The sequence below is a fragment of the Phalacrocorax carbo genome, chromosome 3, assembly GCF_963921805.1.
Source record: "Phalacrocorax carbo chromosome 3, bPhaCar2.1, whole genome shotgun sequence".
In the NCBI taxonomy this organism is placed as follows: domain Eukaryota; kingdom Metazoa; phylum Chordata; class Aves; order Suliformes; family Phalacrocoracidae; genus Phalacrocorax; species Phalacrocorax carbo.
This window is the reverse complement of record NC_087515.1, coordinates 62,854,236-63,118,432: the sequence shown is the minus strand read 5'-3', so window position 1 is coordinate 63,118,432 and position 264,197 is coordinate 62,854,236. Positions and strand designations below refer to the sequence as shown.

General features: G+C 39.3%; 3 protein-coding genes across 7 annotated transcripts; all 3 read left to right on the top strand.

Moving 5' to 3' along the window:
• The first annotated feature begins 7,380 nt into the window (after window positions 1-7,380).
• Window positions 7,381-8,333, top strand: GJE1 (gap junction protein epsilon 1). Its single transcript, XM_064448618.1, is given in 3 exon segments — window positions 7,381-7,504; window positions 7,507-7,554; window positions 7,927-8,333. Coding segments are annotated over 3 exon segments (579 nt in total).
• Window positions 8,334-13,113: 4,780 nt separating this feature from the next.
• On the top strand, window positions 13,114-58,140 carry VTA1 (vesicle trafficking 1). 2 transcript variants are annotated; one of them, XM_064447150.1, is made up of 8 exons: window positions 13,114-13,315; window positions 27,395-27,489; window positions 30,672-30,799; window positions 31,440-31,515; window positions 36,443-36,554; window positions 46,250-46,423; window positions 48,267-48,347; window positions 56,997-58,140. In XM_064447150.1, exons 1-8 carry the CDS (start codon window positions 13,207-13,209, stop codon window positions 57,140-57,142), a joined length of 921 nt encoding a protein of 306 aa, XP_064303220.1. In that variant the 5' UTR covers window positions 13,114-13,206; the 3' UTR covers window positions 57,143-58,140. The 2 variants fall into 2 exon arrangements, with proteins under 2 accessions (XP_064303220.1, XP_064303219.1); XM_064447149.1 differs by having other exon boundaries at window positions 46,247-46,423.
• Window positions 58,141-99,381: 41,241 nt separating this feature from the next.
• ADGRG6 (adhesion G protein-coupled receptor G6) lies at window positions 99,382-212,487 on the top strand. Of its 4 annotated transcripts, XM_064447148.1 has the most exons (26): window positions 99,382-99,507; window positions 105,553-105,653; window positions 142,769-143,110; window positions 147,764-148,384; window positions 153,670-153,738; window positions 156,790-156,873; window positions 163,939-164,024; window positions 165,405-165,457; window positions 165,538-165,591; window positions 174,902-175,044; window positions 175,736-175,850; window positions 177,885-177,946; window positions 179,446-179,653; window positions 180,143-180,308; window positions 183,548-183,688; window positions 187,369-187,485; window positions 188,522-188,567; window positions 190,381-190,487; window positions 193,257-193,384; window positions 194,791-195,059; window positions 196,597-196,708; window positions 197,846-198,129; window positions 201,970-202,071; window positions 204,448-204,600; window positions 206,789-206,835; window positions 209,200-209,339. In XM_064447148.1, exons 2-25 carry the CDS (start codon window positions 105,554-105,556, stop codon window positions 206,800-206,802), a joined length of 3,576 nt encoding a protein of 1,191 aa, XP_064303218.1. In that variant the 5' UTR covers window positions 99,382-99,507; window position 105,553; the 3' UTR covers window positions 206,803-206,835; window positions 209,200-209,339. The 4 variants fall into 4 exon arrangements, with proteins under 4 accessions (XP_064303218.1, XP_064303215.1, XP_064303217.1 ...); XM_064447145.1 differs by lacking the exon at window positions 206,789-206,835 and having other exon boundaries at window positions 209,200-212,487; XM_064447146.1 differs by lacking the exons at window positions 99,382-99,507; window positions 206,789-206,835 and adding an exon at window positions 100,227-100,309 and having other exon boundaries at window positions 209,200-212,487.
• Window positions 212,488-264,197: the final 51,710 nt, after the last annotated feature.

Genomic DNA, 264,197 nt, shown 5'->3' with positions numbered 1-264,197 from the left:
AGAAAGAGTCTGACTGCTGAAGTACCACAAGCAAAGCATGTCAGGTGTGCAGTAACAAATAGCCTGTCCATGGCATGCTGTCCAGTGTAGGGATTAAATTTAAAAGACATCAGTGATTTATCTTAAATAACCTTTTACTAAGATTATCAAACAAGGTTATTAAAAGTTGCTTCTTAAAACTTACCTCTCTGTATCTATTGATTGACCTTTGTGACCCTTCTCACTTCCCCAAATATATAAATGTGTTACAGTTGTATAAGTTACTGATTTGTATAATGCTGGTTAGTTTGTTAGAAATCCCAGCCAGTGCTAGCCCTCAGAAATGATCAGGCTAAAGACTTCACCTTTACCACTAGGCAGCTGATAGGAATTGTCACAGAGCTCCTCTGTAAGTGATTCGTGTTACAGATCAAGTTTCCTCCACACAGTGTTAAATTCAACCACACTCCCTCTGAGGCAGCCTGACTGTCAGCTTGGATATTTATCACAATTGCTGGTACCCTCTACTTTGCAGAGTGTACACAAACTTTTCTAAGACCATCAATACTCGGGTTTCTGCAAACAATCTGAATCAGTCTTTTGGGTTCCCATTGGTTGGATCCAGTACGTGTCTTTAACACTGTGAGCTCAGAGTATGGTCCTTTCACTAATTTATTTGAAAATGGGTTTGTATGTGAACAATTATTATGATTCCCATTGGGAGAATAGTTTAAAATCAACGTGTCTTTAATATTGATGTACCTGACACATCAAGAAGCTGAGTCTTCTTGCATGAATATCAACAGAAGAATTTAAAAGCTTCTATTGGCATGAACTTCTTGCAGTTTGTGTGGCGAGAGGTAAGACCTCTTGCTTTTTGTTGCACATCACCACTCCTACTGCTGCCCTCCAGGAGAATTTCTTCTATCGTAATATTTTTTACCTGTTCTTTAGTCCAAAGGATGGAATTCCTAAGGTTGAGGAATTAGGAACATATTCAGTGGGAATTTATGTTCCTGATTTTTGTCATTACTGTTTTATCTACTCTCTATTTTCAGAACCCTGAACAGCAAGGAAAAAAGTTTTGGAGACTGTGAGTGCCTCCAGCTCAAAGGAAACAGAAAGTTAGATTATGCTTCTACTGTCATTTAATGGATGACAAGCAAATATACTCAAACAGCACGAATACAATTTCCTGCAGAGGTGAAAAGGAGTGGGAAAAGTTCCACAGACGCTGACATAAACCAGCCGGAATTCAGATCCCCACGTACAAACTGTTCATAATTTTATTTTCAAACAAAAGAAGACATCTGACTCTTTGGATGATATTTCAGATTATAGACCAGAGACAATGTCATCATGCAGCTGTGACACACTACTTAGCACAAAAGCAAAGGAGAGAGACCAAGCAGCACAGGTAAGTCTCCTTAGTGGGAAAGAAACTCTGCATAGGCTGAGTTCAGGCAGCACAGACAGACCCTATCTGAGAGTGCAACACCACAGGGCAGGGACTGCAACAACCTGGAAACTTGGGAGGCAAATCTGTTTCATCAGTAATTCCCAACTGTAGGGATGCACTACCAGCCCGTGTAGGAATGACGAACCCCACGCATCTCTCAAACGCCCTCTATCAAGAACTGCTTCTGACAGGGAAAAAGGCTCCTTTTGTGTGTTTGTGCAGCTAAAGGTGTCGATAATTCCAGGGATAATTCCAGATTTGTGCATCGCAACAAGCTTTGTGTAGTCCCATGAAGTGCCAGACATATCTGCCACCAAAACTACCTGCAGTAAGTAGCCTTTAAGTATGCATGCCTGCAAACTAAATGAGAACTGTGTTCAAATGCAACCCTGGAAGTGACGATATGTGAAGCCCTGATTATCAGGCATGCATTAATAAGAAACAAGGCAACAAACAAGGAACAAATACTATTTTATTTTAAACATTGAGAATTAGGAACCAAACCTCAGCAAATTTTTTGTGCTATCATGCATTAGACCAGCAGATACAGTTGGAAAAAGTAGACATGTATTGTAGCAGACAGTGACTTCACCCAGACAGTCAGATGTACAATAACCTTAAGTAAGTCCCATCTTCTTTCTTGGTAATTAAATACAGGCTTTCTTAATTTGGTGGAGGGTATTTTTGGCAGAGACTTCCATTACCTTTCAGCCCCTGTACTTGGCACTGGTGAGGCTGCACCTTGAATATTGTGTTCAGTTTTGGGCCCCTCAGTACAAGAAGGTCATTGAGTTGCTGAAGACACTTCTCTGCGTGTCCAGAGAAGGGCAATGAAGCTGGTGAAGGGTCTGGAGAGCAAGTCTTGTGAGGAGACATTGAGGGAACTGGGTTTGTTTAGGCTGGAGAAGAGGAGGCTGAGGGGAGACCTTATCGGTCTCTAAAACTACCTGAAAGGAGGTTGCAGTGAGGTGGGTGTTGGTCTCTTCTCCCAGGTCCCTAGCGATAGAACGAGAGGAAACAGCTTCACGCTGCACCAGGGGAGGTTTAGATTGGATATTAGGAAAAGGTTCTTTACTGAAAGAGTGGTCAGGCATTGGCACAGGCTGCCGAGTGAGGTGGTAGAGCTGCCATCCCTGGGGGTATTTAAAAGATATGTAGACGTGGCACTTCAGGACATGGTTTAGGAGGCGTGGTAGTGTTGTGTTGACGGTTGGACTCGATGTTCCTAGAGGTCTTTTCCAACCTTAATGATTCTATGATTCTTGAGTCAAGGGCTCCATTTAAGGGACAAGAGGATACAGAAACCGATCACTTCCCCTATCCCCTGGTTTCAGCATAGATAACAGGGTTTGCTACTGCTGCTATGTGGGTCGCTGGAAGTGGGTCCAAGAAGCAGCTGGGAAGAGTAGGCAGAGTTGGAGAAAGGAGGGGATGGAGACAAGGGCTCTTTACCTGGGTATGAAACACTCCGTGTTGTGGAGCCTCCAAGGAGGACAAACATTTAGCTTCTAAGGTCACATCTCTCAGGCCAGACCTCAAACTCTAAGGTTAGACATCTCAACATCAAACCTCTCAGGCTTTTTTACTAGTAAAATAGCACTGGAAGTTAATAATCTCATAGGCAATGCCAGTGTATTCCCTGGGAGAAATGGGTATGAGAAGAATTACTCTAAAAGGAAGAATTGTTATGGATTTGTGCAGAGAATGTCACAAATGGCATAAGCTAGGCGACAAGGTATGTTCAAAAGAAAAATGCTGAGTTCAACTATGGCTGCTCAGGGGTAAGCTCTAAGAGGCAGCTAACTAATAGAAAAGATGTCAGATGTGTGCCATGCAGTCCTCTCCCTTTCAAGACTCCAGATAACAGAAGAAGTAGCTACACTCTGTGACCAGAGCCAAGCTGTGTCACCAGCAGTACTATGTCCTTGGAGCACTGGGCTGCAATTCCTCATTGTTAAGTTTGCATGACTGTACACAGTGACCGTTGAAAAGAATGCTAGAGTGATTCATCATGCCTATTTCTTAATTTTTCAAAATATGCTTTTTAGTTTAAACAGACTTTCCATTAATTAAAGAAAAAGTGACTAAGAAGCTTTATGTATGACACACATCTCCCCAGACTGAATGCCATGGCTGACCCCATACCCCTGAGCAATAAACCCAGACTCTCTTTAGTCCATCCTTCTCAATGCCCAGACTTTGCATCCCACTCACTATTCTTCATGCTAAGCATAAACCAGCAGGCAGTCAGGAGGATCTGAGGAAGTCACCTACCTCCTAAGCCTCCTGCCCTAGCTGAAGGTGAGGCAGCCTCCATCACAGGTCCGAACTGCAGTGGAGGTACCAGTCTGCAGCTAGTAAAGGCCTCCACTGGGCCCAACCTTCAATGAGGGGAACTCTGTAAACCAAGATGGAAATTCAGGTGCTTCCAGCACTATGCAAAGCTGGCAAGCTGGCAGAAGGGGCTGTTGTTCAAGATTTAGGCATGCAAGATCTCTTTTGGCAGACAAAAACTTATCTTACTGACACTATTTCATTTTGTGCCATTTTCACGGTGCCAGTTTTTCATGGCACAAGTATAATAGGTTCCATTACATTTGACTACACTAATAAAGCAATGAACTGGGTGCTTAATATTAAACACGCAGTTCATCCCTCTAAGCACAAGTGCAGCTTTATGCATGCATTTCATTTCCACTTGTTTAACTGTGATTATTCAGTAGGACTTCAACTCATTAAAAGGTTAAAGAGCACACTACTGAGTTGCAACCTTGAGCTGAAAGCCAGGCTTAGGACTACTTAGAAACAAGTGTGATATCAACATCTTCCAACCCATTTGTGCATGATAGACAACCAACAGACAGCTGCTCCTGCAGATTCAAAACAAATAATGATTTTCTGTCAAGAAAGTCCCAAGGAACGACTTGAGTTGCCTTGGCAGACTGCATTCAAAAGGACTGCACAATGTCAGCACACTCTACTCCCATCTCAAGTCATCCTCTTAATGCCGTGTTACGAAGCACATCATTGAACACACGTGACAAAAGAAAAACATTGCTATTAGTTCCTCCTAGTGCGAAGATAATGGGCTTCCTGTGCTTCGGCTCAGATGACATGTATTGAGCCACTTCAAAGAAATGGACAGTTTTATTGTGGGCCCATTCATCACATTCAGTGGGGTTTGAGCGCAGGCATCCATGGGGTTTGTATTGGGTTTATTTGACAACCTCTCCAGAATTCATTTTTTATTTCAGCACAGCTGTACTCCTTATGTGTTCCCAGAACTAAAGCCGAGTGTTGCCAGCTAACTCTTCTTTTAGCATCTTTATCACAGGACAGAAATTCAAGTTTCTATAATGTTAATGAGGTCATACAGAGAATGATTTGATTGTCTTAGATTAGACAATCTGGTCAGGTAAGTAATCATGTTATCCCCACCTAACAATAAAAAGATACAAAGTAGCATCAGTATAGTGCAGCTTTTTACATAAAATGTGTTCTTAAACATTTTTTCTCTGTATAGTGAAATCAAATGCTTCCTGACCAAACTGATTGATTATTGTGGGTTTATGTTCATCCATTACTGTCAAAATAATCATTACTATACCAAGCATAATAAAAAGCATTGAAAGATCTATCTCAATTTAGAAACTAGGAGTTTTTCAGTTTTCTGATTATTGCTTTTTTAAACATTTCTGCTTAAAGAGATCGTAAGAAATACCAATGCAAGTATTCTTTGAAGTACATTTTACAGTAGGTTTGTAAAAGCAATTCACATTTTAAAAGAATTAAATTATTAAAATTTTACTGATATTAAACATTTGTCCAGCATGCTGAGCCAATTTAGTAATTTCATAGTAATGTGGGAACATTAAAAATTGCTTTTGGATTATAATTAAGCTCCATATGTATTATAAGCAGAAGAAAAACAATTCACTGTAATCACAGTTATTGTATTTTTGTGAAGGTTAGTCACACATCCTGAGAACCACAGTATTTTATTGCAGATCACATACCACTGTGAAATATTATTGCTTTTGGTTCGTTCAATATACACAAACCTCAGCATTCTCTCTATGCAGTGGAGCAGCAGATTGCATTAAAAAAAGTTTAGAAACCAAGTCGTAGTGCTACTAAGACAGCACCTTTTACAGTCCTCCAGGAGATAAGCAGACATTTCATTCACTGCCTGAAAAATGACCTGCGGTAAATAACAGGCACTTATTGAAGCACTTCCACCTTCTTCGTAATCTAGCTGCTTCAGCAGATGTAGAGTCCCTTAGAAGGTTCCCCTTACAAAGCATATTCCGATGTATTACAAGAGTTATTCTAATCATGCCGTTAATACAGACCTTTTAGAGCCACAGCAGCCAAATCCACACACAAAATTGAACCCCGATTCCCACCTCTTCCCTCCTCCTGCCTATGTTTCCGTGCCTGTGAGCATATATCACAGAGTGTGCAATGCTTTCTGTTACATCAGCTTGAAGTCACACTGCAACCAATTAAAAGTGAATGTCTCTCATGAGTTTAGAGGCAAAAGAGTAAATGCCCCTCATCGGATTTGGTGGCTGGATTTTACTTCCCTGTGCATCTTCTTCAGCATGCCGAATTTGCTACTGCGCACCAGTGACTGAATGACGAGCTACCTCTTCCCCTCCTCTGGTTTCCCATCTCCACCCTTCCTCTCTCCACCTCCTCATAAAACTCCCACTAGGCTCAAACTAATGCGTCGAGGTGTGTCCCTGCAGCTGTTTACCAGCAGGAGCGTCTGGCGCATGCATGAGCTCCCATGTGTAGCTCTTCTGGAGTTCTTGCCTTTGTGCATATGGAGTATGCTGGAAAATTATTAATAGCAATTATTGCCATTAAGTTATTTGTAGCAGTGTTGGAGAGGTTAATATTATTTAACCAAATTTCTTTGAATTCAGAATCTTGGACCTGCAGCTTCCAAGTTCGGTTGCATCCTTACTTTTTATTGGACTTAGTGAAAAATAAGTTATGAAGCTCTAGATGGGGTAAATTGAACGTGTCGGCAGCCCAGGAGGCTGCCACTGCACCCCAGCTCGTGGGGTGCGGGCTCCTGGGACCGGGATCTGACCGGGACCCTGCCGCCGGGGCCGGGGCGGGGGCGAGGCGGCGCGGGGGAGCCCCGCTGGCGGGGCAGGGCTGGGGCGATGCCCGGTACGGCGGGAGCCCCGAGGCGGGGCGGAAGGCCGGCGCAGGGCGGCGGGGCAGGGGCGGGGAGCCCCCGGCTGCGGCGGGGCGGTGCTGGCCGGGGATCGCCGTCTGGCGGCGGCGGCGGCGCCCGCCCGGGGGCAGAGGACGGAGGGAGCCGGGTCGGGGCCGCCTTCCCCAGGCACGTCCCCCGGCTCCACGCGGAGCTCCTCGGGGGGGTGTGTGAGCAGGCGGGGGCGGCCCCGGGGCCGAGCGGGGAGCCGGGAGCGGGGCTGCGGCCCCAAACCGCCGGGGATCCCCGCCGCGGAGGAGCGGTGCCGGCCGCCCCCACCCAGGCGGGCCCGCCGGGAGGCTCAAAATGCCCCCCTTCGGGGAAGATGAAGTTTAGTTTGCGAGAATAAGCAGCGCGAGGTTCGATGACGGCCTTACTTTGCCGTCACCGACATCACGTAAATCGAATCAACGGCAAAACGAAGGGACTGCGGGTCGGAGCGCTCGGCTCCGGGCGGTGCGTTCTGCAACAGCAGAATACAGCGAAACAAATTAACTCATTTGTGCTAGACAAATGAACGTTCCTATAAAACTGCTAGCAACAATGAGGTGTTCTAAGCCGTTATTTGTCAGAAAGCTATTGCAGCCTTCGTAGGGAAATGCTCTCCTTTTAAAACAAGTAGAATAAAGTATTTTGGATGATGAAAAAGAGCAAGTAGGCCTCCAACAATAATGCTGTTCATTTTTGTTTTCGTGTTGAATAACCCTGCGATATGCAGCTCAGGCCACCAATGGTAACTGGCCAATTCCACGCTCTTTTCTTTGGCTCAGTTCGTATGTTTTTCCTTGGGGTTTTGGGCTTTGCTATTTATGGAAATGAAGCCTTGCATTTCAGCTGTGAGAGGTTGATCTTTTCTGTTACAACCAGTTCAGGCCTGTAACGCCTTAGGTAATTCTCTTATTGCAGAAATTCCATGTTAAGAAAATAAACTGCAAAAAGTAAACATATTTGTTCCGTATAAGAAGTCGTGACTGATTGGGCTAATTATCATTTCACTTTTCCATCAATATTTTCCTTTTAATAACCTTTAATCTGTGACTAAATACGGAGTTGTGCTTTCAATCTTTCATAACAACCCTCACGTTTCAGAAACCAACTGAACTTTTCAAATTAAAACATAACAGTGATTTTACCTTTGTTGTTATCCAAGTGTTTATACATTTGTTACGTATTAAAAACAGACTTGCAAAATGTTCCAATATGTGCACGTTTTAGCTGCCCTGATGCAGTTTTAAATGATCAGACAACTACATTTCTGCTACATTTTGGGCATTCGGGGCATCACAGTGGGTGATTCTACTGGTACCCAAAGCCTTTTTTCACCTTCGTGCTGCGTGTAAGAGCATCAAACAGGAAGATCTCCTCCAAAAGTCATTCTACACCGTTTTTTATATCTTCTCTGTTTTCTTAAGGATTATCCTTGAAGCTGTCGCTTTTTTGTTTCAGATTCCGCTCTTTGGTTTCAAAGTGAACGCAATCCACATGTATGATGTAGAAGCCCTTGGAAAAAATTTTAGCATTACCTGGTGCCTGGTGTCAGAGCACTTTGAAAAGACAATTTTTCTTATTGCAATGTACACATTTACTGTGATTACAGTGGTCTCGCGTGTTGCTGGAATTATTGAGATCTCATGTAGAAGGCTATGTTTCTTAAAAACTCGGTGATGTCAATCACCCCTAGTCATTTATCACCCTGTCCGCCTGCAGTTCTCTTACAGTGATTTCAAGCTATAACAAAAAACATCTCCTCTCCTCCACAAAGTGTTGCAGAAGAGAACCACACTCATGATTACTGCTGCAGAGTAGCCACCTGACGCTTATTCCTCACCTTTTTGTGAATTCCACCCCATTTTGTGAATAACCTTTGTTTCCATGTAAAGATGAAAGGCAATAAGATTCCCAAGAGCAACACGTTTTCATGACCTGCCACATACCTCCAGAGCAGTGTCTGTGTGTGAGGAGGAGTTTACCTGTATATCTATTTTCATTCACAGCTCTTCTGAACACATGCAACTGGAGTGAGTAAGGTTACAGACCTGCCAAGAAAAACTATTCCAATTTCTTAGATGTTCCTATGGCTTGAGAGTTAAGCAGTGACGGTGGATAATCTCTGGGTACCAGAAAGTGTTCAAACATTTTCCCAAGCAGTGCTACTGTTGCAACCTGCATCTCAGACCTGCATCTTAGGCTGTGGTGATGACATATCCATCAGTATCAACTTTGCAGCAGCCCAGCTAATGTCATCTGCTAGCTGTGAATCTCCTTTTAAAAGTGAAAGACTAGCATAGTATTCTTTGTGCTGACTGGGCTGCCTTAGCCTCATTATGTTTTGGCTTAGGATATTATTGCCAATTTTGTATGATCACATTTTGAAGGAGGGCTTTGTGACTTAGTTTTGTAGTAGATGCTTAAAATTGTCAAAAGAAAATCTTGGAGAAAAGCCTCTTCTGGGTGCAGTCACGCCTTGATTTCAGCGAGAGTTTTGCTTGTGTGTGACTGCAGAATTGAGACCACAGAACTTTTTGCTGTGTCACGCCTAACTTCTTATTGCTCTGACTGAAGTCACTCGAATAACAGTTAAAAAGAAGTCTGCGTACTAAAATTGTTCAATGCAATAAGTGTATCTGGATAGTTTAGGTCTTGAACTTCATATAGGTATCAGATGTTAGCTGGTGTAACAGTTTCTTCTTAAGGACTAACAGACATCTTAAACTTAGAAGTGATTTCATTCCTGGTGCTGAAGTGAGGTACTGCAAAAAAAAAAACCAAACAGATTTCAGAACTGGAAAGAAAGATGGAGGTAGTTTCCCATATAGAATATATACAAATAGCAATCACAACTATTAGCTATTTACCATTTGTTTTTCAAATACCCTCAATTTCTAGGAAAAGAAATGGAAGGTTTCTTCCTCTTTCATCATTTTCTACGGCTACTAAATGGAACAATTTCTGTTCTGAATCTCAGTGAAACAAGAAACTGAGACTTATCACTACTTAACAGTGCTGCAGGAACCAGCAAAGTCAAAAGGAGTCTATCAGCATCTTTGGACACAGCTTGAGGCCTATAACACTGAAGGGAAGAACATATTTTTTTAAGTTTAACTTATGTGAAAAAAAGCACAGTATAGGCAATATTCAGCATAAAAGCATAAAAAGTTGAGATCCTGGTGACAGTGTTTGGGACCTTTCAGGAATATTTGAAAAAAAATCTGGAAAATTTACTACAAAATCTTTGAGCACCAGCTGTTAGTTAAGCAGTCCCAAACAAAGTTGGATTATAAGAGCTTTGTAATCCTCACCCACAAAATTACTCCTCTACACATATGGAATTGATTTATTTAGTTGTCTTGGATTTGATTGCCTCCGGGCCACTTAAATCAAAGTGGGTCACAACTAGATGTGTGATTTTTTTAATATGCTGATCAAGAACAAGATGATAAATTTAAATACTTCACTGTATTAAAGCATTAATGTTGTGCTATTGTTTCCCTATGGAAATAAATTATATGTTGTCTTAAATATATGTCCAGTCAACCCTATCAGATTTGTGCAACATTAAACTAGTAATTTGATATTTACAAGCATTACAAGAGGAATAAGAATCACTGTGCTAACTTCTCGTTTGCATCATATACCATGTGCTTTGGTTGATACACGCTTATTTTTTTGTTGTACACTTTGGTACCCATCTGGAATTATTCTTTGCATTTTAAACTTGTAATCTCAGGTAAAAATATTTTTATTTAAAAATAAAATACAATCTATATATTAATACTAAAAGGAAGAATTTACTTCCATGTGCTAGGTACAGTTGTGACCAATTGTACTCAAGTCACACTTAAACAGATGTTTGTATAATAATAATAAAATGGCTTCATCATGACCTTGTCAGTATTTTCCCTGGTGCTTAATATCTCCGTTGCTTGTTGTTCTTCTGTAGATTTCAAAGCACTTCAGAAAGGTCAGAGGAGTGCCAAACCCCCCAGCCCCTCAGTGGACCTCCCTGTTACTATAAAGACCTTTGCAGAGCTAGGAGTGGCATGGGACTGCCTGAGGACCCCTGAGGGGCTCTAGGAGCTGGATTACCCACCACCATGCCCTTGCCCTTGGTGGTCAAAAATCTGGAATGTATCAAAGCATGTTCTTCTTCCAAATCAGATACAATGCCCATTTTTTCTGCATTTCTTCTGAAATTAAAATTGTCAAATTCCTCAGTTTCAGTTTTTCATTTAAAAACAAGACATGTGTTATTGCCTTTTAGTGCAAATGTTTTTCTGTGACTGATTCCATCATTAGTTTCTGGAACATGTTGATGGAGATATTATGTCCACGTAAAGAAACCATTTCCCCATGGTTGTCAACACTTCCCTCTCCTGTATTTGCCATTTGTTTTCCTGGCACTCATTGTATTCTCAGGTGTCTCTAAACTTTTCTCTCTGCTAGTCTTCCAAACTCCCACCACTGTTATCCTCATCTACGTTGCTTTCTATCAGCTTCCTTCCACCCTTACTCCCTCTGAGATTTATAACATGCCTGCATGTGTTTTTCAGCGTTACACTGATTTTAACTCAAATGCTTAGCAAATATTTGAGATGATCCTGAAAGCATTTGTTGCCATTATGAACAGAATTACATAATACACTTGGGGATTCTTTGATTCAGTTCTATTTCTTTACACAGTGAACACGAAGTCCTGTCTCCCAGAACACAGTAGGTAGCATTTTTGTTGCTTACATCAGGATCACATGATAAGTGTTTCTTTGACTTTTTCATTGTTTTCCACTGTACTCTAGCTGCCTTATATTCACAGACACCACTCAAAGAAATCCCCAGCTCATATGTTTGCAGTCGGTTTTGTCTCTAGCCAGACATCATGCCCATTTCAGTTCTCGCTTAACAAGTCATAATTGCTCCTGCTATCTTCTTCAATGAAACGAGCTAAATACACCCAGTAAAGTGACATGATTACCTTTACATCAAAGGTATAGTTGCTCTGGGCCAGCCAACTTCTAGTACATCACCATCACATCCCAGTCCTATAACCACTCCTTGTTCTGTTCCTTTCTTGTCTTCCTTTCTTCTGTTCAGCCATCATTTTCCTTTCATTCTCTTTACAGCACTTTCCCATGATAGCAATGAGACAATGCAGCCACCTCTCCCAACATGTGCCTCCCTCCTTTCTTAATGCCCCGGAGCATTGACATTCTCCTGCCTTCCAGACGGCCATTTTGAGACCAGGAGGAAGTTTTGGCAACCAGGCCATTTAAAAGAAATTTTAAAAAGTCATTTAACTGTGCTGTCAGAACGAGAAGACGACAGACACTAAAATAATCTATATTGCAATTTGTTAGATCCATCTGAAACCATTTTGCTTCAGTGGTTCCCACTTCTTTTGCTGTTCTTATCCCCTCTCAGCAAAAAGAGAAATCCCTGGAGCTTCCTCTGAGAAAAAGTTCTCGCAGGATCACCACTTCCCAGATGTGTACATCCCAAGGCTGGAGGGCTTCCAGATGGATGCTAGGGAGCACCCCAGTCAGGTGAAGGGCCATTGACCAGCCCGCTGGTCGCACCAGGCTGCTCCAGTGAGCGGCAGCGGGCCCAGGGGCAGAGGGCTCAAGGGCCGCCCACACCCCTGGGGAGCCACAGGGCAGCCCAAGGGGAAGGTTTTTCAGCCTGAAAAGGAGTTTTACATGCAGCTGTACCTCCTGGGGGAGGGTGCAAGGGAAGGGGCAGGGGGTGGCCGGGCAGGGTTGGGGCCCCAACACTATCCCCTGGCTGGGCCCGGGAGTTACCTAAAATATATATATTCTTCTTGGATGAAACGCAATAGCGCAGGAGTTGTTAGTAGTTAAGAAAGGATCACAGTTAGGAGTAGAAACTAACACCTGAGAATTTTAATAAGGTAGTAAATAATGCCTAGGCCAGATAGGAGGGTATTAGCAATGGATGCCTCACTAAGTGGAACGTCCTAGACACTAACAGTGGAGACATCCTGCCACAAAGAAGGGTGTGAAGATAAGGGAAGGCCAGATGTGAAGACATCAGTTTAAAAAGGGAACACCTTGGCCCAGAAGGTGCTGAATAAAGTAATGCCCTCTCTTTAATACACCCAGCGTTAAGGAGTTTTATTCCTGGTTTTCAGAGATACAGGGAAGTCCCGGCTGGCCCGAGGTCCCCAGGGCCCTCCGCACAGCGGCTGTAGGACGCTTTTCAAACACTAACGAGCCACGCAGGAGACAGGTGAAGCTGTATGGTCCCGCAGACGGGCAGACGGGCGGGCGGACAGACCGGTCATCCCGCCCGACCCAGGCGGGTCGAAGCCCCCAGAAGCCGCCTGCTCCGTCTCCCGCCCCTCCCGCTCAGCAGGGGGCGCTCTTCCTGGGCGCACCGCCACCGGCAGCAGCCCACCGGCTCGCGCACCGCGCAGACGCCCCGGCGGGCCGTGCCGGAAGCGGAAGCGGCCGGCCCCAGGCTCGGGAGCGAGAGCCGCCGTCGGCCGCCCGTTGTCGCCGCCTCCCCTCGGCTCGCCGCCCGCGCTATGGCGGCCACGGCGCTTCCCCCGCTGCCGCCGCAGTTCAAGAGCATCCAGCACCATCTGCGAACGGCGCAGGAGCTGGACAAGCGCGAGCCAGTGGTGGCGTATTATTGTGAGTGAGGCGGCCGCAGCCCCGCCCCGCCGGCCCCGAGCCCGGCCCGGCCCGCCCCGCCGCTGTCCTTGTCTGGGGGCTGCCGCCGCCCCCCCGCCACCAGCCGCTGCACCGGGCGGGGCGCCCCTCCCTTCTTTCTGCCTGGTTGGGTCGCGCGAGCTGCCCGTCCGATGGGCGGGCGCGGGGGGTGAAGTCCCCCCCCGGGGCGGAACGGGGTGCTCACGGCCTGCCCTCCCTCCCTGCCGCCGCTCCAGCTGCCAGCCCCAACCCGTCTTCCATGTCCTCGATTTTTGCAGACATAAGCCTCTTTGCAGTGGTAGTGGATATGCCAGCAGCCCAAAGGCGTGACTGTGCGCACGTGTGTAAAGTCAAGTCTGTGGGATAGTCCTAACAAGTATCGCAAAAAACTAACGTTCGAGAGTCTTTTCGGAGTTTTTCTCCTGCTGAAAAGACCTCCTTCTTTCTGTCCTGTCTCTGAGTAAGCAGTTTGGGCTTGAGAGTCTTTATTTCTCTTAATAGTGTCCATGTTATTTTCTCTGAGGCTTTGTCACTTCTTCAGGGCCCTCTTAAGAGGGAGAGTGGGTTGCTCCTCTATTGCTTGTTTCACTGGAATGAATATAGCAAAAATAACTTACTGCAAATCTTTCAAATGAACATGTAGATTTTCCAAGCTAACGTATGGCTTCTAAGCTAATCGTTGTCAGGGTGGTCAGTGAGCCTTTCTAAAAGGGTTTCCACAGTTAATTGAGAAACGGAAGCCTGTTGTTAGTAGTCTTAAATTCCTGTCACAGTTAATCACCACACTTGAAAAATTTTGTAGACTAGCAGATCACCAGAAGTGTGCCTTTATGTTGTTTGTATTTTTCTTGAGATGTGGGGAGGTCATTTGGGTGGTTTACTTGTCAATAGCTTGTCTTCAGAAAGAGTTAAATGATAAAGAGAATTAGAACTGGTACTTTAATTTGTAATGCAATCATAAGTTTAGAAGGATGAACTCATGAAAGTCAGGCTTCAGAAAGCTCTGATAAAACTGTCAGCTCAGTGTCAGAAGAATAATTTTAATGTGTTTTATGTGTTATGCAGGAATACAGTGCTAATGTGGAAAAGTGCCACCAGAGAAGCGACACAGCCACATATTAGAACACTCAGTGTTTTCAATAGTACTTGCTTTTTTTTACTGGAAAAATACAGGACAAATACTTTGTATGGCAGGAAGCACCAGCTAGGTCAAGTGGCACTTTTTTTTTTTGTTTTGTTTTTCTCTATTTCTTTGGGGTTTCTTATCAAATGTAACACCCTGTCTGACTATGCAATAAAAATATTAGCATTTACTGTAGGTAACAAAATACAAATCTATTTTTATTTTATACCAGAAGTGTTTAGGTGGCAATCTGTATTTTTCAGAATGTCTTTTCCATTCTGAAACTTAATGTAAGTCTCAGTGTACAGGAAAAGAAATAACTGTGTTGAATAATTAGCATTTTATGTAAAGTGCTTTGCCTTGGCTGTCCTAGGTACCCTAAAAATTTGCATATCTTATTTTTTCATTTGAGTGCTTTAGCACATCTGATTCATTATTGAGTATAGTATAGTCTATATTCTAGAGACATCTTTCTCATTACATTATTACACAAAGTGAAAAGCAGTGATACCTGTTTTTCAAGGCAGGTCATCTTGCTTGGATCCTTTGTTCTTTTCAGTACACAAAGGAGAAGAATTAATTTTCACCAGTCTTCCACTGATGGCACTTATTTCCTCACATGGTTGATGAGTTTGTCTGGATTGACTAAAATGCAAAATTCCTGATTCATAGGATTTTTTTTGTTATTTTAATTCTGGCTTTGAAGGGGAAAAGAACTATTAATTTTGAACGTTGTGGGTTTGGAACAATTATGTGGAATCCCGAAGTATTAATTATTAATATTGCTGCTGTCAAAAAGATCTACTATATATCATTCCAGCATGCTATGAATAATAAAGGCTTTCCTAAAAAGGTAGGCTTTTTAAAAGTGTAAGTCTGGGTATACAAAAAATTTTCAAGACGCTTTTCAGATAAACTCCACAGATTTTACGTGGAGTTAATGCAACATTCCTCATTAGATGCTTCACTGAAAAAAACTGAGCATCTCTGTAGAGTCTTTGGAATGTGTTTCAGAGGAGCTCTATACATTTGCTGTAATGTATTGTGTGGAAGGAATAGCGTGAGGAGAGCTTGGTGTCTGCTGGACCATGTGGTGGTGTCCCCTGAGCTGGCGCTGCTCCACCAGCCTTCTTTGCAGGCGTGCCTGGCACTGTGCACCTCCTGGGTCCGGGAGGGTGGTGTGGTGCAGCAGCCAGCCGAGGGGACCCTGCTGTGAAAGGTCATGTGATGGGACAGTGCTGCGTGTTTTGTCACAAGGCTGCTTGCACAGTCAGTGTGGGAGGGGGAACATCTGAATTTTGGTCATATGATGGATGTAACTGTCAGCCCAAGCTTTGGAATGTTGCCAGGAGTGGCTCAGCCCTAGCCAAAAGCTTTGGTCCTAATATTAATGTTTCCATGGCACAGTAGTTTTCAGTATGGACATATGTTTGCTAGGTTTTGATTTGTGTGCATTTTAGTTCAATTCCACTTGTATATTTCTGATAACAAGAGCTGCTACACAAACTAATTTCAATTTCAGAAGCAAGTGAACTCTGGTAAGATGCTTGTGACCTAAAATATTACTTTCTGTAGCTCAGCAATAAAATTGTCAGGAGCAACTATTTACTGCTCATATTATTATTTTTGTCTCTCATCAGCATCCACTTCTGCCAGAAATTCCCGTGCTTCGAAAGCCAGGAATCTGAATGGCAGTTACAGATTTTATTTGTGTTCACCATTTTAATATTTTTTCTTTTTATGTTTTTTTGGGTATAGTTCATTTGAAGCATTAAACTAGCATAAACCAGCACTGCCACCTAAAGATGATACTGTAGTTCTTTTCTGGCCTCTCGTTTCCAACCCTAACGTTCTTGAGAAGCAAACACTGATGTAATTGTATGATGAAAAACAATAAGCTGTTTTTCAGCCAGGCCAATTCACTACCGCTTAAACAGCTATGCTTCCACATGAAGACAAGGAACAAGAAGACACAGTGACTTGGGGACAAGACAGGAGTCCTACTTTTTTTATATTGCTGGCATATGTTGATTTAAGCAAACAGTAATCTGATGAACATTAATCTCTGTTTTACACAATATGGATAGTTACAGCAGGGATGATTTGTATTTTTCAACTGCCACATAATTTTCCACGTGAAAAATAAAATGTCGAAAAACAACATTGATGCATTTGTGCACCATAACATGTCACAGATGCTTTTTGTTGTGGTATTTGCTAGAAACATTGCAAAAATGTTTTTATTTCGGGTAGTCCTGTGTATTCCTTAAAAAGCCTTCATGCTTAGCTCAATTTTTTACGTATTCAAATTCAAAGTAGCATATGATCAGTAGCTTTGTATGTTGTTTGTAAACTGTTAACTATCAGTGGCTAGGGCTAGAAAAAGTAGATGGACATAATTGAGTAGATAACATGATTGACTGAAGCAATAAAATATGTATTTGCTTCTGCCAGTATGTACTGTAAATTTACGTGGTTGTAAAATTTGTTATACTCAGAACATAGCCTGCGGAGAAATAAAGAAACCAACCTTATTTAAGTTGTACAGGATGTGATCTCACAAAGTAATTATCCTTTTAAAGACATTAAATGCTTTATGGTTTACGTAGGTGTTCAGCACTGCAGTAATATAGCACCTTCTTTTAAAATGCTTGTCTCCCCATATGATACTTTCTCTCACATTTTTATATTATTTTGTTAATCACTGTCATTAAGTATTTCAGGTTCAGTAAAGGTCAGCTGATTCGATAGGTCTAAGGGAATACCAGTAAAGGATGCTACACCAATTGCCTAGCAAAAGGAAAATAAGTGATTAGTTGTCAATAATTTTCTTACGTTAAAAACTTACATGAGTGACTGACTACTTTGAGATGTTGTTCTGCAAACACAAGGAGGCAGGCTTCGATAAAAAATCTCTGGCCTGTGTAATAACTAAATTATATTTCTAACTGTGCCATAGGCAGTTTGACTCAGAAGCTATTTTTTTAAAAATTGCAAGGTTTGAGAGGTGGATTTCTCTTCTGAAAACTTATGTTTTAGTGTTTAAAGCAAGATTTTCCTTAATAGCTGTTGTTTCAGCCTTTCAGTGGTCGTGTTAAGCTCTCTTCAAAGATGATTGGTAGTTTATTTTATACTTCTGTACTTACTGGTCATTGATGTTCTAATTCAAAAGTATTGAGAGAGTGCCAGTAAACTGCCAGAAAAGCATTAATGTTTCATGATATATAACTTGTAACACACAACAGCGTTTGGATATCCAGTGAATGCAACATGAAATAATAGTCTAGTAATTTTGGAAAAGCAGGGCTGTGATGGTTTTTGCTCTACAGACTGCAAAACATCAGAAAACGTTTGTGTGAGATCAATAGACTTGATGTGTTTAAAAAAGGTGTGAAGAAAATCTCCTACAATTCTCAAATTCTTGAGATAGGAAAACACCAGAGAATCCTTCCAAAGGACCTTACTTTTGCATTGATATTTATGTTTTTGCGGGATCAAGCAGAAGAGAAAAGGCAAAAGAAATGTTGTGGGTTTTTTTCACTAGTTGACAACTTCTTGAATCAAAAGACATTCAGCTTTTAATGGAAATACCCATCTGTTAAATGTGACTGGCTTTTTACTTCCAAGTTTAGTCAGACATCCATGAAACAAGGTTCTCACTTCATACCAATTATAAGACTCTTTTTTTAATTAAAAAAAAAAAGAGGACAAAAAAAATAAAGTTTGTGGCCTGACTGAGAACTTGGGAAATATAGTTACTGTGTAATTTTACAACTAAATACTATTAATTTTTTTACTGATCCTTCCTCAAAGCAGAGGACTAATAACAGACAAATATTTTAATTGAGTTTTAAATTTAATCAACTTTTTATTGTATCTTGGTGCATTTTGAATGACTGATTTTGAAGATGCGTGTAATTCAGAAGTATTCAAGGAAATAAAAGTAACTGGTGTTTGCTGTATTTCACTGCAGAGGTTCTGCACATACTGACTTCATTTCACTAGGACATTGTAGAATTGAAATGCGTAAAATCATGTTCTTACAACATTCCTTATCTACTAAGATCAAATTCTTGAGCTTTCCAGTTTAAACATCCATTTATTGTAACAGTTTTGTATAATCCATTTATAAAAGTACATTTTCCATAATCTCATATTGCTGGTGGCAGAAACAGTTTTATGTGCTATTAATACTACAAATTATTTAAAGCTTAGTATTAGAGATTACATATTGAAGACTAGATCTTATCTGTTCCTTATTCAGGATAAGTTAATTGAAATGGTCAAATATTTAAGTAGATATCCATTTCATAGTGCACTGTGGGACTTGTTTTGATTGTACTATGAGTATAAACTAAAAATATTTCTCAATTTCTTTATTTTTTCCTGTGCGTTCTATTTTTTCTGTCTTCAGTCTTAGCTTGTTTGCTCTGATTCCTTTCAAAGATTTGTAAGTGGGAAAACTATGCTTTTAAAACTCTGGTTTGTCTGTGGAGGCAGAAAAACAGTGAGAAGCGATTGGAATAACAAAGATAAATACATAAACCTCCACAGTCCTCAAAGCAAACTTTGGGCAGAAGCAAAAATTAAAGATTATGTTAACTGTTGTGTAGTATTTTTGGCACTTGCTTTGATTACATAGGTAATATTTAAAATAATCTGCTCTGACAGAGATAGGAATGAGAACACAAAATAGAACAAGCGTGCTTTAGAGATTGAAACTGTATTTCTGAGGTATGTGTACTTGTATAAAACTCCTAGAGTTCAATTGTATGGTGTAAATATACTAACATGCATTTTTTCCACCATGTAATTCACATTTTTTTGGTGGATCTTTATTCAACCTGAAACTCTGGAAATAAAATCAAGATCTGTTTTTTCCCGCCTGAAGTTTGCTGCTACTTCTGAAGAAGGGATGCATCCATATCGGCATTCTAATTTGCAGAATCACAGAATCATTGAGGCTGAAGGGAACTTTTTATGTCACCTAGTCCAATCCCCTGCTCAAAGCATGGTCAGGACTATGTCCAGGCAGGTTTTGAATGTCCCCAAGGATGGAGACTCCACAGCTGCTGGGAGCAACCTGTACCAGAGTACAGTTATCCTCACAGTAGAAGATTTTTCTTATGTTTAAAGGGGATATCCTGTATTTAATTTTGTGCCCATTGCCTCTTGTCCTGTCAGTGGACATCACTGAGAAGGGGCTGGCTTTGTCTTCACTCCCTGCTGTCCCCCTTCCTACATCAGGTATTTGTGCACATTGGTAAGATCCTGTGAGCCTTCTCTTTTCGAGACTAAAGTTCTAGCTCTCTGCCTCTCCCGCTGTGACAGATATTCCTAGCCCTTCGTCATCTTTGTGGCCTTTCCCATGTCTCTTATGCTGGGAGCCTGGAACTGGACCCAGCACTTCTAGTGTGTCACACAAGTGCTGAGTAGAAAGGAAAGATCACCTCCCTCAACCTGCTGGCAATGTTCTCCTCATGCAGCCCTGGATGCTGTTAGCAATTAAGATGAGGCGTGCACTTTGGAAACTTATCTCATGGTCATGCCCATCTAGGGTGCTTTATTTCACCTCGCAGAATAGTTTGAGAACACAAAAGAGGTTTCTTCCAGTTTAAACTAAGCTGGAGGGCATTTCACAGGAGTGTTTCAGATTTGTGCTCTAATCACTACAAGCTGTTTTATCTGCATGACTTGACCATAAATAATCCAAAGTAGCTGCCTTCTCCAACTTTTGATTTCTTGAGATCTCAATTACTATAAATCCTACAGTAAGGTAGTTTTTCTGGTTTAATTAGAAATATTTTATTTTCTTTATTACACTTTAGAGACAAGCTTTGAAAAATACTGATAGTTTAAAAATTGTGCAAAAGCTTAGAAACCTGTGAATTCCACATATAAATCTCGTGCTCAAATTTTGTGAGACCAGAATTGGTCCATATGCCACACTGAAGAATGGCAGTGTAGAATACTGATTGATTTCCTAAGATTCATGATAGATATTATTATATTACTTGTTTTGTCATCTAACCTTAATAATTACCACACTTGTTTATAATTGCATATTTTGTTTCACCTATTTAGTTTGTTTACAAGTTGCTATTCTTCCAATAACAGTGAATTCTAATGTAACTTACTGTAACTTGCAGTAATTTTATGTAAGAGACATTTTACTGGAGATAGTTTTGTCTTGACAAAGTTTGTCTAGCATGAAACCTAACCTTGAAATGTATTGTTATCGGTCCATTTTCCTCTGTAGGATTTAGAAAACTAAGAAAGAATCTGAGGGGAAGAGGGGGGTCATGATACTATCCTTTTTTTTGGTTTGAGTTTCTTAATTAAATTTGTGTGTAGTCGTCTTTCCCTCCACTTCTGTTTCAGCAATTTTTTTTCTTGCATTTCTCCTTAAACTAATTTTACTTGAAAATTAATATTTAAAAGTAATTTGTTTTCTCTGGAATGCTTCAGATTTTTAATTGATGCTGCCAGCCTAATATTTACCTTGTCTTTTGCCTATTTCCTTCAGCATCATATAATGAAAAGGAGGTATCAGGCCCTTCAAAGTTTGTTTGTCAGGGCTCTTAAATCTATTTTAAAAAGTCTTTGAATTCAGACAACTTTGATCTAGCAACCTAGAAATGGCATATATTTATGATCTGCATGCAGAAATTACATGAATGGAGTATGATACATTAATGTTCATGAAAGCAAGAATAATTACTGTTTGGGTTTTTTTTTGCAGATTCATTCATTATGAAAGTACATTTGTGGCAGTTTCAGTGCAATCCAATTTAATGTTTTTGTGTCCCGTGCTTCCCACATTTGTATTCCAACTGTTTCTTCCTGTACAGAAAGCAGTTAACAAATGTTTTTCTGTCAGTGGTTTGACAAAGGAGAGAGGAAGGTGTAGAATATGAATGAGCAATAAATTACAGCCTGAAAAAGCTTTCATCTCTTAATCAGAATCAAAATATGGCTAAAGTTTATGGCAGTGTTTTTGTTACTGTTTAATGTCAATCTGTTACTATTAAATGTCAAAAATATTTCAGTTCCTAATAATTTTTTTCCTATACTGGAGAATTAAATACACATGGGGGGAAAGAACTGTAATCTTTTGATCCTGTTAGACCAGGAAAAAGAAAGATGGATAGTAGGACAGAACTTAGAAGACAGAATCAACCTATTGTGCATGCTTGCTGGCTGGAACTTTTGTTCTCCAGTATTTTTTCTTGGCATGGAGTTTAAAATGGGAGTGAGGGGAGTTTCAGTTGTAATCCAAACATAAATCTGGAATAACTTACTGTGTATTAGGAATGAATGCCTGGCACGTACTAAAGACAAAATACTCGCTCTGAAATTGTGCTGTGTATTAGCAAAGGAAAAATAACGTGGTATTACGTGACATAAATAAAAGCAGAAAAGTTTCTGTAAAGCTCACTGTATAATTCCTTCCAGCACACCCACACTTAGTATTTGCTGAACAAAGATTAAGGGCAACAAATCAAGACATAAATTTTGTAGTTGTCCTGGCTAAACATTTTTCTGAGAGTGATTACTTGCCAAGTCTTTATGAATGTGAAGATAAATGTCCTGTCTGCAAACTGAGAGCAAACCCTCTTTTAGTTAATAATTGGCAAAATGGTTCTGTCTTCATGCATAAAAGATTACAAACTACTTTAGCTCTACTTGGGTAAATGTTAATTAATATTATATTAGCTCTGTGTAGCTTCCTTTACCTCCTTAGTGCTTTAATTTATGCATATACTACTGTTGTTGGCCACCCAAAAACCTTTTTCTGCTATTTGATTTGGGTAAAGGGGGCAAAAATATAGAGTGTATCTGTTATGAAGCCAAGTGCATAGAACAAGCTTAGAAAGAACTAGTAATTGCATTCATTTATTTGTTTCCAGGTATTCCAGATCTTCATCACAAATAGTGAAGTGAGATGGGAATTACAGGTCACTTAATTCCAAGATTGTCTGCATTCTTCAAATACTTCGTTTAGGCTTTAAAAACTTGCAAACTTTTGCAGCTACAATGTATGGGTTTTAGTTGTCTTTTTGTATCTGAATTTTCAGCAGCTCGGCTTTTCACAGAGGAAATTTTTTGTCAAAAGTTACCAAGCAAATGGCTCCTGTAAGTCTAGTTGTTTAGTTTTACAGTATATTACTGTGGTCATTAGGGACATGGACTTTATAATGAGTTTTCAATGGATAGAGAGAAGTTCTGAAGAGAAGAACTCTGAAATAAATTTGATGTAAATTGGCATCTCAAATGCGGTATTTTTAAAAGGTGGAGTAATGCAATTGATATACGGAACACTAAGATAATTTCTTTCTGTGGTGTCCATATCATTCAGGAGATTAAAATCTAGTTATTAGAAATTGAACCACTTGCATTAAAGCAAATTTTTTTTTTACTTAGCAAGCATGGTAGTAATAAATTCCACTGTTTTTGCAATATTACAGAAACCAGAACAGCTGTATCTAAAGGAATGTAAATAATTGCTCTGTTTTCTTTCAGATATGGGGGGGGAGGGAACTGAACTCATGTTACATTTGGCTTTCTCAGCAGAAATGTTGGAGGCAGTAAACTTTTGGCCTCTTGCTTATGAGTTCTTTGCCAATGAAATTACCTGTCAACATAAACATGAAAGACAGTTCTTCGAGCATTAATTGCCAGTTTAAAATTTCACTAATGATGTTAACACAGGAGAAGTGTTTTGCTTTTTGCTGCTGAAAATTCAGTAATGAAGTAAGTTTGCCCATTCGCTGCAAGTTAAACAGGAAAAGGACATAATAGATTTCCTTCACTAGATCAAAGCACATCTTTCAGTTACTATCATGTATCATTAACTTAAGTAATATTTATGTGATAAACTACATGTTTATCCCACATGTAAGAGACTTCTGACACTTTAATTAGCAAAGGTAGTAGTATCAAAACCCACACATTCTTACAGATAGACTTCATATAGAATACTTGGGACATTTCAGATTTAGAGCAGAGGGAAGGATGACAAAGATGCAGACATGGAAAAACTTGCTTTTGGTAAATTAAGATTCCTTGCCTTAGGAATAAGATGTTATAATAATACACAAAAATGCAGAGAGTTAAGACACTTTCTTGTTTTCTGTAATAAGGCAAGGGATTAGTTGTTGCTTTCAGCTTCACTCACATGTTGCTCTTCATTCAGATATTTTCAGAAGCAAAACTTTAAAACTTTAAAAGAATATTATTTTTATTTCAGTAGTGTCTGTAGAGGCAAATACCAAATTATTTCTCTTCATCCTATTCTGCTTCTGTCAGAGGAATTCTGGTTATTTCAGTTTTTCAAGTACTTGTCTGCTTGATATGTTTAATGATTGTTGATACACGTCAACCCCCAAGCCCTACCTTTGACTATACCGGGACAGTAAGGCAGTAAGTGTGCCTAAGCGTACTTAACATTTTGTTTGTCACTGGTGAATTTCAAACACTGGAGAGTATGCTTGCCTTCTATATCTTCAGTTCATCAACTGAAACTGATGTTCCTGGAGATTTTGAGTGGTAGGGAATGGATTGCATTTTCTGACCTGCAGGTTGCCTAGTTCATTACAATCAGGTTGTTTTATCAAAGGTATTTGAGTCAGGACTCCCTTTTAGTACTGAATGCTGCTAGGTAGTGGTGCTCTGTCAATTGTAGTTTTCACAAACATCATACTCTTTCTTGATCACCACTTACTTGAGAATGAAGGAATAGGTTTTGCCCTTACATCCATGATTGCATCACCATAGGCCTGTCTCTGGACAGGTTTTGTTACGTGGTGCTCCTTTTGAACACATTGCTGTATGTGAAGTGAGTATGCAAAAATTCCAAACATTGAAAGTTCTTAAAGATTGCAGTCGACTCTCTTGTTAGCGTAACTTAAGTGTGCTTTGACCTTTTACTAGTTAATAAGGTCATGCTGGGAATCTCCTTTCCAATTTATATAGACATTGATGCAAATCAGAGTTTGATGGCTAGGTGTGGTAAGTGTCTTGCATAGTCAGTCGTGTGGTACAGAGATGTAATTGCTGTGACAGGTGCAACACATTTAATCTTAGTTCAGGTGACATTGTTTGTCTGTAGGATATGTCCGTTCTTAATATCTGTAGAGCTGCTGCTGGAGCACCTTTATGTTTTCTTGGCAGTCTGTGTATGCTTTGGATAATAGTCCTTCGATCCTGAATGACCTGAGGACTCTTGGGCACCTTGATCCCAGAGCCTTGTTAGCAGGAAAGTGGTGGTGGTATGGAACATTGCTTGATGTCACCCACAGTGTAAATTTATATGTAGACAAGAAAAACATGTTTATTATCTGTAACTGTTGTTCTTTGACCTGTGTTCTCTATGTGTTCGACTCACTTTTCTGCGTTTGTTTATTGGAATGCGTGAAGGACTCTTCAAGTTTTTCCAGTCTCTGAAATCCTAAGAGGGAAGAGGACTGGCTTTTTAGGGCTGCCTGCAAAGCATACAGATGACACAGTCCTGCAAATACACCCCTTCGGATATTGTTGAGGAAAAAAATTATCATGCTTTCATTCTTTAAATGGATGTATTTCCAATGAATGTGAAAAAAAGCCACATATAGGTAACAGAAGAGTAACAGTTAAGCAGATAAGAAATAAGCAGATCTTTTAATGATTAAACCGATCCTCAGGACTTAAGACATTTGCAAGATTTCCATTCATATGGAAACAGAGGTCTTTTTATGCAACTGAATTTTGGAAGAGATATGAAGGTGCACACTTAAGCAAGTAAGATAAACCTGCGTCCAGTAATGACCAAGGGTGTTCTGAATTTATGTCGCCATAACTTATGTCAGTTTAAAATTAATTTACTTTCCTCTGAAAACATTGATATTTGCATCTGTCAAAAAGAAATAACTGATCTAGCTGGCCCATAGGTCTAGTATCCATTGTGTTAATTTCCAGGTTTTCTGTTATTAAATCATACCATGAAATGTGTTCTGAGAAGCTTACAGTCAAGTATGTACTTAAAAATCAGTTTAATTGAAGACTGTAAGCATTAACTCATCATGTGAATGGGGTATTTTAATTGGCAGTAGACTTAAATTGAGTGCCTTAAATACACATCTCTATCTTTCTGTGTTTGGATTTCTTCGAAAGTAATTTCAGCTTTACATGTGCTGGTTTCATAATTTTTAGTATTAATGTTGGTTTCCTGAAGATAAATAAGGTGGGGTTAAGAGTACATATCGGTAATTAGCTTAATGTTAGTGTTGTCACTTGATGAAACCTACATAGCAATTTTTGTTAAAACTGCCATCTTTCATTTGTTGTGGTCAGTTGTAGTTTTCATAGCTTTTATTCATTCCTGAAGTTTCGCTCAGAGTAGACTTTTACTTAGTTGTTCTTCACTTAAAACTTGACTATGAAGGTGCTAGGTTGTTTTATAAATTGTGTATGTAGAAGTAGAGGGGTGCTGGAGGCCGCAAGGACTTTACTTACTTTGGGGGAGTCTATAAATGGTTGGGCAGCCCAACAGCTTTAACATTCAAAATTTTTTCATCTTTCCAATCCCAAATAAGGAGTCTACATTTCGTGTGGTTGGAATAATAAATTGTATATGAGAAGTGAAGTACTACTTTTAAAATCCAGAAAACTGAGTTAAATTACGATGCTTACCAACAGAACCTAAGTAAGCTCGGTAGCGAGAGATCTGATTTTATTAGACAGACTGATAATAGATGGAAAAGGCAGACAAGACTTTGGGCATGTCATGCTCAAAATGAGGATATAATGATGTGCTTTTGTGCATATAATGCTTCTGCAGCAAACATCAGGATAAGTGCAGTTTGAAAACAACTGTGTTGTATCTGTGTTTACTGAGATAATTTGATGGGAAAACGCTATCTGTAGTGCGTGAAGAGATGCTTGGAAGGAGATGGTAAAGCTCTGAAGGAAGTAAGGATCACTTGCAGAGCTGAGTATCCTGTGGGAAGGAGGACATTGCGGTATGCCATAATAATTAGCTCATGATAACGTTTGGTAGAGTTACAGCTTTTCTTTCTTAAGCTCTGCATCGGAAGGTGTTTTGTAGGACGCCCTTGAGGGTCAGCAGTCAGGGTTAGTGACATGGGGGGTTTTTGTGGAAAATGTTCTGCATTTGGTTACTGAATGTTACTGTCAGTTTGCCTTTCTCTGTATGTTAATCCTAGTAAATAATAGTTTGTTGGTTTTACCCGCAATTTCCTGAAACACATAAAGTCCTGCCATGTGCATATCTAAAATTCATAGATTTTTGGTAGTAAAAAGATAATTTCAAATCAGAATATGTTAATCATTCATTTTCAAGATAATATGAAAAACTGGCAGCTTGACTTGCAGGGAAAGTTTAAACTCTGTCTTGTCAGATTTAAAGATCAGGTTTGTCTTGTGTCTCTGGTGATATCTATGCATATATATGGGTATAATAGATGCTTAATTCCACTTGTTGAAGTGGAGTTTTAAAGCTAGCTAGTTCCTGCTACACAAAGTTCCATTTTTGAGACATATCATCCATACACTCTATACATATATGTAAGTCATAGGAAAATTATTCATGTATAATTAGGGATAAAAATCAAGTTCCTGTTTTAGAGTGTTGCAAATGAGGATGGTGATTATTTGCAAAAGCACTTCATATTGCATCAGTGATACAAGCATCAGTCTAAAATCATCAGAAATAAAAATAAAGTATAAATCTTAGAAAAATATCTCCTAGCATCGCTGCAAGACTGAACATACCTAGATTTCACTGTCACTGCTCACTAGTACTGTAGTAGCACGTTGTTAAACCCCAAGATGAGTTTGTCTTCCAGATGTGTTTGGGCAGGCATTGCTTTGTTTGCTTATGGGTTTTGCCTTAGATAATCACTTCTGGGGTTTTTTTGTGTGTTTTGTCTCCTTTAAAGGTCGTTTGTATGCAATGCAAACAGGGATGAAGATTGATAGTAAAACCCCAGAATGCCGTAAATTTTTATCCAAACTTATGGACCAGTTGGAAGCTGTAAGTAGAATTTATTGCTCTTCTCTAAAATGATTCATGACGTTACTTTAATTTTTATTTAAGCTTGTACAAGTACTACTTTCTCCTGTCATCAGTCATTGATGCAACTATTCTGTATGGAGGCATTCTGTATGAATTTAAGTTGTATGTAATAACTTGGCAAAGGGATTGAAAGGAGATAAAGCTATATTTGTATGTTTATATGCATGCACAAACATAACTGACATTTCATACAGCAGACGTTTGCCACAAGGTTTTATCTAGGCAACATGAATTACAATTCTTTATTCATACATATTGTCATGAGAAATCGTATTTCATTACAAAATAAATGCAGGAGTTCTAGAAGACCTTTTTCATGGATTTACCTTTGATTCCTTGAAGTCTGAGACAATTATTTCCACTGCTCTAGGACTGGCTAGCCTAGTTCTTGGTGCTTTTGAAATTTTTTACCTAAACCGTTGTACCCAGGGAGTTTTTTAGAACTTTCTCTGAAAGATAAAGATATTTCTGATCATATCCTCTGTTAGATATTGGGGATCTGATGCTGTGAATTTTTGTAAGCACAGTCTTATCTGTGTGGGTAAGAGATAGCTATGCCACAACTCTTGAGTGGACCCAACAATATTAAAAAGCAAGCAACCTGAAATAGAACAGTCTTAAAGAAAGAAAGGTAAAGTCATTGTACAGATGATCGGTTTAAGTTCCAGGAGCTGTTTGTGTTCATATGCTGTAGTTTTCAATAGTCTCAAAGCAAGTAGTATGTGGATTTTAATGTCTAGGTGCTTATTTGGAAGCAGAAAATAACATTGTAAAATGAAGCAGTGGTTCTTTTTGTGTTCCGTGTTAATGATTCTATCCAAAATCTAGCCATAGCAATGCCTGAAAAGTTTGTGTGAAACTAGTGCAACAGCCCTCAATTCTTCAGAAAAAAAAAAAAAGAAACGTGAACCATTTGTGTTTTATTCATACCTTGTGCTTCTTGCTACATTTTATCTCTGATTTTTTAGCAATGAAAAATCCAGTGTGCAGTGACTTCTTGGTGTGTTATTTCATCAAATTTTAACGTCTATAATGGAACTGATATTTATGCTCAAAAGGGAAGAGAGGTGGCAGGAGAGTTGATACTAAAACTCAAAAAGATTTTCCTCTTCATTCCTTAAGAACTGTTAAAATTTATTCAGTCCCCTGTGGTGCTGCAGCAACTAATCTGTCTTCAGAGTTCAGTTACACCTTTTGTTTCAAATCTGGAAAGACCAGAAAACCAGCAAAAACCCCATGGTTTCAACTTGCAGTTGCTGGTAAGATTGTCTGTGTAACAGCTTAGGCTCAGGTATCGAAGTTCCTTCCACATAGCCAAGTTGTGGAAGGATAGAGAGAGCACTTGTAAGCAGATCTAATGCAGCATTTCTGGGGCTAGGAAGCTTGGGTATGTTGAGAAATTGGACCTTTGTAGCAATTCAATAGCTGCCCTTATCCAGGAGGGGGCAAAAAGGGCTGCTGCAGGACTGTGCAAAATGTTTCTCACAGCTTTTCTGTGTGTTGCCACAATTGGTTATTTTAGACGTTAAGACAGAAGCTGGCAAACAATCCTGAACTTTATAGTAGCAAAGAATAAAAGTGTAGATGCATCTGGACATTACCAGATTGTTTTTTGCAAGAAACTTCATAATATTCCAAATATGTCAATTAATTAAGTACAGTGATTTTGTATCCAAAATGCATGTTTCTGTCAGAAATGCTTTTACATGTGATTGTGTTGGTTTGCTTTTCCTGTAGGTAACTGTTTCATTTAAATGATTTTAGTAAAATTAAACCAAACTTGCTTGATTTAAATTCAAATTATGAATCATCATTTAAAGCATCAGTACTGCTATACTGAATCACAGATTGTGTGAAGGGTCATTTCAAAAGTAAAAAACTTGGTTAACTTTAGTATTTTTCAAAGCATATGTAACTGATTGTCATTTGTGCATTTGAAATCATCTCCGTTGAACATCAGATCAAGTAGAGTAATAAGTTATTTTCTGAGCGTAAGGTGTATATATAGGCTACTGAATTATATATATATATAAACAAATAATTTTCTTCTTCAGTTAACTTCAGTGTTTAATTTCAGTTACATACCTTGCAACTTACAAATTGGTACACTCGCAAGAAAAACAATTACACTTTGTAAAACACAAAACTATGTTTGACAAAAGTCTTTAGATTTAAAGTTCTGTTTGGAAAGTTTACCTTTCACTACTGAAATCAAGTAACTTTTCTGGCAACATTTTATATCTTAAAAAGTTGGCAGCAATCTGAAAAATATGGAAATGCAGCCTGCAGGATTAAATTTTTTTTCACATGCACAGTGAAAAATAACTGCCATTCAGAGATTGTTTTTAAATCTTTTTTTGGCAAAATAAAGGCTGCAGGTTAGTAACATACAGTGTTCCTGTTTTTGTTCTCTAAGGATAACCTGAGATTTCCTTATGTGTGAACAGTAAGCCTATTCAGAAGCTGTAAATCCACCTGTTGTAACTGTTAGAGGGTTATTTGCTTTACTGATTTTTATGAGGAAACCTGAGGATTCTTGTACTCTAGCATCTTTGAAAAGAGGTCTTTGAATTGCAGTACAGTGCTTACACTGAAAATTCCAGTAAATCTACAGGTCACTAGGCTGGTCAAGGTAGGGCTCAGAGGCTTTGAAAGATATAATGAACTGCACTGAAATAACCTTACAAGAGAAAAGACACATGATCACTCTGAGCTACAGTACCTTTCTAAAGCATGCATTACTTTATCAATTGAACTGTGTTGAATCCTGACACAGGCTCCAGAGTGCTTTGTTTTTCAGATAGTAAGGGAAAAAATATCTGTAGCAGTTCTTCCACAATATTGTAGTAGCATTTATTTTTAATGGGTTTTTTGTTTTGGTTTGTGGTTTTTTTAAAGTATTTTGTGATTGAATATGGTGCTCAGAGCTACTTATTCGTAATATTTCTCCCTCCAAAAGAATGTGCTTTAACATGCTACTTTTAGCATCTGTTACGTTAGAAGCTGGAGATTTGTAAAATTATTAAAGCGTATGTTGTTCTTGTACTTGGCTTTGTCTAAATCAGCAGCTTCTTTTGAATTAGACTGCAGAATTGCTAGGGTCTAGCAAGGTAACAAATGTATTTCTTCTAACTTTTCAGATGAAAAAGCAATTTGGTGATAATGAAGCAATTACTCAGGAAATTGTTGGTTCTGCTCATGTGGAGAATTATGCTTTGAAAATGTTTTTGTATGCAGACAATGAAGACAGAGCGGGGCAATTTCATAAGTAGGTGAAAATCTTTGTTATCTGAATTAAGATACTGGTCAGGAAATTTGAATATCCAAACTCTTCAGTTTGACTGGAAACAAGAATTGTGCTTTAATGCATTCATTTCTCTTTCAGAAAACTTGTTACTTTGTGTCTAACTTCACACATTAACTGGAATCCTCCTTCCTGCGTGCTTTAGGAGGTTGCTCACCGACTGGCAAGCCTTTTAAAACCCCAGGCTAATATGGAGCTTGGCATCAAGCACACTATAGTTTTTACTGTCCAGTGATATTAAAATAGTTGTGATGATACATTATGTGGTTTGATTTACAACGATTACTAGAGCTTGATGACTTTGCTAGGCTGTTTTCTAAGGTAATATAGGATGTCCTATGTCCTGTGTTGAACATTCCAAATTAGAAACTAAGCACAGACCAGATGACCAGGTTTAAAAAATACTGAAAACTTTCTGTATAGTAGTCAGGAGACTAGCTAATATATTGCTAAATTTAAACATTGTGAAGTAATGTTAGATTAAAAGAAAAAAAAAAGTGATGATTGGCTTGAAATAAGCTAGTACGATCTAAAATGCCACCTCTAAAATGTGATCCTGAGAGACTGACACTACTAAGTTAGAGAAATGTTTTCTTTTTTACAGAAATATGATAAAGTCCTTCTATACTGCAAGTCTCCTGATAGATGTTCTAACAGTATTTGGGGAGCTCTCTGAAGAGGTAAGTGTTAGGGATGTCAGCATATTATTTGATTGCTTTTCCTAGCACAGGTGCAAATTACTGTTTTAGTTCTGTAAAGTTGTATTTATAATATGTGAATATGTACTTCAGAGAATGTAGGTTCTAATTGTATAGTCAAATGCATGTTAGTAAATCATAAGGCATTGTGCTATTTCAAATAAATTATATGTGGAATATTAGATAACTGTTATCTGTTAGAAGATGCTTCATGACTTAAGTATCAGTTAGAAATGTAAAGTCTGATTATTACTGCAGGACACATAACATTACATTGAGCAAGTAGGAATGATTATAGGGGAAAATGATGCTAGGTTCCTGGCTTTTTCCACCTTCACTTCTTTCACGCTGCAAGCAAGAAATTTAGTGCTAGTAAGTGAGGTGGAATTGTGTACAGTTTTAGTTGGAACAGATATTTTGAGGTTTGCAACAAACCCCACTTTTAAAAGGTGATACGTTATGTTTGAAGAATGTTAATTTACTTCATAAAAAATGGCTTGCTGTCAGGCCATTAGGACATGAATGTTTTAATTTAAAAAAATTATCCACTGAAGTAACTAACACAGTGCTCTTTATGGCAGGTAATTTTTTAATCAAACAAGCATTCCAGAATTGGCTGAAGAAGATCATGATTATTTTTATTAAGGCACACCAGAATAATCTCTTGGTCTGTTGTTTTAAAACAAACTTTTCTATTAGATGCATAGTCAGCTTCTCTGTTATTCATGCCCCACAGAAGAATTAATATCAGATATAGAGGAGCAGGTACTCTTGAAGTATTCATTGTTCTGAAAATTAAGTGAAGTTTCCTTGCTGAATTAACTGAATGAGGAGCTCATTTTGAAAATGTTATGGTGTAGCTGATAACTTCTGGAAAAGAAAAAATTTAGAGGAAACTGCTACTGACTCATGAAGAGAAGTTTCAAAGATTGTTAAAGGAAGGTTTAAATACCTGGAAAAATAAATAAGAAATAGCAATGATGCTAAACAATCTGAGACGAAAATCATCAAGTGCTGATCATGTAAGTGCTGAATATGCCTCAGGACACCTAAATCCACAGAGGTAATCTACAAATATTTTTTTAATCACATGCTTGAGTGTTTTAGGCTTCCATGCTTACACTAGTAAAAGTGCCTTAGAAACCAAAAGTTCTGCTGCTTTGCATGCCTGTAACAAGCCCGTGGTTGGGTTGGTCCCAAACTACTCCATGCCCTACTTGGAATTCACAGATTTGACATCCTGTATGTAAATTGCCAATCAGATAAGTGTGCCTAACATGCAAGTATATTCATTCAGTTTAAAATGCAGTCACCATGGCTACTTTCACTTGTAAATATTGGAAGGAAGGTAAAGGAATGGTTTTGATAGTGGTGCACTTCTTGTATACTGTGGCATATAGGAATGTAAGTGTAGCTATGAAAGATAGGTCTTGCCCAAGAAGAACACTTGGCCAAGTGTTCTTGGTTCCAAGATTCTACATCTTCCATAGCCTGAGACCATACCAGTCTACAGTTTTCATCAATAGGCGTAAATAAGATTGCTCTTTCATGTGTTCTTTTAAAACCGGCTGCTATGCACTCTGACATCCTTGATGTTATCAAATAATAATGGTTCCTAGAGCCAGAGAATGAATGCACATTAAATTAGACTGAGAAGATAATCATCTTAGCCTGTAGAAATCCAGTGCACAGGACAGTGCACTGATTCAGTGACTCCTCAGAGGTCCTGAAGCAATCCTTCTTGTAGATGGAAAAAATTGTTGTGTCAGTGTGGAATGCTAGCAGTGGTATGTTTACTGCTGAATGTGGTTGGGGGGTTTTGTTGATGCTCAAAGGACAGAAGCACTTCATAATTGGAAAGAACCAGAATTATCTAATTTTGATTGTTTAGTCAGGGAAGACAATTGTTAAGAGGGTAGCGGAAAGACAGTAGTAGGTTTGTACTTCTGGCTAGCATCGTTATATTTCGGGTTTCCTTATGCAGTGTCACATGAAGGAACAATGGGACAAGTATGACACGTGACTGTCTTAGACACTTGCAGAAGCTTTTGTTAGCCTGAAGTAAGCTCAGCCTGACAGCTGATTATGTAGTAAGATGTCTAAATTTTCTGTCCATTCATATTATTCAGACTGTCTGTGTGTCTTTTTAGTATGTAATTGCCTTCATATGTATGGAATATCAACTATTAAAAGCATTTTAAATCAACAGCAGAAGGCATAGAAGGCAGATACTTGACACCTAAAATCAGAAAATGGGTACTGTGAATCGTATGTATTTTTTTCAATTGGCAGGTAGTTGATTATTGGGTAGTATGAATGGGTTGTGTCACAGGAAACAGTGGATGTTCCATATCTCAATATTATTGCCAGGCAAAAGGATTTTCTGGAAGACATGTTTACAAAACACAGCTTATGTCAGATCATTAAGAAGCTGTGTGATAGTAGTGTTATTTCAATTGACTTTATTAGTAATGTTCATACAGTAGGGCAGCCTTCCAGAAAGCGACATCAGTGCATATTAAAAACAAATTAAAACAAAAAAAAATTAGGTTCTCTGCTCTGGAATGATAAGCTTTGCCGTTCAGATGCATAATGCCACACATCAAAAATTCTTTGTTCCCTTCTCCTCTCTCCATCCAGTGTCCTGGTGGGATTTTTTTTTCGTGCATTCTTAAATATGTTTTCCCAGAGGCACCACCAGCCTGGCTGAGGGGCGCGGCTGTGTCCTTCTGTGGGTCTGCTGGAGCTGGCTGTGTCTGGCAGAGGGCAGCCATGGCCTGTCCTCACAGACACCACCTCTGCTGCCCCCCAGTTGCCGACACCTGGGTACAGACACCTGATAAAACAGCATCTTCAGATTTTATAAAGAAATAATTGTGGTATTAGGACAGAGGGGAGATGTATGGGCTTTGAAATCTTCCATAAAGTTATTTTCTAAAACTACCATACTCTGGGTGCATATTTGTGCATTTTGTGGCTTCTAGTGTATTTGTGATGGTATATGAATATCATCACATATAAATATAATCTCATAGGAATATATAAATGACAGAAGAATTAATCTGTAACACTACCTGGCCAGGAGAGATTATTAAAAGAAAATTTTTTGACAGAAAGGTATGTTTTCCAATTGTACTCTTGCTTTCTGAGGTATAGCAAATGAATTTAAGAAATCTGTCATTAGGATAGGCTTTGTTCTGGAGAACATTTTATTTGTGAAAACGAGGACGGTATACTTTTCCTGGGCTGCATGAGCATCCTGGCAGATAGCAATGTGTTAAGTATGAGCAAGGAAGCTTGCTGGAGATACCCATTATACTGTCACTCTCTACCCTGTTGTATAGGACAGTGCAATAGGCTTTGTGAAGTACAATTTTGAATTTCATTTTATTAATTCTCAAAAACTGTGGATGTAATTTCAGTCAGGACTTTTAAAGAGGGATTATTCTGTCTACCTCAGATTCCAAACCTCTTTATTTGTGAGTGTTACTGTGGAAATTTGAGTTCACCAGTACCTTGCAGGTGATGGTTTGATGTGAAACATGCTATCAACCTGCATTGTTCACTTGGCCAAAGTATTGCAGTCATCCTTCCACATTTCTCATCTCTGTGTATATTCAGTCTTGTTCCTTGAAATATATTACCTTGTAACTGTCAAAACTGGTTATTTCTCTTACAGCTTCTGACAAAGTTTATTTGCATAACCAGTTGAAGATTTCTCGTGACAACTGAGAACTCTTTCTGGATTTAAAAAACCAACACTGTTGTAACAGTCCCAGGAGATATAAAGTGGCCAATCTCCATTTAATGTTTTGACACACTAAAGTTGTACCTAAAAACAGTAAAGTATATTTTTAAAAATGAAATGGAAAAATCTCAAAATAGTTGAGATTCTGACATTTATTTCAATCACTCATGTTTTGTGAAGAGTTTATGAAAACCCAGGTGAAATGCTTTTCATCAATTCCTTTTTCCCAGAAACTGAAAATAGTGAAAAATCATGTTGATTTTCTTTAAATACTGAAGTTCTACCACCTTTTTTCAATTTCAAACTGCTACTGTGGAAGTAGAATCAGAAAGGGAAGTAGCAGATTGCTTCTCACTGCTATTGCTTCAAATTGACTCCATTTTAGAAGATGAGAGTTGGCAAAATACTATATTGACTGTCAATATAGTAATCCATTTTTCTGGGAAGTATTAATATTTTTTCTAATAACTGAACTATTAAACTTGTCATTAACAGTTTATTTAAAGTTGTTATTATCATAACCCCTTGCTCTGCAGGTAGTTTATGTATTGCTGAAGTCCTTCATCTGATTTTTAGCTATGTTGTGAAGATAGCTAAAAGAATCAAAATGTTGTATGTCCTAGAATATCCCACACAGACCACATTAATCTGCAACCACAGCAGTCTTTCTGTATTCATGCTTTTAAATACATTTTTTAAATGTAAAATAATGTAATTAGAAAATATTTTGTTATTGATCAGCACAAGTAGCATTTTAAGTTTCAGATATTTAAATCTAAAGTAAATAATCATCTAAGTTTATGGAGATAGGAAGTTTCCTTTATTGTTTCACATCAGTAATTACTACAGTGCTCTGTCTTTCACACTAGATGGTCCTGGTTTAATTTATTTCCTTTTCCTGACGTGCTGCACTAACTGAAGATCTCCACATTTTCCTTTCAAGCTGAGATCCTGTTTGAGCTGTTCTTTTTATATTTATTTAATTCACCTATTAATTTCACACGTATTGTTTATCTTTAAAGGGATGTGAAATAATAGCAGAGAAAGCAGTTTAGTTTTATAAACCCTTCTCAGGGTGGAAAACCTGCTTATGCATCTGTTTTGAATGCGTTAATTTGCAGAAGTGAGTGGTTAAAATGCGTGGCCTTTTCCCTTCCCCAGAACGCCCAGCACAGGAAGTATGCCAGGTGGAAGGCAGCATACATTCATAATTGCTTGAAGAATGGAGAGACTCCTCAGCCTGGGCCTATTGGAATGGAAGGAGAGAGCTTCGGTATGTGTTTCCCGTGTCTTTTTAAAAGAGCAGGGGGCTGGGCCAGGTCCTAAACAGTGGTATGCACAGTTCTTCAGGGAACACCCCACAGGAAGCGCAGCTTCCCTGTTTAATGTTCCATCCACGATGGGCCGCCTTCTGCTTTTTCTTCTCTGCTTCTCCTACTGTTATTTTTATTGGACTTCACTATTTGATTGGCTTATTTAATAAAATATTGGGGTTTTTCTTTCCCCTGTAGTGAAGATTATTTTGAATACAGCTACCCTCTAGGAAGGCATTGTCACCTTTGGGTCAGAACCATGCATTCCTTTAACACTAGGATTTCCTGCCGCTTTCTCACTCATCCCCCTTTTCCTTGTGTTTTTATTTACTCCCTGTGTTCTTCTGGCTACCTGATTTTCCTGTACAGTATTCCTTGAAGTTACCTACTTAGCTGTTAGATAAAAAGCAGTGGTTTCCAAGGCCCATCCACTTAGCAAAATGAATGTTTATCAGAACAGGTAGTTTAAAACCTCCCAAACTGTAACTTTTACTGTCTTCCATTTAATGCATTCAGGCTGTCTAAACTCTGCTGCAAATTTAAAAGTCTTAGCTCTTCAGTAAGAAATGTTAGGGACATCCAAACCTTTCTCTTTTAAGACAGCCACCATGACTGTGAGCAGATGCAAGCTAGCCTCTCCATGAAGTAACAGAGCACATACTAAGCGGACTCTGTCTTACAAGAGCACATCAATCACATCCTAACCTGTTCTGAGAAAGACCACTCCATTCTCTTAGGTCATTATATGTATTTTCACTAAAAATAACTAAACAATCAAAACAGAGCTGACATGTTATTTCTAAACTTTATAATGTCAACCTATTTCTAAAGTATATATCCAGAGGCTTCACAGGTACATGTGAGAATGAAATCACTTTGAAAACTTTGTTAAACGGCTGAAACAGGTGATAGTATTACAGTTCTATAAACTGACCATGCTTTTCAGTTATTGATAGAAGCAAAATATATGCAAAAAAAGATGCATTCCTGAAATATGTAAAAATAAAAGCAGTATGTAATTGTTAAATTAACTTTCAAAATATTTTCACCCATTTACTTTTCCATTGTTTGCAGTTTTTCATGTGCTTAATACTTTGTGAATGTTTAATTCTTTTTTGCATTTCACCAGTTGCTTTTGATAGCAGTTTCATTAATAAGGGGTCTCTTAATTTTCCTCCCCAGTCAGCACAGAAGCTTGAAATACAAATTTTAATTGTGAAACTCTTATGGAAATAGGATGTCTTTGGAACAGGTGTTTTCGTTATGCAAATTAAATCAGACTAATTCTGCACAATGACAATAACCTCTATTTATAATTCTTCACAGACATAATGAAACAAGTAAGAACATTAAATTATCTGAAATTTTCTTCTGAGCTAGTGCACAAGACTGTGGCTTCAATAAATATCACTTAAGTTAATGCTCATTTATCTCTCAAATTAAGCTTGAATTTAGTAATACAAATTTTTCTAATAAAAAGGATGAATAAGCAAATCTACAGTCCAAAAGAGATAAATCTAACTTGTTAGGTAGTTGTAGAGGTGGCTACATAAAGTCTTATGTTCCTATGTATTAACACTTATGATCCAGGTATTTACAGATGCTTGCACACACACACAGACATATATATTCACACACAGTATTTATTTGTTTGTTTCCATTCCTTCATGTCTGGGGTCTGTACCTGGGTCTTAGGTGGATTTTGAAGTTTGAACCCGTAATTTCAAATATATTATGAATAGGCTTGTAATTTTCCGCACATTGGTTTTATTTAAAATATATCAAAACATTAGGAAACTGGTTTCTCCTCTGGTTCTCAATCTTTTCATAATGTGATCTCATATTTTGAAGCTTCTTTCCTGTTCACCTGTGAAGAAAGAGGAGGATGGGCATGACCCGCTATTTATAGAAAGATTAAACTGGTGGTCTTTCCAGTAAGGTATAGCATCCTGTTCCACTTGGCAGTCGCTAGCTGATGCTTTAGCAGAAGACAAATGTGCAGCAGAAGATAAAAAGTGACAAAGTAGCATGAATAAAAACTGTCTGGCTTACCACCATTATCAGACAGTGAGCAAAGGAAGTAGAAGGTAGGCAGTCTTATTCACTCCTTCCAAGCCCACCTTTGTTAGAGAGTAGTATATTGTTTGAAGTATGAGAGTTTTCTGTTGTCTTCCAAATGTGAACTGAAGAACATGCATGCAAGGTGAAGTTAAGTGGGTCTAAGAAGAGTTCCTATTGCTGTCTTAAACTGTACCTGGTGGGAGAGTTGTAGAGATCTAAGCCAGACTCTTCCTGCACATGCATAGTGATAGGACAACAGGCAATGGACACAGGTTGCAACAAGGAAAATGTGAGTTAACTATTAGGAAAATAATTTTCATCGTGAATGTGGTCAGATATTGAAAAGAGAGTCCAAGAGAGGTTATGGAATCTCCATCCTCGGAAATATTCAAAACCCCACTGGACACAGTCTTGGGCAACTGGCTCTAGCTGACCCTGCATGAATGGGGGGTTGGACTAGCTAATCTCAAGAGGTCCCTTCCAACCTCAATAATTCTGTGCCCAGAGCAGCATGATCTGTGTTAGCGCTGCTATGAGTAAGAAATTGGACCAGGTAACTGCAAGGATTCCTTTCAGCCTTTTTATGATTCTTGAAAAAATCATTCAGTTGTCTATGGAGAAGACAATCAAAGGGTGGAAAGGGGAGAGGGCCAGGTAAGAGTGCTTCTGAGGTTCAGATTTAGCCAAAAAAGTCTGAAAAGTGGATCTCCACAGTGTAATCCCTTATTGTGTATAACTCCTGGCCAACATTACATTTAAAACAAAAAATTAAAACATTATAAAATACATTGTCATCATTTTTCTACAGAGAATGTACCAAACACCCATCCCTGTTTATCATTAGCCTTCATTTTGTTAAAAGTAAACAACTATCTAAAAGCCTGGGTGCCAATTATAATTTCTTCACAGTTTCCTGGATAAAATACTGTTTGGGTATTAATACTCTAGAAATACTACAACATAAGTAAGTTAAAATATTTGTGAACAAATAATGATTATGATACAATTTGATTTCCAAGCTACTGGTATATTCTTGTTGTTATGCTTCCTTACCTAAAGATGCTCTACAGACTTAAACACTGGAATTGCTGTCTTACCCACTGGAATATGCTCCAGTCTAGGCACAGCTATATCTGAAGTGAAGCATTAGCAAACTCATTTCTTCTTTGACATATGATCTTTTTCAAGGCAGTTTTCTTAACTGCTGCTGCAACTATAACGAGAAAGACTTATGGTGCAACTCCAGCTGTGAACATCGTCACATCTTTGTGAGTCAAATTACACCAGTTGGATAATTTAATGGAGAAGACAACATGTGGAAAACAATCTTTTGTTATAGTGAATGTAATGAATAGCCCAATTAAATATTTCTAGCTTTAAACAAGTGCTCTTTAGTGCTCTGGCTCATAGTGTAGTAATGTTTGCTAAGCTCACCTGATTATGTGCAATGAATTAAGAATTCTAAACAATTGCAAAAACTGAATGTCTAAGCAAAGATTACAGAGCTTTTGCTTGTGTAGAAACAATAACTCTTCACAGAATCACAGAATCATTAAGGTTGGAAAATACCTCTAGGATCATCAAGTCCAACCGTCAAACCAGCACCACCATGCCTCCTAAACCATGTCCTGAAGTGCTGCGTCTAGGTGTCTTTTAAATACCTCCAGGGGTGGTGACAGCACCACCTCTCTGGGCAGCGTGTTCCAATGGCTGACCACTCTTTCAGAAAGAAATTTTTCCTAATATCCAATCTAAACTTCCACTGAGGCAACTTGAGGCCATTTCCTCTCATAGTATCACTAGTAACTTTGGAGAAGAGACCAATGCCCACCTTGCTACTACCTCCTTTTAGGTAGTTGTAGAGAGCAATAAGGTCTCCCCTCAGCCTCCTCTTCTCCACGCTAAACAACCCCAGTTCCCTCAGCTGCCTCTCATAGGAGTTGCTCTCCAGACCCTTCACCAGCTTCATTGCCCTTCTCTGGACACACTCCAGCAACTCAGTGTTCTTCTTATAGTGAGGGGCCCAAAACTGAACACAGTATTCAAGGTGTGGCCTCACCAGTGCCGAGCACAGGGGCACGATCACTTCCCTGCTCCTGCTGGCCACACTATTCCTGATACAAGCCAGGATGCTGTTGGCCTTCTTGGCCACCTGGGCACACTGCTGGCTCATGTTCAGCCGACTGTCAGCCAACACCTCCAGGTCCTTCTCCACTGGGCACCTTTCCAGCCACTCTTGCCCAAGCCTATAGCGTTGCATGGGGTTGTTGTGACCCAAGTGCAGGACCTGGCACTTGGCCTTTTAAACCTCATACAATTGGCATTGGCCCATTGATCCAGCCTGTCCAGATCTCTCTGCAGAGCCTTCCTACCCTCAAGCAGATCAACACTCCCACCCAACTTGGTGTTGTCTGCAAACTTACTGAGGGTGCACTCAATCCCTTCATCCAACTAATTGATAAAGATATTAAACAAAATTAGCCCCAGTACCAAGCCTTGGGGAACACCGCTTGTGACTGGCCGCCAATTGAATTTAACTGTTCACCACAACTCTGGGCCTGGCCATCTAGCCAGTTTCTTACCCAGTGGAGAGTACACCCGTCCAAGCCATGAGCGCCAGCTTCTCTAGGAGGATGCTGTGGGAGACAGTGTCAAAGGCTTTGCTAAAGTCCAGGTAGACAACATCCACAGGCTTTCCCTCATCCACTAAGTGGGTCACCTGGTCATAGAAGGAGATCAGGTTGGCAAAGCAGGACCTGCCTATCATGAAGCTGTGTTGACTGGGCCTGATCCCCTGGTTGTCCTGCACATGCCTAGTGAACTCACTCATGGTGAACCGCTCCTTAATCTTCCCTGGTACTGAAGTCAGGTTGACTGGCCTGTCAGCAGCAACCGGTAGGCTCTTTATTAATTTTATTAATGTGGAGGCAAAGGTAACTAACTTGTGCAAGGCTGCAAAAGAAACTGCTGTAGGAGGGAAAATCAAATTCAGACTTAACTCAAATCCTTACTGTTCATTGCAGGTCATTACAAGTGGTAGGTAGTGTGAATAGGCGATCACTTGCTTTCATTAACAAGTTATGTCTACATACAACTTAAAATGGATGCAAATCCTGAGTGAGGCAAATTTTTAACATCCTTATTGATAGGGAGCCTGCATTATCTATAATTTGGTAATAGTATTTTATTTGTTGAATTGTATTTCATGTAGTAAGATAATTTCTCACACTCCTTATTTTCTGAGCAAGGAAATGGAAAAGACTTTTTGATGTTTATTTTTGGAAATTAACTCCATAGCGTAGGTGTCGATAATGTTTTGTACAACCAAGACAAAAATTTTATGCAAATCAGTTTTTATTAGAAGAATCATTACAAAAAAAGTCAATTCTTGCTTTGTGCATTAAAAGAAGAAAAGCAGCATTGTTTGAATATACGTCTGGACCTCCCCCATTCCTTTCTGCTTGCTCATTTTCTTCCTCCTCTTGCAAGTGGAAAAAATCTGTTTGAACAGAGTGAAGCTAGGTCTCTGTAGCTTGGCAAATTACCATTTTTTCCAAAGTGTTATTTTCTTTGTGATTCTTGAAAACCATACTGTAACTCTTGGAGATGTTTTTACAGTAACATAAGCATACTTTATGCAGTTCTGCTGTTGGATTTATGGATACTTTATGTTAAGGTACCAACATGGAAACCTTAAAATGACATGCTTGATTTATTAATGCAGTTGGAATACAAGTCCTAGAGTACAGCTAAAGGTCACTTTGCAGTGGCCCTAGGTCATCCCACAAGATTTTATACTAATGGAGAAAAATCAAAAATGTAATTTCAAATATGAAAAAGTTCCTAAACGGTCATGGTATAACCATAGTAAAATACATTAAAAGTCACCACTTTCATTGCAATATATAATACGTAGTCTACATTTATATTGCAGAATTCCAGGAAAGCTTTCCCAACTAGTAGAAAGAACGGTGTATGAAAAGTTGATGGATTTTTGCGTCCGTTTCTCAATGTTGTAGAAGAATAAATATATATTTTTTTAAAAAGCAGCGTTCCAATAGAACCTTACATTGTGCCTGTTGTAGCAACATCTCAAGCTAAAGAGAAACAGTGCAGCAGAATGAGAAAAAATGTTTTTAAATTAAAATTAATACTTACCCTTTTAGTTGGAAGAGTCTGGACTCCTTAAAACTAAAATTTTACTGGTTTTAAATTTAGTGGCCTGGGCTGCTAAAGTTAAGTCATAACCAGTGCTTCCTTACACAAGACAAGGGAATGCCATTAAGCCTTGAGAATCCTCTATTTGTATTAAAGTATCTTTGGACAGATGGTTTTGGGGCCAGGGGTATCAGCCTTATTCCACAAAGTCTTGCCATCAATAAATAAATAATAATTTAGAAAAACAGACAGATAGTCTGGGTATAGTGTAGCTCTGAGGAAAATCTAATGAGCACATGGATTCATTATGCTGGGATCAAGCACAAAGGCTGCTGAGGTTCCAAGACAAGAAACTCAGCTGGAGCTGAAACTGAATGTGAAACAATTGTGTCGCTGTTTCACAGCCTAGTATTTCAGCATCCTTAAGCAAATTGCGAGGAACTTTAAATTCTAGGTTAGTACTGCCTTATGAGAAACTAATTCTCTAATATTTTTTTTTTTAGTGTTCATTCCCAGTCCCTGGGAGAGATTTGTTTTTCAATAATGTTATAGATGTTCTAACCACAGAACTTAAAAATGGTTTGTTGACTTAAATGTTCTTTTCCAGCAGCCTGAAATCCTTCTATTTAGCACTACGTTTAAAATTCTTCACAAATACTACAAGCGCTTATCTCAAAATGGTACTAAAACTTTAATCTTTGATAAAGAATATTTTAAATATTTACTTTGCAGAAGGAATAGTTACAATGCTTTGATGATATTTGGGCACTTTAAACACCTAAGAAAAGTTAATTTAAACAAAGCTACTTTTATGTTTAATACAGTTTAACATTTGCCAATTGCATAATGAGCAAATCAAACAGTTGAGCTCGATCTCTTGATACATATACCTGATTAAAAAGTATATAGCCCTTTTGTGAATTTGCCTCTTAAGAGGCACTCTTATTAAGGGTCGTCAGCACTTCTAACACTTTTTCATGGCTTTTTGTCTTGTTTATAACATTGCCAGACCTTAACCATTTGAGTTCCTATCTTCCATCACTAGTGTTGCCTGCAGCACTGCACTTTTACCAGAGTGACTAGAGACCACGGCCTATGCAATGAGGAAGTTTGAAGCTGAAACTGGGAATGTTTTAGAGAGAAGGTTGGGAGGTAGTGGGAGACGGAAGTATGGGGCAAGGGGGTGCTGATATGGGAAGTGAAGTCCTGGTGCAGAGAGAGAAATCAGAGTGGCACCGAAGAGCCAGATAAGGGCAACAGGAAGCTGCAGGGGGCAGAATAAAGGAGTAAATGTGTTAATGGTGTATGCCTGGGCAAGAATTTACAGGTAATTTCTCTTAATTGAGATACTAAATGCAATGAAAGCATGTTTTCTCACACTCCCTCATTCTCAAACGTGGCTTAGTAATTTCTACAACAGCTTTCCCAAAATACTAGCTTCAGGTAGACACCTGACGTGGAAAATCCAACTTCATGGCTACAGTTTGACCAAGCTATATTAAATTGAAAACAGTGCTACAAGTAAACTTGGGCAGCCTTACTTTCAGATGGCACGATGAGTGTTGTGTGTAACTATTTCCTTAATCTTATGTACAGTATGTCTCTGGGATTTTGTTAAAGGAAATTTATTTTCTGAAGCTGTTCTAAAATTATTTTTTTTGTTAACTCTGCAAACACTGAAACATACAGCATTCAACCAATGGCTTATTCTCATCCTTATGTTAAAATTTAGAAGGTAGAATATCCAGTGTTTACTTTTGAATGTCACCTTTTTTTGCCGGTTTTAGCATATTTAATTTTACTTCCATGCATGTTAGCCACGTGATATTGCAGTGTGAGTTACTAGCAAAAAATACAGCTAAGGAAAAATCTGGCACCTTAGGATATCCTTTGCTTTCCAGAAATCTGCCAGATGTTTGTTTGCAAATGTTAGAAATAGCTTCATAAAGCAACTGCTTGAATTACTGGTTGCAGTAAGTGAAAGTAACTTTCACAAGAGTAACATACAAAAATTTTACCATGTTCTGTGTTTTTATGTTAAGTTTTGCTAGCAGTGCTTGATACTCCTGACAGAACTTCGCTTCTAGGTTTCTTTGCTTTATAATATTTATAAATGAAGATTCTGGGTATTAGTCTGTGGATTTGGGGGATTTGCGGATTTCTTTATTAGTACTTGGATGTTCCGAATGCAAGTAAACTACTACAACTTTGCAATATAAACCAAAAATATATTCTTTAACTGTGTATTAAATTCCAGTAAAAATGTCCTAATGACAATAGTGTTGGTTTTATTCTGCATTATAGCTTTTTTGTTGTAGTAAATAGTATTATGAATAAGAAGGTGGTTAGTCATTTTTAGTAAAGGTAGTACCTGAACTTTTTCTGGGAGGAAGAGGACCTTGCATGGGAAAAAATTCTTCTATTTGTAATAGTAGACTCTCTAATTATTAAGCAGTAGAGGTGTTTCCATAACGTATAATCTTGTATAGCTGAAGATCAGCATGGATTTCAGAAAGAAGAAACATCTATCTTGCGAGCTCTAGACACATACGTGTCTTGTGCTTGTTAACGAAGTCATTCCCAAAACTGTGCTTGTTCCACCTGACATTATTGATACAGACGAACATGTGCACAGTAAAAGAAAATCAGCTTTTTTAAATTGGACTGAATTCAGAAATCAACCATATTCTAAATTAACTGGGTCATTAGCATAATAAAATTGGTCCACTAGCTTTCAAAGCGACGTTGAATAAAGTAGACCAGAACCATAAGAACGTAACTAGATTGAAAAATAATGTATGTGTTCTTTGTATGTGCTATGGGATAAATTAAACCTCATTATTCTTATAGTCCATTATGTACTCTAACACTTGTTGATACAGTTATGACTCTGCTAAGCTCCATTTCATTTTCTTGTTTGGTATTACTTTCCCAAATTTTCCCTTTTTTTGTTACATATTTGTGGTATGTTTAATTGATACGGAGTGGAAGGATTGGCACTGTCTTTCTTTTTACAAAGAGTTTGTAAGGCAAATAGAGTTTTCTGTATTCTGGTTCATGTATATATTAAAATACACATTACTGCATATTTATAATATCTTGTTCAACTACTGTGGGTGTAATACATGGAAGTGTAAGGGATTGTGCTACTGAGACAAACTGCTGATATTCAGACCAGTAATGACATGGTCCGTCAATTTAAACAGAAGAGATCTTTGAAAGTATGTGAGTTTCTAGATCTTTATCCTATGGTATGTTGCTTTTTACTTTGTCAAATCAACTGTACATGGTTTGGTTGATAAATGCTTTATGTCACACTGTGGTGCCAATTTTTCTACTAACAAAAATTTAAAAGGAGGTTTTAAAAGAAAGCCTAAGTTTTCAAGTGTTTGTACAGAAGAGTTGCAGTAAATCCTATTTTGTGTCATCTTAGCAGATGCTGAAAGGGAAGAAGCAGGGTCATCTTCCCTCCATAGTGGAACAACTCAACCAACATCATCTTCTACGTATGAAGCTAACAACATACCAACTAGTAATTACACTGGCATACATATACCACCAGGTGCCCATGCACCAGCCAACACTCCAGCTGAAGTACCTCATAACACAGGTATGTGCGAATCACACCCAAAAAATTTGTGCCTCTGTTGAGAGGTGAATTCTAGCCCTCTTTCCATTACATATAGAGTAAAATACTATAGGTGTTCTATGGCAGAAGCAACTTCATAAATTATCATCAGAAAAATGCGACTGGAAATATTTTTTATGTTCTGGTGGTTTTTGAAATACGTCATTCGTATTTTGGAGCGTTCTGCCAGAAGAGATATATGGACTGAAAGAGTGAGTGTTCCTGCAGGCAGAAGGTTTTTCTCTTCACTAGAATCCGGCATTACAACATCTATACTGTAAAGCACCATTTGAGTCTTTGACTTTATAGATGAAATTATATTACTTCATTTCATATTTAGCTTTTCCTGTGCAGATAGACTGCTGTTCTTTATGTGGGAGCATATCCAACGTAGTGCTGAAACTGTTACAACAACACTGTAGAAGTCATGCCTGGTGTTATTCATACCTTTCTTCTACTTGGTTTATGCTCCTTTTCCCATTCAAGTACTTTAGTGTGATTGACCTCAGACAATATTATTAGTGGAAATTTTGTCCCTACTGCTAAACATATCGGCTTCTACATCATCCTTCTTATTCTGTGTCATTTTTGGACCAAAACCAATTTCTTAAAAATCTGAAGTTCTTCCCAGTTGCTGTATTTAAAAAAAGAGTTGTATTAAATGATTTCTGAATACAACTTTTTTTGCCTCATGTTACCTTTTTATCATAATGTTTAATAAGACTAAAAAATTAAAAGTTCTTGAGTTCAATCCTGATGATCATTTGATTGTTCAGATACATTTTTACATTGTAGAATATATGTGTCTGTCATACAGCCCCTCCTTTTCTTTTACTCTCTCATCTTAAAAATGCTTCACTGTATGACAAGTTCAGGATGCTCTTTCTTCCAGCTTTATCAAAGGGAAATCCTTCAGATAGGTGAGCTTTTTGGGGGGTCTGGGAGGGGGAGAGTGTGGTTTTTTTACATTCAGCCTAGGTAAATGTTTAGCTCTTTCTTTTTACCAGAGCTGAAAATTATGGAATATGTGTCTTCTTGTCATACATTAATTCTTTGCTTTACTTAATTTTAACCCCATCAGTCATTCTATGAAATAACAGATAATTTTAAAAAGTGATTATACCATCTTCCTACATAGCAGATGTTGTAGAAATAAATTCATGTTAGTCTGGTATGTTCTGGACATACTGCAAAAATACAGTTCTGGATCAATGCAAATGAGAGTGTCTAAAATGTGAACTCAGATACAAGAATTGTTTCACACCATGAAGTGCTGTTTCTTCATCTAGCATCACCTCTTTCCTTTTAAATCTAGCTAGATTTTTTTATTCTCACCAATTGTTTTCAAAGGAATTAGGGAGGAGATAGTTTGCAAGTGTGAGGTGTCAGGCATGGGGCTTTACAAATACAATAATGGAGACTCTCTGATACTGAAAGGTAGAATTTAAACTTCAAATATAAAATTTACTCCTACTCTTCTTCAGCAGGTTTTCCTCAATACTCTAAGGTAACCAGTGTCTTTTGGACTAGTATTTGTTTAACTTTTTTTAATGCTTGAAATTAGATTTTGGTGAAATACTGTACTGATAAAATTAATTACAGCCTGTAAATTCTTCTGTATTATTTTCTAAAACATCCATGGTCTGAAGTGAGGGGGTTTAAAATTATTTGTTCCAAACTTTCAGAATTGGGAAGCTATCAGCTGCTTAATTTAAAAATCAGTGGGTCATTAGGTTTACCTGTTCTATTTTCCTATTCTGTCTGCTTATTTTTAAAGTCTATAAATAAAAATAACTCAAGTCCAATTTTTTGCATTGATTTGCAGGAGTAACAAGTAACACCATTCAGCCTGCTCCTCAGAATATTCCTCTAGTTGATCCTTCCCTCTACAGTGCTCAGTCTGCAGGTAAGGTGATGGCATTTTTATTGTCTTACACGGACCTGCTGTGTTGCGTGTATCTCCCCTGCACTGAAAAAAGAAGTTTTAGAAATGATGTCATCAGTATACAAATGCTACTAATTCAGACATTTTAACCAGTGGTGGTTTCTGTTGGAGCAAAATTGTTATCTGTCCTAGCTGATTATATGTAGTACCTGTATTGAATGACATAATTTATAAGGTACCGCTAATGATGTCATTTTGATGTACCATTTAATCAAGGCTTTTATCTTTTAAAATGCCATCTGTCTTTGATGTGAAAATCACGGCTAACCTATATTACATGTATTTTATGTCTGCTGGCATATATCATTCTTCAAAATGCGCACATAAATGCTAATCATAGAGAAACCATGGCCTGTGATAGAGTAGTGACTGACAATAAAGCTGGAATCATCCTAGATTCTACTTTGAACACTGATGTGCCTTTGGACAAATTATTAACTGTTTTCTAGGGATTTTTTGTGTCCATGGAATAGAGATAATAAGATAAGTTAATCTGTTTGTAATAATCAGATCTTTGTTGGCAGTATGATGTGGGAGTTGAGTGAGAAGGAGGTCTAGAAATCCTCGTGTGAAATCTGTTCACGTTGTACCCTACAGTTTATCCTCACCAGGGAAAGCTGATAGTATACGTAATTGATGTTTTAAGTTCCAGTGCCAGATACAGTCAAATGTTGCCTGTTATGACTACCGAGTTTAGATAGGTATATTCTTGTAAATTGGAACTTACAAATATTTAGGTAGCTATTTTAGTTTATTATGTTGTTGAAGAGAGTGTCTATGTTAAAATACCAGCTTTGCTGAAAAAGCATTTTTGGTTCAATGGAATGCTATAATAGGAACTCAGTGTTTAGCTTGATTTTAGTCTACTGTCATAAGAATGCTTAAGGATGTGTCCATCTTAATATATTGGGAAGCCATTTTTGTAGAAAATGTCTTAAAAGATAAAAATAACAAAGTTTACCTTTGATAGAGACACACTAATCTTTTGTATTCTCTGGAAGAATAGATGGCACATCCTGTTGTTTGTCTGGCATATAACTGTAATGCCTCATGTGACAGTTAACTTATTTTATTGAAAACAATACCTCAGACCTGTAGTTGAACCATTTAAACTTGGTGATAGTTTTTGAGTTTTGGGGGCTGTTGTGGGGGTTTCGGTAGCTCCTTAACCAAAACAACTAAAGTCTTTATTTAAGCTTTACTGTAGTAACTGCTAGTTGGAAGGCAAATTTTGTGGTGTTTGGCAGCAAAGCTTTCATATTTAACCAGCTTATTGTGGTTATTCTAACAAGTCATTCTAACAAGTTTTTGGATAACTACTCTGAAAATTTTAGTCATCATAGTTTCTTGGTTTGCACATTTCATTCTAGTTGTCAAAAATGTAATAATTTTGATTTAAACTTTAATTCTTCATTAAGTATTCAAAGTTCCATTATTTGATATCTGGCTAGTATCAGTGTGTTGTTCCCTCTAGCCGTCTACCTGTGATAACCTGATTTGATAAGTACATACATAAAAATAAAAAGGAATTGAGTTAATTAAAATACCCTGTGTTTGTGAGAATTCATAATAACTACTGTCCTGTAATTAAGAGATTAAGACCCTTGCTAAGCACAGTGATGAATCTCTAAATTGATCTGACCTGAGTATTTGCATGCCTGCATTCCTCCTCTGCATTCCTCCTCTGCACGTCTGTTGTGTCACTCCAAGTTTGGGTCTTGTTACAGCTTAAAGTGTTATATTCTTATGAGGGAGTTTTGCAAAAGTGCACCCGAAGAGGTGATAGAGCTCATACAGATCCTTGGTTCTGGAAGACTAGAAAATATGTTGTCAGTTATGCCAGAGTGAGAGGGCATAAGGGATATGTCAGTCAGCAGAGATACAGTAACAGTTTTGTTTGCATGAATGAAATTAAGAAGCTTGAGAGCAATGGGAAGTGTTTGTCCTTGCCTGTCACAATCACACAATCACAGAACAGTAGGGTTTGGAAGGCATCTCTGGAGATCATCTTGTCCAACCCCCCTGCTTGAGGAGGCACACCCAGAGCAGGGGGCACGGGACCTTGTCTAGGTGGGTTTTGAATGTTTCCAGAGAATGAGACTCGGCAGCCTGTTCCAATGCTGCCATGCATGCCTCGTTGTCACCCAAAGCATCCTCCCTTCAGCTATACATGTAAGAGTAATAGCAGGTATCATTATTCTCTTCATGCTGCTGAGTTCTTTTTATGCCAACAATACTCTGTTCCACAGTAGCCTTGTTCCCTGACCTGTAAGTAGATTTAGAAATGCCTATATCTCACAACAAATGTACTAAACTGTGGGACCCAGGAGCCTTCCCCAGTTCTGGAGTTGCAATATATATATTCGGGCTAGATCCTGACTGAGTATTGAGGTTAGACTTTGTTATGCACTGTTCCTATGGAACTGAAGTTTTCTTTGGATGGGAAGGAGGGATCAGTGTTGCCCTTCAGTAGATCCACAGAGTTAGCACAGTGCAAAGTACCCTTGCTCCACGATTTAGACATGATGTCTGTGTCTATACTAATAAATTAAATGTGCCTGTAAATATTTGACACTGAGAACAGCTGGCACAGAACCACTCACATCCATACTATTAAACTTTTAAACCTTCTAAACAAGGTAGTTTGTGAAGGCTGCCAGTACTGAATAGTCTCTAGCTTGCTCTAACCACAAGTTGTGCCCAGGAATTGTTTGGGAAAGTGCTCGTTTTCATGGGCCAAAACCATACTGGAGTCTGTTCCAGCAGTTTGACAGTGTAGACAGTCAACTTTTGAGTGCTAAGACGCATTCCCTGGCACTGTTGAATAGTGCATAGCCAAACAGGATATTCCACATGTTCCTGCAAGACTCATTCTGGTAGTAAAATCAAATGTATATTTTTAAAATAAATTATATATTTTCTTTCCTTCCCATAACATGGGAGAAGCAACTTGATTAATGCTATGCTGGGAGAGAAATTTGGTGGAGAAGAGTGGAATATTTTATCAAAATGAAATTCACTTAAAGTAACAGTATTCCTTTGGTTTTAGTTAGCATAAATCCTTCAATGATTTTCCTGTCCTGTGGGAACAGGTTTCAGAGCTTAACACTGACTTTTGAAAGCGTCAAAGCTTATGCAATTAAGCGTTGGTTAATGTCTCTGACAACAGACTGTAGAGCTACACAATAAGTTTGTATGATGTGTCTATGCACTTCTCTGGTGTAGTTTGCTTAAAAAATTTATTACCCCTAGATTTTGCAAACACTAAATGCATTCATGGTTGTGCTACACAGAGTTTTTACAAAATATTCTTACATTACCACATGCTCCCTTCCACAGGTGGCATAGTATAGAGGAACCATTTGTCCATTCTAGCTGTGTGTATATTAATGTTTGTTTTTCTACACACGAAGTAGAAGTAATAATTTGACATTTTACGTGTTTTCATGATAGAAGAAATTTTTGAGGATTTATATTTCGAATATCTTTATGCTTTAATGAGAAAAAATACGATCTTGTTTCAAAAATTATTTCAGCTACCTTTCCATCACTGTTTTTATACCCCAAGTTGCGTTATTAAAATGCTCTTAAATCAGCTGCCTTGTATTTGAGCAACTTAATTGAAAGGAAAAACATCTGATGGATAGAAAAGGGCACCAGAGAGAAGCAGATTTATCATGTAAAATACGTATTATTTTCATTCTAAAACGTCTTTCTTTTCCCAACATCATTTTCAGCATCTCTAGTCAAATCACCTTTTGGTTTTCAATTTGCATTCCTCTTAAACTGAAAGAATCATGCTTGTTGACGTTAGTTATGGATTCCGTATGTCTGTCACATTTCAGTAATAAATGTAACTAATGTTCTAATAATTTCAGATTAACACAGAATCAAGTTTGTTTCATGATAAATACAGTATACTTTTCCCATCTCAAAGATGGGCTTTTTTAGAGCTCAGAATCACAGGATTGTTGAGGTTGGAAGGGACCCCTGGAGGTCATCTGGTCCAATCCCTCTGCTCAAGCAAGGGTCCTGTAAAAAGGGGTTGCTCAGGACCATGTCCTTTGTGTCTCCCCCTGCCCCTGCATTCTCCCCATAGTTTAATTTGCAGCACTGAAGGAAGAAGTTCGAGGAAAAAATGTCACTGTTAATTCAAAAGACAGCTTTTGAATCTCTGCAAGGAGGGAGACTCCACAACCTCTCTGGGCAACCTGTGCCACTGGTCAGTCACCCTCACAGTAAAAAGTGTTTCCTGATGTTCAGACAGGACCTTCCTGTGTTTCACTTTGTGCCCATCACCTCTGGTCGTGTCACTGGGCACCACTGAAGAGAGCCTGGCTCCATCCTCTCTGCACCCTCCCATCAGGTTATTTACACACATTGACAAGATCCCCCTGAGCCTCCTCTTCTCCAGGCTGAACAGTTCCAGCTCTCTCAGCCTCTCCTCATATGAGAGGTGCTCCAGTCCCTTCATCATCTCTGTGGCCTTCGCTGGGCTCTTTCCAGGATGTCAGTCTCTCTCTTGTACTGAGGATCCTAGAACTGGACACACTACTCCAGGTGTGGCTTCACCAGCACTGAATAAAGGGGAAGGATCGCCTCCCTCCACCTGCTGGCAGCACTTCTCCTAATGCAACCCAGGATGCCATTAGCCCCCTTTGCTGTAAGGGCAGATTGTTGGCTCGTGGACAAATTGGTGTCCACTAGGACCCCCAGGTCCTTTTCTGCAAAGCTGCTTTCCTTTCCTTCAGAGCTACTTAACTCTTAGAATATGTGAGTTGAAGTCAGTTACTAACTTCTGTGCTTATACCTTTGATGTAGGTACAGACATTATAGTTAAGTTTCACACTATTTTGAAAACTTAAGAACACAGATCTGTTTTATTTCTGTTCTGCTTGTCCATTGTGAGGTGCTGACTTCAGTAGGAGCTGAGGCCACTGAGCACATCAAAAGATCAACACCCTTACTGTGTAAACTTTGGTTTATAAATGTAAAATTGTTAACTTTTTTCCTTCAAGTTATGTCATAATAGCATCTGAAGTAGATTTCATAATAAATAAGGCTTTTTGCCAGCAAAACATTAATAGAGCTCATACTGTAAAAATAAGATTAGGCTGGTGAATTTAGGCTTCCTTCCAATAAATTAGTTGAATACTGGGCTGATGCCGTGGCCAGTTTTTAAAGAATGATTTTGTAGTTTCTTTTGGCATCATAGCATAAAGCCACTTTGAGGGGAACTTGGTCTTTTTAATTTCTTAAAGATGTTCAGTAATGTGGTTGCAGATTGACCCCAGCTGCTTTTAGTCTGTGGCTTTATTTAGGTTACAAAATAACCTAAGTGTATGCCTGTGTTTATGCATTCCTTCACACTTATTTACTCACGTGTGTATATGTTAAGAGATTTAATGTGGTTTCACTTATTCAGCAGTAAACTAATGTACATTGCAATGGTAATGAGCCCACCAAGTTGTCACATGCCTCAATATTCAACAGTTATTTTGTGGTTATATTTATTTATTGAAGGGAAAATAAGCAGCCTTCTAAAGTATACTTTAAAAATTGATAAAATTAATCTTAAGAGCACTTACCCTTCTGCTTTTTATTGGGGTCGGGTTGTTTTGAAAACCAGCAGACCAGTCTAGTTTTTCATATTCCCAGGTTTTCCGTTTTATTTGTTCAAAAGCTGTTCTTAAATAATAAGATCAGGGAGAGGAAAAGCAAATATAATAGACATTTTCTGATAAGAACTGAGATTCTTTAGTAAACATTCTCAAGTATTGCTAAAACAGTTTTATTTTGAAAGAAAGGGATCCAGCTAACTGAAATTTTACCATAAAAAATGCATTTAAGTATATTCATGTCTTTGCTTAAAATTAGAAAGCTATACTTAGAGCTAAATCTTTGTTTAACCTATTTTATATAAAATCTGTGGTGCATTTTAAAATGCATATTTTCTTAATCTGTGAAATATGTTCATTGCTTGTAGGATGCTGTGAGGGAAACCTATTAAATAAATACATAATTCTTTAGTATTGCATATAATTATTTATCCATGTCCATAAAAATCAGTCTTTTACAAGTTAATTTGTTCTGAAAGAACATGAGTAAAGGTTTTATAATTTATCCATAGGTTATTGGAGTGGCGTGGGATTAGCCTTAAATCTCACAGTGAATTTGTGGGTGGAAGGAGGGACAGTAACAAAACTGTGCTTTATTTTATGCACACATCAGTGATGCTATTCACATATTAAGTCTTCTGCCAGTTAGGGCATAAGTTCCTACTGTGCTTTATAGAAGACTCAATTAATGTGTGTGAGCATTACTTTAACTTATGTCAAGAAAATATTTTGATTAATAAATAACAGGTAATTGGTTTATACTATATTATGAGAATATTTTTTGCTAGTGTTTTCTGGTATTACAAAAATGGGCACATTTACAGAATCACAGAATCTCAGGTTGGAAGGGGCCTCAAAGATCACCTAGTCCAACCTTTCTGGGAAGAGCAGTGTCTAAACAAGATGGCCCAGCACCCTGTCCAGACGACTCTTGAAGGTGTTCAACATGGCCAAGTCAACCACTTCCCTGGGGAGGTTATTCCAATGGGTGACTGTTCTCACTGTGAAAAATTTCCCTCTGGTGTCCAATCGGAATCTCCCCAAGAGCAATTTGTATCTCCATTCCCCCTTGTCCTCTCCATGTGACTCCGTGTAAAAAGGGAGTCTCCATCTTCTTTGTAGCTACCCCTTAAGTACTGGTACATGGGGATGAGATCCCCTCTGAGCCTCCTTTTCTCAAGGCTGAACAAACCCAGCTCTCCCAGCCTATCCCCATACGGCAGGCTTCCCAGTCCTTTGATCACCTTGGTGGCCCTTCTCTGGACCCCTTCCAGCCTGTCCACATCTTTTTTTTTGTATAGAGGGGACCAGAACTGTACACAGTACTCCAGGTGTGGCCTGACAAGCGCTGAGTAGAGCGGGATAATGACTTCTTTGTCTCTGCTGGTGACGCCCTTTTTGATGCAACCCTGCATCCTGTTGGCCTTCTTGGCCGCAGCAGCACACTGTTCGCTCATGTTGAGCTTTCTGTCCACCAGGACCCCTAGGTCCCTTTCCACAGAGCTGCTCTCCAGCCAGGTGGATCCCACTCTGTGCTGCACTCCTGGATTATGTTTTCCCAGGTGCATGATCTTACACTTGTCCTTGTTGAACTTCATAAGGTTCTTGCTGGCCCACTCTTCCAGCCTATCCAGATCTTCCTGCAGAGCAGCTCTCCCTTCGGGAGTGTCTACTTCCCCACTCAACTTGGTGTCATCCGCAAACTTCATCAGGCTACACTTGATGCCGTTATCCAGATCACATATAAAGATGTTGAATAACACTGGGCCCAATATCGATCCCTGGGGGACTCCACTAGTGACAGGTCGCCAGTTTGAGAGAGCTGTTTACCACCCCCCTTTGGGTGCGGCCTGTCAGCCAGTTCCCCACCCACTGCACACACCACTTGTCTAGGCCATAACACATCAATTTCTCCAGAAGGAGACTGTGGGGGACCGTATCAAATCAAAGGCCTTGGAGAAGTCCAGGTGACAATGTCCACTGCCCGCCCCATGTCAACCAGGCAAGTCACTTTGTCATAGAAGGCCACCAGGTTTGTCAAGCACGATCTGCCCTTACTGAAGCCATGCTGGCTTTTCCCAATCACGTGCTTCATTTGACTTGTGATGGCCCCCAGGGGGATTTGTTCCATAACTTTCTCAGGGATTGAAGTAAGGCTGATGGGCCTATAGTTACCCGGATCCTCCCTCAAGCTTTTCCTGTAGATAGGTGTACCTTTGCCTTCCTCCAGTCCTGTGGGACATCCCCCATTCTCCATGACTTCTCAAAGATTATGGAGAGCAGCCTTGCGATGATGTCAGCCAGCTCTCTCAACACCCTCGGGCGGATGGTGTCAGGGCCCATTGATTTGTGGGGGTCAAGCTCCTGTAGTAATTCATGTACTAACTCTTCCTTCACTATTTAATGAGGTCGATCTTGTTTTCAGTCATGTTACGTAAAATTGGAAACATAAACATTACTTGGATAAAACAGAAACGTAAAATGTTCAAAAGCATGCCAGTTAGAAACGCCTCTACATTTTGAAAAGTTACTCCAGTTGAGAAGCAACAGTTTCTAACTCTATTGTTCCTAAAGAAGAGAGCAATTATACTGTAAACATAAAAAGCACTGTTCTTGTTACTTGCAGGCTGTAATATGATTACAGCCAACTTATTGTCGTTAAAAGCTCTCCTTTGCTGCCTTAGATGAAGAACAGATCTCTTTCAAAGGTACTGACATACTTTTGAAAGGCACTGGGTCATACAAATACCAATGTTTAGAAAGGTCCTCTTATGTTTTTCAAATGCCAGCAGCAAAGAAGTTGAGAACTATATGAATGAAAATAAAAATGAATGGAAGGAACACCATAGCTTGGTCTTCATAAAATTACCACAAATAGTAGCCTGGTTTTCATAATATTACCTCAAATATAAGTAAAACACAGAAATCATGTGAAAGGAAGCATCAGTCAGATTTCTTTTATAGTAACTTTGTAATACTTATGTTTTTGCAGGGGAAGTCCGTTTGACTCCGGAGGACTTTGCCAGAGCTCAAAAATATTGCAAATATGCTGGCAGTGCTTTGCAATATGAAGATGTGAGCACTGCTGTGCAGAATCTACAGAAGGCCCTCAAGTTACTGATTACAGGCAGAGAATGAAGCCTTTTTCCAACAGATTCACATCTTTTGCCTAAAGAACTAACAGCTTATTACTGTACCTGTTAGGGGAGTGGAGCTATACAGAAGTTCTCAATCCCATCACCCATGACAATGAAATCACTGTTTCAGTGTCAGATTAGCAATTAATGGTACAGGAAGAATCTCTGTTTTCATTTTACAAACTGTGGAGCTAGAACCATACGAATGCAGTGGCTTGGTGTAAGCAAAATACTGAAGAAAGCACTGCGAACACTGCTCAACAGTTAGAACTCATCTTGCAATATTTAGGTTATAAGAACGGGAAAATGCTGAATCTGTAAGAAACCTGAGCAAAAGAATGTCTGTTAAAATTCTTACTCTGATTTCATTATTTCAAACAATTTTTAATAAGTGTAATAGCTTTAAAATGGTAACTAAGATTAGCGCTTGCCTCCCGAAATGAGAGCATGTGAGAAGGCTGACAGATCCACAACGGGAAGGACTTTTTTCTATACATGAATTATTTGGTATTACCTGAGACATAGGTCAAAGCTGAGGCCATTTGTATTTCATTTTAAAACATGCTGGAAAAAAATATCTCTTGATGTTTTTGACTCAGAGAGAGTAATTTTGATGGTGTTCCAACCCAATCCCCCACAACTGTATGGACTGCTACATGTATTCTCGATTACTAGTTCTTGCTCCTTTTGTGTGAACACTTATAATTTTGTATATGTATGGGTAATTAAGAGGAAGTACTAATTTTTATCAGAGATAATCCTGAAACTGGAGGCAGAGATTCTAAACAACATGAACTTTTAGGGATATTTACTTCATAGCTGTTCGATCTTTTTAAGAGGCTGAAAAAAAGGCCTGTTCTTCAGCCATTAAAGCAGTAAAGGTTCATCTCTGGTATTGGTGTCATAGAGCATCCTATTTCCAGCTAATATTTTTCCTGTCTGCTTTGTTGTGGAGACCTTTTGGACTTGGGATTTAAATAAAATATCTTGGAAACTGAATTTTGAGTCTTTATGCAGTCTGCCCTTGCAATTGTAGAGCTCTTTATTGTTAAAAATCCATCCATGCTGTTTGAAAGAAAGAATAAGTAGTCTTTTAACTGACGTGACGTAATAATTGAGTACACCATAAAGCATGTCTGATATATGTCATAATTTTAATGACATATTGTCTGACCTGTCTCTTCTGCCAGGCTGCTGGATCAAATCCACATATTCTTTATAGCTGCACTGCTCAGTAGTGACTAAAATAAGTCTGATGTTCAAAGCAAAAAGATGAGGAAAAGAAAATCAAATACACGCGTGCATTGAAGTTTAGCAGGTCGTATCCTTTTAAGAGTGTGGGGTCGTTGACAGATTTAATAGATAAAACATCTGGTATTGTTTATGTTGCTTACTGATATGGGATAGCGTGCTGAATCTGGACGGTGATTTGGATTATATTTTGTTTGGGGAAATTTAGAATAAATAAGTGTGAAAATTTTTTGACAGTAATGCTGTGCAGACCTGGGCAATAAGTCTTGTGTTTTGTACAGTGCCTCATGCAAGATAGATCCCTCACTTCAGTACCAAACTGAACTACTGTAAATTATTCCATGTATATTATTGTGGTGTTACACTGTAATTGGAGAAGCTGCTTTTCAGTTGAAAGAAGGATGCAGAGAACATTGATCCATGTAGAGAGATATATATTGTGTTGCTATAAAAAAATCAGAAGTTGCTTTCATTTGGGCTTCACACCACTATTTTCTAATACCAGCTTCAGTCCCCAGCACTTGAAGGAGGAGAGTCAGTTTTCATGTTTCTATTTGTAAAATAATTAAAAGAACTTTGGGGCTTTGTATTACATGGAAAACCAAGTAAGCTATGATATAATAATGTGTTAATTTGAGGCTTTTCAATTGAACATGATATTATTTTTGGTGGTTGAATGGTATAAAATGGAAGTACATAACTAAGAAGGTTGCAAATGAAAATTTAAGTATTTCTTAAAGTGTATAAAAGATTGTCTGTTGGCCATGATTATGCTGAACTTCTAGGTTTCTCTAGGAAACCAGGGAATCATCAGTGAAAAAACAATAAGCAATGAAAAAGCCATAAGCAGTTTTTTTGAGTGATCATTTACAAATGTGCAACCTCCTTCTGCCTAGAAATAAATTAAAATAAGTGTCTCTTAGGGGAATGGAGGTGGAAATGCTAATGCAAAAAAAAGTAAGAAATCCTTAGAGAAGCTATTGGGATATTCTTTCTGAAAAATGTTTAGAAGATTTAGCATATACAATTCTCATGAAATCTGTAAAATTAAACATATCCTAATATCAACCTTCAGACCGCAATACCTGAATATTGAGTTTTATTTTGCATAAAATTATTTTGCTCTGATCATTTGTTTAATTGAGAAGTTTTGTAACAGCCCATCAAGCCATGTTGAAGCCAGTCTTTAGGCTGCTAACATTTGATGCAACAGACTCTTAGTATTTATCATCCAAACTGATGCCTAAAGTAAATTATAGTAAAACATTTCCATTCCATCAAGTATAGCTTCTGGGACAGCTTTAAATGTGGCAGATAGCCCAAAAGTGCAAACCAGTGTTGCAGAGCAGTTCAAAACGTGTACGTATTTGAACATGTCAGGAGAGTGTAGGTAGATAGCCTGCAATTATTCCAAACTGGAATTTGTGGTAGGCACTGGAATTTATGGCCCCATTGTTAATATTATGTGAGCTTTAAGTGTTGACTGATTCGGTTTACAGCCGCTCTGAGTGATAAAGTATCAACCCATAGCTCCTCTTAAGCCAATTCCCAACACGTACGAGTACAGCATTAAATAAAGGAGAGTGCCATTTTTGTTGCATGCTGCAGCCGACAACTCTCTCTTCTGCCTATGTGCTTGTTAGCCTTTTCTGTTTGGATTGTGAGTCCCCAGTCTCCTCAGTCTTGCTTAAGAAAGGAGAAAGAAGCATTTTCTGTCAGATAATCAATGTTTAGTTTTGCTGCTTATGTAAGCTAGAATTTTAGTACATCTGTTCACTGTTTATTACTTAAAAGGCTTTTGGTATTACTTAAATGTTTTGCAGTTCTTTATACTTTCACCTTTCTGCAGGGGAAGTTCCATATTATACTTCAGGATTCCTGCAGAAATCTTTGAAAAGTGTCTTGCAGAGCAGGTCATTCTTTATGAAGTGGTAAAGATTTCAAATGTGCACTGACTGGATTTACTAATACTGAGGGTGTTCTTTTCAAATTGTTGCAGTCATTTCAGGTGGAATTTTTTAATGATATCCTTTGTAAGTGAAGTTTCAGAAGCACAGACTTCAGTATGATCATGTTGCAAAATGTGATTGTAACTGCAATATTTGATGCTTTTTAATACCTAGCTACAAGAAATTAACAACAGAGAAACTTCCTGTCTGAAGTATGATGGGGGTGGGGTGGGGTGTGCAGATACATGTGTCTGTGCATTTATAATATAATGCATATAAATTGAGTGGTGGGCTGTAAGAATAACTTCTAAAAAACATCATTAGTACCTTGTTTACAAGTATTGGGAAAATGTCAGATACAAATATATAGATACTGCTGGCAGATGTTGTTCTTAATGCTAAATTTTAAATGTACTAGTATATTACGAAAAGTTAGCTTTTAGTTGTGCAGAATTCCAAATGAATGAGCTTTGATTTTTTCTTTTTTTCATGTCAAGAGTAAAATAGAAGAATGAGAACACAAATTTAGGGGAAGTTAGATTTATAAAAGATCAAAGATAGTTTCTGTTATTGTCAAATCTTTGTGGTAGTGTTCCGATGGAGATTGGAAAGTGCCCTTGATTATAAAGTATAGCTCTTGCTTTCTTTTAAAATGTCCTTTGTTGTGCGGTATATGGAATTAGAGCCTGAGCCTGGATACCTGGATTAGGAAAACCTGAAGTTTGATGCTAAGTTTCTAAACCACCAGTACATCCTGATACCGACAGCAACTGTTCTTCACAATCACCTAAGAGTACTTGTTTTTAAATGTTGGGATTTTAACCAAGTTTGTTGGGAAAAGGAGCAATGCTTTCTTCTTATTGCATCTTCACCTTTCAGAGCACAGCTGTAGTAACAAGAGAACAGGAGAAAACATGAGTTTGTGTTACATATTTCCCTATAAGCAAGAAAAGAATATTATGTTGCTGGCAGAACTCTTTTTGGCCTACAGGAGTATCAGAACAGTCTGATCATACAGATTGTTCTGGATGTAATGTCCTAAATGACCTCAGAATAGGAACTTAGTAAATAAGAGCATTGAAAACAAACTTGAAAGAGAGTGGAGGCCTATGCCAGAGGAGAAAAAGAAATCATGCTCTCCACAGAATGCGGGGGGGACACGACACAGAAATGATTGCGGAGGGAAATGGAAGCAGTACTTACAATCCCACATGGGTTGGGAGCAGGGCAGTAACTGGAATGGAGTTGGCTGATTTCTTTAGAACCTTGAAAGAGATGAGAAAGAAGCTGGAGCTTAAGGCAAAAGATTACAGGAAGATAGAAGACGTGGGGAGGAGCATTAGAGTGACAAAAAAGCACAATTTTTAAGTGCAAACTGGGAAAAATGTGAGTTATAGCACAGGAGAAAGTTAACTTAGTTGAGGAAATTACAGCAGAGACTAAGTAGCTCTAAAAGGGAATAAAAAATGCAGGTTGACAGCATTCTGAAAATGGAGAGGCAGATAGTCTCATCCTTGGAACCTTTGCACTCATTAAATATGTCATATTTATTAAATAATTAAAATTGACTTGATGTGGCCCTTTTGGAAAACTTGGGAAACAGCATAAATAACTGCATGGTATCTGCAGAGAACGACCAAGATCCATGTTTGTCCTTAAAATGCTATCTCCTGATTTTGTGCTTTCCTTCCTGTTCTGATTTGCCTCCCCTTTTTCACTGTATTTATTCTGTGGTGTTCCCATAGCTAGAGGGGAAGTTGTTGTGGTTGAATACAATGCTAAGTATGAGTGATAGCCCACATGTTTAGACATTCTAGGGTAATTTGGGAAGATTAACAGGTCTGGGTTTTACCTGGTGTGTGCTATGAAGAAAATGTGTCGATTGTACTTCCTTCCTGAGCTTCAGAGGCTCTTTGGCAGCAGTATGACTAAACTATTTAAAGAAAGATATGTGGAAGACAACTCTGCTCAGAGCCACATTCCCAGTCAGAGCCTAACAAACTGATCTCCAGGAGTTTGGAGACCTCCTGTTAAGCAGTTGGTGAAATTGTCAACTTTCCCTTGCCTCAATTAACCCATCTGTAAAATGGGCTGCTTTAGATTTAACACTTCTTAATATAGTCAGGATTTTTGTAATCCCGACAAGTAATGACAAGACAAGGGTTGATTATGGTAACAAGTTCCCAAAATAAATACAGTTTTTAGGGGAGGCAGAACAGGCATTAATATGTAATGAGAAGATGCATAATGAGAACAGAAGAAATGGGAAAAAAATTCTTGGTAGGATAATTTAGGGGATAATGGCCAGGAATGAGGAGATCTGAGATATGGAGACAGTGTAGTTGTAAGTCATGGGCAGCAATTTATGTACAGTAGTAATATCTAATGCAGATCTAACGCAGTTGGATTTATCAGAGGACCAACATAACTTCCATTCTACAATACTGAAGTAAGTATAAATCCAGTAATAAGAACTTCTAGTGGATCTCTAAGTTCACAGTATTTTACAGCAGAAGAACAGCAAATAAAGCAATTATATTAAAAAGTTTTGATCAACTTCAGACCTGTTAGTTTAGCCACAAGGTTAAGCAGAAGCTTACTTCAGATTGTGAACAAAAGACTTGAAGTTCAGACATGGGTATGACAGCATATAGTATGTTTTCTCCTAGTCCTTTCATTCTGCCCCTCGCCCTGGGTGGTTTGGGACACTAAGTTTTTAGAAAATGAATGTGATAATTTAATTTACTGAAATAATGCTTGACAATAAGGTTCTAAAAATACTTAGGTGGAAATAGATTAACACGAGAATTGAAAGATGGATTAAAGCTGGTGAAAAAAGAGATTGCAGTAAATTCTAAATTATTTCCAGGATGGAAGTGGAGAGAGATCAGCCTAGGGACACATCCTGTCTCATGTATCAGTGACTTAGGTCGAGATCACCATCTAAGTCACATGTAATTTGTGGGTGAGATGAAGTTGGGGGCATTGCAAGTACTGCAGAGAACTGGGAAAAGTTCTGTGACTTTGACTGAAGGACTTACAATGGAGTGAAACTGAAAGCACAAAATACAAAGCCACTGACTTGGGTTCTAACAAGATAATGTTTTTTAATAAAAGGATACTGGAAGCTGAAGTAATTCTGATCAGCCTCACGTGGTTCAGCAGCCTAATGCGAGTTTAGGATGCATTGGATGAGATAATTTCAGTACAGAGAGGAAGTACGCTGTTACTTAGAGTACTGGGTTTGATTCTGATCACTGTTGCTGAAAGTTATTTACTAGTAAGAGGTGCAAAGAAGGGCTACTGAGATGATTATTGTGTTATCTATTGATAAAAGATTAAGTCTAGTTATGGAATGGCTTTCTTAAGCACTAATTTATTTTAAGGCATCTTGATAAATTTATGGATTGGATTGGGTCGCAAGATTGAAGTGGTTCAGAGTTAAAATTTCAGTTTTCCAGAGCTTTTGAGAATATTTTCCTGGCTTCTGCTCAACCTTGAGTTATGGTGCATCTCCCAAAATACCTGGAAATGTTATTGTAAAAAAAGGTATTGCAGGACCTGAGATGTGATGACCTGATTTTTCCCAGTGTATTTCAGTGACACCTCATTTTGTCCTTACCAGGTCCAGTGTTTGTTATGATGCATCGTAAACATTTTGTGACCAATGTTGAGTGTGGGGCAGAACGAAGAGATTTGTATGCATTGTGTGAATTTGATACCTAGTGTATGTTTGCTTACGACTGTGGAAGAATATCTGCAGTTTTCATGTTTCTGAATGGAGACACCTTTTAAACTTGCAATATGAAAAGCTTATCAAAGATTTAGATGCATAGCATATTGCCAAGATACAGCGCTGCTCAAAATAGAGGCCATATCTCTCGGTGTGATTACAGCTTTGCAGGAACTAGCCCATATTGAAATTCACTTGTGCTGAAGGTAATCAAGTGCATCAGCACAGTCTTGGGAAAAATTCTTTGTTCAGTGTACATATTAAATCTGTATTTGTAAAACAGATATGCAGGTACTCATGACCGCTGCACTTCAGCTTAGCAGCCCTTTGATAATAGAAGCTTTACACACATCTGGTCTTTATCCTACCCTTACTTGCCTGAGTAACTTCACCCATGTGAATGGTCCCATTGAGGCAGTAAGAGTACTCGTGTGCGTAAGCGTTTGCTGTGTTCGGATAGAAAGCTTTGCTTCTTGTTCAGTAAAATATTGCTAGAACAATGGCAGTGGCTTTAATGGATCCAAGTGTGGTATGCTGTTAGTTCTCCAATCTGAGGGTTCTAATCTCATAATCTTTACACTGACAGATTTTGAGACAAGTCTTGACTATTTCCTATTTATGTTTTCTGTTGGGAAATGCTGATGTTTTATTTGTGCTTTATACAAAATAATAATGATAAATCTTGCTGAACCTAATTGTACTAGACTTGCAGAAAAGGATAGTACTCCTTTGAAGGCTCTATGAGTGTATATTTTATGACACAGATATACCTAAACACAGGTCCTATTAGCTAAGAAATTTTGATTCTCAGTAACACCTGCAGGAATGTACACAAGCCCCACAGTGCAGGCCCTGCCATGTATTCTGCAGGTGGTCGTGGAAGAGGGCAACTTCTATTCTTGTTCACTCTCAACTACCTACCTAAATCAGAACGTTCAGCTCTCTTTCAGAGAGAGCATTTTGAACGCTGCTGAAGCTTTCTTCCCCTTACCACGCCGCTTTAGATGATATATTTCTCCCACAGACTCTTTGGAGTACTTAGTAGTTGTCCCTGCTGAAGCTCAGGTGAGATACAAACAGCATAAAATGTGAAAGTTTCTTTCTACAGCTATTTTTCATAGTAACTGTGTAATATTTGTTGGTACTGTTCAGTCTGCTTTATGTGAAGTAATCTGTAAATGTTTCTACCTGTATATGTCAGGTTTACAGATCCATGTGTATTTGGTCCAGTCACTAAGCTCTTTGAACCCAAGCTGACTGGAGTATGCTAAACACCTTGCTGCTGCATTTTTAGCACCTGTGATTTCTTCAGTTTCTGACAACGGAAACTATTAGGTCTACTGAAATTCCACAACTACTTCTGTCACAGTTCATCTTTTCAGAGTTCATCTTGCCTCTTTTGACTGCTTTGATCAGTCATTCCAGTCACTGCAGACACAGATGGTGACTCAGACATCTGTGCGCTGTGCAAATCTTCAGGACAAGCCTCAGAACAGCCCGCTTTTTTTTTCCCCTTGGTTCACACAGCTCCAGCCTTAGATTAAAAATAACATGACTTTCTACAAGCATTCACTCTCAATGACTTGTGTTCTCTTGCCTAGAAATGTCTTGATCTTCAGTCAGCTTCCTTGTCTTTTTAGTTCTCAGATAGGCAAAATGTAAGAGGTCCCTAGAGATAACATCTGTTTATGCCTCCCAGCTTAAAAGCTCTTTCACATTCAGGCTTTTAGAAAAGCACAGGGTGGGAAACTTGAGTTTTCCCGACATAATGCTTTTAGAGACTGAAGAGGCTTTGTCTTTGTAGGGCACTCTATAGAACACCTGAGGGCATCAGCCATTTTTCTGAAACTCTTTGTCTATTAAGACTTTGATTTGAAGTAAGTTATTGAGATTTTGGCAAGCAACTGGCAGAAGTACTTTGCAAGGATAATCTGTGGAATCAGTCCACATCTTGGTAGGTTCCTCCATCATCACTCCAAAACAAAGGTCTTGCTGACCAGCGCTCACTGGGTGACTAAGTTCAAAATACTCAACATTATACTCAAATATCTAGGAACTTTGACAAAAAGTGCAAAAGACTGCAGAGGAGGCTTGTTTTGTTCGTGTGACCAAACACAGTAGCCACCATGTCTACCGCAGCCTTTAAAAATTACCAAAGCCAATAAGTGGCTTTGTGTATAGTAGAAGAATGTCAAGCACTCAAAAATGTGATAACATTTGAAGACTCACTAAATGATTTCTTCTGGGATTCAGATATTTTAGTAGCACAAAGCTATTGTCATACAACTCCCTAGGCCTCCCGGGAGGATACCAGAGCACATGTGTTAATGTCTGCCATGTGTCCCTTGATTCCTGAAGAAAATTAATCCTGCAGTGAGAAATCATCCTTTGAAGGAAACCAGGTTTAGCACCTGTACCATGAGGCTGTCATTTTGGTAAGCATAGCTACTTGATACTTTTTGTTTCTAGGGGACCTCCCTTCACTCTGAAAATAGTAAATCTCTTGTATATGCTATGATCTCTTGCCCTCAATCTCCCAAATTCCACACCGGCGACTTCCTGCAGACTCCATACAGGAACCTCCATGAACTCTGATGTTACACATTCTGGCTATAAAGGAATTGTTTGGAGATCATTTTGTGGAGTGCAATCCAAATTGTTCATCCTCTGTGTACTACGACTGGCCTCTCTGACCTAGTGTCATTTTAGATGCCATTTTTCTCTTGTGTTTGACAGCTGGTAACCTCAGACATGCTCAAAATTATGAAACAGTTTTTCTTCACTACATTTGAACCATTGTTCTTTTGTTTCTCTTCTAGAACTCCTCCCATGAGACTCCCATTACCTCATTAGACTTGCTAATAAAATTGGGCTCAGAATATACCTAGGAGAAAGGAATTTTACAATTCTTTCTTGTCATCAAAAATGAATACATCATAGGCCAGTCTTTAACCTCAAAACCACTAATATATTTCTGAGTTGTAAGTGAAGAATATCACAGATGTCATCTACAGTGCTTTATATTTCTCAATTAAATCAGACTGATGAGGACCATTCCAGATAAAAGTCCCCTTCACAGTCCCAGAGGGTGGTCCTCTTCGCTCTCCTGGGAGTAGGTCAATGGATCAGTTGCCTCAAGCATTGAATACAGAAGCCAAGGTGCAGCTGGTGGTTGTAGCTGCAGGTTTCTGAATATTCTCTCCTACTATGTTTGAAGCATTTGGTGATGGATTTTCCTCTTATTGAAAGCCAAGATCTTTACTGTGACTTCATCTTGTCTTTGTGGTTTTGATTTACCAGCTTTTTGACCAAGGGCTAGTCCGTCTCCTGTAAAAAAAGGGCTTTTTCTACTAGCTGTCCACCAGGTCAGGAAAGTAGGAAAGAGTCAGTTTCTAGGGTACAAATGTGATGTTCTACATCCTGTGAGGAGTAGGCTACTTTGAGGATTCACCATAAATTTTTTTCTGAAAATGAGTATCAAAGTTTCACTTGAAACCGTTGTCCGTCTTCATCCCTACACCTATTCACAGAACTGAGGCTAGGTCTAGGAGGAAGCTCTATTGGCTTCGTCTTTTTCTGTTCATAGGAAAGGTTTATTCAGGTTGTCCTCCTGTCTGTGTTTACAAGCAATTGGCAATTGGTGTGGAAGTTGTCTCAGTAGACTGTGATAAGGTGATGTGGAAAGAGAACTATGGATGACAATGGGGCAGATGCTGCTGGAAATGTGCCATTGTAAAGGAGTGGATGGAGATGGTTGAAAACAGAAATTCACTAGCTAATGCTCCCATATCTGTAGGTAATATATCTTGGATGAAAGTAGTTATAGGTAACTAATCTCTTTCATACAAGTTTTTAAGACACCTTTTCATCACTAAAATGACCATAGAAGATATTGTTGATGAAGATAACAATGTAAATTATAAAGTCAATAGACATGCAAAATATAATTGCAAATTCACGGTAGATGTTCGTATTGATCCTTCTTTCCAGCTATACTCTGGGCAGTGCCCAGCAAAAGGACTTTATTTGGAAAGCACATCCCACACAAAAATTTCCATGCAGAAGTGGATGGAAGAAAGAAAAATGGACCCAAATTCTAAAGTAAAACAAATGTTGAAAATTGAACTGTCTACATCTTTACTGGGGGGTGGGGTTGGTGTTGTGTATTCTAATTTCTGCTTTCAATATAATAAGCTTCTATTTTTATTCTGTGTGAGCATCATAATAAGATAAATATGAGCTTAACTCTTGGCGTAGTTTATATTATAGGTTTTAATGTAATTAATATTTGTCTCTGTCTAGATATAATTGAAAACAGAGGTTTTATGTGTTTGAAGTCTCAAAATAGTAAAATGTAAGAGAGGCTAGAAGTGGGAGAGGAAACTTCCCCAGGAAAATTCATTATTTTCCTCAGTGGATTATACCTTAGATTCATTTGATTGTCCAGAATGAGGGAGATTTGAAGAGGTGTTTTGCATCCAGACTTTTTACTAAGTTAAAATGCTCAGCTAACTACTATTGTACTTAAAATTGTATTTTAGACCAGATAGAGGCCAAGTAAAAAGTTTGGGAAATGTTGGTGCAAAATTCTATTTTGCCTCATAGACGTTTAAACATATTCCACACTTGGGATGGGCGGCTTTATAAGTTAGCATGGCACATCCATTTTTATCTGATATTTCTTTAGATGGTACACTTGCCTCCAAATGTAGGTTCAGTACAAGGTTACGGCATTTGCAAACAAGCCGGCATGCCTCATGTCACGCTAAATCCTGGAGTCTGTTGCAAGCGTTCAGCTGTTGAGTGCAGATAAAGATTTCTTCAGTGGTTCCCTTCCCCAGCACCACACATTTTGATTAGTGTCATCAAAATAGACACGGAGAGAAGAAAGTGGCCTGGTCAGATTCTACATGAAAAGAAAGCTAATAAAATTCAGCATATGAATAGTGGTCTCCAGCTTAGTAATGTCTGATTCTATCATATCTGATTTAGTCTCTAGATGTCGAGTTTTCTGCTTTATGGGAGGAGGAATCTAGAGCCACAGAGATCTTTCACTAAATTCTTAAATTAGAACTTCCCCGGGGATGAAATCAGAACTTTCAGTAATTACGTGGAATTCTGTGCAGAGAAGATTATACAATATGGATATTTATGTGCAAGAAAAATTATTCTGTTATTGTTGTTGTTTAGCACTCTCTGACTGCTTTCAATTACTGTTTCATGCATGGAGCCAGCTCGTTGGTTCCTGGAGTTGCCATAAGTCGTGAACAAATCACATAAACAGTTTAAAAGAAACCTGATCCCACCCCTGCAATGTGGCAACAGTAATGGCAGGTACTTTAGGCTTGTCATTAGCTTTTTTTAGTCAACATTATGTTGTATAAATTACATAAGGTGCTTGCTGGTGAACGGCTTGCTTTGTTCTGGGATGGAGCATCTTTGTACATACGTATGCTGTTTAAGGCATTGCTGCAAGCATGATTTCCATGAATCTATATAATTGCTACAGGAATGGTAGGTTCTTGGAGAAGGGACAGATATTCTTTGGTGACGTGTGACTGCAGAGCATGTAAAAGAGAAGTGGGGAATCTTCCAGGGATGGGGTGGGAATAATTTGAGGATGCTGGAGAACTTAAATCCAGGTGGCCCTAAGTGGAAGCAAAGATTACGAAAAGAGGAAAATACTCTTAACAATCAGTTCAAAGGTTTAGGACTTAATTTGTTCTGAAGATTTTAGTTACTGAACTGTGCTCCTAAAGCTTTTTAACACAGGCTTATAAATTTATACAGACTAAATGTCATCAATGGCTATCGTGATTTTGTCCATTTGCTTTGCAATACTAGGGTCTGGTATCTGTAGAGCGTATGGTATAAAAAGAACTATGTAAATGTTATGAGAAGGCTTTTGTGTGTCACGTTTGTTCAGATATTCCGCTTCCCACCGTTACTGTATTTGCCACTTCCAAGATTTGCTTGGGAATGGAAGTTGTCATTATCAGCTGACAGACGCCCACCTGGGCACTCTGGGAGAGTGCAGTTTTCTGCCTGCGCAATGACATTGTTGGCATGCTATAGTTTCCATGTTTTCTTCTGGATACAGGTTTCCACAACTTCTCACTTTTTGATCTAGATCTGCATTCTTGTTCAAAGCAGCCTAGCTCTGGTTGGAAGGATTCGCTTATTTCTGCGTCTTGCCATTTCTCCCAGAAGTCAGCAGACTAACCAAAGATGATTTTCTTCTCCTCCTCACAGATTATCTTGAATTTATTTTTCTTGAGCATCTTACACAAGACAATTTGTAAACTGGAAGGAAAAAATTACAGAGCTTTACATGATTTTTTGTATATAGCCTTATTCCACATTGGCAAATGCTGTTTTTTCAGTTGTTCTTTTCATTATAATTTTGGGAGTGTTATTTCTTCACAGGATACATACCTGTTTATTTTTTCTAATTACAGTTTTAGATGTGAAACTTGATTATATTTGCCAAAATTACAATCCAGTGAACCAAGACTAGTTTAGGGGGGGAAAGGCAGGAGTCAGTATTTTGCAGACCAGGCTCCATTTTGATTAAGTTTCGCTTTGTCTTTTGGAAGATTGTTGGGTAACAAAACATTAGACTACAAACACAGATGGACCCAGGCAGGAGATGGGGAAGGAGACCGCTGTGTCAAACGGCATCCCTCAGCTTTGCATCGCTAGCCGTCATTACCCTGCATAACAACCGCCAGTTTTCTATACCTATTCAACAGGTGTGCTGGGATTTTTTCCTGTAGTTCTAACTAATTCCTTTCAAATAGGAGCGCCGTTCTGAAAACAAAATAAGATTTCAGTATGTATTAATTTTGTCTTGGAAGCTGCTCTGATGGGCATCCAAGAGCAGTACTTCTGACCACAGTATGATGCATTACGAAAGAAACAGGATGTGAGCATGCCAGAGTTTTACAAAGCACCCTTCTTTTAAAGATCGGAGTGTATTAATGTGTTGAAGTATATCCAGTGTCAAATAGACTACAAAGCCATCTCTTTGCAGACTAATTAGACTTCCTACTCTTGCCTATTTGGAATCAACAGATATTGTGTACTGCTTCCTTGGCAAAACTAGAAGCCATGTAGAGAGGAGGATCAGAGCGAACTTTGACATTCCTACCTTCCTAATGGATCTGAACCTCTAAAGGGAGAGCTGTGCATTTTTATATTTAACTTTGATTACTTACTTTATGTACCATCCCTAACATGGGACTGACAGCACAGAAAAAAAAATATCTAGCCTTTCATTCAGTGATGGATTTCTAGTATAGTGTTTAGAGTTTTCATTTTTATTTAATTTTACTAGTAAATTCTTCTGAGACTCATTCAATTAGTGTCCCTTCTTCTATTAAGCATGTTTTCTGTCTTCTATAGCACAAGCTCAATAAAACTGATAAATTTTAAGAAAAGTTGCTGCTGAGGGGAACCAAAATCATAAAAGGTTCAACAACCAAGTGCTTCTTACTTCATCTGATACAATTTATTAATAATTTATTAATGATAAATTCTAATTTATTTTACTGTCTTCCCAAAGGAACTTGCTATTGGTGTACAAAAGATAAAATTAATCCACCTCCAGAAAAGAGGGATCACCTCTGTTCCTTAATCATCCATAAGGAACATACATGTTGGAGGGGTTCTGACTTTCCCAATGCGCTTCAGCTGGGAGAGAGTTCATTTTCTTCATAGTAGCTAGTGTGGGGCTGTGTTTTGGATTCGTGCTGGACAGTGGTGATAATACAGGGACGTTTTTGTTACTGCTGAGCAGTGCTTACACAGAGTCAAGGCCTTTTCTGCCTCTCACCCCATCCCACCAGCGAGCAGGCTGGGGGTGCACAAGAAGCTGGGAGGGGGCACAGCTGGGACAGCTGACCCCAGCTGACCAAAGGGATATCCCACACCATGTGATGTCATGCTCAGCACTTAAAGCTGGGGGAGAAGAAGGAAGAGGGAAACGTTTGGAGTAGTGGCGTTTGTCTTCCCAAGTAACCATTACGTGTGATGGAGCCCTGCTTTCCTGGAAATGGCTGAACACCTGCCTGCCCATGGGAAGTGGTGAATGAATTCCTTGTTTTGCTTTGCTTGTGTGCGCGGCTTTTGCTTTACCTATTAAACTGTTTTTATCTCAACCCACGAGTTTTCTCACTCTTACTCTTCCGATTCTCTCCCCCATCCCACTGGGGGGCAGTGAGCGAGCAGCTGGGTGGTGCTGAGGTGCCGGCTGGGGTTAAACCATGACACCCAACCAATCTCTCTGCTTTTCTGCAAAGAGAGCTGGCAGTAAAAGCTATTCTTAAGTTTTTAAACAACAATCCTGAAATGCACAATTAGAATGTGCTATTGCGAACACTATTTTCAGCACAAATTCTGTTCTTCAGAGCTATTTTTCCTTAGGATCCCTCCTGGCATGCTTGCAGCAGGGATGCTGGTGTAGGTATGAGAGAGGCAGTGGTTGGGGCGGAGGCTGTCACTCACCACTCAGACTGTTCCCTCTGTGTCTAACCAGACTTCTGGCTTTAACAGAGCAGTGATTGCGCCCGTTTTCCTTGCCGGGTTGGAGCTGGTATCCAGCACTGTGATAGATTACTCCAGTGAACAATTTAATCTGCCTTCTCTGTTTTAATCCCCTCTTCCAGTGTTTTTCTGCTTTTTTCCTGTAGTTCTGCCAAACTTGAAGAAACATTTATGTTCTAATACATATTTTGTATAAATGCAGGACTTTTGATCCTGAAGTATGCTAATGGAATAAATTTAGATATAAATGACACCAATGCTGAAGAAGGAAAACAAAGTGGGAAACAACGTATTCTGTCCAAGTAATTTGAGGGGAAGGTGTCTGGGTTAATTCTACTTTCCATAACCCGTCACAGGTTCTAAATCTTACAGAAGATCGAAGCACTCAGCTTCATTAAGGGACTACACAAGAGGACCACAGCTGGTTCCACACAGCACACAAGTTATCCAAATGCTAGAAAGAGAAATAAATCGTGCCTGGAATTCAACTAGTGTGGTCATTCTAGAAAGACTGAACCAACCCTTTCTTTTCATTAGTGCATTAGATTGGATAGTAGGAAAAATTTCTTCACCAAAAGGTTTGTCAACACTGGTACAGGCTGCCCAGGGAAGTGGTTGAGTCACCGTTCCTGGAGGTATTTAAAAGATGTGTAGATGTGGTGCTTGGGGACATGGTTTAGTGGTGGACTTGGCAGTGCTAGGTTAACAGTTGGACTTTATGATCTTAAAGGTCTTTTCCAACCTAAAAGATTCTATGATTCTGCTGGTGTTTTAGTTTTAGCTGTGCTTTCGGCCTGGCGATCACAACTCCCAGACTAAGAATGACTGAACAAGGTGTTATAAATTAAGGCTTGGTACTACCATACACTGTGGAAATTATCACAGTGAAAACAAGTAAATGAGTTTAATAGAAATGATCATATTGTGCAAGTGAAGTAAGGAATTTACAAATATACCTTTTTAACTCTAGAATGTCAATTTTAAAACCGCACCTTTTGAACACACAAATTCTGGGCAGATGCACAGAGACATAATCTGAGAATGACCACGGGTAGTCTAACAGTTATTTTCAAACACACTGAATAAGCAGGAGTTTCAATTGCCCTCCAGTTTTTCTCTTTCATGACTAAAGACTTCACTGGGAAGAAGTAGCTGTAGTGAAATACAAAGTGCCATGTCATAAGGTAGGACTGGATAAACTTTCTGCATGTGCAAAAAAAGGATAAACTGAAAAGACATAGTATGAATTCTTCTGCTGAAGGAACAGTATGGGGCTGCAATTGGAATTTACTGCACATTTTCACCAATCAAGAATTAAAAGTTTCATTTTTGTCACTGTTCCTATTTCCAGCGCTTCTTATATCCAAGTGGACAGGGTTAATCATTCCATGTATGACAATATGACACAGTTTAGAATAAAACTTTAGAATCATCATATCCCATTCTAAAATGCCTATAGAGCTGCGAAACCTTTGCATTTCATTGATACGTACTATTTAAAACTTCTCTGTTTTCAAAATACCAGACAGATGCCAGTTCAGTTTAAATTACCTATCTGCCTGGGTGGAGAGCTGTTCCAGGCAGCAACTTCCATATAACCCCACGGTTCTCGCAACAAGGCGAGGAAGCTTCAGGTATGTGTGGTCTATGAGAACTATAGCTGTAAGTGTAGGAACTTTGGGGAAAGGGATATATTTATAAACTCTGCTATCTTCATCGTTACTAATCCAACATTGTCCAATCTAAAGGCAACCTCCTTGTTTCATAGTAATATTCCTCATCTCAGTGATAGTTTTGATGACACTGATAGCTTTCTGTAGATAAATTCTTTGCAAAGGTGAAAACCAAGTGGTATTCTCTGACATATCTCTTCAGTTGTTACTTCACCAGAACTGTTGATGATGTTGTCTTACATCATAATCTTGCCTAAGCATGTGGAGATAAAAAAAAAATCAATGAAGTAAATGAGAACCTGATCTTTAAAGTATTTGTCTGTAGATAACTTGAAGTAGATGAATGGCTCTGTACACACAAACATTTTTCCCCTGTTTAATAACTAATATAATAGCACTATCATTTATGAAGAATGATTAGCTGAGTACCTGTCACATGAATTCAAATCCTGTTCCCTTGCTGCTTATCAGAAAGCTAGAGGCGATAGGCCATTTCTGGTGTTTTTTGTTCCCAGAGGAGTCAGAAGTGCTATAGCTGCAGCAAATGTAAACCTGGCAAACACTGGAGACAAGGAGAGGGAAGGAAGTACGTTAAGTGCTTAAAGTTGGGTAGTGTAAATATCCTTTTCCCACTCCCCATGCCGTTGAAATCCCAAATATTCATACCAACTGATAAAGCCAAAAGGGAGCCCTTTGTTTCCACGTGCAAAGCAAGGACATTTTTGAAGGCTGTTTAACTTCACGTGAGGAGCATTGCTGCAACAAAACTAGCCGTACCTAAGTTATATTAAATGCTGCTAACAGCAAAGTTGTGGCAGCTCGGATTTCAGTGTTGCTGGTTGTCTGTGCTGGCCTGAGGACAGAAGTGCCAGTAGAGCAACTGAAGCCTGTGCCCGGGTACTTCGCTGCCATCAGTACTGCGGGTGGTTGCAACAAGTGGGTTATGTGTTAAACCAATAAGTGGTTTAACAAGTTTATGGTGCTTTCTGGACCTGGGTTTATCAAAACATTAGTCTCTCAAAGTTACTTTTAAGTAGTCAGATTATGCTTAAATCATTAAATTAGACTGTTAAACAGGTTCCTCTGAACGGTGAAACAACAGTGTCCTCAATTGCTCCTTTGTCTGTCAAATTAAGCGTTTTGGTGATGCCCTTTACTGGGGAAGAGCTTGCTTTAGGAATATTACTTCTAATGCATTAAATCTACATTTTCTACCAGGGCAGAAACTTTAGCTACTGATCACGTTCTACTTTTTTCCTCAGAACAAATGTCTTCGAAGACCTTTCTTTACTACTATACAATAATTGTTCTATTTTGAAACTGATGTGCACTGAAACACCTTTGGAGCCACACCAAATCCAGTTTATTTTGCCCAAATATTTTCTGTTTTTCAAAGGGTACATGCGAAAAGCCTACTAACAAATCAGATGTAGAGTGTATTTGGCATCAGCTATACTTCATTAGTATATCCCTATAACAGAAATGGGAAAATGTTTCCTTTTTATATTTAGGTACTTTTAACGTAAGGTATTCATATGGGTTGCCTACAGTTCAGATAAGGTACTTTTAAAAGAACTGTGTCTTAGGGGAAGAAGGGTCTTTACTACCTTTCATACTTTGATACCAGTGCAGAACTTACACTAAAGAAGCAAATATAATAAATGTAATTTCATTGTCATATAGATACACTACAGCTAAATGCAATTTTCAAACACAATGCAGATGAAATTTCACTCAAATTCACTGAAGCCAAATGAACCACTCCAGCAAAATTCATGTAGCATATTCCCATGACAAGCTGCACTGTGCTTTCCTCGCTGACTTTTAGCTTGCATCTCTATATACAGCGGGAAAAGGTTATCCACCAAAGCTAACTTAACCCTAGGGAGGTGAACTTTCCTACAGTACATTTCTAATCTTCAGTTCCAGGTAATAGTATGTTCCTTTTCAATATTTAGGCTTGATTCTGGAAATTTTGCTGAAGCTGTATCCAGTCTGCTGAAGGTACCTGAATACCTGTTAGCTATAGAATGTAGTTGATTCTCATGCACAAGGTATTTATTTTTTTTAAGTGAGAAAAGATGAACTGTAATTATAATTCGACTGTTACCTGAAGAAGTGAGGAAGATAGAGGATTTTACCACAAAAATCAAAGGAACTGACTAAATCTCTGCTAGGCATTAATTATTAGTTCTAGAGAAGATAAATAACATGTCAATTTTCAAGGGACCTGTAAAAAGCAGTCAATGCAAATGGTTTCATTAACAGCAGTGCTCTGAGATTAAAGAACTGTAAACAATAACGGGAAATAGTAGATTAGGCATGGAAAATAAGTCCATCTTTAAAATTGACTCGATGCTGCTCCTTAAGTCTCTTCCTACTGTTTGAAGCTGTTTAATTAAATCTTGGTGCTGAGGGCCATAACAATTATAGCATTGATAATGACAGACCACAGCAAAGCTTTCTTTTCCAGTATCCTCACTTTATGTACAGTTTCTCAGACTTTAATATTGGGAGAAACAGTGTATCTCAGTTGTCCTGGCTCTGGTTTTTATTAAATAGTAGCTACATCAGACACAGTAATTGTGTAGCTGATTTGGGTGATTTAGATTGTATTTGGTAATAGCTTTCAGTAACATCTTAGGTCTGGATCTGTATGATTTCTGTTTTGGTAGAACTACTTAGAGTGTTACATCAATACTATGCCTTTTGGGACCATCAATATGCTTTTTCATTAGCATAGTTTAGTCTTCGCTCCAGAGGGATGTAAATTATTTCAGCATTAACAGGTCAGTGCTAGGGAATGATTGTACCAGTTGTCTCAGTTGATGAAGTGCAACAATCTCACTGTGCAAAGACCTATATCCTTTTTCTTTTTTGGGGTCTTTTTTTTTCAGGGACTATTCTTTTCCTCTGGAATTACCCTTCTATTTAATCTCTGTATTTTTAAATCAAATCTTAATGAATAATACTGTATGACATTTTTAATTTGAAACTGCCAACTTAATAACCAGGTATAGATTGATAGTTGCACCTAGCCAATATAAATGTCTTTTACAACAAAACAAAGAAGTATATGAAAAACAAGATGTGCACAGGGATCCCGTCTGCCCAGTGGAGTGCAACGAAATCAACAAAATAATTAAAGCATTGTGCTGTCCTCTATAAAATATTTTTCTAATGGAAGCCAGGCAGTACATGCCCATATGAAACAGACTGCATCAGGCATTCTCAATAGTGGAAAAAACTGCAAATCACTTGCAAATTGGCAAGCAGTTTCAGTAAACAAAAAATACAGCCACCTGCAAGCTCTTCCAAAGGAAATTCCAATTCTTAAAAAGAGTTCCAGCAAAAGGAGGGACAGCCTGAGTCAAGATGAATTAATAGAAGGAGCACTGTGTGTGCTCTCCCTGCCCCTTTCCACCTACTGTCAAAAACATGCTTATGTCTACATATGTTAATTGTTAATTTCCTTTCCTGTATCTTAAAATGTGCTCCACAAACTACTAAACCATGTATAAAAATATTTCAGATTGGAAAGCCTCAGCTTTGAAATCCTCATGTGCAATAGGAAAAGGAACCGAGATGTCAGAAGCATTGACTTGGGGCAGTTAGGAGCAAAAAAGTAAGGGAGGCCTTCAAGTGCAGGCAGGAGAATGACACCTACTTAAAGGACAAAAGTTATATTTGGCATAACATCTATTGAAAAGTGAAATACTGTCACCTTTAAGATCTCGTTGCTTGAGTGATGAAATGTACTTTATAAATTTTTTCATGTGGCGAGAATTAAATACTTAAATTGTAATACTGAACACTAATGTATTGGCAAAGGGTTATGAACAGAGGGGTAAAGAGATTTTTGGAAAGGTGGTCTTCTCTAGCTGTGGACTGTAATGCAGCCAGACTAACAACTGTTTGCTACCCCATTCATGAACTGAAATCTTAGCCTTATTGATGGTGTTCTATGGCATATATAAATGCCAAGTGCCACTACTGGTGATTCTCACCCTTACTTGCTCTGACAAGTTCAGCATTCAGTACCTATCAAGGGAAAAAAACAATCATATCTATTCTGGCATATTCTCCCAGCCTCTTTCAACCTCAGTGGTAATTACATTTCCTGCAGAGAGAACTATGTGTTACAAGGTCATAGTCCTCAAAAAGGCTACAAAGAGAAGACCCCATCCTTGCAATATTCTATTCATTTCATTAGGTGTATGTCTGCTCAGTGGTCAAATATGCAAATGTGGTCTCTAAATATTTTACATGTTGGTCCACCGTGCTTCAGCTGGAACCTTGACTCTCCATAGGCTTCCACTTTGCATAATGGAAACTAGAAGTGTTTCTCAGCTCTATCAATAATGTCTTTCCAGTTAAAGTTGGAGGGAGGTTCCTTGCTGATCTGGCCAGTAAAAGATAAGATAGAATTGCTCATTGGTACAGCACTCAGATGTACTCTGTAGCTTATACCAAGGTGAGGGTTGTGTTGTAAATTTTGTGTCCTGCTGACAAATACATGCAGAGAGCATTCAGATAGAAGGCAGAATCTTATCTCACAACAGAGAAAATAGAAGCACAATTTCCTACAGCGATAGGAGCATAATTTCCTACAGTGACAGGACAAATTCAAGTAAATTTTCTGTTACCAAGTGCTAATTTATTTGTCATTCTGGAAAAATAGAAACGGACTTTGGAAGGAAGTAAAAAATTTTTAGCTCTCCTACGAGTAAACCAGCCTGAAGTGACAGCCAAGAAAAGTAATCTCTAGAGAAAGACAATACCAAAGGTTTAGCCTAGAAGGAAGTGTAATACAGGCTTTCCTTCAAAAGCCATAGTTCTAATCTCCTAAACCATGTGGTGGAAGACTATATGCACATGGCTGTCACCCCATTACCTCTGGAAAGACCTGCAGAGAGTAAGGACAGTGTCCCATCAATGCTTTCAGATCTTGAGGGGAAAAAAAGTTTCAGAACTATTGGATCATACAGACATGTGTATAAGAAAGGTGTTCTGACTTCCTAGGAGTGCTTAGTGCTGTGTGATTTCTTGAGGGGACTGTAGCTGGAAGGCAGAAAAGTAAGCAGCTTACCTTCTTGTCTCATCAAGCTTTCTCACCCCAGAAGACCCTGCAGAAGAATGAAGATTGCACCATTGCTAAAAGCAAGCGAGCTTAGCAACGAAATTGACAATGCAAGAGTGAAAGAGAGCACAAATAGGATACTGGGAGCACTAAGAAAAAGCAGGGTCTAGGCAAATAATAAAAAGAAAGTAGTTTTCATAGGCATCCAAGGGGAACAGTGGAGTACTCAGTGCTGTGCAGAAAGCTGCTAGAAATTGCTGGACTAGAAATCAGGCCTTAAGTAAAGGTCTTGCCATTCAAAGACAAGAGCAGGCAGCAGAGAAAATCTCTTTTCAAATGGTTTGATTTTTGTCTGATTTATCTAGAAAATCTAAAGACCTCTTTCAAGTCATCTGGTTCTAGTTTGTGTTCTGAGTATGCCTCTTGACAGGGTGCTCAGTACCCTCACTTCAAGGAGTGAATGCAGGCAGATTCACCACAAAAGTTTGCGCTGTCTTGAGACCCCGTCGTAGAGTCCAACAGCCAAAATCTTAAAGGGCTTATGCAGCTTTCAGTAGATGTGGCAGCATTACCACATGCAGTTAAAAACCTACAACCAACATGTTACAAAGGTGCTTGGTAGAGAGAAAGATTAAGCGGTATGCTTTCAAATTGAATAAGGAACTCAGATTCAGTATCAGAAGGAGAGATAAATTGAAGATTTAAGCCCTGTCACAGCTCCTGCCTGATGGCATTGCAGCGGCAGACATTAGCCAGGGAGGTGGATGAAATCCCATGGAGGATGGGATGGGTTCTCACTTGGCATCTGGTGAGCTGGTGCCGTGCTAAGGCTAAAACAAGCAGGTATGATCATGAGAGGACAACTCAGGAAACCATTCAGATTCCTAGGAGCAGTGTGGGGAAAAGAGTCAGAATAGCCCAGTCTGGGCTATGCATTACTTCTTTTAGGGAATAACCTTCCTGAAGGCTGAGACTTCATTCACCACAAACAATAAGCTTTGGGAGGGCAGAGGGGAAGGGAGATTGGACCAGGTGGAGAGAGCATTGGTACCTTGAGTTCTGACACTGTGTAATGGGAAATTGAGACCAAAGAATAAATGCCAAAGCCATTGCAGATTTCGGTATGGTCCTGATTGCCTCCATAAACATATTGTTAGCTTATTGTTATACTTTCCAAAAATGAAAGCCAGATCCCTTCTCCTCTTCAAATTTTCTTTGTTCAGATGCCAGTATCGTTCTTAAGAGAGAAAGAAAATAGAGCAACTGGGTGGGGTGTGTTTCCATCCTTTGCTTGCTGTGATTGAATTAAGTTGTGGTCTATTTTCTTTTTCAGTAATTCCGTAAAGGAAAGAGTAGAAGTGGATGACAAACTAACAAATGTTACAGATGTTCATGACAACCATTACAAAAAGGTTTTCCTTCACTCATTTGATGGCCATTTAAATAAAGTCTAGTCACTTTATTTCTGTGCACACAGCATAAACCACCCTCAGCTACTGAATCTTCTGCAGAAATACTGACAATCTTTTGACTATCAACTAAGCTGACATGCAAAATGGGAAATCATTGTAGAATAGATTCTTCTGAAGTATAAGGAACTCTGTGACTCTAAGAAACTCTGTTGGAGTTTATCTCAGTCTCCCCTTGTAGATGTGTAACATTGTACTCTTAAGTTTTTCTTAAGTATGGTTGAAGGTATATCATAATAAGGGTTACACACAAAACTTGTGAATTGGTGGTTTACAGTCATTCTGATTAGATCAAGCCTAAAGTAAGTGTTTGCAGTGGGAAATCGCAGTTTCCTATCTTAAAGCTTATAACAGGATATGTCAAGAGTTATATATCGAGTTCTTTGGTACTGGATTTAACTATTCATATCTCACCATTTCATATTTAAAGTGTCGTACCAGTTAAAAATGCTTCTCATTCTTTTGAGAAACAGCCAATAAACATGATATTGCCTGACTCATTACAGCAGTTTGTTTTTATGTATTTATATGTATGTATATATAAACGTAACTGGCTTTTCACAAAAATAGGCCTTAGTTTGCAGGGAGGAAGATTTTGCCTGTGTTGTCTCAGTATGTGAAGCTTAACTTGTTTATCAATTACATTCACACAATTAATAAAATTCAGCAGAGAGTTAGTCCCTCCTGGAATTTCTATTTAATAGTGTTAGTTAAGATGACAATTGTACCTGAAACTTTTTGAAAAATGCTTAGACTTATTTTGAAATGAGGAGGAGCATTCTTGCATGTGAGTAGCTACAGCCTGCCATGACACAGTAATGATACAAGCAGATCCAGGGTAAGAGGGAAGAAATTATTTGCAATGGCTTATAAATACCAGAAGGGGTCTCCAAAACTGTTGCAGCCAAGAGTGTGTCAAATTTGTTTTATTTATTGCTAGTTAACATAGATTTCTAATCATTGATTCAGAAAAAGAAAACATATACAATTAAACATACACTGAGGGAAACGTCTTTCCTTGCCCTTTCTTAGGCTCAACTTCAGCCAAATATCTCTCCTCCGCTGGTCCTGTGCTAGGCTCCCCTCCTTTGTAGGACCTGATACACTGAGAATGTCCCAGTACCTTTACAACAGGGCACTGCATGTGACTGGAGTTGGTGGATAATGGTTACTTTCTGACACTCCTTGACGCTTTTTCTTCTAGTGCTCTTCACTTTTTACTCATTGTCCTCTGCACCAGCATGGGTCACTCACAGGACACAGTCCCCCTGGGCTGTCCCTGCCCTGGCATGGTCATCCATAGCCAAAGTCCCTCCAAGCCATAACTCCTTCATTGTGGAGGACCTCCTTCCAAGAGTGTGTCTCCTGCCACATCCCAGGCAATGTCCCCGTCTGCTTTCCTTCTCTGTTCCTCCTGCCCCAAGCAGCTACTGCTCTTTCTTAAATGTCTGAGCACAGGTGCTGGGTGCTCCCCTGTGGTGGTGAGCAATAGGTTACCTGCACAGGTTTCAGAGCCAGTGTGATGGGCTGCCCACATGGGTTTCCAAGCCAGCTGGACCCAGCTGTAGCTGCCACAGAGCAGCTCACAGCCTCCTTCTACACAGGTCTTCCCTGCTGCCACCTGTCCCCAACCCTGCCAGTTATACCCAACACATTAGCCATGATGATTTTGAACATAGCACACCTCCTCTGTAGAGAAATAATATGAAATATCATAATTAATAGGTCTGTAAGTTACAGGAGGATATATGATGGCTGACTGGATGATTCTAAAGAGTTGGTGAGATAAAAGGGAAAGGACAACATGATGAATTTGCAGAGAAAGTATGGGATTTGTCTCATTTGACATTGGTCAAGTTTGTTAGGCATCCACAGTTAGCTGATTGTCTTCACTCCTGTGGTCATTGAATCCTTCCGCAAGCAAGTTCTCCCATCTGATTATAGGTGCCCAAAAGATATAGAATGGGTCTTCTGCATCTCTCTCCCCTAACGAATGAAGTAGCATAGATACCTACATTAGACTACACATCTATTTTCTAGACAGCTTCATTTTTATCTACTCAGTGAATCCCACTCTGTTTTCAGTTATCAGTTATAAAATTACTTACAAAATCCACACTGCTTCCAGAGACGAAATATGCATTAGCAGCATGAGAAAATTTTTAATATAATGGCAGAAAACTTTTCTCTTGGCGTAAGCTTATTTGCTTTCCTCTGTGTTTCTGTTGAGAATAGCCCCAGAGCTATTCTCAGAGTTTTATGTACATGGATGTTTCCATAATGGCTCAGATATCCTTCCCACTTCCACAGAGGTTAATTCAGTCTTCCATAAGACCAGCCCACAGATTAGTTAAATTCTACCAGTTACCTTTCTTTCATCTGGCTTGTGCTAGCTTGCCTCTCTCATTTAACAGGTCTACATCCAGAGTCTGAGGATGCGGTGAGGCAGGCTAGGACAGAGGGAATGCAAAGGAAAAGGGCCATAGGTAAAAGGCTGTGGTCTGAAAAAAAGACAGTACAGGAAATTTTTGGCTTTATGAACATGCCAGGGAGGAAAGCTGACTGGGAAGAGGATTCAAGTCTGGTATCCTCTTGCATTGCCCTGAGCACCACAGGGAACAGTGCTGAGGTTATTTTGGATGTGATGGAGGCTGCAGGGCTGGGGTCTCCACGGCATACTGAGGGTCAGGAGAGGAAGGGGGTTTTGTGAAGAGGTGAGCAGTATGTACGTTGGAGGGAGGAACATACTGTAGCTACCAATATTTTCGCAGGTGGCTGCTTTCTATGGTTAGGGTATCAACACTGTGGGGAGCCAGTTCAGCATCTGTCAAGCAGAAGGCAATTTTGAAACTTTAGTGCACCATGGCTGTGAGAGCAATGACTAAAAGGCTGCATTTGACATGGTTTAAGCAGCTTGAAATACAAGAAGAAATATAGGGATAAAGCATTAGATGAGGGAACATCGATTTTTGGTTAGACAGTGTTACCCTCATTTGGATTCTAGATCTTAACTGTTGTCTTGGTGATTTTACTCACTGGCTGTGCAAGATGTTTTTGTTACAACAGTAATTCAAATTAGTAATTCTAGCATAAGCTAGAGCTAAAATAATAAACTATAGTATATTTACATCTATACAGACACAAGTGTGTTCTTAGCTCCTTTACGAAGGTAATATTTTACTTGAGCAATACGCATATTAGCAAGCTGTTTTTCCACGTTATTTTCTGAATACAGTGCTTCTCTTTCAATTTGCATCTATGAGTTCTTAGTTTCTTTCAGTCCCTGTGCAGACAATAAATTAGTTATTAGTCAACACACATCTATATAATGTGTGTGAGTGTGTGTGTATAGGATACATATGAATATATCTTGATCATGACACATGACATTTCCTCTGAAGAGGAAGTCTTTTGTACTAACTATTCACACTGCCCTGCTGTTTCTTATGCAAAGCAAGTGGAAAAGGCATGGTGAGTCGCCAAGGAACTATTACCTCAAGGGAAAATAAAACCAAAACCTGTCATTTGAATCTATTATGCATTTAAAGTAAAAAACTATTCCATGCTAAAAGAGACCCAAGTCAGAGGACCTGAAAGCTCATCAAGGCTCATTCATAAACCTGTTCCATCAACTAGCAAATGTAGAATATAAAATATTGCATCCAACTTGCCTGCAACGACTTCTCCATCATTAACCAAAATTGCACTGAATTAGGCCCTATGCTTTAACAACCTAATTGCCAAGATGACTTTTTTTAGCCATGCCATGTTAAGGGAACCCTAACGTATCACTGTATTATTTTCCTGCTAAGTTTGGGCTTGGGGGTGTGGTGAATGGGTTACAGTCAAGGGATTTTTTTTAGTTGTGCTGCCCAATTACTTTTGCCTGATTCCCACCAAAAAAATGTTAGTGGGAAGCTTAACTTAGTATTTTCTAAAGATGAAAGCCTCGAGGGCCACATTTTTTCAGAAGCTTAAACAATAATGTGTAAATTGCACGTATTTGCACTGCTGACGCTGGGAGAGATGAATGTGCTTTCTGGCTCAGAAAAGGACAAATGCTTTTCTCTGTACTGGAAGCTCACAGTCTGTATGAACCTGATTCCCTACACGAGTCTGTTCATACCTGGTTTTCTGATAAAAATTATCTATTTGTTATATCTTAAAAACACCAATGTGCCACAACAAATTTAATACAGTGCTCACTTTTGCTGCTTTTGTCTGCATGTCTGCCTGAACAGAAAGTGCTTGAAGGCAAAAATAGTGATTAATCCATTGCTCATCTAAAGAATACAATGTTTAAGCACTTGCAGTGCCTAATATGACAATTTTAATAAACATCCAGCCTATGTCATGAAAATAAACCAATATATTTAATTCTGGGCTAGTATATAGATTATTTATTTTCAAGGTGTTGTAAAAGGGATATTCCTTGCCTCTTAATATCCCCAAATTTGATAAAAGGGGTGGGGGAGTTATGTTACATATTATATTGAAGAGGATATCCCAGTATTAATCATCAGACTATTACCAAACAAGCATGAAACAGATGCTGACTGGGAATGGAATTCTCCAGTGTACAATCTGACATTTAACCCAAAACCTTGTTTAAAAGAATTGTCCATGAATTCTAATACCATTGACTTTTTTCCTATATCATACCCTCCTATATTTTTTCGTTGTCACTGTTAGTAAAGACTATTTAAAACAGATTGGTTTCTTATGAGTGTACTTATGTTCTGTTGAAGATTTGAGAGCAAAAGAAAAATTCAGTCTTTTCTCCTGTTTCTTTTCTCCTGAACTTTTTTGGATGGGGAATAATTAGAGCTAAAAAACAAAGGATAGAAAGTCTCATTTCTTCCAGGAATGAAGCATTCTGAAATTCCCTGTTTCTCTTTCTGTGTTTATCTGGCAGAGCCCCAGATTCTGTCACCAGTATTTACCCAGTGCAGCTCCTTACTCACAACTTAATCCAAAGCTTGTTGAAGTCAGTGGGAACCTTTCCCTTGACCTCGGGGGATATCAGGTCTGCTGTGTAGGCAGGGCAGTTTCAAATTATTTCCACTGATGATTACAGTATAAGTACTGGTTGAAATCAGTAACCTGCCCAGAGATCCAACGCTACAGCTAAGTTGATGAAGTCTTAAGTTACTATTATACTCTTTTAGTTGTCCTTTAAGAAGCTTAAGTAGTAACAGCTGCCAGAAAAACAACAGATAAATTACTTTTTTCTTCTCTACTGAGAGTAAAGAAATTAAGAACAACTGTACAGCTTCTAAAGACTGTGTCATTAATAACCATTACTGGAGACATCATAATGATTCTTGTCTTTTGAAATGTTTTTTTCAATAATACAAGGTAATTTAGCCATTAAAACTCAGGAAAAAAACTTAGGTTTTGTCTGGAGATTGTTTTTAATGGTAAAGGAAGTTCTTCTGACACAAGATAAAGGGATAAAATCTGGAGAGCAGCTTAACAGATGCTGTTCTTACTGACTTCAGTAGGAATTTGGGGTGTTCGGAACTTTCTGAATCTGAGCTGGTTATTTATGGAAACTCTAGAAAAAGTCAGATTTAAATCTTACTGACTATTGAACCAAGCAGCACTGGGAGCCATTCCAGGCAGACCAGAGCAAATTCAGCTGCATTTTCCTCATTAGCTTAATGGATGTCTGCATTCAGGTTCAAAAAAAAAAGGGATGGGAAATGGAGGAAGAGTGTAATCATAGAAACATAGAATCATAGAATGGTTTAGGTTGGAAGGGACCTTTAGAGGTCATCTAGTCCAAACCCCCTGCAGTGAGCAGGGACATCAACTAGATCAGGTTGCTCAGAGCCCCGTCCAACCTGGCCTTGAATATTTCCAGGGATGGGGCCTCCACAACCTCTCTGGTCAACCTGTGCCAGTGTTTCACCACCCTCATTGTAGAAAATGTCTTCTCTATATCCAGTCTAAATCTACTCTCCTTTAATTTAAAACCATTACCCCTTGCCCTGTCACAACAGGCCTTGCTAAAGAGATTGCCCCCATGCTTCCTACAGTCCCCCTTTAAGTACTGAAAGGCTGCAATAAGGTCTCCCCACAACCTTCTCTTCTCCAGGCTGAACAATCCCAACTCTCTCAGCCTGCCCTCATAGGAGAGGTGCTCCAGCCCTCCGATCATTTTTGTGGCCTCCTCTGGGCCCACCCCAACAGGTCCATGTCCTTCTTGTGCTCAGGGCTCCAGAGATAGATGCAGCGCTCCAGGTGGGGTCTCACCAGCACGGAGTAGAGGGGAAGAATCACCTCCCTTGACCTGCTGGCCACATTTCTTTTGATGCAGCCCAGGGTATGGTTTGCTTTCTGGGCTGCAAGCGCACATTGTTGGCTGACATCCAGCTTTTTCTCTGCCTGAACCCCCAAGTCCTCCACAGGGCTGCTGTCAATCCCTTCATCCGCCAGCCTGCCTTGATATTTGGAGGCTGCCCTGACTCGGTGCAGGACCTTGCGCTTGGCCTTGTTGAACCTCATGAGGTTCTCACAGGCCACAAGTGATTATTGCCAATTCATGGCTTTTAATGGTTTAGATTGTTCATCCTTATAATTTTTAGTATAGTGGGCATTATCTCCACACACACATTCTCACATAAGTATGTGTGATACCTTAAAAAACCGTGCTCTGAAAAGTCCATTTCCAGTTAAATTGTTAAAATGTTCACAGAAATACTTGTTTGGAGTGTATGAACTCCAGGTCCAAGTTTTTGCATCTTCTTTTCCACACCCATTTCCTTTTGATCAAATAATTTTCATTTTAATAAATGTAATACATATATTTTTCAGGTTTTCTGATTTAATTTGTTGTTTTCCTTCCATACCTCCTTCTACCTTTTTCCATTCTTTCCTCTTCTCACAACCATGACTTGCCATTTTCTCACTCTGTAGCAGTGTTTCCATTTCTCTTCTCTCCATTATGTGGTCCTGTCTCTACCTCTTCAGCAGCTCTTTGGTTTATCCATCCAGCCTTCTTCCACCATTTTCCCAGTGCACTCCTCCTGAACTTCCCACCTGCTGAGATTTCCTGTATCTTCTTCATCACCCCACAGATGTCTGTCTTCTGCCATCTCATACATTCACCCTTCTTCCTCAGTAGTGGTTAGGGGTTTGCACTCCTTTGCCTACGTGCGCCTCATTTGCTAAGATGATGTGTGAAATTCCAGTGCAGAGTGATCCAGTTGCCTGTTATGGAGCGAGGGGAGGATGGAGGGCGTGTGCTGCGTGCTTAGAGGGCACAAAGATGACTAGGGACCTGTGGTTGTGGTCTGTGGACACAGTGCTGTTTCCTTTTTCATTGTCCTCCAAAATGGCATGAGGCAATAAGGGCAGAGACAAGACAGGGAGGAAGCAAGTTTCGCAAGAAGAAAGGGCAGTACCCACAGGAACACCCACTCTGAAAAACTAAATGCAGCCTTCTATAGTAGGATCATTTGATGATACACAAAATAACACTTCTAATATGTTAATATTTCTGGCATACTACTTTAAATGCCCTAAGGCAGTTATTTGAAAGTGGGACTGCAGTGCTGCAGACTACCTTTTCATAGGAGGAGTTCGGGGTAGACACGGCTGCCTTCCTAGGTCATTCAGCTGATGTGTCTTGTCCATTAAGTTGAGTGGTATATACCTACCGTAAGAGAGAGGTTGGCCCTCACGGCAGTTCCATTCACTTCTCTGCTGAGACTTTAAATAAAGATCCTAAGGCAGATGTTTAGAGTTATGACGTGATGATGGTAAAACCAAGTCATTGAGAACCAGACTCCAATAACTTAGGACATAAAAGGACCTGCATATTAGATCATTGCTTTAGGGACATATTTGAGCTGCTGAGTCATTAACTCTAACTGGTCCACCAAATACCTCTAGTTTGACAAATTACTGACAATATTAATGCCGTGAAATTAATAAGCAGCACTAACATTCAACTGTCTGAATTTCCTTTCCTGTTTGAAAAAATAAATAAGTATGTTCAGGATAGATTAGACAAAGGTTAGCTGCAGGAAGATGTTTCAACATCATAATGAAAATGGTGAACTTCAAAAGAATTACTGTATTTTTTTAATTAATCTCTGTGGATTATCAAAAAGATCATTAAACTAAGTTCAGATGTTTTCTTACAAGGGATTTATTTGGAATTTGTTCTTTAACCCTCTGCATTCTCCTGATCGCCCTTTTCTAGTGAAAATAATTTAAAATAGCAAAATAAGAAAGTTCAATGGAAATTATATTCAAACTTCTTTAAACTTTGGGTATCTTGAATATTTATACTTATATCTGTATTTACATTATTTGCAACAGTTTCTCTCTGTCACTGTTTATTGTAATGAATTTCAGAGATTAAGAGTGTATAAGCAGTAAGTAATTAATTTTATTAATAGTAAGAGCAGCTTTTGCGTATTTATTTTACCTTAGAAGCTCTGTAACCCTAATATACGCTATAATGTAAAACTTAGAGCATGTAAGTAGTAGCAGCTCTCATGATTAGCTAGACCTTAAGGCTGAAATGTGAAGCGAGCCGCAGGAACACAGGAGCAGCTTCAACTCCTGTCCTGTGGCATCTGTCCTCTCCTCCTGTGTCCTCGTCTGCAGGCAAAGCTTGCACCTCGCTTCAGTAAGTAACGGGTGGTTTCTTCTCACTGGCTGGCATTTGCTGTGGGTGAGCTACGGGCTCTTGCTGCAGTGGTTTCACTGGAAACGCTGTTCTGTGCCTTTTTAACCAAAGTCCTGGGGAGAGGACTGTGGTACGGGGGGGGGTTACGCTGCCGGCTATATCTGCACTTAAGCTCTTCCTGGCAGGCAGGGGTAGAGTCCGCAGGATCATTTTGTATATCCACATAGACTGTAATGCTTAGGGAAGTAAAATAAACAGTCTCGGGATCCTAGCAAAAAAGTACAGGAGATGCCTCTACGGAGGGTAGGAGTGGTCTATATTTCCCAAACAGAAATGGAAAATAGTGCTTAAAAATTATGCAAAAGTTAGAGGCAGGGGTTTTTTCTGTCTTTTTTTTTTTTTTTTTTTTTTTTTTTACGGAAGAGGTTTTGACTGACTTTGTTCTGTAATACAGTTTGTTCTTTTTGGATGTTTTGAAAATTTTGATACAATACAGGGAAATGACTGAATATATCTAGGTAATACAAGCTTAGAGTTTGTAGTTTGGGTTTTTTTCCTGCAAACATATATTAATCTCAGTATTTTTCAAAAAACATGCAAAATATAGGGTTTTAATACTTTAAAAGGTATGTCTTAATTCTTCGCTTAAGTAGGTCTTAATATAGAGTTAACTTAAATAACATTGAATTTAGAATCTCTAATGAAAATAATTTTACCATCAAATATTTGTGAGGGAGGGAGGTGAGGAAAGAAGGGACAGGGAAGGGAGGGGAAGTAGGGCAGGAATGAAAGAAGGGGAAAAGGACAGTTGGAAAAAAATTATAACAGTAAGAATGAAACACCAAATTTTCACACAGGTTTTAATGGAAAATATTTCCTTTTCTCCTTGCAGTTTTCCGTGACTTGTCAAGCTCTGATTTTGAATTAGGGAAGTGGACGTTCCTTGCTTCTTTCCCCTTCCGCATAAAATTTTCCAGGTCTTATTTATTCATCATGAAGAAATACAACCTCAACTGTTTTTCTTACGCACTCTCTCTTTAAATTAAGAAAAAAACCATAGGTATAACCATCCAACACATGCCCCACAGAAGTAACACTAAAAGATAAAGTTAACTCAGCTCCTGAGGCTACGTTTTAGAATGTTTTACTCTGTCTTGTTCTAAAAAACTGAAGAAAATGCATTTAACTTTCAAAGAATTTAAAGATTTTTTTCAAAATTAAGTGTAACTTGGGCTATGACAAGTTATAAGCACATCCTACAAACATAGTCTTAATTAACCCTCACTAAATGGGAACTTCATGGGACTGCATATTTGTGTTGCAGTACAAGTAGGTACAGTCTTGCTTTTATGATGAGAGTCACAGCAGAGCTTAAAAAGAAATAAAATAAAATAAATTTAAAACATATGCATCTAGCTCAGCTTTCACAATGAATTAAGCATGTTCAGATGGTGGACTAGGTCTTCTATTACAATTCTGAATTAAAGCTGCCTATAAAGCTTTGGTGTCTGTTTCTCCACTGCTGACTTCCTTCCCGTTTTGCAGCTGTTTTGTGGAAAGTCACCACTGATGCGTCTCCTCATCCCCCGCAATCACAGAAAGATATTCCTGTTCCAGTATCATTCTCTTAATGGGGCTGTTTCTTTGCTTTTCAGGGTTGTTTTTTGGGTGTGGGTTTTTTTTTAATGCTTTTTTAAAAAAAATTATATTCTGCCTGTGAAAAGAGAAGATACAAAGAAGTAGCCAGGTCTGCAGGGGTGTGGATTCCTAAATCATCTTCTGGAAAAGTCCAGGTTTGGGTGAGGCAAATACATCCAGGGATTCTGAACTCATTTTGGCTCATCTAGTGGTATTCCTTTGAGTAATTAAATTATAACCCATTTCAGGTAAGCTGTTTTCCCTCACAGCTTTTTCTTCTTTAGTTGCAGGTCCCACCAAGGTTGTTGTATCAGTGTCAGGTCAAGTTGGAGTAAAATATGGTGGCTTAATTGGAGGTTCTGGAGTTAGATGATCCAGTTTCAGGAGGAGCTCAGTGAGCTGGACGTAGATAGAAAGTAGCCACATAACAATGTATATTGTGATATAACTTTCATTTCTCCCCACACCCTCCTCAAGGTCCCAGCATTATTCACTGCTGGGACTCGATAAATATTCGTGCAAGAATCAGGATTATTTGTAGAATTTGAGATGATTCTTCACTGCGCACAATACCTGCAACCAGTGAGAAAGGGGGAACAACACATGGGAAAGGAGTTGAAGGCAGACAAACACTAGTTTAAGAAAACTATGAGGAACTGGCTCCTTCCACTGCCGTATAGTTTTTTAAATTGAAAAAATCATTACTAACTTCTGCATTTCCACTTCCCTGTTAGTTTTTACTATGAGGAAGCCTGAGCTCAACAGGACTACATCTTAAATATATAGAAGTGTTATAAATATAGCACAAAATTCACAAAGGAAAATAATATCCTAAGAATTCCAGACTGCACACTCAGTATGTGGGCACTTCTCGGTAATTTTGCCCTTAATCTCTCTGTCTGTTGGTTTCCTATTTGGAAAATCAGGGTAGGTCAATGTATTCACTCAAGGGTGTTGTGTTATCAAGCACTCAGATAGTGTGGGGAGGGTATTTTAAAATGTACTTTGGAAAGTTCAGGTTTCATATTTTTTTTTCTCAGATCACACTGTTAATGGAAAGCACTTTTTTATTTTAATTAACTGCTCTCGTACTGGCTGGGGCCTGGTAGTCTGAAGCATGAGTTTAATCGTTACTCTGAAATCACACCAGAACCTGTCCTATTTAGTTCAGCTTTTAAAGCATTCCTAATCATTTGGTTTGGGAAGCTGAAAGCTGCCAGACTAAATGTTACCTGTATCACTTCATTATGTGCTTCAGGCTCAAGAAGCTATTGTTTCTTGCCTGTCTTGTAGAACAGATAGTATGTGCTTGTGTAATTTGTAATAATGCATATGAACAGGAAATGGAATTTAAATTATTTAGGCAGGTCACACAGTTTTGAACAAATATTGTTTATTGAAAAAGTGGAATTGCAAGAACTTTTTCCTCATACCTTCAAAACAATGCTTTAGAGTATTGGCTTAAAACACTGCTGTGTAAATCCTGTGTTTTCAGCTGGAATACAGTGAGATGTTTTAGAAGAGCCGTTGATAGCTAGTTAATCTCAAACACGGTGCTATCTCATTTTTATCTCTCACTCTCCTGAAAGTCAGAAAGGGTTTATACATCTGTACATTTACTGCTTTCACCCTACAACTGCAACTCTGCTCTTTGAAAACTTTTTTTGATTTAACGTTACACTTCTGTTTAGCATCTAATTTCCATTCTGCATGAGAAGCATATTATTTGTTATGATATAGGAAAAAGCTAATTGATTATGATTAATGTGCAATTATTTCCATTTCTAGGAGATCCTGTGATTTTGTTACCACTTGTGTGGTTTTTACAAAGAACAATGAATGAACTTCATAATGGTCACTTTGGTTTCAGCTCTGATAAGCATCCAAATATTTTGATGCTTACTCAAAACTTATGCAAAGTTTCCTACGCTCTTGAGTCTGCAAAACCAGTCTGAATACTTAGACAGAGAAGGGCTTTCCTCATGAGGTTTCCAGTTGTTCCACTAGTGGAACCTGATGGAAATACCATGAGGTCAGCTTTTCTTCCAGTTATTCCAAATCTTTAACATCTGGACAGAAACCGGAAGTGAGGAATCCTGCCCAGAAGTTGTATTATAGGAAAATTTGGGTTCTAAAAATAGGTGAAGAACGACTGGTTTTTTAACTCCTCCAAACTGATTAATCCATGACTGAAAAAAATGAAAGATCCAGAATTAACGATGGATCAGGTTAACTAGTACCAGAAACTAACTGTAGCCTACTCAGCTGAAACCTTTTGCTCCTTAGAATTTGGTTATTTGCAAAGTGACATATGCTGAGCAAAATTCAAATCTGATTACATTTTAGAAGTTTTCAGGGATAAGTATCTATTCTCATTCCAGCCAAGTATTTATTCATTCATGAGAGGGTAATACACAAATCCTGGTGGGAAAAGGTTATCTCAGTTTTATACAAAATATATCTGTGTGTTTCTTCCCAGTATGAATACTCTGGGGGAGACCCTAGCTATCAGTGTCACCTTCTTTAAATAGCTCTAATTTCAGAACTAGTCTATTGAGAAGGTGGGGGAGTTTAGCTGGTGTTGAACTTAGCATTGAAATAACTTGCAGCTGTAGAGACACATTTTTGGACAAAAGAATTGGATAGTTTAATGTGTTCTACCCTGCTCACTGGTATCTAATAAGTTCAAAGTATACTTTGCAGAAATGAATTATCTCCTTGATAAAGCCGCTATTGTCACTACCTGTGACCTGTTTACTGTGCTGCTTCTTCCCCCATGCTTCCTATCACAGCAAGAATGACCAACTCTCCCTGCATATCCTCTTGATTCTACAAGCTCTTGCTTACCAGGTTTATCTTCCTGTTCAAATACCAGACACCAGCTCAGATCAGGCTGCTAATAATTGTTCATTGCTGATATCAGCATCATCCCACAGAGTCCTTATAGCAATAGATTACATCACCATGTAATGTGAGCACTGCTCCCAGGTTCATTCATCTGAAGCTGAGAAAAAGTCCTGAGGTTCAGCTTCCCCTTAAGAGAAATGAAAGTTCAGGAAGCCTTTACAAGCGGGCAAGCAACGACCTCCAGCATCCTCCTAACCCCACAGATCAGAAATGTGTGCAAGAACACCATTGGCAGCATGCTCTAGCAGGCTAAGGTTTCGGATCTCTCAAGAGCTTGATAAAGAGTAAGGAGTTGAAATGGGCTCAAGAAAATTTAAAAAAAAAAAAAAAAAAAAAGACAGTGATTAAAACCCTGAAATGTTTTGTGAAAATCATCCAAATTAGTTTGCTGTCCAATCTGTCTCTTGCTTTGCTTGCGGTCACAGACTTTACAGAATTTTATGGAGTGTAATATGTGCAGGCACTGTATATGCCATGCTCTCAGCACTCTATCACAGACATTTCAGCTGGCACAAAGCACAGTGTTTTAGCCATTGGTAACCTCCCTGGCATAAATATTTCATAACCTAAGTTGAATGCACATGAAAGCACACAGAGAAAGTACCAGTGAGGCAAACTTACAAGTGTATGTTAGCCCCTGAACTTCTGCACATGAATTGTGAAAATATATTGGTTACAAATCACTTTATGCTGGTTTTCAGGAGACAAAAAATAAAATTCAACAACATATATGTCAGTGCAATCATTTATAGGGAGTATCACCAATTACTAACTTCAGTCAATACAGTCCTTCCAATTCCCTTGCATCCCAAGTCCCTGGAAGTCCATGCTTGCTTGGTGCTTGGTCAGGCATAGAAACTGCGCGCCATTTCCCCCTATCTACTGGATCAGCAGCCTCTAAGAAACATTTACTTACCCAGCATTCAGCCATCCCTGCCCAGCACGTACGTGAAACCACTGCGTTAAGAAGCACAGTGAAAACTGACTTGCCACCTCTTCAGTCTCTTAGTAATGGGAACCAGCCCTGTCTGGATGGCATCTCACATCTGAAGGGAAAACACCTCTCCAGAAAAAAAGAACTGAATGAAGAAGACGACCTGCCTTATCCTGTTCTCACCTTATCTACACCTGAAACAGAAGGGTAAGGCTCTTAATCTCTCAAATAAGGGAAAATAAGGGAAGAGGAGCTGTTTAGAGACCTTCTGGCAGACTTAGTAGAAAAGCCAGGAAGTTCAGGCAGGTTGTCCTCTGGACTGTGAAAGATGGTTTCTGCTGTGACCCAGCTACGGGCAAACAAGGCTGACTGGGGCTGGGAAGTCCAGGAGCTGATTAAGTACTCTTCAGAGAGATAGAAGACCCTCAAAAAAGGAAGAGCTGCAGGACTGGAAAGATTATTTTACGTAAAAGCATAATGAAGCAGAGTCCTTGTCTGCCATATCTCAACAGCCCGAAGCAATTCTTGCATTAAAAGTATTGGGAGCAGTAGTTCACATCAACTCTGCTACTTCACCTTTTAGACTTTGATCCTCAAAACCAGCTTCTGGGAGCTCACCTTTGAACTTTCAGACTCAGCTGGGGGTTATCTATCACATTTTCTCCAAGATAAGAGAATGACCAGGCAGAAAGCCAGGAATGGTTGTAGAGTGCAATGCCAATTATTTTTTTTTTGCCCTTGGACTTTTTGAGAATGCGTATGATCTTGAATTTTCTTCATAAGTTTATAGCATTGCACTATTTATTTTAAGCTTCTTTTTTATTGTTGTGCGTTAAGTGTTTTCTCTTTTGCACTGTTACAGGCAATACAGTTTCAGTATTTGCACGTCTTTGGAAAATAAACACAGGTTTTCCTAATTGTAACTGATATAATAGGGAGGAAGGTTTCAAAAGAAAAGTCTGAGAAAAATCATGTTACTCAAATCCACATGATACATTTAAGAAGATACATGAAGTATCCATATATAAAATATGGTATTTCATATTATTTCATTAAACATTCTTTAACGTTCTTCTAAAATATTTTCAGAGGTCCATGCAATGTTGCACAAAACATAAGGAAACCATCCTATCTGAAAGTTTTAAAAAATATATGAACAAAGCCATAAAAATCAGGACTTATAAAATTGATAACAAATTTTTCACTAATCATCACAGAATATTCATGAAACATCCTGGAATATCCATAAAATATGCTACCCCTGTACCTAACAATATTCAGACACCATTGCTTGTAGTATAATAAAAACAAGGGTAAAGAAACTTTGCCACTACTGACACAGTAAGAAAAGAATAAAAAGATCTGCTTGCCTTTCTGTTGGTATCGCTTACCAGATGTCCATATAAAGAACCTTTCACTGGCTGATTATAGTACTGTTTCCCCAGACTTTGGTAATTTTTTTCCTCTTACTCATATCGTACAAAACACAGCCTGCAACATTAACCTGAGGGGGTGATGTAAAGTAGCCTGCAGTCTCTCACTCTGAGACGGAGACCTTAAAATCACTGTAATCCACACACACAGACCCTCACTCTTGCTAAACAGCAGCAAAACATGTATCAGATAGCAGGCTTCCACAGCTGTGACAGAAGCAGTAGATTAATCCTCTCAAAATTACAAAAGGGACATTAACATCATTCAGGGCCATATTGGTTTTGAAAGCATGTATTCCTTTTTTTCATGCATTTCATTCATTTTCACAAGCGGTGAATTCCCAGTAGCTTGAACCTTTCAGTATCGTCCCATGTTAACATGAGTTAACACGTCATGATGATTAACCACATCATGGAAGTTAGTAAGAAATACCTATGTCTGTTAAAGAGATCTCATTGCCCTTACAAAGAATTTGTTTCAACAATGATGTGGGGCCAAATAATTGATCCTAAAAATATCTTCTCCAGAAAAGTAGCCCCTCTCCAACTACCCACTCTGTACCGAGTTGTTTCAATATTGATTAAAGGCAGATGTGGCACAGTGAGCTGCTGCCAGATAATGATGGGCATTTTCTCGTGAGCCGTTAGGCTGCTCTTCAGTGCCTTGCAGCTCTTGCTCCAGCAGCATGCTACTTCTTCATCCAGAAAATCTGCACTACACATTATACCCACTGGACAGCCCAGACATTTCTCACCAGGCAGTGTTTGATTTGGGGATCCAGAAGCAGCAGCACTCCTGCTGTAAAGGGGAAAGCAGACTGATGATTGAGAAAGTATGTGACAGCAAATTCAGACCAGGAGAAATAACCAAGAAACAGCTCAACAAAAGCATGACATGATCGGAGAAAAATCCCTTTTTTTTTTTTTTTTTTTTTTTGCTTAACTTCCAGGTTCTGGAATTGCAGTCACCTCTAATGCCTTCCTAGTAGGGAATGAAGATGTAAGTTTCCAACATAGCCAGCAGATACACGCCACACATGTCACTAATCTCTGCATAAACAGCAGGTCACTTTCTTTCAGATGCTCTTGATTTCCTGTGTACATCACATACACAGTGGGTCCAATATGCCAAGGAGATATTGAGCTTCATCTTCAATTGATCTGCACATGTACAGCGAGTCCAATGATTTCTAGATGCACAAACTTTGCCGTGCGTGTGAGGTAAATGCAATCTGCGTGTGTACAATAAGCCCAGGCACCGGGTACTTGTAGGTTTATTGCCCAAGCACAAACTGACTGTACATAATAGAATAGCTTATGTGCATTGACACATTGGACTCACTGCAAATGCAATATAAAGTTGATCTACACAGACTTTATCCAGAAATAGAGCAGATTGCTACAGAAAGCAATAGGGCAGTTGACTGCAAGTCTTGGAGGGAAGCTGGCACGTACCCCTCCCTGTGCCTGCCACAGTCCCCTGGGGGACCCCCCGTGTGACACCAGACCCAACAGCAGGGTGGAAAGCAGTGCAATACCTACTCAGAATACAGAGCCCTTAATGCAGAGAAAAGGCCGACCACGTACGAAGTCACTCGTCCTGCCTTCGAGTCGCAGTTGGCCATGCAGGCTTGGCTAACCCAGCCCCAGCGGTGCCTGTGCCCGCGTTCAGTGCCAGGAAGCTGCAATGAAAGCAAGTCTACAGCTTATCGGTTTGAAAGACAGGTAATAAAATTTGACCAGAATGAATGAGTGAATATAAATGTTCAGTATAAAGTTCATGAAAAATTGAGTGAAGCTTGCTTTAGTTTTTTGAAATTGGAACTCTGTTTGCAGAGCTGTAACTGCCATTACATGCTCATAACTTCACTGAATGATGCACTATGCCAAGTCTTCTCTTTCCCCATCCTTCTTAATCCTGCCAGCTCAGATCCAAGGAGCACTGTGAAAATTTCGGACTTATTTTGTGACCTGACCTTGTGCTTTGCTGTGTTTCCCTATCATTTCAATGTTTCCCTACCTAGCCATAGTGCTGTACCACGCTCTACAGATCTTAACCGAACCGAAGAACTGAGGGTCATTAGCAAATGGTGCAAACTACCGCCCTCCAAAAATGCTACCCAGGAGTGAGGTGTGGGCCAGCACTGTATGTGCGAGCAGCATACAGCCTCGTACGCTTCAGAAAATGGGTCAGAGATGCATCACCTCCACCTACCTATCTTCTATCCCAAGTGTAGTGCGTTGCGTGCATCTGAGAAAAAATGGCACAATTTAAGCGCCTTGGGGTCTGTGTCAGCAACCCTGGGGCACAGCAGGGTGGTTTGATTCCCGGAGGCGTGCGGGCAGGCCTGTGCGTGCTCCCCTCCGCTGTGTACAGCGCGGTGGGTGTGCGGGGTGTGCTGCCCGCTGGGACCGGCTGCCCCTGGGGCGCTGCGAGGTGCAGCGTGCCCAGCGGGTACAACTACCGAGGGTGCCGTACCTGGGATGGGACCTCCTCAGAGGTGACCCGTGTCCTTTGGGGACGGCTTTGGGCCTGTGGCTACCCTCTCCTGGAGCCGTGTCAATGTCCCTGGGGCCTGCGCACCCCTGGGCAAGCCCCTCGTCCGTGGGCCGGGGCGCTGGGCGGCAGCGGCCGAGTGAGAGGCCGTGTGTGGCGGCGCCCGGGGGTCGCAGGCCCCGGCAGCCACCCCTCTCCCCGGAGCAGCCCCCCGGTGGCGGCTCCGGCTCCCGTCCTGCCCCCGGCGCGGCGGGAGGGGCCAGGCCAGCCGCGGGGCCGCGCCGCCGCCACCTGAGCCCCCGGGGCGGCCCCTGCCCTCCGCGGGGGCGGCTGCCCGCGGCACCGGGCTTTCCCCGGCTGGTGCCGAGAGGGGCAGGTCCCGGCGCTGGGGTGGGGGCGGGAGGGAGGGCACCGCGGCGGCAGAGGAGGGGCGGATCGGCGCGGTGCCGGTCGCCGCGGGCGGCGTGTGCGGGGGCGGGCGTGGAAGAGAGGTGGGCGAACAGCGCTGACCTTTGCGAGGAGCCCGCCGGGGAGCGGGACAGAGGCAGGACGAGCGGCAGCGGGCGAGGATGGTTGCTGAGACGTGGGGGAGAGCCGCCCCGTAATGTCACCACGTAAGTCCCTTCTCCGGGCTCGGGGGCGAGGGCTGCGGTTGCCGTTCGCGGCGCTCGGGGGCCGCGGGTAATCCCCGCGGGCTCCTTCGTGGGGCGAGAAACCCGGGCCAGACAGTCAGGTCTTCCCCCGCCTCCCCGTAGTAGGTGATGAGTAATGTCAGGTTTGAGCCGTGCAGATAGGTAGGGCTGAAGGAATGGGGAAACGAGGGAGTTTCACGTCGGGAGCTCAGAGGGCAGGGCAGGCAGGGCTCTGCCCCGTCCGGGCTCCGGGTCGGCCGGCGGCTGCCCTGCAGGCTCCCGGCCGGCCGCTGCATTTCTCAGAGCACTGTAATCCCATCCTTAGGACCGCTCTGGTGAGTTTCCCCGTGCTTGGAGGCAAGTAGCGAAACCCTGGGCCCCGCTCGCCGCCCGCTGCGAACGCCGGTGTCCCGGCAGCCGCCCGGCCCGGCGTCGGCTCTCGGCTCGGGGCCGTGGTCGCTCACGTCGGGGAGCCCCGTCCCCCACAGGCGCCGTTCCCAGCCCTCCAGGTGCGGTGCCAGCACACAAGTAGGAGAAGGGGAGCCGGGGGGTCGGGCGGACTCCATGAAACCTTCCCAGCCTCGCCGCCCCTCCCCGCCGCGCACGGCGGAGAGGAGGCAGCGCGGGGCTCCGCCGGGGCCCGGGGGCGGGCGGGTCGGTGGTTCCCTCCCACTCCCTCTTTCCCCCCCTCCCGCCCGCCGCCTGGCCGCGGGCGGGCCACTGCCGTGGCCTCTGGGCGCCTTCCCCGAGATGTTCTGCCTTTGCTGACAGGCTCTCACCGAAGGTAAGGCAAGGTACTAAGGTTTGGGATTAGGTGTTTCGGCGGTGCCTTCGCAGCCAGGTGAGGGACGGGACCTGTGGCCGGAGCTGGAGGGAGCCGGGACAAGGGGAGAAGGGTCGGGTTTTCTAACAGCGCTCGGTGAAGTCAAGGCAGAAACGAGGAGCTCCTAAAGACCCAGCGCTGCGGTGCTGTAGAGTGGCAAACGGCTGGCAGATCAGTTGCCTGCAACTGGGAAAAGTTCATTTTGGAAGGAAAGCCAGGGGACTAAGATGGATCTGATACAGCTGGCACGGTTTAAATTAAAAGGCAGTGCCTTGTTTTTTTTTCAGCTCTTTCGATGAGTGTGAGGGTGTTTTCAGGGTTGGCTGTAAGAATAATTAGGAACAAGTAATGCTTAGCAAAATGGAAGTTTTAAGTGGCATTGGGTAATAAATCTTTCAAGACACCCGTGTACCATAGTTTAAAGCAAGGGTTTCAAAATCAACTCAGGAGCTAAACTGAGTTGAATCACTTTTCACTTGTAGCTCTAGTTAAGAGTGATTAAGTGTAAAATCTTTTTGTTTACAACCTATATAAGACAAAAATTGTGAAACTGATGTTATCTTTCTTCTAATTTTAAACTGTCAGCAACATTTTTCCTTAATAGCTTTAGACATGTCAAAGACCAAAGAGAGTCATGTCAGTCTGCCTGGGGCAGAATTCACATCCTACTCCAGGGAACTTTGCTGAAGCTTTGAACAAGGAAGATGGTGTATTCAAATACGTATTGCATGCTTTGTGACCATGCGGTATATAAATTAAATGCCTCAGGATTATTCACATTTTGTGTATATTTTCTTGCAGAGCTGTATACTCCCTAAAAGGTGATGGTGTTGCATTAGCTGGCTGCCGGGTTTAGTATTAGTTTAAGCTGAAATTAGTGGAAGTCATGCTACATCTATGTCAAGTTACCATCCATTTATGGTTTAGATAAATTACATGTCTATTTTGCTCCTCTGGAATGAATTGTGAATAAGATCATTGTCTCCCTATGTTATAGGAAATGAAAAGTAGCTGTGGACTGGACTGTATTGAATTGGTAGCTAGAGTGCATAGCTGGTCATGTCACACAGTGTCTACAATGGAATAATGCCAGTCCCTAGAAAAATTAGTAGTTCATCTGTAAAACTCCATAGAATGGCACTTTCTGCTTTTCCACTTTTTTTATTTGTAAGGAAAAAAAACTGCATTAAGGTGGAGTGCTTTTGTAAGACGTCCAACCTACATACTCCAAGACTACGTACTCCTACCATAGGTGTCCCAATAGTCCCCAAATATACTGGGGGACAAAACGTTTTTTTGGTTCTGTGTTTGACAATCTGCAATGATTTGTTCAGAGCTGCTAGCGTGTTACCAGCTGGGTTCAGGACATGGCTTTTTCATTTAAATTGAAACAAAGCTGAGAATAAAACCTACTATGAACAGTGTTCAGCAATTACAATGTATCCAGGGTTAAAGACTGAAATAATCTGCACATGTTCTGAGATCTTTGTTAAGAACTGCTTTGCTTACTTAAACTCTTCATGTGTTTCAGTACATTGCTGATAGCCATTCTTTGTTCTGTTGATGACTATTAAATGACAGAACACATCCTTTAACACTATTTAAAAGAGGAACACAAGACCAAAGGGGTCTCTTGGGCCATCACGTTAGTGCTGTTGTAGTAGGGGACCATATAATCTCTTGTTAAGCTATAAACTATCCCAGATCTGTGCTGATTTTTCCATTCAATTATTCGTATGCTGTTTGGATTCAGTTATAGATGTAATTAACATTAATAATCAATCAAGAAAATGAACCTTGAAATAAGTATGAACACAGCAGGTATTAACAGGTGAATGATAACTGCAACTATGTGTGGTTTTTTGGTTTGGGTTTTTGGTGGTGGTGGTGGTGTTGTTGGGGTTTTTTTTGTTGTTTGTTTTTGAATGCCTGGGAAGTATTTATCAGCTGTTCTGGCTTCTTTTTGTAATTGCCTGCCAATTGAGATGTCACACTATGAAAATATCAGGGATGGATTTTGGTATGGAAGAAGCCTTTTTGTTGGCAACGTGTTAACTGACTCCTATCCATGACAAACTTCTTTTGTGAACAGGGGTGTTATGGATGTCACAACTCAAGGCTTTGAGCAGTCAGGTTTCTGAATTTTGGCTTGTTGTCTATGCAAGATGTCAAGAACATGGAAGTAACTGATCCCCTCATCCGTTTACAGCACTCAGCTAGAGGTTATGCTTTGTAACATAGATATTCAAAAGTGCTCTCCAAAAGAAAAAGATCTGACTTGTGGTGCCTGTATTAGTGGAGTGTTTTGGTAGTGTGCTTCTTCTGTGGCCATTCTTGTTTGACTTTGATAAACCTTTTTTTCTTGTCAACTGAGATGATGTGGTGTAAAGAAAATTGTTTTGTCCTTCAGCAGTAGAGAACGTAAGTGGAGGAGACAGGTTTACTATTTTTTACATATTTATTTATTTTGGTGGAGAATTTTGTGTTTCTTATAGCAATTGTATAATTATCTAGTCTTTTTCTCTGGGGGAAAAATCTTTATAGTTACTGCTTTCTGCCTTGTTGTTTATACTTATTTATGCTCTGCTCTGTTGTTAATTATCCGTGTTCTTGAAATTTCTCTTGACTTGTGCTTTTTACAAGAGTGGGGATGAGGAAACACACTGTAAACTAACACCGTGGTGTACTGGCTTGTAAGACTTACCGCAGTGCAAGTAAATGTTAACAAATAGAAATTGGCCAAATAAAATAGCTCTCTCAGACTAATGCAGAATCTCAGATTCTTTCAGAAAGGCACTAAAGGCAGTGTGACTGGGTAGATTCACTCCAGACCTAGGCAGCAGAAATGTGTCATGTTATTTTTCCTTCAGCATCTCAAAAATTGTCTTGGATTCTCCAGCTATTAAATGAGCAGCTGAGTTCCCAGAGACAACAAAAGCAATGGTTGCTGTAACACACCGAAAATGTATCAATGCGTTGAAAACCAGCACAGATTTCTTTTGAATTAATAAATGCTTGTTTGCGACTGTTCCCTAGTCTGGTAACTTTAACTGTGCTTGCTCAAAACAAAGCAACAAACTAAAACCAGTAATGCAACCGCTTCTACAGGTTTGCATTGGTAGGTTATGCAGCAGGCTGGCATGCGTCTCGTCAGTAGCTGCAAACCGGTTCATCCGTAGAAACAGCCATATTCTTCCATATCTCTGGCATGTCATGCTGTTATCCTCGACATTTCTGTTTCACCACCCTGTGAATATATATGCATGCTATGTGTGTTTCTATGGGCATATAACTGTTTTCATGTCTTAACTGACTTTGAACAGAAGTCCTTTTTGCTAAATGATTATTAAGCGCATTGTGGATTTATGAATTATATACGTTGAACAGTAACTGTTCCCAAACCTCAGCATTCTGTTGTCTGAGATTTTTAATAGGGATTTTTGGGTCATTAAGTTGAAGGACAATAATTCTATTGTTTGATAATCTGGTTATTTTGTATGTCTGGCTTCATCAAAGGAATTCTTGTATTTCAGAGCCCAGTGTTTTCTGTGCTTGTCTTCAGCACTTGTTAAGTTTGACTTTACAATATCTCAGAAAAATAAATTAGCTTCAAATTCCTAATTTAATACAACTACCTGTAGAGAACTGGACTTCTTTTGTAATCAGATGCTTGTGCTATGTAACACTGCGCTGAAGGGAAGCTTAACTGATCGCAGCGGTCGGTTGCAGCGCCATTTACCTGGGCCCACTGGCGTCTAGCCCACAGGAGTGGTTTGGTGAACTAGTATTAAAACTGAAACATTAGTTGTTCCTTTACAATGGTTTATCTTGCTGCATTAAGTTTGGCTTGTCTACATTACAGAACTCCATTATGGGAAGAAGAAGGAGCTGACACTAGGAAAGGTTTACACTTGCCCCAGGTTTCACTGGCAGGTTCATAGCAATGTCTGTGGAGCAGAAGGAAGACTATTTTCCCAACTTTAAGAAAATTATTTTTTCTTGCCACTGAGTATGGATGCTGTACTTTCTTTCACTTCTCTCTTTCACGTTTCCATCCCAATAAGTCATACTGGTGGTCATTCCAAATACCTTTATTTTTTTTTTCTGTATTTAATATGCACTAACCTGGAAGACGTTCGTGTTCATTGATGTTTCTTCATGACTATTCATTTGTCATTCTTCTTCACATACTGTTGCTTGTGAAATATTTTTGGGGTTCTGGTAAGAGATGCTTTCCCAGTATAAGTAGATGATATCTTACTGAACAAAAGCCAGTTATCATCACCAGATAGGAGGGGAAGGAGTTGGTCAAAACGATGCATGTTGTGTTTTATTACTTGTTGCTTGATTTTACTTGTTGCTAACTTGTTGAATAAAATGAGACAGGAATATAGTGGAGCAGCCTTCGTTTTGGATACATGGTTAAAAGTCTGACCAAATTTATTAAGAGGCTTTCTTGCTGCTTCTTCTGCCCACTCTAGAGGAAACATTTTGGTTTAGCCATTAAATGTCCTGTATGCTGCAAGGCAAAGGAAACTTGAACTTCAAGCTACAACTGATAAACATTTTTATATAATTGCATTTGTTTTATTAAATAATAAAAGTGTCCTTGACTTCACTGGCAGCACAGATGAGCCACTAGGTTTTGGCAGTAAAAGTTTCAGGATTTTCATTAAAGTTGTCAGCAGAAAATATTGTAGCTATCAAAATATTAGCACTGAAAAATATGGAAAGGCTGGTTAAGGGCAGAGGCAAGCTCTCACGTACCATCTTCATGTAGTTAATATAAAATATATATGAATTAAATATATATTTAAACAGCATAAATGTACTTGTGTATGTAAATAAGTAAAATAAAACTTTGTCATCTCCAAAAAACCACTACACATCAACTTTTTCAGACCATCACGATATGGGCTGCTTGTTTCTTTTACTGAAATACCACCCACACCCACCTGCTTAGAAGCCCACCGCTGACCAGTCTTCTGCTTTGTTGTCTGCTGAGGACCAGGCAACATAATTTCTGACCGTTTTTAGAGAGTGAGGAGACTTCAGTCTCTGTTTAAGCAATGCTAGGGCCATCCATAGTTTTCAAGTGCTACTTTATTTACTGCTAGTTACTAGTTTGACTAAAAACAGTATTTTCTCATTTTCTGGGCTTGTTGTAAAGCTCCCTGAATGTCTTGCTTGCTTTCTTTCCACAGGATGTCTCATGTAGGTGAAATGTGGTGCTATCATTGGAAATGGAAGCTGCAGTACTGTCTCTGCTTGTTTACCACATATATTATATGCATGCAGCAAGCAGGTAAGTCAGCAAATTACCATCTTGCTTAAATAAATCGTCTAGGAGCCAAAGTTTTCATGACTAAGGATTATGCTTACATATGACTGAATTATGTACAATATAACATTTTGATGAAAGTGGAGCATTATATTTACTAGTTGTGAGCCGATAGGCTGGGTTATATTTTCTCCTACTGTTGAATTTTCTTTTATATATATATATAATTTTACTGTTATTAATTTTTTTTTCTTTTGTTCTTTGAATTCTTTCATTTTGTCCTTCCTTTGTCTTTACCTTGTTAATACCTACCTCTCTTTTGTATTTCTTCTGGTTGTTGTTCCACAGTACTGTTTGTGCCTGTAGATTATGTATTCAGTAACCCTTCACTCAAGTTCAAAGCTGTAAAATAACTGTAGCGTGCTTATTATTTTTAAATGCTTTTATGATTCAAGTAACAGAAAAATTCCTCAGCAAGCTATATGTACGTAAGATAATCATACGCTGTAAAGAACAATCAGTTTAAGTTTAACATCACCTTGGTCTGTAGTGACACTTGAGTACAGAGTAATGTAACACATTCTGACTGTCTTCTTTAAATATATGAATGAGACATTTAATTTACTGAATGTCTTTTCCTAACCATTAGAGTGCAAAAATATTTTAGGAGCTCCAGCTGCTTTACTGGAAAAAAAACTCTGGAGTTTATTCTGGAGCATATGAAAACTTTGGAGCAGCTTGTAGTGCTCAGCTAATTCCATATCAGATGGGTAGTTTTGCTGTTACAGACTTGCCATTGGAAAAAAGGATGGTTTATATATAGAAAGAGTACTAGCTGCTTTGATATTGTTTTTTCTCTAAATAAAAAGTGCAGGGTTGTGTGGTTTGTTTGTTTGTTTGTTTGTTTTAACCTGCACTTTTTATTTAGAAAAAAAGCAATGCAGTAGCTGTGCAGTAGCAGTTTCCAGTTTCATGTCACTTTAATCGGTGTTTTCTATTTCCATTAAATTGTGTAGCCAGAAATGAACTTCGGACCCGACTCTTACCCATGGCTCCATTGGCAGATAGCCTTTGTGTTCCTGGGCTAGGGCCATATATGATCCTGAGCCATGCAGCTGCCATCCTCAGCATAAACTACTCTAATTTACAGCTGCTGTGCGCTGTTATCTGGTGACTAGAACATTAAGACCCAAAGACCATTAGTCTTTGCTAATTCCTCTTGATAAAAGTTTAGTTGTTGGAACATGCAGGTGACGCAGCAAAATTAAGTCCCATGAGCCAGAAGGTTCTAGCTAGTATGTGGTGAGGACAGAGAAAGCCAGCTGTAAGCTCATCTCCGCATTCAGCTGATCGTAGCATACCATTGCTACCTGTGCTGGTACTGAACAAGTAGGTGGGTCAAAAGCCCTATGCCAAACTTCAAGATACACTTCTATAAAATAATTTATGTCCCAGGCTAGCTACTTTAGCAATAAAGTGATTGGTGCCATTGGACTGGTAAAAGCAGACAAAGTGTTCTCGCTTATTCAGTCTCCTCTATTATCGTTAACTTTCTCAGGTGCTGGTTTGGCATGTAGGAGACACAGAACCAGGTCTCTGATGGAAATCAGAGCAGAGACCTGAACATGGGTCTTTTACGTCTCAAGTGTGTGTCCCTGGGAGGCTGCTTTTTTCTTGCTTCAACTGGAAGAGATTTAAAATCTTCAAAACTTTCAATAAGTGGAAAAGAGTTTTCCCTATCTGCCTGAATGATGAGTAGATAAGTACTGGAAATAAGACTGGAAATACTGGATAAACACTGGAAACACCCAGGTTCAATAGACAAATGTTTGCTGTTCAAAAATGAAAGTGATCATAGATAGTGTGCTGTTAATACTCAACTGAAATGAAAATGAGACATCTAGCTTTACAGCAACCTGTCATTTGCAGTACTTGCCTGTAGACCCTCGGGGTTCATGTTTCTTCTTATGTTGATGTGAAAGCATAGGTTATGCTGCAAAATGGAGTCTTTTCATCTGCTCTTTTTAATAGACCAAGGCAGACAAGGTGGGAAAAACTGCTGCTCCTGCATTATGGTGGGTTTTTTTGTGTCCTTGAAAGGTATTGGTCACACTGACTGTGGATTCATACGGTATCCATAATCTCTCTGGCAGTTTAAGGTTTACTGAAGTTATAGTAGAAATATAAATTCTTACATTCATCCAGCTTCACTAGTGAGCTGTAATCTTAGAAAGCTATTGGTGCTTATTAAGTTTTGCTTAGAGGAGGTTACATACAAGCGAGGGATTAAGATAATCAGTTACAGGTTTTACAGATTATTTAAGGGGCTATTCATAAAGATAAAAATATCAATCATGCTGTGACATGGAAAAAAACCCAGCAAAAGTACTAATTTTACAGTTTAACTTGAGAAGAACTACAGGACTTGACCTGCTTTCAGAAACAAAGCTTAAAACAGGAGCAGGGTGGTCTGTGAAAATGTTTAGCCATAAATTGATCAGCAAGGTACTGACAAGCAGGTGCAGCAATGGAGTGTAATCCCAGAATACAGGCCTGATATCTCAGAGGAATCAATGGATGGACTCTGACACTTAAAACAGAAAGACAGAAAGAAATAATAAAAATAAGTTCTAAAAATATAACACATACTTTAGTTAAAATCTCAGCAGCCGTAACTGTTTCGGCATACTGGCTTCAGGTCACGTGCTGTGACATGGGGTGAAGTTACAGAGCAGCTCAGTAAGCAACTTGGCAGGTTTCTACTCCTTCTAAGGCAGAAGTCCCTGATGGCCTTGAGTGAGTCATTAAGCTGTGCCTCGGTTTCCCTGCCTATAACGATGAGTGTATGTCTTGCCTCCGTTATAAACAGCTTGCCTATCTTCCAGTGAAAGGATGGTATAGAAGCTGAGATGTTAGCATGGTGGTGTTTTTAACAGAATTGGTTAAATCCGCTTTTATCTGAGATTCAGACATTCCTAACTTTTCATTTGTATGTACATTTCATTGGTTTTACAGAGCCCAAAGGAGAACAAAAAAAGTGAACAGAGTTCTGGAAAACATAACTAATGAGGGTAGAGAAAAGGAACTAAGATTTTTCTGGTGTAAAGTAGGTAGGAGGGGGACTGTCAAAGAACTGAGAAGGGGTAGACTAATCCTCCTGGGCAGTTGAAAGGGCAAAAACAATGGGTTTAAATTACAGCAGATGAATGAGGAGATAACTTCTTATTGAAAGGTATAAACAGCAGTGAAATAGATTACCAAAGAGGACTGGGGAATCTCAGTCATTGGGAATGTATAGTAGTATCTCCCAGAAATGGTTTAAACCTATAGTCTGCTTTCATTGGGGCTGAGAAATACATTAGATGATTTCCAAACTTCTTCCAAACTCATTTATATTGTGCTTTCTTAATCTTTGCCTTATAGAATCCATTTTGGTTCAAAATCTGGGAAATTACGAGATCCATTGGAAATTGCACTTCTCAGAATATGACAGTGCTTTTGCTGTGCCTACAAAATTGTGTTGGTGTCTGTCCTGTTGCCACGGCCTCATTTTTATCTGACATAAGGAAGCAGCAGTTCAGTATGGAAAGCAAAAATAGGTTGCTTCAGGTGTGTGTAACCTCACAAGAGGTGTTCAGTTTAGTCTCCCCTTGCTTTTTGGCTTTTCTGCTCTCATAGCAAAATGTCTAACGTTTCAATATTGTACTGCCTCTTGGGAAATAGTACAGACTGTGCTCTCTGTGGTAACCCAGGAGCAGAACTGGAGTTTTTTTGGTAACCTTAAAAGGAGATTGCAGTTTGCATCATTACTTTTCAATGTAGTTTTCAATTGTCTTGTCAGGACTAGACTTCCAGTTGTTTGAACACTCGCACATTTTGCACAAGGAGATTACAAGATCCTTTTACAAGTTTTTACCTTCTTCTGTCATTAATAGATACATAATTACATAAAAATCAATAGCTGTTTTAAATTTTGGGTGCCATGCAACCATATCTAGTTTTATTCAGGGTATGGAAAATGTTTATTTTAATAAAGCTGTGAGTTCCTTTACAATTATTATTACACTATTTCTGCATTATGCCCCATACTGCTGTTATCACAGAATTACTATGACTCTAGCTAATGCCAGAGTGCACATTTGTCCTTTTGTTCATCCATCAGTAAAGCGCATTGGCTTCTGTAGTCATGTTTCCATGTCCTCAAAGGGCTTTAATCAATCCCCAGGAGCTCACCAAAGAGTAAGTTTCTATTCTATTACAGTCCCTGAAATTTTAATTTACTTTTCTTTTAGTGGTGATTCAAAGCAAAAATTTGTGCTGTTTTTAATTTGTAAAGAAAAAGAGAGGTGAGAAAAAGTAATAAAACTGAAAGCAGATCCTTCACCCATATGGCTAATGGTCCCTACTATATGATCACCTCTGTCCATTGTCCTCCTAATTGGGCCTGTGTAGATAAAGGAGGGATTAAAGTTCTCCCTTATTTATGTGAGAGTTTCAGAGTGGCTCTGCAGGCTCAGGAGGCTAATGAGAGATGGGAAGGGAGGGTATGGTGGGAAGCATTGTTAACACCACCCGCGCTAACAGCAAGAGTTAGTCAGGTTGCCGCCTGTGAAAATGGATTGGGTTTTATCTTGAACAGCCCAAGTCAGGAAGCGTGTTTTTTCACCACAGATCTGAAACTGCCTACCCCAGATGAGGGCCAAAGATCCTATTGCCAAGTGAATGACAGAACGATTGTCAGCACGTTCCCTTATCTTCCTCTCTCTTACCATGTGTACAGCAAGAACCAAAGTGCCAAGACATTAACCGAGTCAGTCAGCACAATCCTCATGTATGGCGGGGAGGCAGTGATGATTTTATAACATTATTACTGGCGTGGCATCCCTGGGCTGTGAATGGGCATGCATATATTGGGTAAATGTGGCTTTAGAGTGCTGTCCTTGACTCAGGCATGGAAATTCGCATTTCTGAAAGTTATGGAAAACCTCAGAAAACCTAAAGTTTGAAAAATATGTTCAGTCTGGCAGTCTCTTTCCTTACACAGGCATAAATACATGTAATTGAGAGATTAGTCAGAAGGAATCTGGATATTTAATTAATAGCTCCAAAGTAGTTTTATTCTTTCCCCTTTCTCTGTCAGTCGTCTTTTATGTTTTAATGTAGCTTAAGCAAAACAAATCAAAAGCAATCCTTTATGTTCTGTTTAATATATAAATTTCTGTTGGCTTGAGGCATGTGTTTTGAATTTCTGTTCATATAAATCTTGCAGAGAAAAAGTTACTAGTTGGCTTTCTTGTGTTTCCCGTAGTTGACAGTTTGTTAATGTAAAGTAAATCACTGTTGGAATGAATTTCACAGGAAACTGCCTCTCATTACCTCTATTTACTTTTTTAGCTATAATTTTCTGATGGTGCTGATAATTCTTTTCCCTAAAGTGTTTGGACCTCGTTGCATTAACCATAACAATATTGCCTTAAAAGCACAGTGATTTTTTTCCCTTCCTGTAATACGCACCTGTAGCCAAACCCAAATGGCATATCGTGAAACATCACAGAAATTCAGAGCTGACTAGGACTTCATCTTACAGGATCTTTGCACGCCTTTGTTAGAATATAGGGTCCATAATGTACCTTTCTCTAAAGAATATACCTTTAAAGAAAGAATATTCCTTTCACTGAAGGTCCTATCTTTATGAACTGTAGATTTTAGAATCAGTTTATAATTTCTTTTTGCCTCATTTTTTCTGTTCACTGTTAAAAACAGAGCCAAATGACAATTTGTCAGTTTGTCAACATTGTCTATGACAAGGGACAATAAAAGTATCTGGCTCAGTGGTATATCCAACAATACCCAAAATGACTTGCGGCCAGCGCGACTGTGCTTTACAAAAGGCTGCCTCTGACAGAGGTTATTATGGAAAGAAATTCATTCTTCATGGGTTTTTTTTGTCAGTTGGTCTTAATAAAGTGAATGAACATTCTAGAACAAAATGAGTTTCTGTCTCATTAGAAGACTGAAGTCTTGGCGAATGTCACTTTTTTTCTCTTGTGGACTAGTAATGTGAGAAATGTTGCATCATGAAGTGAACATCTTAACTAGGAATAGAACAGTTTTCCAGATAAAAGTTCCTTACATTTAAGTCTAGCAATCAAGTGACATGCATTTTAGTATGTATTTCAATTAATACAGTGTAATTAAAATGGTTGATTTCATATACCAGTGGACGTTTTAGAAGTGAGTGATTACCACTGTAAACTCAGCACTTGTCAATGAGTAACAAAGGATGATCTTGCAGATTTTGGATGCGTGTTATGTCCATGTTTGTTTTGCTAGAATGTTGGATTTGTTTACTTAATGGGATTGCTTAAGTGATTTGTATAATGTGTAGCATGTAATGTTTACTAGATCAAGGCCTCAGTTACCACTGTCTGATAACTGAAATGTTAAAATTTGTATTTTTATTACAACCACAGCACAGAGATGTCTGAGATAGATATATGTACCCCATGCTTATGTATGGACAATACAAAAAAGAAGAAAAACATATATTGATTTAGATTTACAGGAATTTGAGAAAAAAAAAAAAGAAGGAATTTTAGCTACAATTTAGTAAGGTACTAAGAAACATGAAGACCCGCCTGGAAAATTACATTCCTTGTTAAGGTTGTGCACAGAAATACCTCTGATTAAATAATTCACCTGTACTGTTTCAGAATTTCTTCCTTTCATTGTGGAAGAGAAAAATCTCTCTCCCATGAGAGGAAAATAAAGTATTTCAGCTATAGAGTGTAAACATTTTCTACAGAGTTAAGTAAAATATTAGTGTAATAATGATAAGTTGCATCAGAGAAATACATTATTACTGTGGTACATTGAGCAAAAGCTACTTTTCCTGCCCTAAGTATAATACAGGCACTCATATCGAGGGAAGGCAGGGCTGCCAGAAACACCTCTTGTTTTGTCTGGATTCAGTGCTCACTGGTCTGCTGAGTTCCTGTAAATGACAGACTAAGCTCTGACTCTTGCTGCAGCACAGGAGAATTAAGTGCATAATTCATAGTTAGAGTTCTGCTTATGTAGTCTGGCCTCCAGGTATCATTCACACTAATCCATTTTATTGACCTTCTTTTGAAGAATCAAGCCACTTTCCACTCTAAACCCAACTACAGTCAAATTTTTTTGGTACCACTGTGAACTTGTACTCCTTTTTTCTCATCTTTTATGTTGTTGGTTTTACCCTATTGTCTGGGACAGCAGCTGTTTGAGCAGTATGTTGACTGTTTTCAATTTGTTAGTTAGAAACAGTTTCGCTAATTGTCCTCTAGATTTCAGCCCCCAAACACGCTCGCCGATTCCCATTCTGTGAATTTTCCCTTTGGTAATTTCTGGACACCTTTTCCAATATTTACTGGTTGCCAAATTCCAGTGTAGCAAATACTCACTTTTGACAAGAGAGGCCACCACGGTGGTAACTCAGATGGTTTAATACTCCAAAACTACAGCTATATCAATTAAGATGCTAGATACTTGAATATTCTATAGAAGTTTCAGTGTGGCATATTTTCAGAGAATTTTTTTTTTTTTAAGTTCTTGTAGACTGAAAAAGTGTGTGTGTTGGAAAATATTTTGTTCTTTTAAAGAGTGTCAGAAAGTTAATTCCCATTCTTGAAGCCACTTTTTTCTAAATATCCCCAAAGTGGTCCAGCTGTCTTCCAGTACATTGTAAAACTGCATTTTTCAGGGATTAATATCTGCAAGAGTTAGCTCTTGCAGAACACAGGGCAGATCCATGAAAAGATCATCACAGAACTAACCTAATTTTTGAAAGGATACAGTGCGATCAGAGTTTTTCCAATTCCAGCTTTTTCCCTCATGAATATGCTTCATAATGGGTGTCGGACAGAAAACTGCAACTCCCTATCTTGAACAGAGTTTGTTTTGTTCAGATGCATGCTCTGGCTTCTCACAGCTCTTCTCATTAAGAGCTGCGCAGTGACAAATCCATAGTATGATGCTGAAGTCATTTTTTTATCAGAACTTGCTTTTTAGGTGGAGAAAAAGACCTCATGGTTGAAGTTATCACAGGCATTTGTACAAGTCCCAATGCTCAGTGAGTTTTGTTTTGTGGTGCGAGGAGTGAGGGGAAGCGTGGGTTGGTTTGTTTGTTTGCTTTAATTATCTTAGATTTAAAGGAAAGGCTTATAAGTGAGTTTAAATCTTTTACTGGTTGGTTGTTTAGGGTTTTTTTGTTTTGTTTTAATTCTGTGTCTAAATATTTTCCAATTCCAAAGTATGTTAGTCATATATCATACCGCACTTCACAGAAACTTGAAGTATACAGGGAATACTGAAATCACCTTGCCTGCTTAGCCATTAAACATATGCAAAGGAACACCCACATTGTCTCTTTTGTACTGAAATCTAAAATAACAAAGAGATTCAAGTGCTGGATATCCACGTATCCAATATTTTTAATAACAAATCACCTAAATTGCGTTCAACTCGCCTTGGATTTTAACTTTGCTGTAGAGCATTGTTATATTTCAAGAAATCATATCTGTAATATACATTCCAAAAGAAAAAGGGAAAAATGCTGGTGTTGAACAAAGGTATCGTTCGTACAATGAGTTAAAAGTTGTTGTTTTTTTAAAAAAAAACAAAATATTATTTGGCTGATAAAAAGATTTAAAGGGAGTGTAACTATGAAAACAATGAGCCCCCTCCCTTCCATGTGTAAGCCTGGTACATCAGCTGTGCCTGTGTGCACCAGCTGCTCTGGTCAGTTTATTATGTAACCAATTTGCAAAATGTGGGCTTTTTTTCTTTCACCTGTTGGACTTTGGCAGTATATTGTTTCCATGATGTCCAGTCTTTTGATCTCATTTTGAATTGTGTATGCTTCTGCTGAAACCTTGCCACTGGAACTGGCAAAGACATTGTATAGCAACAATACCACCAGTTGGGGCTTCCCTCTCTCTTCTCTCTGCTTATGGGGGTTAATCTTCTGTTAAGTGATTGTTTCACTGTGTTGCGAATTAATTGCGTTTAACCCTTCCATGTTCTCAGAAGGTCTCAGTGAAAGTCAAAATGGTAGAAGTAGCATTGGTCTAATAATCTTCCCTCCCTGGTGATGCGTGGCAATCAGAAGATGGTACTGAGGATTAAAAAGGCAACATCTCTCTCTATATACACTCCTTCCCCCTAATTAAATTTGTGCCTATTTATCACATGTGGGGTAATACCAAATGAACGGTTTCTAAATCCCTTGCCGTGACTAGTAACTTAAAAGTTACCTGTAAATAACATATGTCTGGCTTAGTCAGTTGTCTTTAGTTTTGGGTGATTTTCTTCCCCCCATTGTCCGCAGTGTTGATGTACACAATGCAAGTATTCTCTTACAAGGCAACTCCTGTAGTTACTGACTCCTTTGACTACAGTCCTCAACAAAAGTATCTGAAGTTGTTGTATATTGTTTATAGCATATAAGAATTGAATGACTGGCAACTTAATTATATAATCAATAGCTGAACTCAAGATCTTAAGAAAAAAATTGCCTATTTTCTTGTGTTTGGCTGCATAAATCTTTTCTGAATAGAACATCATAGCAATGGAATGTATCAGATGCCAGAAATGTAGCTGAGTTCAGTTTTCAGTGCTATTGTTTTCAAAATATTTATCTTGCTTTATTGTCTTAATCAGTTTTCTGATGCAATAAATATTCTGAATTTGAAGAAAATTACAATGTTCATTTTAAAATTTCACTATATTTTCCTATTTCTAGAACTATTTTTCTTAAATAAAAATATTTTTTCAAGAAAGTAAAGAAAAATAACTCTTACTAATAATGTGATTGAAAAAGTAATAACATAAATTCATAGCAAGCATGCCATTTGCTTTCTTGTACTTAGGAATGGTGAAATTGAGACAGAACTGCTTTAACCCTGAAATAGTTTTGCGCAGCTATTGGAATAAGGTATAAGGAAACTCTTCAGTAAATGTTCAGCTATATATAGTCTAGTGGTTCCTCCATTTTAACTGAGTTGCATAACATTGATTTTATTTGGTCCCACCAAAGTCACTGCAAGTTTTACTGCCCGCTTGCATAAGAGCCGAGACACATCACTGTTAAGCACTTTGGAAAATCCCTCCCCAAATGTCCAAACAGAAACTATTTGGAAGTTGGTGTCTTGGCCAAACAATGTTGTTATGTCAGAGGAAGCCAAAGTTCTGCCCATGCCTTTAAAATATTGCACTTGCATGGTACTGCAGCATTGCTGTTCAGTGCTCTGAAAGGAAAAAGGCTTAAAGAACGAAAGAAGTGTTGCTGTGTACACTTGGCAGCAATTATATGTTGTAACTTGTAGTTTTTGTCTGCAGATTACTGTGATCTCACCCAGCAATTGTTGAAATGGAAGAGGGTTTTGTATTCTGCTTTTTGTCTGTGTAATCCCCATGTCATGTGAATCCTGACTTGGTACTTAAGAATTGACTTGAGCTCCAGCAAAAAACTCAAATGCACAAACTCTTCTGGAAGGACTGATACTGAAAGACTTTTTCTTCCAGCACTGTTCATGCTTTATGCAGGACACGGTACCATTTGCAGGAGTTTGGAGCACCTCAGATTCCCAGAGACTCAGTGGAAAATGACCATTGTCAGCAGTCCCAAAAACTTAGCCAAGACGACAGCGTTTTTACTCCATCTCCCTCTTTTCAGCTAGGTTTACTGCATCCTGTTGGGGATTGTTGAGGAATTGGCAGAGCCAGTTAAAATATCATAAGAATCCAGACATCCACTCTTGTTTCTGCCTACCCATCCATCCATACTCTGCCTGGTTTTTAATCTTAGCACACAGAGGAAAGCTTTCTTTTTTCCTCTTTAAATGGATTCCTTTTCATTATAGTGACATGAAAGAGTTTTTTTGAGCTTTCCTCATATTTTACTGCAGTGTGCGTGTTTCTAGTGAGAAGACAGCTCAGCCTGGCCAAAGTTTTAATCTTTAGGGTGAGGTCTGCAATGCTTCTTATCTTAATCAGCTACTGTGTTTATTCACTTGAAATATGTGAAAATCTGAAGAAACTTCTTCTATTAGCAGGGATCAAGCCAAACTACCAAACAAAAAGTAGAATCTGGTATTGTAGCAATTCATGGCATTTCACATTAGATTTCTATTAGCTTTCCTTTGCAAAATTTGCTGTAAGGAATGATACAATGACAGCAGAATGGAAAATAATCTTATATATTTTAAAAACAGTAAAAGGTCTTAAACTAGAATCTGGTCATTAAAACTTGAACATTGTGAGTCACAAACATAAATTACTTAATAGCAGTTGGTGAACATTGGAAGAAACTTTTTTTTTCTTGCCAAGAAGCTCTTCTGTGGTATTTGTCATTTGTTCTTCATATTTTAATTATCTTCATGTTTGTAGTTCAGCTTTTTTTATATTGGCCCGCACAATAGTTCTCACAACAGTCCCCATTAGTCCTATTATATCATTCCTCATAAAACATACAGTGTTGGAGTGTAAACTTTTAAGTATATATACAAATACCGACAGTAACAAATATCATGATAATCAAATGCTATGCAAGTAGACTTTGTATGGCCAAGGCAGTCTATACATTCAAGAACCAGTTACCTGAAATGCAAGGAGATGATCTGCACTGTTGGATACCATTGTTGGGCTGTACTTACCAATTTGTCAACAATTATGAAAAACACTGAAGACCAATATGCCCAGTCTAAACACTGATCTAGTGAATATGTTCCCATATAGACCTCTCTTGGGGTTATGGCATATATTACACATACTGGGTTTTCAATAAGATTAACAATTCACCTGTGATGTTTTTAAAGTTATAATGCAACTTCATGAGGCTTGTCCCCTTAAAGTTACAAATGTTAAATAGTAATAATGGTGGTATTTTATTATTTTTCTCCATGTAGCATGAGCTTTCGTAAATAAACTAATACTAGTTGGCATCATCGTATCTGACTGGAGGCATATTGTCTGGATGTAGGTTCGGCCATTACCCAGTGCTTGTGTATTGCCATAAATAAAGTTGCTTGACTTGTTCTTTGGCACTGCTTTAAAAGTACAAATCATATAAATTCTTTGTGATTAGAATGACTGATAAAAATGTCTATAAAACATTATGTGTTTATGATGCAACTTAAATACAGGAAAATGTTGACCTAAACTTTTGGAACAGTGTAAGGACAAATATCCATATGGAGACACATTAATGTGTATATTTGGATTGTGCACATGGATCTCCTGTACTGTCTGTGAGTGCGGACAGATTTATAAGTCAAGCCCAATAGCACAGAGCCTTTGTCCACACTTCAAGTAAATTACGTTCTTGAGTATAGGTTGTTTAGGTCATGGAAAACCATATCTATATGAGACTTGAACAAATAATGTTTTTCATTGTAAGTACCTTCTTATCAGCAGCAATATGAGAGGTGTGAGTGGATATCCAGGCTCCCAATTACATATGGATATTGCCATTTCCCTGTAATTTATCTTTTCTAATTATGATGTGGTACATTGATTTCTGAAATTTCACATGCTATTAAATATCTCTTACTTGTCTGTTACTGCTTTAAGGTAACACAACCCATCATTCCTACCAATTCTGACAGAGAGTAAGACATCTACATTTTTTTGCTTTCTCATCATCTCCTGTCTTACGTGGAGGTGAGGAAAAGATTGGGATTCAGCTGGTGGGCTGAAACAGAGAATGATAATCTAGAATGTCAGAGATCTGTGTGGTAGAAATAAAGGCATAAAGCAGTGGGGTAGGTTTCCTTTGATTTTCACACAGTGGCGGTTTTCAAAGTTTGACTTATTTAAAATAACAAAAGAAAGCTTTAGGAAGAAAATATAAAGAAAATACTAAGGCTGGAAAGCTGTAATTCAGTCATTTGGAAATAACGGAATTGAAAAATTCAGGTTGCCTATGGAATTTTCCATTTTCAAATCCATCATGATGATGCAGGTTTTCGTCACCTGTTTTTTGTCATTGGCCTCCAGCTTTGTACAGAGCAGAGATGCTGTGAGGCTGAAAACAAACATGGTTTTTAAGGCCTTTGTGTAATATGTGGCCAGAGGTAGAATATGTACACTAAACGAGGCATTGGATTGCAAGAAGATCTCATGGCTAGGGTGGTTGAAGGCTGTGCTAGAAACCTGAGTGCTGTCTCTCTTGTCTGCGAAGGGTAACTGACCAAATGAATTTCATGGCTTTCTCTAACGTGTCTCATCTTCTGTGCCTAATTTAAACCTATAGAGTGATTGACGTCTATAATTGCAGTTGAAGTGAATATGAACTGTGTTTGACTATATTAACCTCTATATAAATCTGCAAATCAAGAATAAGTTAGGTCTTGTGTATATGAAATTAGACACCTAATGTCAGAGGATTCTTCCCATCTTGATATTCCCCAACTACCTTTCTATAAAACGAATTAAAGAGTACTTCTTCCCTCACAGTCATAATGCAAGTTTTTAATTAATAACTGTTGGAGAAACTTTCAAATGTTATACTAATGAACACCACAGAAGAGCTCACAAGGAAATCAGTGATTCAGTCTCAGGAGAGGACTGGAATTTATGCAAGGCTGAGGGTCACACATCGAAGAACGGAGGTAAAGCAGGGTATTGAAAAGTTGCTTATTTTATGTGATTTGTCCTTCCTGTGCACTGAATGAGGTCCTGCAAAAACAGTAGTGTGTGATTATGTAATTGAAGAATTTTTTTTCAATTATCTATGTACAGAGGCCAAAGGAAGGTTAAGTCTGGTATTTCCTAACTTCAGTAGTCCTTAATTGTGCAATCCTAATGGTGTCTGCGTGTTCCTGGGAGGGGTTTATAATGTTGGTGTGTGTATGTATTTGCAAATAAAGATACAATTACTGTTAGTTTAAGTTAAATTTTAATTTAACCCACATGGAGAGCAGAAAGTCTTTTTAACAAAATGTTATTTACTTATTTTTCCTGTTTCATCCATTCTCACTTAATCAAATGTTTTCTGAAATATTTCTGAGACTTTTTAAGGAAGCTGAGGTTGACAGTCATTGGAGTAATCAAGCCACTTCACTGTGAAGCAATTAACTTAGGAATAGAACAACTCTCCTTTTATTTTAATTATTTATTGTGGCCTTTGAATGACCCAGCAGTTAGAACAATAGCACCCTGGTTCTGTACGACCTATGTAACACCAGAACATAGTATTTCATAACGAAAAAGAAAAAAGGAACAGAGGTATTATGTTGTAGTACTTCCTACATCCTAGTATCACTTGTAAGGTTTTCCCCCCTTGGTCCTTCAATTTTTCATTCCATCCATAATTTCAAGGGGATTTCTGGTTACACATTTGAAATATATCCTTTCTCCATCTTCTCCAGTATTCTTTCCAAGGCAATACTGTGCACAGGGGTTTTGTTTTGGGTTTTTTTTCTCCCTTTGTTTTTTTTTTTTTTAAGGTGCTGTAATTTTTAGTTTATTGATGGTTCATTTGTAGCATCCTTCTGGAAAAAGAAAACAAAACACTTTGCATTTGAAACAGAGGATTCAATGTTACACTTGGCAGAAGAGAGACAAGAAGGCGTCTATCTAGAGAGGAGGCATTAAGGCTTTTACTTCTGCAGTGTTAGTTTCTGGAGGAGCACTTGGGGAATGTTGGAGTCTGTATGAGTAGGTCCTGTGTGGACTGAGGTTTGAATGAAGGTGGCATTGTGCTAGGGAGTGGGGTTCTCTGAAATGCATAAAATCTTTCTGTGTATCTGAAGTAATGGCAGGGTGCCCAGAGCTTTGTGGGATGTTGCCTACTTCTTCAGCAATAAATAAAATAAGCAAGTAAATAAATATATTTAGTCAAGGGTAGGATATCTTTGATGTGAAGATCTTCTGCTAGATGAAAGGCTGCAACTGGCATGCAGTGCCAAGCATCTCCCTGCTTCCTTAGTGCCTTTGGTGCCAACATCCTCAAAAAGAACAAGGCTTGTAATCCTTAAGACATCAGATTTGAAAAAGGATTTCCTTTAGAGCTAAGGTTGTTTTTTTTCTTACTCTGCAGACATGTAGCTAGTGGTAGGACAAATGAGTCTTCCAATTAATAACTGTGGCAGTTTTTGCATTACAAGTGATCAAATAATTTAATTTTCCTGTAACCATGGACAAGGTGCTGATGCCCATCTGCCCTTGGAGCAGAAGTAGCTCTGGTACTGGTTTAAGCCAGGGGTCCAAGCAACCCAGTGTTCATAGATGGGCACCTGGAACAGAAGAGTTAAAACAAGGCCTACATATATGATGCTTCCCTTCAAAACTCTCCCAGTCTTTAACTGTTTCAATTTGGGGAATGAAAATCTCACTGAGGCTGGTGTGGCTTGCCCGTTCAGTAGTCTGCAATGGATTTCTGCCAACTAGTTGCCCACTCTCCCTTTGAACTTGCACATCCGCAGTCAGGCAGGGAGTGCCACATGTCCACTTCCTGCTGCATGAACCACCACCTTGTTCTCCTTACTTTGAACCTGGTTTCTATAACAAGGGGCCACCAAGTGAAGACAGTGAGCAGATATTCCCTCCGTCCCTTTTCCCTGTCACCCACAGACCTTTTGTAGACCTTTGTCAGATCTCCATTGCATTGTCTCTTTTCCAGCTTGAAGAGTACTGGACTAGTCCCTTGCTTGCCCTGACCATCTCCACCCAGGACCCCCACCCAGGTATCCTCTGCCTGTGGCTCTAGGGCTTCATTTAAGCCCAGGCTGGGACACCCACACGTGTCCTGGGCTATCAGACAGCTGGGAGCAGAAGGAGCTGGGTGGCCCCTGACTGGGGAGGATCTGGGAGCCACGGTGACCCCAGAGCAGACAGGGCCCTTGCTGACTGGGTACAGTCCTACCACATCTGAGCCAGGCTAGCAAACAGGATGAGGCAATGAACCAGGTCCAAGATCCATCCAGGGAGTCAAGTCAGCAGCAGCCAGTGACAAGGCCAGAGACAGATAACTCCTACAGCATATGTCCAGCAAGAACCGAAAGCCAATTAAGGGCTTTTAGTGCACTCAGAGTACTGTCACGCTTATCTACATTGAATTTTATTTGTTGTTTTATTGCTTAGTCACTCTGTCTTGTAAGAGACTGATTTTTCAGTTCTTGACAGTTTGCCTTCAAGGTATCTACTATCTGGAGTAGCTTTCTATCATCAGTAAGCTCTTCTTCTGCTTTTCCAGATACTTTCTGGATATGTTAAGTAATGTGGATCCCAGCAAAGACCCATGTGGAACTCTGCTGGTGATTTTCTTGCCTTTTTACAGCTTCACATTGGCTCTTACGCCCTGCCTCTTAACCAGTTATTTATCTGGGCCAGAACCTTTCTTATTATGTAATGACTGCTTAGTTTCCTTTAAAGCCTTTAGTAAAAGTCTTCGGCAGAAATTTCTGGATATCCAAGTGAAATGTGTCAGCTGGGTCACATTCACCCGCATAGCATGACAACCCTGCAGAGAACTCCAAGAGGTTTGTAAGACAAAATGTCACTTTACAGAAGTCATGTTGACTCTCCCAAATTGATTCTATTTATCCAGGTGTCCACTAATTCTAGCATTTCTTATACCACAGATCCCTTGTGGTAGCCGAGGCACTGGTCTGCTCAGTGAGAAAAAGAAAATTGTAGTAAACCAGTTTTACCTGACTACCAGTTACTGACAACCTTTACAGGTGTTAATGTTATTAGCAAGTCTTTAGGATGTATGACTTGTAATTACACTGCTGTTCCAGTGCTCCAGACTAAGACTGCATCTTGCAGAAATGGGCTTGAAAATAACAGGATATGTTTGATCATGTTGACAAGCAGTGGAAAGGACTGAGCAGTACTTCTAGTGTTTTATTAAAATGTAATGAAAGGTTTGAGCAGCTCACCTGAGTGGTAGTTTCTCATTATAATTTTGTCCTAGAGCCACTCTCGTGGCTCACAACTGTGAACATTTGCAGAAGAACCTTTTCAGTTGCAGCAAATAGCTAGACCACAGTTTGACCATCTTGAGGAAGAAATCAGAAGTCTGTTTTTCATATAATGCTCCCTCAGACTGTGAAGAGGAGAAAAGAACCATCGTGGGAAAAGAAAGCATGAATTTCTGCTTTCTTCTGAAATGCAGAAGAGGCAGGAATAAACTAAAATGCAGAAAGAACCAAGATAGTCTGCAATTCACCCTATATGCTCTACGTTCTGTCTCACAAATGTAGAGACAAACCTGTTACTCTGCTCGGTGCAGATCTGGTAGTCATGGGACTAACAGTCCTACCTCTCCCTAAAAGGATGGAGCACTTCTGCATACTCTCATATCAACTCAGATATGGTCAAGTAAGTAGAATAGGTTATTTCTTATTGATGGGCAGCTCAGAAATCAGCTAGTTCAGAGATCAGAGGTTTTTAAACCTTTCTGTTTGAAAGACCATGCAGCAGTCAGTTCTAAGTGGCAGATAACACTGTGGTGCTAGTTTTGTGTGTTTGAGTAAACCCAAATCCCAAGAAACTTCTGATACTATTACTTCCTGTAAAGTAGTTGTTTTTTTCAGAACAGGAAAGCTTGTAACCTGTAAATGAAATAGCAAAGTTTGCAGGGAGTAACAAAATTGGTTTAAATCAGATTTAAGTATAAGACAAAATAGTGTGAATGAGAATACCCACATTATTTAATGTATTTAAACTATTAGGCTTTTAAACTCTTTTGGGCTATCAGCATTACAACTGGAACAGTAGCTTTTCATACATTCCACTTTACAAAATAACAGAGAGATATGTATACAGGTAGTGGGCATGAGTCATAGCTAGAACTTCCTATAATTCTTTTAAAATTGATGATGTTACTGGTGTACAAGGATGGTCTGATGGGCAAGAAGTCAGTAGAAGTATATCTCTTTATACCTGCCTAGTATCTTGTCTAGAATGTTTTTTCTACATTTCTATTCTAAAGTTATATTTTACCACTTTAAGTGTCAAAAAGGAGACAAATCATGTACTTCTGCTTATTGTAGCACATTTCTAATATACCTGTTTTCCATAGTATATGTCCTCTACAATGTTTACCATCACTCTGACCTTGAGGTTAAGAAATATCTATACTGAAACTACTGTTTTCTTATTATCACGGTCATTTGCCATGAAATAATAAATTTCACATTGCATCTGTGCTAAGAGTCATGGATTACAACCAGAATGAGGTGATTTCCCATTATAGCTCCTGCTTTGGCTTTTGAAATGAAACTAGGCCTTTGGTTAATCTTGGAGAGACAGTCCTGGGATGAGGACCGGCTTCAGGCAGGGCAGAGAGTTGCTTAGAGCAGAATTCTGCTATAGGCAACATAGCAGCTGTACTCCTGCTACATATGGCCCATGGTGGCCTCGCTGTCATTAAGGAAGGGATGTGAATGTGTGGTTCATGCTGGAGGAGGTGGAATGACCGCTGCAAGCAGCAGCAGTGACACCTTGTACTGATAAAAGCAGTAGGTGTTGCAAGGCTGGCTTTTCAGACCTCTCATGGCAATTTTTCATCACACCTGCATCACTTAACCCACTCGAGCCCTTATAGTTTGCTGGAGCTGCTTCATCACAGCCCTTCACAGACAGGCCCATCATAGACAGGCAAAATAAGGTCATTCTTACTCTACTGAGAAGATTGAATGTAAGCGTGGTGGTGTTTATTTTTGATGATTTGTCCCATTTGGAAAGTTTGCATGACTGACTGTTTTAGGCTATGGTATTCATATTTTTGTCTCTGTTATCATTTTGCGTTTGTTTTGTTGGTAGAGTTATCCTCAGAGGTAGCACAACCAAGAAGTTTGAAAAGAAAAGAAGCAATTGTCTGTCTAGTTATAAATGAAAGAAGACACTTCTGGCAAACGTTTGCAAGTCATACCTGGTGGTGAATCTAGGAGTTGCCCGATTACTTACAAACAACCCTCTGCCATTTCCGTAACTAAAAACTGCTTAAATTGCTGCTGGCACTTCATTTTAGTTAAGTTTAGAGTTCAGGCTGGAGCAGATTTCCCAGATGAGCCAAAAAGGTGTTTAGCCTGCCACCATTTCTGCCATGTAGTGCAGCATGTGATTCAATACTGGAAGATGCGGTCACAGTTCTATGGCTGTATAGATCAGGATTACCTCAACCTTTTGTTTCTGTGACATTGCATAGGTAGGAATGTGTAGCTGAATGGATCTGTTCAGCACTGTAGTCCTTCCTCATCTGGAGGGAAGGCATTTTGCCCAGCTGTGTCCTAGCCAGACTATCAAGCAGTGCTCTGCCACTTTCATAACTGATTCAGACCCGACTAAAGAAAATATGCAAGCAGTTACCATCGGAGCTATTATAAGAATTTTCCTTCTCATAGTTGTTGCAGCCTGATCATGATGACTCAATTATCACAAGCTATAAAATGCTATAATTGCTATTAGTACTGTCAGAGTCTGTTTTTGCCGTTCTGGCTGAGTAGCCTTGAGACTAGATGCAGGAGGGGATGGGAACTGCCTGGATGAAGAAACCCCTGCAGTTACAAGAGTCACAGGAGAGCAATCTAGCACCCCTGCAGAGTTTTCAGACTACAGATGGATCTCCAGCACTCTGTCTCACTACGGAGTTTACCGCACAGTAACACTTAAGAAAATAGCAGCATTCCTGGAAGACTGTTTGGATAAGGAATGGAGTTGTTATTAAATCAGACTGATTTCTTTTTTTTTCTCCGAATATATTGTTTTTGTTGAAACTAAAAAGTGTATCAATTTTAAAGAAAAGTGACAGGATAAAAATTCTAGCTGGAATGTTTTGATGATGGAGAAAAAACACTGCTTTGCAAATTCAAAGCAAAGTTTTGAGTCATTGTTTTGAATTTACTTCAATATTTAAAAAAAGGTTTCCTAGAAGTTTTGAAGGCAATAACAATGAAATGGTTTGATTTACCTGGAGTGACTTATTTGATATTATCTTGCACAATAATTTTTTTGAAGGAGATTTCTTAATTTTTCTTTCTCTTTTTTTGGAAATAAGATTTCCATATAGTTATTCCTATGCTACTTATTTTCAGGAGTCTAAACTCTTGAGTAAAGACCTATTCTTAACAAAGTGGATCTGTCATAAATCAAAATAAAGCTCAGATGATCTGCCTAAATATTCTGCCATTCTTGCCATGGGAGTCTACCGTAGTTCTAGGCTTAGTCACTGACTTGTGTTGAAGAAATAATGCTGTCACAGCACTGTAGCAAGGTGAATTTAAGTCAACATGACAGCTTGCAGAACACAATGACTACTTGGTTATGCACGTAGGTAGTGTGAAAGGAATTGTTTAATTTTTCTTATCCATGGCAATTAGACACTGTGGTCAGGGTGAAATGCAAGACTTCCTTTATTTCCTGTTTACACAGACTCTATCCTCTACTCTGTGCTTCTTAATGATGGTTTTGGACTCTCCTTGTTCCTCAGTGCTCTGACAGCCTGTCCAGCTTAGTTCTCCCACAGTCATGATGTTGGACTAATTTCTGCAGAACTGTTATGAAATAATTCATGACTCATTCTTCTCCTGCATGAGTGAAATATGCCCACTAAAAAAATCTCACCGCGGCATGGCAAGGAACACTTACCAACTTGTTAAGTATGCTGAGCTGTGTTTTAGCCGGTCTGTACAGGGGATTCCAACCTATGCACTGCAGCATTACTATGCCTCTTCCTAATTCCTACCCATAGGGTGGCCTGATGGACGTATTGGAATATCCTTGCTCTCAGGATACAGTATATCACATTCAGAAAAGATGCTATTAAGAGAAAGGGAGGGCCAGGTATAGCCCTCACTGTTTTTTCACCAGGCTCTGACTGCCTTTTTCTGTCCCACCCTTGTGTAAGTACAATGATACGATCATTTAGGAAGCAAAGTGGTGTTACGGTGTGCCTTACCTTATTTTCCATGTCTGTAGCTTTCCTATTGTGACTCTGTGTTACAGCGAGGACTCACCAAACAATGGTTAGTTCTATGCTTTTAGGCTACTTCTTGTCTTTTCTGGCACTACCTCTGTGAAGGTAATATATTGCCCAGATTAGGCCTTGCATTTATGTTTTTCTTTCCCTCTGGAAATGTTCTGTGATCTGCTTCATTATCTTACAATTTTTATTACTTTCTGCATCCAGATAGATACTAGAGGGACCTAGGGCGACATTGTTGGAACCATTTGTCAGATTACTTCTTGTTTGTGCAGATTTTCTATTCGTTCTGCATGCCTGGTAGGGACCACCTTGAATTCAAAACTAACACTGTAGATTTGTGAAATAATAAGAACTTTCTCCACGCTGTTTCCTGCTTATTTCTGATCAGGTATTATAACCATTCATAGGTAGTATGCTTTCCATGTAAAAAAAAAATTGCCATGCCTAAGGTCTTCACCTTAAGCAGCTTTATTTCTGTTGAACTTTGTGTGTGAAGATAGTAAAGTAGGTCATTTGTTTCTGTTTCAGAAACTGTACATGACCAGCAGTCAGATTATCCTCTGCGTTCCCTTAATGTCAACTCCAGTTTCCCTGTTTGAGTCTATAGGATTTGATCCAAATCCCACTGCAAACAGTGAGAATATTTCTTTGAGTTAGAGAGTTTTGGATGAAGCCTAAAACTGGATGGCCTGGCCAAGGACCACGAAAGGAAAAAAGCTTCTAGTAAGCAGAGAATATCAAACTCAAATAAAGAGAAAGAAATATATTTTATGTATGTTATTTCTTTAATATGTTTAAACATATCTTCTTCAAATTTGAAATTTATTACCCTGAATTAACATTTTAGGTGTTTATCTGGACTTCCGATAAAATATCTAGAACATCTGGGTGGACAACTAGTGAATAGAGTTCACCCTAACTCTGTACTTGACCAGATGATAGGACACGGGTGTGGGAGGCAGATACTGTTCACACCAGTCTCCTCAGACTGCTTTTGAACACTTTACTGATATGCTTCATTAGCCCCTGAAGTGAATTTTTAATGCAGGGAAATGATCATTGAGATAAGTCCTGAAAGAGCTGAGATAAAATTAATTGATGGGTTCATTTGTGAACCAAGCTTACAGTTTGCAGTTTAGTAGTTTACACAGCATATGTGAAGAAGTTAGGCAAAAAAAAAAAAAAAGAACGAACCCCAAGAACACGGCTTTATTCTATTTATTGTATGAGGTAAGTTTAAATACCTTGCTGCTCCACTTAATGCATTGTGAACAGTCATACTGGTAACATAATTGCATGTGCCATAGCAATTGGCACATGCTTTATATTTTGTTGCTTTTTTAATTAATAGTCATACATGGCAAGTTGCTTTTTCTGTTCATCATTCTATGTCATGACACAGGTATTTCTCTTGCCTTCTCCCTCCAAAGTTTGCAGTTAACTCTGCATAATCACAAACCTGTAGTCACAGGTAAAAATATACTGTCTTTTAACTGTGTGCTTCAAACTGCTGTTATTGACTGTTACTGCAAAATAAATCTACATTCAGGAGGCAAAATACGCCTCCCTCTTTGTGAGAAGTAGGCTTATACTCTCCATGCTGGTATGTTTATGCCTCTGGGCTTGCACCATTGCTTGATCGAATGCTAGCTCAAAAGTTACAGTAGCATGAACTTCAAGATTTTGAGTATTTACAGAATCGAGTAATTGCAATTAAAAACTATAATCAAAGGTAAGTAATGGGAAAGCACTGGTAATTGTGAGCACGCTTATAACTTCAGAGAGTCAGGTGTTCAATATAAGAGTTTGATTAGCGTCCCTTCTGTATTTGCTCTTTTTATTAAGCCTGTTTTATTTTCAGATGTCAGTGAGGCTCCATCACTGGAAAGCCCAGGACGTACCATCCTGAAGTCTTTGAAAATTTCAGCAGTAGTAAACCTACAGTCAGACTGGGTTTGATCCTCAGAGGGGTCCAGATATTCTGTCTAGATATTCAATACTGATGGCAGATCTTAACAGATACTTTCATATCAGTTCATATTTCAGGTGCAAAGACAGAAAAAATTGCTAAGTGGACTCTAGCTCTTAAGAAGAATATATCTTTTTAACTGTGCTTTGAAATAAGCTTTCCTTGAGAACAGATGAAATATTCAGTGTTGGAAGCAGTGTTGGAAACAGTGTTAAGAAGTGAGAGCCCCGCTGTCATTGGTGTTCTCTGAGGGTGGGTTTTGCTAGAAACATGAGCTGAAAAATTAAAAGGTGAGGATGTTAAGTTTTGAGATGATGACATATGTTGGCTTGCTTGAACTTCAAGGCTTTGTTGGATACAAAACAACTGCAGAGATTAATATTTCAGGAAAATATTTTAAAAAACTGTCTCGGAATGTGGGAGCAAACCAGGGATTGGCTGTCATTAATTGAATAGTTAAGGCAATTAATTCAGTACAGTGTGTTAAAGGTCAAGTAAAGGTACAATATGTGGTTGTAAATATTAGTGTATAGTCATTATTAAGAGAGAACAGTTTGTCCATTTAGTTTTATAGAAGGATGATGCCATAAAGTTCTGTCTCGTACTCACTTCCTGTCTCATTTCAAGGAACACTGTGCACCTGTCATTATGCTTCCTAATCTTTTAAAACCTCCTTAAACTGTGTCTCCAGAGTTAACAAAATGGCTTTTTCCTGTCTGCTTTATATGTAAATAACAGATTCATGAAAGAGGTTTCCTTTGGTTGATTGGCTTGGTCTGGTTTCAGAAATTACAGAGCAAGTCAATTGTAAAACTCTGCAGTTTCCATTAAGTGGCAAGTGTTTTAGATGCTGTTTCCAAATAATGCTGATGACTGCAGAACTGTTGCAGAAAATAGAGTAAGTTCCTTTGCATGAAGCAAGTTCTGTTAAGACTAAGAAAGTGGTTTTGTTCTTATAATAAGCCGAATAACTTGCTGATTTTGATTCGGGGAAATAAGATATAAGTCTATTTTCAGAATTCCTCTTTCAGTGAAGAATTGAATTCACCTGGTATCTGAGAGCTGAAGCAGTCCAGTATTGCATAATTTACATGTGATATATGTTCTGAACACAGAGACCAGCTTAGCTTCGTAGCAGACATGTTAAAAACACCACATCGATATCTGGAAGCCTGTTCATTAAGATGCAGAGTAGACAAATAATAAAAACGAGATAAAGCATTTCGAAACCTAACACAGAGGTTTTCAAGCCAAGCTTAGTCAAACCTATCATAGTTTCCGTGCTAAAGAGAGAATATTTTCTGGGTTTTATGTGTTAAGTGGTCATAGTTGATGAGAAAGACACAGTTAGATCAGTTATTTATTTCTGATTTGATAATTGCGAATTTGTTTTCTTGCTTTCAGTGATTCTTCTTTTCAAGAGGCAAAAAGAGAAGTGGGGTGCACACTGTGCATCCTCAAGGAGTTAAATACACGTAGTCTGATCAGAATCAAATTCCTAACTGGGAAGCTCATTCATCCATGGAATATTCTTCTCTAGGGAACTGGGAGAAGAAGCTGATAAAGTTGGAAAAAGCACTGAAATATGTGTAGGGCAACTTCTTGATTGATGCAGTGGGAGTTCAGTGCCCTAGAGCTGTTGGAGAATTGGATGGAGGTTAGAAAAATAAATCACCATAGCCCAGACTGGCAAAAACAAAGGTTCAGGTGTAGGCACACAAAGATCAGTCATGGTAAGCTTAATGGAAGCAGTAGGGAGACACTTGACTGTTTAATATAAGACTTCACTGTCTGCATTCATAACATTTTATTTTCTGCTGTTATGTAAAGCAGAAACACACCAACAATCCAGGAGTGGAAATTAGTAACACAGCAGTGAAGGAATTACTGTTCTGAGGTAGCTATGCCATTCCCTTCCATCTTTACATCTGATAAAAACATAACAATAAGAAAGCAGTTCTAGATGCTGTATCACTGAAATTATTCAAGTTACAATGAATGGCTTGATGGAGAATATAGAGCAAAACCAGCACTAAGGATGTCAAAGTAACACTAAAGGTCAAAAATGTACACACATGCCCCCAGTAGATATTTGTTTGCCATATCGTACACAGCATTATTCTGTTCTTAGCAATGCAAACTGTTGAGAAGTAATTTGTAATATCACTTTTACTTGTGTAGCTTCACCGTTTCCAGGAGATTCCTGAATGAAGTATGAGAGGTGAAAGCTTCAGTAGGAGAGGGGCCCTGATCCCTTTCCAGTCTCCTGACCCCTCCATTAATAATGTACAAGAAAATACCTGTTATCATTATTCAGAACATCTTTTCAGTTTGCTCTGGGCAGAACTGGTTGAATAGTAAGTGTTAACACTGAATATGCTATTGTCTTTGGAAGGTCAAAGCATGACTAATTTTCTATGATGGAATAGAAGAGAATATTTCTCTGTGTAGTAGAAAAACTCTTTATTTCGTGATGTTAAAAAATCACAAATATTTTTACTTAAATTGCTCCTTCTTATAGGTGAGATGAGACAGATATATTACTGACAGCATCTATTTTTTTAATAGCTTACTGAAAGGACCCGGAAAATACTAAAGTACTGAAATATAAATAGCCCAAATCGTATTGAAATAGATACTTTGAAAACTGGTAGAAAGGACAGGTAGTAAAACCCTAAAAATGACTCAAAGGTTCTGTATGAAATCGCGTTTGAGTCAGTGTTTCCCAGTATGTCTAGAATGCCTTGGTATTGTGTTAGAACAGTGAATTCCAGTGTAAAGTAGTTGTGCATAATTTCTGTATCTTGTTAAATACCGTCAAGTCATAGTTTTAACATCTACTGCAAGAGATCCACTCCCTTAAGAGCAGATTTTCGGGGATGGCTAATAAATTCTAAAAAAAAACTTCTAGACCCCAAATTTGGCCTATAAACACACAAAGCTTGAAGGATATCACTGACTAGCAGTCAATAACCCCCCTACCTTGTGTTTTCTAGAGGCCTTCATATGAGTTAAGAATGATGATTATTCTGGATACTGACAGTAGCAGCCAGAAAAGGCATTCCAATATTGCAGCCTCAGAAAGAAAACTCTGCAGTTGAACTGTCCCCTTATAAGCAAAGATGCTGAATGCATCATGAGTCAAACTGAAACTGCTTTGGATATTGGGTGTGTGTTGGGTTTGTTGGGTAAAGCACCCAGTGAAGAGGCAGTATTTTCTACTTTCACTGCACAAAATATTCTGTTACCCAGAAATTTCATCCTAACAATGTCTTTAGTCTGTGTCCAGTGTATATGTAGAGGAAATGTGTTTCTTGTATGCATCTGTATGACTGAGTTTTACTAAGAACGTGACCTGTGCCCAGATACAACATGATTTTAACCAGTGTCTGTGCAGTTTGGTGGGATCTCAAATTCTTACAAACCATGCCTCACTAAAAGATTGTCAGCAGTTTTCCCATTCATTTTTTTTGAACAGCCTCCCAGCCAAGCACGAGACTTGCCTGCACGAATGACACCCAAGAAATTATTTAGCCATACAGCTCCTCAGCTTGTACAGCCTCATATAGTTGTGTGGAAGCTAGCTGTGCTCGTGGGTTTACTCCAGCTGAGGTTATGATACTTTTTGTAACAACGCAGCAGCTGAACACCTAGGAGCCAGGTGCCAGAACTTCTTGCTGGAGTGGACAAAAATAAGACATTTATGATGACCATTCCTTTTGTAAACCTCAGCATGATTTGTGATGGAGTGTGATATGTAGATCTCAGTTTGAAGCCATTATGTTACATGGAGTAACCTTACAGAAAACTTAAGTGTTCCCACCCTGTCTCTTTCCTAACATAATCTTCTCTTTACTGACATGTGTGTTAGCTTATGTGCTTATTGTACTAGCCTATATACTTACTAGTTTATATCTAAACTGAAGTGTCAATACCACTCTTTGTCCCAAACTTCTGCTACTTTGTGGAAAAAAAAAAATCCAACGCAGGCCAAAACTTGAGAGTCAATTCTGTTATTTTTATAAGATTATCACAGGAATGCCAATGAAAATATTCTTAAGTTACAATGGGTGTAACACAGGATTTTCACATTACCCCCTCCCTCTGGGGGAAATCCATAACTTTGTCGACAGTGTGAACTCCACTCATATGGGTCAGGGCAGATTTACCCAGTCAGTGTGTTTGTTTCCACTTCCATTTTCATTGGCACAAACCCAAACAACTAAGGGGAAACAGGCAGTGCAGGGCCCCCACCCTGGCTCTGAACATATTTTCTTCTATTGTAGCTGGTTCCCTCAATTTCCCAGATCAATCAAAACCTGCTGGAGTCACTGCTGTGATAAAGTCAGTTGCTGTCAGGAGGTAGGATATTTGTGCTACAGCGATCAAGAGAGGTCAGAGCTTTCAGTGGTAATGGTAACCCAACAGAAATAAATACGTACTGAATTCCAGCATAAAATGGGGTCTGGGTGATATAGGATATCTGGAAACATGCTGAATTTACAATGGTCTCTGTATCATGCTAGCATCCCACTCTGAGAGAATGAAAAGCATCAGCTCTGATCTTTCCAGGGCTATCATAATGTTTTGGAGATCTGGCTTATAACAAATGCTGATAATGGCAATACTTGGATGACTCAGTTTGAGGGCTGGTTAGGATGCTAGTCTTGAAGTCAAGAGATCAGTTCCCTGAAATGTCCTGTCCAAAGTCTCAACAGCCTGTGTATGAACAGTACAACCTAAATCAGTGTAAGGTTCCAGTCCATCTATGTCCCTTACAAAAAGGATTAAGAATCATACAGTGGTTTATATAATTATTTATGAGAAAATAGGTAACAAAATCTTTCACAGTGTAGGATCATGTTATACAGTCATGTCATGAGGAAGTGCAGATCAGCTTCTGCTGGCTGGGTTTTAGTGAAAATTCTGCTGCTGGGTTTAGTAGTAGCTGGTTACTGCCCTGTGTTCATGGTAGGTGCTTCCTGAGTCAGTAATTTACTATTCTCACTTCTGCTTTTCTAATCTTAACCTCAGACTTGAAATTTAAGCTTTACTCTTCCTGATTTTTTTGGTACATTATTACTGTTACTGACTTCAAGTGTATCCTGAAAGATAATTTTAATTATCATGATAGAAACAGGATGTACGGATTTACGTGTAGTATTTGAACCACCAAAACTAGTGAGAACTGATGTATTGGCTCCTACATAAGATACACAAGATAGGGCCTCGTGCTCTGCCTTGCCTGGCTGCTTTCCCTTTCCCACACATGCACTGGCCACCTCAATTCCAGTAAATGAGACACGCCCAGGGCTGCTCTCTGCCTCAGAGGCCAGCTCATGCCATGTCCCAAATGCACACGGTTATAAAAACTAGGTTAGCTGCATTCAGGTTGCATGTTGGGAATGGTCCCTGACCTGCAGTGGCTGCAGACCCGTGCCCAGGCAGGGTTTGGAGAAGAGCTGGCTGGGCTGGCAGGAGCAGTGCTGGGGTCGGCCTCACGCTGTGGCCGTACGGGCCGCTGAGTCCCGGAGCCTGGGGTCATGCGCGCCATCACAGTGGAGCTGTTAATACCGTTCCTGATCAGTTGGTTGAGATTAGTTTCAAGCATAAACTATGAGATTTGCAATTCCTCACAGGTGTGTCTCTCATCAGTTGTTATATATCTGGAGGGATTCAGACGTCTTATTAGATACTTGGAAAAATGTCTGTTGGCTTTCTGAATGTTGTGTTTCCTGCTTTGATACTTTTCAGTTTAGAGTTCCACAGGCTGACGTTGTAATGTAAGAGAAAATATTGTCTGTTACCGGTTTTCAATTTGCCACGTAAAATTTCATTAATGAAGTGCCTTGTTCTTGTCTTACAAAAGAGACAAAATAAGCAGTTTTAATTCCACGTTACAAAACATTTAACTTGTTAATAATCTGGTAAGCAATAAGGTTTGGAGCAAGAGGAAACAAGAATAATAAATGACTTTACAGACAACAGTTACGCCTTCATATATGTCTACATATTAGCCTGTGAGGAGATTTTTTTTTTGTTTTCTACTGTGTCGTTATTCTTAGGTGCACCAACCGGTTCAGCCATTTAAAGTGTATTCTGCAGGATATAATGCACCAGCAAAAGATGTGAGGCAAGCTGATATGACTGGCCAGGGCATAGTACTCTCTTTGTCTCCTGGCTTCAGTGGCCAAAACCCAATTGTTGAATTATTTTGTGAGAGCACAATCTTGTCTTTCATTGAATTATAAAAGGCTCTGCCAGGGTTATGTGCTATTTCCAGTCAGGAATATGGAGGCTTTAAATTCTTGCTGGGCACAGGGAGTACTATGCAGATGATGCAATGGGAATGATGCAGAATGAGGGTCTGGACTGAGTTTTTAATAGTGCTTAAAATAGTGGTTTCTTACAAATTGACAAAAAAAAAAAAGTCACGTTTGCAAACTAAGAATAACACACACACAAAAGATTCTTCCCAATTACATCTTTATTATACTCATGCTGTGCAAAATGCATTTGATTGTGTTGCAGCTTTAAGTAGAAAAATGTAAAGTTTCACTCGTATAAAGCTTATAAGATTTTTATTTTTTTAATTATGCTGATTATGTTATTGATGAGTCTGTGCAGGTGGTTTCACATAAAAACTGGTAATGTTTTTCCTCTTGGGGATTCTATATATTCTACAGCTATTAATGTAAGTATTTTAGGAAAGTTTTAGAGAATTACTTAAATTGTACTGGGTTTCATTTTCTGATGACCTACACTACACTGCCGGGTATTTTAGTGACCAGCAGTATAACTGTTCAGTGTTTGGAGAAATTTAAATCCTCTAAAGGTGATCTGAAATATATTTCTCGACACACAAGTTGGCTAGCATCAAAGCCTGCTACTGATGCCTTTGCAGAGGTGGAGGTTAATATAACATCCTACTAACAAAGGGCAATGGAATGGCTTTGAACCCTACCCGGAGGAATGATGTTTCTGTTTTTTAAGTGGGGAGGGCAGGGAATAAGAGGCTTTGACATGGTGACATTTTTCATGACTGAATTAGAATTAAACCTTGCCTTTCCTGGTCTTTAGGCAGAGAGTAATTTGGGAAGGAAATTCAAAGATTGGAAGGAACTACTTCAGTGACAGTTTGATATAAAAGATCGACCTCTTGCTACCCCCAGATTCAATTAGCACTTTGCGAGTCTAGAATATGCTGAGTGGGTTGGCAAGGAATGAAAGGAAGGGTATGGATTGCTGTGGACATTAGGCCAGGTGTAAAATGGTTCATGTTAATTATTTAATCACATGGTTACCAGCTTTTCATATGCAAACTGTGTGTCTGAGGATGGATCTCTGTCCTAGAATGAGTGTTGGGGTATGTTGGTCCAGTTATTACTCCTTTCATTAAAAGGAAAAGAAAATGGTCAGAACTAGAGAGGAGAGCACAGCCCTCCTCACTGCTCGGGTCCGTGCAGTGCCTCCCCTGTTATTTTCATATGGCAGCAGTTCTGGAGTCATTCCCTCCCGTTCTGTCCTGAGGTGGCTGCAAGGCTGAAGATGGGACTCTAAAGCTTCAAATACAGGACTCAAAGGTATCACTGTGGAGAAAAGGACTTTAAACAGTTGCTGAACTTTAAGTCCGTGTTTAAATCCAAAACATACCTGTGAGATTTTAGGATTTGCTCAAGAATTTTGTGACTTTAGGGCTGTGCACGCTGTAGAAATGTGGAAGAAGAAATGGTTCTATATTATCATTACAAATCAGAGGACTTTTACATTTATTCACAATTATATTTCCAACCAGTAGACCCCAGCACTGTAACATCATATGTGAAGGGACAAACTTTTATATATATCAGGATGAGAGTCTTACCTCTCTTACTTTTTGTAGAGATAATCCTTTTTTGTTGGTTTTGTCCTCTTTTTTTAAATTCAGATGTTTTAATAATTAGAATTAGGATTGCCTGTTTAATTTGAGGATTATTATACCAGCTAACGTTAAATTATATGTTGTGTATAGTAATTTTTATCATGGCCAGCATACTGTAGCAAAATAAGGCTCCTCTGGGGAGATCAAACAGCTTCTACAATTTGGAAAGTAATTAAAGAAGCAAAACCAAATCTGCTACACCACATCATTTGCGCTTTCTCAGACAGATCTTGGTCAAATTGTGGGTTGTGCAGAGAGCAGACAACACGGTTTGGTGCGCAGAGGCTTCAGAAGAGTGCTGTGCTTACGTTTTGCATAAAAATTTGTATAGGTCTTATAACTAACTTATAAGTGAGTAAGCATTACTTTATGTCCAGAGGGAATGACGTGACACTTCTTTGCAATTCATATATTCACATTTTGCATATAGGTATTTCTGTAGATCTACAGATCCCCTTTATGTCTGAAATGATTTTTTTTTTAAAAAAAGTGAAGATAAGCTACTATTGAAGCCTTTGCCATGTGATAGCTGTTCTGGGTTTAGTGTTTGTGTCCCACTGGAATAACATGGGTTTGTTTGTTCTGTAGCTATTCCATCCCACCCACATCTTGGTGGTTTGGCCCTTACTTTTGCTGGGCTGCAGGTGTGCCCATAGCTGACCTCATTCACCCATCTATTTGGAGTCATAAATACATTTAACCTTATGTTTGGCCATATCTTTGTTATGGCATCCTTGAAATAGAAAGAAGACCCCAATAATTAATTGCTTATTATAAAGCAAGACCTTTTCCTGCCTAATGTTCGTCAAAATTGGCATTATTTTTGTGGGGCGTGGGGGTGGGGGGGTGTCACAGTAAATGATTTTAAAGTTTCAATTCTATTTTGGCCTTCGCCACACGCTTGCAGGTACCTACGTCATGTCACCTCCCCGTGCTTCTCTCTTTCTTAGTTCAAAATGACCATCCTTATAAGTGCTGCCTTTTCAAACGTTTGTAAAGTGCTTGAAGGTTCTCAGATGTCTACATGAAAGCAAATTATATTTCTGTACTGCTTTTTAATGTCTTAAGTGCTAGGTACTGTAGCTAAGATTTTCTGTGGTTTAGGCCTAATTCTGTCAGGCAGGGGAGATTTTATTGTTCACTTGAACAAGACTAGAGTTAACATAAATGGTTTTCTTTTGCTTTCTGAAAATTCAATCCCAGAGCTACATAGATTTATTTCAGGATACTTTCTTATGAAAGTTGTCTCCTTTACAGGGAGAAGCAGAGTTAATTTTCATGCCAAAATAGCATCCAGCAGCATTCTGTCTTGCTTTTATGAGGGAGCCTTTTAATGGATTTAAAAAAAATACCAGTAGTGTTAATTCAAGCCACACTGGCTATCATTGGTATCCTGTGCCACTGCCTACGCATATGTAGTCATTTACACTTCTGTCAGGTGGAAAATGCTGTAGAGAAGGCCAGCTGCATGTTCCAGCTGGAAAAAGAAAAACCCAAAGAAAGGTGTAACTCAGTGTGAAAACAAACTGGATAAAGCAGGACTTGCAAGCGCAGATGTTTTTCCCCAGAGACCCTGTTTTCTTTTGACCCTTAGCTTCACAAACTTTAGGTCTTTAGGGCTGAAATAGGCAGTGTCCCAGGCTGGATTGCTTTTGCTCTTTTAAAAAAATTCTTGGCCAAACAAAATTTGTTGTCCAGCATTTCTTCAAGGTTGGGTAAGTGCAGAAATGAAAGCAGGTGCAGAGGTAGAAGTCAAAACTCAGGCCTGAGAAAGAAGTACAGAGTATAACAGGGCAAAAGATGAGGTTTTGGGGGAAAATGATGACAATGGAGAGAAGTAGTGTAAGGAGCTAGAGGAAAATATGAATAGTAGCACAGATTTTGGAGGTAAGTGCTGGAATATGTTAGTCATGTAAGAAGAAATCAAAAAAAGAGAAGTAGGAACATATGGTATGAGGTTATATAGAGAATGTTTCCTTCCCAAATCTGCAGTTCAGCATTGTAGCTCTGCGTCTGATTGTGGCTTCAGCTGCCCACAAATGGCTTGTGAAAGTCACGTTCAAATTGTGTACCTCAATGCCTAGAGGTGTCTTTATGAGTTCAAATGGTAGAATTCTGTGCTGAGCCTCTAAAGAGACAAAATCAGTAGACAGAAAAGCTGGGCGATTTAATTTTGTTCCATAGGATATGAGGTTTGCATGCGCATATGTCTCTCTGTATGGTGCAATCTTTAACATACTGTTTCCCTTAGCCCCTTAATTTTAGGAAAGTCTTCAGATGATTCAGCATGGTGTAGGAAAGACTAGTATAGGGTACTTTCCTCTTCATAGAAATAAAAAGGTATATATGTGAAATAGGCACAGAGACTCATAGAACAGAGGGAACAGTCTCATGGTTAGGAAAACTGGCAACCATGAGAATGGGATTCTATCCCTGCCTTTACCGATAAGTTCCTATTAAAGATGGCCAAATTGCTTTGACCAAAGTTTTCCATTGGCCACTAAGTACTCATTTTTGGATTTTCTGCAGTGGGCCAGATTGGCAGACTGTTCTCCCAGCTGCAGTTGAGAGTCATTGATAGTGTGCTTTGGACATATAAAACCCTGTACAAATACTAAGTAGTTAAGGAAAATCAGAACTCTTATTTCTTAGATTAAGAACCCAAAATCCATGGAAACTTTTGCCATTTTTGCCCATTATCTCCATGCCTAACTTCATCCTTATAAAATGGGCACAATAGGAGGGAAAAAGCTATTTCCCCTACAGTCAATTCGTCTTCTGAAGTCTATTAACATTTGTGCATCACTTAGATAACTTTGGTGAAAGCTCTAACATACTCCAGAGGAATTTATTAATTTTCCATTTAAGGGTAGTGTTGAAGTGTCATACTAAATACTTAACTATTCTTTTGTTATAGGAAGTAGGAGTCCTGCAGGGAAAAAAAAAAAGGTGCTTATGAAAGGAAAACCATACTCCAGGGTATTCTCATGATGGAGACAAATTAATTGCCCACTGAAACTTTCAATTTAGTAAATGCTGAAAATAAGTGCTTGATTTCACTGTATGGGGAGGGTGTTCATTTTGGTTTGGGGAAGAAAAGAGAGGGAGAAAAGATGAAGGCTATTATTGGATAAAATGTATTTAGAGAGTAAATTTCCTGTGGTCTAGGGTGATTAAAAAAAATATATTTCACAGGCAGATTCTGCATATGTGGGTCTTCTGACCAGGAATATCATACCTAAATTTGTTCCCATTAAAATCAATAAAATCTCTCAGATTACTTGTAGAAATGTTTGCGGTGTGTATTGTAATAAGTATTTGGTATCCACAGTTCAGAACTGCTCTGGGCCGACAGGATTGCAAAATATCTGTCAGCTTTGGCTGACAGCCTAAGGTTGCCACAGCAATTTTTCTCTTTAATGAGTAAAATAGGTGGTGTTTATAGAAAAATAACTGTCTCATGAGAAGCTGTGCAAAAAGTTCCATTCAAAACCATGCTGTTTATATATAGTTTCGTTGTTTGTTTTCTTTTCTTTTTACTTACTACTGTGGACATTTGCATGAAAACAGGATATTTCTCCTTCAAATTGCAGTCATGGACAGAATAGCTACTATGCCAAAATGGAGCCAACCCACTTCAAAAAAGTAAAGTATTTTGCTCACCAAATCTGTTTCTTCTGTGTATGTAAAGTTTTGAGCACTTATTTTCCTACCTAAATTTAGGGGCTGTGTTTTTGCGTTAGTTCTGTAAAACCAACAAAACAATATGGATATAATAAAATGACAATATGTTGGTGAAAAGATTAAATGGGTGAAAAAACCCCAGTAACATCAATAACATTTATGTTTTAGTATTTACAGTGACAGGCAGCAGGGATAAAAGTATTTTGGTGAAGTGTACTGATGGGGCTTTTTTACACAGCTTAGAAACAATGATAAATACTCAAGAGAGATAAATAGAAGAATTGAGTCCTGTTTAGGCTGATGGTGATTAATAGAATTAATAAAGGCAAGCTTAGGCTTCTCTTAAGAATGTCTGTGTTCTTTCTGATGGATAAATTTGACTCTTCCAGTCTCAGGTTGAATGTAATATTCTACCAATTTGAGAGATACCCTTTTACTGACAAATAGCATATTTTCTTCTGGTTCAGCAGTGTTTTATAATGCCCTTCAGATTTACTTTAGGGGTCCAAGGCTGAATAAGTGTACATTAACATCCGTGTTCCTACAGGTATTTACATCACTTGACAGCTTAGTCCCGGCTTTAGGTCCATCTGGGTGCCCAGGGAAGGTTCTCAGCTGCCCAGATAGCTCTGTGTCGTTTATTTCTCTGGCAGGAATGAGTAGGAGAGTGGGTGTGGCATGCTGCCAAATCCTCAGCCCCTGTAGCCCTCATCCTAGCAATAACGAAGGCAGGAGCATGAATCACTGAGCCTTCCAGCTGGAGGCAGCTCCAACCAGGGCCGTTTTACAGCTGCTCTGACATGTAGAGGCTTACTTGCTCTGGACTAGGAGACCGCAGTGGCTTGTGGCTTAGCGTGCACTTCACCTGTTCTGCCTTCTCTCAATCTAGGGTGGTTCTCTGAAAACTGATACCTATCTGTGCAAAACGCACTGGACGAAGCCGTCATCTCTTTGTACAACTGCAGGATTTATAGTCACCATACTAATAAGTAAATATTCCCTCTCTGGTTAATAAATGGAACAGCAGGGATTCAGGGCAGGTGAGCACAGTCCTCTGACTGTAAAGATTTGCAGAGAAATTAAGAATTGGCAGGGTCCTCTTTGTACTACACAGATCAAGTTTTCCAATGTCATGAGAGCCACTTCTTCCCAAAGCTACCTGCAAATCTTTAAGGCAATTTTTTTTTTCTCATTTGGACAAATGAGCATCCCACTGATTTTTTCTAATGGAACCAGCCTGTATTTCGCTCTGAGAGCCCAATTAATGAATTGTCTCTTTACCTCTTTGGGCCATATGAATTCATTATTTGCAAATAGAAATTATAAAAACTCTGTAAAATACACCTCACAATTCTCCCTGCAGATGTAAACTGCTTCTTTTTTTGCCATGCCACTTCAGAGTCAGGGTCCATTTGAATGTGACTGAACAATATCAGGACCCAAGCAGTGGGAAGAAACTTGAAGGGCTTTTTGGAAAGTTTATTCCTATTTTATGGCTGCTCCGTATGTAGTTTACACTCGACAACTCTTTCAGTTGCTTTTAGCTTGGGCAACTAATAATGCCTGTTCACATTGTCCTGTATTTTTTCATATTTGTAGTACTTGACGCAGGATCGTGGCCTCATGAAATGTTTGCAAAGTAATTTAGCATAAATGTGCCGGTTAGTTTCTTTGGTTATCTATTGGCAATATTCAGTTCCCACCTAGTTTGTTCAGTGCTGCTTTGACAAACTGTTGCAGATTTTAGCAGCAGGCAGTTCACAGTAATTATATCATGTAATACACTAAGTAAACATATGATAAATGAGCAAACGTAAACCAAACAAGAAATGCAACCCTGGGGACTGACTGAGCCTGAAATTCTTGTGGGTAAGCACAGCAGGTGAGTAAAGGAGTATGAGGAATAGGATAAGAATTTCTTAGAGCCTGACTGCCACAAGTATGTCAACGGAGCTGAGTCAGCATGGGGAGAGTGCAGTAATTTGCTGTTGATTCAAAAGCCAGTAGCTCACCGCTACCCCTCTGGGTGATGTGGAGAGCATTTGTCAGAGATGCAGATGACTAACGTTTGAGAGGTCTGCAGAGCTGCAGCTTCTGCCACTCTTCCACCCATCTCTTGTACTGCTGTGTTCCAGGGATATTCCACTGGAAACAGCAGCATGGCACAGAGCTGCTGGAATAGCAACCAGTCATCATCGTACCAGCAGCCAAAAAATATAAATGATACCAGCCACCTTTTTAGAAGTTGCAGTTTAAGAATTCATTTGCCTTCCTGAATTGTTTTCTGAAAAACCGTTGCTACCACTTCACTTTTGTCAGGTCAATATACATAGCAGATATATATTGTGTGGACAAATGAAAATTTGGCAGTATAATTTCTATTGCTTTTGTGTAGGATTTTTAATGTAAAATATTCTTTTGCTGTACTATTCCTCCAGCATTATGCCCACTGGAAACCAGGCCTTTTTCTGCCTTTCTTTCTCCCATCTCTGTTTTTCTGTGTAGAAATACACTTAGTTACTGTGTTGATTATTACTTCCCTGTTAAGTTGCTTCTCTTTCTGACCTCCAGCCTTTCTCTGTTTTTATTGCCAGTTCATGGATGCTATGACTGTAGGATCGTGCTAACTGACCCCTCTGGAGTTTTCACTTCCCCATGCTTCCCCAGTGATTATCCCAACAGCCAAGCGTGCAAGTGGATCATCCGAGCACCTCATGGATTCATCATACAACTAACATTTATCGATTTTGACATTGAAGAAGCTCCGGGCTGCATTTATGATTCACTGACATTAGACAATGGAGAAAGCCCAATGAACCTTTGTGGCATCACTGCCAAAGGATTATCCTATAACTCTACCGGAAATGAAATGATCGTGTCATTTAAAAGTGACTTCAGTATCCAAAAGAAAGGTTTTAATGCCAGCTATGTACGAAGTAAGTAAACCGAAAGCATTTCATCCCTCTTATAGATTTTAGAAGGAAATGTCCTTTAAGGATTAGAATGACATTTCCTAAAGGAATCAGGTCCTCCATGAGAAGGGAAAGGATGGGGAGAGACTGCAGGATAAAACGACAGAGTTCTCATGTATGTTTTAATTTCTTTCTTTATTTTTCTTCAGATAAAAATAAAATATTTTATTGTGGGACATGACATCAAGTGTGTTAGAAAAACTTCTCACATGCAGAGATTTTAGGCCTAACAGTGCCTCTCCCTGCAGATTTATGCTGGAGAGTTTGGAAGCAGGACACCCCTCCTTCAGGTCAGCGTACCTGCGGAGGGACGCAGAAACTGAAAGGAGAGCATGAGAGGGAACTTAGTTGAGCCAGAAACAAGGCCAGCCCAGACCTCTGGCTCAGTGAAACACCCAACAGTGGGAAGAAGTCTGTGTAGAAGGCAGAGCTTCTCGGGTGTTCTTCCAGCCTCTAGAACAAACTCCCAAGGATGAACTGGCATTGCAAAATGGCTACCTTTCATTCCACTGCCTTGACCTTTCTTTTCCTTCCTTAAATATGTAGCAATGCTTAGTTTTTAAAAAGCTTAAACCTGGAAAAAAAAACCAACCAAAACCCACTCATTCTTTTTCCCCTAGAAGATAAGGGTACAAATAACATGTGATTGATGTTTGGTTTATTGTTTAAAGCATTAATTAGAAGTTGCTCTCACATGACAGTAAAGGGCAGCGAGGTAACGGAGGGCATTAGGATGGTCACTTACAGGACCCTTATGCTACTCACCACTCATTCCACTTCAGGGTTATAGTTTACAGTTGCATGCTCTCATCAGGCTTTCTTTTTGTTGAAGTCACATGACTTAGACGGAATATTGGTATTATATTAAGCATTTATATTATTGTAGCACACACGTTCTGTTGGTTGGATGGCTGCCATAGAAACACAGAGCAAGGAGGTTTGCAGTTACCTCTTCAGTCACAAGTACATTTTCCTCATGATTTTTTAAAAATATTTATTACATATATCCGATATTTTAAAATCATTAAGATAGTAACCCCCAGGAATCATAAGACAAAAGTATCATGATTATGCCAGCAAAATTTGTGTGCAGTTCTGAAAAGAAAAGAGGTAATGTCATATCAGAGGAGCTAAAAATACTTCTTTCTACTGAGGCTCTTTCATGCTGATGAAATTAATTCTAGGAGTACCTGTTCTCGTCTGAAAGTAGAAGAAAATTTTCTGAAAGGTATCTCTATTTGAAAATAACAGCTCTTGCTGTATTGTAAGAAGTTGTAAAATCAAGTGGGTAATAAAAGTTATATGCAGATTATGCAAAATTATTTCTTGATTAATCTTTATGTTTTAATGATTCCTTTTTAGTATTTTAATGTTTAAGTATGACTGTAAGGGATAAGATGACTTACAATCGGGATCAAAAGATGCAATGTTGTCCTCAGATGTGTTCAATGAGGAGGAGAGGAAAGGTCCACAGAGTCAGAAAACCATTTGTGTATATATATCTATAGGTAATGTATTTTTATGAAAGCAAAAATATTACCTCCATGCCAAATTGAATAGTGCCTTACATTCATGGATAGCACCATTAAATAGTCTTGGAAGATATCCTTTCATTTTTAGTAAGAAGACTACTCCCTAATGTGAGTAAAGGTATCAGTGACCTTCACGAGTGACTTATATTTTAATGTTTCACATGTATATTAATTCAGAAACTCCATGTTAAGGCTTGCAGTTAAGCATCTAGACTAAGGCTGCTGAATTTTGCTTCATTACTCCAAATCTGTAACTCTCACCTGACATCTTGATTTTAACCATGGGTGCTAGGAGAGCTGGCTGCATGCGTCTAGGGCAAATTATAACTATATTCTGCTTATTGCCCACAGTTGTGCAATTACATTGGCTTCAGAAGATAGTTACAGAGGTCATTGTAATGTTTAACCTGGCAATGGATACAGAAAAGGGGCTTGGTGAAGGGATGATAATGTACTGCTTTCCATTTGAGTTATAAAAGCATGTACACAGGACATCAATGTGCGCACACACAGTTGAATTACAATGCATCTGCGTGGCAGGTGTCAGCACTATGCTGTCCTGTCCTTGCAAAGTATTCCCAAAGCCATTGGAGAGGTTGCACACCCCCTCACTTCAGGTCCCCAATGGAGTTTCAAGCTCCTTTGTCAAGCTGACACCATTGTTACTATTATGAACATGATACCTGGGCAAAATCATTAATTTCTTCCAGAGTGAGGGAAACAGTGTTATATTCATATTTTCTTCCATTGTTCAGAAATGATCATATGCAAATAACAAAATTAAGTAGTTTGTTCAATTTTGAGTTTCACAAAGTAATGCAAAGTTGGAAAGTAAAGGGCCATTCAAAGACACACAGCGATTTGCTATGTAGAAATGGCGTTTAAAAAGGCATTAATGGTATGTCCTGATATACAGTATGTACACAAGGTAAAATATATGTGGGGAAAGACAAATATAAGACAGTAAGTGAATTGTGGGAGTGAATTAGCTGAGAATAGAACAGCTTTTGTGTGACTGCTTGGTTTTATGTAAGAGTGGTCTCAAACTGAGTTTCACAGAGCACGTCCTGTTATCCATAACAAGTTGGCCACCCACACAAATGTTGGCTTTCCTGGTTGTCATCTCCTGCAACACACCACCAGCAGATGGATGGGCCATATCCTCAGCTGCAGTAAATGAACATAGCTTTCCTAGTGTTAGGAGAATTATGTCAATTTACACCAGCTGAAGAGCTGGCATGTTAAATAATTTTCTCGTAATATTTAACTGTGTAATTAATAGCTCCACCAGTGAGTAGGAGTTGCTCAGTCACCAAAAGGAGAGGAAGGAGAGCCAACAGACCTCTGTTAGTACAGAAATGCTTGAGGCAATGTCATGTAAAATGAGCACACAGTTGAGCAGTACTGCAGTAGCCCAGATTAGAAGCACAATTCAGTGCGGTAGGAACAAAAAACTCAGACAGATATTTGGTATGTAGACACTTGCAGACCTCATTAAGTTGATGCATTTCTACCTGCATCAGTGGAAGGGCAGATGAAAGCAGTGAAGCTAGGAACAGCAGAAACCACAACTCAAGCACCAACCCATGCTGAAAAGCCCATCAGCTGGCAGGAAAGCAGTTTTCTCTGCAAGGGATTGTAAAATACACTCTAGGGACTCCTGGCTTGCTTATGTGTAAAGGGGTGTATGAGATGTGAGAGAATGAGCTGCAAGCAAGCTAGGGGCTCTAAAAAGCAGCAGAGACAGGGTTCATGTCATCCCAATGCTCCCGTAAAAGCAGATGTGGATCTCAGAACAGTGTGCTGCCTGTTGATGGTCACTCCTTCTGCACCCGGGCTGCCAAGACTTTTGTACGTTCTTCATTTGTAAATAGCAATGTGTCCAAAAACCCCCCTGTTTGTTGTAATCCAGTTATCTTCCTAACAGAAACAATTTAACATCACTCTGAAAGTAGTCTACACGCTTGGATGAATGTTCCAAGAATATATGTATGTTCGTCCTCAGAGAATAAGCAGTTTCTTCAATACTAGCATCTGAAAAACTGCAGAGCCAGAAGTAAAACAAAGGGCTGCTGTAAGATGGTCTTGTTGAGTTTGATGCCTTTGCATGACTGATAACCTGAAACTTCTTTCTGTGGAGAAATTTACTAGAAGAATTTTGGTGCCATAAATGTGCCAATAAAACTGAGCATATTGACACTTTATTTTGAAAAATAATGTTCTCCAAAGTACAGTAAGCAGGATCGTGATTAATATACTCATGGAGAAAAAGCATATGTCATGTGATACTATTTTTCACATTTGGTGACTGCTGTTTTGCCAGTGCAAATGACAGTAGAGTAATTCTGCCCATGCCTAAACACCCTTACTGCAGTACATATTTGTGAGAGGGCTAGCCATTTCTAGACACTTGTGCAAAATCCAAAACTGCTGACCCAAATATTAGCAAATAATGAACAGCTTGGACATAAATATTCACAAACACATGATTGCAATAATCAACCAGAAGGGTGCTGGGGACAAAATGAGAAGATGCCTAGTGATTTGCAGAAACTAGCTGAATTCAGGAACAAGAGGCTTCAGCTTGCCAAGGAATCTAATGGGGGCTTTCTTCTATGCGATATTTAAAAGAAGCAAGGCCTGAACATCATTAGTGTATTGCAGTCATGCAGACAAGTAATTAAATAATATATCTTAAAAGCAAGTCATACTGTGTTTTTCAGATAACTGGTTTATTCCATTGCCTAATGCATCCTTACTAGATGAATGAGTAGTAATTTTTATAAAGTGAGCTGAGGCAGAGTTGGAAGCTAGTAGGTAATATGTCCTAATATTGCTCTTAATGTAACTTGAGGGCTTGTTGACTGTGCGTTCTCCGTGCCATTGAAAAGGAACTCTGCATGTTTTCAGCTGAGTGCACTCCCAAGTCAAATTCCCCTTGGTGTGTGCTATTGGTAATTACAGTGATAAAACCACCTGATGAATGTTTGTTTTAATGAATGTTACTTTAACCCTTGCTGGTAGACTGCATTTATTTCTATATGATTAATTTATTTTTTGTTTATTTGTCTGCTCTTGGTTCTAGTCGCCGTGTCTCTGAGGAATCAGAAAGTCATCATTCCCCAGGTTCCCGACGTCGATGCTGTGTCTGTGGCAGAGACTGTCTCAGTGCCAGACCTTAGGCAGTTTACACTGTGCTTTGAAGCAACCAAGGGCAGCAGCGATGACAACGATGACTGGAAGGTTTTCTCCTACACCAATGCATTGTCGACAGAATTCTTCAGCTTCGGGAAGACCACAAAAGGCCATTTTCTGTACATCTCGGGCACACAATGCATCCTTGAGAATGCATTGCCCCGAAATGCAGAGTTTTTCACAGGAACCTTTCAACAGCTCTGTGTCATAGGGGACAGTTTCTCAGGCAGTATAGGTATATACGCCAAAAGCACCTATCATATAGTGTACTGTCCAGATATCCTTGGCAAAGTTATCCCTGGAAATGGGAGGCTGGTGCTGGGCTCGAACAGCAATGAAGTGAGCTCTCTAAATGGGGACATTTACAACTTCCGCCTCTGGAATTTCACCATGAATGCGCAGACGCTGGCCAACCTCAGCTGCGATATGAAAGGAAACATTGTAGACTGGGAAAATGAATTCTGGAGTATTCCAACTTCAGCACTGAAAGCAGAAAACAATTTGAGTTGTGGTGAGTACGCCTTGCCAAATCTTTTTTGCTTATTTTCCCCCCACACTTATGCATTGTACTGAACGTATCATATACTAGCATGGAAAAAAAAGAGAGTTCCTGTGAAAGAAAAACAGCTACGTCTTACCTTTCTTAGACTGTAGCTCAACTCCTACCGTACACAGAGGTTTTGAAAAGGTATAGAATTGGTTCCCTAAGGGAGAACAAGTCCCCTGCGTATATTGAGTTGCTGCTTGAAATGATCTGCAGATCAAAATTTTTCCTGAACAGCTTGTTTATTGGCCGTCTACTCATATGAAATGGGGATAAGAGGCAAGTACCTGCTAGCCTCAAGTAAGATTACAGAAGTCTTTGGAGAAGAAAAATGTGTGTTAACTAACCGTTTAGTAAATGTTTTTGTACCAGCCCTTTGACTAGCCAGGAGTAGCACTTGCTAGCCTTGTGCTGTGTGTGCAGAGCTGGAAAAGCAGTGACAAAAAACCAATGCATATGAGACAGAAAAGTATGAAAAAAGATTAAATTAGAGGAAGCAGACAGGAGGGAAGAGTTTTAGATCAAAATCCCTGGGTTTTATCTCCTTGATGACATATTATCAGTCCTTGTTTTAACTGGTAATTACTGAAGGTCCTTCTTCCCGTAGATTTCTCCAGAAGATAAACTTCAATACATTGTCCAACCTGTTTTAATTTCGTGGCTCAGACACTTGATTCTCATAAATGTTCAGGTGTAATTTCTATATATGTATATGTTGTTACAGCTGGCTAACAATGGTCTACTGGAACATTTTTTTCCAGATGAAACAAAAACAAAGCTGAAGAATCTTTGTCACTTTGGACCAGTAGTTTTTTTTTAAAGTATGTTTTGGTTAGTAACAACTTTAGAGATATTTGGATAATTATAAAATGCATAGGGGAAAATCTGAATTATGGCCAGCAGTAACCTATACACGCACATATGATGCTTGTGAAAAATCAACCGCTGTCAAACTCCATGTCCACAGAGTCTGAGCCCTCCTAATGTAGCAGATACACATTAAAAAAAAAAGAGAAACAAAAAAAACCAAACAAACAAAAAACCCCAAACAAAAACCAACCAAAAAAGTCAAAATAAACAGTTACAAATGTCAGGTTTTTTCTGAACCACGTGGGGTCTCTTCATATCTAATGTTGTTCTCACCAATTTTGCCTTCTTGCTCCTCTGAGACCTTACTACTTATTTGTTCAAACATAGTTTACAGTGTCAATATAAGTGTCTCCTGCATCTGTCAGCTCTCTGAGGATCCTTAGCTTAAAACAGAACCTGGCATCGTTAAGGCATGCTGGTTTCTATATCTAGTAGCTCATGAGGGATTAAGGTGGCTAAAAAAACCTATCTTACTTCAGTTTACTCAAACCAAAACATGTGGTACTTATTCAGAACTAGACTTCCTGGGACAGCTTTCAGCATGCCACTGCTAAAAAAATTTAAGCAACATCTCCATAAAAACATGAGCAACTAGGTGCCTTCACCCTCCTACCAGAACAAAGAAAAGGCTGATCTAAACATTGACCACGACTGATGAAGGCATTCTGGACAAAAATGTTGTTGCTTTTCCATCAGTACGAACTGATCTGACAGAACACCTCTCCTACAAGGGCAGGCTGAGAGAGTTGGGGTTGTTCCTCTTGGAGAAGAGAAGGCTGCGGGGAGACCTTATGGCAGCCTTTCAGTACTTAAAGGGGGACTATAGGAAAGATGGGGACAATCTCTTTAGCAAGGCCTGTTGTGACAGGGCAAGGGGTAGTGGTTTTAAACTAAAGGAGAGTAGATTTAGACTGGATATACAGAAGAAATTTTCTACAATGAGGGTGGTGAAACACTGGCACAGGTTGACCAGAGAGGTGGTGAGTGCCCCATCCCTGGAAACATTCAAGGTCAGGTTGGACGGGGCTCTGAGCAACCTGATCTAGTTGAAGATGTCCCTGCTCACTGCAGGGGGGTTGGGCTAGATGGCCTCTAAAGGTCCCTTCCAACCCAAACCATTGTATGATTCTATGAAAATAACTTCCCAGAAAATCTTACTCCTCTTAACACCATTAAACTGTGAAGGCTACCACGAACACTTTTACTAAACAACCTACCAAGACCTCTTGTGGTCTTATTTAGTTCTGACTGGAGTACTCATCTTCTCCTTCTTTCTGTTGAAGACTGTACAGTCCTGTGACACAAGCATAATATCACAGCTATGGTCATAGAAACAATACACTTTTTTCATTCCAGAGCTTCATGCCTTGGGATGCCACTGTTTAGCGGTTTCCTTACAGCGGAACGTTACTTTAGAAGATGTATATTAGCATCCCTATGTTAGGCCTAGGTGTCTATACAAGCTGCTTCAAATGTATCAATATATAAGCATTGTTATTTCCTCTAAGCCGATGAGAAAACTAATTCAGTACTCGGTCTTCTTCTTTTGAAGATGTTAAATCACCCCCTTTGATACCAGCTTTCCTGTACAAGAGTATTTCCTAAAAGAAAATACTGCATGCAGTGCCATTTCAAAAATGGTTACTAATCCCAGAGATGGAATTGTTAGAATTTTCTTCCCTTCGTCTCCTTGAATAAAAGCCTTCATTGTAAAACCAGCCTTCAACAGGAGAGTTGATGAGTCAGGCTGTCAACCATGAATAAACCATTGGCAGTGGGGAGATGACTCTAACCAATTAGGCTTCATTTAGCAGCAATGGAAGGATTTATGCAGAAGAGAAGTTTTCGCACAGCTCCAGTAATGCTTCCTCAGGAATCCGCATGTAACTTAAAAAAAACAAACCAAGCATTTAGCAGCAATTTCAACATATCTGTGCCTGCACAGCGCTTACATTTTTCAAGGAGTATTATTTTCATGGCTTTTCAGACAAAGCTTTTACAAGTAGATTTACGGAGCATAAAAACACTGGCAAATTGTTCCCGATAATCTTTTCGTAGTTTTACCTTCTCCTAGTTTATTCCTTAGACTAATGTTTTCACAGCTGTGCAATCATGGTGGGGTGTTTCTGGAAGACTTGATGGAATTCTGTTTTTATTGCCATACTTTCACACAGCTTGTATTTAAAGGTATATATACGCAGCCTGGGTATCCGGACTAGTTTTAAAACAAGCATCCTAGGTAAAGATAGCTGTGTAACAACACCAGTTCAGAGCTCAGTGCGGGCAAACTGAGGGGCATTTGATCAACTTCTGGTACTCATTTTGGAGCCTGCACTGGCTACACCTATAGCAGGATACGATCTACTTGCTTTAAGGGTAACGTGGCTGTACATCTGTCCGTGCCTGCAACTGCATTTGCTTCATGTACACTTTGTATGAGTCCTTCACTCCCAAAGGCCAGAGGAATTCTTAATTTCACTGTCAGATTTAACTCAGGGTGGGATCTGTCTGCCTTAGGCAGATGAATGATGTTTCAAGCTGAGCGAATTGCCCTCAGTACTGTTTATGAATAGTGGAATGGACAAGGCTGTACATCTCATACTGGTCAGTACATCTCATACTGGAGAAGATGTCGCAATGAAGTCAGAAGTTTTTTGCTGCAGGAGTGCCTGTTCCTTTCCACTGACTATAAAGTCTAGCGTGACAAGCAGATACGGATGTCTGAGGTTTAGACGTTTGAAGTGAGCGAGATACATCACACAAAGTGTCTGTATTACAGGTCTATTTCTGCTGTTCACATTACTGACCATACCACTTGGCTTCATAGGGTAGCTTATGCCAAGCACCTGTTTGCATCCAAATCATTAAGTTTTCCGTAGTGGACACTGTGTGAAAGTCCCATCTGGCCAGAATTCAACCCGATTAAAACTTTAAAAAAGCTTACTGAATATATTCACTACAAATATTCCTCTTTAAAGTATACAGTCTTCTGACTTAAGTGTTTTGTAAAGTTGGATTGGGATTTTTTTTTTTAGTTTCACCAGGTAAAATAGTGAACTTTTTTTAAATTACTCACTGAAGAAAATATGAAGGTGCACAGATTTTTCCAAGCCAATTTTCAGGTGATCTTTCTGTGATATACAACCAGGAGGAGATAACTTACAGTAGGTTTTTATATTGACTCTTTAATATATAGCAAATGTATTTTGGGGGAAAAAAAAAGAAGTCTCACACAGGAGGTAGTAGGTTCACTTGGAATATCCTTCTTGGAGTTCGTAGGAAGTGTAACAAGGAAATTAATTTGTCCATATCTCTTAATCCATTAAAAAAAAAAAAAAAGAAAATGCTGATCTTGAATATTTGTTGAGGATCACGTTTTAAATCCTGCCCCCTATTTTTGTTGGAAGTACATGTAATGGTATCTGTGGTCTGACGTGATGTCTGTGTCAGAGCCCCATGCTTCATCTGTTCTTGGATCACAGGAGATACTTTCCTAGCTATCTTTACGAGCTGATGGGTGGTGGCTCTTTAAGTTTATGGAAGGATACAATGTTTCATGAGACAACCTCATTGACACAATATCATTCTGAAGTGGTAAAGCAAAAGCCATAAAGGGCGACGCTCCCAGTAGGTTCAGATAATGCCGTACTCTATGGCCCCACTATTTTCAGCACAGTGTGCAAAAGCAGCTGTATCTGCAGCTGAAGCACTGGGACACAAAGTGTAATTAATCCAGTTTCACCAGTTCTTTCTCTGTAGCCACTCTTACATGCCCTGTTTTTGTCTCCAGACCATCAAAGTGTGTGCATGTTGTTATGAATAATTCAGTAGAGATACAGACATATAACATTATCTGCTTATAAATCATGCATACCAGAATATTAATCACACCCACGCCCTGAGCAGAGGAGCAAGTTTAATCACCTTTATCTGGTCGGTGTCTGTCGCAGGCAGATTACTCAGAAGTGTGTGGTGGGTAACCTGTGCTACAGCAGTGGAGCGTGGTTGCTTCTCCAAGGCACATGTTATTACTCATGAAGATTGCAAAAATCCTATGGCCATACTGACCCCTCCGCTTAAAGCCGTTTCACAGAGAACACACAAGCTGCATTCATTTAATACGATGTTATTTAGCAAAAGCTAAGAAAACCAGGGGAGGATATGTAAGTGACCGTAACTTGCAAGTCAGCAGGATTTTCATGGATCCCTCAGCCGCAACAGAAAATGAAAACACATAAATCTTCTGGCAAATGGCAGTATCAGTTTTGCCACTGAGAGAAATTAGGAAGAGGACTGTATCACTACAAGATATATTTTGAGACGTGATAGTTTTATGCCTAGTACCCAAACCTTTCTAATTATTTTACTTTCTTTTTCTAAAGGCTCATACCTAATTCCCTCTTCTACAATTGAACCAACTAGTTGTGCAAACCTGGGAAGCCTTTGCCAAGGTAAGAAGCCCAGGTCATTTTCAAAGTTTTACCTTTGGGAAATCTTTCTTTTCCTTGGGGTTTTTATTCCAGTTCTTCTTTATTATTGTTTCTAAATGGGTGAACTGCAATGAAAAATAGCAAGGAAAGGAATTCTTTAGTCTCATCAAGTGTGTGGGTGTCCTATGCATACAATATGTGGAAAAAATGTGATCACTCCCTTGATAATACATTTTCCAAATAGTCTCCATTATATCAAAACTGAAATAATTGACTGCTGTAATTTCTTTCTCCATCTCTTTTCCTCCTGCACATTTTGACAGTAAAATATTAACCAGGATAAGCAGTAGGTACATCTTTACATATAAAATGAGCAGATGTAAATAAAGGAATCGACTTGTTCATTTTTTCCCAATAAGCTATTTGGAGGCTAAATACTTTGAGATTAGCAGGTAAAAATTTAACATCAAACTGCAAAATCCAGCAGCTATTAATTAAAGAAACACTTGTTACAGCACTTGGTGATGGTTTAATAATGTAAAAATCACCACATATAAGAATTCATTAGGTGTCTTTACAGGTAAGCTCAGCTGAATGCAAGGAATAGGTGAACCCTAAAGATTTCTATGCCATGTGAATTGTTGGACATACAAGGACAGTTAATTCCTTCTGCTCTGCTTAGAGGCTGAAGTTCTATAAAAATGCTCAACTTGAACAATATCAGCCCATTTCCACAATACCTTCATGAACACAGACCTGCTGATGAGGTGGCATGCTATGTTAAACTTCAATCACAGCAGCAGCAGCACCAAAAATACTCTCTAGCTCTGTAACCCTTTTCAGGCTGATGGTGGAAGGAGACAGGAGAGAATAAAATATAGAAGAGGAGGAGGAAGTCTCAGAACTCTTTCAAAACCAACACTTAGAAGTAAATCAGATTTAGCTTAAAAAGAAAAAGGAAAATGCACTCTGCTTGGGAAGCCAGTAAGAGATCTAGGTCAGTCTTCAGTGTACTCCCAGATTTTCCTAAGGTGAATTTGGTTCAGGTTCTTGGAGCACATTGTACTGGTCTCCACAGGGAAAGTGAAATGCCAGTTATATCCATAATCAGATTTCAAACAGTAGTTTTCAGGCATCGTATTCACAAAGCACAATATGATCTAAATGCTACTACTTGAATATCTTAGGTAAATGTGACAGCAACAATTATTCAGTATTAGTCTTTTTATGTGTAAAGGGTAATGCAGCCACCATATAAAGAACTTTGTGTATTCTCTTGGAAGAACTGTGAATGTTTTTCTCTACTAAAATGCATGGTGTGAAAGGAGAGAGAATATCGTTCTGTTAGGTCGGCTAATATGGCTGCAGAAATGGACACACTTCCAGAAAACAAGCTTGCATTTATAAAAGCCTCATCCTTTTTCCAGCTTTATTAACTTGTCTGGTAGAAGATATTACCTCTAACAAAAGATGCTACCTTTCAAACTTCCCTCTCATAACTTTTTAGACCATCACATCTTCAAGCGTCACTGGTATTCTGTGTTTGTCACTTTGGAAGTGGCAGATCAGATTTACCCTGTTCTTCTTCATCGTCATCATTATTTTCATAATAATGAAAATCATAAAAAGATGTCTGTCTGTTTCTGTCAGCACTGCAGGCTCATTTTAAACTGAGAGGCCAGTTTAGATTCCTTTTTTGTTTGTTTGTTGTGTGTTGTGCAATAGCACCAGTAACAGTTTGTGGATGCCAGATTGTGTCAGCTACAGTCCGATGAAAGACCCGTTTTCTCCATTATGCTTAGCAAATATTTTCATTCATTGGAAGATGCCTCCTTTAACAGCATTGGCTGGAAGATACAAGCAGTAAGAAGCCTTATAACTTGTTTCTCTCACAATATAGCCCTGAAATTACACAGCAGAGCAGCTTTTTTTGTATTATAGGATGTCACTTTTTATACTCAGTTTCCCAGTTAGAACCTGTTTGCTGCAGCGTCCACCTCTTCCTTCTCTTTCCCTAAGTTTCTTGTTTCACTGAAACCTGAACATGAACCTGCTCCCTAACCTGACACCCAAGTTTATGACTTTCAGACTCAAAAGGTTAGCTAAATCAACCTCACAAAAAATCAAAAGTGCAATTTCTTGCCTAAAATATGATTGCTTAACCTTTCCTGGTTGGTTCTTGGTCAAAACCTGCAAAAGCCATGTAATACTGTGTGAGATTATACTGCACCAACCTTCAGATTTTAAAAAGAGTTTTCAGGAAAGAAGAAATCTGTCCATGAGTAGATTTGCATACCCTGGGAGTTACTAGATAAAATTAAGTTATTTTCCGAACTATTATTTGAAAATTTAGTGGCATGATCTTTGAATTCCTCTAGCATGTATTCCCTCCCAGTCCACTGGGGGGGAAATTTGCAGTTTTGGCTCCCCACTCTGATTTTGAAAAATGTTCTAGCTGGTTCTTCTGGGAAACGATTGCTGGAGTTGTGTGGGGTGACTCCTGTTAGTGTCAGTGGTAACAGTACAGCCAAGATCCTACCTGAAGCTTTCAAAATATATAGTCCACTTCATTTATTCCAAGTCTGATTTCGATTCTCTGCATTGTATGGAGTTCAGTGGAGTTAACTGGATCCTTACATGGGCATTTGAGTTCTGCATTTGTTTGTCATCTTCAGTCCCTGAGCAGGGACAATTATTCTTTTCACAAGCAATATTCTAAGTGCATGCATCTTAGAACTTATAATATCTATTTTCTGGTCTTTGCACAGCTTTTTGGATCTGAAGCTCTCATAAGAGGATTTTTACTTTATGAAAGCAGTACAGGACTGATCTTGCAAACTTTACACTGGCAAAACTCCCACTGAAGTCAGTGAAAGTGAATATTGCAGGATTGGGACCTCAGTTCATATCCATTCATCACTTTGTGCAGAAAAGTAATGTGTTTATTTAACATTTATGGCATTGTGTGTAAATGGTTTCATTTTACATTGTCATGCGTTGTTCCCATTTTGTCTTACCTTATTAACATTCATTTTTCATTCAAGTTCACCTCTTTCTCATCTTTATTACCAGCTACTGTAAATGCTACTACTCCTACACCACCCACTGTCACCACTAACATGCCTGATACTAATAGAAACGATAAGCCAAACAATGGTAAGAAATCCTGTGTTACATTTTTCCTTGTACTGTGCCTAGAGCAAATTTATTGTATTTTAAGGTGTATTTTTCATTGTATCATAATATCAGGGGTCATGTCTCAGTTCTGATCTCATTTACACTGAAATAAATCAGAAGTGACTTCACTGGACCATGTGAGAATGGTTTAAATGAGAACAGAACCAAACCTGGTGTTTATTTGTATCATGCTTACCTGGCTCTTGTACAAAAGGGTCTCACTTTGTGTCACCTGTTGTATTTACCTATGCAAAGAAGGAGGGAAGAGAGAGGGATTTCTAAAAAGGGTCTGAAAAGAGCCCAGGTATTGAAATGTTTTAAGGCTACAGATTATGAGGCATTGTGTAGCTCCTGCCTGCGCGGCCAGAGTGGTAGTGTACTGGGATTGTCTGTTCCTCACTAGTTGGGCACAGGAGCCAAGTGGAATCGTTCCTGTGGAGCAAAGCCACTTCCACTGAGTCAACAGGAGTCTTTCCACTGACTTCAAGAAGAGCTGGATCAGACTTTACTAGGGAAAATGTTGACAGTATCAGATATCGTTTACTTTTCATTTAGAAAAATTAAGGGAAAAAATAAGGTAGTATATGAGCCTATTATTAGCACAGGAAAAAGGCAGGGATTTCTTTTGAGGTTTTCTCAAATTCTATTATATCACTGTCTCCTAGAGAATGAGCATCACTTTGTGAGGCACTGCTGAAGCGTTTATTAGTTTGCTAAAGACAGATGTCAAACATTATTAACAACACAGAGATAGATTTCTGCAATTTTCATCTAAGGCTTAAAGATATTTTTTGTAAATATTTTTTTCCACTGTGCTCCACAGGAGTAAATTAGAATCTGGGGGGTTTTTTTGTGGTGGGTTCCCCCGCCCTCCACCCCAAATGCAACGGTCGTTACTGTAGGTTTTAAAATTCCTGGAGTATTTTTTCCTGTTGGCAGATCATTTCCTGTACATTGGCAGTCAGGCAGTACGGTAGACAATCTGAAAGAATTTATCTGAATTCAGCTTGTTTGGATTTACTGAGCTGTAGAAGTAAGAAGAAAATACTGAAAACTTCTTCCAAATGGCACTTTTTTCTTTTTATGGAGCAACTCAATGTTCACCATGAGCAGTTAACTCTGACTTTTGTAACTACAGAAGGAACTGAATGCCATATTAATGTTAGTATGGATAAAAAGTGGACAATTAAGTCCTTTCTTTGGCTTTGAAACTCCCAAGAGAAAGTAGAAAGACTAAGAAAAAATAAGACATTCATTTACAGTAGAAGCAAATTAAACTTTCACTCAGCTAACTGGCATCATTTTCCACTCTCGGTAAGTTGATTTTTAGACCAAGAGCAGGCAGCCAAGAACAGACAGTTAAGTTGCATGTATTTTCTTCAATCCATTAACTATGTGGCTTACTACACACAGACCTGCAGGAATTCAGTCTTCCTGCTACGGTTGTCTTCAGAAAGAAGAGAAATTCCCCCGAATCCTCCCAATCACGACCACAGAGGCAGCAAGAGTCTAAGATAGAAGGGGTCAAAAACATAGGAATTATCTCAACCCCAATTATTTGGCCAGTGAAACGAAGGCCTCTCCCTTTCAGTAAAAACTCAGCAGATGAGAACCCAGAGAAAAAAAACATGTACAGCTTGTTTCTTCCAACTGTGTCCACATCAGCTGCTTCTGAGGAGACTGGCAATGATACCTTGGCTGCTTTTACAGAAAAAATCAACCTAGATAATACTGTGATGAATCAGTTACCAAATGAAAATATTTTGAATTATTCTAGAAGTTCATTTCATGGCACTTCTGATGCAGCAGATGCTGTTACAGAGCCTTCTCTGAATGCAGCAGTTACTCTCCTTCAAAACAGGAGTCCTAATGCAGAGCTAGCCCTGACTTTGGCAGGTGGGTTAGATCATCCTGACTCTGAGTCAGCATTCTGCTCTCCTGTTAGCAGCAGCAGCACTACTTATGAACGCAAAAAAGAAACCGTGTGGATTTCATTCTCCAGCAGTGGCACAACCAATTTCATGCATATAAGCGATGTCTTGGAGCCTGTGAGTTTGTGGAGTGAGGCTGTATTTCATCATCATATCACCTCTGACATTCAAGAAGACAGACATCGTTCTCTGTCTAGCTTATCTGTATCACCTACAGAGGAGAAATCATCATTCCAAAAAAGTAGGCTAGATTTGCTAGACTTCAAGACTGAAAATTTTTACCTGGAAATGACAGAAAGCAATGCTGATAGGAAACCTTTTTTTACGGTAGCAGCAAACCATGAATTTCAGTTTAGAAAATCTACGCACATTAAGGAATATCATTCAGGCGGCATTACAAATTTAACCTCTGTGGAGACTCCATGTGCAAACCCAACAACTGTTTTTCAAAACATGAAAAAAACACACACAAAATTTATGCCTGACATCCAACTGACAAATCCAGTCCTAGGACACAGTAGAGAACTACTAGCATTTTCAGCATTTCTGGTAGGAACGGGCTGGACAAGCTCAGCCTTTAAGCATGTTGTAACATCCCTGCCTGTTTATCAACAACCGCTGACTGACATATATTTGGAAAGTGACAGCATATTTGTATCTAATAGCAATTACCGGTCTCATTATTTAAAACATTCTGTATATTTTCAAAAGCCAAGTGAGACCCTCAGAGATGAAGTTCTGGAGAACAATTTAGGTGCATTTCATGATAATAATCAAAATGAAGAACCAGCTTTTCCCATATTAGAGCCAGGGAACATTAATGGAGTTAACAACTCCTGGGACTCAGGTTATCTGGATTTTCCAATAAAGTTTGTAGATATTTCCCCTTCTTTAACAGCAAGTTTCTGGACGGTCTCCTATCATTTGAAAGAAGCATCTCAAGTGTTTTCTGAAGACTCATCAGAAAATTGGTGGCTCTCATTTAATAAACTGCTTTCTTCCCCAACAGAGAGATTGCCATCTATTAGTTCACCTGCTAAGTCTGACAGTATCTCTGAACAAACATCTGCCAGTAGGTTATTGGGTCACAGGGCTGAAGAAATGAACTTCTCTAGTCATGCATCAGCTTTGGAAACACAAATCTTTAGTCCATTTATTCCAGGACTTTCAAAGAGAATTTCAAAAAGTATTGGCAGGACAATGTCACAGTTGCGGTCAACAATGAGCTTTGCAAACCGAACTGTGTCTTCCAGCAGTGAATTTTATTTTGATTTTCCTTTCCCTTCCCTGGAAGCACCTTTGAGTCAGCCCTCTGTACAGGTGCAGGTAAGTCCCTTTGATAAGATACTTGAAAACTCCACAGAAAAATTAATGATATTTGATAGTTTGCACATGCAAATTGGAACTGACATAGTAAGTGGTCAAACCAACATGAACTTCCTAAACAATAGGCAGCAGCTTATTTCTGTCCTTCCAACACATTCAGGGACCCAGCCTTCATGTTCAAGGGATAGCCAAGCTTCTTTCTTGATCAATACATCAGTTAAGAATTTGGTAAACAGTGCAAGAACAAGCGGATCACTGCAGTCTCAAAGTCTTTCAGCGAATGATGCTGTAACAAATACTATTGATAAAGCAAGAAGTAAACTTCAAATAGATACAGGTGTTTTTTTAAAAAACATTAGTTCAATGAGTTCTGACTTCCTTCCAATGACATTGTCTTTGGAATTAAGGCACCTCCTTCCTTCAGACTCAAAATTCAGAGTCAGCGTACCTCCTAATAGCTACTTGACACCTCCACTCCCACAAAGTTTTCAGAACCATCTTCAAACGATTTCTCCAAGCCTGTGGGATGTAGCAGAGTTAAGGTTGCCAACAACAGTAACACTGAGAAGTCATCTAACTGTTTTAGGACAAAACTCTGTTGAAAATCAAGGGGACAATCTGAGATACTCTCTATGGGCAGTAGAACAAGAAATCATTGGTGATAATCAAGACAGAAGGAATTCTGCTGTTCTGACATCAAGAAAGATACTGGGGCTTTCTGAATGGGGTTCAGAAGGGGAGGTGTATGGAACCTTTAGCAAGCACAGAGAAGGAATGTCTTCTCTGAATATTGTTAGTACTAACACCTTGGATTTTGAAAATGCTGATTATGGACATTCTGCAAATCTCTTGCCTATTCTGGAATCATCAAGAACGGCAATAATGAATGTTGCGATACCTTTCCCATCTTCATACGGTGGAGTTATTCAGCACAAAGAGACCATCTTGAATGACAATCTGACGACACATGGAGCAGCAATCCACCACTCTTTCATGCAGTCCCAAATGCCAGTTTCTTCTGTAATGTACCATCAGTCATCTGTTTCGGCACATGTTCATTCCTTGGACAATTTATCATCTGGGACAAGCCAAAATAAGACCCTTTACCCACCACTGCATCAACTTACTAGCATTCCTGCAGTCTTTTTATCGTGTTTATGTTATTCCTTCGCTGAGCTGGGCTGCCAGTGTCAACCTGAGGTCAACTACAGTATGTCAAGCCATTAAGTTAGATGTAGAAAAAAACCAGATCATCTTATCTATTAGATACTGAGTTGGTAGACTGAACATAGAAGTAGCTGACTTTCATCCTTTATATATAGATTCATTTAGCATATTAAAAGATTTTAGAATAATAATTTAATTATGGTAGAAGGGAATTTGTAACATATTAGTGATAGTAAACATCATTAACATGTGATTTCTAATTTTTGTGTGCCTCTCTAAGACAGCTCTCATGAGACTGGGAGAATAATGTATTGGGTTGCCAAGTATTCTGACCATTTTGTTGTGTCAGATCATATGAATGTTTTTCACTTAGAGTATTCATTTATTTTTAAAGATTTAACTTTCAAAAAGCAAGAATTTTCCAAAAGAAACTTTTGGATAATCTGCCTAACAGAATTAGGAAAAAAAAATCCTGGTTTTTCATTGATCATTATATTTTTGTAGTTGGTGGTGGGTGTGGGGAGAATTGTTTTTCCAGGTTCTTTTTTCCTCTTTTTAAGATTATCTTTGGCTACTTTTCATCAATTTTCTGCCCATAAAAATATTGTTTTTCATTCAGCATTTTGAGGTGGGATTTCCACTGTTTAATTTGGAGAGTGAGAAATCATTTTTAGTTTTCCCTATCTGCCACTGCAGTCTCCTGAGAGTGTTTAGAAATGTAGATTAGTTCTTTGTTCTTGTTCTTTTTTCACCTCATTAAAACGTGCTTTGGGTCACCATCTGGTGGAGATCTTGAAGCTGTTGACTAGATTGTAGTTAGCATGTTTGATTTTAAAAATACTTTGCATATTCCTACATTAAGGTGATTTTGTCTATATACATAATTATATACATAAGGTTATAATTATATATATGATTGTATATGAATGTGTGCAAATATATATAATGCACACATTTTTTGTACGTGTGCATCTGTATAGCACATATAAAAAGTACATTATAAATATAAACTTGAATATATGTATATACAGAGATATATACATATAAATGAGATCCAAGTCTTGCATGTCTTTTCAACTTGCCCAAAGTCCAATTTTCTACTTCCAAGGACTTATTTTTTCTCTTTTTAATTTGAAACTATCACAGTAATAATAACAAACTAAAATACATTTTCATATTAAACTACTCACCAAATTTGTGTGTATGCTGAGTTAAGGGAGCAGATAAAGACAATAAATCATAAAGCAAGCAAGTTCATTCGACTCATATCTAAAGTTTAATCAAAGCTTACCAAAGAAGGTAACTGATAAACCATCTTCCTGCAAGAAAGTGATTCTTTAATATTTTATTGCAGAGGAATTTTCGTACTAATCTCAGTGATCATGTGATCAATTCCATAATGAGAAGAAAGAACAATCCTCAAGCCAGCTCATGAATAGGGTAGTAACTAATATGCACAATTAAATTGGAAAATACTGACTTCAAATTTTTTTCCCAGATACTTTTATTTCAAGCTGTTGTAAAATGATTATCTGTGAAGTTTTAAAATTATGACATTTGGTCCACATATACATAACTAGAATAAAAGGTATTTTATTTAGACTCAGAAAGATAGACCAGTTCATTTACAGTCAAGAGATAGAAAGGGATTTCTGTATAATTGTTGTCGTGTCCTGTTTTGTCCTACATAGTGTCTCTGTGAGATTTACATAAGATTTATAAAAATACGTGTATCTGTGGTCAAGACCCACAATGATATTTAGTAACAACCCTGAACCAAGCAATGCTGCATGTGGACATACATGCTAGTGAATTGATCCAGAAGCTTTTACACCTCTCCAACATCCTGGGATATTTTATCCAACCAGAGCGTACACAATTTTTAGTAGCTTGATGAAAAAAACTTGACTTGTGAAAAGTATAGACTTTTAACACAGAGCTTAACTGTGAGATGATTTGATGTTATTTATTAGATGTGAAATCTTGCAATGCTGCCTACCAACTCATGAGCTTAAAGAGAATTTATATTTACCTAGTGCCATTTCAGATCAATTTTCCTGAATATAGAATTGCTCCAAGCCAAGTGTTACACGTTTTGTGACTGAAAGATGGTTTGTTAGCTGCTGGTTTTGTAAAGTTAATGTGGGTTCTTCTACTATCTGGTCATTACCAGGCCTGAGAGTAAAGACTGTGCTCTGAAAACAAGAGCTGGTTATCCCTTCTCCCACCTAATTCTGTCCATGTTACAGACTTCAGTAATTACAATTATTTTCTAAATTCATGACACTTTCAGGATCTTGCTTTTACACACCACATTAAAGGCATATGCAAAATATTATTTATATATAAGTTGTTTGTGAGTTTCTACATGACATTTCAGGTGTCTGTAAAAATACAGAGGGGCAGGGGATTCTTGTCTAATTTGACAGCACTAGTGAGAATGGGCCTGAGCCTGCAGGGCTTTTTCACTCCAAACTTGTATAATGCCACCAAGAGCTCGAGGTGTCCTTGTATCTGGGGTTCAGCACAATCTTTATATTCATCATGAAACTAAAGTCTCATTATTAAAAAGGTAAATTTGCTCAGTTTCTAACATTATAATGCTGTTTTTAATGGACAGGTGGGCTATTCTACAGGATAACTATGACTGTCTCTAGGTCCAGCTCCAACACAGATTTGAGAGTACGTGATGTAGTGGCAGAATGGGTAAGTTAAGTTTTCTTTCCTGTGTGATTACATATATGAATTCACCCCATTGATCTGAAAATGAAAAAAAAAAAGGAGAGAATACCAAATAAATTCTTAAATTAATGAGAGTTCTCTGAAGCTCTTTCTATTATTGATTTGCACAGTAATGAATTCAGGTCTAGCTGCAGCTATTAGGCACTATGGATAAAATTTTGAAATGTCTCCACTATACCAGCCACCTTCTTAAGAAATGTGGATGCTAGGTGAGATTTTGGAGAGTATGGAGAAATCAGAATTGTCCACTGAAAGAGGTAGATGTCTAAGTTCCAACATCACTATATACAGCAAAATTTTTCTCCCCACATATTAATGTGGTTTTGAAGTTATATTGTGATAGAATAATGAAACAAGAGGTAGTGTTCGTTTGTGTGAGGCAATACACTTTTCCAATTTACCCTAATATTCTCGACTTCAGAAGTCTTCTGCCATAGGTCAGTTGTTGGGGTTTTTAGTAGCCCCTGGTTTTTCAGACCATTTTAGCAGCCATAAGCTCCTTCCCGGGTCCTCTGGGTGGAGGATTCTTGAAGTTCCTGCCTCTGAAAGTTTCTCCTGTCTGAATACAGATGTTCTCTGTCCTTTTTGACAGTTCACATAGTGGTACTCGCACAATCTGTAACTAGTCTGTATACCAACTACATACATGAAAATATCATGTCATAAATAGATGGGAATTATTTTCTATTTTTCTTTTAATAAACCTGAGGCTTTTGCTTTCAGAAACTAAGGAGGAGAAACCACCTGTAGTCATCTACAAACCAGAAATGCATCCATCCACACCTGCCAATATTGTTGTCTTAGCAGCAGCAGCCAGGGGAAGTAGGTGCCTGAGCCAAAGAATCTAGAAAGGTGTCGCTTGGCCCTTGCAGACTATGGAAGAGTGTCTCCCAGCGGGAAAACTGAGCAACCATTGCCCACTTAGAATAAACCATACAAAGGTCTGAAAAAAAGATCATCATAAAGCTGTAGACTTTTAGGTTAAAATTGAAACCTGTAGTTTTGCCAGTAAATCTTTTCTAATCAAAGTGTTTCTGAGAACTTAAGATGAGGCAGAGAAGGAGAGAAGGAAAAGTTCAGCATCCTGTGCACTCACCTGTTCACTCTGTCATGACCTTACGGAGATTTCCTTATGTCAGTAAAAAAAGCCCACATCTCTCACTGCCAGTTGTACATCTAATATAACAGTCACCTCACCGAGATGGGAGAGTGTTGTCTTTGCTTTGAAAAACTGACGGGGATTTCTCAAGGGAAAGAAGGGTGAAATTCTAACTCTGCCTTAAGCAGCGAAGAACCCCATTAACATCTCACCATTCATGTAATCAATGTCTTCCTGTTTTTCAGCTAAACCGTACTTTCCAGAACTGGAATTACACTGTGTATGTGGTCAATATCAGGTAAATGAAAGGATAAGATGTTTATGCTATGTTCCTTTTGAGAATTAGCCCACCCTGATTAATGTTTATTTCTTTCATAGCATCCTTCCCGGCTCCATAAAAGAGGGAGTAAGACAAAAAAGAAGTACTGAAAGGTAATATCTTTAAAGTCATTTTCTTGACAGAGCCAGCAGCTGCTATTACAAGTGGCTTTACAGCAGGCTTTATTGTCTATTATTGGATTCATTGTCTATTATTGGTCATATGCTGCCAGTCTGTAAATATATGACCACTGGCGAGCTGAGTGCTCTGGATGTGCTCAGAAACCTAGTACTGGTTATCATGTTTGTTTTGGTTTAAACCTACTGAGCTTTAAACCATAATAGATCATTTTTTTCAGAGCTCAGGTTTCATCTGTCACAAAACTGAACAGATATATCATATACACGTGGTATGGCACACCCAACTTTCTTTAGCAACAAGCTTTGGTACACTGGTATCTATCCACTGTCACTGCATTTATTCTCTTGAATCAGAGCCTTTTGAGTTAATAGACATCTTACTAGATGCAAAACACTGAAAAATCATGCTAGAATTGAAAGCCAAACCAGTGTGAGTTAAACTATTTACCATATGCTCTCATTTCCTGACTTCTGCTGGGCTCATAGGCACCGGAGCTGGGATGGCCTCAAAGGCAGCCAAAGAAAGTTAGATGGGTCACACCCCCTGAAAATGAGGCCTCAGGGGATTTCTCTGTAAGCAGCAGTCTGATTTCTGAGGGGTATGGGGGAAAGAGTGAATCTTAGGACCAAATGAAGGAGAGGAAACCAAAACATAATTAGTCTTGTGAGGAAGGGGTGACAAGTGGGTATGAGGATGTGTCTGTTTGCAGTGTAGGCAGAAGTCCTGTAGGAACGGACTTTAACTGCTGACTCTTGAGATCTGCCATGATAACAGCTGGGCTTTTTAATTTCAGAGATAGCCCAGTATTCCCAGTTTAACATCAGGAAGTAGTTACTGATTCTTCAAGTTTTCTACAGAGTTTACCTAGACGTGAAAAGATTTGCAAAAGGTACTATCTCCTTCCCACACACCCACAGCAGAAAGCAGCTTTTATGGGCAAAACCATTTAACTGGTATAGTGTAAACCCAGTCTCTGAATGGGCTATTTTGCTGCTTGACCTACATTTACAGTAGGTGTAGTGATGTGGGTGGGATTTTTTTTCACACTTCTAAATGATACAGTTACGCCAGCAAAACCTTTTAACTGGAGACCATGCCCCAGGTCTTACCAACAATCCAAGGCTGCTGAGGAATGTAAAGCTTTCCCTATCCTTACTCCTGCATTTTTTATGAGGCTAGCAGCCCAGCTTGTCAGCAACTGTTCTGCCCTAGACTGCACACCTGATTTCTTCTCATCTTGCCTTCCCACTGTCCTGTCCTCTGGATTTTGTTTCTTCTTCCTGGTCTATAATAAAAGGAGTTGAAGAGGGAGAAAGTATTCTAGTAATTCCCTTTCGTTTTCCTTCCCTTTTTCACATACAGTGAATATGGCACTAAATTACTTCTAATAACATATCACTGTTATGGGGAAGTAACCCCATTCCTATTTACTTTGCTGCTCATCATATGTAATGTCAGAGGCAATGGAATTACATGTTTGTAATATGTCATAAAGTTTTTCAAGGGAGGCCTGGTCTAATGAGAAACTAGTCTTCTCAATGACTCTAGTGCACTTTTTGTCAAGGCCAAATGGCATTTTGTCATCATTCTGAATAATTTAGTATAAATGCTAATCACATCACACAAAATGTTACTGTTCTCCATGCAATCAGGATTGTTATGCTGTGTATGTTTTCTTAGAAAAGAAAAAAAAAAAAAAAGAAGTCAAGATTCTGCCCAACCTAGCAAGCCCATTGGGGTAACACAGGGATAATTAAAAATTGAATTGAGCTATGATATGTGACTAACAAAAATTACACTTTTTACACACTATATATGCACATATACATATATAGAAATATATGCAGACAGGATTTTTTGCTGTTCTCATTTTCAAAATACATGGTTTCATGTATTTTTCATGTCTTGCGTATATTTTAATGTGTCATTTACCTCTTGCAGGAGAAATATTTGGGAAAATTTGGTGTTCTCCCAGCTTTAGGTCTTCTGAGTATGTGTCTATCATTGTACATTGCTTCCCTTCTGGAACAAAAGAAGCATCAGCTTCCCAATATTCTTCAGTATTCCTGGGTTTAGTCACCAGCTTTCCAGTTCTTTGAGGTTCACACAGCTGTTTCTAGATTTTGCAAGGAAGTAATCTATTGAATTTCTGAAGATCCAGAAAGCAAACTTATTTTCCTACTACTTCCTGATCATTGTTTTCAAGATACTTTGTTAGGTTTTCCACTTTCTTGGCTTTGTCCTGGGTAGGACTCTAAGGAAATCCTACAAGACACCAGAGTAACATTTTGGAGTATAAATATTAGCAGGTTACAGGTTGGAAGTTTTTGATTGCTGGTGGGAGGTAATGTTAATTTCTCACTACTCAGGTGATCCACTAAAACGTTATGGCTGAGTTCCTGTATGTAACTTGCTCACACTGTGATTTTGTACAGTTTCTATTAATTAAATATTACTATAAATTATTTCTGTGAATAGTTGTTCAAAGATTTCCTTATTTCTCCATTTTGGATGGTCAAGAATAGTTCTGCTACAGTTTTAGACATTTTAGACATTCTGCTATTTCTCTTAGTTTTTATATACTTCATATTCTGTTTACCTTCACGTTCATCTGAACAGAATTTCACTCCACAGTTAAAATTTAAGACCTAACCCGTAAGTATCATGGCCTTAACTTTGTCTTTTACAGAAGTGAACATATTCGTCTAACTCACTAAACCTTATCTCTCTTTTCTGAATTTTCCACAAGATCATAGCCGTCTTATTTCTAAGGCACTATCATACTTCTTTAAATTGCTCTTTGAGAAGTTTTCCCTCTCTTTACACGAATTCATATCCTTAGCATTCAGATTGCATCTTTTTTCCTTACCTGTTGGCTTAATATTTCATACAACAGTTAAAAAGCCCCACATGAACAAACCAACATTTCCCAGCCTTTTTTATGCATTTTGCTTTGCTTCAACCCTTGTTTACCACGTTGCTACTTTAGAAAAGAACTTCTGTTATCAGTCTCCCCACCCAGTCTTCTTGCAAGTGAAAGAGGAAGAAGCGTTAGGGAGAATGATTCAGAGAAGAAACAGAAGCTTTAAGTGGGAGGTAGGAAGTTGGCTTGTTTTGGCATGTTAAAAATAGGTGTTTTCGAAATAAATATTTTAAACTGTACTGCATTCTGGAGAAGAGCAAAACAAAACAAAAATATGGAAGTGGATTGTTATTCTTTCATTGCTGTGTTCTATGAGCTACAGAAATCCAAAGTACACTGTTCTTATTATGCGTTTATGTACATGGAGATGAGAGAGAAACAGAGTGCCAAGTCCAAAAGTGAGCATTATTATCAGCACCTTTAATACTGTGAGATCTCTGGATGACAGCAGTATATCAAGCTAATACTTTGGTAGATTATTAACTACTTTACTAGACAGAATTTTATCACAGCTATACTTGACTTTGTGTCCGTGTTCAATTTTTTCCTCTGGTCATACTGTCTCCATCTCTTAATGAGAGGGCAGCTGTTCAAAATAAAGACGACAGGAGTTCAGAATGGGTGTGGACATAACTGTTTCTTTGTCCCCGACTATTTTGCACAAACCTTTGAAAGTGAAGCCAATTTGTGGATTTTATGTAGATATATTATAGAGGTGTTTGTTTCTTTCATTAATTCTTTGCCTTTTATGACTCTGCAGCCTTGTCAAAACTTTCTATGACTGCTGCTGCTTTTCTCAGAAGGGTCCTACTGATCCTAGGTCTTGTCAGATGACTATATAGGGCTGCCTCAGTAGGGGAATTGGTTTTTATTAAGCAGCTCATCTCCCCTGCTTCTCCTTTCTTCTTTTATTTTGCAAGCAATTTTGAGAATTCAGGCCCTGATTCATTTATAACCTTTTTTCCACTTAACCTACAAACAAGATTATGCTTTCTCCAACTTCCACTACTTGATTGTCATTATTTTGGCCTATTTCCTCTGTTCAATTGCTTCTACTATGTGAAACGACATTAATGTTAGTACTGGTAAACAACTTATTTAAATTAAAAACCACAGTGGTAGCAATCTGTGTAAAGACCATTAAACTTAAACAGAAATCCCTTCTCTTAGGAATGAAAATAGAGAGGAAAGCAGGAAATCAGAGCTGCCCATGCCTTGTCCTACTCTTTTGAAGTCCGTGGGAGTTTTACCACCAGTGCCAGAGAGGCAGATTCAGGCTCCTGCATGCTGTGTTCTTGGGTGCTGTGTTGCTTAATGGAAAGTTTAATGCACTTGGATAAAACTTAAGCTAATTAGATTGTGTAATAGTTTTAGACAGGAGTTAGCAACATCAAAGCAGTATAATTTTGCTTTTATAGTTCTAAGTATCTTTACTGAGTAAAGTATTAGGCTTTTGCATTCTTTGTAGATTACTTCAAATTATTTGTTATGAAATAATAATGCCATTCTTGTTATAAATTAACACATCTGTGATGCCTATTCCTATTGTAAAAATTTTTCTGGTTTCTGCTGGTGAAGTTTTAGGAACATCTTGGACCTGGCCCACCTCTACTCCCCCCAACTTCAACCTCAGTGTTACCAGAGGCAGTAAGGGACAGCCTTGACCAGTGCTGAGCAACATTTTAAAATGCCATATAATGTGTACATTATGTGTAATATTTCTGCTTGGAAAACTGACCAACAAAGAGCCAAGCAGAAACCAGCAGGTTTTTCCACAGTGCCCTGCTGGCATCTTGTGTCCGTGACCTGTAAAGAAAGCCTTCCTTCCAGATAGAGGATTTGGGAATTCCTCCCAAGTGACTGAAGGATGATCCCTTAGTCTCCTGCTGAAGCTGCCTGCTCTTGATTCAGCTTCCAATGACTTCCTTTATCTTTCCACTGACTTCAGCTGGATATAGTGTAGGCCTGACATTGTTAGATCATATTTTTTAGGAGAGTAATGTATTGGGGAATAGGGTTTTTCTTTGTTGTTTTGGAACATAGTTCAAGGATAACCAAAAACTCATTTCAGCAAAGACCAGCTGTCAAAATGTGAGGGATTCCAGCCCTTTCTGTTTTGCCTTTCTGCTACAGTCTCCAATAATGAGTAGTCTTCTTACCAAATCATCACATATTGTAAGTGCTTTCTGTTGAAAAGCCGTAGTTGTTTGTATTCCCACACCAGATTTGCAAGGAGGAGCAAGGCCCAGAGACACAAGGACAGGGCACAGAGGCGTGACCATGCTGCTTGCAGTGCTGTTCTGATACAATGACCATTAAGTTAAAAGGCAGGCTTTGGATGCTTTTATTTTTAGTAGTCCCAAAAGTAGCTGCAATTTTTAGTTTTGTGTCCTGAAATCTCAGATTTTATATTTTTTCTATAACATCACCTTCTGCTGAGAAACGAACCTCTTAATCCTTGGCATTACTTTGAATGTATCTATTATGCCCAGTCCTATTATTTTGCCCTCAGTTCTGAACATTTTAATGGTATCACAGTCAAAATTACCTCAAGTAAAAGTTTATCCACAGCTCAGATGCTTTTGTGGAACGCTTTTAATTTCCCTCTACTTCCATATTCCTTTCTGTCTCGTTCCAACATTTTGTCTGCTGTTTGTATTACATCTTCCTGGAGTGACTTATGCAATAGTCTGTCCGGTTAACGTGAAGAAGTTAGTAGTGTTTACAGGTGACTGTGTGGGCCTACCTGTGCTGCCAGTCTTGAGTTGTAGCTACCCATCACTGCTTATCTTTAAAGTCAATATAACGGCAAGATTGGTAAAGAATTTAATGCTGACATCTTAAAACTTTTTAAAATATGCCAGGATAGTTAGGAATTAAATTCCCAGTGACTTTTAGTGGAAATTTAGCATCCCTAAATACTTAGGTGCTTTAAAACTTATTCTTTATATACTTTAGATCAAGTAACATTAACTGCAAAATAAATTAATAGTGATTTGTTAAATAGTTTGAGAGCCACAATAATTCAGTATTAGTTCAGCCTGTCTAGTACAACTGAAACAAGAAGAGATATATGTGTTGCTAATTATCAACCACATATCTTCAGGTACGAGACAGCCTGTGCTGCACAGTTTGCATGGTTTGTTAATCCTTCCTTCGGGCTCCTCGCATCGCGGAGCAGTGAGACCACAGCCTGTGTGTAGGCACACTGTCCTGGAATAGCTCTGAGTCACGCTGCCGGAGAAGAAAGCCGGCTTTGTGGTACGCGCCATGGCAGCGCAGGCGCCCCCACCACCTCTTGTGCCTCTGATGAGGATACAGCTTCATAAACTCCTCTCTCTGAGCCAGCTTAGCTCAACAGACCAGGACAAAGTGGGATAGACGAGACGCCGTTTTTCCCCTGCTTTCCTGTTTGCTCCAGCTGTCACCATTTCAGTCAAAGAGAGCAGAGGCATAAATACTTATCCCCATTCTGTTTACCTACACCGCAGTCCATTTCTTCGTATTGACAGCAGTAATACTAGCAGTACAGGTTCAGGTTACTGTAGGTGATGTGTAATTTGTAATTGATTACTGCTGCGAGAATCCATCTGCTATTATATGGCACACAATAAAAGATGTAAGGTTGGGTATAGCAAATCCAGTGACACCAGCAGGGCATGGCGGTGTTGCCATTTATTTGAGCGTAGGCCTACTGTTTTCCAAATCAAGAATTTTGTTCTTCGCCATTAAACTGTTTTCTTTCTGGGATCTGAGTGTGACAAAAGTGGAAGGAAGCACTCGGCTTCATATTGCGTCAGCTGTCAAGTTAAAAGGTATTTATTTACTTTGGGAAGCTAGTGTGAGTCATTCTGAAAAGTTTATAGAAATTGTTTTCATCATAATATGGAACAGGCTCTTATTACACAGTATACATGACTTGTGCTCTAAGAGTTTCTCAGAAAACAAATAACAAAGTGGTTTAACACATTTTTTTAATCAGTGCTTCATAATCAATACTTTTCTCTATAATTGTTCAAGATAACTGTAACCAGTTCTACCTCATCTATCATTATCCCTTCTGTATTGTTGCCATTATCCCTCCACACAGTTATGGGTACCAAATACCATTTTGGTTAGTTGGGAGTCCTGCACTAGGCAGCATTGTAGAGGCAGTGACTGTTCACTTATGACTTCTGGTTTGCGGCCAAAGTGCTGGGGTAGGGAGTGGCATCAGTATATGAAGTTTTCCTCTTCTGAAGTAAAGGGAATAGATGAGTGAAGCCAGAATCTTTTAGGAAAGATGGTTAAGTGCCAGGAGGCTCTGGGGCTGAAGTACTGGAGGGCTGAAGGAATTGGCAATCCCATAGGCAATTTCCATGCTACTTCTAAAAATAAATGCCATAATAAACTTGTGCCTCATAATGTATCTGAGGTATACACCAAAAGCCCACTGATGTACATCCACCCTACTGAGGCTGTTGCTGTATGTTAAACACTCTACAGGGAGCCAAGGAATGTTAGGAGGAACTCAGTATCTCTGGGAGCAGGGCAGAAGCAACCTGGCCAGGGACAGTTGGAACTTCTCTGCTAAAATACATCCATTGGGGAAAAAACACAAGCCAAGCCAGCAGGTAGTCATTTTTATCTTTTCCTCCAGCAACACGTTACCAGTAAAACAGCGGATATGGCAAATAGAAGTGTACTGGTGTTCAACAAAAAAAAAAAGAAAAAAAACCACCAACAACCAGGGACCGTGTATATTTATTTACTTATTTCTTTATATCTGCAACAGTGAAATCTGTGGAGGATTTAGTTCACCTTTGTGATTTCTTTAAGAGGTTTGGGCTTTGCTTTTCTATTATTTTTTTCCTAGACTGAGAGGAGGTTTTCTAATGCCAATTCTTTTAATGCCATTTCACTAATGAGAGTACTTCAGCATAACTGGTTAGGGTTATTCCATTTTCAGAATGACACCTGACAGAAAGAGGGTTAAATCTGCCACCTAAGAACAACATCTGTATGCTAAGCTTTAGGTTTACACTGTACAACACCAAGCACCTCTGGAAAGTGCAACTCTGAGCTGTCATCATGGGGAAGTCTTTCTGGAAGATTTTTGGAAATGAAGCCCTGGTCTGTTCTAGGAAGGGGTACCTGAAAACCCTACTAGCCCTCTCCCATACAGTGCCCCTACAGAATATTTTCTCCTACTCCTCTTCAGGTAGACCACAAGACCCTTTAGCTCACTGCTGCTTTCTTGCACGGGGGTCAGCCATGAAAGCAGCTCGGATCGGTGTGTGCCCTGCTCACTGCATGTGTGCTGGCAGCGCTGCCACTTCCCAGGCTGCCAGGAACTACTCACACACTGCAAAGGTCTGTATTCAGGCTGCTGGGTATCCAAGGGCAAGGCTAAGATGAAGACAGCCCAAAGCAAGCTTGCTTTTTCCTTTTTTCCACATTTTGGCTCCCATGGAGATCCAATGTTCCATGCTTCAGTGGCGTCACCTCCTACTAGCCAGAGCCAAGCAATGCTCTTGGGTAACGACATATTCTCTTCTCCAACATGTGTTTTCTGTGTCCCAAGAGCAAATTTCTGAGCCTACCACTCTGGGCTTCTTTCCTGTGTCCTGTTAGAACTGCTTTTTTGTTCATTATTTCCCTTCCAGAAAAGCTATGTTTTTGGACAAGGGTGGGGACTGTTTTATTTCTCTCACAGGAAAGAGACTTGGGCACTTTGAACTACTTCTTATGCCCAAGAAAGTAGCAGTGGGCTACAGTACAAAACAGCTATTACTGCTCAAACTTGAATTACTCATCTGAGCAACTAGACTTTCCTAATTAGGACTAAAAGTTTCAGAAGTGTGTCAGGGTGGTTTTCACTCCATCAAAATTTAGACATTTAAATGTTAGGTCTCTGTTCTTCGTTAATATTCTAGTCTTTCTCTGTAGTCAGTGGAGAGGTAGACCCTTTGGAGGATGACTTGTCCCATCCTGACAAGTTTTGTAAGGTGGGATGAATCAGCTCTTAAGTTCCTAAGCCATCAGCAACCAGATTTTCAAATTTAATTAGAGCCCATTCAGAATTCACAACCTCAAGCTTCCATCTTTTAATATCTTTTAAAATAATCTAAATGTTCTGAAAACATTTCTTGGCTCTTTTGATGAGATGCTTCTTTAATGGTAACTAAAGGGATGAAACTTCCAAACCGTACTTTCTTGTAGTGGCTCTATATATACAAAATAATTTATGAGCTAATGAGCAACATTGTCTTGGTGACACTGTTCCGTACTCAGAAAACCAAACTTTGTCAGATATTTTTATTTCCACACATTTGGCCTCTGCTGTTCTGACTCAAACATTCAGATAATTTTCCTTGCAGTTTTGGGGTTTTGGCTCTTCTGGTTTATAATGCTACCAACAACATCAATTTAGAAGAGGAAGACATCCGACAGAAGCTCATAAGTAATAATGGGACCATGGAGGGAGGATATAGTCTTCGTACTGTGGATGTTGATCCAGTGGGTAAGTAGTTTTCAGCTTTGTTACACAACAGATTTTGTTTGCTTGTCCATAAATAAGCATCTTCTGTGTTAAAATAATCACACATTTCCAAACAGTATGACTGTTTCACATTTTAAATTGTCCTTTTAGGCCTCATTGTTCCACTAATCTCAAAGAGCTATGCTCAAGATATCTCTTTTAACACAAACACACTTCTCCAGATTGCTTTAGTCAGTGTTTTGCTGTCTGATTCAAAGAGGCTGGGCCAGTTCCTGATAGCTCTTCTGGTAGTTTAAGCATAAAGAAGTATGATTTACAACCAGACCTATAATGAGACATTTTGGACCTCCAAGGCCCCTCATGCCCACTCCTCAACCCTGTTGTCTGTGCTCCTGCCAGCTGATCAATCTTTTGGGTTTCATCTTTTCCCATTCAACAACTTCTACTCAGAGATTGCCCTTCCCTTGGGAGGGAGGAGGTGGGGGCTGGTGGAGTGCAAGTGGATGCAGCATGCACATTCCCCTTGAGCAGCAGCAGTATATGTTGTCCCCTCTTGTGCACCTCTCCGTTGCCACTACTCTACAGATAAACCAAGCACTTAATTTGAAGGCAGCTTTGTGCTGTAGACTGGTTGATGAGCTGAGGACAAGAAATGGAAGATGATTAGATGAAGAAATTTACCAATAACACTGCTATATTTTTATTTTTACAGAAAAATGTTTAGCTGAAGAAAACCCTCCGAACTATTTTTGGCCAGATACCAGACCAACTGTAACCAACTTCACATTATGCCATGGGAGCTCAGTTCAGACTGCATCAAGAACCTGGTAGGTGTTCAAATATCTGAGAAGCTGAGAGCCTCAAGTGCAACTTTCTGGTTATGTAGTTAAACTGCATCCTCCATAATGGTTGCCATTGGCTGGCATTGTATTTCAGGAGGATGATTTGTATACTGTGAAAGAATATGTGTGTGCAGTAAAAGTATGTACTTCATTGGTAAGGAAAAATGGCTCATCTGCCATTTCTGTAGGGCACATTGAGGCCCGCAATTAATACATATTCAAAGTGACTATAAAAATAGCACCTTCTTAAAGAATTAAAGTGCTTTCAAGTCATGATGTTTACGTTACCAAAACCAAATTTTCACATTTGCTACCACTCTGCTACTAAATCTGACTTGTATAAGAATTTCTCAATAAAATTCTATGAAGATAAGATGTGTATTTGGTTTAATCCAGAACCTCTCATCTCATTAATGGAAAGTAAAAGAAATCCCATGAAGCAAGCATTTTGCCAGTAATTAGTCATAACTGAAGGTGGGGATAATCTTATGTGTAAAGATTTGCACTTGTGTTTTTAAGGTTTAGGATAAATTTTCCCTAATGTAGGCTTTCTTTGTGAACATCTACAAAAGATTTAGACACTGTATCTCTATTTCCCATTTGTAAAATGGGAATATTATTACTTCCTTTGATATATTACCAAAACAATATGGCTTTGATCTCCTTTGAATGCCTTGAACATGGCTGTGATGATGCAATATTAATTAATTTCTTCAGTATTTAGGGTGATCACCATTAAGTGCGATATAGTAGTCTTATCTGCCCACATTGCATCTGGAACATGTTCTGAGAAGACCAGATCTTTTACTTTTTGAAAACAATATGGCAAAATGGATATGAATCAGCTTTGAGGTTCTGTGCCAAACAGGAAAGAAACCAGCATTATATTTAACTAACTCACTTCCTCAGCCTCTTAATCTTGTACAAGAACTGGTGGATTCTGATTGACCAACTTTTGTTGTAGAGTGAGTAGTGCAGAAGTCAAATTGTTTTTATGTCAGAGCCTCAGAATCATTAAGAATTCAGGCTTCTGGCCTTTGCTGCCCCAGTATTGCTTATCTTTATTGTTCATTTGTGGCCTTCACAATACCATTGATTGTCCTTGTACAGCACTTCTCATAAAAAAAAAATTAGTGTTCTGCACTGTGCTCTGCTTTCCTTGCCTCTGCCTCCACTAGCTTTTGCCAATATGAAGCACAGGTGGGATGTGTTCTGAGAGAAGATGAGGCTCTTCTAATGGTCTCTTCTAGTCCTGTGCATTCCACAGCAGAAGTTTACCTGCTAGTGTGCTCTTATAATAAAGGTGATCACTGAGGAGTAACTTTATTCTATAATCCTGAGTGAAAGGATGACTTCTTCCCATTCTCCATCTTGCCTTTGCCATGCTCTAACAACATGATTGTCTTTAAAGAAAACTGAGGGAAAAAATGTGTTCAATATTGGAGCCATATCTGGGTATTTTGCTATAGTACAGCTTTTTAAAAAAGCATTTAGAAAAAATACCTTTGTATCTGCCCCTCACCTTGAACCTGGATCTGATGGTGACCTGCCCTAGTTTTCATGAGTGGCATAAGTTTGTATCTCTACATAGCTGCTGTTCATGTTCTTTTGAAAGGTATTACAGCTTGCTATTGACTTGAACCAAGCTGTTTATATCCAAGGGAAATGACAGAAGAAACATCTGATTAGGCCATAATGGGGGCATAATAGTTCGTGTCAACATTTGGGTCTTTCCTGAAATACAAGGCCAGAATTTCCACCGATGCAGTTTATGAAATCAGTATAGGAATCAGCTGGGAATTTGTCCAAAAGAGCTAGGGTTTCTCTCTGCACCGTCACTTAAATGTTCACATATTTCCACTGTGGAGCATACATATTTCATTTCACTAAGGGCCATGTTGCTAGGAAAATTGTGAATTGAGAAGAGTGGAGCACTGTGACACCTACAAAAGAATTATGAAACATTTACATAATTTTGCTATTGCATTTCATGTGAATTTTGTCATTTCTCCTCTTTAGCTATTTGGGTCTGCAGAATTATACATCTTACTGGGGCCCGCCTGATCTTAGAAATTGCACAGGTGAGTATATTGATATTGGTCTTTGGCTAAAGGAACAGTTTTGTAGACTTTGGTTACTGCTTACTATAATTAAGTTACATTAAGGAGGAATATCTTCCTCCTTTTTGATAAGTTGTTTAAAATCTTTCTGAAAAATCAGTGCAAAGTAAACATTTGAACTCTGGGGAAGTGCACCAAGTTGAATTCGGCCCACCCATGAAAAGCTCAGGATACCAATTAACGAAATAAATCAAACTCTTCAGGCAATTTAAACAAGAATAGAAGCAGGTGGTAGCTTGCCTCAAATTGATATTCAGGTTCAGTCAAATTTTTAAATGTTTCCAACGCCTGTAGGTGCCAGTGGAAAGACTCCCACTCTCTTCCCTGGGCTTATGATCAGACATTTTCAGATTTATTCTCAGTTTTCAAAATACCCCTTGATGTAATTCTGGCCTTAAAGAGTAATAAAATAAATAGACAACAATTTTTATGGCCCTTTTTTTTAGTGCCAGAGCTAGCAAAGAAAATTATACTCTCATAAGCAATTCAGAGCACCTACAGTAAAATCCTGTTCTTGGAGAATTGTTCCTTGGAGATGCCTCTTTGTTTCTCTCCACTGATAGAGAGGTCCTAGGGAGCCTGGCTACCTAATTTAGTTGATCGAGTCCTTGCAGTCAGGCTATATTAAAACACCGTTTCATGTAAAATGAGTATTCTACCATAAAAGTAGCAAAGGCTGTATTATAAATACGACATAAAAAAAACACAGCCAGTTGCAGACTAAGGAAGGCTGATCTTCTTTCAAAATCTTGAGAATTCCAATAAATCTCAAATATTTTGATATTGTAAAATGTTAATGTTTGCATTAGTTTTCCATCCAGGTGGCAACAAACTCACAGTTTAACATGTGATTTACCCTAATGTTTTGCCATTGGACGTACTATCAAACTTTCCTTACCAGGAAGATTCTTCTCATGAAATTTGCTTGTGTGTTTTGCTTGCCAACCCTCTGAGTGAGGGTGCAATCCTCTGAAGGAACTGGAACATTTACAGTGGGGTCAGACTTTCTCCCCAAAGCTTAGAAGAGTGAATATTTTGTCAGTAATAGTGACTTTGGATGCATTTGTTTCACTTCAAGAGTGAAACTGTTTTTCCCAGTGAAAAAAAAAAAGGATACCATAAGAAGAAAAAAAGAGAGAAAATATGCTTTTTATTTCTCACTTCCCCTTTTTTTCTTTCAGTCAGCCCTTTCAATAATAGTTCTGATTTACAAACTCAAAACAAAATAAAGAAAAGAAAGATACAGCCAATGAGGACAGTATATAATAATCAGCAGGTTCTATATACTTTTTAAAAAAATTATAAATTTGATAAACTGATAAAATCCTATGTTCATCACAAGTACCACAGAACATGCTCTAGCTTTCAACAATGAAGATAAGAATTTGAATTTCTGAATTACTTCAGGACCGATATGCATTATTTTATCTTTTTATTTCATTTTACGTGTATACTTACAGAAAATGCAGCTGATATAGCCAATCAGCTTCTGAATCTCACTGGTGAAGGGCAGCAGCTCACTTCAGACAAAGTAAATGATGTTGTGCAGAAGCTCAAAAAAATTGTGAACGATGAAGAAATTGATGAATCTCTGGGTTCTACCGTGGTGACAATTTTTTCCAATATTCTAACCAGTTCAGACAGTGTATTGGCCGCATCATCTTCAGAGTAAGTATTTCTGCATTTGAGACAAGCTTTTGAGAGCAACCTGCAAGGTTGGTAGGATTCATCCTCTCATATATAGACGAAGCATTGCAGTACAAAAATCAAACTTTTCTGATTTCCATCAAAAAGAATTTTCCGAATTAGGTATACAAATATTTCTTCTCATGCTAAAATTAAAGTGCATGAGAAAGATAAAAGTATTTGAATAGAAAAGAAGTCTTCTGATACATGACACAGCACAGATCTAAGTATTGTTGGAAAATTATTTCAGGACTAGCGATCTGTAGTCAGGTAGTTTCTGTCAATCAAAAGCGTTTGTTTTCAACAGAGATGTATAAATTTACAGCCTGACAGTCTCCTTATGAATACACAGATGGGTGATAGAAACATAGTCAATAATGAGAGGATCATCTTAAATGTGGAGAGCATATAGAGCATAGGGGTTTTTTCCTTCTGTATTCAGTTTTTAGAATAATTTATTTCTGCTTTTAGAGCTCTAAAAACTATTGATGCCTTGGCTTTAAAGATCCAGTTCACTGGACCATCCATGAGTATTTCAACACGAAACCTCGCACTTGGAGTGTCTTCTGTAAACTCAACTTCATTCAAAGGTGGTTCTTTCAGCGTCAGTCCACAGAATAATGCGTCTGATTTCCAGGTATGGAACAAGCAGTTGTATTTGAATGTGAAAGGTGCCTGTTGTTCCAAGTGTGTTTACTGTGGTTCCTATAAAACCACTTCCAACTCCCAATTCTCCCCCTACTTTCTATTTCCTTTGTCCTGCAATCAGATTAAGGTAGTATTTCCTTGAGTGACAGGAGCCTAGATAAACTCACATGTTCCATACGGATGAAAAGTAATTTGCTTACAAATCCAGCACAGACTTTATCCTTTTTAGTTTTGTTTTTTTAACTAGTGAAAAAAAGAAAATAATCTTTAACAGTCTGCTGCATTACCCATTGTACACAAGCTAACAACTCCAGTGATGTGTTTCAGCTTTAGAAGAAGACACCTAAATGTAGGTATCTACATGTAAATTTCTGCAGATACGACAGGTCTTCGACCTTCCAGTATAAACACCTACTACTAACAGAGACCTAAGGCTGATCCAGTTGTCCACATATAAGTTGATAAGCTTGTGCCATTTGGGATGTCTGAGGACGTTCAAGACATTTATGCGGAGCTTGACCAGCCTAGAGCTGAAAAACAAAAGAAACACAGATCACTCAACATGCGGAATGGTCTCCAATGCTGCTATAGTTAAGATATTTGTCATCACCTTAAAAATATTTTTTCTTCTTTTTTCACACACAGAAAAGTTCAGACATCTAAGAGCTAGGAAATACTGCCTGAGAGGCACATGAGCACCTATTGAGATATTCCAAAGGTTCTGTTGAAATCAGTAGCAGTGAGGTGCCTGGCCTTCTCAGATTTCACTGTGTGCCTGTCTGCATCTTATGGCACCTAAATGCTTTTTAAAATGTAGTGTATTTTTTTCAGCTCTATAGGAAGTCTGTGACAGAGGTAATGTAATCTCATTTTCCCAGGAGTCTAACCATTCAAATACAGTGAGCCTTACTTGGAGAAACACACAGAAAAGATTAAACAGAAAAATTAAAAAACGTACTATTGTTTGGGCCAGAGAAACCTAATCTGCATCCAAACAAAATGTGGCACTATGAAAACAGTTAAAGACTAATCACTAGAGTATAAGCATCTTATGGAACCAAATGAATTCCCGCTGCGAATTGGCAAGACAACAATCATAATAAATGTCTGATCATTTTATAAAGTACTATGTATCGTAAAAATCAAAACCAGGAATGAAGACAGTGCTATAAAAAGTAGTAATAATATAATGGGCTGCAGGCCTTTTACGTGCTGTGTATATAGACTTCATATGCTGCTTTAAATAGATACAAATGGATTTAATGTAATTGAGTTTCCACATATTTATATTCATAGGTGTTTTAGCTAAAATTTCTTTGAATCAATTCTATTAGAAATTTTTGATGATTGTGAATCCACTTTTGTTTAGCTCTCTTATTATGAAGCACAACAGCTGATTGTCCTTTGATTGTTATCAAAGGAAAGTTTCTCGTCCAGATTTCATCCTGTATTTATGCAAAGAGGAAAGGAAAAATTCTTAAGTCAGGTTTGGGATGTTTGCATGTATAATAAGAATTGCCATCTGTGGCTTGAGGACATCCAGGAATTTTCTTGCCCTGGAATCATTTATTGTAGCACTGTCTAAATAATCATAAAATCCAAACTCCATCAAATTATTTATAATGTTCCTATTGGAATATGAGTTTATTCTCAGACTTTTATGTTTCCAACAGCTGATTGAGAATTCTTAGCATCCTTCCTACCAGAAAAGTCTGCAGCAGCTGTAGTCACCATTTATATTTTCCATGCCTATCAGGAAAGATACTTGCTATTCCTGCTGGAGGGAGATTCCCTTGTGATAGCCCAGGTTTTTCACTGGTGGTGCGATGATCTGTCCCAGGCTCATCAGGGAGCATTAAACTCTTCAAGCTCTATGTCAGAATGTTTCCAGATTTTATTCCTTTTTTTTTTTTTTTTCTTAAAGTAGATATCAAGCAAATGTATCCATGGCAATTTGGAAAGATTCTATTTCAGTCCCCTGCGTCTTCATGTTTCTTGCCAAACCTTTGACTAAGTTAGCTTTTGGTGATTCATATTATTAAATTGTTCCTGTAATATATCCATACTTCTTTATGGAAGCCTCTTCCACTCTATTTGCAGACGATACCTAATGGGACATCTTTATCACACACACAGTTTCTGTTTAATGTGGCAGAATTATCCTTTGAAAACCTTTTATTCAACTGCATTTCGCCCTTTCAGGAGATATCTGTGAGCCACTTCTTACTAATTTCCAAGGGTGGCTGTTGTTCACAGTAAATCAGTGAAAATTTAGAAGTTAAATAAGTCTATCAGTAGCCTGTGGCTTTTAACTTGATTAGCTAATGGTGCTTTTAGGATCATACGACTGACCCTGAGAGGCATAAATGTGTGACCAGGTTACCTCTTGAGATGTCAGGAGTGTGAGTTTCCTTAACTCACAGTAAAATTCTTGAACATTTTTACTATAGAGCCACTGTGAGATGTCTTGCTCCCCTTCCTTTGGTGGGTAGGGTGGCACACCTTGAGTATGCCATGGTGGGATAGGACGCAGTCATAGAATTGCTGCCTGGTAACTAATGAAATGCAAGTTTGCACCTCATTTATTTCCTGCTCACTTGTGACATCCCTGTGCCATGTAGGGCTTTCAGCTGTCTGACACATTGCCAGTATATATTAAGGTTATAGTGATGGCAGAAAGTGTCTTTTCTGTGCTATAAAGCACAATAAATATACAGGTGACACTGATCATTATTTTTAAATCTCCCTTCTGTAACAGAGAAACTAGAAAAGCTTGTAAGAGAATTAATTCAGATATGCAGATTAAGCCAAATAAAACAACACAAGAAAGAAGGATTCAGAGCATATTTTTCAGTACTTAATATTGTTTCGTAAGAGGAAAAGTATCTTGAAGGTTACTGAAATTATTATGACTGCCATCGTTGCCATCCATTATATCCAAACCATCATTATAGCAGTGGTGGAGTTGGTTTGTTTGTTTGTTTGTTTTGTCTAATACCTTCCTGTAGCAGAAGGCTGATCTCATGCTGGAATGGTGGGAAAACCTCCTAAGCCTTTTTTTAAAATTTATTTCTTTACTGCATCAACTCTTACATAGGTACAGGTCATACTGGTGTTGATTGGTTTTGGTCCCATGTTTTGGATACCTTTGTGTAAAGGTGTGAAGCCAGTTGTGGACAGTGGCTGATTTGGTTTTTGTTTGAACATGTTGTTCTGTTTGTTTAACAGATAGATTTTGACAAGGATCAGACGGATGCCTTCGCTTCTGTTGTTCTGCCACCAAGCTTACTGAGGAATTTAAGTCAAGATGAGTTTGAAGTTATATCCAGGGCTCAATTTACTTTCTTCAATAAAAATGGTCTTTTTCAGGTAAGCTTTAATGTGTTTTAAGTCATTTCAGTTAGGGTGAGTAAAAAGGAGCTGCTAAAAGTTTCTGTGGTGTAATTATTTCACAGCATCTCATGAGTTAAGGAATGAGAACGTGATAGCAGATGTAGGCACTAAAGACAGTGTTATGTTCAGAGTGACAGAAGAGCCGAAGTGCCCAAGCTGAATTCAAGTCAGTGATTTGACTGCAAATTCCAGTCACATGAGATAAACTTTTTCTCAGGATAATCTATGGAAAACTGGATCCCAGATGCTTATAATTGGAGTAGAGTAGCAAGGCCTCTTAAAGGGCGTAACCTCTATTAATATGCATTAATATTGATCCTTGATGTTTGGTGGAGCCAGGTTCTTTTCCATCAGAAGGGAATTTGGCCTATAACGTTGCCAAGTACTCTCTCTCTTTTCCCTAAAAGAGTTGTTGGCACTAATATCCAGCTGACTACTTACATTCAGTTGGAAACTTGGGCTGATGGTCATCAGCCAGAGAATGTTTGTTACTGTACATACTACTCTTCTTTTCATATATGTGTTCTCATAAGCACACTGTATTTTAATATGGAATAAGGATAACTATACTTGTATCTGAAAACTAAAGGGACTTGGGTAGATTTTATTTTATTCTCCTTTGAGTGCCACCATATGGTAATTATAAATAGTTCCTGCATGGCAGATGCCAAAAAAATTAGGAAGAGTTCACAGCTTGGAAAAAACAAAGAAAAACATACCTATTTTGAAAAAAAAATTAGTTAATTAAGAAGGAAGCATTGTTTCATAATGAACTGTAGGCTAAGTCTCAGAAGACTTGAGTTTGTTTTCCCATTAGTATTTCAAGTGACCTTTGGCTTTTGTGCATCCGCAGAACTCTGTAGTATTGTATTGTCCCTATATTATCATTTTTATTGGCAGTGTATCCAGATTTTTCAGATAATCTAGGCAAGAAAATACCCATGACCCTCAGTTGCCTTCTGAAATACATCCCCGAAGTATCTTTAACTATTTAAAATAGTATTCACTTTAAGCCTGCTTTTGAAAAAAAACAGGATGGATATATTTAATAAAGAAACCAGAAGAATACAGATGTAGGCTCGTCATAATGGCATAAAAATCATATAAAGTCAAAATGTGTCCGTTAATGGTGCTAGAAGGTGTTTCTAAGGGATACTTAATAAGTCATTGAAAAACAAAAAAAACAGGAAAAGTTGCATCTGAATTTGCAACTAAAATTAATTCTGGTTTTTTGTGTTTTCAAACTATTCATGGGTGACACGTTCAATACAATTAATTTAAAATTTGTAAAATTAACATTTTAGTAAGTCTAAAATAAATAAATAAATAAAGGCTAAGAATAAATTGATCCACTTACCATCTCAAACCCAATAACTTTATCCATTAGTATGAAAATATTTCATACATACTTGTATTCCAATTACAATTTTAAAAAATCCCAATGCTATTAGCTGTATTTCTTATAAGCATTCAACACAGCAGTGAAACATCATACTTTACAGTATTGGAGGGTTTTGTTTTGTTTTTGTTTTTATTGCAACTGAGAGAATGTTAGTAAGTTTTAGCTTGTCATTCTTTAAAATCTGATGGTTACATTACTTAGAAGGCTATATGAAAAATTGTTGTAAGCTATTCAGGGTAGGATTGATTTCACAGGTGTGTTCTATATACGTACCTATGCCTGAACTGTTGGCCATAAGTTGTGTTCAAAGCCAGGTGTTGGAAAAGAGTGGACACCATTGAGGTGTGACATATTTCATCCTAGTGCAGGAGTAGGCATCAGTTCCCCAGACAAAGGAGTGTAGAGCAATTTGAGACACCCCAAGGAACAAAGGTACTACTGGCCAACAGTTGTGATGATAAACCTATAAGAGATGTGAGATCTTCTGCAGTAGCTGCTGGAGACTGAGCAGGATACATTAAAGCCTCTAGAATGCACCCTTATTTTTAGACAACCCATATTCAACCTAGATATATAGAAAAGGTAAGATGGATTATGCCCTGGATGTGCTGGCTTCCTTTCATTGACTGTGTTAAGAAACCCTAGAATGGCTACTTCAGTTCTAGACATCTTCTTTTTACGTGCCCAAAGTTAGGTTGGAAGGATCATCCTCATAAATTCTGAGGCCATGAAAATAATGTGCAGATACTATAAATATGTGAATTGTAATGATTGTCTAGACTAGACCAGATTTCTGTCGTTTTGACTCCAGCCTCAGCATCGTTTTACTTTGTACCTCTGTATATTGGCTAAAAGCTTACCCCTAACTTTAGCTGAGCGCAGCCTTATAGCTAAATAAGCAGTTATCAGTGTTTTACTTTAATGCGCACATTATTTCTATTCCCTTCTAAGGACAAGTAAGAACATATTAAATCGCCTTCCCTAAAGAGACCATCTAATATTTATTTCTAGGTTTTGTTATCTGCTAGAGACAGAATCCACTGAAACCCATAGAAGTCTGTCCAAAGGCTTTCATAGACTTTGTCAGGTGTTGAAATTTAGGTGGTAGCCAAGAGGTTTTATCTTGTTTGAATGCTCAAGAACTGTCTAGAAAACTGCATTTTCATTCCTCTGCAGTTTTTAAGTTATTAGGAAATCATGTCACAAAGCTCCACTATAATGTGAAACACTGTGTGTGAAAACTCTTGGGTAAGTTTCTTTAAGAAATGAGATACTCTTCTCAGGATAATGTGCACTTAATAACAGAAACTATTCTATCTCTCATGAGTGGTGGGATCTCATGAGCCCAGTGCTGAACTGATACCTGACATCAGCCTAACAAAACCCCTAGAATGAAGGAATCAGGGGGGTTCAGGAGTTTAGCAGCCCAGATTTTTGGAGGGAGAGTGAGTGGCAATAGACTTCATTTGACCTAAGATCTGCTGCAGGCAGTGACCAAGCTTCCCAGCTTCTCGTAATGCCAACCAGGCATGTAACCATGCAGGTTTCAGTGGAAGCTCATCAAAAGAAAACAGTATTTCCAAAACACTTCCATTTTAACAAATCATCAATTTCCAAGGAAAACTTCTCTTTTGGAAAATTCTCAAGCTGGTGCTTTCTGACTGCAGGTTAGAAATGGCATAGCTCAGTGATAATGTGTCTTCTATTTATATTCCCATCAAATAAGACCCTGCAGAAAATATTATCATCTCCTAGCATTGCTTTGAATTTGTTTACTCCTTCTTAGTCATTTACTGTAAGATGGAGGATGATTTAGCAACTATACACAGAAAAAGGTTCTTCAGAAACTCTGCATTGACTAAAAAGGATAGCGTTGACAATAAGATAAGAAAGCTAGTTCATTCTTGTTCAGGGAAATGAGCTAATCATATCACGGGTTGTTATCTGCTACATTGTTTGAGTTATAATTTTGTTGGCATCAGACATAATGATTAAAAGGGGAATTTATGCCTTCTAACCTCTCTCTATGATTGTGCCTATATATGTTTAGAACTATAAGGAAAATGGGGAAACTTCATGAGGCAAACACATAATTTGATTTTATAAACAAAATGTTCTTATATTGCTTGATCAAAAGTGTAGAAATGCTGACAACTTATTTATTCTGGCACGCTGCAGAAATGAAACTGTGTAGTCTGGCTTGTATGTTATGTGCTGTGTAAGCATTTATTATATTTTTCTGAATCTTTCAAAGGATGCAGAAAATCCTGCCAATTTGACCAGTTTTGTGGTGGCATGCAGTATTGGGAACATAACCATTAAGGATCTTCAGGATTATGTGAAGGTTACAATTAAGCATACCAAAATTCAGGTAAGACAAGACTGATTATTCAGAGGAACAGTCTATATATTAAAGGCTGAGCATATAGCCTGATTGATTTGGGTGGATTTTGAGTAAAACATACACTAAGTGGAAATAAAAACTCTAGAACAAGAGCAAGTAAGCAAAAAGTAAAAACAAATAACCTCTCCCATCCTAATACATTCCTACTCCATTCATGATCTAACATTTATCTGAAAGACTATTGATTCTGCCACTGAGAGGCAATTCCCGTGCCAATAACTGTAGGCAAAACCTCTGTCGTGACCATGCTTGTGATCAGTGGCCAGGGACATGATTTATTACACTGGAACTTTAGAATGACTTAAATTCTTTGATCAAACATGAATTGCTCTGTTAATATTTCTGCAAGTTATTTTGTTGTTATGTGTTTTTCAGCAAAGGAAGAATGGACAGAACCACATTGTTAAAAGATGACTACAATTCATTTAGGGAAAGACAGACCAAATGCAACCTTTTGGCACATACTGTTTCAGTTTAAAAATGTGTGAGCTTGACTCTGTTCTCAGGCATGTTGTCAGTAGCTACTCCAAAAGAGACAATAGCACTAGAGAACTTAAGTAAGATGATGTTAAAATGCAATACCTAAGTAAATTATTTATGTAATGAGAACCTGGTTCATAATTTTCACAATTCAATTAACTTTACCTTACATTTCATTAAAATTATTATTTTAGTCACACAAAACAACTTCCACTTTAGACTCTGTGAAGACATTATGCTTATGAATAACTTTAGTGAGACAATAAAACTTCATTATTCTGAGGATGTGGAAAAGGAACAGATTTTATAATCTGGATTTTAGATTCAGACTTTATAATCTGGGCAGATCTGTGCTTCTACCAGACTAATTTGACACTAGACAAAATTTCAACAATCCAAATAATATCTATTCTTCTGCTTATTAAGCTAAAAGATATGTAGTAAAACATCTGTTGTAAATGTATATGTTAGTGAGACTTATGTCTGAAGAGGTATAAAAGATCTACTTTTATTGTGTTCTTAGGAAGATCCTAAGCCTACCTGTGTCTTCTGGGATATGAATAAGAATGGTAAGTTTAAAAATACTGTCATTGCTTTTACGAGAAGAATAAAGGTGTCTAAGTTTTAAAATTGGTCACAGTCTTGGCTGTTTTTGCTTCTTAACCAGTCCTTGCAGAATTTGGTGAAATCTTTAGATGGTATCATTTCTAGTTAGTGAAGTCACTTGTAACAGCAGAGGTTAAATATTCTTACTAAAAGTTTTGTATGTAACTTTGGTTAACGTTATAAAGTTCTAAATAAAGTTACTCTGTTTTCTGTATCTGATAGCAGTTTTTCACAGATCTGTCTGTATGTGCAAATTAAATAGTAATTCTAATCAGACAAATGAATGGTTCATAGACATACTTTTAACTGGCCATTTAAAAAATGTCAGTTTATTTAATTATGAGATTGTGCCTGTTCCGTATCTTAAGCTGTTTTTTCTTCCATGGAAGGTTAGGAACTACACTACACAAACTTCATTTAGACAGAGACTCAACATGTACCTTGTAAAAGGTGACAGTTTGCACAATGAGGTCTCGTACGGGGACACACATCAACAAGGCATCATTTTAGCTCATTCTTCATTGCTACTGCCTAACCTGTGTGTGATGTTAAACTCAAGCTCTTCACCCTTTGCACTGGCAGAGCCGTTCTCTGGGATTACTTTCCAAATCCTTCTATTTTAGAGGTCACTGCTGCAAGGTTACTTCTCCTTACCATGGAAACAGAGAAGAACAAAGAAGTAACTTCCCTTAGCAGTAGGATTTGAGGTGGAGAAGTTTAGCACAGAGGGCCTTGCAAGAAATAAAATCTACCATCCAAAGTTGTAGCCGAAAGCAGGAAATTCAGACAGAAGAACTGGGAAGAATGCAGAAGGATTAAAAAAGGAGGGGGGGGGGAGGGGGGGGGAACTAGTTAGGAAGCTAAACTTAAGGAGGACATCAAAGGAGAAACACACAGGGAGGAAACTATTCTCAGTGGCTGCTCAAGTAGGGGAGAGTTTTAAGTGGTTTTGGAAGATCTTCACAGTCTTTTGAGAGATTCTGTCTTGAATTTGAGGTGAAGTTATAGGGCCAGTCAGATAATTTGCTGGATTTTGCCTGGAGTTGTGCAACATGTCTTTAAAAGTTCAGAGAATATGAAAAAAATTCACAAAATAATTTCATATTTCAGCAGGAAAAAAATGAAAGGAGAAGTAATCAGAAATATAAATATTACTTTTAAACTTTTTTTTTCTTATTTAAAGAGTGACTTTTTGCTTATTTTTCAGAATGGCCTTTTCAGGTGGGGTGGGTAGGGCATAGTTTACTTTATGTTTTTTCTTAAGGCCACAAAGGATAATTGGGATTATCCACTCTAACTTTCTGCATTACATGCTGCAGAGAGGAAGGGCGGGACCCTCTGCTCCTGGGCCGCAGATGCTTTCATGTGCCTGGGGATATGAGTAGGAGGGAGGCAGGTGCAGACATCACATCAGTGTGGTAAAAGGGAGTTCTAAAACCATCTTATTGTTGGGTAAAACTAAGGTGTGTCTTAATGCGTGATCCACGTAGTAGGTCTTACTCACCCCTCATTAACCAAAAACCTCTTTGCCTTTATCATAGATCTCCATCTATTGCTTCTGCTCAGTAGTCCATTACTGGGACAGTCATCTGGTGTGATTCTCTGCAGAAACTAGGAAATCTGACACTTGCTTCTTTCCTGATTGTTTTTAACGTTCACTCATTCAATTTGAGAAAGTGCTTCTGCGTTTGCACAAGATGAAGTGAGAAATCTGTTAAAAGAGAGGGTAACATGAGTTTGTTGGAAAGTACAGTTTCTCCTGCTTCATTTCCACAGGTGGCAATGGCGGCTGGAACCCGGCGGGCTGCCAAGTGGGTGCAGAGTCCAATGAAAACGAGACAGTTTGCTTATGCAACCACCTCACCCACTTTGGGGTCCTAATGGTAAACTCACTGCTCACCAAGTTATCTCTTCTAGGAACTGCAATACAGTTTTTGTCTTGGGTCGAGATATCTCTCATTTTTGTTACCCAGGTTATTCCTTTTGCACATGATTTTTAATAATACTACATTGTTTTCCCCCTTAACTGTCATACAGTTATCTTTTCATAACAAAATAGCTAGCAGTAAGGGTTCAGGAATGAGGTAATTAATAAAGTTAGTAATGAAAGTATATTGTTATGTTCTTTACAAGTGGCTAAATATTATAAAATAAAAAGTAAAATGTGCCCATAATTGTATGCTAAATTTTGAAAGTACTGTGCCAGAAAAGACCTGGGGTTGAGACTTCTGAGCGATACCAAAATACAAATAGCATATTATAACATCCAGCTTCATCCAGGACATGGCTGGGTGAAAAAGAAAGTCAGGGACTGTAAAACCAAGGCCCAGTACCAACACTTCCACTAGTGAAACAGAAAAAAAATATTGTATTGAGTCCTAAGGTACAGGTGGTCCCGGTCATTTCCCTTAACAATATGATCTGACAGAAAGGACCTGCAGCTGAGACAGGAGGGTGTGACAAGAGGGAAGTGAATGAGAAACAAGTCTAGGAAGATTTGAAGTTTCAGGATCAGGAAAGCAGGAAGTTGTTTCAAGGAAAAAAAAAAGTAGGAGAAAAACTTGAGGTGCTGTTTTCAGAACAAAAAAAGACTCGAATAGTCAGGGAAAGATAAATGTCCTACAATCGGTAAAACTGCTAGTGAGGACAAAAAGTCAAGGAAGCACAATAATTCCCTTTCATCCTGAGATTCAGGGGACTAAATGGCCCCGTGCAAATTTAGGCTGCAAGTTTGACAAGATTTATATTTATCTGATGTCAAAACGTATAAAACAATACCTTCTTCCCTGAAATGCACAAACCCATATTTGCTGTTTTCTTATACATGGTGTTAATCAGCTTTGGGATGCCTTGCAGTACAGGCCTTCTCTTGGAAAAAGTCTGCCCTCTGAGGCCTGGTCCAAAACGTGTAACTCATTCTCTGTTAGAGCCTTAGGCAAAGTATCCAGTCTGGGTGGCTGAGATAGGTAGGGCATAGCCTGCCAGGGAGATGAAAGAGGGAACCACGTAGAGCACTTCAGCCTCAGTAGCATGATTCCTCTAGCATTCAGGTGCCTCCAGCAATTTGCATGTGTGGAGAGTTTTCGAGAGGAAGAAAATCCCAATATAATAAATACTGCTATCTTTTCGTCACATTTGGTGATTTTTTTTTATGCTCAGTAATGGGCTGAAACATTTATTTCCATCAGGAATTAACGTTCTTTGGCCTCTGAATCATACCTGAAGAAACAGTGTTTGCTCCTGGCCACAGCAGTGCTGTGGAAGTATTTGTTTTTTGATTTAATTTGTTGCAGTGACACATAAGGCTTAACTGCACAAGGGAGCTGCATGCCCTGACTTTTCCAGCTTTGGTCTTCCAGAGCCTTCTTGATAGAGCTGCTCTTTTCACGTCATGCTCAGATGTAGATATGAAAAAGCCACAAGCTTTTTATCATTTTGCAAGCTAAATTGTGGTCTTTTTTCACTTTTCATCCTTGAAGGGAGGAAAAAAAGGGCTTTCTTTAGGATATATTCAATGAGTCCCTTCTCTTCCCCAAACGCTTTTGTGGCAGTAGGAAATAAGGCAGAAGTTCTTTGAATTTGGGCTGTGTTCCAATAGATTTTTACATAGTTTTGACCCTTTTAATTGCTTTTCCATTTGAATAATCTTTTCTGACTTTAATTTAGCTATTACATTATTTTCAAATAACACTTTCCTTATATACATAAACTGTCATATAAGGTTGGGACAGGGTGATAAAAACTGCAAACAGCTTCTTACTTTTCCTATGTAGAATGGCAAGTTTTGTGGCATTTTGTTGGTTTCATTTTGCTCGATGGTTTAGCTAGGGACAACAGTTACACTGACTGTAGAATGGACACCATTATATGTTAGTATTTGTGCACATTCACTCCACTGTGATATAGATCCAAACATTCTCATTTTTTGTTGTCCTTAAAAAAGGAAATAACACTGGCATTTATTCTCAGACGGTACTATGTGGCAATTACAGTTGGACAGAAAACTGGAAAAAAAAATCCTCAGAATGTTCCTGTTTCATTTCCAGTTTGGTGTTTTGTTTTTTTTTGAAATGTTTCCTTTGTCACTATTTTCTGACCAATTCTATTTATAACTGTAGTTTGCATGTCAAAACAGACCATAAAACCAAGAAGCAGTATCTTGCCCTTGGTTTCACCTGTAGGTGATCAGTTACATTGACTCTTACAAACTTTTAATAACAAGAAGTGATGCCAGAAACTCCCCAGAATGGTGCGCATATTGGTATGAATACTTCTAAATTACATTTTCTTAAATCTTACATCGTCTTAAAGTTGTCTGTAAGCAAAGTAACTAAAAAGTTTGAAAAGGAGAGATTTCTCCAGAGAATTCCTGGTACTGTATTATAAGGATCAGTTATCAAGCTATGTCTAGCCGTGGAACCCAGCAGCTATATTACTTAAAGCACAATGTTTTCAAGAGCTATGGGAAGGAAGTGAGAGCTGTAATGACTATCAACTAAGTATACTCAGTAAACATGAACCCAAATGTCAGGGTTATAGTGGTATTGCCAAAGTGCTTTTGAGTTTTCCTTGACTGATGACCAAGAAAGAGTGTTGTGCTCATGGAAAAGGTGTTTGCTATAACCAATGCCTCTTCCTCCTCTCTCACATAGGACCTTCAGAGAGCCGTTATACAAATAGACCCACAGAATACCAAGGCCCTCACCTTTATCACTTACGTAGGCTGTGGGATATCTGCTATATTTTCAGCTGCCACTCTTCTGACATATATTGCATTTGAGTGAGTATTAGTTCTGTGAAAAACATCACAAAGGAAGTATCTGTATGTGATGAATAAAATACATTAGTTGCATGGTTGGTGTCGTTTATTTGTCTAGGAAGGGAATTCTATGTTTAAAAATAAACCTGCAAAATCATGGTTACAATGTTGTAAGTGGAAAGGTTTTTTTGAAGGGGACATAAGTTCAGACTTATGTCTGAACTTCAGACTTTCCCCCTGCTTCCAAAGTGTTGTGCTGCTCAGGCTGGGCAACAAGGCTAAAGTGTCTAAAGATTTTCTGGTTTTGGAGTACTGTGTCCTCTAGATTCTGAACAGATATGTATTATTTTAAAATCTGCAACCAGGCTTTTTGTAAAAACAAAAAAAACGTTGCCTGTGTGAGTATAATGAGTCCTAAATATAAAATGAGAAATTTCCAACTAGAACAATTACATTCTAGAGCCCTTCAGAAAGAAGTGGGAAGAGAGATAAAATGAAGATAAATTGTGAAGTTAGAAAAATTTCAACAGCAGTCCCACTGAAATATGAAAGTGACTCAAGGGAATGCAGAAGTTTTCAAGTGCCACAGTTCTGTGAACAGTGAAAAGAGAAAGTGATGTCATATCAACACAAAGGAACCATTCTGCCTCTGACAGGACAGGACAGAGTAGCTGCTAGAGAAGGATAGTTTGCTGGGGGCGGGGCAGCAGGGGAAAGGGAGTTTTCGAGTTCCAAATACCTCTAATGATTGTGTTCCTGTTGCATTACCTATGATATAATGTTCTGGTCCAAGATGGCAGAAACCGTTGTTTTGCCCCTCAGTTCATACATTTCAATGTGTATCACTTAAAAAAGAAAATTTACTTGATCTTCATTCTTCCTAAGATCCTATTAAAAAAAATAGCACACACACCCACCAGCAAAAGAAAAACAAAACAAAACACCCAAAAAAAACCCAAACAAAAAAACCCAAACACCAAAAAAGCCAAACAGAAAACAGCAGCAAGCACTGGACAATATATTCCAAAATTAAGCAAAGATCAACATATAAAATGATCAGAAATGAGCTTCTGGCCAACAGTGTTTTAAAAGTTTTTGTTTTCTTCAATTTTTATTTAAAGTACGAACCACTTAGTATTGTATTTAATTTGAAAAAATTTTAATAATCAGTTGCTAAAATATTGTGACAGTTGATTAGCTCATTAAGGGCCTAAAGAAGTGCTGGCTTTCCCCCACCACATACAAGAGAAACCTTCAGTGATACCACACGGAAGTACACATCGCTATGCCTGGTTGCCACGAAAGCTTATGGATAAGAGGAGATCCCTGTGCTTTTAATTACTTTGTAAACTGGTAAACCCAGCTGCTGTAAGTGGCTTGGGTGATTGAAGCCAATTAATCATACACACCTGTATTTCTCTCATTAGGAAGTTGCGAAGAGATTATCCATCAAAAATCCTGATGAATTTGAGCACAGCCCTGCTCTTTCTTAACCTGATCTTCCTGCTTGATGGTTGGATTGCATCATTTGACATAGATGGCCTCTGCATAGCTGTAGCTGCACTTCTGCACTTTTTTCTTCTGGCCACCTTTACATGGATGGGACTAGAAGCCGTTCATATGTACATTGCTTTAGTGAAAGTGTTCAACACCTATATACGGCGATACATACTGAAGTTTTGCATCATCGGCTGGGGTGAGTTCAGTAGATGCAGTATTTACATAGCATGTATTTTGAAATGATGCTACATAAAAGCTCTCTATGACAAATACAGAACAGAATAAAAATCAGCGTGGCGTTTCCTTCGACCCTGCCCTGTGGCAGTGCCGGCGTGCAGCCAGCCCTCTCTGTCGCCAAGTTCCCCTGTATAATTCTGTATAAATACACCATAACTGGAGCACTCTGCCTGGAGCAGCTCACAGCCTGAGGAGACACCGAGAGACCAGATAACCTAGTCTTACTTTCCAGAGAGGCTAGAATGGGAGAGGGGAAATTTTAGTGGTATATCAGAGATGGGGAACCATGGCACACAATTAATTCAGAAACTCTTGCAGTTACTACAAAGCCTATGGGGATCTTTGCATTGACTTTCAAAAAGTTTTCAATCCAGCTTAAAGTTTCTTGCCAACAAGTACAAAGCCTATGGTGGAATCAGAAACAACCAAAATTTCCTGATCTTCAGCACAGTGTTTAAACCACAGAGAGATCCTGCCTGCCCTAAGCAGTGTACACTGCAGGACTGAAATGGAAAATGTAATACTGAAAAATAACTGCAAGGCTTAGGCAGCAAGGCTTTTATTCTTTTTTTTTTCTATATCAGGAATCTGTGCCTTCTGCCTGAATGCACATATTGTGTTTGAAATAATACAACACAATACAAAACCATTAACCTCATGGCTAGAGCACTGACCTCAGTCCAGCTGATAATTGATGTCTTTCCATTGACAGCTAGCATCCTCTTTGGCAACCTCAGCAAAAGACAAGGACTGAGTGGTCGGAAAAGCAAATTAACCTCTTCCCCTTTGAATCTGTTTTGTCATAGCAAGGATAAGACATGTAAATAAGGCACGTCAGGAAACGTACTTTCTTTTGTGTGAGATGTACCTCTCTGCATAGAGTTCTCTTCCGCGTAGTTGTCTGTTATTTTTGCAAAATATTCCCTTTACCTTGTTATTAAAAATACATAGTTCACTTCATTTTTTGGACCCATTGAAGTAAAGGATTATAATGTTGTAATAAAAAAGAAGACATTAACAGTTGAGAGAAGCAATGGAGAAATTACAGGTTCAAGTTCAAGTTCTCCACTTCCCCAGGCTAATCAAGTGACATTAGCATCTCTGAAAAAAAATCCCTCAAAAAAAACCCCAATACCATCCCTCCATTAGATCTTGTTTTTTTAATAGTTTGTTAATCTTCTCACTATATTATGAGAGCCTGTGTGCAACTGCAGATTTAACTTTGAGTTATTAAGGGAGATTATTCCACTTTAGTTTCTCTATCATTATGATGCTTATTGATTAATGTTTATTAAGTACTTAGAAAGTTTTATACATTTGTACTGTTTGAAAAATTGTTTCCTGCTACTTCTCTGTGCAGTTTTCTGACATAGAACTGCCTCAGGATACTCTGTACTGAAGCAATAGGGATGGAGACATCAATAATTTAGATTTGCCTGGTGATTCTGAAGGTTTATGAGATCTTAAAGCAAACTACAAGTTTTCTTGTGTTGCAGGTTTGCCAGCTCTGGTGATAGCAATTATTTTAGCAAGTGCTAATACAAATGCACGTTATGTTTATGGCAAAGAGTTATATGGCAGAGATGATAACGGGCAAGGAGATGACTTGTGAGTATTTCTTATAATCTCTTTAATCTCTTAATTTCTTTTAATCTCTTTTAATTTAGCATTTACAGTCTGAAAAAAAAAATTAGCATCGGTCAGATTGCTTGAGAAAAGTCAGGGGTGTACTAAACAAGCAAAGTGGGCAAAATAGTCTTCTAAATTATTTGAATCTGAAGCATGAAGAACGCTGTAAGAAAAAATGGAGGGAAAAAATGGGGAAATTACCCAATGCCAGATACGAAGACTGCTCTGGTAAAAGAAAAATTCATAATTTTTTTCATAAAAATAAAATAAAAATACCTGTTTTGGTTTATCTTAAATGAAAGTTATATCTTCTAGGTAAGAGCAAAGAAAGAAGTAATATAAAAATAGTCTCCTTTGTAAATAAACCAACCTTTTCTCCATGTAGTTCATTAGCCTTCTATGTTCTTCTCTTGATGCCCAGACAATAATCTCCAAATGCCAAAATTTTTATGTGGCTGTTTGTTACTTCATTTTCTGTTCCTTGCCTCGCAAAGTCATCACGATAAATAAAAATGTCATTCTGTATTTTTATTAAAGCATCATGTTAAGCATTCTGGCCGATTGCTGCTAGTGGAATAAGCTAGATCCCTCGCATGGCTGACTGTCAAATGGCTACCTCAAAGGACTATCCATCCTGCATCTTCTCCAGAGCTGTATGAGTTCTCTTTTAGCTCAAGTGGCAGAAATTTGAGATTTTGGCACTGAAGATCCAAGTTTGCCCATTCTGTTACTAAAGCATCCTATGCTTCACACAGATGAAAGTGGTGAAGCTACTCATGCTGCGTCTAAACTGTCCATGATGGGATGGGATTGCAGTTCCCACAGCTTGTGTCTGAGGTCATATTTCCTTTTTAAATAGCTTTAACTAAACTGTGGTACAACCTTTAGATTTCTGACATGATAGTACTATGCGCCACAGTCCCACTTAAGATGCCACTGGGCTTCATCCTATTTACAAGCAGAAAATGGACAAAGGTTTCATTTGAAAGTATAGCTCTACATCAGTGGAATCAGGCATAGACTGATTTTCCTTGTAGTCATAGAAATAATTGGAGGATATTTTGCTGTATCTAAAAAAGATCGTATTTTTGTGTTGGTTTTTTTTTTTTTTTTCAGCTGCTGGATCAAGAATGAAGTTGTCTTTTATGTGACTTGTGCCGGCTACTTTGGAATCGTGTTTCTGATTAACGTTGCCATGTTTATTGTGGTGATGGTGCAGATCTGTGGGAGGAATGGGAAAAGAACTAATCGGAGCCTGAAGGAAGAGATCCTGAGGAACCTCCGTAGCGTGGTCAGCCTGACCTTCCTCCTGGGCATGACGTGGGGCTTTGCATTTTTTGCCTGGGGTCCCTTAACTCTTCCTTTCCTGTACCTCTTCTCCATTTTCAATTCATTGCAAGGTAAGCTGAATTTCTGTTCTGTAAACAAATAATATTTGAGCTGTTGCTGTTCTGGGACAAATTAGGTCCAGTGGCTTGGCTAGGTAACTCAGATCCAAGCTCTCTGGATCTTTCCTTGATACTAAAACATCATTAGTTTCCCCTTAGGTGAAATAATGATACTAATGACACAAGGGTTGAATATCTCAGTTAAATTAATTACTTTCAAGGTCTTTTCAATAAAATGCACTTTATGATAAATAGTACTATTTCTAACTAACAGTCTGCAGTGACCTCTGTGGAGATGGATGCTGTATGACCTTCAACAAATCTTTCCACTGATCATAATAAATATAGGAAGCCTCTTTCCTTAATTTATCCCTGTAGGGAATCTGTAAAACTCATAACTATTTTATTAAGGCATGAGGAGGTCATAAAACAAAACTCAGGCCTGTCTCAGTACAGAGAGGTAGCACAGAGATAGGGGACATGTTTTGGTTCTGTAAGGAACAATCCAGCAACTCTTGGAGTCAGCTTCTTTTTGTTTCCTTTACTGAAGTTTTGAATACTTTTCCAATGTAGCTCGTCCTTCAGACAAGTGCTATAAATTGTAATGACATGGTTATAAATTACAGAAGTATATAACTGACATTTAAAAGAATTTCAACTCAGAGCTGAAATTTGTGTAGGTACCAAATGATGTGAAAACTCCACCTCGTTTGTCCTACCTGCTAATAAAGAACAACTAAAAACATAACAAAAAGGAAAACCCAAGAAGGTCATTGGAGAGGCATGTGTTATACCACACACATATTGAGATAAAAAGTAAATTTGCCCCCCAAAAAAACACAACAAAGAAACAAACCCAAGAACGTCATTGGAGGTGTGTGTATTATGCCACACATATATTGAGATAAAATATAAATTTTCCCAGTGTCAGCAAAAAATATTCCTTCTATGGAAAAAGTACTTAATGTTACAATGCGTGAATTTTATCTGTTACAGTTGAGACGTATTTACTGTGCTAAAAGATTTATTGAGCTTTCGTGGAAAGAGAATGATGTTGTGGTTTTGGTTTGGTTCAGTTTCAACCTAAAATGCTAGGCAAAATGTCAAAAAAATGTTTGTATGTGGTGTTCTTACTAAAGACTTTTTTTCCAAAGGATGGATTCTGATACTCCCCTAGCAGCATAGTGAAGTATTTGCTGCAATGTGTCCATGTTAGAAATTCAGAAGAGCCTAGAGAGATTAGAAGTATGGGAAGGACATGAAAAAGTATTAAAACTCTGAAGAGCATGCCAGAGATCAAATTCAACAAGTTCTCTGTAACCAGAATTTCCAGTGCAATCAATTAAGCTTGTATGTGCAGAGTGCACACAAGGTTGACCACCACTGCTTAAGTCTCTCTGGGGTAATAGCACGGTTCCATGGAAAATGAATATTTGGAAGTCAGTTAAGTCAGAAGATGAAACTGAAAAACCTGAGGAGTAAATGCAAAAAGAAGAGTCATGAGCTTTTCATGGATTGTGGTAGCAAAGATGGCACAGTTCAGGCCTGTCATATCAAGCACAGGAAGATAACAATCCTGTATTGAAAATCCTCATTGCTGTGTCAGAAAGAGCTAGACAAAGCTAAAGAGTCTAGAAAGAGGATGTTTAAAATCACATACAGCTGGTGTAGTGCACGTGTAGCAGTAACAGGAGTGGAATGGAGCAAAGAAAAATTTAAGATTTATAGCAGGAAGAGTTTCCTAGCAGCAAAAAGCAATTCAGTATGGCAAGTCTTTTGTCAGTAGTAGCATGAGCTTAATTATTGAGCCCTCAGTAAATATGTTTATTCTCTTGCAAGTTTTGAAAACTGCAGTAGTATTTTAAGCTATACCAGCAGCCTCCATCAGCCTAGTTTTCTGTGCACTGGCAGTGAAAAAGTAAATTGCAGCCACTACTGGTGTTACTGTGCTTTGCTATTCAATCTACATAGGAAATGACTTTTTTCTCTTTGACGCTCAGAGTGAAAAATCTGGGAACATCTCTTTTTTGGCTGCTCATTTTATATATATGCCTGGGCAAGCCAAATACTTTCAAGTCAGAGCCAAACTAGAGCCAAGCCTAGGGTCTGATTTGGCTCTGGGAAACAAAACCAAAGCTGTATTACTAAAGCACATTGTAAACTTAATGAATAATGAAATACAGAGAAAAAAAATTCAGAGACCAAGCCCAGACAGGGCAAAGGCAAAGTACTTAATGCAGTACATTCGTTTTGTATTACTGTAGACATACGCGCTTTCTTTTTTAACTATTCAGAATGTTCCAAACACTCACCACAATTTAATTAAGCATCCATTTAGTAAGTTTGTAGCAGTACAGAAGTCCTAAGAGGTGCTTAACAACTGCAAAACTCTAAGCCTGTAAGAGCTGCTAGTGACTGCATTGGAATTACTCTGTTCTTAAAACAAATCACACAGCAATATTTTACTAAATGCAAACATCGTAACCATAATTCAACAGAGCTGGCATATGGGATGCATTAAGGTATGTTTGCCTTCCTTAAATTGTGCTTCGCCTTTTTTTTGTCCCCATCAGCCCTTGAAAATTTTTGCAAAAAAACATGTTTCATGACACAACCTTTACCTAAAGTTAACCGATCTCAGTGGTTGCAGCCTGGCCTGACGGCTATAAGCAAATACAAGTCCAGTTCAATGACAAGCATTTATGCAAAATTAGACCTCAACACTGTGGAGGAGAGAGGATAATTTTATGCTCCAGAGCAGTTTTTTCCAAGCTGTAACCTGCAATTGTGAACTACCAGGTGAAACATAGTAGGCATTAGTATATGGAGCTATTCATGATAATCATAAAGGAACAGTCTTAGAGAATGGCATTTAACCCTGTTTGCCCACATTATATAGCGTTTATTCATGTTTAAGACATAATCGTGAGGGACTTGGCGATAACACTTTGCCATCAGGTGTTCAGCCCTAGGTTGGCTATCTCCCAGTGAATAAGAATAAAACGAGAACAGGCCAAGCTGGAGAACAATGGAAGATTCCACAGCCAGTGCCTGCCTGGGAAGCACCAGGAGCATATGAGATTTCCAACTTCTATATTTAGCTCCAAAGTATCTCTGTAGAATGATGAAATAATGCCGTACACCCAGTTAAGATCTTCTTTACCACATGGTAGATGCTTATCTTCTGTCTTGAAAATAAAGATTATACAATTGCATGAGAAATAAGAACTCTACAAAAAAACATTCTTAAACACATTCATTGCAGTTGCATGCACAAACCAGGTAATTTTCTTCAGAAGTAATATCTGGACACCTAATTAGTACTCATGCACATTTTCTTCCCATTTTCATAATCATTCCAAGTACATGCATGTGATGCACATACATGCAAGTGTGCTTTTTCAGAGGACTCTTTAGTGCCAATTACGGTTTTCTAGATATGGAACAGGAGGAGATAAAATATCTTCTTCCTAATATAATAATGTCTGTATTTACTTCGCAATCTGGCTCTTGCTGTTGCAAAATATTCATTTGGTTCAAAGACAAAACCTTTTAATTATTTTCCTCTTAGCCAAAAAAAAAATAAAATCAAAATATCCACACTGAGCTGGATCTAAATCAACAGTGTCAATAAAAGGGGTCCTATTCTCTCTCTTCTGATATCCCAAGCACTTACATGGCAGCTAGAAGATGGCAAAGCTTTAATTAATTTCCATACCTCTTAAATGAGGCGTAGATGATAATAAGACTTTATGATTTTCCTTCGCTTGTACTTCATAGTCTTTTTTTAGCAGATTTTAGTTAATCTATTTGTCTGTTTATAAATACAAGCTTCATTTGCTTTTGTTGCAGGTTTATTTATTTTTGTATTCCATTGCGCTATGAAAGAAAATGTGCAGAAACAATGGAGGAGGCATCTCTGTTGTGGCAGATTCCGACTGGCAGACAATTCAGGTAAAAGAATTCACAGCTCCCTTCCTTAGGTGCTGCAGTAGTCCATAACAGCCCAGGTGAACAGCTTGCTGTGTTATTTCTAAAATAATACCATGTAAGCCAGAGATGTGGAATAATAGATTAATCATAGGCTGTCACTTCACTTCAGTACTAACAATTGCCAAGGGACTTTTCAGATATCACTTCATAAAAATTCTCAAATCCTCTCTTTCAATTTTCCACTGAAGGCAGCTGGTAAATTTTGTGGTGCTATAAGCATGGTTTTGGAAGGCCCTTTGGACCCTGAAGGAAAAAAAAAAAAAAAAGAGAGAGAAAAAAAAAAAGATCCTGAGATTCAAACTGTCATTAAAAAGCCAATCTTATTCCTTTTCTCCTCTGTTACAGTGTGTTGACTAAATTGTGTGGACTTTTAGGTTGATGGAGGAGCAATTCTTAACAGGCAGATAAAACTACTCTGATGTCTTTTGCTGTTATCTTTGCCTTTTCAAACTGTTCTGTCCTGCACCATATAATTCAGAGAGACCATTAGAGACTCAAAAGCATAGAAAATTCCTTTAGCAGAAGCCTGATTAGGTTCCAGAAATAAAGTTCATCTTTATCTGCAACTCTCAGAGGGAAAGGAGAGCAGTTGGTTTGGACACTTTGAAGTGCAACACTTGGGACACTGTGTTTATAGCCTCCTGCACCTTTGGGCATCTCGGATGGCATTACACTCCTCTGTTTAGGCAACTGGATCTTGCTTTGCTGTCTGAGGTAACAATTTTGGACCATATAACTCTTGCCCATATGGTTCTTGTGCAATGACCAGGGTTGAGATCTACAGTTGATGTGAGGTGGCATGAGCTCATTGCCGGTCTATTTCAGGTAATAAGAGTGCTCCAAATAGCCTTGTGCCCTTTCTTGGCATCCAAGGTTTGTTTCAAGGTTTTAAGTAACTGCTTTGCCATCAAGACTTTTGCTTTGTCATGCTCTGTTTTGTTTAGGGAGTGCATTCTCATTGTACGCTATAAAATACTTACGCTTTCATTTTGTAGAAAGAAAAACTTATTCATGATTTCAAAGAGTTAATACAAATTAGGAAAAGCGTATTCATTCAGATCAGGCGTCCAGATTGTTTCATATGTTCAGTTTCCGTGTGGTTCATGCTGTAACTCCTGAACTGGAAAACACAGATGGATCAAATTATTTCCAGATTTTTGTGCTGCTGTTGGGCAGCTTGTGGGTATGACAGAAATAAAAACCTGAAGGATTCGAGTACTTCAGTGGTACAGTTAATGTGCTATCGTTACACCGAGCATTAACCAGTCAGTAACCTCCGGCCAGTTTTATTTTCCATGAACCTGACATAGTTTGCAGGCAGAACAGTGAAATATAAGCTGAATGTGAACCTGCATACCTATCCGATTGAAGTGTACTTCAGGGCATGCTATGATAAAGCGAAGAAACAAACAAGCCAAAGCCTTGCAATACTTCCATAGCTATATCAGAGAAATAGCAACCTATACCCTATAGCAATGATTTAGGATAAAACATTGGTCTTGATTTAAATCAAGGCTAAAGTGATCCATGTGTCTTTGGTCTGGGCTTCTCTTCCATTTTGTGAATTTCACTGCAATACAATGAGTAAGAGCAACAAGACTGAAGTGTGAAACTACCTGTACTTACGTACAAGTACATGATACAGAACTAGATACGTTTATTGTACTTGGTATTAGGACACTTGTGATGAGTTTTTCAGTGTCAGTTTTCCTCAGTAAGTTTATTGGTATTAGTTATTTAATTTAATTTTGGAAGTTGTTCCAGTATAAAAGCCTGTTGTGTTAATGGTTTGGACAACAATCTTCAAATGTGAACTACTGAATAACCATTATTATTGATTGTTATTAATAGTGCACCAATATGCTAAACCCTATAACAAGAAGTGCAAATCCACTAGCAGGTAGTATCAACCTGAGCTGATCAAGCCCTCAAACGATAAGACCTCTGAAATGCTCCAGTTGATCCCTTTCCTATCTATCCCTTTGGGTTTCTCTGTTCAGATGATGAAACTTTGGCATCCTTATACTACTACAGATCTTCACTGCTCTCCTGCACCCTGGAAAGCCAGATCTTACAGTTCTGCCATCCAGTCAAACAATTGTCAGAGTGTTAGAGCGACCAATTTTAATTATTGTGGTAAACAGCAAAGTAAATCAAGTTGGAATAATTATTATGTTTGTTAAGAACCAAAGAGGTAACCTGACAGGAAAAGGACAGGCTGTTTGTTATAAACAACATGAAGAAATGCATCTGATACTTGAAATGTTCATAACTGAGTAAATTAGGCATTTAGTACCTATGGTAATTATTTATGTAAAACTTTTCAATCATTTTTAGATTGGAGCAAAACAGCAACCAATATTATAAAGAAGAGTTCTGATAATCTTGGGAAATCCTTATCCTCTAGTTCCATTGGCTCTAATTCAACCTACTTAACATCCAAATCAAAATCTACAACAAATACATACTGCAAACGAAACAGCCATACAGGTGAGTTCTTGCACTGTAACACAGTGCATCTGTAAATAAGTAGTTTCATGTTAAAGGTACAGTAGGAATTTCTACCCAAAGGTCAATGTGAGAAAATTTCACCAATTTGTATATTTTCAGTATTTTTAAAATACATGTTACTGTTCAGTAAGAATCTTAACCTAATATGCAATGCATCCAGTATATAATTCTTGCGTGGCTATGTTCCCATGCTAAACAAAGTAGGCGTGATAAAAGCAAACCGTAGATTTTTATAGCATTTTCACTTCTTTGGCTAAAAGAAGGTAAGTTTTTTATGCCATTGTAAACACAGAGTAACTAAAGCACAGGGAGATGACATTCTTTGCCCAAGGTAACATGGAAGCTACCAGGCGCAGCTGGAAGTAGGAATCAAGTCTTCTGAACCCAAGTCCACAGTTGATTCACTTGGTCAAACTGCTTCCATTTAACTCAAACGTATTTATGAGTAAAGAGACAAGTGGAGGCTACTTGGAAATTGATGCCCAGAGCATGCACCGTCTTTCCCATCTACAGATAGCATGCCGTATCTACTGCTTATTTATTTAGATGTCAATGGTATATGTAATAAAAAGCATCGTCTATATTTCACTCATGCCATAAAAATGTGCTCATTTTAAGAACACTTCAAAGGAGCAAAAAAGAGAGGAGATGGAATGATTTTCCAGTCTGTATGCTTATGTGTGAGATAATATTTCAGAAAATCACTGAAATAGTTTAGGTTTTTTGTTACTGGCTTTTTGTGAACTCACGTTTTTGTCCAGTGTAAAGTCATGTCACATTATCACAGAATCCTCTTTTGAAACATAGTGGAAATAAAATCTGTGGACATATTAAACCCAAAGATGTGTTTACTTGCTTTAAAATAGTTGTTAGAAGCAATGTTTAGATATGAAATATATTATTTTACTGATAGGAAAGTTACATTGTTTCTTAAGTATTACTTATTTTCAGAAGTCCCCAGTGTATCATTTATGATGGTACAATCTCCTTTCTTGATATGTGGCATAATTTCCAGGAAATAGTGTTCAGTTAGGCACACAATTTTTGTCTAGAAATCCCCTTTTTTAAGAATTACATTATTATTTTCTCACTAACCAATATTCAGTGCATCCATTGTGCATCAGGTGTCTTAAGAGTGTAAATCTTTTTTTGTTATGGAGGCTATGCATGAAGTACATCTGTTTTGAATACAGTAAAACTGAGCAGTATCTTAGAAATTCCCTGGTGTACCTGAGCTTGCTCTCAGGACTGCCGTTGACAGCCGCGCGGGGAACACACAGCTGGCACCTGCCTCACCCGGGTGCCTGTCCCTGCTGCCATCTCAGGTTTGATGTGCCACGCACCCAGCTGCCCTGAGCGAGCTGTCTTCAGCTCTCTCTCCTGTGAAGTGACGCTTCTGTCAGCAGTCGCCCACAAACAATGTCTATAATATCCACCGGTTACGGTGCTACTATTAATTGAATAGTAGAGAAGGAAAGTGCCCTTTCCACTGCAGAGCATTCTCCGTTCTGCAGACAGAGAATTCCCATTTGTACTCATGACAGATCAACCTTTAAACCCTTGGTATTGGGATTAATGATAAAATAATAATAATAATAACGTTGGACTCAGGGCTTGTTATCAGTCTGACAATTAGTGCTGGCGTTTTTGCAATGCATTCTTGAAGCAAAACAATAAAAGTGTTCCAAATAAGAAGTAGTAAGTTAAAAGATACTTGCAGTTAGGAACATGTTCATGTACCTTCTTCAAGTGATGAGCTTAATCCCCTACGTAATTTATTTCCTAAAAGGGACTGAAGTTGGTAATGTAATCATAGTTTGTAACGTGATTGTTTATTGGACATTAAGGGAATACCACAGTTTTCTCTGTATTTTTAAAACTTTAATAATTTTGGTTTGACCTGTGAAAATACGCATTTTATTGTGATACTCCAAAGAATGTTTTGCTAACATTAGGTTTTTAAATACTGACTTACCTTCTTATGTGTTAAAATAATAGAAAATAACATTAAGATTCTGATTTTTAATACAGCTAAACTTCTCAGTTTACCCTCTTAGCTAAATTGCAGGCAAATAATGTAATAGCTACATGTCTTGGCAACTCTTGTTAATCTGGTTACAATGTGCTCCCTGGAATTGATACAAGCATTCATGTGTTTGTGGTATAGATAATGTCTTCTAAGGCCCTTTCCTCTTCAGTGGTGGAGCTTTACAGGTAAAGTGAGAACTGCTTTTGTTGAATGCATGGTTTGAGCAGGGTGGAGGGATGCCACTTGCATGATGTCCTCATTGACACAAAGGACTTTGCTAATCAGAAACACTGCTTGTTTCCCACCATTACATCTTGCGCCATTGCAACGCTGAATCAAAGGATAAGTGTGCTTCAAACTCTGGGTGTCTGCACTCTGCCTGGGGCATGCAGTGTTTGGAAGATACCATTTTCAGAGAACAAACCATGTCCTGACATTAATGCCTATCTACAGCAGTCTGGGGAAAGGAGGCTAAGTTGGAGCACCCATACACAAAGCATACATTAAAAAGCAAAAACAATCTGACTGAGTACTAGAAAAATTTTTAATATTTTTAAAAGTTATTACAGGAATTTTAAGATACTGTATTTCTGTTTAGTCTATGGCCATTATGGAATTAGTCTTCTAGCCATTGTTTTTTCCTATTGAGTCACACCCACAGTAACTCTGAATGACAAACTATATATGCCTGGAAGCCATGCTGTGCACTGCTGGTTGAATGTAGAATGCACTGATTGGGACACGAATATTGGGTGGACCCTACTGGGTGCACGAAAGAAATCACTTCGGCATCTTGTGGCCCTGCTGTCTACAAGTCTGGCACAAACTTGTTGTAGATAGTACTTAAATACCATATATAACGATTACATGAATTAGAAGTTAAGAGTATTTCTGCAGTGAATTTGGTGGTACAACTCCCATTTACTTCAGCGATACAGGATTTTAGTCCTTTACTTGGGTGTGAAGACCATTGAGCTAAAAGAAAGAGGGCCCCGCTGGTTTCAAAGGACTTAACATAATTCCTGTGCATGCAAATTTCATGAGGAAATAGCTGGTATTTAATAATGTAATGATGCCTTGTGAAAAAAAGCATCATGTTTGCAAGAAATTTCAAAAAGCTTTCCTAAATACTAAGAATTAACTTTTCGTCTTTGTAATAAGGTATTCAGTATGTAGAAAAACATCAAAATATAGTACCATTGGCTAATAAATGCATACATTTGAAAGGTACTCAGTACCCAGCAGTTTGCTACTGGACATGGAGTTATTTGCTGCGATTCACGATCGCTCTTGCGTGCTTTGAAAAAATCATTCTGATATGCCTGAACATGCCTGTTTCTTTTTTCATGAGTACAACTGTTTTGATTTCTCACTCTGCAATACATTTCTCCTTCATGCAGCCCTTCATACTCTTTTATGGCTTGATATCATGACTTCTGCAGGCTACTTTTCTTTTTAATTCATGATTTATTTCTATAAGAAAAAAATTTTGTATGAAATCGTAGTTTAAATAATATAAAAAGTTGTTAACTGATGCTTTACCAAGGAATTTTTGAAGGTGATTTCACCATGGTCTTGCAAACAGCCATCAAAAATGTCACTTGTAGAAAAAATTGCTCCACAGGATACCCCATCTTACTGTTGGCTTGCGCTGGTCCAAGCCTTGCCTGGCTTAAGAGAGTTAATTCCAGCTTTATTCACTACGGTGGAAGAGATAAGAAAGCTCATTAGGAATATGTACTTGACAAAATGAGATAAAGGCTCTCTCCTCCTCATTGCTCACTACTTGAGCTCTACCTACTGACTGTTCTCTGAACAGCAGTACTGTTAGCCACTGAAGCAGACTTTCCCAGCCCAGCTGGGAATTGCCTTTCTCCTTCTCGTCAGCTCCACCCTTGGCTTATAGCACATTAACTCTGAGGGGATGCCAGTTTTTCTGCATATTTTCCTCCCCACAGTTGTTCAGTCTGTACCCCCCACATTATGGAAAAGACAAAGCAGTGCTAGGCAAGCCCAAAGTTTAGGCCGGTTTTGGCTCTGGTTATCTGATTTAAGATGCAAGTCATCTTCTGCTACATTCTGCGCAGAATACACTATTTCTGTGCATAGCTTAAAACCTCCACAGTTGAAATAATTGAATCCATTTACTGTCCCTTTCCACTACGTTATTATATGAAGATGTTATTTAACAGATGTTATGGAGGTCACCCCTTTTCCAGTGCTATCAAAATGTTTTTAGTTTGTAAGATACAATGCATCAACAGTAAATTAATATATTAAAGGGTCGTAGGAATCAGTTACGCTTTAGGTAAAATAATAGGGGGATAATTTCAAGAGAGACCTGAGAGGTCTGCCCACAAAACCGGGCGTCTGAAAAGAATTCAGAAGAAGCTGTGCCAAGCCAAAAACTCGTTTGCTGGCTTTTAGGGCAATAATTTCATTCAGCAGTAGTGGCAATTAAAGGCATATCTATGTGGGAGTGACACACCTCTTAAACTATGAGCTTGCTTAAGAAGCCCTAACTTCCTGTTGCCTTTTCCTTTTCCTAGAGAATGTTTTTCTTGACAAGCCATCTTCAAAATTTGCCCAAGAGGATGGAGAACAGACATCAATCATCCCTGTCCACCAGGTTATTGACAAGGTCAAGGGATACTGCAATCCTCACTCCGACAACTTCTATAAAAATATCATCATGTCTGACACGTTTAGTCACAGCACGAAGTTCTAACCGGGCTTCTGAATTTTTGGAATCAAAGGAAGACAAAAGTCTGCCTGGAACTGAGGACACTAGCTGTCGTAGAACGTGACCCATTTAGTTATTTTTTCCCAGTTTATAATGTTTTCCTGTTAACAGCTTCCACTCGAGGACCAATTTCTCTGCCTTTTTACTCTTGTGGAAAAAGACGATTTTCCGCCATGGTAATGAGCTGTTTTTAAACGTGCCAGCCAACATGATGCCTGGACATCTAATTGTAATCCTGTGTAAATATTTTTTAAGACTGAAGAGACACAAGCCTAACTCTAAATTATATAGTCCAAACAGAAGCAAGTCTTGACTTCTGGAGAAAATAGCAGACATGTCACGCAGTACAGGCAAGCTCTTATTGAACAGTTTACTGATGGTCTTTTCCTTTTGAAGAACATGGATTTCCCCTACAACACTTGTTAGATTCTTGCTTCTTGACTGTCTAGTGCTCTCTGTTCTTTATTCGTAAGTGAATAAAACCCTAACACCAGTGTTAAAGGGTTATTTTAAACCATTTTTGACTAAATAGACCTAATCATGCAAATCTTGCTTACCAAAACAGTGCGTGCTGTAAGTTCAGGCTATTCTGTATCCATGTGCATAGAAACACACTTATTACATAGATGAGCCGGCTGAGAAGGGCACGCAGGATGCTAGTAACTCTTGCAAATTTTAAGCCCGTTGATATGTATGGAAACAGACGTTTGTACGTATCATTTGCATCTGTGCAGAACAAGTACACAGGTAAATCCAAAGTTTACACAAAGTCATGTTTCAACATTTATTGATTGATGTGTATGAAATGCAGCATCTCCCATTGCAATTCTATGTTTAATGTTCTTTTTCACTAAACAAAATAGAAGACATTCAACTATATATAGATACATAAATATATACCTAGATCTCTCTCCACACATATTTTTATAATAATGCACACAGTAAATACAACAGAGGAAACCACAATGTGTATCACACACAATCTAAGAACAATGAACGGTGCTAAAACTTAAGTATTTAAATACAAGATGAATACTTCGTAAGCCCACGGGTTCATTTGCCGTCTGTACTTCACACATGCTGTATGTATAGACACCTCCATCAGATGGCATTGCAACATTAGAATAACCTGGAGTACATTTACCAGTAATAAATAAATAAATAGCATCTCTCCGGGCACATCACGTTATCAGTATGAATACCCCCCGCCTGCCCCCAGATTGGTTGACTTGATTGAGGCTGTTGGAGGCACAGAGTTTAAACAGTGTTCAGGCAACATTAGGGAATTTCACATTGCTATTCTGTGCGCATAACGACACCAAGTTGTGTGTGTGTGCAGGGAAGAAACGAGCATAAAACGCTTACTTGTTTTACTCTCTATAAACATGTGACACATCAGCACGTGGCCACGGCTGCGGAAGGGCATCTCTCCTCATGAAGCATGTCTCCCCCCATGACGGGTTTTGTAAAAGTTGTGACTGCACGTGTCACTGAAAGCATGGGCTGAAACACCAAAGGTATTTTCAAATTATGTTTTCAGAGGAGCGTGTCTCCTAATATGAATTTTCATTTTTAAAAAGGCTTTTTTTTTTTTTAACCAAAATATTTTTAGCTAAATATTTAAGTAATTGTATTCAGAAGGTGGCCAGAGAGTTGCGCTGTGACAGTTTTCGGTTGCCAAGCAGGTGGATGTTCAGTGATTAGGGATGTGGATTTGTGCCTTTCTCTGCTCTTTGCACGCACTTTTGCATGCAGAGATCGTTTAATGCTGTGACCGCACAAATGGCGTATTTCCCTGGCTGCAAACACCTGGCGGGAGGCGGAGGTCCGGACGGTATTCCGTCCAGAAACACTGCTGTCGCCACACAGACCTTAACAAAACCTCAGTCTCATAACTGCAAATACTTATGTGGTGGTATGAATGAAAGTCAACCAGATTCACTTTAAATGTAATTATTAACAGGGATGAGTGTTGTCAGATATCTTTAATAAGGGAAATAATTTAGGGAGAGATTATGTACAAGCATTTACTGAATTTATATTTTATCAACCCACTTGCTTAACTACTGTAGATAATAGCATTCACATAGCAGCTTACTGTGAGATTTCTACCTGATCAAGGTGTTCAGAAGTGAAGAGAAGGAAAACCAAACATTCCTGAAAAAATGAGGAATCGATGAAACGTAATAGATTAGTAAATAAAAATAAAAAGCAAACACCATATCCTGACCGAAGCTGAGCTGTAACCTATCAGTTTAATGTACAGCTACCTATATTTTTGCTGACTTTTTTCTCTTTTTTTACTACCATGTAGTAATCTTGAATTGTCTCTGTCAGTTAGATGCTCTTGAATGCTCTCAATTCTACAAGGTAAAGCTTCTACTTTGTAGTTGACATGCTGTAACCTCCCTTGTATATATTTATTTATTTGTGAGGTTAAATATGTCAGATATATTTAGCTCTATAATGATTGTTCTTGTTACTTTAAAACTAAGCTTCTGCTTCATCATGGGAGAAGAGGGAAAGAATAATTTCTTATATATGTTTTTTCCAAAGACATTGTGAAAAAATTTACTGTAGTTCTATCTTTTACAAGTATGAGGGAACATGTCAGTGTAATTTGTCATATGAGTCAGTGGAATATAGTGTGACAGGTTTGAAGATGGACAAGAGTGGAAAGAAACACTTTCAAGTAAATGTTCTTGATGTTAGTGCTCCAGATAATTAAAGTCTTTTAATAGCAAATGGTTGATTTTTTTTTTCTTTTTTAGTGTTTAATGGCAAAAATTACTCTGGAATACTGGAAAAAAATCTTGTGTGTATTAAGTATGCGAGACAGGTACATGCCTAGCCAAAATGTTGGAAATAAATGTGCAATATTAACTCCATCTCGTCAGTGGAATGCATTTTGCAAAATATGCATTTCTCTTTTGTCGTTTACTCAATGCCACATCCAGTGAATGGTGTGAAAGTTATGCAAGTTCATTTATTTATAGTAGCAATCATGTCATGGAAATGAAAGGAAAATCAAGGCAACAGACAATATGCTGGGATGATCTTTTAGAAGGAATGCAAATAAATAATCTAACACTCAGGAGTTATTTCAATTCATATGTTTCTTTACAGCTGAATGTAGTCCCTCATTGTCAGTAACGTGATTTAACTTGTAATCATACTTGGACTGATCACTGTTGAAATATTTCAGTCAGCCAATCACTTGATTAATCCACACCAATATATAAACATCAAATGTAACACGCTAATGGCGTACCTTTAAAGAACACGGAAACCTGCCGAAATGTGTCAGATCTGCTCCCCTGTATTTAAGTCCTCACAGAAAATACACAGAATATGAAGATTTAGCTGTAATATTTTTAGAAAGCCATCAAAAACAACCCCATGTGATAAGTACCATTTATTAATAAGGATGCTGGGTGTGCCCGTGGATGGTCTGTCCATGTGTGTCTGTGGACAGTGAACACTACCCTCGAGCTTTAGGCCTTGAACGCTGTGGGAGGACCCTCTGAGGGAAGGAGCCCAGGTTTTTTTTCCAAGTAGGATCTTGGCAGATGCCAAATTCACAGGGAGTGATTTGCAGCGTTTGGGGGTGGATTTATTTTTCTCCCCGTTTCATCACTTTTTAAATATCAAGAACAATTTTATTTTAATCCTCTACTGTTAACAGCTTCCTACTGTAACCCATTGAGTTACATAAAATGCCACTTCATTTTATTACTTTTGAAAGGCTGATCTATAATCGGACATATCTTTGTAACCACAGGGACAGCTACCAAGTTACAGGGCCGCAGTGTGTCATTCATAGAGCCATTATAAGAAGTTGTTATGCATTCACTATATATAAAGATGTAAAACCATATATGGGTCAGCAAATTAGGCAAAGGGCTTAGAAGTTAATGTCAGGGAAACCAATCATGCAAACCAGTCTGTGGAGCAGCCGTCCCATGCGCAGTGCTCCAGCTGCTGCTATGCTAAGGAGGCTTTCCCCTTCACCTTCCACATAGCCAGTTTGTGGCTACTGAGCCTGTTTAATTTTCAGAGCTCCTGGCCCCATCATGGCACTCCAATCCTCAGGACAATCATTTGCTGCAGTGCAAGGGAAAGCGAAAAAGAAGGAAAAGGAAACTGAAAGGGAAGGAAGGGGAAAGGAAAGGGAAATTGCTAAGGCCTGCTCTGCATCTTCTTACAATTCCCACATGATTTTTTGCCCTGTCCCCAGCATATACCACCCTGACCAGTGATGGAGGCAGGCCATTGGAGCAGGTGGAACACACCACCATGGCTATTTGTGCACCTGTCAATTAAAACTAAGATCTTTGACCCTCCAGCTTTAAGCTGAAGATCTGCCATGGCTCTTCAAGGCAGTAACTCCAGTATTTGCATGCTTAGAGGCTAACATAGCAGTAATATCTCTGTAGTTCAGGAAGACTGTAATGCCCCTCATGATGAGAAATCAGTCAGATAAGGTTGAAGCACCACACCAGAAACAGCTAAATAAATCTCATGGAAATCTTTTTCTGGAAAGACAGCCCTTCCTCACATAGTCTGCTCGCTCAAGGCCAATGCTGCTATTGGTCGTAGATTAAGCCCAGATTCAGTACTCATGAGGAGGGCACATTGTGGTGATGTGCATATGGATTGTATAAGCACAGCCTCCCGGCAACAGTTTGAATGACATGGTTTTCTCAAGGTGTGTTGAATGACCTACCCTACAAAATAAATGCCAGCTTGAATCTCCAGCATGTACCAGATAGCCTAAACTGGGCACTTTGTATCCAAATGATTCTAGTAAGAGTTCTCAAAAAACATAGCTTCAGAAGGAAAGAGTCCTCAAAAATCCCGACTGTATTCCATATGTGAAGTGTAGGAGAAGGAGCGAATGCTGATAGCTCTGGTCTGATGTTTCCTTCCACTGCCCGTTTTTTCCCACCCTAGAAACCCACCAAAGCAAGAGGGGAGTGTGTCCGGCTCTGCCTGGTGGGTGGAGGGCTCCCGCTGCCCCTGTCGTGCTGCATTTCACAGCACTCCGGTTCCAAGTGCACTAAATGCAATAACAGTACACATTTCCAAAATTCCACTCTGGTTTTCTTTTCCACTCGCCTGGCACGACTGCTCGAGCTTTTCCAGCAGAGGGCAGTGGCATATTGCTAGTTGTAAAGCTGTTAAGTGAAAAAATGAAACAAGGTTCTTCCACGTGTAAGCATCGGCACAGAGATAAGTAGGAGAGTTCATATCAGGTTTGTCTATTATTTAGCAATCTGTTACATCACCGGATAAAGCAAACACACGGCACTCGGGGAAGTGAGGGGAGAGAGCTGTCTGCCTGCATTTGGGCATATTTAGTGGAAAGAGGAATATAGTCTCCCTGTCTTTTCTCTTGCTGATTGCTACATTTTTTCCTTTTTTGCTCTGAAGGGATGCAATGGAATTAGCAAATGCTACACTGCTGTCAGCTGAGAAAACAGAGCCAGCTCACCATTTCAGGCTTGCACACTAGCTTATTCCAGTACTGGACAAATGATTTGATCTGCTGGGCTGCCATCCTGTGACTCAGAAATTCACTGTATGGGTAATTATCCAGGGAGGAAACAAAAACCAGTAGCCCTCTGTTGACAGTGGCACGCAGGCCCATACCTTCCTACCACATTTCCCTCAACAGCAAAGGGGCAGAGCTGCCCCCTCTGCTCCACATACTCTTTCCCCACAGCACGTATTACCAGGTCAGCTCAAGCAAGGTGCAGAACCACTCAGCTACACACTCAGCTGCGCAGCTGCTCCCAAGGCTTCTTGGTCATGGGGCAGGATTGACCAGAAAGCTGCTCCTTTGGAAAATGGCACCCTGCTGAAATTAAACTGTCTGATCTGCAATTCTGGCAAGACATTCAGAGAAAAACTCCTGAAACAGTTTCAATCCACCCCATCTGTGCTTGTCCCAGGAGTCTCACTGGCATGTCCTGCTCACCCCGCACTTGCACCAGCACCAAGCTGGCACCGAGCTAAGGGGAGAGGGGTGGTCTGGGGCAGATGGGGTGGGAAAGCGAAGGAATGACATGACCTGCTTTAGCCTCTCCTACCTTTTTTGGAGAGACCCCATAGGTGTGGCTGCACTGGCCATAGGAAGAAGGAGCAGTGGGAAGGGAGGCCCAGGAACAGTCAGGACTTGGTGTACACAATGGGGCATAAGACTACTATGACACATGTCACGACGCCATCACTTCTCCAAAACACTTGTGGTGTTAGTGTGCACAAGTTCAGTCACAGCACAGCTGTGTTACTGGCACATTGCCTCTCGGCAGACTTACACAAGCGTGGCTCTGCACAAGGCAGGAGTCAACGTGAGTTCCCCGCTGTTTTTCTGTGCTCCCTACAGCCAATGCTCACCTCCCAGGGAAGAAGGCAGGCCAGCATGCCTCTCAGTCTGGCTTTAAATGTGTCATTGCTCAGATGTGGTCATTTTCTAGAATTACCCAAGCTGGGCATTATGCAGATGCTGCCAACGCTGCTCAGATCACAGAGTCACGATTGACAGATTGGGATGGTGAGGGTGCTCAAGAAAAAAAGGGCAAGCATGGGAAACCAGCACTTACAAAGCTTTGCAGGGGCGCTGGGGGGCAGGGGCTAAGATACTGTGTTTTCCCATGCAGAATGCAACTCAAAGAGCTCTCAGAGGAGCTTTGTGTGTGTTTGCAACAACTTGGTATGGGATGGGCCTAGGCTGAGCTGTGCAGGGAGGGCAGCTCAAGAGGATGCAGCTCCAGCAGCCTAACTGGACCTTGACCCATGGATGGCTTCTTCACCATTTCATTGGCATAGCCTAGAGACAGTGGTAACTGTGGAGCAAGGTTTGAAGCAGTCAGGCTAATGCCTCTTGCAGGTTAGCAGGATGTATTTAGGCAGACTGGGCCTTAAAATGGTCATCCAAACCAGCCTCCACACCCCTGATCTGGTTAGGTGGCAGCTCTTACCAGAGATGAGGAACTTGTATTTATTTTAGCTACATTAGATGGAAGAGAAGCTGGGATCAAGCTTGCCAGTTCCTAGTAGGTGACTCTAAGGATTGCACTGTGGACGTACTTCACTGGCTTTTCAAGCCCCGCACCGCACACCTACAGCTCTTTGTACCAGCTTCAGATAGAGGCACAGTGAAGTGAGCCTGTCATGGTACTTCTCAGTTGGCTGGGCAGAACTGGGAGAAAAGCTGAATGCACATTTCATTGCAGAAAAGAACAACCCCAAAAAGATCAGCATAGGCAGAAGCAGCCTGTCCCTGAGAGTGACTGTCAGATACTGTTGCTGGGTAACAGCCAGCTGACTTCAACGCATCCCGCTCTTTTATTCTCATTGATTTTTAATGCTTCCCAAAGATGGGTCTTTTTCACTTTTCTTGTTGTTTTCATCCAAACAAATGTGTGCTCTGGTTCAGCAAATAAGCAATGCTCTGCCCATATTTTATCCTACCAGATGCTGTGTATGATGTTTCCTACATTCAAGCAAAGAGATTCTCTCACTGCAATCAGACTGGACATAAATTGGAGACCAGTGTAAGGCTAATCTATAAATTGCCTCCAGATAAGGCAAAGGTAAAGAATATGTCCTAGTGAAGCACCGGAAGACTTTCAGGACAAAGGAGACCCTCTACCACTCTAGATGTCTAAGAACAGGCTGAACCTGGGCTTCCTAAACCCGCCTACATGGGTGCCACCATCAACACCGACAGCAGTATCAGATGACACACAGAGACAGCCTCCTGCCCTGTGATCCTCTTTAATTTCATGTAACTATTTTTACTAGCACAGTACACTGCCGGAGGAGGAAGGTGCTCCCAGAATAAATTCATATCAGTACCCTACCTCCACAGCTTATCTTCTCTCCCCCTGCTAATTTTTCAGCTGTAAACCCTTTGCCCATAACAGCTGTCTGATCCACCATATAGCTTCACTCTCCAAAAAAAGAACCCCACACCCATCACACTTCCATGCTCCCATTCCTGACCCCAGTCGCCAGCCTCCCGCACAGAGGCAACAACCCCCCATCCCTTCACTTACCAAAGCTTCTGCTGTAGATTTAAAGCAGAGGCGGCCATGACAGCAGCGGCTCCCAGCTTCTGAGCAGCCTGGCACAGGCACGGTGCTGCAGCACAGCTGGTCAGCAGTAACCTACCATGTGCAGGCAATGCATGTGCTGGAGGAGCAGTCACAGGTGCTGTTGCCACCACCTCGTCTCAGCCCCCGTCCCTTTTAGAGGTGGGTTGCAAACCTCTGGGTTAGGCATATGTATCTCAGGGTCGATTGTGACATAGGTATGCTTGCCTTAAAGCAAGGAGGAAAATTAAATGCCCTCCTGAGAACCTTTCTGGTTCAAGTTTCCTTTTCTAGTATTATTTTATCCAGATTAACACCCTTGTAGGTGTGTTGCCATCTCCAGTGGGCTTGTGTGGGCTATTCACCTGAGAAACCAGGGCTTCTGAACAGCACCTTTATGGACCATGTCAAATCTGTGCCAGAGCTTCACACATTTGTTTCACTCCTTAACCTTTGTGCTAGATTCATGAGGCTGCTTGTGTGAGCTGCTACCATGAGCATGGTGTCCTGCACCTCCTTTGACTCTCCCAGCTAAAATTGATGGCCCTTAATCTCCCAGTTAAACGAAATCCATCCATTACTGAAGATGATGCAGAAGTCAGTGTTTTCTTTCAGTGAGGCTGAAAAAAGAACCTGAGAAAGAAGCTTCAGGGATAATGTTAACATGAAGAAGTTTGACTCAAAGTGTTGACATTTGCCAGGGATGGCAAGCATTAGCTTCTCAAATGCTCGGGCATGCAGACGCAGAGGCTGCTGCAGTGCTCCCTGTTTAGGCAGCCATTTCAGCAGGTACTCAGGGGGCAGTGGGGTGGGAAGGATGTAAGTAACAATGCATATTGGTACCACATGTGGAGGGAGGAATAACCCGATGCACATACACACATCCCAGCCAGGTCTGAAAAACAGGCCATGTGTTTCTTTTCTTCTAAACTGCTGCATACACAATCCAGCGCAAAAGCAAAACACTAGCTGCAATTGTCCCGAAGTCCAGGGTACAGAAACTAACAGATAGTTTTCCAGGATATTTGCAAGTAAATGGAGCAACGCAGCTCCACATTTAGGCATTTAATTAAATGGCTCGATTTGTGTTATTTTTCATACCACAGGAAAAAAATTTCTCCCTTTGGCAGAGAGTCCTTCCTCCTCAGATCTCAATCTCTGCCTAACAGGGTTTCTATGCACACAAACCTTGAATTGTCTTGGCGCATACAAATCATAAGGTTTTGGCTGCCTGATGATAGGAGCTGTGGTGGCTTATTCCCGTAAACCAGACATTTCAATGTGTGTAGAGCAGCCCTATGATTGTGATTGGCGTGTGGCTACTTCCAACCAGCTTGTTTCTCCCATAGCTGGCGCCATGCCAAGAGAAGCATTTTAATATTAAGGTGGTTGTGGAAAAGCAGCAGATGCAATAGTTGAGGAACAAAAAAAAAAATATTGCTTTATGAAGTGTTTTGGCTCTTTTGCCCATTCTAAATAATTACCAATGACTAAGTGCCTGAATCCAGAAAACAAAGGTTGTTTGTCTAGCACAACTTCATTTGTCCAGTTTGGGATGGATAGGGTCCACTGAACCAACACCCACATGTAAGACAGGCAGCTCTCTCAGAAATAGTTTTCTTTGTATCAGCCAGTTTGCTTTAATTTTTTTGCCATACACTTGTGATTTATTTATTAAGCCACATTATTGAAAGAGGATGAGGAGCATCAGCTTCACTCGGGCAGAACAGAGCCGTCTTTCTTTCTCTCCCCAGATGGAGGGCTCAGCCTGAGCCTAGTATCGTGCATAGCCTCCCTATGTATTTTTTTGTTGTTGTTTTCTAGCATGGATGTACTGTCAGAGGAGTATTAGTGCAGTGATTCTTCAGGTCTTGCTCACATATTCAACAAAAACACACAAACAACCCCTATGGGTTATTGACTTTTCTATTTTATTAGGATCCATTTAGCTGCACAGCAATATCTTTTAAATTCAGATAGCTACATGATGTATATTCTCACTGTAGATGTAGCAGAAGCTTGAACCCACGGCGTTGATGTTTTACTACATGTAATCTCCGTCTGGCCTCTCACATCCACAATGTTTGGCATATTTCTCAAGCACTCAGCTTTTCCTTTCCATAAATCTTGGGGCTCAGATATACAATCAGGTTATTGCTGTTTGAAACGTTTGCCTAGTCCTCCTGACTTATTGGGACTGCCAAGGTGAATGTGTTTCACCCACCTCTTTTTCTCTCTGACATGTTTTACCTTACACTTGCCACAGTTGAGTTGAGCTAGCTGCTGCCAGTCCTCAGTCAACTGATGCACGTTGAATTGCTGTAACAGTACCACGTGCTGGGGACCTGAATGCACTGATTTATTGAGTGTGACATGCTACTGAGGTCTTCTTGTTTTGCCTATGAAGCAGGGCGTAACTAGCTATATAAAAAAATGATAAATGATTTCTTGTCTTTGCAATTATTTTGGTCATAAGAATAAATTATTTCAGAGTGGATGAATGAGGCAATTCTATTTGTAGCCTTTATAGCTGAATTATTTCTACATGTAAGTGAAATTACCATTATTTTAAAAGGCAGGAACATCAACTTGTAAGACCATTGGATAATATATATGCAGTGTTTGAAAATATCTGTATTTTTTCAGTAGCATGCATTATAACATTGGGGGGGGAGGGGCGGGCGAAGAAGGAAAATAAATTCTCTGTCATACTGGATTTACCATACCTTTGCTGGTAAAAGGAAAGCTGCTTACAAGCTTATGGCAGTGGAGTTTTAGATAGAAACAGATTTCAAAGTCCTGAGTAAGGAAAAGGGGATTGCAGCTGGTCAGTCACTGCATGAGAGTGAATGAACAGCACATCTTGCACTTCTCTGTCTGGAAGAACAAAAAGCCATTTGCAAGCACACTTACAGAAATGTAAATTGACTGTTACCACTTGCCCTCAAGTTGCAGGTAACTGTCAGATAGCTTAAACCAAAAGCAAATTTATAGTTAAGACTCAGGAATGAGTCAAAGCTAAAAGTCAAGGCAAAGGGCAGCTTTAAATTAGGTCATTTGTCTCCTGCAGCCATGAAGCTCTGGGGTGAAAGCCATCCCGAGTCTGGCCCACAAGACTGCCACCAGGATGGGTGGTGGGTGATTCCTGTAACACTGTGCACCAGGTGAATGGACCTCTGGGTCCTTCTGCTGGGAGAGCATCAGATTTATAATGAGGGGTCCAGGCTTCAGCATGGTCCTGGTGTGAGAATTTGTAGTTACTGCTCGTCAAGGGGCTTGGCACCTGGCCTGAACCCCAAGGAAAGGACCTGCCAGGGCACCCACCTGTGCCACCCTTTCCCTGGAAAGCAGGGAGTGAGGAAGGAGAAGAGGGTTTAGCATTCAGCCTGTAGCCTGACATGTGGACACCATGTGCATCCTTGCTGGGGATCTGGGAGAGCTCCTGCACTCTGCACTGAGACCAGACGGAGCCCAACATAAGACAGGCATCAAAGCATTATGAGGGCAGTGGAGCATTAATAAATCCCGAGTCCTGTAAGCTCAGTTCACTCTGCTCAGTGGGAGTCTTTCTAGAGCACCACAGGATGAGAAGCATTTCCCCCACCAGGAAACTGCATTACAGAACAAGACACCATCTCGCCTTTCCCTCTCATTCCTGGTCCTTTTCATCTTGCGGACGCTATGCCACTGAAAAAAGACCTTCCTCCTGACAGCAGCATTAGGTGAAGCTCAGTTTCTGCAAGTTCATTAATCCAACTGTCATCTTGTCCTCAAAATCCCTGTGGATCTCCTCGTGAGCGCTCCGGCACTTGGAGCACACCGACACTCAGGGTAGACAGGCAGAAAGAAGATGATAGTGTTTTCAAAGTGCCCCACTGTCACCCTAGGAGTTTCATGCTCTTTATGTCAGCCACAGGCTTCCTCTGTGACTCTCTACAGTGCTGAGTTTTTCTCTATCTGTTTTCCATCTGTGGCAGTTTGGAGATAACTCTGGCTAATGGGGCACTATTCTTAGCCAGCAGCCTGGTGGCAGGTGCAGCTGTGGGCACAAAGCTACGCGTGGGAAGGCGGCAGAGCCACAGTGATACCGTCCTGTCGCACAGCCCCAGGGCTTCAGGCGAGTTGGGAGCTCTCAGGGATGGGCAGATGATTAAAAATAAGCTAAATCAGGTCCAGGGTACTGAACAACTAGGAAAAATCCTGTCTGGAAATGTAGAGGAATAATCAGCGATAAGTGGCTGCGGAGCAAGTTGTGATAAGCCACACGGAAACCTTTGTCACCCGAAGCCATACTGCTGGTTGTAACTGCAGTTGTTCCTGTGCTCATTGTGCTCCTGCAGCTACAGCAGTGTCAGAAATGCAAAAGTAGTAATTTTACCTTTCTCTGAGCTGTAAAAAGTGCTGCCACACGTGCTTGGCTCAGTAAACCCATCCCAACTTCTGTATGGAGTAGTTCACAAAAAAAAGCACAGCAGAGGGGAAGCAGGGAAAGGCAAATGTCTCTGAGATTCACCAGTGATACTAAAGATCCACAAATTCATGACCAAAGGTGTTCCTATGAAATCTGTCACTTGCCAAATGTTAAATGTCTGTCTGGCAAAATTGGCTTCAAATTCAGGTAAAGACACAGATAAATTGATGTATAAGCTATAAGGCAACAAAGACATTTGAGAGAAGTAAAAGAAAATGTTGGGAAAGTTTCAAATATTTTTACTGGGATATGTTTAAAAATTTTATATTTTTAATTCTTCAGCATCATTTTTTATTTTAAAAATAAAAACTGTATGTACAAAAAAACCTGCAGACACTGACAGATGTTTTCCTTTTATTTATCTATGTTTTCAGAAAGAAAACTGCTATGGGATATAGTGATGAAAACAAAACTGGGTTTTTTTTGTCAGAAGTTTTATTTTTTATCACTATTTATTTCACAATGGATTCAAGCCTGCACTTCAGTATGTTCAGAGGAGCCCCCCTATGCCTGAACAGTGCTCCCTGACTGCAAGCCGCACTGACGACAACATATTTTTTTCCCATTCTGCAAGAATTTCTAAGATTTTTCATGCTTAATACAGGGAAAATCCACCAAAATGGAAGTTCCCAGCAGAGGATCTAACAACAAAAGCCACTAGTATAACTTTTTTCTGAACTCAACCAGTGCAGAGGTCTAACAACTAAGGACATTGCAGGCTACAGTATATGGCTGAATTAAAAATAGTTTTATCGTCCTTTGAGTGGGCAAGTAAGGCTGCAGTAGTCAAAGAGAGGTCTCTACCTCCTACTACCTCCTTGGGCAGCCTCCTGAATGACCTTATCTGGTTTATAGGGTTTCAGCCTTTTGCATACACTAAATTTATCTCACCTGGTACGTACAGAATGACTGAGTTACATGTTGTACATGCAAAACTTAAGTCCCAACATGTCTGCAAAACCTCTGCCTGCATCCAGCTTCCCTGTAGTGCTGGGGTCCTAGGGGTGGGGGACACTGCTCTTTGGTGTTGAGGGTGGCAAGCCAACCCCCTGGATGCTACCTGCTGTTGGAAAACTGTTGGGCTGCTGGAAAGTTGGGACATCCTCAAACAAAAAAAAAGAAGAAAAAAAACAAAAATCCATGCAGAGGGACTGAATGATAAACAGCTGCAGCAGAAATGCCTGATCAGTTGTAGCTGCAAGGCCCCCAGCTCTGGAGCACCTGGCTGTGAATAGGAAGGGCCTACAGCTACCTCAGCGTCGATTTTGACTCTTTTTGGTATTCTTTAAGAACATGAGGCAGAGAAAGAGGTTTAGACATATTTGTAATGTTTATTGCTCCTCTGCAGCAATTTTTGTCACTTCGCTGAGTATTTTTCTACATTTACATGGTGTCTGGGACCTCTTAGCATACCAAGTAGAGTGGTCTGTGAAGAAGACAGGCATGTAGGTATCACAGAATCACAGGTTGGAAGGGACCTCATCAGAAAGGGTTTAGTCTTTTCCCTCCCCTGGCCAGTGCCCACAAGAAGACCATGCAAACACATGGCATGGTCACACAGAGGTGCAGCACAAAGCTGTTGTGCCCTCCACCTCCCTTCCAAGCTCTACATCCCTCCAAACCATTGAGTTCACCCTCTCCCAGGTTTGCACTCTTTGAAAAGTATGAGAAAATAAGTGCCTCTTCTTTCTCCAGAGCCCAGGAAAAACATCCCTAGCAAACAGGCATTCGCTATAGGCTGGCTCAACAGCAAAACCAATACCTTGGTGAACATTGGCAGATCACCACTGAAGGCAAGCCATAGAAATAAGAAAAGGTTTGGTAGATTGTGCTGCTTCTTGTTCTGATCTGGCTGGTGGACAGAGAATTCAGTCTCTAGTATGATCAAATCAGCACACTCTACTATGTTAAAATCATCAGGGAAAAATTCCTCCTGAAAAGATTAAAAAGCTTGTAATTAATTTCAATGTGGTCATGGGTTTCAATTCTTTAATTTTTGGACATTCAGTCAAAGGAGGTTTCAACTATGTTCATGTGAGATTCTGACAAAAGGTGTTTGCAAATTCTAGAGTAAAAAAATTCTAGGAATTTTTATACAGGATGCAATTAATAAATTTATTCAGACAAGTAGGAGGAAATTTAGTTACTACATTCACTACATCTACTACCGTCAAACTTGCCTAATTTTTATGCTAAGGATTTCTTACATTAAGTAATGTTTAATGTCTTTTGGCACTGTTTGAAAGATACACAAAAACACATGGGAAAGTACCATTATACCAAACTCCTATCAAATTCTGAAAATAGGCTGAAAAAATAGGAATAATTTTCTTTAAATACTACAAGATTAAATAATAATACCATTAGGCTCTCTTCTCTTTGTGCTCTGCTTCTTCGAACAGTTAGATGCCCGTATGTTTTCAAGCACTTCTCTGCAAAATGAAGATTAGAAATGAATACTCTGCTTTTTAAATGCAGTTAAGACAAGCAAACAAACAACCTTGGCTTCAGTTGGCATAAATCAGCATAGTCACACTGGTGGAATTACAATCTATGCTGAATTTTTTCAGTTAATAATCACAGGTTCTTGCCATACATCGTTGTGTCACTGCATTTTTCTCACATGCTGCTTCTTGCCCAGCCCTGTAATAAATTCTAAAGAATTAAGATATAAATGCTTACAAAGCAACATGTTTACCCTGTGACAATCTCAATCCTTTGCTTTTAACCATAACTGACACAGCTAGAAAATTTGTCACTACAAGAGGTGTTAGTGTTCATAAGTACTTTTAGTAAACTTTCTCAAAGCTTAAACAGCTAACTGAGGGTCTCACTCTGTTATTGCAACACACCGCAACCAATTGCAGAGTAACAGCAGTGTCGTATGACATCAGGTTGGGTCAGAATTAGCCTCACAGGCTCCAGTGACCTGATACGCACCCACGAGGTGCCAGCATCTCCGTTTCTACACCTCAGCTAGGCCTGCCTTGGTTTTGCTTGTCTTACTCCTCTTCCTTCTTTGCTTCTCCAGGTCACCTGGGAGGGCAGGCTGGGGGAAAACATTTCTGGACACCAGCCTGGGAAAGCTGCAGTCCCTCGGGTGTTTACTGGTATGAACCTGCTGGTCCTCAGCAGGCATTGTGGGCTCTGTGTGCTGTTTTCTCACTGGAAAACAGAGCTATTCCTTCTTCTTTCAGAAAAAACAGCGCCAGTGTGGTGAGTAGCCAAAGATCCCAGACTGGAAGAACTGAAGGCAAACCTAGAGTCACTGATTTCTGTGGCCTTGACACTCAGTTTTTGCCCTTTTTAGGGAGCTTGTTCTGGTTTCCTTTCTATGTCACCATTGCTGAGACAGGAGCAAGCCTAAGTGGTGTAAGAGGAGTCCTCATAAAGCTAATTTTCTCAGCTTATTTATTCTGTAACTTCAGTTTGCTCATAGCATTTTGCAGCCACAAATAACGTAACAGTTCAACTGTCTCCTGGTGCATAGTTGCCAAAGTGGCAGAGCAGCGTTAAGTCAAAGGCCTATTTTACATTAGCCATAATCCCTTTTAAACTGAGTGCTTCAATTTGCAATTTCCTACCCTATACTACTGGTGTTTATTTTTGTTTAACTTTCATGTTGAAAATATCTTATTTCAGATATTTCAGCACAGTAATGATTCCACACAGGTTTAAAAATTCCAATTATAATATAATTTTAAAGGGTTCAATGCTGTTTTATGGGCTGGCTCACTGCACCTTTTTGGTTTTTTCTTCTTCTTCTTTTATTCTTTTATAAAAAACAAATTCCAGTCGTGAGTTCACAAGCTGTAATAGAAAGGAAATAGATACCAAATCTTTGTTCTGGGCTCAATAAACTACAAGTGCAATCTAGAGTTTATGAAGAGGAATTCTTTCCATAGATTTTTTTCTACTTCGCCAGACAGAAACAATTTTCTGATTTATTCTTCCTCCCTTTCCAGAGGTTCTGTTTCAGCAATAGACCAGGTTCCACTCCCTGCCACACAAGTATCACAAAACACTTGCAGCCCTTAGGCATATGATTTACGCAAGGTAATGCTTTTCAAACATGTGCAGCACATTCCAGTATAGACTGATGACAGCATCTAGGGGAAGAGCAAGCAGAAGTTAAAATAAAGAATCAGTAGAAAAGATGACCCTCACCATGGCATTGCCTGGCCAAGAGGGCACAGCACAGTAAACAGAATCTCTTCCATTACGGCTCTTCAGATGCGGAGGTGGTCTAGGGAAAAGAGAATATTCTCTGTCTCTGAGGGTGGGTATCACTCCTGGACGGCATCCTTTCCAACCTACACTGTGCATAGACTACAGCAGAGGGAACGGGACACCTACTACATTTCTAGAGGACAGCCCTGTGTCAGGGCATGGTCCTCAAGTGGCCAGTCCCTCCCTGACCATCACTTTCCACCTTCAGTGCTGGTGCACGAAAACCACTGCCAGACAGTTTTTGGTGTATGACAACTTGACAGCACCAGACTGAAACCCCTGAACAAGGCAATGATGATGATGCTTTCCCTTTTGTCTCCCACAGAACCTGGATTCTTCTGAAAATGCACAGAAGGGAAGCTCTGAAAGCGCATGGGGAATATAACAAATACAAGTGCAATACATCATTTGTACAGGAACACTTAGGAGTACTAGGAGAATAAAAAACAAAGAAAAAAAGGTTAAAAACATCTATGACATTTACATAAATATCATGTAATATATATTCGTCCATGCTAGCTTTAGCCGGGCTAGTATTAAAATTTATTTCTTGTCCAAAACATAATATTTTATCTGTCTTACAAGTTCAGAAATGAACTCTCAAGAGATTTAAAGCATTATTTTAGCGAGACAGTCCTGAAGGGCAAAGGGGTCCGGGAAGGCTGGGCATTCTTCAGGAAGGAAGTCTTAAAGGCGCAGGAGCAGGCTGTCCCCATGTGTCGTAATATGAACCTGCAGGGAAGGCGACTGGCCTGACTGAACAAGGAGCTTCTGCTGGGACTCAGGAAAACAAGGAGAGTTTATCACTTTTGGAGGAAGGGGCAGGCAACTCCAGAAGAGTACAGGGATCTCTTTAGGTCATGCAGAAAGAAAATTAGAAAGGCAAAAGCCCAGCTAGAACTCAGTCTGGCCACTGTTGTAAGGGATAACAAAAAATGTTTTTACAAATACATTAACAAAAAAAGAGCCAAGGAGAATCTCCATCCTCTATTGGATTCAGAGGGGAGCATTGCCACCGAGGACGAGGAAAAGGCTGAGGTACTTAATGCCTTCTTTGCCTCAGTCTTTAATAGTCAGACCAGCTACCTCCAGGGTATTCAGCCCCCTGAGCTGGAAGGCAGGGACAGGGAGCATAATAAAACACCCATAATCCAGGAGGAAGCAGTTTATGACCTGCTGCACCACCTGGACACTCGCAAGTCTATGGGGCCAGATGGGATCCACCCGAGAGTGCTGAGGGAGCTGGCGGAGGAGCTTGCCAAGCCACTCGCCATCATTTATCAGCAGTCCTGGTTAACAGGGGTCCAGGACAACTGGAGGCTTGCCGATGTGATGCCCATCTACAAGAAGGGCTGGAAGGAGGATCCAGGGACCTACAGGCCAGTCAGCCTGACCTCAGTATCGGGGAAGGTCATAGAGTGGTTCACCTTGAGTGCGCTCACTAGGTATGTACAGGACAACCAGGGGATCAGGCCCAGACAGCATGGCTTCATGAAAGGCAGGTCCTGCTTGGCCAACCCGATCTCCTTCTATGACCAGGTGACCCACCTAGTAGATGAGGGAAAGCCTGTGGATGTTGTCTACCTGGACTTTAGCAAAACCTTTGACACTGTCTCCCACAGCATCCTCCTTGAGAAACTGGCGGCTCATGGCTTGGACAGGTGTACTCTTCCCTGGGTAGGAAACTGGCTGGATGGGCAAGCCCAGAGAGTTGTGGTGAACAGCCAGCTGAACATGAGCCAGCAGTGTGCCCAGGTGGCCAAGAAGGCCAACAGCATCCTGGCTTGTATCAGGAATAGTGTGGCCAGCAGGAGCAGGGAAGTGATCGTGCCCCTGTACTGGGCACTGGTGAGGCCACACCTCAAATACGGTGTTCAGTTTTGGGCCCCCTCACTACAAGAAGGTCATTGAGTTGCTGGAACGTGTCCTGAGAAGGGCAGCGAAGCTGGTGAAAAGTCTGGAGCACAAGTCTTATGGGGAGCGGCTGAGGGAACTGGGGTTGTTTAGCCTGGAGCAGAGAAGGCTGAAGGGAGACCTTCTTGCTCTCTACAATTACCTGAAAGGAGGTTGTAGTGAGGTGGATGTTGGTCTCTTCTCCCAAGTCACTAGCAATAGGACGAGAGGAAATGGCCTCAAGCTGCATCAGGGGAGGTTTAGACTGGATATCAGGAGAAGTTTCTTTACTGAAAGAGTGGTCAGGCACTGGAACAGGCTGCCCAGAGAGGTGGCGGAGTCACCATCCCTGGAGGTGTTTAAAAATGTGTAGACAAGACACTTCACGACATGGTTTAGGAGGCATGGTGGTGCTGGGTTGATAGTTGGACTTGATGTTCTTAGAGGTCTTTTCCAACCTTAATGATTCTGACTCTATGATTGTTTATGTCTTTCCTAAAACAGAAGCACTGGAGTATTTGCATATGCTTATATTCCTGAATCCTATCACCTTTGCAATGTCATCCAAGTTTCCTCTGCTTTTTTGATGGCATGGTGAGAATGACACAATTTATATGCCTTGTCCTGTAAGTCTGTCTTCTGTCAATATTACATTACTAATGGCTCAAACATTGTAAGATAAAATTGATCACCACAGAGCGGGTAAGAAAGCAGAAAACATTTAAAGCAATCTCATGAAGGCTGCATCTCTTCCCAATTTTTCAGTCAGAATTTCTAGCCACAGCAAAATGCCACATGGATTCAGACTGAAAATTCATCCAGCTTGGTATTTTGTCTGGCCAATAGAAGATATCTGCAGGTACTTAAAGAAAAAGTATAAAAAATAAGCCATGTCTGAAGTGATTGCTGTAGCTGATTTTGAGCCCATTGACTGGATTGGTCATTTTTCCCCTCCTGGAGTACTTTACATTACATTTCATCTATTGTTTTATTCCCCTGTTGCCCAATACTGTGATATCACACTCCAGACTCTTACTGTCATCCTTCCAGTTGAGTATCCCAAATCACCTTCAAACTTCATCACCTCCCTATTTTCCTGAGAAATCATGTATAGTTATATTTAACAGTGCAGCCTGCAGTAATGCATCTCTCATCGGGCTGCATTAGTAACCTCATTCCATTACTAAAAGTTTTCATTCTTTATCTTTTAGAGTTATTTACCCCAAAGGGACTTCCTTCTTAGTTGATGGGGTTTTTAAGTGGTTGATGAGATTTTTAAGACCTCTGGCAAATGGTCTTGCTGAAAGCTTGTAGAAAGTCCATATATACCACATGGATCTACACATATTGCTTCCAAAGGACTCCAACAGCTCTGTGAGGCATAACTGCCTTTGATACCATCCATGTTGCCTGTTCCTTCCTGTAATGTATTATCCAGTATCTGTTTATTCTGCTCTTTATTAATTTTTCTACTGATTTCCCATAATGAAAAATTAGAGCCACTGGTCTACATTTTCCAAGACCACTCTTTCAGTGACTGAAGTTACCTTTGTCAGCTTTAATTTCTTTGGTATTGTTGCAGGTTTCCATAAAGTGTTACTACCATGGGTAATAGTTTAGCAATTCTATGTTTGAGATTCTTCAGAATGCGTGACAATCAGCATCATCTACTCCTGGTGATCTGTAGAGTTTGTCCTACTTCACCTAAAAGCCTGAAATGTAAATACCTGCAAGAAATTCTGTAATGATTTACATGGTAGCCTGACCCGAAAAATAGGTGGGTTTTTCTTCTGTTTTAAAAGTGTCTATGTCATGGTTTGTGTGCAAGGCAATACATTCTCTTGCCAGCAAAGGAAAATGCATCGTGTCTTTTTCTGTGCTTCTCCCTTCCTTCAGGCTGTGCTTCGATACATGGCCCTCAGCCAGCAGCTAGCCAAGAGTGGTGCACAGGGGCAGTTCACCTCTGGGGCTCTCGCTGTGTCTGGCCAGCCTTCGCTCAGTGGCTAGCACCTCATGGCATCAGGAGAGGAATAGTTTAACGGCCTTCTCTGTTCATCTAATTGCTTTTTGTTTGGGGCTACAAAGTACACAGGACAATGCCGGTCATTTAAAATTACACATCTGAAAAAATCTATATACAATCTATACGTGCTGTTGTTCTAGCTACAGAGTTAACCATAGCTTCAATAAAGTCTGTGTCCATCAAGGTCTGTAACTGATGCTGCCCTGTAGGTATTCCACAGCTAACTGGGTACTGAAGCAATCTCATTCCATAACAGCTAATCAGGAAAAAACATAATTTGGCATGCTCTGTGAGGTACTTGAGGGAACAAGACATCAAGAATAATGACATTTGAGGAGCAGGTGAAAAAAGCCCTCATTTTTAATGAGAAAGAATAGGGAACATTCTGCTGGAGCAGAGCCATGAATTCTGCTGCAAGAAATTTTAACTTCTTAGCAGTAAAGCCTGGATTCCCACTTTCCATGAACATGACTCCTAAAAAGTAAGAGAAAGTAATAACCTCATAGATATGAATTTAAGTAAGGCTAGATGAGTCACCAGAAAATATCATCACGAAGGAGCCCTCCTGGAGTGATAACTCTGAATTAGATGGATTAGCAAGATCTTTCCATCTCCAACTTCCATCTCTTAACTAAGATTTTCCATAGTTTACTAGAAGTGTTAATTCACAACTTTCCCCCACATACACACTCTTCTTTAGAAAATCTAATATTGGCTATGTCAGGACAATACATGTAGATTTTCCTGAGTCTTTGACCTTGTTCTTGTTCATCTGCTCCCTCTCCATAAAAGGTGTGTTGAGCAGTCTGTGGCTTGACTATAGATGGTAACTATGCATAGTTTCGAACAACATAGGGGAACTCATTCTGGACTCAGCTCTTTTCAGTATTTTCCCCAAATTCCTTATCATTCCCAGCCCAAGATTATCTAGCTTTATTATTAATCACCCTCCAAACCCCTTACTCAGGGAGCAGAAATAATTCACAGCTGGTATGTTCCTTAATGTCTTTGCCAATCAAAACATACAGCCTGCCATTTACTGGCAACACGGTTATCATGATTCAAGCCACTTGGCTCTTCTGTTCGGTCCCTTTGGCGTGTAAAGGAAAATTCACACCAGCGAAGAAGAAAACCATCGAGTCATTAAATATTTATTTGAATATTTAAATCTTTGGCTGCAGAGAAGTGTCTAGGGAGAGTTCCATATTTAACAAGGCGTTTACTGAAACCACGCCTGCAGACAGAGCTCTTGCAATTTGCTGACACATTTGCTGAATGCCTCTGCAAAAGGTAGAACTCTCTATTACAAGAGACACTAAAATATAAACAATTCCATTCTAATTTGGGACTGGAAGGTGATGCTGGTGGAACAAGATATCATATTGCCAATGATATCACATATGGTGATGAGGAAATTATTCTCCACTTAGACAGACTCTGGATAACAAGCTGGAAGTCAAATGCAATGATCCAGAGCTTGACTGAAAGTAGAGTGTGACCTGTCATGTCTCACACACTGAGCATTTTCAGACTTAGACTATCCATGCTCTTTGGATCGTTGGCCTTGAACTGAACCTTGCTCATTTTCAGAGAAACTGTATTTGGAGCACGGGCTCAGCAGCTGAAAGACCACTTGGCCACAGTGTTGAAAAAGCTACAGTACATTATAAAGGCTCTACCTGTTGCAGGTGCTGCCAGTTAACATGGTTCCTCCTCATGCCTCCTCCTTCATATAACTGCTATAAGCCAAGGCAACATCCTTTATGTACCGTCTTATGAGACTGTCTTCTGCCATGAAGCAGAAGAAACCTTACACACCTATCAATGAGCTAAAAATGAGAAAAATAAGATCAGGAGCATCTCCTAGACGTGCAGAGCAAAGAAGGCTTTTTTTTTTTCCTTCCTTCAAATGAAAAATAGCTATTGTATCATAAGAATTATTACAACATTAAAAAGAGAACTTAGAGAAAATCAAAACACAGACAGGAAATACAGTAGAGGAATATTTTTTGATCCTTCCAAAAGTTTTTGTTTTGAGTGAGGTCTTAAACACACAAAAGCAGGCAAAACCCATTAATTTTATAGTTGTATTTGTTTAGCAAACCAAATGGGCAATACTCCTAAAAATAATATGTTCCTATGGCAGGATCAAGTAAATCAGTCTAATGCTTGGAAAAGGAGGCAGTTTATTCAGAATTGGGAATGTCTTCTTAGGAAAACTTCACTGGCTTGTCTAGATGAGAAAGAATAATATAGTGATGACATAAAAGTCTTTCTTTTCCCTTGTTTACCCATGAAAGTTCTAAGGGAAAGTTCATTTCTTATATGACTGAATGTTATAAATTTGTCCATACAAATCTGAACTGACATGAGTGACAAACAGAGGTCCAGACCTTACTGTGCAGTTGTTCAGATTTAAATCCCTTTTCCTAGTGTCTTCTTACTAATGGCAAGAAAATAAGCTTAATAGGAGAGACCCGTTCCCTGAAATAATCAATACTTGTTGGTTACAGTGCTCAGTTATTCTTAGAAAATCAATCCTGATTTTCTAAGAAAATAGGCCAGATGTTGGTCGCTGGCACCACTGAGTTCTTGGTCTCACAGCTGACATTGCCCACAGGAATTGTCAGTTTTGTGCTGGACTGACTGTCAAATAATAAAAATGCACTCTGTTCAAGGACTCATTACCACACACTTAATCATATTCATAATCCCAGGCTGGCACAGCTGCGTACCAATGCAAATAATGCCTTTCAAAAATTAAGTTAAAATTAAAATTTTAAAAAAACCCTAACTCAACAGAAGAAAAATATTATTTTTTTAAATTTTATTTCATTCTTGGCAAAAGTCTTGTCTTTAGAAGGCCAACAAATAAGTAAGTTTAAGTAAGTTAAATAAGCTTCAGGATCTCCTTAGTTTCTTCATCATTAAGGGCATAACAAATTAAAGCTGGAAGTATTCCCCACTGCCCTAAAACATTTCATCAATCACAGACTTGTGTTTGTGTTGACATCTTTTTCTTTTCCCTCCAAAGAAAAGAAGTTGGCTAAAGAGCATCTGCCTAGAGCCAATCTTTCCCCCAAAGGAATCTGGTGCTTATTGGAGTGAAATGAAACTGCCAGTTTCCAACAAGTATTTGTGAGAGGGAAATAGAAATAAAAAAACCTTTAGCATAAAAAGTAATTGCTTGATCAATTTAAACACTTGCATAAGCCTGCCTCTTTCTCCAAGATGGCAATAATTACAGCTTTAAGCCTCTCAGTAGTAAATCTTTCTCCATACTGCCTAACAATTCACACTAGGGCTATAGATATACTTACTACATCTTCAATATATGTCATAAAAAACCTCCATCCCTGAAATTTCAAACACTGAGGGACCCAACTCAGAAAATGAGCAAAATACACAGGAATGAGACATATTTGTTTCATTCCAGTTATCAAATGCACATAAAAGAGAAGTTAACTCAATTGGGGAAGGGAAAGGAAGACTTAGGACAGAATGTATAACAGCATCTAGCTATCTTGAAGGACCAAATCCTGCTATGGGACTTAGAATCCTAAAACTTACTGCATTCCTCTTTAATGAGTTTTTGGAGTTAATAAAAAATATAGTGTAAAAATTTAGACAAGGTCGAATCAGGAATGTAATGCATCTTTGTGCTGCAAACACTAGAGAGTCAACTAAAATGTTTTTCAGTTGCCTCTTTTGAGAAAAGAGAGGAAGTATTTTCAGGCAGCACTGAGCACAGGTGAAAGACATAGAAGGATAGAGGCATTGCCTACCATTTTGCATCGCCTTAGCTTTTGCCAGCTACCACCAGAGCCTCTAAATGTCTACCCTTGGGCAGGGCAAGGCTCCCTGAGCCTTGATCATACTGAGATTCCCAGCATCCACCTCATCCCCAGGCCTCCTAGGGTCCACAAATGGGTGATCCTGGTCATGGGGCCCAACATGACCCACTCAAGGTATGCCTGCGGGGAAACATGAAGTGGTTCTCTTTGGTTTTCACTTAGTCTGGCAGTTAAAGCACATGGGAAATGTAAGGCTCTGCTTCAGGGTCCTCTTGGCTTGAGCAAAGCGAAGACCATTTCACTTCACCTGAATTCAGGCCCCATTTGAGCCATCCTCACCAAGGACTATGTTGCCCTAGGTTAGGAAGTTTGGGGTTCTATATCTGATCCTGGACCTTCCCCATCCAACCCATCAAAGTGGTTCACATGTCATGACCTCCCTCTTTTTTCTTTTCTCAAATCTGTTCCAATGGTCTGTTTGCCCTGTCTCAGTCTCCTGGTTATTGCCATGGGTTGCACCCTCCATTCGTAACCATTGGTTTAGATTCAGCACACAGAGCTGAGGATGGAGGGTGATAAGGAGACGCAGAGATGTTCTCTGCTGCTGCTGTCAGCAGTCTGGTCTGTGCTTTCTCCACTCTCTGCCCCACCAGTGCCACCTCCATCCCTCCAGGCCTTGCCCTGGAAATCCATCCCATTGGAATGACTGTCAGTGACCTGAGATAAGATTCAGGCTTTCACTTAAGAACTGAGTGCTCCATGAATATTTTCTAAAACTTTTGCCTGCAAACCTGATAAAGACTGATATAGAGAGGATTCGGTGAGGTTTTCTTATTGTGTATAGTGAGAACAACCAGCACTAGCCAGGGTTCACCTTCTTTCTGGCCAAAATTTTGAAAGCAAATAAATCTCCAGCAACTGATAAGCTTACTGAGAAGTTCCCCTCCACAGTTCAGCATGTCTTGATAAAAATCTCATCACTGCTAGGGCCAAGTCTTTGGACAACATTGTGTTCCCTTTTTCATTTGCTGTCAAAGAAAGGGGCCACTCCACTCTGCTGGGACCTGAGGATGCATGCTGTGGCATTCCTCAGAGCAAAGAATATTAATCTCACTCAAGAGAGGTCCATGGTAGTGGACAAAAATTGTTTCAGCCACAACTGAACTGTCCTAACCACAGCTAGACATCTATAATTTTTGTCTTTTCAAGGCCATATGCATTTGTTATACAGGGAGTACTGTCACTTGTTATGTGGTTTGACCAAGAGGAGATTGACACATCATAGATGAAGGAAATCTGCAGGCACGGAATTGTAGCTTGTGTTCCAGAGCTGCTCTGGCATTTGAATATTCGTTGCCTGTCTCCCTAGCGCACTCACAGCACCTGTTATCCCTGTCAGGGAGCACATCCAGACAGCTCTCTGGCCAGCCAAGCCATCAAGGCAAAAGTGTGAGTGAGTTAGTGCTCAAATAACTGTTCCACCATGTAGTTTCATACCCTGATCATTACTTCTGCATAAGCAAAGCTTTGCTGAGCTCTCTGTTCAGCGTATTACCGTGCCAGGGTCAGCAGAGTTGAGATTTCCAACCTTATGGTCAGGAGCAGGTGAAAAGTGGCTGCCTTTCTGGCTGTGCTTTAGGCCAGGTTTGCTCTTCTATCTTGATGTCTCCCTCACTTCCAAACTTACCACTGAGCATACCTGCCTATATGTTCATTTCTTTAGGTAGTACCTCTTCTAAGCTCCTACGATGCACAGTGACTTTGTTTGGTTCAGTCATGCAATTTGAAAGACCTCTTACAACTGCAAATAATGTCATCATGTGACCTTTTTTGGGCACAAGTTGAAATACAGGTGTCTGTGGTTTAGCCTCAGTCAGCAACTAAGCACCACCCAGCTGCTCACTCTCTCCCCCCACCCCAGTGGGATGGGGGAGAGAATCAGAAGAGCAAAAGCAAGAAAACTCATGGGTTGAGATATGAACAGTTTAATAATTAAAATAAAATAGTAATAGTGATAATAGTAATAATGATGGTGATGATGATGATAATAATAATAATAATATGAAAAGGAAAATAACAAGAGAGAGAAATGAAAGCCAGGGGAAAGAAAAACAAGCGATGCAACCGCTCACCACCTGCTGACCGACACCACCAGTCCCTGAGCCGCAGTTGCTGCTTCCCCTGGTCAACTACCCCCAGTTAATATACTGGGCACGACATCGTATTCTATGGAACATCCCTTTGGCCAGTTTGGATCAGCTGCCTTGTCTGTGCCCCCTCCCCTCCCGGCTTCTTGTGCCCCTGGCAGAGCATGGGAGGCTGGAAAAGTCCTTGACTAGTGTAAGCACTACTTAGCAACAACTAAAATATCAGTGTGTTATCAAGGTTATTTTCATACTAAGTCCAAAGCACAGCACTATGCCAGCTACAGTGAAGAAAATTAACTCTATCCCAGCTAAAACCATGACAACTGGAAATTCCACTGAAACAAAAGGAAATCCTTTTTTTTACTGTGCGGCTGACAGAACACTAGAAAATGTTGCCCAGAGAGGTTGTGGCACCTCCATCCTCGCAGAAGTTCAAAACCAGACTGGACAGAGCCCTACGCTCCCTGCTCCAGCTGACCCTGCTCTGAGTGAGAAGGTTGAACTAGATGACCTCCAGAGGTCCCTTCTCACATCAGCCATGCCAGGATTCCATTTTACATGAGCCATTTCATGCACATAGGACACAAGAAAATCTTGTGATAGACTTTCACTATCTACGATGGTCATTAAGAGTCCTAATTAGGGCTTTACCTCATGCTTGGTGCTGGAGCTGAAGCCTCAGCTGCAGTTAGATACCAGAAATAGCTTCTCAAGGAACAGGGAGGGAAGGCTGTGTGGCAGTGTTGTAACAAAAACATGAAAAAATTTAATGTAATGATTTTGAAGTCTACTACATTAGAATGCAAAGCATATGTGGAAGAAGTTTTAAATTAAAAAAACTTATGGATATTTACCACTTCAGAAAAAGGTTGATTTGTTTTTTCCAGACTAAAAATGTTTTTCCTACTGCCATCAGTGAAGAATGCATTAATGAAAACAAATTTCCCATGGACCTTTGATGCCATCTGAAAGTAACAAGAGAAATCACTGTTCCTATTCAGATTCTGGTTTCCATGACGCAAGCTGTCACTGGCAGTGATGTTATACCACCCCTTCCACAGCATATATTTATCCAGCACTCACATATCCTGCCTGGATTGTAAGATTTGATTAATTCCTTCTGCACCCCACATAAAAACGTCAGGGTCACTTGCATTATGAGAACACAATGACAATTCCTTGTACATTGTTTGTGCTTCTATAAATGAAATGTAATTCCTCATCCCAACCCCCAGAATGTCCACCAGGATATTGGATAGTAATTTCATACACTTAATACAGTATTTGCATTATTCCAGAACATGTTCTGGAATGCTTGTATTTCAATGAGCTGAAATTATTTACAGTACATTTTTAATACTAAGCAAGGATGTTCCCCATCACATTGAATAGCAGCAAATTAACCCCGCATACTGCCTTAAGATGAGGAAAATATTTGGTAAACAATGTATTACTGAAGTCAAGTGAAACAGCTTTCAAAGAGACATTTATAAGTCATTTGTGAAACTTCATGCTCATTATTAGCAGTAGCTTAAAAGCTGAGAAAATATGTTAAAATATATTCTTTGATAAATAATCACCTTACTTTCCCACAGCTGTAATTTTTTCCCCCTTGACTATATTATTAATGGCTCTGGAAAATAATTCCCTCCTATTTATTTGCATCTTCGTCTCTGAACAAGAATTGCTGATGTTATCAGGATAGACTTTGGAACAAAGCTCATTAAATATTGTTAGCCTAACCCTGCAGTCCCTAAATGACTAAAGTTTCTTTTAAAATTAATGTGAGGTTTCTCTGTGAGAGGACTTTGCATTATTATTGTGCTGCACTATTCCTCATTGTTCCAGACACCATTAAGCACATTGCATAAACACATGGTGAAAAACTGCGGAGCCTGTCCTTGAAAGCCACAAAAATACTTAATACTGTTGATGCTTCGCTCTACAACTCTAATAATCATTATAATGATAGGCACTTGATAGAAATGTTGGTGTATAATTTTTATTGTTAGGTTTAGCACACATGTAATCAAGAGTAATTTTTTTCCTTCTTGGGGGAAATTAATACAAAAACAGAAGTAAAAAAAAAAAAAAAGAAGTAAAAAAATACTATTATATTAGCTACAGAGAGAAATAGTCCTTTGCCTCGCCAGAGTACAAAAAGTGACATGAATGGGGCAGACTCCACACAATGTTGTTAGAAGTAGAAAATATGGAAGGATGAAGGACATATATTTAACTTTCCCTGGAGTGCTCATAGGCTGTATCACGGCTGCTCTAGTGGAGTATAAACAAAATTTTTCAGTAGGTTTCCAATGATAAGATGCAGACACTTATTCAAATAGCCTGTGCGATTCCTTAGGTAGGATAACCTTTAAGACCTGATAGTCCTGATGTTTCAGGGTGTAATGCAGCCACCATCTGGGCCAGTAACCTCTCTCCACAGACTGCCAATCATAAGCAACGGTGTGCTTTGGGGTGAGAGGCTTCTCTGTGCCAGCCCCTTCCCAGTGCCAGATCTGGCAGAGCCTCCGGAGCCCCAGCTACGCCCCAGCTGAAGACAAAACAGCTGGCAAGGCAGCCCGAGGGAGCCCACGTACCCTGATCTGTTCCCACAGCTGGGAATCCCTGCCCCGGGCAGCACTGGCCCGTGCAGCCACCTGGTGTCACGGGGAGGGGCACCTGGGTCCATAAAGGCACTGTACATCCCTCCTGCCCTCCTTGGGTGAGATCCCTGAGAGGTGCGTACCCCGAGAGTGAGAGCACAGACTCCCTGCCTGAGATTTTCCCAGTAGCTTTAACACCTTCCTTGGGCCATGCCACACAGTCCTTAAGCACAGTCTAATATGGAAATGTCGGTGCCCCTCTGCTGCCCTTCACCTTCTGCAACGCTGCCAGCTTGGGAAGCCCAGCTCGGATTGCACTGCCACAGTTCTGCAAGAACAGTGGGTTTGTTCTGTGTCCTTTCCCTTGGGACTGAGGTTTAAACTGTTTGGTTGCTATTTAGGCCTAGAGAATCTGGGTAACTCTAGAGAGCAGTGAGTTACACACTAAGCATAATGAGAAACCAGAATTATTTATAAGATCAACTTGAAATTTATTTTATTTGATGATGCTTTTATAAAATTGCATGTTTTCATGTTTTAAATAGCAATATGTATTTTAAATAAATTACAGTATTTTTTGTTCAATATACAATCCTTGAACTTCTGTTCTAAAATATGTATGGGTTGAAATGTCTCTGATCTAGAGTGGGCTTTTCAGTCCCAGGCATTGCATTAAAAAGTAATTCTGAACCAAAGGAATTTATCCTTTGATTCATCTACTAAATTTCCATGTATGATTACTTTTCACAGCTCAGGCACTCCTGGATGCCAGATTTTAAGTTTTATAGAAACATTAGTTTCTGAGACACAATCTTAACTGATTGTGAGATATCACAATGTCACAAAATTCATATCATAATTTGGCTTGGTTTATGTCAACATTTTCTCTCCAATGTAAAAGTCTAAAGAACCAACAAACATAGGACTCCATGCCCTCTTTGATAAGAAAATCTTTCATTTTAAGAATATTGGCTGTTTAAATTACTAGCGGTCACATACAGCACCACTACACATAAAAATCTTCCAGTGATTTAAGGATGAAATTTTAACTGGTAGCAAATGCTGCTTTGTCTGTACTGTCCACGTCCTTCATATTCTACTGATTAATTAACCTCAATTGGATAATAAAAATAAGGGGGGGTAGTTTATAGAAATTAGGTTTGCCACAGAATGTGGCTAATTCAATAGGTCTGGTGCTCACACAAAAATCTCAGAAATCTACACTGAATTAATCCTTAAACTAAAATCAAAGAAGATACAGAAGCTCTCTGGTTAACCATTTGAGCTTCTGCTTAGTTCAATACTACCATGGCACTGCTTTGTAGTCAGTGCCATGATGGACTTCAGGCCCTGTTAAAAAGCAATAAAAGTTTATTCTGAAACTATCGTACTGACAGTAAAGGTTCAAGGGACAAGAGAAGGAATTTAGCATTCAATATTTTTCCAAGTAAAAGCTTTCAGGGATTGATCCAGAGTTGGTGAAAGCATTTGATGTCCTTCCACTGACAGCAAATGAGTTTGGATCAGCATTTAAGAGTGGCATAAGGGCCATCAGAGCTAAGATTTCTTTGTTTGTTATTTGTTCAACAGACAAATAACAGCTTGAGGAATTAGAAGCCTAGAATAATTTGATTCTGCAAGGATTTTCTAATTATTTAGATAGGAAAATGCTGTTAATAAATATTTGGGTTTATATCATACTTTCACATCCTATTACTTTCCTATAATTCTTTTGACTTGAAAACTTCCAACTGCTTGAAAAACATTAATCAAAGTAAATAGAATAAACAATATAGAATCTCACTGTCTGAATCGGAGTCAAATATCTGATTTTCAAATTGATTGCAAAAATAGGGAGGAAGAGTTGTAACTAATTTCATTCCAAGTTCTTGAACTGATGCCTAACACAGTTTCGATGTCAACATTACAGTTTTGAATGGTTTTGGTCTTATGGTTACATAAATATGTTTTTAAAAAAAAAGGAAAATACACACTCTGCTAAAAAGACTGTACATAGATTGAAAACTGGAATCAAAAGTTGCCAAATAATAAAGTCTTGGACATTTTCTGCTTGGCAACCTCACACATAATGTAAATTGATTTTTATCTGTTTGGAACAATTTTAGTTATTATCACTTTTAACAGTCACTTTACTACACGGATCAATTTACCAATACCAAAAGCCACTTGTGTATTGTTTGCACATGGAACATTATTTGGCCTCACTTTTAAAGACCTCCTTCTAACAAGACACTAATGAAAGTCATCTGTATTATGCAGGTGCTCTACAATTGGACCTGATGGGAAACAAAACTGAATTTCTACGGTCTGTGGCACCAGGAGTGCCAGTAATGGCAGGGCCCCCCAGGCACTCTGCCATGAAGACAGGTACCTGCAAGACCACAGACTTTCCTGCTAGCTGTAAAGTCCACATTTGGACAAAAATCACCCTCTCTTTTTGGCCAGCTATTTAGAATAATGACTGGCCGCAAGAGTAAGCTCCCTAGAGTAAATTTCTCTCTAGAGGAATGAGGTTTAGCAGAAACAGTGAAAATAACCAGGCCTAAAGACCCAGAAAAACACACTTGATCAACCCCTTCAACCTTTTTTTGCAGTGATTGCTATTGGAAAGATATCAATGCCTCTTTCGAGGAACTGATTCAAATTTTCTGTAGCAAAATTCCAAAACTTTCAAGATAATGAATCCCCATGTCTCTCTTTTCTTCAGAGAAGTTAAGAGAATGATAAGGAGTGATACCAAAATTATTGATTAGCCAGCAAAAGCAGAATCAAGTGACCCCATTGCAGAAGCCATATGGGACATATAAAGGTGATACAATAATGTTTAACAACCAAGTGCCACTGCAGTTTCCCTCCAAGCAACTTTCTGATTGAGCCAGTTAACTGGAAGAGAATGCAAAAAGAATGGGTCACGGGTTCCCCAGAAAAACCCTGCCATTGCCAATGAAAACCTGGCTGCTAGGACCTTCCCCTTGCTGCACCTCTCTGAATGTACTCTATCAAGAAATACCTCTGGCTGACAGAACTCATTGTGTAACATCAGAGTGTAAATTCCTGGCTAAGAAATTGCCGGCTTGTTTTTCTCAGACAAGACCTGCTAACAGTGAGCCTTTTAAGGGGAGCAGAGGGGGCTCCTTAATGATGGATACAAAGAATATACTTCTGGAAAGGCTCTTCTCAAAAAACAGTAGTAGCCCATATAGCCTAAACCCTCCCCAATGGCAGCAGACTTGCAAATGACCTTGCTGGAAGAGAAAAAAAAAAAAAGAGAACAAGCCAGATTATGTCTTGGAGTTAGATTGTTATGATGGTCTAAAGCTTGCACTCATTGAATCTGATTCTTTCTACACTCACTGCAAAGTACATCTTCTGACTTCACTGGAGTTACTGCAGACTTTAAAAAATGTAAAAGTTAGGAGAAGCCATCTCAGTCTACTAGCACAGTGCTTCGGAAAAGTAATTTTGTGTTTTAACATGTTTATTCCAGAAGAGAAATGTGTATGAAAAATTGTTTAGCAATCTAATCTTCTGAGTAATTTCCATGAGATTATTGATGGATGTCTCTCACCGAGCATTGTGAAAAACAAAAGGAAGTGAAAATTGCCCTGAGAAAACATAATGCAGACCCAAGGGTGCCTAGAAAATACCTCTGGGTTATAACATCTGTCAAAAGAAAGTGAAATATAAGTAACAGGTGATTATTCAGTCTTGCCGGAGATGTAAATGTGCAGTGTTGAATCAGAGAAAGGAAAATAGAAATGCATTTTCTGTTGCCTCATCTGTAATAAGTTAGACTGGCAGCCTAGATCATCAAATAGCTCAACATGACCAGAATTTGTGCAATGGGCAGTTAAAGTGGATCTTGAACAGTCACGGCATTGAGTAATGAGTTTTGAGCTTTAGCAAAACAAACTGTTCCCAAGCAATTTCTCTTGTTTACCTGTCACAATTTCCCATTCACTTTCCCATACTTCAGGTTAGCTTTCTGACAGATTCCTTGTATTAAGTAGATGCCAGTGGTAGAATTCTGTCTATCAAATGCAATGAAAGTTACACCCTTCAGTTCAGAGTTACTGGGATTTTCCCCTGGAAGTGATGTTCAGATTACTGCTGAAGCTTGCATTCGTGGGTTGCTCTGAGGTGGTTGTTACTCCTTTTTTATGTCAAGGGGAAATATTTGCATACCAAAATTCTTTGCCTTTTAGTGAAAGTGCATCCTGCATTATTGCTTGCTGAAGTATTTTTAAATATCTTTCCATATCCATTTTATGAAACTAAAGTGCACTCATAACCAGAACTGCAGAAAACCACAAAAAAATGGCAATGTAGCATTTTGACCTGGTGCACGATATACACAGCAGGTCACTGTACAGATGCTCTGACTTACAGTGCTGAACTGAATGGGACAAGAAAATGCCATGTGCTCACAAGGCAATTGTTTGTGCCTGGCTGATTCCAGCTGACTGCAAAGTGTGTCTCTCGAGCTCTCCATCAAGGCTGAGTCGCAGTGCTGAAAAATACAATGCAATATGTGGCTAATGAAAAGCAGCATGGTTAAGATGAATAAGCACAAAGATGGGAGATGAAAACTGCTAATTCCCATTTGGCCTTGGATCTTTGTATAGCTTTTGGCAGATTTCTTCAGTCCAGGCCTTCATTTTTGCATTTGCAATGCAGAGGTGTCTTTCCACCCATTCTATTCCCCCCTGTTGTCACAAGGAACTTGAGATGCTTGTATCACACTTTGAAGGCATACTCATTTTCTTTATTTATGCTTTTGCTTTTTTAATAAAGCTTAAACTCAGCCACACTGCACAGTTTAGAATATTTGAGAACCTTCTGGCCATAGAACAAAATATGTAAAGATGACATCAGCCAGTCCTTTGGAAAACTGCCCAAATTTGGTCATAATATCAGCTCTCATGCACCAACTGCACTACATGGGAGGCAGCCTGGAGGGGACTGAGCATACTGCACTCCAAAGCTGCATGGAGTGAACAGGCCCCTTCTCCCAGGATCGCCCAACTTCTGTGGCTAGGAGAATGCCATGGGAGCTGCACAAGGAGGTTGGTGCCTCTGTCTTGCATAGGCCTTATAAAGATGTGACGATCACAACATGCTTTACAGGAATCTTATAAATACTCTTATCTGTATGCATGTGTGACTATGTGTATATTTGATGAAAGAGAGGATTGATCAGTCTTTCTGTAGCAGTATTTTTCTTAAGCAAGCCTAGCAGAAGAAGTTCTACCAGGAAATTTATAGTCCTGTGTTCAGATTTTGTCTTCATGAGCTACATACACACTACAACAGAGGCAGAACAAACTTAGCTACTCACTAAGTCACCTCTGCTGAACACATCTGTGTAAAAATCCTATCTGAACACGTGACTACCTTCTAATGTAACTGTAACATGGCAGGTATAAGGGGAGTTGAACTGAAGCTGAATGGTCCATCTCAGTTCTACCATCTCCTAAATTTTGCACGCTTGACTTTGCAGTTGTAGTGTTTCTTTAATGAAGTTTTCTAATTTGAAATAATTTGCTTAGATGACATTATCTAGATGATTCATAGCAACAGACCCATCACCCGTATCTGTGCTCAACATGTTGCCATTAGTGCTAGTTTACAGGCAGCACTCATTGCCTTACACTATTGCTTAAAGGTCAAAACAGAAGGAAAAGCATTATAATGGCCTTGCCTGCTGAAGTCAGATTTTATACTTTGCAGCTTCATTGGATGGCATTACATCACAGGATACAGACAAGCAAAGCCTGAATTGATCTTACTTGACTAAACTCTAAATTAATGGAAAATGACTGCGTGGTTTGCCAAGGAGCAGCATTAATGGCACGACAAATCTATGATTTCTATGAAGATCTATATGTCTTTATAGCACTTCTTTTCAGTTTATGTGTTTCAGCTGTGGTCATGGAATTTGAAAAATGAAGACCCTTTCACAAGACAATATTTCAAGCAAACTGAAAAAATATATTGATTTCTTGGTATGTAATTTTAGAGTTTTTTCCTTTCACTTAAAGAATTGTGCCTTATCCCAAGCACAGAAACCTCATGGTATTTTGGAAGCTTATTTTATTACATTGATAATTACTAGTTATCAAAATGCGATCTCCATTCCCCTCCTGAAAGAGATGGGAGCAAAAAAAATTTGGGCATATATGTTGTACGACTGTATCTGGAGAGGATGAATCCTTTAATGAGTTGATATTCAGGACAAGTGCTAGGAATCTAGTCTTGTGGAACTGACTTCAGTATGGTTTTGAGTGATTCCTGTCACCTTTAGTCCTGATTTTATCCTTCCCCAGAAAATATTGTAAAAAGGATACTCTTGCAAAAAATATCTCCAGAAAACTTCAGAAACCAGCTTATTCAGATGATGTAAAGAAGATATGGCATCTCCGTTTACTACTGCGATCACCATAACAATTTGTATTTCTGAAGGAGTTCTGCACAATAGGGAATACACTATATTTTTTCACGAGTTCTTCAATGTGTGATGGGCAGTTTTGTTCTCTTCCACTTTCTGCCATATACTTTCAGGCAGACTCTGATTACACAAAGTAAAAACAGTTTTATTCAACATACTAACTAGGAGGTTCACTTGCAGAGTCTTGTCTAAATACACAGGTCTGGCTAGGAAAGGGCAGAATTTAGACAAAATTCACTCTCACATAAAACCCCACATTTTTCTCTTGAGGTGAAGAATAGCTTATTTTGAAATTCAAGAAGCAACACTTCTCAACCATTTGGCATGGTAGATGATGATTTGGGAAGAATCAGGAATGAAGGAACCCTTCCATTCCTAAAATGAATGTGCTTGCATGTGCTGGGATTTGAAGTTCTACATTTTCTTTGCTGGTCTCTCATAAGATATGTTTTGACCAGACTGGGTGAAAAGAATGAACAAGATGTCCTCTTGTCATGGCCTGTGGGTGAGTTTTGAGTGGTGTGGGATTTGTTAATAGAAGGTTAATGCTATCTCTTATATTAAACTTTCCTCCTTTTTCCATCTGAGATTACTCCATCTCCAAAACGGATTACTCAACAAGGCAAGTCTAACCTTATGACATGGTTGTATGATTAAAGCAGTCTCTGGGTCCACAAATCTGGCTATGACTTACAAAGTTTGTGTCCAAGAATAAATGAAGGGGTACCATGACCAGGCAGAGCAACGTCTGCTCTGGAGCTGGAGAATGGAGAGCATGCCGGGAGGAAGGTGTCCAAGAATTGCTCTGCTCTGGGCTTTTTCAGGAGAGAGCCTGAAGAGGAGAAAGCAACACGTATAAGTCGGTGGAAGAGAAATGAGTGTCCTATAGAAGGAGGAAAAGTGTTTTGAAGTTATTAATAAAGAAAAGGAGAAAAAGCTCTAAACCTTTTAACTCCCATAGAAGGTATTGTTTTTCTTAAACATGGAACAGTAGAAGTTTAATGCTAGTAGAGGCTGACACCAGAATAAGGGAATAGACTTTGCTTGTAGAGTAATTTCAATTACAAAACAGATTATAAACTTCAGACTGATTATAATAATTATTTTGGCCCTCCATTTCTGCACTCTTCTGGTAGCAGAATTCAATAATGTCAGTTACCAGAGCCTATTTCTGTGGCATTTGGCTATTTGTCAATATACATTTGCAGCAAAGAAGCCTTGAAAGGTTTGGGGGCTGGATTTGATTCAAGCAACCATCCAAATATCTGAAAGCTTATCCAATCTTTCTGCATGTTTCATTTCTTGAAAAAAAGAAAAGGCCCTTGGAAATTTCAGAAAGACAAGCCTTCTCTGAGATTTCTGTTACATCTGATTCTGTTTTTAAATGGGAAACTGACAGGAAAAAATCATGTCAGATACTTTAGAGATATATAGAAGTTTATTTCTTTAAAGACTTAATTTTCTTTACATTTTCTGTAATTAAGTGAAGGAACCCATTTTTAGTGTTGAAGACACAAGCAGATGTGAACACAATCATCTGAAAATTCTAGACCTTGGATATCTGAAAACCTGAAGAAAGAAAATGGGATAAAGAACATGGGCGGGGGGGCGGGGGGGAGAAAAGCTTTTTCTACAGTAGCTGTAGTTTGATCATAAAAGAGATCCTGGTTCGGGGCTCTAATAACAAGTCAAAAGCACTATGGCTACATGACATAAAACTTGATCTGCTATGAACTCGCTCATCAAAACAGTTTGATCATTCAGCCTGGTACTTCAGTATAGCCCTCACTTCAGTCTGAGCATCATCATCTGTCCTCCTGCAAATAGCCTGAGACTGGTGAAAAAGTCCCCAAGACAGCATACAAACTTTATCATTTTATGCAACAGAAATACAGCTGTGTTCCAACGCCTGACCTGGATCAAAATTAGGTGCTATGGCAATGTACAAAACAGATCAGAAAATGAGAAAATGGCCAAGTTAAGGAGAAAGGCAATTTGGGTATAAAATGAAGAGGATATTGCTAAAATGGAAAAACAAAGAAGGAAGTGTTTTCAAACTCTCTAATTGAGTCCTTCAGCAACTCCATTTTCCTCCTGTTCCTCCATCAAATATCATACTGTCTTGTTAGGAGATGCCAATCAGTCTCGAAAACAGGAAGTACAAAACTGTGGCATTGCATAGTCAATTTTCAAAGGTGATACAAACTGAAATCAACAAGAAACTTGCAGATAGCAAGGAAGAGGCTTTTTAAAAGAAGTACAAGACACCTGATTTTTAACAAATGTTCAGCTTTCCAACAGACCTGCCTTTTCTGTGTAGTAGAAGCAGAGGTGTGCAGGCTCCTGTACTGGGACTCTGCTGGGGCACTGAGATGCTAGACATGCAGGACCTCCCAAGTGTTCCCAAGAAATCAGCTAAACAGCTTACAAGAGTGGAAAGGGGGAAGGATAAAGTCTCAAGACATAGCGGCTGTGGGATTCCATTTTCCCCACAGAGAATATTTTCCACCTTTCCTCATATAAAGAAGATAAAATACATACAAGAAAATTTTAGTCTGTTATTAGATTAAGTAACGAATACAATATTTTTCCCCTTGGCTTTCCAAACTGAGCTTCATCAAGCTTTAAAAAAAAAAACATTTGAATGGTAAGGTACCAATTCATGCCACCAGTAAATTAACTTTATCACGGATTAAGTCCAAGTCATTAAAGCCATTTTTTACTTGGATTAACGTTTAGTGGCTAACCTGTTGCAGTTCAGTTTCATAACAGGCAAGGTCATTTTTCATGAAAGAGCCCTAACAATGCTTTCTTACTATATTTTGGAGATATGTACTTCTCTGACATTACGTGCAACAGGAGAGATTAGATGATGAATTAAAGATGCTTGTATTAAAATATGCCTTTAAAAGTTCTGGAAATAACTCCTGCAATACTTGGCTACGGGAGTCTGTCAGCAGTAGTGGTACTTTGCACCAATCTGCAGAGCGAGCATCTGTGCTGAATTATTTCATGCCATACCGATGAGAAGATGCTACCACCAAAGTGAGATATATTTCAGCATTACCTAATGATTACAGGATCAGACTGATATTTATGAGATCAGACATTCCTCAATCTTGCTGGACCACCGAGTCACTGGAGATGGCAGAAAAGAAGTGCAGAGATCCTGCTGGTCTCCCACCCAGCAACCATTCCTTGGGAAGACAGGTTTGGAAAAAGCAGCAATAAAAGTGTAATGGCCCGTGTCTGAGAGTTGTAGTGTTACTCTGGGTACAAGGTCATGGCTTCACTGATTTATGTATCACATATCAAAATAAATTTAAAAAAAACACAACAGCAGGAATGAGGTTGGCCTTTTGCTGTTTTCTTCCTCCCCTTTTCTGACATCAAAGAGACTCTGCATCATGAAGACTGCTGATACCTCGAAACCCTGATTACCAGGCATACCCTTTCTCTCATCTGTATAGATACCAGATGGACCTTTGGATGCCGACTTCCAGATACCCTGCTGATCTCCTTTCTTCCTGTCCAGCCCCGCTATCCCCTATCTCCAGCCCTTTTTTTTTTTTTTACTTTATTCTTTGTGTAATACAATTTTTTAATGCCTGGGACTGGGAGGAAAAAAATCCTTAGCTGCCTATCTATAAGGAACGTTTGTCCTATGCTGCCCTGTAAAGCCCCACAGGGCGTTGACCATGTATGCCTCCAGCAGATTCCTGCAAAACCATGGGAAAAAAGGGATAGGGTGAAGAAAGACTCTGCACCTCATCCTTTGTTCCTCTGTGCTCTGCATTGCCTCATAAAATCATGTATCCTTTCCTCGTGCTGGATACACCGCTCTTGTCACTGACCAAAAAGCTGCAGTACAACTCAGCATGAGGCAAGGCTTGTTATGGAGTACTAAAATATCTGGCACTACAGTATGAGTCTTCGCGATACCTGAGTTAGTTTTTTTAATGACTTCATTTCTGAATCCATAGTGATGTCAAAACTGAAAGGCAGTCTTTTTGGAATTTTCGTGTAAAACATCACTTTTTTTGATGACATTGCTTCCCTTGACAGTGACCAGGATTCCTGCCAGCATAAACACAGGCGTTTTTTTTTTCATTGGACCGTATGTATGTGATTCAGTGAAATGGATGCTGTAGTCCAGGCGCAGATTTAAAACATCAGCTATTGTGCTTCTGGCATTTTTCTCATCTTTCAAAAGGAGAAATCTTAGAATTTTTCAAAATTTTTTCATGAATATATTCAAGGTGATGGCCTACTTGTAAATTCTGGGCAAAGGATAATGCAGAAACGTCTTGCTGATTTTTGAAAGAATTTATGAAGTTACAGTTCCTTCAATTCTGCAAGAAATAAGGGATAATAAGGTCAAAGAAATGTCAGTTTCAAAGGTGGAGAGCTCAAGGCACTTAGAGTTCTGTATACTTCAAAATTTTCTGGTGATTCTGGTACAACAATAAGATTCACAGAAGTCGGTTCAGTAAAGACTCTTCACATAATGCAAAGGACAACAAAGTCCATTTGGCAATGGTCAATATTGATTGATTTGGTGATTATTGCATCTTTTCTGTTCAGGGAAAAAAAATATAAGCACTCCAAATTCAAAACCTCTACTATATAATAGAACTAACCACATTTTCTGATATGAATACAGTCAGGGACTTCGTTAGTGAGCAAGATGCAGTAAATACAGACCAAAAGAATTACTAAGGGAATATAGCTGGAAAATAAAACCAACAGGGGTGCTGGAGGGAACACTAAGTAAACTGTTTATTGAACCATAACCTGTTCGATATAGGGTGAAAACTGGTTTACTTTCCCCAAGCTTTGTAGATCTTACTGATAGGTCAGAAGAGATAGTTAGCTAAAATATTTCTTCTTTAATTTGTTTTGCATTAAACAACAACATGTATGTATTTCTTTTAGTTAGTTTATTTGACCAAGGGCTTTTTCTGGGTCACATTAATTTATGAACGAGACTCCCATGATGCTTGTGCACTTATGTTAACTGGCTTAGCATAACCTTTTCATGACCTTTGAGCTTGTGAAATATTAAAAAAAATCTAGCAGTCTTTCTTTGGACTTGCCAGAGATTATTTATGTATTTTGCACTTTTACATGTCTGTTTTTTAAATTTGCCAGACAAATACCAGTTATGAAGACTCGTGTGTCTGGTACTTCAGTGCTTCTTCACATAAGATAAGCAGATGAGATTAGCTCCTTTTTATAATGTGCTGTAAACAAGCATGGATATAAACATATATATACACATAAACATATATATATATACACACACATATATATACTGAACTTGCTGAGTTTCAGTTGCTGACAATTTGTAAGTTCAGACTTCCCAATATCTACTTAATAGCTTATGGACTTCAGAGACAATCAATAAGTAATTGAACTGCACAAGGTTAATTTTCTGAAGTTTTCTTCACACTAAAAATGACAGCCCACGTTATGGTGATCATCTGACCCCAGCATATCCAGGTTGTAAAAGGTTTTCCCACCGCTGGACTGAGCTGTCTTCCTAAAATAAAAAAATAAAAAATAAAAAATATTTTACAGATTATTATGACAGATGGCAAATTTATCACCCACCTTACTAAACCATCCAAAGGTCTAATCATCTCTACTGATGGAGACGATTATGGAGATCCATAAGATATGGGGACCCATATCTTATTTCAAGCCTAAATGTTTCTGTCTTCAGAGCCCTGTCATGGATCTGAGATACATTTGTGCAATCTTTTACCACACTGCTCTGTATGTTTAATGAAACACTGAAAGCTTCTACCCTTTGTCTTCATGAAAGCAACTGCAAAGTGTTATTAAAGTCATCTCTCATCATTCCCTTCAATACATTGATGAGTCTGAAGAAATATTTATACCGTGTAAAGGGGCATGGTGCAGACACCCCTAATCATTGACCATTATGGGCACCTGCATGACATGCATGCTTGATGCAGGTAACAGCACAAGCTTACAGAAATCTAGCCACATCTTTGTACTTCAGCTTATTAGTCCAGATGGAAGCATGCAGTAAGTTATGTCTATGGAGTCTGCATTTGGAGATCTAGATGTAACAGCTAGGCCAGCAGTATAACTGTGCAAGTTCTTTACTTTACTACTAGAATCCATATCATTTTTCAGCTCTTTACAATACCTCTACAACATTTTTTAAATTGTGAATGTCTTGAACTGAACACAGTAATCTCCATATAACCTACCATTTGACCAGAAAATGACCCTGGGAGAGAGCCCCATGTACTGATGCTTCTCTCAGGCTACTTTCAAGACTAGAGAAGGGTACTAAACCATGGCAGGGCCCTGTACCTGACTGATGCCCAAGCATCTCAGAGTGACACAAAGTGACAGACCAAGCAATAGGAGCAGGACAGAGTGGCATTTATAAACATTTACCAAAAAAAAAGATTGAGCTTAGGTAGGAGAAGAGTTTTACATAGTAGTATTACCTTTTGCTCTACATATTTCAACCTTAATGTTTTGTTTGGAAGATGCTATTTGTGAATCGCTGACAGTTAATGGTGATAGTGATTTCCAAAGGAAACTCATCCATCTCCCAAACTCAGATCAGTTTTCCATGTCAATAGTGTTCCAAAACTGCTCAACACTATGTCATAACAATTCTTCTTTTCCAGTTCCCATGCAAAGAAATATGTGGTCACCCATGGCTTCAACTCGCTGGTGGAATGTGGTCTAGAACAGGATGGGGAAATACAAACACAGATCCAGAGTCTAGAACTTGGTGACCCTCTTCTGTGCTTCATTCTTCTGCATGTAAAGTAGAGAAAGAATTTTCCAGCTGATCATGATTTGTAAAGCTAAGATCCACTGTGAAACATTAGTTATTCAGAACCACAAAAAAACAGTCATTTAAATTAAGAGAGACGAGGGGGAAAGGCAGTAGAACAATTAGATTTACTACTGAGGGTGCATTTTTCTGGCACAACCATTTGTATGATAAGCACACAAGCTGAAATACTGAACACAAAACAAACTCATTAGGCAGAAGCCCTTTAGGACTGATTTACCCTGCAGTAGGGTAGACCCATATCATCCCATAGCTAATGCAGCTATGACAGATTTGGTACCTGGGTACACAGTGCTAGATGCTCCCAGGTAGATATAGTTCAGGTCTCATTTGAGTAGCCATAATTTAATTGTGGCTTAATAACTCTACAGGAGAGAATTGGGTTTTTATTTATTTACTTGAGAAGCTTTGTCAACTGCAATAAATCACTTCATCCTGTTAAACCATTTCACAGAGAATATGTGCAAAGGGGAGTAGAGCCTGTTTCAAAGCCCTCAGCAGTCAGCCAAAGTGACATCTCTCTGGCAGGTGACACACTCCTCCTTGCAATTTTCGGGAATTTAACACAGTGTGTAGATTCCTGTTTGGTAGTTGTGTAATGTTCACAGCTCCTAAGGGAAAGACTAGGATATCACACAGGAGAAGTTCTTGTACACAGAAAATAAGTCAATATTCAGATTCTGCCAATATAAATGAGTTGGTGTCTGTTTCCTAGTCTGTTGTAGGAAAGAAAAGTTATGCACACAGACTCTTCTCTGTCATTTCTAGCCTCCCCCTTTTCAGCCAGTCAGCAAGGCAGAACCATACACAGTGACCTGGACTAATTATTTATTTATGGCTATTGTTCATGTATTAAGCAGTCAGAATGCTTAAACAGTAAGGTTGCTTCCTTCCACAACATGTTTACTGTCTGAATTAAATGGATCATATAAAGAAAAGATAAAAATACGTAGTAAGGTTACATAATTTCCCAATAAATCTCTGATTCTCAGATGCGTTTAAGCATCTAACTCCCAGTGAAATAAGCGTCTTCCACTACTTACAGATACAGGCCAAAGCTTTGGCACAGCTGCCAGAATCCACACATACCTTTTTGGGCCATCAGAGTAAGTTTCTTTTTAATGTTTTAGTCAATGGCAATGGAGTGGAAGAATTCTGAAGAGCAGGTTGAATGAATCAAAAGGAATGTTGGTTAATATAAGCTCAGCAATTTGTGCTGGAGAGAAGCACCAGAGGGAAACACTATGCCCCCCCCAAATGCTTTCTCCAGATGATGAAATGTTCTCCTTAAGTTCCAGTTTGTTTCCTATTTTTTACTTCGGCATGGACACTGAGTGAGTCACTTCAGTTCAGCGCTGATTTAGTCTTCCACCTTTCAGTTTACTTAATGTGAATTTCATCTTGGCTGAAATATCAAGCTGCTAAATAAATATCAAGACAGTATTTACCAACAAATAGTGAGAAACAATTAAGAAAACCATTCTGTATGTAAAGAGAGGAAATAGTCTGAAATCTGCAATGTGACAATGGCTCCTGAAAACCTTTTATCTTTTTTTTTTTTTTCCTGAAGTCAGAGAAAAACAGAAGGAGCTCAGCCTGTTGTTTGGGCTACTGAAGTCGCATTCAGAATATCATGTAAAACTGGTCATTAAAACATAGCACTTTATGAGGAAGAAAGGACTGGGTAATCAGAAGTACTTCTTTGACTTTACGATATTACTAAACTTTACATATATTACAATACAAACATTACTACTTATTACTAAACTTGTACCTAAATATTAGGTATAAAATTAAAAGCTTTGTGGTGTGTTCCCATAGGCTTTATCAAGGCAAGCCAACTATTTGCACTGAATTTGTCTGCTTAGAATTATGTTTTATTTCACAAAGGTAAAAAGCCCGCAAGACATATAGGCATATGGGATTCAGATGATTGCAGCTGGTGACTTCAGGGTCATTATTTTTAACCTTTTGGACAATTTCTGCCTGAAGCAGCATGGATCCAGTGTTCCACAGAAAATGCTGGCACTTCAAGCACAGTGGCACCAGCTTGAGGCTGGAGAGTTTATTCAGCAGACTGTGTGTCCTTCTTTGCCCAATAAATCACAATTTTTCAGTTCCAGAAATAATATAAAATTCCCAAATAGCTGATAAATATTCTTAAGCCAGAAAAGGCTGCAACATGGAAAGGACTTTAAGATACATAGGAAAGTCCCCTGCTTCCTATAAGGCTGGCAGCCAGGAGTCCCAAGAGGAAGCTCTCTGGGGTTGATCTGTGGCTGCCCAGTTGCTATTTGACCAAGGCTGTCAGGGAGGGTCTGTTGGTTTCCTGCATCCATTAGTTGGTCATGTTTTTACTGGATTCATCATGTCTCTGCTGGCGTTTGGCTCTGACTGATCTGTGTTTCTTAGGCAGACACAACAGGTCAAAGAGTTGCTTCTTGCTGACAGTGCCTGGTTTGGTGCCTTCAAGGAAGAATAGCTAGAGCACAGCCTGGGGTTATTGCAACTACATGTCCAAGCCTTTAGTCGACATGAAAGGGAGCATAACTGCTCAGAATTTGTAGCTGACCTGAAGAATAGGTCACCAGGCATCAGCTGGCCTCCGACAGTGGACAAGTTGGAGGAGCCACCCTGGAAAGGACAGCAGCCTGCTCCAAGCCCTTGTGCCTTTTCCCAGTCATGATACATGTTTTACATACATATGGCTACCATGGTGCTGCCTTCTCACTAAATGAAGACACACAGACAGCCCAGCCCAGCCTGAAGATCACTGACCAGGACAGTAAGCCAGCTAGTGTGTCTGGGGTCATCCAGGGCTCCAACCACACAGATTCCAGCTGTGACAAATAAATACACAGAATTCACAAAGTGATTCTCCAGATGAAAATAACGAGTCCTTAGGCAGGAACAAAGACTGAGATTTCTATTGATCGAATTAGGTAGATAAATAAAAGACTCACAGGAAATAGAGCTGGCAGGGTCACCTCATTCATCTGACTGACAGCCTAGGACATCCAGGACAGAACTGTTGATGTCAGACTCATAATGAGTTGGAATTCACTCAGTGCAGAGCAGGCAGGTGAGCAGAGAGCCAGACTTGGAAGAGTTAAACCTCAGGAACAGCCAGGCACTCAGAAGATTTACTGTAGGTGGAATTTCATTACACAGAGAAACTCATGGCTAGAATAAGCTGCCAAAGGAAACAATAGAAGCTACTACCTTACTTTAAAGACTTAAGAAAATATTTAAAAGAAATAAATATTTGGTAGTACATCTGCTGTCTCAAAGGATACCTTGCTTCCTTTCATCCCTACAGTGCTCTCTATTCCAGCTGCAGGATATTTTTCCTCATTGCACTGTTAATTCTTTTTTTTTTTTCTTTAAAAAAAAACCCACCTATTATAGATCAGGCTTAAAAACAGCATCTGCTACATTTTAAGTTGGTTCTCTGTGCTCAGCCAAGCTACTGTTAGTCCCACTCCCAGCAGAATAGATATAAAAGCAGCTTTACTTTGCCTTTTGGCCTCTCCTCAGCTCAAGGATGAAGAAAATGGCTGTGTCCCCCACCCAGGCTATATCCCAGCATGCTCAGAGCTGCTCTACTCATTGCCTGGCTGGTATGGAGTAGAGGGCACTTCAACATCTGCTCCAGGCTGGAGAATATGCTAACAGCCATCCCTCTGTGCTTGCAAGCTGACCTGTAACACTGGAGTTTGGCTTACATGTTCTGCTGACAGGCAGCGCATAAAGCACTTCATGGGACCATGAATGAAGACCCTCTAAATCTCTAACCTCAGCTGTGACAGCAAAAAGAGTTAAAAAAAATTTAAGTTCTGAATTTGGAAGTTATGATTAATTTCTGTGTGGGGAAGGAGAATTATACATGTATTAGTTTCACCATGTGAGGAACATATTTTTGCCATTACCTAAGTAATGAAGCTCCAAGGACAAGAAAAAGTAACTTGGAAACCCTATTTTTCCCATTTTGATCCAACAGCAGTGGGGGTCGGTGCCTCCTATGTCAACTTGTTATAATGAAGAGTTACTAAGAGGTTTTTCTACTTGTCAGCTTTCTGACAACTCTTGAATGTTGTAAAGGTGGGCTAAGAGATGATTAGTCACCACCTGCCTCTAACAAACAAGTTTTCTTGAGTAACTCCTGAAATATTTAACTATTAATAAACTCATTTAAAGTGCCAGCTCTCCCAAAGGCTAACTGATGGCAATCAGGCCCTGTTCCTCTTCCCAGGAGATGTCTTGAGCACCGTCCCACAGCACAGCTCTGCAGCATGTGCTCCAGTCCTGAGTGCCTCTGGATGCCAATGGGGAGAAAGCTGGGGGGAGAGGCATGCTGAGCAGTTAATGCTCAGCACATAACGAGCATTTTGCATTTTGCTTCATGTCCCATTAGGCATATTTGGACAATACAAGGACACTGGGTGTAAGGACCTGGACATTGTTCCTTGGCCCGGAGCCGCTTCTCCCTGGAATGGGAGCATGTGCATCCCGACTGCGGTATGACAGCTGCGGCTGGGAGTCTGCCTTCAGTGTGCAAGGAGCTTCAAATGCCCTTCCTGCATCTTTTTGTGCAAGCTGTGTTTATATATATATATATTAAGAATAGGAACAACAAAAATAATAATACCTATTATTTTATTACTTACTGATTCCCTTTAATTCCTCCTCTCTTCTACCATTTTAATTGAGTTCCCAGCTTTGTACTTTCAGTCCACTACAATTCTTACCTTCTTTCTCCCATCTCCTTTGTTTAGGCTCCCACTTTATGTGTCAACATCAGCATATATTTTACCCCAAAGCCTAACATTAAATTGAGTACCTGCACATGTACTCTCTCTCACACACACACACACACACACACACACACACAAAAGTATGGAGATGCATAACAAAAAGAAACTTTATGTCTGAAGAAGTCAATGCATGTCTTTAGACTTCACACTTTTCTGGTAGAAAATGGTTCCCTAATTTGTTACAATACTTGTCTAACAGCAGCAGGTAGTCCAAAAGCCAACCCACATAAAACACCCCAAACTGGACTGCTGGTACCTAAACTAATTCTTACGCATATTGTGCCTTGAGCTGTATTCAAAACCGAGTTTGGAAGTATCCTTTTATAATTTAATTTGGAGTGTCTCATTCCCTTTCTCTGCTGGACTTGTCTTCTAACACATTTTATAAATACACTGGGCGCCAAAGGAAAGTTGGCAACACTCATTCAAAAGGCCTGCTTGAAGAAAGAGAGGAAGATGGTACTTGATGCCTAGGTAAGATGATGAAGAAAAGGCCTGAAGAGCAAGCATGATGATAAACAAAGGAGTAAGTGGTATTAGCTGTAAACATTACCCTTCCCCCTTTGCTGGGAGGTGGGCTCTGCTGACTTCTGTGAGGGGGCTATGTTCCCTTCCACATCATCCTGAAGTGTGATTGCAGGCAGAGTGGTATGTTTCTGCTTGCCTGTTGAAAAATAGATCTTGTGTAGTGTTTTCCTTTCTAAGAAGCTGTGGGATGAGCTAGCAGGCTGCTAGATAAACACCCAGATGCATACTTGACAGATCTAAATGGAGAGACAGTATTGTAACTTAGCTGCTAAACCGAAGATTGTACACGTAGCGTTAGCTGAGACATTTTCCCAGGCAAAAGAAATGACAGTACCCAGGCATAGGTACCATTAAAGGAACTGACATAGTAAAGTAAAAGCAGCACAAGTTTCTGGAAAACAAACAGACCTGAACCAACAGTGGTATTGGAATAGAGGCTCATATCCAGATGAGTCACAGAACGTTTTAGACCTTTTGAGAATAAGATATATTTTAGCAAGGCAGATTGATCCATTGAATATGTTTGTTTATCTGACGCTGTGAATGAATGGGTCTGCCCCTTGTCACTCTGAATTTTGTGTCTCTCCCATTCAGTTCTCCCATATTTTCCCATACCATGCTGAACAGAAAACCACCTTCAAGGTGTTCTCTTCACAGTTCCCAAGGGTCATATGGTTTCATTTAGATAAAAAGGCTAGGTGACTTACCAGGGGCAAGTAAATATCAAACACGCTCATTGCACCAAAGCCAATTCCTTCTGAAGCACAAAATCCCACAGCTGCTGTTCTAAGTTTCTACATCTGCTCCAGGCTGGAAGAGTGCTTTCAGATCATAAAGTAGAGTGAATTAGTTAAAGAAGAGCAACTTGCATTCTTTGGCAAAGACTACAGGTGGGCGGAAGGGGCAGAAAGTACCATACAAATTTTTCCATCAAGCCTGGGAAGAAGCCTGTTTCTATGCTAGCCCGGTCCATAGAACGCTCCCCATGAAATAGTTTGCCATCTATTTTCTGGGGAGCACACTTCTTTGATTCCCACAGAAGTGTATGCTAAAAACTTGATGGTATAATTTTGCCTTCACGTAAAAGACCATGTTTCTGTATAAAGCTATTTTCAGTACTTTCTGTATTCAGTTATACTATGGAGTGGGGTTCCTGGCTGATAAGCTGGACTTTGCTCTCTGTGTTTAAATTCCACAGGATGATTTATTTGTGAACAATCCATGTTGCAGCCATTTTATGACATGTTGGGACAATGATTCATTTAAAAGGCTTTGATTCCTGTTTTGCCCCCCAGAGAAGCAGACACAGCTGCCATTGAACTGTAAGGGCACATGAAAATCACATGATCCTGACACCCACTTCCCTGTAATCCATCCCCCGTCATCCCATACAAGACAGTCAAACAATTGTTCAGTCCCCTCTGAGATTAATCCACTCTTGTTTTAACAGGCAGAATATGCTGGGGAGCTTTTCCTGAGACTGGGCTTTGTCTTTTCCAATACAGAAAAAATAATCTGTCCATAGAAAGCTGATCAAAGAGATGAAGAAAACTTCCTTGCACGGATTAAAACGTTTTAATTTGCTGAAAGATTCACAGATATGCTAGGTAACATCCGCAGTCATAGTACAGGTCTACAGAACCACCTCTGAAAAGATGCATTAAATAAAGCAATAAGATGCCGTCAGTGCTGGTGAGGGAGAATAATTTGCGCTTCTGAAAGCAAGAATAACTTGCAGACTGAATGAGGAACCCAAAGAGGAGAAGGAAGAAGTTAACTCAAGAAAATCTCAGCTACACTGAATCTACAAAAGCTGTGCAGTTTGTGGATACTTGATAACTGCTACAAAACTGATAATTATATTCATATTATCAATGACACTCAATTATAAAGCCCTCACCTCAGTCCTGGTGTCAGCAAACTGGTTATGACAGAAGACAAAGAATTTGGTCAACACAAACACAAGCTGACACATTGTCCTTGTCTACCAATACTTCTAAGAAAAAAAAAAACAACAAAACCCCCAACAACAATCTGCATAACATCTTTTCTCTCCTCTGTCACTAAAAAGAAAACTTTATAGAAGATATAACAAGTCTGCAGAAAACCTTGGAAAAAGACTAAAATTTAGAATTCCTTTATATTCTATTAATTAATTGAACTAGCTGAAGAGGAAGAATAGATGAAGAGTGGATTTTGCTGAAGTTAAATAAAGGAAAAGTACTGAAGTACTAAAGTACTTAGAGTTTACAGGCCTGAAGCCATGTTCATTTTGACCTGAATTGGTACAGCTCTGCTGGTTGACTGAAACCATTACTACCTCAAGCAGAGCTAAAAATTTATTATTGTTGTTAATTAATAACTGTTTGTTTAAAAAGTACTTAATGTATTTTCCCTGTTTCTTTACAATTAGAATATCCGAAGGGTTTTCATGTTTGCATTAGAAATTTAATTTTCTTCAAATGCTTTTCATGTCTTAAAAAGTATTTCAGGAACTTAAAAGTGGCCACTAGATGAGCCCAGGTGGCACAGCTAATATCTGTAAGCTTAACCCAAAGCCACTGACTTCAGCAATTTTTGCATCAGCTGTGTGAAAGGACAGTTCAGGATACAAGAACTTTAACGTAATCTAAAAGCTAAAGCTCAATGAATATAACTGTCTTTACACAGCCTTATATGCACATTTGTATTGCCGTATTCTAAAATAATAACAATAAATATGCTGGAATTCAGCGGTCTCTCTGTTCTTCAGCTGCCCAATATGTTGTATGCAGTATGCAAAGGTAATGAAACCCTGGTCCTTGATGTTAGTGTTTTCACCATTACCAGTTAGCAATAATATGCCTACATTAAAAGTGTGCTATTCACCTCGGTACTTCTGAAAATTGCCAGAAAACTGCCCAAAGGTGGCAAACATGTAAATGAGCTCATTTTATTTCTTTTCTCAGAAAGTCTCTGCGAAGCTGATTCAAAGCAGTGCTCTCCTCCACAGGGCCAGTTTGCACAACAAAGTGATCTAAATTACATATTGTGCAATTCTAAAGTATCCATGTTCCCAGAAGAAAGTTACTTTTTGCCTTTTCTGTTTGCTTGCAGGTATGTTCAGGATGGTGAGGGAAAGATTTCTTGTACCTGTGCTAGGAGTAACAGGACCTGAGAAACAAGCTGGTGTGTTTGTGCTATGAGAAGACATTTCCGTGGTATTCCTTTCACTAAAGAAAGGAGAGGATGGCAAAAAAATATTTTCATTAAAAAATTGGAGTGTCCAGTCCTAGCCAGGTAAATAGTGATGGGCCAAGTGACAAGTTCTCGGTGGCTTTTGAGAGAGCTTTAAAATCAGCTCAATTCATTATTGTAGACTCAGCCTATGCAATTGTAGCAAAATAGGCTTTGGAGCTCAAAAGCCAGTTTAGTGACCCAGGAGAGACCCTTTCAGAGCTGAGTGGCTGCGTGGAAGAAACTGTGGAAAGGGGGTTAGTGGAGAGGTCTGCTCTTCCACCTTCCTTGCTATAGCTGTTCTGTGCATCAATGGAAAACCTGTTTCCAGCTTTGCCAGTTTGTCATTTGTCAACCTATATAAACAGACCATTTAAAGAAACGTCATTGCATCGCAGGAGCCCAGGACTCATTCTGTTCTGCTAGCTCTTGCCAATGCCAAGATTAACACCTGTGGTAGGAAAAGTAACATAACTGCTAACGTTGCGTATTGGCATTCTCACCAGCCCAGAACAGGCTCTCACTCGCTATAGCCAAGTGCTCTCTCTTTCCCCCATCTCCTTCTCCCCAGGCAGGAGAGATTTTTAGAGATTCAAAGGTAGATAAAGACCTTCAGCTAGTGCAAACTGGTGTGTCTTCTCTGACTTCTTACACAAGCTAAGGAACTGGTGCCAAGAGCATAGAGTTATTTTCTGTAGGGAAGCAGAAGAATATAAATTTAATTCTCACACTCTGTTCCACTGAAGCTGGCATGAGCAGCCACTGCTGAGTGACTGCTCTTTACATGTCCCACTTCCAGCTGGTTTTATGAGCATATGTTATAGCTACAGGAGATCTGTGTAGGGAGCAGAAACAAAGACACTATGGAGCGATCTGTCTTCATCGACTGGAGAAATGCTTAAAAAAAGCACATTTTAGACACGGAATCAGAACTGCGCCAGTGCTGAGGAATGAGTTTTACAGGCAAATTTGGGGACCAAGGGGGCACCACTAGCAGTGAAACTGGAGCAGTTCTTCTGCTAGGGCTGCTGGAGAGGAGAATAGGGATGTCCTAACTCTGCCTTGACATGAGCCCAAGTCCTTCCATGGAAGTGTCCTTTCCACTGCCACTAAGGGGAGAAAGGACCAGAAGGTGTGGAGGAGATCTTGAAACTGCAGGGTCTGCCCAGGTGGGGACCTACTACACCCTGAGGTTTGCCGTGGGAGCACACTGCCCAAAAGCCCTTGCCAAGCATCAGAGTCTGGACATCAGCTTTACACAACCTACCTGCGGAGGTGCAGATGGGCCCGGGAGAAAAAGCACTTTCAGTCTCTGTGGTTGTGAGCAGCCAGCAAAGCGGAAGGTATTCTGACTCTTTCCAAGGACAAAGCTTGTCTGCAGAAAAAGTCTCAGTCAGACCCTCACGAGTCATATCAGCCATTTTTCTTTCCCAAGCATTCTGTTATACTTACTAGTAAAGGGAACACTTAAAATTTCAAAATGTTTCATGCAGAAAGGAAACCTTTTGGTTTCAATGCTATTTATCAGCAACCAGTTACTCTTTATTGTGAGCATTCGATTTATATTGTGACAGCATGTAACACTTGATGGAAAATATGTGACTCACTCAGGGTAGTTTGTTTTAGGTGCAAGAGATCCTGCATACCTTGGTAAGTGCAGATCACCAGTTTCCATATTTCTTCAGTTCTTATTCCCCTAAATCAGCTTCACAGGGACACAGAGATAAATCTTAAAGCAGAAAATTGTATTTATGTTGAATTCAAAATGTTGAAAACCACCACTGCTAAGCTTTACTAGAATAAGGACTAAGTCCTGCTATCTGATGTCCAGCAGAGTTTGGGAAGGAGCTCAGCTGAACTTACTACCCCAGTGACCAGCTTTAACATTTTTGAGCATCCACATAAAGCACTTTTTCACCCCCACTTCTCCCCCTTGCCCCACCAGCTTTCAAACTTTTCTCACACAGAGCTAGTTCAGGATTTTGAGGCGAGCTAGTGAAATGATTCATTGGGCAAAAACTCAAATGTAAATGTCTTACTTTAGGACAGATTTACAAATGCAGCCAGGGAACAATATTCAAAATCCCAAGTCAGTGCAGGAAAAGAGTGCAAGGCAAGGAGAAGAGTTGGTTGCCGTTTTCTGACCTTGCTTTCCCCTTGGGGGAAAAAAACCCCAACACTTCCAAAAGACACAGAACTCCCACTCTCTATTCAGACGATTAACGTAAGAACAGTTCTGACATATGTAGAGAAAACTTGCCAGATTTAGCTTCTGTACCTTTCTAGTAATTGCTTCCAGTTATGTAGCATGGCTGCAGTATCTGGAAAATTAAATCAAAAGTAGCAATCAATTCCACAAAAATCTTCTCTGGTTAAAATGGTTTGTTACAGAATCTTCTTGCATAAAGATTCACAGGTCTTTTAAAATCAACCCAGATAAATAACAAGCCTGATCTAGGACTTGCTCCGAAGATCTTTGAAATCCTATAGTCAGGCCCTTACAGTCTGAAATGCTTTCCCATACTCAGCGTCTTTTCTTTCTTAGGAACAACTCCAACATTTCTGTCTACACCTGCAATTATCTGAAATAAAGTTCAACATGGAAAACTCATCTAGAGGGGAAGTATCTGTTTAAAGTATCTAACTTGGGTCATTCAAACACCAAATTTATATTCTCTAATGTAATTATGTAGTCACAGGGGACCAGACTTTTAAGCTACTTTCAGGCGTTTCTAGATGAAAAGATCTTTTAGAAAACCCCACTTGGCATCCAAATGCCTCTAAAAATGGACTCTAGCATCTACTTTTCAGTGAGCACGGAGGTGTTGCTTTTGCCAAGCAGGTGGAGTAACCGGTGACCAAGAGCTCAATTTTCTGGTGCCCATAACTGACTTTTTCCAGTGAAATGTATCTGAGCCAGAGGTTCACTGTGACAGAAACCAGCTATCAGCCTCTGATACATCAACATTAGACTGTAGCTTGGAAGAACTTAACTCTGAAAGATGATACATCTGTTAAACCTCTTGGCATTTCTGAAAAGCTGGCTGAGACTGTATTCCTTGAATCAGCTTCTAGGTACTTGTCTTGAGATTTGTTTAACTCAGTCTGGGCAGCACTCTGAATACAGCTCATCTTCAATGAGATATACTCAGATATTCAGGAATCTGATGGCAAGATGTGGACCAAAGGAAAATAACTTATCCTGCATTTCTTAATAATTACTAAGAGGGAAAATAAATTACTTTGGAACTCTGTAGTGTTCATGTACTTCTTCCCTTTTCTTCCTTTTTCACATACAACTTACATGTAAAAATGTGAGCTGACATTCTCTCATGCTTCAGGATATAAATCAGCTGTCAATAGTCTTGGAAAGAAAGTTCTTCTAACAACAGTTATATGTAAATATCCTCTGTCGGGTTTCTTGGGCTGGGATTCAATGGTCTTATTAAAAACAGATGAAGGGGAAATTCAGATTGTAACCGCTCAGCAGTGCAAATTTGTGACCAAGGTATGATCTGGCATGGAGGGCAAGAAGGCCCAACTGCAGAACAGGTTAAACTGGCTGGAAGCAGGAATGCCAGAGACTTTGTTGTAGGGGAATGAGGTTTCCCTTGGCGCTGAGATAAGAAACAGCCACAGCATTGTCTTGTAGCAGTCCTGGAATGTG

Coding starts and splice junctions, on each gene's coding strand:
- VTA1 (XM_064447149.1), top strand. CDS start 13,207: ATGGCGGCCACGGCGCTTCCCCCGCTGCCGCCGCAGTTCAAGAGCATC. Junction 13,316..27,394: donor GCCAGTGGTGGCGTATTATT/GTGAGTGAGGCG, acceptor TCTCCTTTAAAG/GTCGTTTGTATGCAATGCAA. Junction 48,348..56,996: donor CTACAGTGCTCAGTCTGCAG/GTAAGGTGATGG, acceptor ATGTTTTTGCAG/GGGAAGTCCGTTTGACTCCG.
- ADGRG6 (XM_064447145.1), top strand. CDS start 105,554: ATGTCTCATGTAGGTGAAATGTGGTGCTATCATTGGAAATGGAAGCTG. Junction 105,654..142,768: donor TATATGCATGCAGCAAGCAG/GTAAGTCAGCAA, acceptor TTTTATTGCCAG/TTCATGGATGCTATGACTGT. Junction 143,111..147,763: donor TAATGCCAGCTATGTACGAA/GTAAGTAAACCG, acceptor TCTTGGTTCTAG/TCGCCGTGTCTCTGAGGAAT.